Source organism: Hyperolius riggenbachi, chromosome 3 (assembly GCF_040937935.1).
Source record: "Hyperolius riggenbachi isolate aHypRig1 chromosome 3, aHypRig1.pri, whole genome shotgun sequence".
Classification (NCBI taxonomy): Eukaryota; Metazoa; Chordata; class Amphibia; order Anura; family Hyperoliidae; genus Hyperolius; species Hyperolius riggenbachi.
Genome location: NC_090648.1, coordinates 164,661,139 through 164,908,191, shown reverse-complemented (window position 1 = coordinate 164,908,191; position 247,053 = coordinate 164,661,139). Strand labels below are relative to the sequence as shown.

At 44.0% G+C, this 247,053-nt stretch overlaps 1 protein-coding gene and 1 long non-coding RNA gene across 6 annotated transcripts; one reads left to right on the top strand and one right to left on the bottom strand.

Annotated features, from left to right (window-relative positions):
- Positions 1-14,395: 14,395 nt before the first annotated feature.
- LOC137563117 (uncharacterized) lies at positions 14,396-104,726 on the bottom strand. Of its 3 annotated transcripts, none has more exons than XR_011030261.1 (4): positions 104,440-104,726; positions 99,724-100,030; positions 36,373-36,511; positions 14,396-15,139 (listed from the first exon to the last, which is right to left on the bottom strand). It is a non-coding gene; the product is annotated as an uncharacterized lncRNA (long non-coding RNA). The 3 variants fall into 3 exon arrangements; XR_011030260.1 differs by having other exon boundaries at positions 104,482-104,726; XR_011030262.1 differs by lacking the exon at positions 104,440-104,726 and adding an exon at positions 104,344-104,415.
- DET1 (DET1 partner of COP1 E3 ubiquitin ligase) lies at positions 104,518-150,009 on the top strand. Of its 3 annotated transcripts, XM_068275178.1 has the most exons (6): positions 104,518-104,730; positions 105,956-106,104; positions 116,757-117,863; positions 131,323-131,513; positions 135,277-135,468; positions 149,720-150,009. In XM_068275178.1, exons 3-6 carry the CDS (start codon positions 116,766-116,768, stop codon positions 149,907-149,909), a joined length of 1,671 nt encoding a protein of 556 aa, XP_068131279.1. In that variant the 5' UTR covers positions 104,518-104,730; positions 105,956-106,104; positions 116,757-116,765; the 3' UTR covers positions 149,910-150,009. The 3 variants fall into 3 exon arrangements, with proteins under 3 accessions (XP_068131279.1, XP_068131280.1, XP_068131277.1); XM_068275179.1 differs by lacking the exon at positions 105,956-106,104 and having other exon boundaries at positions 104,519-104,730; positions 116,757-117,857; XM_068275176.1 differs by lacking the exon at positions 105,956-106,104 and having other exon boundaries at positions 104,519-104,730.
- Positions 150,010-247,053: the final 97,044 nt, after the last annotated feature.

The following is a 247,053-nucleotide window of genomic DNA, read 5'->3' as shown; positions in this document are numbered from 1 at the left end:
AGTACACTCTGAATGACGGCTCGCGCTGCTGCCGCTTAGATCCCTGGCGGCGTAAAATACTATTTTCCCTCTGAGCCGTCGCAACTCGGAGGGACATGTATTTCGGAGTCCAGCGATTGCCCCGTATTACCCTTACTGGACCCCGCACCGTATAACATGACTGCTATGGGACGCCTAGGTTTGGCGTATCGGGTGCCATGGAAATTTGGGCGCCCCATAGATGCCCATGTTAATATCGGTAATAATTGGAAATTCTCTGGCACCCAATAAAATAACGGGCGCCAGGACCTGCCAGCCATGCAAACTGCGGCTAACAGAGGGCCTGCAGGTGGCCATGGTGCCAGCTGTTTTATTAGGGGACTCAGATCCTCAACTTACTGATTCTTGCCAATATTAACATGGGCACCTATGGGGCACCCATACTTTCACAGCCCCGGTGGCACACAAACTTCCTGTTGCCCATAGGGTTATCATGAAAGTGCAAAGTGAGTGACAGTGGGCAATGTGAACATTTTTCATATGATTGAATAAGGACAACGAACAACCAGGTAGAGTGTGGCATACTTTACATGATAGCTAGTCCTTCTATCTCACACATAGCAGCAAACTGCACTCCAGAAGAGGTGATCCATCAACACTGCAGATTGGGGAGGATGAAGAAGACCAAAAATGGCTCCTTTCCCAGTCATCTAGGGTCACCACCAGGCCACTACATAGACAGATCAGTCACAATGCAGCACTCAGCACATCACATAGAATGCTCTGTCTGCAAGCTCCCTCACACATACTTTGTTCTTGACATCGTTCCTCCACGGGAATGTAGTGGAGTTCTCCTATACATGATCATGCCAGACCAATATAAAATGAGTTAAAGAAAGAAGACCCATATCGGAACATAAAAAAATATTCATATTACTTATTTTACTTTGCAAAAATCAAGCACCTCATCCCCCCAGAAGATCTGTCAACATAAGTTCTTGCCTTCATTACATCTGGACTGGACTATTGTAATGTGTTATTGATATTATTTTTGTTAATTAACCTGGTTTCATCACCTTTTTCAAACACCTTTTTTTAACCATATATTGCTTTACAGTGGCATGTAACCTCAACCTCCCAGCTATGATGTCACACAGCATTCTGCCCCAGAGTAAACTGAGAGATCAAATGATGTTACTGCTTACTACACAGATGGCATAAAAATCTCACAGTATGTCACCTTGCCAGCAGTAAAGATACTAGCATCACTGTTACATTTAAGATTGTAAATCCCAGTGAGGTAAGACTTTACAATGAGCAAACCTTGACTAAATAATTTATAAATGAGATGTGTAAAAAAATAAAAAAAATATGCATTAACGGTTTCAGCCGCCCGGACGTGATCCGCTGCTCTGCTGCAGAGGCGTGCTTCGGCGCACGATCGTGGGCGCGCCCCCGTGTCCCTGTTCTGTCCCCCGGTAGCCCTAGGATTTCCCGTTCACCGATCTAAGTTGCAGGCAGAAAAACCAACGGTTTCTAATCAGAGACCGCAGTTTATCTAAAAAAAAAAATGTGTTTCCCTGTCCTCCTTGTGCTTCCGGTAAGCGAGAAGAACAAGGGAAAAAAAAACTCAAGGTGGCCATCTTGTGGCCAAATGGTAAAACTACATCTACATATATTTTTCATGCCAATTTACACATATTATAACATTAAAATTAACTGTTTATTTCCCAACACCAAAAAATTACCCGAATAAAATGTTTAATGAAAAAAAAAATGACAATTAAAAAATAAAATAAAAAAATAGTTACCTAAGGGTCTGAAATTTTTAAATATGCATGTGAAGGGTGTATACTACGAACATTTTTTAAATTATAAGCTTGTAAATAGTGATGGACACCAAACTGAAAAAATACACCTTTATTTCCAAATAAAATATTGGCGCCATACAGTATTATTATTATTTATTGTATTTATAAAGCGCCAACATATTACGCAGCGCTGTGTGATAGGGACAAAATGTAAATGGTGTAATAACCGAGACAAATGGGCACATAAAATACATAGGTATTAATGATGGTAGCATGTATTATTTTAAAGCTATAATGGCTGAAAACTGAAAAATAATGAATTTTTTCCATTTTTTCTTAATATTCCTGTTAAAATGCATTTATAACAAAATAATTCTTAGCAAAATGTACCACCCAAAGAAAGCCTAATTAGTGGCGGAAAAAACAAGATATAGATCAATAAATTGTGAAAAGTAGTGATAAAGTTATTAGCGAATGAATGGGAGGTGAAAATTGCTCTTATGCATAAGGTGAAAAATCCCTGTGGGCTGAAATGGTTAAAGGAATACTATTAAAGTTTTACTAATTTCTGGCAACAGCATGAGTCAATATGCCAACAACAGTAAGAATGAATACAGTATATATTTCTTCTGTGCAGTGTTTTTTTTTTTTTTTCTATCTACCTTACCGACGGCGTCTGCTTAAGAAACTGACGGCGACGGATAGTGGACGAGCTCATTATAGAGGTGATTCCTCTTTTTGAGCGTGGCAGTAGAATCTCCTATTGTGAGGCTCCCCCACACCAGAGCGCGTTATATAGCGCGTGCCCCGCCGAACTAAGGTGCTATGAAGAGCGAGAGACAACCGCTCTCGCTCCTAATCTGCCCCTCATCATGATAGTAACTTCCATGTTTTAAGAGCCTCTGTTTCATTGGCAAACGGCAAACGAATGAGCCGGAGGAGGGCACGTCATTGCTCCGAAAGGAGCCGAATATGAAGCCGAAGGAGGGCGTGTCAAAATCCCCTTCAGTAATCTGCTGGCCGCATTCTCCTCACAGTAGCCTGTGAAATCCTCTCCACAGAGACTACTTGTGGTTGTGGCTGTGCCCGCCCCCTGCCTACCGCCCAATAAAGTCTCCCTCTTCGGCTCCTTTCGGAGCAATGACGCGCCCTCCTCCGGCTCATTTGTTTGCCGTTGCTTAGCAACGGCAAACAACCAATGAAGCACCTCTATAATGAGCTCGTCCATTATCCGTCGCCGTCAGTTTCTTAAGGGGACGCCGTCGGTAATGTAGATAGAAATAAAAACCACAGAAGAAACATATACTGTATTCATTCTTACTGTTGTTGGCATATTGATTCATGCTGTTGCCAGAAATTAGTAAAAGTTTAATAGTATTCCTTTAAGTTAAATTCAGCAAAAGAGGAAAAGGTGAGGAGCAAAAGTTTAAACAGTACCTGAACTCTGGCTTTTCTAAGGCATTTGTATGTTCTTCTTTGAAGCATAATTATGTACAAATCTTTCCTTCCTAAAGTATCATTTCTTGGATATGCCAGCTTCCTGCTTGGTGATCCTCTGCAGCAAACAGCAGTATCCAACCCCCTGAACCTGCCTCTTTCATCTTAACACCTTTCGGAACTAAAAACAGTTGTAGTTCAGAGAAGTTTAAATGGAGAAATGTACTTTTTGGAGTCAGAGTCAGGCAGCATCTTACTTACAAATTGCAAAAAATGAAAGATGGCAGCCCCATGATACATTTTATTCTGCACCTCTTGCAAGCTAGTTTAGATGGCAATGGGTGTTAATAGACAATGCTATTTATGTAGATCATGGCAGAGATGGGATCAAGTGAAGGTAAGATTAGTTCAGGTTTACTATAAGCAGTTAGCTAATGAGAAAATTGAGATCACAGACTCAGATTGTGGACCCCCAGGAGGTTGGTGACTCCAGAACAGCTGCCTCTGTTTGTTCATGGTATATACAGCACTGACCAGACCACCTGTGAAGGCTGCAGACGTTAAATCTCTTCGGATGAAGAAGATCAAGTAACTATGCTGTATTTGCTCACCATTTATTATTATTATTTAGCCTTTGCATAGCGCTGACATCTTCCACAGCATTTTATGGAGTATACACAGTTACACAAGATGTAGACTTTGGCACTTTCCAAGTATGCTTCCTTTATTGAACACCTTGTAAATAGGTTCAAACAACTGTCCCTGGTCTTACAGAGTATGTACAGTCTTCTCACTAACTGTCCTTAAAGGGGCCTCATAATTTACCACTGGATTCTGAGGAAGAGGTTCCTACACAAGGGCCCCATGTAATGGGCTGCACATTGAAAAGCTGCATGTGGAAAGGTATTCTGTGGAAATGGGAATAACATAGAAAGTTGCCTTTGTGGGGAGGCCGTTACATTTTTAATAAGCTTCACTATGCCTTATGATCACGCCTGCAATCTATGCACTGCATTGACTGATAGAACAAGATTTTAACTAGCTGGCACATCTTGCCTGGCCATCCCTCATGCCAAAAACTCTCAGTATGTCTTTTATTGAGATAGATAACAATCTGTTCCTGGGAGGGGCGTGTTGGAATTAAGGAGGACACGGTTCTTGTTTTAGCACAGGAGAACTGAAAGAAAGAAAAGCACCAACAAATTTCATTCATTCTGTCACCATGTCCTTGCATTCCTTTTTGCATGCATACAAACACGCATGCACGAGTGCACGCACACACACACGCACACACACACGCACGCATGCACCTAGGCACACACACACAAACACACCTTTTTTATTTTGCTGGTTATCTTATTTAGGCAACTGAAATTTTTTAGCAACCAAAAAAAAAAACAAAAAAAACTGTATGCAACTTAACTGAGAACATTTAATTTAAATAACGGTTAAAAAAAAATAACATAACAATTATTTTATTTTTAATCACAGAAATTCAGGACCATAGTACAGCTTCAAGCTGAATGTCAGGCTTGTTTATTTATGTATTTATTTATTTATTTTTTTAGATCATTTAGAAGCAGGCATTGTGCTCAGACAGTTGATTAGAACAAAAAACAAATTTATTGTACACTGGCTAAAAAAACAAATGACACTACCTATGACCTCCTGGGTTACTTAATTTAATTTATTTCTTTTTTTGCTGAGACTACTAGTTCAGGCTGCTCTCCGGGAACTATTAATCAGAAACAACACACATCATTAAAACAAATTAAATGTAAAAGAGAAACAAGCTTTAAATGCGTATCTTCTCCTAAACGGTGATCAGGTCCAAAGGTCAGTGTAACAGATGTCCCCAGCAGCCACACTGCACTTTCCGAGAGCACCGACTAACACTGTTTGTTTAACTGCATTATAAGTAACTGATTGTGATCTGCAGAAGGGGGTAGGGGGGAACATCTGTTCAATTTTCCAGGTGAGCCATGAAAAATCCTCACCTGACAGTATCTCTGGAATTAAGATTTAACTCTTCCAATTACATTTTCATTTCATTAACATGAATTGGCCCTTTTTTGTCCAAACACCTGCTTCCTACGCATCTGCGTATCTGTGTATTCCCTCTGTGTTCACAGACTCTAACTCACTAATTGAATTGAAGTATCCATTTCATACATGGCGCCTACTCCATTTAATTAAGTGTTTTAGTATTTGTGTCATTTTAATTATATTTTACTTTGGAGTTACAAAAGATTGCTAGCTCATGTCTATTAACAGGAGTTTATTTTGTGGACAGAAAGGGAAAAAAATCATTATTACTTATAAGATTGAGGGTGGAAGCAAAATTCTGGTATTTGAAAAATGTACTGGTGCCATTCAGCACTTAAAGGGGATTGGAATTCTATATACACTGTATATATATATATAGATATATATATCGTATATTCCGGCATGTAAGACGAACCAAAAAAAAAAAAGACGACCCCCCAACTTTTTAGTTAAAATATAGAGCTTGGGATATACTCGCCGTATAAGACTACCCCTCTTCCAACGCATACCAAATAAGAAATAAATAAATCATATACTGGTGCTATGTATGAACAGATACTGGTGCTGTACTGTATGTGATAACCAGTATATAACAGTATATATGCTATTGACTGGTTGGATTGGTCAACTCTCCCTCTTCATAAGCGGATTGGTCAGCTCTCCTTGTCTACCTGATTATCAGAGCGGTATGGAAGAATAGATTGCGCAGTGCCCATAAAACATGCCTCTTTCACCCTTCTGGCCTACCCTTGTATCCTAATTACCTCCTTCTCTGCCTGTGCGCCTGCGCCGCTTCACTACAGTTCTCGGCAGTGAGATCTGAGAGTCGGTAACAGGATAGGGTGTATCACCCAGCATTAATGACACCCGGCGTATAAGACGACCCCTAACTTTTCAGAAGATTTTCAAGGGTTAAAAAGTAGTCTTATACACCACAATATAGTATATGTACACTACCATTCCTGCTTAGAGGTAACCTGTGTTCCTTTTTTCTAACTGTATGTTTAATAGTCCTACAGTATTATATAAATTACAATTTATTTTCTATTGGACTACGACTGCAGGCTCATTGATAGGCTATTAAAAGTTATAAATCTCATGGGTGACTGAGTGAAAAAATTGTGAGTGCACCAAACAAATAAGAATATAAATAAAAGATAAAGATTTGTCTGTGGAAGCTGAAAAAACATTTAAAAAATGCTGCTGTACACCTCAGACAGTCAAAACTTAACCTCTTGCCGACCGCGTCACGCCGATGGGCGTGGCCGCGGCGGCAGCCCCAGGACCGCCTAACGCCAATTGGCGTAAAGTCCTGGGGCTCTGTTTTGAATGAGATTGCGCGCACGCTGCGCGCGCATCTCATTCTCGGAGGGCGGAGCTCCGCCCCCTCTTCAGTTTTCGAGCGGCTATTGCCGCTCAGGAGACTGTTAGACAGCGTGGTCGCCGTCTATTTACCCGTACAGCGCTGCGATCAGCAGCAGCGCTGTACTGGGGACAGCCATGTGACACGGCTGTCCCCTGGGACACTGGAGAGCGATCGGCTCTCATAGGCAGAAGCCTGTGACAGCCGATCGCCACAATTGGCTGGCTGTGGGGAGGGAGAGAGGGAATATTTTTAAAGGAACACACTTTTTTTTAATAAAAAGAACAACAAAAATATTTGCACAAAAAAAATAAACAATCTGAGGGCGATCAGACCCCACCAACAGAGAGCTCTGTTGGTGGGGAGAAAAGAGGGGGGGGGGAATCACTTGTGTGCTGTGTTGTGCAGATCTGCAGCTTAGTCTTAAAGCTGCAGTGGCACATTTTGCTAAAAAATGGCCTGGTCACTAGGGGGGTTTAGCACTGCAGTCCTCAAGAGGTTAAAGTCTTAGGGCCAAATGCAATTCACTTTTTCTCCTAGGATATCATTTTTTATTGTTCTATTTTAAATAACTTTTCAGCACCTTGCAATTGAAAAAGTAACAAAAAGTAGGTGAAAAGGCACTGTCAAAATTATTTTGAGTATTGTCTTGCTTGCTGGTGGTTTAAAAGGCATTTTATTTACTAGGTGTTAAAATATCACTTAGGAGAAAAATAAGAAAATAATAATTTCATATGGGCCTTAATCTTTAATCTTTACATCTTTAAAGGAAATTGAGACTGCAGGAGTCAAGGAAATTCCTATTTTGGATAATCATTTTTTTCATAATTTGAGTTTACGTAAAGGAAAGCTTTGCTCCTCCACTGTCTCCTTCTGCCATGCTTCTGCCACACGCACCCTTACCATGGGCGGATCAGTCAAGAACAGCCTGCTGACAGCCTGTACTCACGTACTACTGTCTCCAGAACGATCGCCCCGCGGGAGGATCTGACGGACCTGTCGTTTGTTACAATACTGCGTGTGTACGCACCTTAAGAAGAGGGAAAAAACTGACTGCAGTGTTCAGAACACGAAAATGATCTAAGAAAATATGGATTTACCACTTTAACTGCCCATGGGCTTTTTAGACGTTCACTAGTAAAGACTTTGCAACCCCTACAGTTCTGATCATAGACATGACATTGGTCTTAAAGGGAAGGTTCACGCAGATTACAAAAAACAAACGGCACTTACCTGGAAGACCTGGCGAGGTCGGCTTCTTCACCGCTGGACGCTGGGAGGGAGAGGAGCTGCGGCGAGGGCACCGGTCAACTACCAGGAGCTGGAAGAAGCCCCAGGTAAGTGCCGTTTGTTTTTTATATAATGCGCGAATCTTCCCTTTAAGGTCTGTACAAACACTAAATTAAAGTCCAGACACACAAACAGGAGTTGGACAAATGACATTATTCGGCAAAAAGAAATGACAAGTAGTTTAAACGACATTGTTCACGCACACCGGTATTTCAAATTAACATGTCTTTCAAATACTCTTCGCAAAAGCGGAAATTACGTTCACATCCTTTCCCTTGGGAGCTGATCTCGTAAGGGTCATAAAACAAGTGTGGACATTGTAATCTTCACACCCATAACAAGCGTAGCCGAAAAAACACCTGATCTGAAGGATGGACCCCTTTATCAGAGGGAGTGAAGTACTAGTTGGAGCTCCCTTACAGCGCTGCTCCCCTGTAGTTACAGCCCTGCTTCTAGTGGTTATATTGTATCTGCATCCCTTTCTGGACTGTGCCAACACACCTGATGGTAATCTGGTCTGTGACCACCTTAATGTAATACAATAAAGACCTGTGCACAGGCCCCAATAGCTCACAGCAGTCATCTTTTATTATTCTGATGAGTTTACACTGTAAGTTCTTAACATGCGGTCTGCATATCCTATGGGGTACAGAGGACGGGCTCATGGGGTACTTAAACTTGCCAAACTCAATTCATTATATTTATATTTTGGGATTAAAAATTCTAAATTATTAATACAAAAAAACTAAATCAGTATCTTGAGTAAAGTCATTAAGAAGTGTTTGAATATCATTTGTATGCAATTGTGGATCACTCCTAACAAATATATATAAGTACAAAAGGGCTACTTGGTATAATGATACATAGAATAATGGGCACTTTGTACTTAATCTTTTAGAATTGAGTATATATTGTAATAATGCTAAGAAACACTACTCTACACCAATGCAAAAATCTGTGTCACTTTCTATTTAAAGGAACCCCGAGCATTATAAACATTATAAAAAATGTCCAGGATGTGATAGTGTAACGCTATTTTTCACTGCCATAGTCATCAGGAAATCTGTTCTCCTAAAAACTGTTCATTTCTGACATGCCACTGTACTTCTATGAGAGCGTGCCTATACTATATGCTATACCAGTGTTTCACATGCATTCACTCTGCATCTGATCTCATTCTCGAAGATACTCATTCATTTAAAATACACCCAATGGCGTATATCTAGAGGGGTGCAGGCATGACTCCTGCCATTGGCTCCATGTTTGTCCCCTCATCCCACATGCTGCACCACCACACTGGGGATGCCTCTCACCACCTATACTGGGGGAGCTATTTATAGTGAGGGACGCCTCTCATTACCTTTACTGGCGGAGCATCTTCCACCACCTATTACGGGGGGCTACTTATACTGAGGGACACCCTTATTATCTATACGGGGGGGGGGGGGGCTACTTGTTTATCTTGAGGCAAGAGGCTACTTAATTATTTTATCTGGAGGCATGTAACTACTTAATTATTTATCTGGATGCTTGTGACTACTTAATATTTTTTTTATTGGGGGCATTTGACTACTTGATTCTTTTATCTGGAGTTATGGAACTATTTGATTATTTTATATGAAAGTATGTGACAAATTAACCTATTTTGGTTCCTGGATGTAGAAACAACATCCAGGAACCATGCGTGCTCCCGCGGCCGATCGTGCGTGCACGCGCGCTCCCGGCCCGCGGTTCGTTAGCCAGGCAATCAGTGAATCGGGCTATGGTGCCCGATCACTGATTCCTCTCCCCCGCTGAAAAAGCGACAGCTTCTCTCGGAAGCTTCGCTTTTTCTGGCTGTTGCGTCCCCCATGCGGCTCTCTAAGCGTATGTTACGCTTAGAGTGATGTCATGTAAACAAACTCATGGCCGCCATCTTGTGGCCAAAAAGTAAAACTACAACTAAAAGTAAAAAAAAATAAAACTGAACACACATTTACATTATAAAACTATTGTTTACATCCCACCCTCCCAAAAATACCCAAATAAAATGTTTAATATAAAAAAAAAAAAACATTACAATAAAAAAAACCATGTAAATATTTACCTAAGGGTCTAAACTTTTTAAATATCAATGTAAAGATGAAATATTTCTATAATTTTTTTTTATTTTAAACTTGTAAATAGTGATAGATGCAAAATGGAAAAAATGCACCTTTATTTCCAAATAAAATATTGTCGCCATACATTGTGATAGGGACATAATTTTAACGGTGTAATAACCGGGGCATATGGTCAAATACAATACATGGGTTTTAATTATGGAGGCATTTATTATTTTAAAACTATAATGGCTGAAAACTCAGAAATAATGAATTTTTTTCTGTTGTTTCCTTATTCTTCCTGTTAAAATGCATTTACAGTAAAGTGGCTCTTAGCAAATGTACCCCCCAAAGAAAGCCTAATTGGTGGCAGAAAAAACAAGCTATAGATCAGTTCATTGTGATAAGTAGTGATAAAGTTATAGGCTAATGAATGGGAGGTGAACATTGCTCAAGTGAAAACGACGGAAGGCGAATGGGTTAATTATTTTATCTGGAAGCGTGTGAGTATTTATTTCTTTAATTTTGAGCTACTTTGATTTTGAAGTACTTTATTCTAATATCTAGGGGACCATGGCTACTCAACTTATGCATCCGGGTCATATTAAATTCTGTATTTGGGTAAGCCAGCTGCTTAATTCTGGTTTCTAGGGACAATACAAGTAACTTCTGCAATATCCTGCGCAAAAAATACAGACAATAATGGATATATGCAGAAAATAAGCTGTTATTATGGGGCAATGGGATCTACTGGGGGGGGGGGGGGGCATTTCAGTGTTTGCCATAGGTGCTATATTATCCAGATACACCCCTAAATATACCTGTAACGTTTAAGAACAAATATATACATACTTAAGTCAGTAGGGTAAAGCCTCTGGATCACTGTTCCTCCACAACCTCTCTGCTGTCAGCTGGGACATTCTTCATCTTCACAGTCTTGCTCCCCTCCGTGCACAAGCATGGCTCCACTGTAGCACAGAGCCATTTGTGCACAGAGAAGTAAAAGTAAACGAGTGCCTCCGTGCTACTGTGCAGGCATGGGCACGAACTTCATGCCTGTGCAAAGTGGCCATGCTAGTATACGAAGGGGAGCATAGCCACAAGCTATCCTGGACATTAAAGAGGTGTTAAACTCTGACATAACATTCAGTAAAAACATGTTTTCCTACTTTTTATTACCCCTACAGTTATCACATTTGCTTTTGTGCACAAGTATTGTTGTCTCTTTACACATTACAAGTTCCTAAAGTACCATTTATCTGCACTGAAAGCTGCCAACGTAATTTATCGCCTCGCTGCTGTATTTATATATTAAAATGTATCCAGCAAGAATGTGTCTTCTCTTGTGTACACTTTTGGCTTGTATTCAGCTGAGACACAGCTAACAGTGTTTATATTATCTTGTTTGTTTTCTTATCAGCTACTATTGTAATCACTTCCTCAAGTTTGCCAATGGCACTAAGTTTCCCACTGAAGAAGAAAGTGCTGTGTTTAAATATTTGCATGCTGTTCTGTTACAAATGCTTTATTTCTGGTAGGACTGTTTTTGCTGTAAAGAATCTTTTACAGCAAAGAAGAAATGCTGAGTTTCATAACATTGTATAGTCAAAGATTGTGTAGAGGGTCCCAGCGCAGGGCAGGAGGGACATACAAAGATCAGGGCGCACCATGTAGTCCCTAGTTTTACAGACTGATCCTGTTAAAGAGGAGTTGTCAGCCATACTATCTCAGAAAAAAAAACATACTGTATATAAGTAGATAAATACATGCTCTACTTACATAACATATGTATTGCACTGCCCATGTTTTGATTTTAGTGAATTTTCTACAGTAAAAAAAGAGAAAATCCTTCTTAGCATTTCCCATTTTAACTGTGGCTATTTTTAAGCCAATTCTGATGTCATTTCCTCCCCTACTCTCCTCTGCCTGATTTGCCCGCCCTTCACTATAGAAAGTGCATTGTCTCAGCTTGAGAAATATTGGCCAATCAGAGAGGAACAGAGGTGTGGGAGGGGAAAACAGGAGGGAAAGGGGCTTCAGCCAATCAGGCTGCATTAGTTAAGTCTGAGGGGAAAGTAGAGAAGCAAAAAAGGACAACTCAGCAAGCATGCCCTGCAACTTCCTTTATGTGTACCAAAGAGTTAGGTAAACTGGGGAATTATCATTTATCAACAAGAAAAGTAATAGTGATTTTAACTTTTGGATTGCCTGGTTAGCATACATATTACTTGTTTACCAGCTAAAAATAAAGAATTGATTTTTTATTTTATGCCCAACAGTTACACTTTGATAACATAAACAAATACATGAGCCCAGTGGCGTGTTCTGTTGGCCAGCAGTAGCACATAGATGACCAATCTATCCCACAGGAATCTTCCTACAGCAGGAATTCATAAAGACACATGCTATCAATTTGATCAAGTTGTTATCTCTCACTTTAACATCCTGTGGAGGTTAAAAGCAGATCAAGGATAAGATGATCATGCCCACTCAATCAGAGACTTACAGATTGAACTTTGTGATCAAATCGATCATTGCCTGTAGAATAAATTGATAATCTTTACTGTTTTTAAACTCCTAACCCACATACTATCTGCTGTTCTTGACTCCACTCCAAATAAAGCTGACCATGTTAACCTTTACTTTTACATTTATCCAGGACTCAGATAGTGGCCATTGTCGCTTGCAAACTTGCAAGACCTTTTGAAATCACTTTTCATGGTTGTGAGAGATTGTTCTCAAATTTGTGTATTACAGATCAATTAACCTGCCTGGCGTTCTGATTCCCGCGGCCGCAGCGTTTTTTGCACATTTATTTTTTTATCATGTAGCTAGCCTAGCACTAGCTACATGATTCCCCCTTCACTGCGGCGTCCCTGCCACCCCTCGGATCGCCGCCGGTGCAAAGACCCATCCGGAAATCCCATTCTGAACGGGATTTCCTTGAGGGTTTCCCCCTTCGCCATGGCGACGAACATCGTGACGTCATTGATGTCGTGACGTCACAGGGAGTCCCGATCCAACCCTCAGCGCTGCCTGGCACTGATTGGCCAGGCAGCGCACGGGGTCTCGGGGGGGGGGGCCTGTATTGCGGCGGGTAGTGGCGGATTGGCAGCGAGCAGCGGCAATCAGGCAGTGCGTGTCTAAAAAAAATTCTTCAAATCGGCCCAGCGGGGCCTGAGCGGTGACCTCCGGCGTATCTGAACGAGCCTAGCTCGTCCAGAATGCCAGGGAGGTTAATTTGGGCGCATATCGTTACTGCAGTCTGCTGTGGAAGTAACTGAACTCTGGTGTCCAGAATTAGTGGCAGTAGCAGCATTATTTTGTGTCTGGTGCATTGGTAATGTGTTATGGAGTACTGCCACTATGTAGTCAAACTCCTTTTAGCAGTAGTAGCTGGTGCTGGAGCTATTTAGTGGCGGGGAGAGAAAGAATAGCATTGATAGCTACTGGTAAGTTAGGTGTTAGAGGTGTGTGTGTGTGTGTGGGGGGGGGGGGGGGGTAGGCACGTTTAGGGGGGGATTACAGCTGCCCAGAATCACCACTCAGACCAGGGCTGTTGCTATGTCTGGAGACAGCCACAAGTGGAGACATCAAAATATGTGCAGGATGCAGCTCACAGCACTGTCCCCTTTCTTTCCCTGCTACAGTTGACTTTGGATGGAGCAGCAGCATGTGTACAGAGCATGGAGCAGCAGTGTGCACAGTGCATGGAGCAGCAGCGTGTGTACAGAGCATGGAGCAGCAGTGTGTACAGAGCATGGAGCAGCAGCGTGTGTACACAGCATGGAGCAGCTCTGGGGAACTTAACAGAGTCAGTTATGAGCACAGCCCTATGCCCCCTGCTGTGTGAATGCTTCACTTTCTCCTTCATTACCAATGTCGGCTGTCCTCATTGTTAACAGTATCAGTAACTGCTGCTGATTGATTCCGTTGTCGATCGGGAGAAGATTGTAAATGTCGCAAATAATCATCAGATCCTGTCAGTCGGAAGGGAAATTACATTGTGTGTATCCAGGATGATGTCCTACCATATTATTATACTGTATTGTGCATGGCTGAGGGAGAGCTTTCAGGAATTTCCCCCTTTTAAATTCCTGGATTTGCCAGGGAAAGGGGGGGGGGGGGGGGAGGGTTCAGCACAGGTAAAAGAGGGGTAATATAAGAGTTAGGTGTTTGGGTAAGTGATAGTAGAATGTCGGTTAAGTTACTGATAGTCTACTAACTGTAAAAGGAGATAGTAGAATATAGGGAAATTTATTGATACTCTACTATCTCTTACATGTTGTGCCCATTTTAATATGCGCTGCTTTTTAAATGTAAGCGTTTATAAAACCTCTTCAAAAACATTGTGCTTAATTAGAAACCAAGCATTGTATTTTTCTGGAACATAAGAAATATTTAATAAAAAGATAGCTGCCGAAATAAATAAGGATCCAAAAGTCCAATTGACTTTTTTCTTGCCGTACATCCCCATTTCACCCACTGCCGTCTCCCAGTGATAAACCAAATTGTGATCACATTGCTTTTGCCTTGGAAATTGTCTGGGAAGGTTGCATCGAATAGGTCATTTTTTTTCTCTTGAGGTTAAAGACCCAGAGCCATTAAGATCTTCGAACCTTTTTTTCCTTGTCTGCCTCCATTTCCTCGTGTTTAAGAAAAGGTTTTTTTCTTCCTCTAGCAGAAGGGAATGCAATCCCTTCCATCTCCATGTAGGTCAAACCCTGCAAGTATTGTTGTCAAGGTATCACCTGAAGTGTGTACATAATCAATCCCTTGATCAATTTGATGGAGAACTTCTCTCTAATGTTTTCTGCAGCATGCTTTACCTCCTCTTACTGTATATCAGTAATTCTTGCTCTCTTCATGCTTTTATTTGTAGCACTTACATTCCAAATTTATGATGGAGTAGTCCAAAGTGCCTGCTGCTCCTGCTTCTAGGGCTACTTAACAACCTACTCAAGCATCAGCCACTGAAAGAGACATCTGACAGTAAATGGAAGGGAAAGAGCTCTGACATCTTCTTTTCTTTTTACTCGGTTAGAGATGGTGCACTTCTCAAATTGTATTTTCCATTTTTGCCTTGTTTTCCCCTCACTGATGTAGCTACGGTTTTGGGAAAGTAACTTTGGCTGTGGGTTTGAAAATGGCAAATAATTAAATAGAAGTGTACACACCACATACATTAAAATAAACATAAACAACAGGCGTCTCATGTACAGAGGATCGCGGCATTGTGTATCGTGTTTACCAAGCTAAAGCAAATTTATTATGAAACTCATAGATCATTTTATGGAAAAAATGTATTAGCTATATAACATTTACATTTGAAATTTTAAGGACAGCGTTAATCTTCTGTTATAGAGTGTGTATTATATTATTGATAGGGGTGTGTGAAATGTTACTGTAGAGCTTGTTTTTCCTGCAAAAGGAGTTTTTTTTTTTTTACTTCAAAAGAAATTTCAAAAGAAATTTTATTGTTTTATACAAAAAAGTGACCGCTTAAAAAGTGGGTTCTGATAATGATACATTATGAAATTGTAAACAATGGATAATTTTACAAGCACAAAACTACAACCATGTCTCTTAAGGCCCGTACACACACACTAGATTTAACTGGGTAACGACCGCCTCTGTCGAAAATCCAGGTGGTGTACAGCTGCCCCCGAACTTGGCAGATCACCTCAACCAAGAGCATTGTTCTCCCCACTCATACAGCTCCTGTATGACGTCAACCCCACGTCGCTCCATTGGCCCTCAGTCCCCCTGCATAGCATAAGGAAATATTGCTAGCCTGCATTTTAGCAATGCATCTGTATAGCCTCGGCCCTTCAATGTAGACTGAGGGATAGGGATCCAATCCCCACTGGGCTAAAAGACATTAACAAAATAACATAATAAGTTGTATTGGGTTTGAGTCCAAGCACTCTATAGAATCAGTGCTGGTGATAATATTTAGGATTATTATCATTAAAGTAATACCAATACCCATACCAACAAATGTAGCCTAGTGTAATTCACTTAAACCCCATGAGATAGTGCACTGTCCCTCCAGGACAGCCACATTTTTGTAAACTGTGGCATGGTATCACCGTTTTTATGTATAAGTTGGTTTATTTTGTCTATTACATGGGAGGCATGGAGATCATTTTTGAGCCTTTGAGCTTTTACTGTATATATGTCTTAGTTGTAGTTATCATAAATAGTATGAGCTTGTGAGCTCTAAAGTTGATCCCATCCAGCTAATGCCTGAGTAAAAATATTTTTGGGTCCCGCAGTATGCAGAAGTGTATTACAAACGATATGAGTTTTTCCATTTTGGTCCATAATCTTGCTACTATCTGACAAGTCTGCTTTTTTTTACATTTTAAAGCCCTAGTGTCATGGTCTTACCTTACGCCGGGTCCAGCAGTGACTTTTCTGCTTCCGGGAGTCAGTTGGAACAGCCTCCCTCCTCCAGTGGCATACCCGTGGCTGTGCACGAATGCGCACGCTAAGGCAGTCTCAGGTGGGCGCATGCGGCCATCCACCGCACTTATGCTCTACGCCGTTAGCACTAGCCAATCAGGGCAGTGCTAGGTTTAAAAGGCCAGAGTGACCTATTCGGCACTACCTTGTTTGAAGCTGGGCATTATGGGAACTGTAGTTCTAATTGTGTGGGTGGGTTCTGGATGTATGGAGGGTTATTTAAAGAATTATTTAAAGAGCTGCCTCACCAGAGTTCTTCGCCAGTGATAATGTTGGCTGCCTTGTTCTACTTTGCTGGGTGTGATATTATCCTTGTGGACTTCAGTGTACGAACTTGCTTGTTTATGGACTCTGATATTGGACCGACCTTGGAACTGTTTTTGACCTGAGATTGCCTCATCCCTTTGGTACCGTTATAGTTTGATCTTCCGTGTATGACCCCTGGATTGTTATTGGATAGCCTACACCTCTGAGATTCGGTACTGCGCTGTTCTGATTCACCTGTTGCTGCCTCAGACTGTTTGACATTTCACTCATTCCTTTCTAGTGTGGTTTTGCTGGTTCCTCTGTCTTGCTCCTTTCAGTTCCTATACCTTGTGCATATCAAGGATTGGGTGTAACCAAGGTGTTGGGACAACACACTTGTCATCCATCAGCTGACCGGGGATGCACCACACAAGGTTAAGACTGCGGAGGAGATTGGGGCATAGGAACTGAAATAAGGCAGTGGATCTAGCAGGCCACAGACCTAGTTTACCCTACCTGATTATTCATTAATAGCAGAGGTGAAAAGGGGATTTTGCCATTACTCACACAATTTCATGTTTGATGCAGGTGTTTCAGAGTGGGGGACATTTATCAAGAGTGTCTGAGACAAAATATTGGTAGATATTTAGAAGAACTGTTTCAGACATCTTAAAGAGACTCTGCAACAAAAAAAGTTCCCCTCTGGGTACTCACCTCGGGAGGGGGAAGCCTTAGGGTCCCAATGAGGCTTCCCCCTCCCCTGTAGCTGCAGGCAATCCAGTGCTGGCTCCCCCGAAGCTCAACAAGCCTGACAAGGCTTGCTATATTTACCTTCCCTGGCTCCAGCGGGGGCGCTGTTGCGGCTTTCAGCACGGAGATAGGCAAAAATAGCCAATCTCTGTCGGGTCTGCTCTACTACGCAGGCGCAGGAGACTTGCGCCTGCGCAGTAGAGCGGCCCAACAGCGATCGACTATTTCCACCTATCTCCGAGCGGAATGCCGATACTGTGCCTGCGCTGGAGCAAGGAAGGTAAATATTTACATCCCCGCCGTTCCCCGAGCTTTTTTGCTGCCACCGTGGGACACAGGAGGATGGGGAAGCCTCGATCGGATCTGGAGGCTTCCCCCACCCGAGGAGAGTACCCCCCAGGGGGAGCTTTTCTTCGTTACAGGTTTTCTTTAAGAAATCACTAAATAGTGCAGTTTCCTTCTTAAACTGCTCTACAATAGGAGGAATTAGGAAGGTTTCGCAGACAGTGCAGTGTGTGAGGGAAATTGCTGTTGCTGAGGTAATTAATGCATCTTCTTTATTGATACAGAAAAGAAAAGTTATAAATAACATAAATATATTATTTACAGTTGATTATTTTAAAAAGATATAATGTGAAAAAAAGATTTATGGCTTTCATTTGCTGAAATTAGCAACAAGAAAAAAAAAAGAAAGAAGCAGGGAGAACTGTTGCTAAGCAGGGGCAGACTATGCTGTATTGTTGCTGAGATAGTTACCAGAATTCAGCGAGATCCAGCTCTGACCTCATCCTCAGCCAGTCCCCAGCCAGCATCTTCCAGGACAGCACTGGCACCTGTTGAGTCCGCTTCTTGGGAAATCATGTGCCCCGCATGACTATGCCTGTTGGAGTGACGGTTGCGTGGCTACAGCCCTGGCATAAAAGCCAGAGCTATTTAAACTCTGGCAAAAATAAAGCTCAGTGCTGTTTGCTCCCACAACTCCAGTGTGCTTGTAATGCTCTCACCTACATAAGCTTGCTACATCTTCCTTGTTAATCTGCCAATCCAGTCTGTCAGTCATTTACCCTGTCCTGCCTGCTGTGCCTGCTGGACAATTCGTCCTGTTTCTCCTGTCGGTTTGGACCCCAGCCTTGTTCCAGCTACCTTGTTTTGTTAGTTAGTCTTGTTAACTTTCCCAGCTGGTTAGTCTAGTTGCCCTATCTGGCCTGTCAAGTCCGGTTACCTTGTCCATACTTGTTAGCCTTTACTCTGTCTGGGAAAAGGGAAATTACCATATTCACGCATTACTACTCAGAAGACACATGGAACCCTTACCATGAATGTTATTTCACGTAACTTGTGAGAATTACGCAAAGTCAAGATTACCCACAAAATAATAAAAATAATCAGAATCACAACTGCGAAAATTACAGAAACATTTACCAAAGCAATATTATCCATTACGATCAACATTAGTGTAACCTGCCCTTTCCTCACCACCTGCAGAGGAGGTTCATCCCAATATCTTGCTTAGGGCATCAAAAGGGTAGAATCACCCTATTTGCATACCTTCTGTGTATTGGCTCCCTACACATATCAGTGATACCATTTATGTAATGACTGGATGCTTGAGTTTATGTGCTTGGTGTCTTTTTGTGTTATCCAATAAAACATTTGTTTTAACTTTTAACATGTTGTATTATTAGGCATGGCATAGGATGTAAAGAGATCAACAGCAAGGAAGCAATAATCACTCATGCATATAGCTAGCTATACATTTTGGCTTATCCAAAATCCCACATGACCAACTTAATATGATTTTTTTTTGTTACCGTCCATAACCATTAGCTACCTTCATCGAAACCATATGTCTACCCATGATGAGAAATGTATTTAAAGCACCGATTAGTGTGTTCCACTATCGCTTGAAGATTTTAAGAGTAACATTGAGGTTAATTCACAAAGATTACTTATTTTTCACCTTAAAGCCAAAAAAATCAAATTCCATTTAACCACTGCTCTGTGTTTTTTTATGTAGTCTACATGCAGTCTGCATTGCATGCATATCAATGTAACCATAAATGTTTCTGCTGTAATAAATCTTATCTCAGTCAGTCTGGCTCCTTTCTGGTACATTGACGAGGAGAAGGAAGCTGGTTATCTCCCCTCCCACATTCCTGCACCTCACTGATTGGCTGAGGGCAGTTCAGTGTGACATGAGGCTGAGAAAGGAAAATACACATTACCCCTCTGCAGAAGCTGCTGAAATACGATCTATGCTGTGTTTACAAAGCAACAAAGCAAGCTAGATATGAAAGTGCAGTTTCTAGGAGGAAAAAAAAAGAGTAAGGGAGGAAATTACATCAGGGATGGCTTACTCTGAGGCAGGGGCCTGTGGCCTAGTGGATGTCAAGGGGCCCACCTGCCACCTTCTCCTACCTCTCTTTACTTCAGTCTACCAAAACAACTACAAGGGGTTGCCAAATCTACCACCTTGCCTAGGGCCTCATTACATCTAAATGCACCTCTGGTCCGAGGCTGTAAAGATGTAAAATGCCTGGGACAAATTTCTCTTTATTTGCTATATAAAATTCAATGAAATCAAAATATGGACAGTACAATACATATGTAAGTAGGACAAGTATTTATCTACTTATATATGTGTTTTTATCCTGGAATAGTATGACTGTCCCTGCTGCTTTAACTGTAAGGAGAGATAATGAATGAGATAAATAAATAAGGACATATAATTAATGCTAAAAAAGTAGAGATAAATCATGAGTCAAGTTAGATAAGGAGACATAAATCATGAGTTAAGTCATGAGAGAGAGAGAGGTGCATTGTGAGTTAATAAGTAAGGTGAGATCATTCAACAGAAAAGCCTCGTGGATCAGCCCTAATTACTCTTGGTCGGTGCAACCAAATATGCAAGCAGGAACATCAGAATTTTGGGGTGCTCTGTACTACAAGAAGTTCTGATTCCATCTTGCAAACTAGTACAACTTTCTATTAAGCTATCTGTCAGCTTCTTTACTGACATTAAATTACAAAACAATTAGTCCAGTATTGAGCTTTGTTAATTAAAGAGGAATTTGCACAGATCAATGATGTTCCATTTTAAATCTCAGAACATGAAATCACAACAACTTTTTCTGCTTAAGAGAAAATAAAAAAAACAAACTGTCCAAGGCCAACCAGCCAGCAGCAAAATTAGCAAAGTACATAAAGAATCATTTACACCCTTAGTGGGGTGTTGAGAAATTATACAGTTTTTACCATTACAGAAAAAAAGTTAAAATATGCACAAAGGCAATTATAATAAAATACCTCCCATATACATAGCAATACTATGCAGGGGCATCTTAACAGAAGGAGAAGTTCAAAAAGCTATATCTAGCCAGGTACAAAACTAGAAATAAAACAATATGACACCAACAATGCACCTTATGTTGTAACTGCTGTGAGCACCATAGAACAGTTATGATCATAATGTTGGTTCAATAAAAAATTCCAGATCGGGAACTGGAAAATAAGTTCACATAGTCGTCAGTGGCATATAATGATGCATATGAGGTTGATATAAAGATGTCATAAAAGTTTACAAATTGTTGGAAATTGACGTTATATAATTAATTCAGCAGGATATCTCCTTTTATAGACTAACAGTATATACACTTTTCCGATTAGCTCATGTGTAAATCTAATATCTAATGTGAGTTCAGGCTATATAGTCAAGGATCTGGTATGATGTGTATATACACGAGATCCATATTTATGTCCATCATGGAGCCTTTTTCTGTACACCTGGTTACAGGCACAATGTTAGAACTTGCTAAAACCAAGCAGCAAATAGTTTTAATGCATGGCTGGAACAGGGCCGTCGCTTCCATAGAGGCAAAGGGGGAAATTGCCCCAGGGGTTCTAGGGGGCCCCAGGGTGTTTCCTCCGCACCCCCCTCCAGCTATGGTGAGCCATGGGAACGGGGCTAATTTGCACTACTTGTTGCCAGGGCGGGATAGGATGGGGCCTGGCAGCCAGCTTTGGGGCCCTGAGGGTGGATTTCATGGGGGGGGGGTGTAAGTAGGGCCTCCAAGTTACTTTTTCCCCAGGGAACGATAGTAGCTAGCCCTGTCCGGGGCTGGAAATACACTTAGTGCTGTAACACTGTTATGTAAACAGTCATGTGAGCCATTGCCTCCTCCCCAGGTGGGTGCTGCTGAATCCACTTGAAGACCAATTATTCCTACAGTAGATGTGTAAAAGAAACGTCCATGGCTGCTGCAACAGAATGGGGACTTGTTACTGAAAGACTGCTACTAAAAGACCTGAATCTGATCAGAGAGATATCGATTTCTACCACACACAGTATATTAGTACATCAATTTGGCATGAAATCTTTTGAAAATTGATCTGATCACTCTGTCAGTGCTCAATACAGTGCTACTCTATGGGTTACCAATCTACTGCTGTTCCTGCCCCGACCCTAATCTAATGAGATTTTCCATCCTGTCCAATCTATAGTTTTGATCGATTTTGGGCTAGAATAAATCAAAACTATCGATCAGACAAAATGGAAAATGTATTGTTCAAACATGTTGTGCAAAAGATTCCCGGCAGATTCGGTCAGAGTAATCAAATCTTCCAGGAATTGCACAGTAAAACCAATGTGTGTATGGCCTACTTATGTCTCTATACATGTCAGCATCACCCATGGCATCATCAGGAGGCAACTTATTGAAGGAGAGTGTAGAAGAATGGAGCGGCCCAGGAGGACAGTGAGGGAGCCCATGGCCCACATGGGGCTGGAGGAAGCTCCAGGTAAGTACATATGCTTATATTTATAACATCTTAGGTACACTTTAAGACCTGGTACACACTTTTCACATATTCTCTTGAAGCAAGCTTTACAGATTGGTTTGGTCAGACATTACAGCAGGAGTGCAATACAGACATGCTGTTCAGCTCTGAGGTGATCACTGGGTACTGCTCTATGAAAAGGGGAGGAGGCAGACTCATTTGCAGCAACATCAGAAACAATGGACATCACGCAAGGATGATCTATTCGGGTTGATAGCCAGGGTTGTTGGGGCACACTTGTACACGTGTAAGTGAAATTCAACTCCAGACAAAATTCAGCATATATAGGGGGCAGCACGGTGGTGTAGTGGTTAGCGCTCTCGCCTTCTAGTGCTGGGTCCCTGGTTCCAATCCCAGCCAGGTCAACATCTGCAAGGAGTTTGTATGTTCTCCCTGTGTGTGTGTGAGTTTCCCCTGGGCACTCCGGTTTTCTTCCACATCCCAAAAACATACACATAAGTTAATTGGCTTCCCTCTAAATTGGCCCTACACTACAATACATACACTACACGATACATACATAGACATATGACTCTGGTAGGGATTAGATTGTGAGCCCCTTTTGAGGGACAGTTAGTGACAAGACAATATACTCTGAACAGCGCTGCGTAATATATCGGCGCTATATAAATACGTAAATAAATAAATAAATATATCATCAGCTTTCTCCGCCAGTCCAGGGACAAAATGTAACATTGTTTGGGTCAAACATGGATTCTGGCACTATAAATCCTATCCTACACAGCTTGATAAGACTAAATAGCAGTTTGCAAACCATCACTACTCTTCCCTTATACCATAATCACCGATATGAGGCAGTCAGAGATGAGACAGTCTTTGCATGAGAACAAAACTAATGTTTGCATTCTTAAAACAGAAGGTATTTGCGATAATTCAGGTTGGAGTTTGCATCAGATGTGCCCCTCGATGCATCACTGCTAAACCTGCAAATCATCCTTTGTTGTCCTTCTAAGCTAACCACACCTTCAGAACTGCTGGAATGCAATGATGTGCCAGCTTGTTAATTGTACAGAGCAGAGCCGGGACAAGGTCCTCCAGCACCCAAGGCTGAGACACCAAAGTGTGCCCCTCCATCCCTCCACCCCAGCCGTCACACACTGATTGCTCTTAGACTAAGAGGCACCCCAGGGTCCCCAACACCTTAATCTCTAGTTATCTGGCTTGTAATCACTTCCATGTATCTCCTTTTCTTATTTCTTTCTGTTTCAAACACAATTAGGAATGACAGCTGAATGAATTGTGCGCCCCCTCCTACACTGTGCCCTGAGGCTGGAGCCTCTCCAGCCTATGCCTCGGCCCTGGTACAGAGCCACCATAATCCAACATGCATACAGTCTGTTTCGGATAAGAGAAAGACCTGTCCACCTTCTCCTTTATAAATCAGAGACGCCCATATCTTATTCACTTTTCTGCAAGGCACTGTCCACTGTGTATTGACCTGAGGAAGCGGGCTAGTACATGTGAAACGTGTTGCCTATTTTGTATTTTTAATAAATACTTTTCCAGTACTACTGGTGTTTTTGTTGTCAGGAGAGGTAAGAGACTCTCATTCTTATTTTAACTATAGAAGTTAATATATATTTTTACATGTGGAAGCCTCCATCCTTATGAGTTCTCCTTTATAGTTATACTACATCAAACCTAAACAAAAAAAAAACAAAAACAAAAAAACAAAACAAATGTAAAAGCGATTTTTCTCCATAATTCCTCTACCTGGTCCATGCTTTCTGCAGTTACTGCTGCCACAGAGAGTACTGTGGTAGCCCCGCCTCTCACACCATGTGGCTGAACTCCTGTCTGCCTCCCCTCACCCACCTAACGCTGCTCTCTCTCCTGACAAGGTATTGAGTGGAAGTGCCTTGCCTTGAAGCATGCGCAATGGACAGAAATCATGGAATCCCCCCAAACAGAAAAGCTGTTTAGATGTGGCCTCTACTGTTTCTCAATTATATATTTCTGTGTTATAATGGACCTCATTATCCAAATGCACTTTCTACAGTGCATTTCCAGGATAATGTGTGCATAACATAGCAATTCTTCATGCTATGAAAAATAATGTGCAGGTTGTTATGAGCAGAGTGTGCATTGAGTTTTCTTTTTGCCTATGTTGTAGTCTGGGCATTACACAAGGCACATAGGGGGTTGAATCACTAAAGGAAATAACGCTAGCAACCTTCTGATACTTGTGCTATTAAATCAGCAGGCCTTAATGTTAGGTCCCTGCACGCTATGTGCACTAGTGGCAACGTGCCGTGTGTAAGTAAGCAATGGGCACTGCTTATAATAGCCGCGTGGTAGTGGTGTATTGCTTCCGCGATACTTCACTAGCGCAGCCGCTAATATTTTAATTAATTACACTGCCACTAGCATTGCATAGCGTGCACGGACCTAACATAAAGCGCGCTGATTTAGTAGTGCAAGTAACAAGAGGTTGCTCACTCTGGCCCATATGCAATTCACTTTTTCACCGGAGGTATCTCCAAGTTGACATTTTCACACCTTGTCATAAAATGCCTTTTAAGCTACCAGCAAACGAGAAAATTCTCAAAATAATTTTCATAGTACTTTTTCTTTTTAATTTTTGGTACTTTTTAGATTACAAAATACTGAAAAATTATTTTAAAAAGAAGTTGAAAAAATATCTCCTAGCAGAAAATTTAGGTGAAAAAGTGAATTGCCTCTGTTTCCTTTAATGAGTCGACCCAATAGGCCCTTGTTCAATACGCTTTTTTCCCTAAGAGATCATTTTCAATCTTCTGGCTTTTCAGCGCTCTGCAATTGAAAAAATACCAAAAAGTAGGTATAAAAGGTACTGTGAAAATTATTCAGGGTGTTTTCTTGATTGCTGGTGGCTTAAAGGGCATTTTATTGATAAGGTGTGGAAATATTACCTAGGAGAAAACTTAGGAGAAAGAGCAGGGGCATAGCAATAGCCATAGCAGTCACAGCAGCCAACCACTGGGGCCGTGAAGTATAGAGGGCCAAGGAGGAACTTAATGTATACACCATTAACTTTATTTTGTTTCTCGACCCTCTCTGACTTTGTCGCAGTGCCCATATACTATGTGCAGTGTTGATTGCATGAGAATGTAAATTGCCCAATTAACTCATATCCATAGGGTAGTGGCAGGTAGCATTGCTTAAGAGTGACTCCATCTGATGGCCCTATGACAGTTTTGGTATGGGGTGCTATGATCTCCAGCTACGCTACTGAGAAAGAGTAAATTGAATCGGGGACATAATGTGAATTTAGTCCCTACATCTCAATGAGGAAGCATTACTTAAAAAAAAGGAAATCTCTGAACAGTACATGAAATATGAAAATGTAACGGCCGCTTTAACTGCGCCGAACAGCTCTGTGCATAATGCTATTAAATGAGCCCAATTATATTAAAATGAGGGGATTAGGCTCTTGTGTTGCGATGCGCTGATTATGCAGTATTTTGTACATTATTTCCTTTATCCTTGTTTCATGCAAGGGGTTTGCATAATACAGCATTATTTGCATTTAGACATTTGCTTTTAGCCACCGTTGTAACCTGCCAATTCTGACTGTAACTATGCCTTTTCCTCTCCTCAAATTTACATTTCAAGCAATGCACTTTCTCCCCGGAGACAAATATTAGATCAAGTGTCTACACCCAATACAATCACGCTACAACAATGAACATTTTCAGAGGAACAGATCCTGTATCTTCCCCAAATCAATGCCTTTAAAAAATATGTCATTTTTTTTTCTTCTTCAACGAAAAAAAAAAAAAAAAGATTGATCACAATTGCATCACATTTCCCATAATGGCAAATCACACTTAATTTAACAGAGAACAGGGTACCTACATTACTTGTTACCATAGTGACAAAAATATGTAATGTTCTGCAAAATGCTTTCAATTGCTTTGAACTATAAAACCCAAAACAGCCACCCAATGGTAGAAAGGTGGAAAAAAAGGGTAATTTTGTGCCTCGCTGATTAAAATGTTATCCCCTTAGGCACCTCACACTCAGCAGTGGCAGCAGCAGGTCAGCCACAATCTGGTGATGTAATTCTAGCTAACAGATTTGTCTGGATACCTTCCACCTGTGACTCTTCGACTTAATTCCTGCTATTTTATTGTGCAAATCTAATACCAGCATTGCGCACCTCGGGCACCTCGTGGATTAAGAGCACTCTGCATTGCTGTAAGCTGCGTCCCCAATGCCTATTATGAAGGTTCTGATATCACAAGGTAGAAGTTACAAAAAGTTCTGCAAACCTCTGCACCGGAAATCCATAAATTTAGCCTGAATTACTTATGCAGGTAAAAACCTGTGCAATTATGTAAGAAATTCTTCATAGTCTTACAGAGTGGTTTTTACATTGCTGATTATTCTCTGTAGGCTAATGTAAGCCTTTAAAAAAAAGACACCTCTATCTATAATGTTATGCACACTTACTGTTTACTTTATGAATAAGTATTATTTTTACTTTAGTCTACCAGAAAAAAATTTACATAAGTTTTTATGCAGGCTGCACAGTCTGAAAGTTAGGTATTTCTTCTCATAGGGTTACTTACTTAAGCAACTTTAAATAGGCTTTGTTTGTAATTACAGTTTTCAAAATGCCCCAACATTGCATGAAATCTCCATTTGTGGCAATGATCCAGTACACGCAAGAGATGCTTTAGGGCTTCTCAACAGAGGGTGCCAGAGTGAATGCAGCATGTGGTCACCGCTAAAGCCGACCTGAACTCTAAACTTTCTCTCTGCTCAAAAAGATAAGCAACATCATAATAACTTTTAAAGAAAATTTTTTTTGTTACAGCTGATTCAAATCCTGCAATAAATCTGCAGTGTGTCTACCTCCTGCTTTCATGGAAGCAGTCACAGGGTTTACAAATTAGCTGCTCTGCTGAGGCAGCCAGGTGACACAACTGAGAGATCAACTTAGAGATTAGTCACAGATGAGGGGGAATTAGACAGGCTAAACTCTCTAAATACATACAGGGAACATTTCTCTCTGTTTTCCTTCCATCCAGTGCAAGAGTTCAGGTCCACTTTAAGGCCTCTTTTCCACAAGAGGCTAAACTGCCAGCTTGTCAGGCAGTTCAGCTTGCCGCCTGCCAGCGACAAACACCTACAGGCTGCAATTACATGCAGCCAAACGGCAGCATTTGTTAACACCTCATGTGTCTGGTTTGACACAAGGCGGCGTTACCCGGCAGCAAAACAAAATCTAATGTTGCACCCATCCACAGATGCAGCTTCATGGGGACGGGGCAACTGCCCACCACCCATGCTGAGTGCTAGCAAGCACCCACCCGGGCGGTGAACAGGAGCAGCTGACAAGTGGTGATTTCACTGCCTTCAGCTTCTAATGGAAAATTGGCCTCCCTAACAAGAAATAAATAAATGTAACTACCAGTACATGACTCCTCTGCACATGCATAACGATAGCATTTTTAGTCATACAAACACTTAGTTTAAAAATGCTGCCAAATGGTTGACATACTTCTGAATAAAGGTATACAGCACTGCTTGCACTTTTCCTGGCATCTAAAAACCTGTGTAAACTAGCACACACCCATTACTGTCTCGCTGTTGTGGGGTTGACTTACTAAAAACTCGATATACTGGAGATCATCCTGTATCCTGCAAAATTAGTGATTGACACATTTATAAAAAGTAGTTTCAAATATGTTTTGGATAGAATTATCGCTCATATAAAATGTGTTCTGCATTTGCCAGCCAATTAGGACTGATATCACCCATAAAAATATCAGAAAATGCTACTTTGTTTTATATAGAGGATACAGAATATATTAGCATATAAGCCGACCCGCATATAAGCCAAGGTACCCACTTCTCCCTTAGAAACCAGGAAAAAGTTATTGACTTGCGTATAAGCCCCCTTCCCAGTACAGAGGCGCCAGAAGAATAAAAGTACATACAATTTTTAAAAATTGCTGGGAGGAAGTGGTGGACTTGCCTCAGTTAAAGTAGACAGAATGGACTGTAATTAAATATTTATTTAATTACAGTCCATTGTGTCTACTTTAATGGAGGCGAGTCCACCACTTCCTCCCAGCAATTTTTAAAAATGTTATGCACTTTTATTCTTCTGGTGCCTCTGTTCACCTACCAGTATATTCAAGTCCACCCCAGGTGGAGGGGTGATCTACCCCCTTTTCTTCCTATCTACAGAGAGCGACTTCTTATTCCTGAGTGAGGACAGGTCTAATCTCCTCACCTGCCTATTGAGTGGTTACCTAGGCAGTAACCCATGTTTGTGAGTATTACCATCTCACTGTTTCATTTATTCAAAGGTTTTGACGTACTACACCATATTGGGCTCTCGATTTCTCTTCTACTTCCCTTCCCAGTATAGTCCCCTCCACAGTAGCCAGATGTGCCCCCAGTACAAGTAATTCCTTATCCCCATAGCCTGATGTGCCCCAAGGATGATACAGCTGTGTCTCAAGACTCCACTAGATGGCCTCATAGATATGAGACACAGTGATTGCTACACAGGAAAAACACCCGATCGTTGCGCTGCTGACATGTTGCTTGCATGCTCCACTCCACAAGACAGGGGACACAAGTAGTCTTGAGCAGCGCACTCTGCACAGCATGTTTAGGGGATGCGGGGCACAGACACAGTAGGGAGCCAGCCGGGAAGCAGGATCTCTAGTGCAAGATCCTTATGCACCTCAGCCAGTCCCAAACCTGCTCCACCATCTATTCTGCTCCACTGACTCACATATAAGCCGAGAGGATAACTTTTCAGCACATTTTTTGTGCTGAAAAATTAGGCTTATATACGAGTGTATTCGGTATTCCTTTATTTTACATCACTGTATCCTCTAATTAACCATATTCACATGAGCTTCAAATATCTTGCTGAAGTGTTCTCACCTTCTGCAGACTTTGGTTCTAAACAGCATCAATCTAAGTGAACTTGACCCCACACTAAAAAAAATTATCTTAAAAACAGTAAGGCCTGGGACCCACTAAAAAGCGTAATCGCTAGCAATTTGTGGTAGCGATTTGCAAACGATTTTGGGAGTGATTTCCCTGTTCCTATACAATACATTAGAATGGAAACACTCCCAAAATGCTGCATGTCCTGCTCTACTGGAATACAGTATGTCCCATCCATTTACATTAGTAGAGCATTTAGGGAAATCGCTAGCAATTGAAAGTGATCCCTAAACACTCAAAAAATGCTCTAGTGGGTTCCAGCCCTGAGGCATGAGGCAGGAACCATGCACATCAATGCGCAATATGATGCTGCAAGATGCAAGTTTTATATTCCTGCATGAGAAACCTACATTCAAGTGTGACCCATCCCATTGACTAACATTGGCTTTAAAGAGGAACTCCAGTGAAAATAGTGTAATAAAAAAGTGCTTCATTTTTACCATAATTATGTATAAATGATTTAGTCAGTGTTTGCTCATTGTAAAATCTTTCCTCTCCCAGATTCACATTCTGACATGTATTACATGGTGACATTTTTACTGTGGGCAGGTTATTTAGCTGTTTCTAGCTGTTCTGGCCTTGCAGACAGCTGTAAACAGCCATTTCCTGTCTGTGAACATTGTTACATTGTGGCAGTTTGCCCAGAGTACCGTACGGTACCAGAGCCTCTTGTGGGAGGGGTTTCAGCACAAAATCAGTCATACAGCGCCCCTGATGGTCTGTTTGTGAAAATCATTATATTTCTCATGTAAAAGGGGGTATCAGCTACTGATTGGGATAAAGTTAAATTCTTGGTCGGAGTTTCTCTTTAAGTTGAAATGTGATTTTGCAGGTGGTAAAGCACATGTGATTGTGACAAATGTGGTCTCTGCCTAATGTTGTACTGGAGCAGCTTTGCTGAGCTCGCCTTTGCTGCTGCTCCCCTCCACTTGCCATCTTGGTCCCCTTTGTGCCTCATCTACTCTCATTATGCACATATGCAAAGATATTGCCATGCATCAGGATGCTTAGTACTGCCAGATTGTCAGGCACTTCCATCTTCTCCAATCCAGTGGGTGGACACATTAGGTAGGAGAATGGCCAGGACCACAGTAACATAGGGGTAAGGAACAGAGTGTAACTGACCAGCACAGCAGCAGTGGCAGTTTGAAATTGAGTGAGTGGAGCAAATTAAAAAAAAGCATTTTTATCATCATAATTTCCTGTCTTTCAACACCAGTAACCTATTCTGGATTTGAATGAGCACTGAAAACAGTGCATGTTTCACTTAAACAGGAACTGTAATGTAAAAAAAATATTCATTTATGTAACGATTGTAGAATTTTCTCCGTGATCAGCGCACAAGACGTGCGCTGACACTACCGAAATCCTCCACAACCGTGTAATTTGAGGGAACCCAGCAAAAGGGGCAATGCACCTGTAGAGGGAAATTCCTGTCGACAGGTGGAGCTGTGGAGTGCAGAGGAACAGCTCCTCTGCCCTGCCACACACGCCAGACAGGAATTGTACGAAGGGAAGAAACGCAGGGCAAGATAGCCCTGAAAGAGAAAGATCAAAGCGACAGGGGGTATGTGCGTCCACCAAACTAGTCGCCACCCTGCGACGATGAACACACAACCAGGAAGACAAAGTGAGAAGGCAATCGCCAGATTGCTAACAGCGACACAAGACCGAATAAGCACAGATGAGGAATGTATGTATGTCCACCAATCTAGCCGCCAACCTGCGACGGTGGACACACAACAGAAGAAACCAAGTGAGAACGCAATCACAAGAGAAGTGATTGCGGAAGAGAATGAGCACAGGGACAGATTGTATGTGTGTGCACCAAACTAGTCGCCAACCCGCAACGGTGCATACACAACCGCAGATATGAAGTAGGAACGCAATTGCGAGAGAGGCGATTGCCAGAGGTGACACAAGGCTACAGCAAGGCAGAGCACGAGAGTAGCAAAGGCACAGCAAATCATACAATGAGAAGATAAGGAAAATAACAAACGCTAGCTAAACGCGAACACCACACTCATTCGCAACAGTGCACACGTTTATGTGCGGACCCCGCGTGATAAGCACAACAGAGACAAGCACGTCTAACTAACCACCGACAGACAAACATGAAACAGAGGAAGCGAGCGCTTGCTTAACGGTAACCTCACCGAGCCTCCAGCAAGCGGTCGTAGCAGACAAGACAGACACACGAAAACAGGAATACGTAAGAGATACGATCCACTGCTCTTTCCGTCAGAGCGAGTGCGATCCAAGTAAGGCAACAACAGAACAGAGGGGCCTACCAGTAACAACCGCTGCTCTGGTTAGCACCCCACAGACAGACAGAACAGGCAATACAAATAATGCAATCCTAACTGCACTAGGGAAACTGCCTAGTGCAGTTCCGGCAATTACTCTAGGCTAATCTTCAAACAAAGAGCAAGGCTGACACTCCAGGCGAGTGTTACGCAGGAACTAACTCTTATGACCAGCAAAGGACTCTGGGAAACATGGTTCTTTATACTGCCAGTCATCAAAGGAGGCAAGTAGGAGATTTGCATAACGAGTGTATGCAAATTCCTCAGCAGCAGAACAGACCAGAAACTTGTAATGGAAAAACAGGTCTCTCCTGCAGAGACCTGCAGCCCACAGACTAGAGGAATGGTCAAACAGCTGTCTGCCAGTGCATCCAGCTGAGCGGATCATTACAATAGATTATTTAGTTAGTGTTTGCCCATTGTAAAATATTTCCTCTCCCTGATTTACATTCTGAAATTTATCACATGGTGGCAACATCATTAGTTCTGCTAGGTGATCTGTACTGAATGTTTATTTCCTGAGAGTTCTATGCACAGAGGGAGATATTGCCATTATTACCTACAATGCAAAGAGGTTTACAGACAGAAAACTGTAAGGACCATTGCCCTAACATCACACTGTGGGAGGGGTTTCCTCACAATATTAGCCATACAGACCACTCTATTTGAAAAAAGGTAAAGATTTCTTGTGGGAAATCAACCTACTGATTGAAATGAAGTTCAATCCTTGGTTAAAGTTCCTCTTTAAGTAATTTAAATACATTTTTGATAAATTATCTTAATACATATTAATGTTGTTATTGTTTTTGTATAGTTTCTCAGAAATATTTAATCTGATTAGATTAGTGTTGGCTCCAAAAACAGCTTGCTTTAGCAATTGGCTTTGTATTAATAAGAGATGCAAGGAAACTTGGTAGGCACTGCAATCCATGAGAATTCACGTATGGATTGTGGAGCTGCGTTATAAAGTCTTATAATGCAGCTTACCGCACTGTAATGCTAATCCTATGGGCCGTTCACAAGGCGACGTTAAAGTCACGTTGAAAACAGTTCTGTCATTTGATAAGTATGTTAGCGTGTTGTCACAGTGTCCATCTTACCTTACTGTCTATCTATAAGTATTTTTACTGTTGCAATTGAATGTGAATATCATTACCTTGGTGACAACCGTCTGTTATTATCTTGCTGTTTCCTTGAATAAAAATAAATTTTTCAAAAAAAAAATATGTTGCATTGTGGTAACTCGCTGTTTGCAGTGCGTTACCTCTTAACGCAGACACGTTGCGACTTTAACGCCGCATTAAAACGCAACGTCCCACTGTGAATGCAACCTTAGAGATATGCTTGTGAGAGCAGATGTCAGTAAAAACAGTCCAGTTGGTAAAGAAGGGGACTTTTCCAAGTTGACAAAATTGCTTAACTATCTCGAAGGGTGAATACGTGAGCCATTATGAGCACCACCAAAATTAAATTTTGGGGTAATTATTCGTGTTTGACTTCAAATGTAGTCTATTTTTTAAAGTGCACTTGTGGGATTGGCTGTGTAGGTCAAACTTCGAGACCAATTTGAGCTAGATTGAACAAGCATCGAAGTGATATCAGATTGTACAAGGACTATCAAGCTGACCCTAATAAGAAAAAAAATTTCTCCCGAGCGGATCTGTCAGAAACAGTGTTATCAGTCTGCCGACAGACTGTACACACGTCCTCCTGTCGGCAGAACGTCCCGCCCAGTGGGAGGGTCTGACGAACCGTCCTTTGTTACAATAGTGCGTGTGTACGCACCTTTACACTGATGTGACAAGGTAACACTTGAGAAAGGCCTCTGGCCGAAACGTTGGGTTTTTTTAGTGGTTGTGGTACTTTAATAAATGTCTATTTGGACTTTGCTCTTACATAAGCTTGGAGGATCCAAGTGTGGACTGGTTGACACCCTGGTGGACTGACTTTGCAGTTTGAGCAGCAAGACCACACTGTTTGTGTTGTGCACTAAAGCCTACTCATTGCTCTGGACAAATGGCAGATTTAAGCTCAGTGTTAATTAATTATGAGAATGTATGTTACTGTATATCGTTGAGTATAAGTCAACCTTGTGCATAAGTCAACAACAATATTTGACCCTCTTAAGCTGCAATTTTGTTCTGACTCAAGTATAAGTCTACCCAGCAAAGTTAATGGCTGCACTTGGGGCCAAGAAGAATGAACAGTGGCACCTGGGTACCAGGAGAGGTTAATGACTGCACTGCATACAGTATTGCAGCCATTAACTCCTCCTGTCCCTTATTTGCAGCCAGTAACTCCTCCAGGACCCCAAGTGCAGTCATTATTCACTCCCCTTCCTGGCTGCAGTCCAGTATTTTTCCCCCGCCCAATGCTTGTTAACTGTTGTGGGCAGGACTTTCAGACCTGTGTTTTCTTGACATTTCCTTTATCAAGAAAGTGTCACTTACCACTAGGAAAATTGTTGCAAATGGGAATGTCACTAATACTACACACATTACTCAGTGTGCTAAGCATTGCTTGTGATGCGTGTATAAGTTGACCCCTATCCTTTTATTTAGGGAATCAGACCTAAATTTCTAGACTAAGGCCCTGTTCATATTATGTGCGTGTGGAAAACGTGCAGAACGCATGTAGTAAACGCACTGGAAAAACGCATGCGTTTGTACGCGTTTGTACGCGTTTTTGTAATGCGTTTGTATGCGTTTTTTCCTTATGCGTTTTTGATCATACCTGGAAGAGTCAGCTACTTCCGACGAGAAACGCACCTCCGAATACGCATACAAAAACGCATGCCATGCGTTTTTAGTGCGCGCCCATTCATTATAATGCGTTTCTGTGCGCGACGCACAGAAATGCATCCAACTATGCGTTTCTGCCACGCATACGTTTGCCACGCGTATATGTGAACGAGGGCCATACCTTTGCATTGATTTTTCTGGCCCTCGCAAAACGCACACAAAACGCGTACCTTAAAAACGGACACAAACGCGTGCAGTGTGAACGGGGCCTAATAGTTAAGTATATACCATATGTTATTGTTTTAATGTTTAAATTGTAAGTTGAAAAGTGACAAATGTGAGTAAGAATAATCACCAGGGCAGGAAGCATTGAAATGAAAATATAGAAAACAAATATTTATGTTGATGGTGAAAACCGAGGATCCTTGCATGTCACTGTAAGGTGATCAGGCAAATGTGGTAATTCAGTGGACTATCTGTTTGGCTGGATGGTGTAATGGTTAATGGCTGTGCCTCTGACACAGGGGACCAGGGTTTGAATCTTGGATCTGCCTGTTCAGTATGCCAGCACCTATTCAGTAGGAGACCTTGGGCCAGTCTCCCTAACACTGCTACTGCCTATAGTGTCCTAGTGGCTGCAGCTCTGGCGCTTTGAGTCCACCAGGAGAAAAGCGAGATATAAATGCTATTTGTCTTGTCTTGTTTATTAAAACATGTACGTTATTTACGGAGCATGAAGAATTGGTGTGTAACATGCACATTATCACATGCATTATTTGTACATTGTGATCTATTACAACACAGGGATGTGGCCTGGTGGTCCAGTGGCCCCTTTCTTAAACACATGCAATAGAGTCATGAGGAAAAATGGGTGCCAGGTAATACAGATAATAGAATATCAATACAATAACATGGGTACATAGTTAACAGAGTTGAAACACACACATACATTAATCATACGTTGTTCTATACTCTAAAAGGACACAATTCAAAGAAAACTAACATAACTATAAAAACAAAACAAAAAAAAAACAAAGTTGTTGCACTCTGCTGTAGCTCCTTAAACCCAAACTTTGTTACATAGCATGGGCTCAGTGGTCTGATGAAAAATAAACCAAGCAAAACCCAGTTCTAGCTCATATTGTGGCCTATACTATAAGTAATCTGGAGACATCTAAGAAATGCTGCCCAGGGCACACAAGAGTACCTAGGTCAGGACAGGATTTGTCACCCTGATCTAATCGGCAAAGAGTACAAGCTAGTCATCTTGTTAGGTACCATTCCGTTATTTTAATCTTTTAGCAGTTTCAAATGAGATCATTTGTTTGAAAACTGCTCTGTAGTATGACCTTTTGCCGGCTAGTTTAATTTGGCTGTGTAGTGCAGCCATGCAGAGCGGGCGGCAGGAAGCGGTTATAGTTACCTGTCCGGACGGCTGGATCGGCTGCTTTTCCTCCACCGCAGCGGCTCTGAACTTCCAACATGTCTTCTGAGTCCCGATCACATGATATGACGTGATCGGGATACAAGAGATGGTTTTAGAGTTACAGCACCACCTGGTGTTGGAAGGGTGGTGGTGAAAGAGACTCTTCCATCACCCTTCCATCACCCCTCTTCCAACATCAGCCCCCCGGATTCCGATCACGTCATGTCACGTGATCGGATGTGATCAGAACCCAGATGACATGTCGAGGTTGCATCGCTGCTGCGGTGAAGGAGAGAAGAAGCCATCCGGACAGGTAAGTATAAAGGCTCCCTGCAAACCACTCTGCCTACCTTGCCTAGCCTGCCAGGCTGGGGAACACACACTTCCCCGGAGGCAGGTAAAAAAAAGCTTTACTTTCTTTAGCTGCTGAAAGGTTAAAGGGTTCCATAATAGAGTTCAACTCAGTTTAGACATTGATTTTATTTTTGTCCAAACTCAATGAATTTGAATCCTGAACATTTTAACCTGTTTGGCCAAACTGTTTGAATCAAAAAGAGGCACTTTGAAGCAAAACAAATTTTCATATACAAACTGAACATTTTCCTGCCACTCACCTGTATTTGTCCCAACAGCGTGCCTTCACAAAGCGTCTAGCTGCAGGAGCAGCATTAGTAATAGCAGCAGGGAACAACTGTGAGATTCACACAAGGGCACCCACTGGGCAGACATCACATTTTGAGGGAAAGTGGGACCCTGAAAAGAGTAATAATGATAGATTTGCCTGTGTGCAGTTGGTTCAGCTCTATTATCAACATCACCATTCTGAAATTCACAAAGCTGGCGCATGAATATTTATTTTCTGGGTAAAGATGGATAGAGCTTTTAGGAAAACAGAAATACATTTTAAAACTTTGCAAAAGGTACAACCAAATGAGGCACTTACCCTTTCTGCATAATTTTTGCAGTGGTGGTCTTTTACTTTTCAGACAGAAAAGGCAGAAATCAGTTCCGCTTTCTTATACTTTCCAGTAAGGGGGATTTAAGGAGGAGCTAAAGTCTGGCATACCAAACAGTTAATAACCTATCTTTCAAATAATCCTTATTGACTATATACCTAGCAGCCTAGGAGTGCTGTCAATGACTAGCAGCACCAGGTAAGAATTATGTTTTTACGGTTAGGCTAGTGGGTATGCCTCTTCCGAGAGGGCCCGTCATCGCCGTGGAAGAGTCTAGTAGGGAATAATTTGTGCACATATTATTTTTGATGAAGCTAACACACTCCTTTGCTGTACCTGTTTTGAATGCAAGTTGTGTAATTTGCCCATTTTTTCGAGCTCTGCACATCTATACAAGTAATCAATTTGGGTGCAGCCTCTGGAAGCACTGCCAATGTCTCCTGCTGTACAAAACAAATGTAAGTATACTTATGTCTAGCTGCATCCATGTGCTTCAGTTTGCATTCAAATTATTAGATTAGGGATTATTGCATAATTTGCATCTGATTTATATTCAAGGTGTGTATTTTATTCCCCGGGAGATCTGCACACCTCTGTTGGTTTATTTCATTTGCAGCCTAGGAGTGCTGTCAAGTGTTTGCTGTCCTTTGGAAAAGAAAAAATATTGACTATATAGTTATCCTACATGTCTTTCTCCAAAGTAAGTGTGTTAAAATCACCCACAGTGCAGCAGTGCTGGGAGCTGTCATCATGCATAATACTGTAATATGTAAGGCAGCCTGTAAGTACCACACTGCTATCTTTAGACTGTCGGCTATTTTTTTTAGTTTCAATATTTTTTAACCTCCCTGGCGGTAAGCCCGAGCTCAGCTCGGGCTATGCCGCACAGGAGGATTTCTTAGGCTTTGCTGGGCCGATTTGCATCATTTTTTTTTTTAAACACGCAGCTAGCACTTTGCTAGCTGCGTGTTCTATATGATCGCCGCCGATCCGCTGCTACCTACAGTGCCAGGCAGCGCTGAGGGGTGGATCGGGACCCTATCTGATGTCACGACGTCGATGACGTCAATAACATCATCGCGATCGTCGCCATGGCGACGGGGGGAAGCCCATACAGGAAATTCCGGGAACGGGATTTCCTGTTGGGATTAGGCGCCGGAGGGGATCGGAGGGGCTGGGCGGACGCCGCAGGGAGGGGGGAAGCATGTAGCTAGTGCTAGGCTAGCTACATGCTAAAAAAAAAAAAAAAGGCAAAAAAAACGCCTCCCGCGGCCGTGCGCCGCATGAAATCATACCGGCAGGGAGGTTAATGAACATTTTCAATCAAAGTTAAATATTACAAGACGTCGACCATTCATGAGAAATACAGTCATCCCCAACTAGTGCAATGGACCTTTAACTACCTGAAGTCTCAGAGCTAACATAGCAGTCAGGGAGCATCAGCCTCATATGCCTGGACCTTAGTTCCTGCTTGTAATTGCTAAACTGGACTGTCAACTATTTTTAAGCCTAGGGCCCTGATTCACGGTAATGTCCCATTAGATCAACAGGTCGATTCGATAATTTTCAACCGGTCTGATCATCTCCTGATCAATAACATGATCGATTTTCCATTAACTACTGCGGAAAATCAATCGCATTATTGATCGGGAGTTGATCCAACCGGTTTGAAATTATCGAATCAACCCATCAAACTGATGAGATATTGCATGGTGTGTGCTGGGCTTGAGAGATAAAACAATGGGCAGCCTAGAAAGTTCAGTGTTGTGGTTAAAGAGAGTCTGAAGCATTTTAAAATACCTGTTTTTATGGTGCAGGCCGCTTCAGCATAATAATCCAAACCGATTTGCCGCATTCCCGCGGCAGAACAAGGTCTTAATCACCCCCAAATCCTCGGGGCAAAATTCGGGGCTCCTTCTTGGTAGAGGCAGAGCTTTGTGCAGTAGCTCTGCCTCTGCTTCAGTCAATCTCTGCCGATCTTCACCTCTCCCTGCCCCCAGGGGCATAGCAATAGGCGTTGCAGAGGTAGCCACCGCATTGGGGCCCTTGGGCCAGTGGGGCCCCGAAGGGCCCTCCCTCAACTACAGTATTAGGTCTCTATTGGTCCTGTGCTCATAATAATCACTTCTATAGGTACTTTGAATAGTGGTAATCATTAACAAACTGTTCCCCATCCCTTTCTTGCACCTCAGACACTGTAGTGTAGGTTTTGGTGCGCCGTATCAGTTGCTATGTATAGAGTGCTTAGAGGGCCCCATTGTAAAACTTGCATCGGGGCCCACAACTCCTTAGCTACGCCACTGCCTGCCCCTCTCATTCTTCATTCACTGAGAGGGGCCGGGAGAGGTGGAGATCGTCAGAAATTGATTGGACTGGAGGCAGAGCTACAGCGCAAAGCTCTGCCTCCCTCGGGCAGCAAAATCCATGACCTGGAAAGTCGTGGAATTTTGGCCCTGAATTTGGGGTTATAAAGACATTGTTCTGCCACGGGGATGTGGCAAATCTGTTTGGATTATAATGCTGAAGCGGCCTGCTCCATAAAAACATGTATTTTCAGACTCTCTTTAAGCAGCTCACTGACTGTTAAGGCTAGAAGAGAAAATAAAACTAAAACTATTAACTCTTACTGCACATTTAATAATGTGCTAAGCTATTGGAGGAATAGCTTAGCACATTATTAAATGTATTTCCCTTTTAAAGGCCCTTTAGCAGCTCTAATTTACCAATGAGTTATGGAATCACATTGATTCTAGATTATGTTTCTCTTACCAGGACCCTTTCACACCTATTTGAATTCACAAGCATCATACATAATACAATTGCGATTTTGTATTCGATGCATATCAGATGTATTTGGATGGCATAGCATTTGACCACGCTTTTTCTTTCTTTTTTTTATATGTTTTGAGGTTTTTCTGTGTTTTTAAATCACATTGCAGTGTTGCTCTTTATTGTGTGTAAAGTGCAATTCACATTTAATGTAAGTCAATAGAGATGCAGAAAAACCGCATTTGTCTTAAAAAAATCGGATCGTTTTTTGAAGTTAATTATACACATGCTCATGTAAATTGACACCACTGGTATGCATGGAAGCATAAAGGTCCGAAAAATTGCATAATGAACGCACACAAAATGCAAAATCACAGAGGAAAAATCAAAGGACCAAACCCAAAAAATTGCAAAATGCAGAATCGCACATCAGCAAAGTGTGACAGAATCTGGATGTGAATGTGTGAACGCTGCCTAAAGGAAAAAGACAGGTTTTTTGAGGCTTTGCAATCAAGAGACATGTAAAGGTGGGCATGCACGGTTCATCTTTTTTCCGCTCGATTCTCCGCTCGATCGATTTTGCCACTCGATTTTCCGCTCGATTCTCTTATCTTCCACTTGTTTTTCTTATCTTTTTCCATTGACCTCTATCAGGAATCGAGCAGCAAAATGATCGAACAGGAGATCGGACATGTTGGAAATTATCTATCTAACCATCTAATCACCTCAAAAAACGAACCGTGTATTCCCAGCATTAGAAGGAAACATAATATCTTTCCTCTTTTTTAACCACTTGCCGACCGCCCCCAGCCGATGGGCGGCGGCAAAGACTGGGCCCAAACGACCGCAATACGCCCATCGGCGGGGGCGGCTGCGGGAGTGGCTATGCGGCGATCGCGTCATTCGTGACGCGATCAGCCGCCGGGGACTGGCTCCGCCCACCGCTCGTAGTAACCCGCCGGCCGTTCGGAAGCGCCGGCGGGTTACAAGCACTCGGATCGCCGCATTTACATTGTATAATAGGCTTTGTAATGTATACAAAGCCTATTATACTGGCTGCCTCCTGCCCTGGTGGTCCCAGTGTCCGAGGGACCACCAGGGCAGGCTGCAGCCACCCTAGTCTGCACCCAAGCACACTGATTTCCCCCCCCCCTGCCCCCTGATCGCCCACAGCACCCCTCAGACCCCCCCCTGCCCACCCCCCAGACCACTGTTTGCACCCAGTCACCCCCCTAATCACCCATCAATCACTCCCTGTCACTATCTGTCAACGCTATTTTTTTTTATCCCCCCCCCTGCCCACTGCCCCCTCCTGATCACCCCCCACCCCTCAGATTCTCCCCATCCCCCCCCCCCCGTGTACTGTATGCATCTATCCCCCCTGATCACCTGTCAATCACCCGTCAATCACCAGTCAATCACCCCCTGTCACTGCTACCCATCAATCAGCCCCTAACCTGCCCCTTGCGGGCACCCAATCACCCGCCCACACGCTCAGATTGCCCTCAGACCCCCCTTTATCAATTCGTCAGTGCAATATTTACATCTGTTATTCCCTGTAATAACCCACTGATCACCTGTCAATCACCTATCAATCACCCCCTGTCACTGCCACCCATCAATCAACCCCTGTCACTGCCACCCATCAATCAGCCCCTAACCTGCCCCTTGTGGGCAATCTGATCACCCACCCACACCAATAGATCGCCCGCAGATCCGACATCAGATCACCTCCCAAGTGCAGTGTTTACATCTCTTCTCTCCTCTAAACACCCACTAATTACCCATCAATCACCTATCAATCACCCCCTATCACCACATGTCACTGTTACCCATCAGATTAGACCCTAATCTACCCCTTGCGGGCACCCAATCACCCGCCCACACGCTCAGATTGCCCTCAGACCCCCCTTTATCAATTCGCCAGTGCAATATTTACATCTGTTATTCCCTGTAATAACCCACTGATCACCTGTCAATCACCTATCAATCACCCCCTGTCACTGCCACCCATCAATCACCCCCTGTCACTGCCACCCATCAATCAGCCCCTAACCTGCCCCTTGCGGGCAATCTGATCACCCACCCACACCAATAGATCGCCCGCAGATCCGACATCAGATCACCTCCCAAGTGCAGTGTTTACATCTCTTCTCTCCTCTAAACACCCACTAATTACCCATCAATCACCCCCTATCACCACCTGTCACTGTTACCCATCAGATTAGACCCTAATCTGCCCCTTGCGGGCACCCAATCACCCGCCCACACACTCAGATTGCCCTCAGACCCCCCCTTATCAATTCGCCAGTGCAATATTTACATCTGTTATTCCCTGTAATAACCCACTGATCACCTGTCAATCACCTATCAATCACCCCCTGTCACTGCCACCCATCAATCACCCCCTGTCACTGCCACCCATCAATCAGCCCCTAACTTGCCCCTTGCGGGCAATCTGAGCGCTACCTCTTGACAAATTACTTTTTATAGAAGAGAGGAGGTGATCGAGTGTGAGTATCAGGGTGCTAGTAGGGACACTGTGAGCGCTATCCTCTTTATACATAATCTGATCACCCACCCACACCAATAGATCGCCCGCAGATCCGACATCAGATCACCTCCCAAGTGCAGTGTTTACATCTCTTCTCTCCTCTAAACACCCACTAATTACCCATCAATCACCCCCTATCACCACCTGTCACGGTTACCCATCAGATTAGACCCTAATCTGCCCCTTGCGGGCACCCAATCACCCGCCCACACCTCAGAACGTCCTCAGACCCCAGCCCTGATCACCTCGCTAGTGCATTGCTTGCATCTATTTCCCCCCTCTAATCACACCTTGAGACACCCATCAATCACCTCCTGTCACCCCCTAGCACACCTACCCATCAGATCAGGCCCTAATTTGCCCCGTGTGGGCTCCTGATCACTCGGCCAAACCCTCAGGTCCCCCTCAGACCCCCTTCCGATCACCTCCCCAGTGCATTGATTGCATCTATTTTCCCCTCTAACCGCCCCCTGAGACACCCATCAATCACCTCCTGTCACCCCCCTAGCACTCCTATCCATCAGATCAGGCCCAAAACATCCTGTCATCTAAGAGGCCACCCTGCTTATGACCGGTTTCACAAAATTTGCCCCCTCATAGACCACCTGTCATCAAAATTTGCAGATGCTTATACCCCTGATCAGTCATTTTGAGAAATTTGGTTTCCAGACTACTCACAGTTTTGGGCCCGTAAAATGCCAGGGCAGTATAGGAACCCCACAAGTGACCCCATTTTAGAAAGAAGACACCCCAAGGTATTCTGTTAGGTGTATGATGAGTTCATAGAAGATTTTATTTTTTTGTCAAAAGTTAGCGGAAATTAGATTTTTATTGTTTTTTTCACAAAGTGTCATTTTTCACTAACTTGTGACAAAAAATAAAATCTTCTATGAACTCACCATACCCCTAACGGAATACCTTGGGGTGTCTTCTTTCTAAAATGGGGTCACTTGTGGGGTTCCTATACTGCCCTGGCATTTTAGGGGCCCTAAACCGTGAGGAGTAGTCTAGAAAACAAATGCCTCAAAATAACCTGTGAATAGGACGTTGGGCCCCTTAGCGCACCTAGGCTGCAAAAAAGTGTCACACATGTGGTATCGCCATACTCAGGAGAAGTAGTATAATGTGTTTTGTGGTGTATTTTTACACATACCCATGCTGGGTGGGAGAAATCTCTCTGTAAATGGACAATTGTGTGTAAAAAAAAATCAAAAATGTGTCATTTACAGAGATATTTCTCCCACCCAGCATGGTTATATGTAAAAATACACCACAAAACACATTATACTACTTCTTCTGAGTACGGCGATACCACATGTGTGACACTTTTTTGCAGCCTAACTGTGCTAAGGGGCCCAAAGTCCAATGAGTACCTTTAGGATTTCACAGGTCATTTTGAGACATTTGGGTTCAAGACTACTCCTCACGGTTTAGGGCCCCTAAAATGCCAGGGCAGTATAGGAACCCCACAAATGACCCCATTTTAGAAAGAAGACACCCCAAGGTATTCCGTTAGGAGTATGGTGAGTTCATAGAAGATTTTATTTTTTGTCACAAGTTAGCGGAAAATGACACTTTGTGAAAAAAAACAATTAAAATCAATTTCCGCTAACTTGTGACAAAAAAAAAAAAATCTTCTATGAACTCACCATCCTCCTAACGGAATACCTTGGGGTGTCTTCTTTCTAAAATGGGGTAATTTGTGGGGTTCCTATACTGCCCTGGCATTTTAGGGGCCCTAAACCGTGAGGAGTAGTCTTGAAACCAAATGTCGCAAAATGACCTGTGAAATCCTAAAGGTACTCATTGAACTTTGGGCCCCTTAGCGCAGTTAGGGTGCAAAAAAGTGCCACACATGTGGTATCGCCGTACTCAGGAGAAGTAGTATAATGTGTTTTGGGGTGTATTTTTCCACATACCCATGCTGAGTGGGAGAAATATCTCCATAAATAGACAATTGTGTGTAAAAAAAATAAAACAATTGTCATTTACGGAGATATTTCTCCCACCCAGCATGGGTATGTGTAAAAATACACCCCAAAACACATTATACTACTTCTCCTGAGTACGGCAATACCACATGTGTGGCACTTTTTTGCAGCCTAACTGCGCTAAGGGGCCAAAAGTCCAATGAGCATCTTTAGGCTTTACAGGGGTGCTTACAATTAGGCACCCCCCAAAATGCCAGGACAGTGAACACACCCCACAAATGACCCCATTTTGGAAAGTAGACACTTCAAGGTATTCAGAGAGGAGCATAGTGAGTCCGTGGCAGATTTCATTTTTTTTTGTCGCAAGTTAGAAGAAATGGAAACTTTTTTTTTTCTTTTTTTTGTCAGAAAGTGTCATTTTCCGCTAAGTTGTGACAAAAAATAAAATCTTCTATTAACTCACCATGCCTCTCACTGAATACTTTGGGATGTCTTCTTTCCAAAATGGGGTCATTTGGGGGGTATTTGTACTATCCTGGAATTTTAGCCCCTCATGAAACCTGACAGGTGCGCAGAAAAGTCAGAGATGCTTGAAAATGGGAAAATTCACTTTTGGTACCATAGTTTGTAAACGCTATAACTTTTACCCAATCCAATAAATATACACTGAATGGTTTTTTTTTATCAAAGACATGTAGCAGAATAACTTTCGCGCTCAAATGTATAGGAAATTTTACTTTATTTGAAAAATGTCAGCACAGCAAGTTAAAAAAGTCATTTTTTTGCCAAAATTCATGTATTTTTTGATGAATATAATAAAAACTAAAACTCGCAGCAGCAATCAAATAGCAGCAAAAGAAAGCTGTATTAGTGACAAGAAAAGGAGGTAAAATTCCTTTAGGTGGTAGGTTGTATGACCGAGCAATAAACCGTGAAAGCTGCAGTGGTCTGAATGGAGAAAAAGGCTCTGGTCCTTAAAGGGGAACTGAAGAGAGAGGTGTATGGAGCCTGTCATGTTTATTTCCTTTTAAGCAATACCAGTTGCCTGGCAGCCCTGCTGATCCTCTGCCTCTAATACTATTAGCCATAGCCCCTGAACAAGCATACAGCAGATCAGGCGTTTCAGTGGTTCAGACTTTAAAGTCAGATCTGACAAGACTAGCTGCATGCTTGTTTCTGGTTTTATTCAGATACTACTGCAGAGAAATAGACCAGCAGGGCTGCCAGGCAATTGGTATTGATTAAAAGGAAATAAACATGACAGCCTCCATATACCTCTCTCTTCAGTTCCCCTTTAAGGGGCGAAAAGACTGTGGTCCTGAAGTGGTTAAAGTGAACCCAAGGTGAAAATAAACTTGATACTTAAAGCGAAATAGAATTTCTTCTTTGCTCTAAAAGATTATTTACAGCATATAATATACTAACACAATGTTTTTTTTTTGTAAAACAGCATTCAAAGGGTTACATCACAGGGCTGACTTTCTTATGCAGGGGCTGCCGCATCCGAACTGCTGTTAATCTTATCTTGTGTACACATTCTTTACTTGAAACATTTATGTAAACATTCTCTGGCTGTGCAGGACTTCAGCTGATGAGTCCTGGGGTGAAACACAGGTCAGAAATCACTGGTGGCTGCATTCTGAACAGAATTACAACAGTTATGAATAAAATGCACCAGCAGCTTTAACCACTTCCCGACCGCCTAATGCACAGAGGCGGCCGGAAAGTGGACCCCGCAAGGACCAGCTCATGCCCAGAGGCGGCGGTCCTTTAGGGGCATGGGTGGCGCGATCGCGTCATGAATAACGCGATCGGCCGCCGGCGACTGGCTCCGCCCCCCTCGCGCTGTAACCCGCCGGCCGTTCGGAAGCGCCGGCGGGTTACTAGCACCCGGATCGCCGCATACAAAGTGTATAATACACTTTGTAATGTATACAAAGTGTATTATACAGGCTGTCTCCTGCCCTGGTGGTCCCAGTGTCCGAGGGACCACCAGGGCAGGCTGCAGCCACCCTAGTCTGCACCCAAGCACACTGATTTCCCCCCCCCTTCCCTCTGATCGCCAACAGCACCGCTCAGGACCCCCCCTGCCCACCCCCCAGACCACTGTTTGCACCCAATCACCCCCCTAATCACCCATCAATCACTCCCTGTCACTATCTGTCAACGCTATTTTTTTATCCCCCTGCCCACTGCTCCCTCCTGATCACCCCCCCACCCCTCAGATTCTCCCCAGACCCCCCCCCCATGTGTACTGTATGCATCTATCCCCCCTGATCACCTGTCAATCACCTGTCAATCACCCATCAATCACCCCGTCACTGCCACCCATCAATCAGCCCCTAACCTGCCCCTTGCGGACAATCTGATCACCCACCCACACCAATAGATCGCCTGCAGATCCGACGTCCGATCACCTCCCAAGTGCAGTGTTTACATCTGTTCTCTACCCTAAACACCCACTAATTACCCATCAATCACCCCCTATCACCACCTGTCACTGTTACCCATCAGATCAGACCCTAATCTGCCCCTTGCGGGCACCCAATCACCCACCTACACGCTCAGATTGCCTTCAGACCCCCCCTTGTCAATTCGCCAGTGCAATATTTACATCTGTTCTTCCCTGCAATAACCCACTGATCACCTGTCAATCACCCATCAATCACCCCCTGTCACTGCCACCCATCAATCACCCCCTGTCACTGCCACCCATCAATCAGCCCCTAACCTGCCCCTTGCGGGCAATCTGATCACCCACCCACACCAATAGATCGCCCGCAGATCCGACGTCCGATCACCTCCCAAGTGCAGTGTTTACATCTGTTCTTTACCCTAAACACCCACTAATTACCCATCAATCACCCCCTATCACCACCTGTTACTGTTACCGATCAGATCAGACCCTAATCTGTCCCTTTGCGGGCACCCAATCACCCGCCTACACGCTCAGATTGCCCTCAGACCCCTACTTATCAATTCGCCAGTGCAATATTTACATCTGTTCTTCCCTGTAATAACCCACTGATCACCTGTCACTCACCTGTCAATCACCCATCAATCACCCCCTGTCACTGTCACCCATCAATCACCCCCTGTCACTGCCACCCATCACTCAGCCCCTGACCTGCCCCTTGCGGGCAATCTGATCACCCACCCACACCAATAGATCGCCCGCAGATCCGATGTCCGATCACCTCCCAAGTGCATTGTTTACATCTGTTCTGTACCCTAAACACACACTAATTACCCATCAATCACCCCCTGTCACTGCTACCCATCAGATTAGACCCCTATCTGCCCCTAGGGCACTCAATCACCCGCCCACACCCTCAGAACGCCCTCAGACCCCAGCCCTGATCACCTCGCCAGTGCATTGCTTGCATCTATCCCCCCCTCTAATCACACCTTGAGACACCCATCAATCACCTCCTGTCACCCCCTAGCACACCTACCCATCAGATCAGGCCCTAATTTGCCCCGTGTGGGCTCCTGATCACTCGGCCAAACCCTCAGATCCCCCTTAGACCCCCTTCCGATCACCTCCCCAGTGCATTGATTGCATCTATTTTCCCTTCTAACCACCCCCTGAGACACCCATCAATCACCTCCTGTCACCCCCCTAGCACTCCTATCCATCAGATCAGGCCCAATACAACCTGTCATCTAAAAGGCCACCCTGCTTATGACCGGTTCCACAAAATTCGCCCCCTCATAGACCACCTGTCATCAAAATTTGCAGATGCTTATACCCCTGAACAGTCATTTTGAGACATTTGGTTTCCAGACTACTCACGGTTTTGGGCCCGTAAAATGCCAGGGCGGAATAGGAACCCCACAAGTGACCCCATTTTAGAAAAAAGACACCCCAAGGTATTCTGTTAGGTGTATGACAAGTTCATAGAAGATTTTATTTTTTGTCAAAAGTTAGCGGAAATTGATTTTTATTGTTTTTTTTTTCACAAAGTGTCATTTTTCACTAACTTGTGACAAAAAATAAAATCTTCTATGAACTCGCCATATACCTAACTAAATACCTTGGGGTGTCTTCTTTCTAAAATGGGGTCACTTGTGGGGTTCCTATACTGCCCTGGCATTTTAGGGGCCCTAAACAGTGAGTAGTAGTCTAGAAAACAAATGCCTCAAAATGACCTGTGAATAGGACGTTGGGCCCCTTAGCGCACCTAGGCTGCAAAAAAGTGTCACACATGTGGTACCGCCGTACTCAGGAAAAGTAGTATAATGTGTTTTGGAGTGTATTTTTACACATACCCATGCTGGGTGGGAGAAATCTCTCTGTAAATGGACAATTGTGTGTAAAAAAAATCAAACAATTGTCATTTACAGAGATATTTCGCCCACCCAGTATGGGTATGTGTAAAAATACACCACAAAACACATTATACTACTTCTCCTGAGTACGGCGGTACCACATGTGTGGCACTTTTTTACACCCTAAGTACGCTAAGGGGCCCAAAGTCTAATGAGTACCTTTAGGATTTCACAGGTCATTTTGCGACATTTGGTTTCAAGACTACTCCTCACGGTTTAGGGCCCCTAAAATGCCAGGGCAGTATAGGAACCCCACAAATGACCCCATTCTAGAAAAAAAGACACCCAAAGGTATTCCGTTAGGAGTATGGTGAGTTCATAGAAGATTTTATTTTTTGTCACAAGTTAGCGGAAAATTACACTTTGTGAAAAAAAACAATTAAAATCAATTTCCGCTAACTTGTGACAAAAAAATAAAAACTTCTATGAACTCACCATACTCCTAACGGAATACCTTGGGGTGTCTTCTTTCTAAAATGGGGTCATTAGTGGGGTTCCTATACTGCCCTGGCATTTTAGGGGCCCTAAACCGTGAGGAGTAGTCTTGAAACAAAAATGACCTGTGAAATCCTAAAGGTACTCATTGGACTTTGGGCCCCTTAGCGCAGTTAGGGTGCAAAAAAGTGCCACACATGTGGTATCGCCGTTCTCAGGAGAAGTAGTATAATGTGTTTTGGGGTGTATTTTTACACATACCCATGCTGAGTGGGAGAAATATCTCTGTAAATGGACAATTGTGTGTAAAAAAAAATCAAACAATTGTCATTTACAGAGATATTTCTCCCACCCAGCATGGGTATGTGTAAAAATACACCCCAAAACACATTATACTACTTCTCCTGAGTACGGCAATACCACGTGTGGCACTTTTTTGCAGCCTAACTGCGCTAAGGGGCCCAAAGTCCAATGAGCACCTTTAGGCTTTACAGGGGTGCTTACAATTTAGCACCCCCCAAAATGTCAGGACAGTAAACACACCCCACAAATCACCCCATTTTGGAAAGTAGACACTTCAAGGTATTCAGAGAGGGGCATGGTGAGTCTGTGGCAGATTTCATTTTTGTTTGTCGCAAGTTAGAAGAAATGGAAACTTTTTTTTTTTTGTCACAAAGTGTCATTTTCCGCTTACTTGTGACAAAAAATAATATCTTCTATGAACTCACTATGCCTCTCAGTGAATACTTTGGGATGTCTTCTTTCCAAAATGGGGTCATTTGGGGGGTATTTATACTATCCTGAAACTCTAGCCCCTCATGAAACATGACAGGGGGTCAGAAAAGTCATAGATGCTTGAAAATGGGAAAATTCACTTTTTGCACCATAGTTTGTAAACGCTATAACTTTTACCCAAACCAATAAATATAGGCTGAATGAGGGTTTTTTTTAATCAAAAACATGTTTGTCCACATTTTTCATACATGCATGTATACAGAAATTTTACTTTATTTGAAAAATGTCAGCACAGAAAGTTAAAAAAATCATTTTTTTGTCAAAATTCATGTCTTTTTTGATGAATATAATAAAAAGTAAAAATCGCAGCAGCAATCAAATAGCACCAAAAGAAAGCTTTATTAGTGACAAGAAAAGGAGGTAAAATTCATTTAGGTGGTAGGTTGTATGAGCGAGCAATAAACCATGACAGCTGCAGTGGTCTGAATGGAAAAAAAGTGCCTGGTCCTAAAGGGGGGTAAAGCCCACGGTACTGAAGTGGTTAAAAATAAATTAACTGAACTTTGGGAAGTTATAATATCTAAATGATTAATAATACTTGTGCACAAAAGCAAATATGATAATTGTATGGGTTATAAAAAGTAGGAAAACACATTTTTGTTGAAGATTTTGTCAGAGTTTTAAACCGTATTAATTGTATTTATCCTTCTTCTCACAAAAATCTCTTTTTTAGATATCCCATAGTTTTATTTTATGTATAAATAGTTATGAAGTAGATTCAATGTAGAGGACATGCCAAGAAAATGAGGGCACCCGAAAAACCCGATAGTAGAATATCTGTACATTTCTCAATATTCTGTTTCAGTGCAAATGATTATAGTGAAATATCGGTAAAAAATGCAGATATTATACTACAGCTGTATACTACAGATATTATACTACAGTATAATACAGATATTATACCACAGCTAAATACAACCCAATTCTCAAACTGAACCCTCCTACTATCGATACCTAACCCTAACCACCCCCGCCCCAAGGCTAACCTTAACCACCACCCCCCGAGCTAACCTTTTTCACCCCCAACAGATAACTTCAATCCCCCCACAATGGCTAACCTTAATCACCAACCTACGGCTATCCTTAACCACTCCTTGTACACCTAACCATAACCCTCACCAAGGCTAAACTTAACCATTCCCACTGCTGCCAATCCAAGTGACAACAAAACCTGGGCGCATACATAGTGCCCAAAGAAAAAGTCAGCAATGGGGTTGCACTAACCGATATTTATTGGCCACGGACGCCCAAATTTCCCGTACTGCCAATATCTGTCTATACTGCCAATATTTGTCTCTGCTCAGTGGCAGTCTGTTAAGTGTCCCAGAGCAAAAATATGCTAGTTTTATGGCTGTAATTCCTTATCAGTAATGGTTACGCTTTAATCTGACAATAATAATAATGATAACATTTGCATAGAGCTTTACTCTTGTCAGACTCAAAGCGCTTGAGAGCTGTAGCCATTAAGGGTGCGCTCAGTAGGCCACCCTGCAGTGTTAGGGAGTTTTGCCCATGGACTCCTTACTGAATAGGTACTGGCTTACTGAATAACCAAGATTTGAACCCTGGTCTCCTATGTATAAGAGGCAGCACCCTTAACCAGTACACTTGCATACCTGTCACTTGCATGAAAGAGTTAATACTCTTTCAGGCAGGAAAATAAAAAAGGAACACAGCCTAGTTATTAACCTGTTTGGCACAGTACAGTACATACACGTTTATCTCATTATATAACACATCACCTGAGGTACACTTTAAACATGTGTTTCTGATTGAAGTACAATTGAAAGACTATTTATAAATGGATGAACTGATTGTTCCCTAAGAGAAGTGCTGGGATTTCTTCTCAATAATGGCACATTTTTGTTTTTCACATTTATAAAAATGATGAACATCTTAAATAGTTGCATCTTTTCAGTGTGGTCCAAACTTTTGACATTATCACCACTTTATATTACAGCTTTCGTGCTGATCATATGGACTACCGGTCAAAAGTTTTGCCTGTTTTTTATTAAAATTCTAATCCTGGGAATACACGACTCAATTCTGAGCCATTTAGATGGCTGGATAGATAATTTCCGACATGTCCGATCTCCCGCCCGATCTTTTCGCCGCTCGTTTCCGCATTGAGGACAATGCAGAAAGATAAGAAAAACTAGCGGAAGATAAGAGAATGGCCTGTGGAATCGAGCGGGGAATCGATCAAGCGGGAGAATCGAGTGGCAAAATCGAGCCATGTGTTCCCAGCATTACAGTTCAATGTCTCATTTAACTCTGAAATACATAATTGAAGTTAAAAAGAAATAATGGAATTCTTGTATAAACCAAAATATGGTCTAAACTCATCAATGTAGCCATCTTTTGCAGATATAACTGCTGTACACATCTGTGGCATTCTTCTACAATGGTAATCAAATAATGGAGTTTAAAGTGAATCTAAATTGAAATTAAACTGATGAGATGAACAATTACATTTATACTCCTACTCCTAAATTTTTTTTTTAAGTATCCAAAGTTTTTTTATATATTTAAAGATTTACAAAGTAGGTTGAATGTTTTACGGTCTCCAATCAGTGGCAGCCTACTAACTTTCCTAGAGTAAGAAAAGGGTCAATAGTTCATGTATTTTATCTCCCCCTGCCCTCAGAAGTTGTATAATGCCAGGAAAACTTTTATGGCTGTAATTAGCTTATCAGTGATGTTTACTATATTCCCGACAAGATAGCGATGAAACGGAAGCTGTCACTTCCATGCCTAAAAATCAACTCTTTCAGGTAGCAAAATAAAAGAGTAAAACAGCCTGGTTATTAATATGTTTGTACTGTACATACACATTTATCTCATCCTGTCACATGTCATTTTGAGTACACTTTAAGTCTGAAGACTGCTGCCTACTCTATGTTAGCAAGCTTACCATCTTGTTCATTTCTCCTAAGGTAGTTATTATTTATTGTATTTATATAGCACCAACATATCATGCAGCTCTGACATAACTTGGAATTGTGTTTTGAGCCATTATCTTGCTATAGGATAAGCCCCTGTCAGACTGGGCTCATACCAAGGTGTACTGCATGGCACTGCAGAATGCTAATATAGTTGTTTTGGTTTATTGTGCCTCTTGCTCTGTACAAGTCATTGTCACTGGATTCAGCAAAACTTCCTCCTCCATGTTTAATAGTTGATGTCACATACTCAGAAACCATCTTTTTACCTATTTGGAAAACAAATCTATGACGGCATACACAAATACGCAGTAATAAACCAATTGAAGTTAACAACAATATGATCTTATGGAAAAGCAGGTGAATTGAAAGGCTCTGATCTGCTGGTCAAAGCAGAAAAAAAAGCAGGAAGTGATTACAGGAAATTACAGCCTTGAAAATCTACTGGCTAATCAAGATGATGCTTTATGAGTTCCCATACACACAAGCATCTCTACATGTCACAATTATGAATTCAAAAAGAAAGGTAGCCTAAATAATCAAGCACAAGCAGCCTTTACCTTTGTTCACTTTTAAGGCTGCCTGTATCATATTATCCGAGATGCACATTTACCAAGTAAAAAATGCCTAGACAAGTATACCGACGCTGAATGATAAAACAATATTATTGCGCTGAAATCATAAATCACACAGTGACCTCTCTAATGCCTCTCTGTACAAAGATCAGGCACAATGTAATAATATAGCTCAAATCTAAGGTTTATCTTGTGTATCTAAGCATCTTCATGGAGCACAAGAGATATTGGTGCTCAGAAGCAACGATGTATATTGTATTTTATTTGTAGCCAAGTTGGATATCCTGTGCCAGAAAGGATGTTTTACTCTCACAAACAGAATAAATAAGGTTTGAAGTGTACCTATGCTGAGAAACTGGGAAAGCTGCCATTTCCTGGCAGCTGAAGAAATCCTTTGCCCTTGATACTTTCTCGACCTGGTTTACTAAGGTGTCTCCAGAGTTATTCAGACATCTAGATATCTTTGGTGGGGATATCATAAGTGATTCAGAAAACCTGTTCTGGTATAGAGTGGTTAGGATTGGACAGCCTAACCTTGTGTCATGGGGGTTGCTGCATGAAGCAAGCGTGTGGGAGGGGTGAGGCAGGCGATTGATGGTTTCGTAGCATTTCGCTGTAGTTCAATTTCTGTTAGTATCTTTCGAGACTGGCATTTTATGTAGAGCAACAATTCTTTTTTTTAAGATCCCCAGAGAGTTCTCTGCCATGAGGTGCCATGTTGAAATTCCAGTGAATATTATGAGAGAGAGTGAGCGCGATAACACCAAATTTGACACACTTGCTCCCCATGCACACCTGACACCTTAACAACTTGACCACTACAGGTTGGGTTCCATTATGGATCAGAGCAATTTTCACCTTTCAGGGCTCCTCCTATTCATTTGACCAAAAACTTTATCACACTTTTCTATATCTTGTTGTTTTTTTTAAACCCAAATTATCTAAATCTTGTGGTTTAGACATACTGTAAATGGCTGTATGTTGAGTTATTCTCATTGGACGGCAAATTTACCCTATTATACTAGCTGTGCATTACCTACATTACAAATCTTCAGTGTTGTTCCATGCAAAGATATACCGGTAATAAAATATTTACAAAAATGTGCGTGGTGTGGTTACACTCGTGACATACTGTAATTGTAAAAATGTTTCACGGCTATATTTCAAAGATCAGGGCAGAAGAACCAGAACTGGCACCATGTAGAAGGTGAGCTTGCTATGTCAGATTCCCTACACTCACTGTGCCAAGCTCTAAATTGGGGGGAGGGGAATGGGAGTCAGAGGTGCACTTAGGGTCTGTTTCCACTACACGCAGATTGGATGCAGATTGGATGCAGAATGGATGCAGAAAAACTGACTCCAATGAATGCCTATGGACCTGTTTCCACTAAACGGGTTTTTTCTGATGCAGATTTTCCCATAGGCATTCATTGGAGTCAGTTTTTCTGCATCCAATCTGCGTGTAGTGGAAACAGGCCCTTATAGAAGGGTGTTATGGTTACGCTCAGTGGCGTAACTACAATTCATGGGGCCCATCAGCAAAACACAGCCCTTCCCTTGCCTCACCGTGGTGCCCTTCATGGCCTCAGGGCCCATCTCACAAGGGTCATAAAACAAGTGTTGTTATTATGATCTTCACACCCATAACAAGTGTAGTCACAAAACACAGATGATACAAAATTGTGCAGAATCATCAACTCTCAGGAAGATAGGGACATATTGCAACAGGATCTGGATAGGATGGCTATATGGGCACATACATGGCAGATGAAATTCAATGTTGAAAAATGTAAAGTCATGCATTTTGGTTGTACCAATGGTCTAGCACCATACAAAATAAATGGGATATAGTTGGGGACATCAAACTTGGAGAAGAACTTAGGAGTACTCATCATTATTCAACAAGTTAAATAATCGTATTCAATGCCAAGCCGCTGCAGCTAAAGCTGATAAAATTTTGGCATGCATTAAAAGGGAAATAAAAACTTCAGATGAAAGCATAATATCGCCCCTGTTTAACTCTCTAGTAAGGCCACATCTGGAATATGGAATTCAGTTCTGGGCACCACATTACAGGGAACATACTGCAGTTATAGAGCAGATGCAGAGACGAGCAACAAAATTGATACGTGGGATGGAAGGTCTCGCTTACCAAGAAAGGTTAGATAAACTGGGTTTATTTAGTCTAGAGAAAAGACGCCTTAGAGGGGATCTGATTAACATGTATAAATAGATCAGAGGGCAATATAAAAGCTTGGCAGATTAGCTTTTTGTACAATAAACAAAAAATGCCTGACTCCACCACCTACCCTAATTTAAACCACCCACACCTCAATATATGAGGGAGTAACTCCTTTCAAAAATTAACCATACAAAAGATTGCAAAAAAGTACAGTTACTCATAGGTGTATGAAAGTACAAATATCAGCTTTATTAGGGAACTATATGTAAGGCTTGGTGGTGTATTCTCCACAGTCAGCATGCAACGCATGAGCTGGCGTGGAGGAGGTACACACACTAGCACCAGGAAACAGGCTATCCCTAGTATAGTGGAGGGGAGGACTGACTCCAATAGGAGATTGTGGCGCACAGAGCCGGTGCAGATCTGACAGCCACAAACAATGCTTTCGTTATAACGTCTCAGCGCAAAGTAGCGCTGAGCGCACAAACCAGAACTGAGGAGATCAGGACAGGTAGACAGAATGAACGCTTGCTAGCAAGCGGCTACTTAGCGACAGCAAGCGTTCAAAACCAGACAGACTGGAATGAGGCAGCCAATGCGCTGCGGCGATGGCGTGCCTCACAAAGACAGGACAGGACAGTCAGGGAACAGCAGGATTAAGATAGATGAACGTAACACAGATAAATATACAATAAGTATGTTTTCCTAGCGTATTACAATTACAGCTATCAATGAAACTATTTGTAACGTCTGACTAACATATGTATATATCGGCAATGAACCGATATATGACATAAGCAGGAACGCTGACTAGGAATGGAGCAATACAGGGAACAGGACTCAGAAGGATTCGCTATCTCTTCGCAGAGATGAACGCAATCCACAAACGGTAACAGAACAGGATTCAGAAGGATTCGTTATCTCTTTGCAGAGATGAACGCAATCCACAAACAGTAACAGAACAGGATTCAGAAGGATTCGTTATCTCTTCGCAGAGATGAACGCAATCCACAAACGGTAACCAGGAGCAGGGTAACTACCTCAGCATGGGTGGTCACGGTACGCGCAACCTACCAAAACGTGCTGGAAAGCTGACTAACTGCACACAGGATATAAACAGTTCGTGTACGTATACATCAGCAAGACTGATGTATCAACGTAACACAAATACAAGGAAAATAATAAACGTTCTGGTATGTATATATATGGGCAATGAACCAATATATGATGCAAAACCAGCAAAGTATCATTATAACAAGAAACACGATCGGGGGCTAAAGCGACAGCAAGACAGGCTTAACTGAAGCTATGCAAACCCAAGGAAACCCTGCAGGAAGCAGATCTTTATACTGAGGTCATCCAATGGGAGCAGACATGCAGATTCCCACACAGGTGAATGATAATCAGTCACAAGCTGACAGCAGGGAAAGACAGACAAAGCTATGCAGTTTGCATGGAAATAGATCAGAACTGCCTGAGCTGCAGCACTACTACTTCCAGCAACAGCTGCTGCAGCAGCGATCATCACACTATACCCATACACAGACCAACCAAATTAAAACCAATTAAAAATGGCTATATCAGAGCTCTCACTCATCCACAAATGTCCCCACACAACTCCACACTTATACACCCCTTCTGCTACCGGTACCAATTGCTTCCAGATCTTCAGAGAGGGGGAGAGGGCTATGTTGTAGAAGACAGATTGGATGTTTTAATCTCCTCAGCCTGCAGACTGCAAATGCACAGATCGGAGTAATATCACCAGTTCTTGCTGCTTTTCGTTCTATGGTGGCGCCGATTGTCAGGCATCCATGCCACTCCGGAGTAGCTCTATTTGGATTTTGATTGCCTTTAGCGTGTGATGCAAGTACCGGCTCAACCCGCTGTGCAGTACGCCATAGCGGGGAACCAGGGACTATAGCCTTGCATGCCAGCGTGAGTCCGTGCAGACAGCGTCTTTGCTGCGGCCGCTGAGAGCGCTCCCAGGCCACCGGACTTGAACCCGCCACGGGACTTGTCCCTAGGTCTTCTCAAAGGACTAGAAGACATGATCTGCGCATGGAGGAAAAACATTTTAGCCATTTTAGGAATTTTTTTTAGAGGAAGAGTAATTAAGATGTGGAATGCATTGCCACAGGAAGTGGCAAATTCTATACCTGCATTTAAAGGGGGCTTAGATGCTTTCCTTGTATTGAAAGACACCCATGGCTACAATTATTAGGTAATGCCCAGTGATGTTGATCCAGGAATTTTATCTGACTGCCATCTGGAGTCGGGAAGGAATTTTTTCCCTTTTGGGGCTAATTGGACCTTGCCTTGTAAGGGTTTTTCGCATTCCTCTGGATCAACTGGGATATGTGAGGGAGCAGGCTGGTGTTGTACTTTGTTCTCTGGTTGAACTAGATGGACGTATGTCTTTTTTCAACCCAAATAACTATGTAATTATGTAACCTGATCTGAAGTATAGTCCTCTGTATCGGTGCAAGGGAAGGTTAGAAGTTTGGGCCCCCCACAGCTCTAAGCCCCCTGCGATCGCATGGGTTGCACCCCTCTAGTTATGCTCCTGGTTATGCTAAATGGGAGATGGGGGGCATCGTGGCTGCTCAATTGCAAACACATTGTGATTTTGCAATACAATTTTTCTGTGATTGTGTTTTGTGATTTCCATTGGATGTTAAGAAAAGAAGAAAAAATGCTCAAAAAATGCAGCAAGCAGGCCATTTGCAATCGGTGCATAGCAATTTCATCCCAATATTAAAAAAGTGACCTCACGATTTACAATACATAGACTATGTATACTTGCACTTTGCATTTTGCATACGATTGGAATCAGAACGCAAAACACTGCTGGTGGAATAAAGCTCCTATATTCAAGTATAAGTGATCCTAATAATACAAACAGCTTGGTTTATACATTTTTTACTTGGACTTTTGTGATTCCCATTGTACTGATCATAATATTTAATGTAAATAGCAAACTAATATTATAATGGTAGCAGAGACAAATTTATTTACAACTTGCCAGCAGGCCAATGTTCTAAGTACATCTCTTGGGGCTTTTTGCAACTAACAAGTTTATGTTTGCCGCAGAAGGTACTGTGAGCAATTGAAGTTGGGAATTGTTTTTCTGCAGTTGGCTCACAAGCTAATTGAGAGCTCGACGAGGACTGCACACCTAAGTGCAGGACAAGGGTAGAAATCACTTTATTTGTTGGTTAGGAAAAGGATTTGCAAGAAAGTACAGCTGTGACAGATGTTGAATTGTATCACTTTCAGGCTATACTGTATATCCTTTACTGTCATTAAGGCAAATAATTTTTATTTAATAGACATTTTTGACTCTGTACCAGGAATTGTGCTTGATTTCCACATGTGGTTTAGTCGAAATTGTGTTTGCATTTGCATCATTGTACACATCTATGATAAATCACACATACAGGGAGACAGCAGGGTATTTTATCTCCTATAGTAAACATGTATTAGAAATATTGGAGCAAGCAAAACAGATATTTTTGTGGCTTGCATATGCTCATTCCATTATTTCTCTGCATAATAATAATAATAATAATAATAATAATAATGGCAGTATTTGTATAGCGCCTTTCTCCTGTCGGACTCAAAGCGCTTGCGAGGCAGCCACTAGAGCGCACTCAGTAGGCAGTAGCAGTGTTAAGGAGACTTGCCCAAGAAACTCCTTGCTGGCTTACTGAACAGGCAGAGCTGAGATTTGAACCCAGGTCTCCTGTGTCAGAGGCAGAGCCCTTAACCATTACACTTTTCAGCCACTGCTGGAATCATTCTCAGTGAATTCTGGATTTGCATATGCATTCTAGGCCAATGCTCATGGAGGTCTTGATCTGCATGCTTGTCCTAGACCAATAACCCGCTGACTACAACTGATACTGTAAGACAAGTGTGACTGTGAGGGTACTAGGATCACTTGTGTCTTCACAAATGACTTTAGTGGGCACTGTCATAACTGGGGACAAAAAACTTGCATGGTGTAATGGATTGCGGAGATGCCACCGCGCGGTCTGGCAGCGGGGCGGCTGTCTCCGCGTTCAGACCGGCGGTTTCCGCACAGCAGCATGCGTCTGGTTTGTCTGAGCCTTCTAGTGCACACAGATGGAGAGCTACGCGCGCGCGTGCTGGGAGGCAGGACCTTTATGCCAGTAGGAGAGGGATCAGCTGATCAGGTTGATCAGCTGATCCCAGCGCAGTCTTTGATTGGCTGAGTGGCACTGGGCGGCGCTGAGGAGCACTGCACTATATATAGATCTCGCTGGTCAGTCTCAGGTTGTCTGCCGTTGCGAATACTTATGTGTAAGCACTCAGACCATAGTCAGATCCCACAGTGTGTTAGAACCAGGTGGACCTGGGAATTCACACTTAGCCAGATTACGCTTGTGTTATACTTTAGACCAGTTCCGGGGTGTTGTGACCAAGGACCTCACACCCAAGCTTAGGATTACTGTGTCATTGCTGTGTTATACTTTAGACCAGTTCCGGGGTGTTGTGACCAAGGACCTCACACCCAAGCTTAGGATTACTGTGTCATTGCTGTGTTATACTTTAGACTAGTTCCTGGGTGTCAAGACCACGGACCTCACACCCCAGACTAGGACTCTGCTCTATTTCTGTTATGACTAGTTGCTCTGTCGACCTCTCTATTGCTTTCTGATTCGGTACCTCTGCATATCTGCCTACCAGTTGCCAGACCCTGCCTGTACCCGGTTACCGAATCAGCCTTCTGTCTCTGTACCTTATCTGCTCATGTGTTGCCGACCTGGCCTGCCCGACCTTCCAGACTGTCACTCACCCCTTGAGTGCTCAGTCTATCTGTACTAGCAGTGACATAATTCCACCAAGTGTCAGTTGCTACTAGGACTCCTGTTCCTCAGAGAGTCCGGCCTGTTAGCAGCCAGTGGCCTCTTCTCCTGGAGTTCTCTGGCTGCAGTACAGTCTATATCTGATCTCCAGATGTCCCTGGTTGCCAGGTCTTCTCTATTCCCTCTCTCTAGGAGATAGTTCCTGTACTAGGGCTGCACGATTTTAGGGGAAAATCGAAATTGCGATTTTTCTCTCAGAAATCGCAATTTCGATTTTCCCCCGATTTTTTTTAAATCCTGCTTTTTGCACTTTGGGGCAGCGGGGGGGGGGGGGGGGGGTGTTTGTTCACGGTCCGGAAAGCCCATCCGCACTGCCCGGTCCGCTGTCTGTAACTTGCTTCTGGCCCCGCTGTGCGCGGATTGGCCAGAAGCAGTGAATATGTATAAGTGTTAATGAGCGGGGGGGGGGGGGGCGGATCCACTCGAGCGAGCGGCGGGCACATACAGCATTACTAATCACTGGCTAGCGATGGAATCACGGGCAGCGGTAGGCGGAGCTGTATGCTCTGTACAGCTCCGCCTACCGCTGCCATCATTCCATCGCTAGCCAGTGATTAGTAATGCTGTATGTGCCCGGCCGCTCTCTCGAGTGGATCCGCCCCCCCGCTCATTAACACTTATACATATTCACTGCTTCTGGCCAATCCGCGCACAGCGGGGCCAGAAGCAGTGATCCTCAACACTAGCAGCTTAACTAACAACATTAAGCTCGACTGAGATTTTCAGCTTGTGCTGCAAGGAGGGCACGTCTGAGTCAAGCGCAGATAGTACCAGTCTGGATCTATATATATATAGAGAGAGATCTATATATATATATATATATATATATATATATATATATACATATACATACATATATATATATATATATATATATATATATATATATATATATATATATATATTTTACTGGATTGTGATTTTAACCACTTGCCGACCGCCCCTACCTAGGGGCGGCGGCAAAGAGGAGCCCGCAACGACCGCAATACGCCGATCGGCGGCGGCTCGTTGCGGACTAGCTGGCCGGGGATCGCACGCTGGATGTGCCCACCCGCGACGTCAACCCGCCAGCCAATTAGCAGCGGCGGCGGGTTGTTAACCCCCGATCTGCCGCATGTAAAGCGGATAATACGCTTTGTAATGTATACAAAGCGTATTATACAGGCTGCCTCCTGCCCTGGTGGTCCCAGTGATTGAGGGACCACCAGGGCAGGTTGCAGCCCTCCTAGTAAGTACCCAAGCACACTGATCCTGCCCCCTGATCGCCCACTGCACCCATCAGACCCCCCCTGCCCACCCCTCAGACACCTGTTTGCACCCAATCACCCCCCTAATCACCCATTAATCACTCCCTGTCACTATCTCAACGCTATTTTTTAGATTAGGTCCTAAACTGCCCCCTGGGGGCTCCTGAACACACCCCCCCACACCCTCAGATCCTCCCTAGACCCTCCCCCCTGTGTACTGTATACATCTATTCTTCCCTATAATCACCCACTGATCACCTGTCAATCACCCCCTGTCACCACCTGTCACTGCCACCCATCAGATCAGACCCTAACCTGCCTTTTGTGGGCACCTGATCACCCACCCACACCCTCAGATTGCGTGCAGACCCACCCTCAGATCACCTCTGAAAGTGCATTGTTTACATCTGTTCTCCCCTCTAATCATCCACTGATCACCCATCAATCACCCCGTCACCACCTGTCACTGCTACCCATCAGATCAGACACTAATCTGCCCCTTGCGGGCACCTAATCACCCGCCCACACCCTAAATTAGCCCCCCAGACCCCCTCTGATCAACTCGCCAGTGCATTGCTTGCATATATTCTCCTCTGTAATCACCTACTGATCACCTATCAACCACCCCGTCACCCCCTGTCACCACCTGTCACTGCTACCCATCAGATCAGGCCCTAATATGCCCCCTGCGGGCTTCTGATCACCCGGCCAAACCCTCACCCGCCCCACCGCAGTGACAGAATTTTTTTTTCTGATCACTGCTGGTACGACTTAATTGCCATGTCCAGGTCACGATTTGAGAACATTCCTGCACTTCAGTGCCAATACAACCTGTCATCTAAGAAGCCACCCTGCTTATGACCGGTTCCACAAAATTCGGCCCCTCATAGACCACCTGTCATCAAAATTTGCAGATGCTTATACCCCTGAACAGTCATTTTGAGGCATTTGGTTTCCAGACTACTCCTCGTGGTTTTGGGCCCCTAAAATGCCAGAGCAGTATAGGAACCCCACAAGTGACCCCATTTTAGAAAGAAGACACCCCAAGGTATTCCGTTAGGTGTATGACGAGTTCATAGAAGATTTTATTTTTTGTCAAAAGTTAGCGGAAATTGATTTGTATTCTTTTTTTTCACAAAGTGTCATTTTCCACTAACTTGTGACAAAAATAAAATCTTCTATGAACTCACCATACACTTAACGGAATACCTTGGGGTGTCTTCTTTCTAAAATGGGGTCACTTGTGAGGTTTCTATACTGCCCTGGCATTTTAGGGGCCCTAAACCGTGAGGAGTAGTCTAGAAACCAAATGCCTCAAAATGACCTGTGAATAGGACGTTGGGCCCCATAGCGCACCTAGGCTGCAAAAAAGTGTCACACATGTGATATCGCCGTACTCAGGAGAAGTAGTATAATGTGTTTTGGGGTGTATTTTTACACATACCCATGCTGGGTGGGAGAAATCTCTCTGTAAAGGGACAATTGTGTGTAAAAAAAATCAAAACATTTTAATTTACAGAGATATTTCTCCCACCCAGCATGGGTATGTGTAAAAATACACCCCAAAACACATTATACTACTTCTCCTGAGTACGGCGATACCACATGTGTGACACTTTTTTGCAACCTAGGTGCGCTAAGAGGCCCAACGTCCTATGAGTACCTTTAGAATTTCACAGGTCATTTTGAGGCATTTGGTTTCTAGACTACTCCTCACGGTTTAGGGCCCCTAAAATGCCAGGGCATTATAGGAACCCCACAAGTGACCCCATTTTAGAAAGAAGACACCCCAAGGTATTCAATTAGGTGTATGGGGAATTCATAGAAGATTTTATTTTTTGTCACAAGTTAGTGGAAAATGACACTTTGTGAAGAAAACAATAAAAATCAATTTCCGCTAACTTGTGAAAAAAAAATGAAATCTTCTATGAACTCCCCATACTACTAACGGAATACCTTGGGGTGTCTTCTTTCTAAAATGGGGTCACTTGTAGGGTTCCTATACTGTCCTGGCATTTTAGGGGCCCTAAACCGTGAGGAGTAGTCTAGAAAATAAATGCCTCAAAATGACCTGTGAAATCCTAAAGGTACTCATAGGACTTTGGGCCCCTTAGCGCAGTTAGGGTGCAAAAAAGTGTCACACATGTGGTATTGCCGTACTCAGGAGAAGTAGTATAATGTGTTTTGGGGTGTATTTTTACACATACCCATGCTGGGTGGGAGAAATATCTATGTAAATGGACAATTGTGTGTAAAAAAATCAAAAGAAATCTCATTTACAGAGATATTTCTCCCACCCATCATGGGTATGTGTAAAAATACACCCCAAAACACATTATACTATTTCTCCTGAGTAAGGCGATACCACATGTGTGACATTTCTTTTGCAGCCTAGGTGCGCTAAGGGGCCCAAAGTCCTATGAGCACCTTTAGGCTTTACAGGGGTGCTTACAATTTAGCACCCCCCAAAATGCCAGGACAGTAAACACACCCCACAAATGACCCCATTTTGGAAACTAGACACTTCAAGGTATTCAGAGAGGGGCATGGTGAGTCCGTGGCAGATTTCATTTTTTTTTGTCACCAGTTAGCAGAAATGGAAACTTTTTTTTATTTATTTTTTTTGTCACAAAGTGTCATTTTCCGCTAACTTGTGACAAAAGATAAAATCTTCTATTAACTCACCATGCCTCTTAGTGAATACTTTGGGGTGTCTTCTTTCCAAAATGGGGTCATTTGGGGAGTATTTATACTATCCTGGAATTCTAGCACCTCATGAAACCTGACAGGTGCTCAGAAATGAGAGAGATGCTTCAAAATGGGAAAATTCAATTTTTGCACCATAGTTTGTAAACGCTATAACTTTTACCCAAACCAATAAATATACACTGAATGGGGTTTTTTTAATCAAAAACATGTTTATCCACATTTTTCGCGCTGCATGTATACAGAAATTTTACTTTATTTGAAAAATGTTAGCACAGAAATTTAAAAAAATCATTTTTTTGCCAAAATTCATGTCTTTTTTGATGAATAGAATAAAAAGTAAAAATCGCAGCAGCAATCAAATAGCACCAAAAGAAAGCTGTATTAGTGACAAGAAAAGGAGGTAAAATTCATTTAGATGGTAGCTTGTATGACTGAGCAATAAACCATTGAAGCTGCAGTGGTCTGAATGGAAAAAAGGCTCTGGTCCTTAAGGGGTGAAAAGACTGCGGTCCTTAAGTGGTTAAACTAAACTACCTCTCTGGCCCTCAAGTGACTCGCCACCAATAAAGTGTAGAATATACTGACAAAACCAAATGAACAGAAACAAGCAGAATTAAAACCAAAAAGATATCCTACTGCTGAGGTGCTTAGAGAAATTTAAACTACTGTCCAAAGCTGCCTAAGACAATATGCCAGATTGGGAACTTGGTATGTAAGACCTAAGAATCAAGGAAGATTGAGCATAATCATAGGTGTCGTTAAACAGCTGAGTTTAGCCACAATGACGCAACAATAGAATGCGATGACAGGAGTTTGACATCTACGTCCTGGCAGGGAAAAGAGGCTCCCAACAGTATGTCAAGTTCAACTGTGTGGGTCTAGAAGAGGTTAAAGTGGGATTGTCTGCCACAAATTCAAATTCCATTTAAATACTGCACTGTGTTTATAATGCTGCCAGGTATCTCACCCTGCATTGCAAGCACTCCAATCTATTCAGAAATCTCTGCTGTAATTATCTTATCTCAGCCAGCCAGGCTCTATTCTCTCCCCATCACTGAAGACAATGAGAGGGGAAGCTCTCCTCCCACATTCCTGTTCCTCAGTGATTGGGCTGAGCACAGATCAGTGTGACAGGCTGAGCTGAAACTTGATCCTGTGCTCACACAACTTTAGAAAGCAAGCCAGAGATGGCACTGCAGATTGGATGAGAAAAGTAAGGGAGGGAATGACATCAGGATTTGGCTTCAGTCTTATCAAAAAAGAAATGGAGACTGCCAGGAATAGAATTCTCTTCATTGACTATATAAAAATCACTGAAATCAAAACTTGGACAGTACAATATATCTGTTATGTAAGTAGATCAAGTATCTAGCTACTTATATATATGTTTTTTTGTTCTGGCACAGTATGGCTGATCCTGCTGTTTTATGGGACAATTTCTGTGCTCCCCAGGAGTTCACTATGCAAAAGTATCAGCTTTTGGTCCACATATCTATGTGGAATTTGTATGACGAAGAGGTAATATTCCTATGTTGATTTTTTAATGTTGATTTTTGTAGTTTATTTTTTATGAAATATATTTTTCTTTTTAATTTAGTCAATTAAAGGTGCCCATTAATGATACAATCTTGATTGTACAATCTTACCACTTCTATGTAATATGAGATCTAAAATAACCATTCAAAGTATATTCTCTCAATTTACCCATCTACTACATGAATTTGGTAACATTGTACATTCAAGATCGCATCATACGTGGACGCCTTAAGGCAAACCTGAAACAGAAAAAAACCTTATGATATAATGAATTGTATATGTAGTACAGATAATGAATAGAACATTAGTAGCAAATTAAAGAGTCTCATATTTTTATTTTCAATTATATAACTTTTTCTATAACATTGCATCATACTGTCACAGTTGCAGTTTTAAAACCACACTCTGTTTTTTAAAGGATACCCGAGGTGACATGTGACATGATGAGATAGACATGGGTATGTACAAACCCTAGCACACAAATAACTAGGCTGGGTTCCCTTTTTTCTTTCTCTGCCTGAAAGAGTTAAATATCAGGTATGTAAGTGGCTGACTCAGACAGGAAGTGACTACAGTGTGACCCTCACTGATAGGAAAATCCAACTATAAAACACTTACCTAGCAGAAAATGGCTTTTGAGAGCAGGAAAGATATAAAAAGGGTCAACAGTTCATAGATTTTAGCTATGGCATAATTCAATGAATGTGTCATTGAGCAAAAACAATAAAACAGTTAAAATTTAAAAAGTAGATTTAAACATAAAATAAAGCTTAAAAAGTCATTTTTAGGAGAAGGAGGATAGAGACAATCATTTGTTTCATTAGTTTATTTTCACCCCAGGTGTCCTTTAAAGAGAACCCGAGGTGGGATTTAATTATGTTACTGGGGCACAGAGGCTGGTTGTGCACAATAAGACCAGCCTCCGTTGCCCCATGGTGTGCCTCCATGTCCCCCCTGCGCGCCGATATACCCCCGCAGTGCTGGCGACACGCAGCGTGTCGCCAGCACAATGTTTACCTAAGCGCTGTCTGTCAGCACCACTCCCCCGCCTCCTCCGCATCGGTGCTACCCGCTCGTGGGAGGAGGCGGGAAAGCGGCGCTGACTGACAGCGCATAGGTAAACATTGTGCTGGCGACGCACTGCGTGTCACCAGCACTGCGGGGGGGTATAGCGGCACGCAGGGGGGACATGGAGGCACACCATGGGGCAACGGAGGCTGGTCTTAGTGTGCACAACCAGCCTCTGTGCCCCAGTAACATAATTAAATCCCACCTCGGGTTCTCTTTAAGCTATAAAACAAACCAGAAATAATGACCCTTTGAATCTTCCTGCATTAAAACCTTATCTCAAGCTGTCTCTCACTGTTTCTTGGCTGTTCAAGTGCTTCAGAAATGAGCAGGGCCGGTTCTAGAAAGGCACATACGAGGGGGCAGTCAGAAATATGAAGGGGGCATCATGTTTGAGCACATTTTTTTTCAGTAGTGGCTAAAAAATGTGTGTGGTCATGACCTTTTGTGGGCAGGGCTAACTGTAATGTAACGCGTAACAGCGAGGTGAAAATGCAAGAACCATTACTTGCAATACATGAAATGCAAGAACCATTACCTCCAACACATAAAATACAACAACCGTTATCTCCGACACATGAAATGTAAGAATTATTATCTCTGACACATGAAATGCAAGAACTATTACTTCCGTCACATGAAATGCAAGAACAATTACCTCTGACACATGAAATGCAAGCAATGCTTCACCATAGAAATAATAGTAATGCGGCAATCTTTCACCGTAAAATAATCGTAACGCAGCAATGATTCACTATAAAATAATCATGATGTGACAATCTTGCAAATGAAATAATAGGAATGCAGCAATGATTCACCATAAAATAATCATAATGTGGCAATCTTGCACCAGAAAAAATTCGTAATGCAGCAGCGTTTCACCGGAAAATAATCGTAACGCGGCAATGTTTATCTAGAAAACAATTGTAGTGTGGACAGCGTTTCACCATAAAATAATCGTAATCTGGCCAGCATTTCACCAAAAAATGATCGTACTGTGGCCAGCATTTCATCATCAAATAATCATAATGTGGCCAGCGTTTCACCATAAAATAATCTTAATGTAGCCAGCGTTTTACCAAAACCTAATGCTCACCTGTAAAAAAAGCATTTATTCACCTGCAGAAGACTCCTCTCCCTGGGCGCAGCTTCCCTCGATGATCTGCAGCGGCGTGGGCAATCTGCGAAAGTCCCGCGCTGACAGGCAGAGTGGAGGGCTATGGGAAGATGGCGCCCAAAGCCCTGTACTGGAGACACAAATAGTCTCCAGTACAGGGCTTCGGGCGCCATCTTCCTGTAGCCCTGCTCTGCCTGCCGGAAGACTATGCAGGCTGGAGCGGTGAGCTGTGGGGATGAACGACACTGCGGCCAGTTCACCACGGGGGTCCCACAGTCTGGTGGGGGAAGGTGGGCACATCCCCTGCCCGCTGTTCCACTGTCCCCCACCACCCTTCCCTGCCGCTCTGCCCAATTGAGGAGGCAGGACTTTTATTTGAGGGGGCCCAGCCCCCTCTCGCCCCACACTAGAGCCGGCCCTGGAAATCAGGACTGTATTTGACCCAGTGGGTCGAAACCGTCGAATAGCTTAGTAAAGCTCTTTTGCATAGATAACAACAGAAGTTTTTTTTAACTCTTCCTGTACTGGAAAAGAATAGGAGACTCTTTTCTTTGCTACTAATGTTCTATTTCTTAGCTGTGCTACACATACCATGCATATTATCATTATTTTATTTTCACTTCAGGGTTTCTTTAAGCCTCTGTTGCTGTTCCTTTTACTTCTGTTAATCCAGATGGATGTTGCGTGTGGGGGAAGTATGGTGTTTGTAGTTTTGTTTTGTAGCTCAAACAATTATGACAGCTGAATGTCCTGTGCTCCTCACATTAGACTTTCCCTGCCATTTGGCTATGTGAAAGGTAGTTATATACTTAATAAACATTCAAGATGTTTTCATGTCTGTGTTATATTCCCTGTGTACAAGCCTTGTCTTTGTTATAAATCCTGTAAATGTTTTGTTTCATTAAGTATTTTAGTACTGTTGACCTATTCAGAAGAAAAAAGGCAGATTTGTCGAGTTCTCCTTCTGGTAGGTGTGTAGAAAGAAGCAGATTAATGATGATGATGTAATCCGGCATTGTGCCTCTTGAGCTTGTATTACTTCAAGAATATGATTCCTGCAAATTCAGATTTATTTTCAAGATATGCCCTCTTTCTTTTCACGGCGGCTTCAAGCCTCTTTCCCTGCCCTATTACGTGGGTGTCAAAGTAGAAGTCAAAAATAAGCTTCAAAATGGAGAAATAATAGTACTTTAATAGCTCCCATTATATGATTACCCTATTTTCAGATTATAGCATGGGATGTGTGCCATATTATATAATGTGTAAATGTTCCTACTATTTCTCTTTCATTCTCTTAGATGGCAATAAACATGACATATTATACCTAATCTAATTATTATTAACAAATAAATTAAGAGGTGCACGAAGCATGCAGAAGCACAGTAACCCTGTCATCGAGGCTGCTGTATATATGTATACATATGATATATATATATATACACAAAAGTATTCATACCACTGGGAAATATTGACTTAAATTTGCTTTCATTCAACCGCCAAGTAATTTTTTGATGGGAAATGACATAAGTGTCTTCCAAAAGATAATAAGACGATGTACAAGACGCATTATTGTGAAAAAAAAAGCATTTTTCAGCTTTTATTTACATTTGAGCAAAAAGTGTCCAGTCCAAAGTTATTCCTACCCTTCTCAATAATAAATAGAAAAGCCTTTATTGGCTATTACAGCAATCAAACACTTCCTATAATTGCAGACCAGCTTTTTGCATGTCTCCACGGGGATTTTTGCCCATTCATCTTTAGCAATGAGTTCCAAATCTTTCTGGTTTGAGGGTCTTCTTGCCATCACCCTGATTTTTAGCTCCCTCCACAGATTCTCATTTGGATTCAAATCAGGGCTCTGGCTGCTAACCATTTCTTCACCACTTTTGCTGTGTGTTTTGGGTCATTGTCATGCTGAAATGTCCACTGATGCCCAAGGCCAATTTTCTCTGCAGACTGCCTGATGTTCTTGCTGAGAATCCGCATATATTGCTCTTTTTTCATGGTGCCATTTACTGTGATTAGGTTCACTGGTCCGTTGGCTGAAAAACACACCCAAAGCATTAGGTTCCCACCACCATGTTTGACAGTGGGGATGGTGTTTTTTTTTTCCAACAACAATGCCTCTTGTACATTTTTTTATTATCTTTTGGCAGATTCCAGTGTCATTTCCTATCAAAAAATAACTTGCTGGTTGGTTTAAGTCAAAATTTGCCAGGGGTATGAATAATTATGGGCAGCACTGTATATATATATGGTGGATATGTATATCTGTACTTAATGCAAACATGTAGACTGTTGCAGTCATGATTAATGCAGGTGTCTCTGAGTCCCTGTCAAAATGATTTCTTTATGTGTTGCTAGAGATTTAAATGTTCCATATTTATGTTCTGCTGCGTTCAAAGGCAGCTAAGTAACCTGAGAATTATCCCTATATTCATTTACCATATGTATATCACACTCACCTGTTCTCAGAATGTGTGCTTATGCTCACCACTGGTACCTTATTGCATTGTGTGGGGATTTGCATTTGGGAAAAACATTTAGTTCTCTTTAACCCATTAGCAGCCACATATAGCTTTGCTACACTTTTTTGCCGCGGTGGACGTATGCCTTCCTCAGCCTGGCATGGTGTGCAAAGCAGCAGGGAGCTTTCATATTTACCTATTCTGGGCGACTGGGTGGCATCTCCTCCGCCATCGGCGCTGCAATGCTGACATCTTCTTCAGAGTTACAATCACATGATATGACAAGTTGCAGCGCCGCCCCGGTGTTGGAAGAGGAGGTATGGAAGAGTCTCTTTCATCACCCCTCTACCACGACCGGTATGCCAGTTGTGGAGCGCCGCTGGTGGATGAAGAGGAGAAACCGATCCTGCCGCCCGCACCAGGTAATTATAAAGAAGTTCCCTGCATCACTCTGCATAGATGCATTAAGCAGCTAAATGGCATATGCCGTTTAAATGCATATGCCCTGGCATGCATTATCTGTCTGGAGATAATGCGTGCAGGGCTGCTATTAGGTTAATCACTCAGATATGGACTGTGATTGGGTACCTTTAAGCTGAACAATTTAGGCTCAGTTCCCATCACAGCAGGAAATGGATATGTTTTTTGCCAGTTTTACCGCATTACAAAAAATACAGTAAATGGCTCATATTTTGTAAATAGGATCTCTTCACATTTGTCAATCTGCAACGGATACATTGGATTATTTTGCGGTAAGTGGCCCGCACTTTTGTGCCATCCCCAAACTTCCTGAAAAGGCAAAAGCGTTTTCCATATAGCCTATGGTTCAAACGCATCGACTCTGGGCTCTAGCCAGACAACAATAGACATAGGAATAAAACTACTTTGTCCGCTCCCGTTGACTGTTCATGATCTGGCACAAGTGGAAAATGAGTCTGAGTCTTTTTAAGCTTGGTTCCAGTTTTGTCCGTTTTACTGCATTACAAAAATTACATTGAACGGATCCTATTTTATAAATAGGATCTGTTCACACTTGTCAGTCTGCAATTGATCTGTTGGATCCATAGCGATAAACGAATGGCACTTCTGTACCATCCATGATTTTCCCAGATAGGTGGATGCATTTCCCACGTAGCTTTTGGTTGAAGAACATCTGCTCCATTGTCCACTCCCACTGGCCATTTGTGGTCCTGCACAAGTGGGAACCCAGCCTTATGGTTCATCGACAAATATCAAAAATGCAAACGTCTTGAGAAAATACTCAAGGCTGTCTATGGATTTCCTATTCCGTTCATTTCGGTTCTATGTTATTACCCACCTGTGGAATGTCACAAAACAGATTTTTGAAAAGGTTAACAGCAGTACACGAGAAGCAATTTGGAATGGTTATAGGATGTTAGATGTCTGTGACTTATGAACTGATTGAAGATGATTTAGTCATTGTGCCCTAGTAACCAAAATGGCAATCACCTTTGTCTTTTTTCTTTCACAAACACTGAGCAATCAGACTTGGATCTTGTAGAATAAAGCCATGAGCGTAATTCAACATGCTTTGCTGCAATCACCAACAGAGCTGTGAAGCATTCAGCTAATCTGGTTTTGTCTTGAATCTAAACACACTAAAGCTCTTCCGGAGACAGCGATGGGAGTTCTGTGCAATATTACAGCATGACTGTAGTGTTTTTCCCATAACAGGCTCCTCTTTGGTCAGGACTGCCAAAAGTTATTTAATAATTACAAAAAGTAGCCTTTTTGAAGGCCAGGGAAAGGACATATCTGAACTAGAGAGGCTGATTTATTAAGCTGAAAAATAACTGTAACGATCAGTGTCAGCACACAGAGAGAATCTGATTATTGGTGATCTGCAGTATCACCAGGAATACAGATTATACCCGATTATTGATGATCTGCAGAATCACAGATAATCCAAGTATAACTAACCTCTGGACAGCTATATAGTGTGAGTGCTTGGTGCAACAGTAATAACTTTGCGTAAGACCACCCGAGGCGCAGGTGGTCTTTGGCAGTACGGGTGATACTGCCTTTTGGGAAACACAAAAACCTTGCAGCAGCCTGAGACCTCCAAAGGGGTGGAGTCCCAGGGTGAAGGTAGGAAGGACCTGCGAGTGAGTGACACCTGACAGGTGGACGTCACTAGCAGGTCTGGAGACTATCTCTGAAGGAGGGAGATAGCTCTCTGGGTCGGGCAAGCCAGGTCGGCAACACACAGACAGATAAGGTACAAAGACAGAAGACTGATTTGGTATCCAAGGCAAGCAGGGTCTGGCAACAGGTAATCAGATATACGTAGGTACCAAATCAGAAAACAGAGGGATAGTCAGGAATGCAATAGGTCATAACTGATATCAACAATGCCTAGTCTTGGGTGTGAGGTCCGTGGTCTCTACACCCTGGAACTAGTCTGGAGTATAATATGATGGTACAAAGTATTCCTAGACTGGGGTGTGAGGTCTGTGGTCTCGACACCCTGGAACTAGTCTGGAGTATAACAGAATGATAACACGGAGTCCCTAGTCTTGGGTGTGAGGTCCGTGGTCTCGACACCCTGGAACTAGTCTGAAGTATAACAGAATGATAACACAGATTGCCTAGTCTTGGGTGTGAGGTCCGTGCTCTCGACACCCTGGAACTAGTCTGAGGTATAACAGAATGATAACACAGATTGCCTAGTCTTGGGTGTGAGGTCCGTGGTCTCGACACCCTGGAACTAGTCTGAGGTATAATAGAATGATAACACAGATTCCCTAGTCTTGAGTGTGAGGTCCGTGGTCTCGACACCCTGGAACTAGTCTGAAGTATATCACAATAATAACAGAGGTAATCTGGCTCAGTGTGAATTCCCAGGTCCTCCTGGTTCTAACACACTGTTGGATCTGACTAAGGTCTGAGTGCTTCCATGTAAGTATTCGCAACGGCAGACAACCTGAAAGTGACCAGCAGTGACTATATATAGCGCAGCGCTCTCTGGCGCCACCCATCAGTGATCAACCAATAGTCACTTGCCTTGAGGTCAGCTGACCAGCCTGATCAGCTGATCCCTCCTCGTTTGTCATAAAGGTTCTGCCTCTCAGCGCGCGCGCGCGTATTCCTCCACCTGTGTGAACTAACAGACCCAGCCACACCAGACGCATGTTGCTGTGTACCAACCACCGCGCTGGACGCGGAATCAGCCGCCTTGCCGGCAGTACACGTGGCGGCTTTTCCGCGTTTTATCACAATAACAATATAATTATGTTAATTGGGATGTGATTACATCCTACCCAGCTCACAATACAACCACAGTGTGCAGAGAACAGTGGACTTCTGTGGCTCCTTGCATATTAGAAGCTTTTGCCCCCTTTGAAATGAATAGAGATAGTGCACTACCGTATTTTTCAAAGCCGTTGAAACAAGTGCCAAGGTTTTTTTGGGGAGGATTCCTCTTTGAGCATTGGTGCTCCATTTATTTGAATAATGCACCAAAAACAACAGTATTGAATCTAACTTGGTCCTGGAACAGCAGGTGCTCTGCTGACATTATACCGGTACAGCACAGCTGTATCGTACATCTATTCCCCTGTAAGCTTCACAAAATTCCCCCCCATTCATTGTAACCCCTTATTTGTTTTATATAATTAAAACACTTGTTTAACAAAAAGTGACAGCATTAAAAAAAAAGCTATAAAAAGTTACCTGAGTGACTAAGCTTTTTTTTTTTTTTTAATATGTACAGTATGTCATTAAGGTATATCACTACTATTTTTGTAAATTATGGCTTGCAGTGATTGCTATAGTATAAAGAAACATAAAATGGAAAATATATCTTTATTTCCAAATGAAATATTTTAGCCATACATTGTACTAGGAACATAATTTAAATGTTGTAATAACTGGGACAAATGGGCAAATAAAATGTGTGGGTTTTATCTATCGTAGCACATTTTGTTTTATAACTATAATGGTTGAAAAATGAGAAATAATATTTTTTTATTCCCTTTAAAATGCATATAAAATGAATTAATTATTAGCAAAAAGTACCACCCAAAGAGAGAGAGAGAGAGAGAGAGAGAGAGTGAAAGAGAGAGAGATCATTTTGGTGTGATAGGAAGCAATAAAATTATTGGCGGATGTTATGATGGTAAACCTGTTGACCTTCCCACTGAGGTGAGAGTCATCCAAGAGTGTAGAATCTAAGTGCCCACGGGTGTTCACCAGAGCGCCCTCAAGGGACAATGGACTTCAGCTGCCTATTGTTTACCAGGTTACACTCAAGGAGAGACCCTAACAGTGAGTCAGAGAACAGGCCACCCACGTTGCGGAGAATTGGAATTCCAGGTGGGTCCGGAAAGTACAAGACACCTTAATGTCCAATTCCAGCAGAGGGTTAAAGGTAATGATATCAAAGATTGGTGTAGGAACTGAGAGCATACAGGAGGAATCTGTATCCAGGCTAAGGTCAAGTCAGGCAACAGGCAAGAGTAGTCAGTATCCAGGCTAAAGTCGAGGCAGGCGGCAGGCAAGAAGTAGTCAATATCCAGGCTCGGGTCGAGGCAGGCAGCAGGCAAGAGTAGTCAGTATCCAGGCTAGGGTCGAGGCAGGCGGCAGGCAAGAGTAGTCAAAGTCACAGGCAGGAGCCAGATCAGTGGAGAGATTTGGAGTAGTCAGACAGCCGGGTCACAACAGGAGTATCAGCAAGCAAGCAAGGTAGAGTCGCAGCAGGGAACACAGGAACCCACACTAGCTGTCAGAACGAACAGGACCTGACTGATGGGGAGACTGGCCTTTTATACTGACAGGACAGCTGACTGACACGTATGTATGTACGCCTCGCAATCACACACACACGAACACGATACTCCGCGCATGCATACGCAAATCCGTGTTCGGCATGACGCAAGCGTACACACGCCCCACCACAGGCTTCAAGCTGCGGCGAGTGGCGTGTGCGCACAAAACGAGACGGATGCCAACACCGAGCTGCAGGAGTGTGAGTATGACAGCGGATGAATGGGAGGAGTGTGATGTGAGAAAATTGCTCTGGTTTTTAAGGGAAAATAACTTGTGGTGGGGAACTAGGTAAGCACCATTTGTGAAATACGCAAATCCGTGTTCGGCGTGACGCAAGCGTACACACGCCCCACCACAGGCTTCAAGCTACGGCGAGTGGCGTGTGCGCGCAAAAAGAGACGGATGCCAACACCGAGCTGCAGGAGTGTGAGTATGACAGCGGATGAATGGGAGGAGTGTGATGTGAGAAAATTGCTCTGGTTTTTAAGGGAAAATAACTTGTGGTGGGGAACTAGGTAAGCACCATTTGTGAAATACTGGCTATTTACTTTTTTAGGCACCAAATGGTTTTGGCATGTGTTCCAAAGATTCGTGTCACCAGGGATTTTGGTATTGGCCCTTTTTTATTAGGTGATTCCATGCTTTACTATATATTTTGAGGTCTAAAAAGAGGTTACCGGTAGTTTGTTTGATTATTACAGGTTTTTTTTAGAAGGCATAGGAAGAAGAGAAGGAAAAAAAAATATATTTGGGAAAGGGGGGGGGGGGAATTCTGGGATATGAAGATGTAATAATGTTGCACTTTGAGGGAATTGGACTGGGATGTGTGTGTGGGAGATCGTCAACTTTTGCCTTTCGTACACAATTTACAAAAGGAGTTACGCCGATGCAGTGCAATTACTGCCAAATGCTTTACACACTGTGCCACTACTTATTAAAAGCTTTCCAACTGGGTTATAAATCAGCTTTAAAATACATTTAATTGAGCTGCCCAGTGACTAAGTGGTTAGCACTCTCACTTTACATCAACAAAGTCCAAGGTACGCATCACGGTTCAGGACACTATCTGTATAGAGATTGCTTATTTTCCCTCTGTCTTTGTGGGTTCCCTGCAGACACAATGGTTTCCTCTCATAACCTCCCAAAATACTAGTAGGATAACTGTCTTTCCTCCAACATTGGCTCTAGAATAGGGCAAGATTGTGAGCCCCTCTGAGGTAAAGATAGTCACACAAAATATTCAAGGTACTCTGTAAACTATGGCAGTATCAGAGTTTAACCATTTCAGCCCGCGGGGATTTTTCACCTTATGCATCAGAGCAATTTTCACCTCCCATTCATTCGCTAATAACTTTATCAGTACTTATCACAATTTATTGATCTATATCTTGTTTTTTCCGACACTAATTAGACTTTCTTTGGGTGGTACATTTTGCTAAGAATTATTTTTTTATAAATGCATTTTAACAGGATTAATAAGAAAAAAATTGAAAACATTTATTATTTCTCAGTTTTCGGCCATTATAGCTTTAAAATAATCCACGCTACCATAATTAAAACCTATGTATTTTATTTGCCTTTTTGTCTCGGTTATGACACCATTTAAATTTGTCCCTATCACAATGTATGGCGCCAATATTTTATTTGGAAATAAAAGTGCATTTTTTCCGTTTTGCGCCCATCACTATTTACAAGCGTATAATTTTGAAAATGTTCGTAGTATACCCCCTTCAAATGCATATTTAAAAAGTTCAGACCCTTAGGTAACTATTTATGTCTTTTTTTTTTTTAATTGTCATTTTTTTTTTCTATTAAAAATTTTATTTGGGTAATATTTTGGTGTGGGAAATAAGCAGTTAATTTTTAAAGTTATTAATTATATGTGTAAATTGTAATGTAAAAAATATGTAGATGTAGTTTTACTATTTGGCCACAAAGTGGCCACCTTGAGTTTTTTTTCCCCTCCTTGTGCTTCTCGCTAAGCGGAAGCACAAGGGGGATGCAGAAATTTTTACGTGCAGAAAGACTGAAGCCTCTTCTAAGAGCGCTTCGGTTTTTCTGCTGGGGACATGGATTGGTGATCGGGAACCATGTTTCCGTTCACTGATCCCAGGGCTACCGGGGGACACCACGGGGGCGCGCCCGCGATTGCGAGAGAGCCGAAGCGCGGCACCACAGCCGCCCGGACATGAGCTTCACGTCCGGGCGGCAGAAATGGTTAAAGAGAAACTGTTGCGAAAATCTTAAAATTTAAAACACATATAAAAAGTAAATTTCTCCGAGTAAATTGAGCCATAAATTACTTTTCTCCTATGTTGCTGTCACTTACAATAGGTAGTAGAAATCTGACATTACCGACAGATTTTGGACTAGCCTATCTTCTCATATGGGGGGGGGGGGGGGGTTCCCAGGGTTTTCTTCATTTTTAAAAGCAGTTAGTGAATGGCAGTTGCTCTGTCCAACTGCCAAATAAGTGTGCAGCGAGCAGGGAGGCTGGTCAGCATCTTTGTATAATCTTTTTCAGGGAATGTCTTTATAAAGCATAAAGGCCATGCTGAGAATCCCCCATTAACTACTTAAGCTCTCAGTCGTTTTCACTTTATGCATCCGAGCAATGTTCACCTCCCATTCATTAGCCTATAACTTTATCACTACTTATCACAATGAACTGATCTATATCTTGTTTTTTCCGCCACCAATTAGGCTTTTTTTGGGGGGTACATTTTGCTAAGAGCTACCTTACTGTAAATGCATTTTAACAGTAAGAATAAGAAAAAAATGAAAAAATTCATTATTTGTCAGTTTTCGGCCATTATAGTTTTAAAATAATACATGCCTCCATAATTAAAACCCACGTATTGTATTTGGGGAAATATTTGTGTATATAATGTTTTTTTTACTTTTACTTGTAGTTTTACTTTTTGGCCACAAGATGGCAATCTCGATTTTGTTTACATGACGTCACTCTAAGCGTACAATGTATGCTTAGAGGGACATAGCTTCAGAAAAAGCGTAGCTTCCGAGAGAAGCTGTCGCTTTTTCAGCGGGGGAGAGGAATCAGTGATCGGGCACCATAGCCCGATACATTGATTCCTGGGCTACCGAATCCACAGCCGGGAGTGCGTGTGCACGCGCGCGATCAACCGCGGGAGCGCGCCTGTCCTCCTTGACGTTTTTATACGTCAAGGAGGACAAAGTGGTTAAGAGATGGACTAGCCCAAAATCTGTCGGTAATGTCAGATTTCTACTACTTACTGTAAGTGACAGCAACATAGGAGGAAAGTAATTTATGGCTCATTTTACTCTGGGAGAAATGTACTTCTTATTTGTATGTGTTTTAAATTTTAAGATTTCTGCGACAGTTCCTCTTTAACTACAAACCTGCTCAAAGTATTCAATACAAACTAAATAGAGGAGGTAAAATTGGTCGGTGATTGTCCAATCGTAATTGAACTTCTGTGCTTACACACATCCAGTTTTGAATAGCCAATTTTACCAACTCCATGTAGTATGAGATCTTACCTACACACTGAGATATTTGTATTATTATTTAGTATTTCTATAGCGCTGACATCTTCCACAGCGCTATACAGAGTATATTGTCTTGTCACTTAAAGTGGACCTGAACTCTTGCACAGGACACAAGGAAAACAGAGAGAAATGCACCCTGTGTGTATTTAGAGAGAAGAGTCTGTCTAATTCACCCTTATCTTTAAGTAATTACAAGTGTAATTTGATCTCTCAGCTGTACCAGCACAAAAATGTGGCAGTCCTCAGCAGACACAACTAATATGTAAAAACATGATGTTATCTCTTTCTGTTTCCACGAAAGTAGGAAGTAGACACACTGTAGATTTATTGCAGGAGTTCTTTAAACTGTAAGGGCCCATTTCCACTAGCCACCGCGCGCGGCTGCAAGACATGCTGTAGCACTTCCTGCTCTGCGGGAAAGCTGACGAATCCGATGAGCCATGCGACGCACGACTATGGGATTCACAGCCTCCCGAGCGAAAACTGTGGGCAGCGTCAGCCAAATCGCTAGGATAAGCGATTCGGCCGGCGGCACCATAGTTTCCTATGGGAGAGTTTTCCCGCGTGATTTGCCTGAGGGGAAACTCTCCGATTTCGGCCCGATTTCCGCTCTAGTGGAAACCGGACTTAGGTTATGATCCTGCTTCTTAACTTTTAGAGCATAGAGGAAGTTCTGAGTTCAAGTCTGCTTTAGCTGTCCCTGTGAGGGGCTCACAATCTAATCCCTACCATAGTCATATCTATGTATCATGTAGTGTATGTATTGTAGTCGTAGTTCACAGTGTTCAAAATCTATTGGCCCTCATACTACTACGAGGTAGTAAAATTGGTCAGTGATTGGCCAGTCAAGATTGAATATCTGCCTTGCCCTCCGCACCAATGGAGGAGCAGAGAAATGAATCCGTGGGTTGAGCTGGCAGATGTACACTGCTCACAAAATTTAAAGGTACACTTTAAAAACACATCAGAAAGTATGCTACTGTAACAACTTTACCTTTCCGTGGTGGGACCCACGACGTTCCTCACGGCGTCTCCGGTGGGACTTGCTCTCGCAGGGGATCCTCCACGTCACCTACAACCCAGCCAGCATATGTCGCACTCTTAGATATGAAGGATCAAAAATTGACCACAAAAATATTTAATTGCAAAAGTATGAAAATTTATTGTTCAATGTAAAAAATCTTTTTGTAGCACATCTACATAAGCATGAGTCGGTGGATGACACACCACACGCAAGATGCGTCCACATAGCCCATCCCATCAATAAAACAATATTTGGCCTGCATGCAGATCACACTGGTATCCTCATTAACCTCTAGTAAACCATGTGAGATACACTTGGTCCACCCAATGGGCCATATGGCCAAGCGAAAAAATCCGTCAAAAAAATCTCACATAGAGGTCAGAAAGAAACAATTAAGACCAGTGTGGTCATGCACATAAGGCCGCCAAGCCAGCCATAACAATACAGCATGATCAGCAAATCATTCACACATCTGGGCCCATTCAAACACCCAATATAGAATAACCCTATGCCAGCATATAGCTAGCAATAGACAAATTCAGTGGTACCATCTGAAAAAAACTCTTGTAGAGTTGAGAGAAAAACTTGTTGTAGCATGCTATTCGAAAAGATGTTCCATCATAAGCTGGGTAAATCTTCCAGATCAATATGGAGGTAGCATCAAAAAACATTTAAGTGATATCTTCGCTGTGACGGCTATAATCCTGATATCAATGTTCACTTATGAGCTTCTTATAATTTTCTGCGACCATATGGTACTGCTATTTCACAGGATACAACCACTGCTTGTATCAATAAAGCACTATCAACAGTCACTTGGCCATCACTGGTATCTGTACAGCAAAGTTCAACATCCCCCTGTCCACTCGCAACGGGGACCTCCACATCAGATATATCCAGTAATTGAGCGTATACTTATCAGCTATGCTGTATCTCTCATCTCAGAAAGGTTCACTGGGCCCAGGTTAGATATATAGTCCAATGATGCTAATCCCACGCTGGCATGGCGGCCTGGCGTGCGGATATAGTAGTAGTCAGCGCTAATGCATTTCGCCCCGCCCCCGGAGCTTCGTCAGAGCGTATATCACGTGATTCCGCATGGGTTCCGTATTTATAGCCGTACAGCGTGACGTAATTCCGTATATTACGTGATTCCGCATGGATTCCGTATAAATTTACGTATTTCCGTATCGATTCCGTATTGCCAGCAAAGCACATCACCATCTAGTGGTCAAATAGATTAACACATATTAATTCTTCAACAGTGGAAATTTAGCTCCATCTTGTGGAAATCTTACTAAATACACCTAGAAATTGAAATAGGAATTATTCTTCGCTATCAATAGCCTCATATAGAATGCCAGCAAAAACACATGAGTTTAATACTTGTAGAGTCTATTATCCAATACATTCTCTCTTCATAGCTTAAACCAGACCTACGCATAAATTTACACATATTAATATTTCATATTACTTAGGAATCCAATTATTAATCAGTCACACATAAATTAAAGGCCATACAACCCCACCATAGGAAAGCCCGAGGTCCCCTCAATAACACAAATCGACCATAGAAATGCTACAGAAATACCTTTAAGTTCAGATCAGTATTGAGGCCCTTAGGACTCAAGGTATCCAACACGTAAATCCAGGACTCTCTTTTTTAAATAACTGTACATCAGAATTAGCATATCTAGTACTAGGATTCAAGTGATAGATAGCCTTTGCCTTTAGTTTAGAAGGATCTGAATTATGATACTCCAAAAAATGCAACGCAACTGGAGTTTTTTCTTTTCCAGCATTCTCCTCTTTACCTGCATCCACAATGTTTCTAACATGTTCCTGTATACGTGATCTCATTTCTCGCTTTGTCTTCCCAATATAGAATTTTCCACATGGGCAAGTTAATTGATACACTACATTTTTAGAAAAGTGCTATTAAGAGATAAGTATTATCGAGATGATGAAATGGGGTTTGACTATGATTTAATGGGACAAACAGATATAGACGATTTTGAACTGATTGAGGGGATGGAGGAAGAGGAGATGGGTTTATGTGAACTACCATTACATACTGATATGCGTCCCAAATCAATTTATATGCCCTCTATTCAACAAAATAAATACATATCAACCTTTAACGAATGTTTAATGAGCTAAATTACTTCCTGGGGAGAAATGGCCCTTGAGTATGATAATTTAACATATGGTGAAAGACAGTCCCTTAAAAAATTACAGAACTTGAAGGATATCTTAATAAAACGTAGCGACAAGGGAGGAAATATAGTGCTGTGGCCGCGGGAGATGTACCTGGAAGAGGCCCTTCGCCAGCTTAATGATAGGGAATGCTATGAACGTATATTGACTAATCCTTTTACTAATCTTAAAGAAAAGCTTAACAAAAAACTACAGTGGGGATATTTGGATAATGTCCTTACGGAGCGAGAACTTAAAGCATTGACAGTGGATCAATTTGTAGTGCCTGTACTGTATATGCAACCTAAAATCCATAAAGATATTCTACGACCCCCAGGCCGCCCCATAATTGCAGCAATTAACGCACCAACTGAAAAAGTGGCTCAGTATGTTGATTTAAAACTTAAACCTATGGTAGAGAGATTGCCTTCATTTGTACTTGATACTATGCAATTGTTGGATAAATTACATAATGTTCATGTTCCTGAGACAGCGTTCTTGGTAGGTCTGGATGTTGAATCACTGTTTACGTCCATTCCAAATGAAGTGGGGCTAAGAGCTGTTGAGAAATACCTGTATAAGTACTATCCATGTGAGGATGCCCACAATGAATTTGTGGGACAAATGTTGAAATTTATTCTTGATAACAACTTTTTTTCATTTGATGGTAAATACTATAGACAAAGGAGAGGCGTGGCCATGGGGGCGGCTTGCTCTCCGGCATACGCGTGTCTCCATTTGGGCGTGTGGGAGGAGGAGATCGTCTATGGTGACCCGCGGTTCCGGGAGTACGTCCCCCTATGGCTCCGCTATGTGGATGACATTTTTATGTTGTGGACAGGGAGTCAGAGTGATTTGGAGCAATTTATTCAGAATTTAAATGTCAATAAATATAATATCTATTTGACATACAAAATGCATCAACAAACCATAGAATTTTTGGATGTAACTATTAATAAGGAAGGAGGTAGACTGACAACTTCAACTTATCGCAAACCAACGGCAGGTAATCTGCTGCTTCATTATGATAGTGCCCATCTAGAATCACAAAAAAGAGCTGTCCCTATTGGGCAGTTCCTGAGACTTCGCAGGAACTGCAGTGACATACAAAGATTTAGGGTCGAGGCCCATGACCTAAAAGAAAGACTCAGAGCTAGGGGCTATCCCCATAAATTGTTAAAATCTGCCCTATATAGAGCTTTGAAAACGGATCGGAACACATTGTTGACAAAAAAGAATAGAGAGAACCGTAGCTCTATACCACGACTGATTACAACCTATGGACCACATTGGGGAAGACTCAAGGATACATTACATAGATTCTGGCCCATACTGGAAAGGGACAAAAGATTAGCGAAAATAGTGGGACCCAGACCTACTTTGACAGCCAGACGTAACAAAAACTTAGCAGATTAATTAACCGCTTCTGAGTTGAAGCATACCCCACACCAAACCTTTTTCAAACGAAAAAATGGTATGTATAGGTGCAATGACTGTTCCATATGTCCCCTTATAGATGTGACTGATACATTTGTTAATTCATCTAGAACAAAAACTTATGATATTAGACATCCTATGACCTGCAAAACTAAAAATGTAGTGTATCAATTAACTTGCCCATGTGGAAAATTCTATATTGGGAAGACAAAGCGAGAAATGAGATCACGTATACAGGAACATGTTAGAAACATTGTGGATGCAGGTAAAGAGGAGAATGCTGGAAAAGAAAAAACTCCAGTTGCGTTGCATTTTTTGGAGTATCATAATTCAGATCCTTCTAATCTAAAGGCAAAGGCTATCTATCACTTGAATCCTAGTACTAGATATGCTAATTCTGATGTACAGTTATTTAAAAAGGAGAGCTACTGGATTTACGTGTTGGATACCTTGAGTCCTAAGGGCCTCAATACTGATTTGAACTTAAAGGTATTTCTGTAGCATTTCTATGGTCGATTTGTGTTATTGAGGGGACCTCGGGCTTTCCTATGGTGGGGTTGTATGGCCTTTAATTTATGTGTGACTGATTAATAATTGGATTCCTAAGTAATATGAAATATTAATATGTGTAAATTTTTGCGTAGGTCTGGTTTAAGCTATGAAGAGAGAATGTATTGGATAATAGACTCTACAAGTATTAAACTCATGTGTTTTTGCTGGCATTCTATATGAGGCTATTGATAGCGAAGAATAATTCCTATTTCAATTTCTAGGTGTATTTAGTAAGATTTCCACAAGATGGAGCTAAATTTCCACTGTTGAAGAATTAATATGTGTTAATCTATTTGACCAGTAGATGGTGATGTGCTTTGCTGGCAATACGGAATCGATACGGAAATACGTAAATTTATACGGAATCCATGCGGAATCACGTAATATACGGAATTACGTCACGCTGTACGGCTATAAATACGGAACCCATGCGGAATCACGTGATATACGCTCTGACGAAGCTCCGGGGGCGGGGCGAAATGCATTAGCGCTGACTACTACTATATCCGCACGCCAGGCCGCCATGCCAGCGTGGGATTAGCATCATTGGACTATATATCTAACCTGGGCCCAGTGAACCTTTCTGAGATGAGAGATACAGCATAGCTGATAAGTATACGCTCAATTACTGGATATATCTGATGTGGAGGTCCCCGTTGCGAGTGGACAGGGGGATGTTGAACTTTGCTGTACAGATACCAGTGATGGCCAAGTGACTGTTGATAGTGCTTTATTGATACAAGCAGTGGTTGTATCCTGTGAAATAGCAGTACCATATGGTCGCAGAAAATTATAAGAAGCTCATAAGTGAACATTGATATCAGGATTATAGCCGTCACAGCGAAGATATCACTTAAATGTTTTTTGATGCTACCTCCATATTGATCTGGAAGATTTACCCAGCTTATGATGGAACATCTTTTCGAATAGCATGCTACAACAAGTTTTTCTCTCAACTCTACAAGAGTTTTTTTCAGATGGTACCACTGAATTTGTCTATTGCTAGCTATATGCTGGCATAGGGTTATTCTATATTGGGTGTTTGAATGGGCCCAGATGTGTGAATGATTTGCTGATCATGCTGTATTGTTATGGCTGGCTTGGCGGCCTTATGTGCATGACCACACTGGTCTTAATTGTTTCTTTCTGACCTCTATGTGAGATTTTTTTGACGGATTTTTTCGCTTGGCCATATGGCCCATTGGGTGGACCAAGTGTATCTCACATGGTTTACTAGAGGTTAATGAGGATACCAGTGTGATCTGCATGCAGGCCAAATATTGTTTTATTGATGGGATGGGCTATGTGGACGCATCTTGCGTGTGGTGTGTCATCCACCGACTCATGCTTATGTAGATGTGCTACAAAAAGATTTTTTACATTGAACAATAAATTTTCATACTTTTGCAATTAAATATTTTTGTGGTCAATTTTTGATCCTTCATATCTAAGAGTGCGACATATGCTGGCTGGGTTGTAGGTGGTTTTTTGTAGTTTTGTTGTTGCCAGTGTCTGCACCTAACGAAAGTTCCTATTGATGCATGTTATTGTGTTGCAAACAGGAAAGTTCCTGCACTGGTTTGTATTACTATATATTTTTTCTTGAATTTTGTATAGATCCTCCACGTCATCCTTTCCGTCTGGGGTCTCCGTCGCTGCTGCGGTGGGTCGGGAGACGCACGTGCGCAGTTTGCCCAGATGCGCGTGCGCGAGCCAGAACAGCTTTTACAAGTTAAGGAGGCGTGTCTGATGGTAGACCATCCTCCTGTCGGCTGGGCTCATTCCCTCTTCTAAGGTATACAGGGCCGGATTTCTGGGAAGGTCAGCAAGGCCACGGCCTAGGGCGATAAAATTAGATAAGATAAGAAGGGCGGCATGACTTGGAGAGAGAAGAGGTCATACGTCAAAGTAAATCATCTCTTCTGGTCACGCAGCGCAGCCATCCAGCGCCCTGCTCTGCACTAATAGCTGAATTCCAGAGTCCCCCAATTCCTGCATCTCTCTCTCACTTCCTGATGTGTTAAAACAATCAGGATCAATCACAACTGTCACCTGATAATCCATTCCTCTGTATGATTGACATACAGATCGATGTGAGTGAGAAATACCAGAGATTTACATTACAAAACAGATAGAACTAAGTTCCGCTGAGTTTTAATGCAGGCATTCACAAACATCAGTGAGCTCTGCTAGTTTCTTCACCTCTTTTACAGCTTTGACACTGCAGCTGTTAATTCATTTATCTAATCCTAATTTATGACTGTTTTTCTTTTTTTTTCCTAGCTCGCAGTGGTCTCTTTGCTTCCTTATTTAACTCTTTCCTGACTCATTTTCTGTCCTCCAGCTCCTACCATCTATGAGAACTGCAGGAGTAAAAATGCTGTTTTCTTCCCTTTCATTGCTAAACTGTCATTTTAAAGGACACCTGAGCAGTGGTGCTCATCCAATATTCAGGTATCCAAACTACCCAGATAATTCAAACTTTTTTCACTATCCGAACTTTGAATAGCAATTCAGATATCTTTTTAAATCTGAATAGCACTATTCGAGCAAACTCGGATTTGCCATCTGTGAGAGAGAGAGAGAGAGAGATAGATAGAGATTTTTTTTTTTTTGAGGGGGGATTTTAAGTCCCCACATCATTAAAAAAACATGATGCTACATGCCTCATTTACCCTAAAAAACGTTTTAAAGGCAATTTAAAACCCACTTCCGGTTTTCTACCCAGATATCTGAATCCGGGCGGATATCTGGGATACTGGGTTCGGATTGGATATCTGGGTATCCGGATCCGAATTCAATCCGGATTTTGAAAAGGTATCCGAGCAGCACTGCACCTGAGCTGTTAGGCCTGGTTTACATTAGCGTTCGCTGTCCGGATTCGCCTGATCAGATCCGGACCGTATACTGTACAAACGGAACGTACGTTCCGCATAGCAATGCAAAGTCTATGTGGACGTACACATGCGTCCGTTCCGTACAGAACGGAGCCGGATCGGATCCGGACTCCGGACGCTTTTCCAACATGCGCTATTTTTCGGGTCCGGTCATCCGGCCCATGCACCCGGGCCGGATCCTGACCCGAACATGCAGCCATGCTGTGCAATGAGAAACGGATGTTTCTCATCACACTGGCAATAGGACCGGGTGCTTCCAGCACCGGTCCTATGCCACTTGGGGGGCCCGGACTACACGCCGGTATCCCCCATGCTTGCGGTGCCTTTCTGGCACTGCAATGTATCTAGTTCCAGCTACTTTATTGTAGCCGGAACTGATACATTCCGGATCCGCACCTGGTGGCAACTTGTGGCCACCGCAGAGACCCGTACGGTCTCTTTGCGGCCCCCGGACCCTGGACACTTGCGGACTCGAACCGCAAGTGTGAATGGGGCCTTACTGCCTCTATGCTAGTGTGTATGGTTTGGCATTCCTTCTGCTTTCCTGTAGCAGTAGAGCATTGTACCATTTTAGCCATCAGCGAAAGCAGATAGTTTTGAATCAGGATGATACTATTTATTGGCTTAAAAGAAAAAGAGTAAGCTTTCTGCTAATAAGCCTTCTTCAGACTTTGTTCCCGTATACTGTCAATATGTTAGAGCACACCACCATATGTACATTCAACATTCAAAAGAGATGCATAGATTCTTCAGCAAATATAAATAAATGTCATTCAGATGCTTTAAAGTGGAGCTGAACTCTTGCATAGGACAGAAGGAAAACAGAGAAATGTACCATGTATGTATTTCGAGAGCCTGTCTAATTCCCCCTCCTCTGTGTCTAATCACAAGTTGTAATTTATCTCTACACTGTGTCACCTGACTGCCACAACATCTAAGCTCATTTGAAAGCACAGAATGTTAAAAATATGTCTGCTTCCATGAAAGCAGGAAGTAGACAAACTGCAGATTTATTGCAGGATTTGTATCAGCTGTAACAAAGAAATGTTTTTCTTTAAAGGTTATGTTGTTGCGTATCTTTTAGAGCAGAGAGGTAGTTCTGAGTTCAGGTCCACTCTAATTACAACAGAACATCCAAAGTGGGTCCTGACAGGATGTTTGCTACTTACCTGTTCTCTGTTTTGGATGGGCTTCTCTCCATTGCACTGCCCTGCCACCTGTTTGTGGCTCCGACTGCAGCCAGTCGCACAGAGGACAAAGAAGCAGCGCATGCTCTGGCCACTCGCGCTCCCTGTAATTTCCCGCTCCTGCCCATGGCCGGTACAGCGTTATGCATTCTTGACAAGTACTGGTCATACATCAGCATCATTTCTCAAGTATGCATGTCCAGAACACTATTGGCTGCTGTGCACATTCGGGCAGGAGCGCAAATTACAGGAATTATTTGTTGAATGGGGGGGCAGAGCAGCACAACTGAAATGAGCTCATTCAAACCAATGATCGCTAGTCAGAGTGTTGGACAAAATGTTTTTTGTTTTTTTTTTGCTTGGTGACAGCTTGGTGATAGCAGGCCTAGGGCACTGGAAAGTACAAATCCGGCCCTGAAGGTATATTAGGCCAGGCGAGTCATTCACTCGCTGGCCTTGATACTAATCAGTACGCTGGTTCATGGCCTAGCTAGCTAGCTATTGAGATACATTAATATATTGTGGAGATGCACAATATATATGTACTCTAGTCAGTCAGTATTGTTCTTGTAGTTATATATTGTAATTTATTCGTAATATCCTCCTGATATTATTGAAGTAACATTTATTGTATTATTATCTGTGTACCGACCTTTTGCCTGCCTCCTGACTTTGCCTCTGTCTAGTCCTTATGTACCTTAGCCATCTGATATACGTGTATGAATCGGCCTGTCTCTGACTTCGTTATTGCCTGATCCTTACAATACGACTGACATCTAACATAAGTGTATGACTCCTGCTTGCTATTGACCACGATTTTGCCTAACTACTCTGTACCTCGATATCTCTGACTCTGCGTTCGACTACAGACCGGTCCGGACCACTCTTACATATTAATTGTGTTATATTGTACGTTGTGCATCACGCATCACCGTGACTGCTATATCGACATCGTTTGATGGAAATGAAAATTAGCATACCACAGAAGGCTGAATTCAAAAACACCCCAAAAATAAAAGTGAGAAAAATGAACTTGTTTATTTTACCTGTACGCATTTACCTGACATTGGGCATGCTCCTAACGAGATGACAAATGGGCTCATATGCAATTAACGTTTTCTCCTAGGATAGAATGTTTCGTCTCTTTTAACCATTTCAGCCCGTGGGTATTTTTCACCTTATGCATCAGAGCAATTTTCACCTCCCATTCGCCAATATATCAATAATTATCACAATGAATTGATATATATCTTGTTTTTTCCACCACCAATTAGGCTTTCTTTGGGTGGTACATTTTGCTCAGAATTATTTTTTTCTAAATTCATTTTCACAGGAATATTAAGAAAAAAATGGAAAAAAGGCATTATTTCTCAGTTTTTGGCCATTATAGCTTTAAAATAATACATGCTACCTGTAATGAATAGCGGAGATGCTGCCGTATGGGCAAGCGGCAGGGCGCGTTCCAGCCAGCGGTTTCTGCCGCGCATCTACATGCTGCTGGCTCGCCTGGTCCTTCTAGTGCACACAGATTAAGAGCTACACGCGCGTGCGCCAGGCGACAGGACCTTTATGCTAGTAGAAGGGGAGTCAGCTGATCAACCAGGTCAGCTGACTCGAGCTATGCTCCGGATTGGCTGAGTGACTAACGCGGCGCTGTGGAGCGCTCTGGGTACTTATAGGACTTGCCTCTCAGTTGCAAGTTGTCTGCTGTTGCGAATGCTTACGTGTGAGCACTCAGACCCTAGTCAGATCTTACAGTGTGTTAGAACCAACCGTCGCTGGGAATTCACACTTAGTCAGATTCCGTTATAGCTTTTAGCACTATTGCATTATTAGACTTGTGTACCATTCTATAGACTAGTTCCCAGGTGTTGAAACCAAGGACTTCACACCTAGACTAGGATATTGCTACTGTTCATCTGATAGACTAGTTCCCAGGTGTTGAAACCAAGGACTTCACACCTAGACTAGGACTGTTATATTATTACTGTTTATCTGTTATGATCTCTCGCTTTCCTGATCACTCTCTTGCTTACTGATTCGGTACTTCTGCCTATCTGATAACCGTTGCCGACACTGCCTGTACCTTGATACCGAATCAGTCTTCTCCCTCTGTACCTTGTCTGTCCGTGTGTTGCTGACCTTGCTTGTCTGACCTTTCTGGCTGTCACCTAACCCTTAGGTGATCAGCCTTGCTGCACTGTCTGTGATACTTGCTCTTCAGGTGTCTGTTAGCTGCAAGCAGTGTTTTCTGATCACCTGCTCCTCAGGAGATCATCTTGCAGCACAGTCAGTGGTCCCTGCCCCTCAGGGGTCCACTGGCTGCAGTACAGTCGGATTCCCTGCTCCTCATGGAATCCTTGGCTGCAGTACAGTCTTACTCACTCTTTCCACCAGTGACCACCTTTGCAGCCCAGTCAATGGTCCCTGCTCCCCAGGTGTCCACTGGCTGCAGTACTACCTGAATTCCCTGCTCCTCAGGGGATTCTAGACTATCACCTAGTCTTGGTCATCTGCTCTTCAGGTGATCATATTCTCTAACACTGTCAGTGGTCCCTGCTTCACAGGTGTCCACTGGCTGTAGTGCAGTCTGAACCCCCTGCCTCTCAGGGGATCCTTGGCTGCAATAGTGTCTGTATCTCCCGCTCCTCGGGAGATTGCTTATCCATTACTGTTGCACCAAACACAATACCACATAAGTTGTCCTGTGTCTAGCTATACTAGTATTATTGGTGATTCTGCAGATCACCACATAATCAGGTATAGCATCTGTATTATTGGTGATACTGCAGATCACCAGTAATCAGAAAAATCTGTGTTGCTGACACCAATCGTTACAGAACAGCAGACCAAACATTATGGACGCACTGCGTAGTCATGTTGAAGTCCTGACCACCGTGGTAAACAGTCTTTCCGGGTTGATTATCAACCAACAAACCCAGATTACACAACTGTCTGGGGTTGTTCAGGAACTTCAATTGACTAGAAATACAGTGCGATCCCCTCCAGTCACGGACCTTTGCATGTCCATACCTGAAAAGTTTTCTGGACATAGATCTGACTTTCAGAATTTCAGAAATCGAGTGCTATCATATTTTGAGTTGAGGCCTACCCTGTCAGGAACTGAGCCTCAGAGAGTTACGTTCATCAAGACCCTTTTATCAGGGGATTCACAAACATGGGCATATAGTCTTCATGCAGAACATGAGGCGTTATCGTCAGTTCAGGAATTTTTTAAGGCCATGACCATCTTATATGATGATCCGGATATTGCTTCCACCACTGAATGGAAGCTAAAGACCCTGCGGCATGGTCGGGATCCGGTAGAGGTTTATGCAGCAGAATTCAGGAAGTGGGCTGTATCAGCTAGATGGGGAACATATGCACTATTGGACTGTTTTCTGTCAGGTTTATCTGATGCAGTTTCAGATTTGATGTTAGGACATCCTGAGCCCAAGTCCATAGACGAGGCAATTGCTTGAGCAGTAAGGGTAGATCGCCGCTTACGCTATCAAAAACAGACCCGGGGTGGAAATGCTGTAAGATATGTCTCCTACGCCTCCTCTCCACCCTCATCACCTCCGTCTGAGCCGATGCAAATCGGACACTCCACATTGACGCGGGTGGAAAAGAATCGCAGGAAATCAGAAAGACTCTGTTTATACTGTGCTGAGGAGGGTCACATGGTTCAGAATTGTCCTGAGAAGTCGGGAAACGCTGCCGCCTAGGTGTAGTCAGAGGTAATACCCTAGGCGAGCAGTCTTTACCTCTAAACCATAACCGTCTGCTCCTTCCCTGCTCCATTACATGGGAAGGTCAGACCGTTTCCACAGAAGCCTTTGTAGACTCTGGCTCTGCAGCCAACTTTATTGACTATGAGTTTGCAAAAAGATTGGGCATTCCATTACTCCCACTAGACCGGCAGATTCTCGTCACTGCAGTAGATGACTCTCCATTACAGAGTAAACAACCTCTTTCTCAGACCCCCTTTTTGGTGTGTAATGTAGGGGTGTTACATAAAGAAAGTTTACAATTCCTCGTCCTGCAAATGGCAACCTCCACTATTATCCTTGGTATGCCTTGGTTGCAACTTCACTCCCCTCAGATTGACTGGGCTTCAGGTCAGCTAAAGAGCTGGTCAGCCCATTGTCATCATCATTGTTTGGAGAAAGTAACTGTTTGTGCTACCAAGATTCAGGTTAAAGGAGTGCCAGTACAGTATGCGGAATTCGCTGATGTATTCTGTCCCAAATCTGCAGATAAACTCCCGCCTCACTGTAGCTTCGAATGTCCCATTGATTTAAGATCTGGTTGTATGCCTCCTAGGGGTCACCTTTATAATCTGTCAGGACCTGAGAAAGTAGCAATGCAGGAGTACATTAAAGAGAACTTGGCCAAGGGTTTCATCCGCCCTTCCCGGTCTCCAGCTGGGGCAGGTTTCTTTTTCGTACAGAAGAAAGACGGTGGCCTCCGACCCTGCATTGACTACCGAGGGTTAAATAAAATTACAGTAAAAAATCGTTACCCATTGCCTTTGATTGACGATTTGTTCGCTCAGGTGTCCAATGCCAGTATTTTCTCCAAATTGGACTTACGAGGTGCATACAACCTGGTACGGATTAGAGATGGTGACGAATGGAAGACGGCGTTCAATACGCCCGACGGGCACTACGAGTATCTGGTTATGCCCTTCGGGTTGTGTAATGCCCCTGCCGTCTTCCAGGAGTTGATCAATGAGGTTTTCAGGGAGGTCCTAGGGAAATTCGTGCTAGTGTATCGAGACGACATACTGATTTTCTCTCCTAATCTAACGGAACATCGTAAACATGTCAAGTTTGTTCTAAAGAAATTAAGACAGAACTCACTATACGCCAAATTAGAAAAGTTCCTCTTCGTGGTCACTTCAGTTCCTTTTTTGGGATATATTATATCTACGTCTGGTCTCTCCATGGATCCAGAAAAAGTCTCTGCTGTTTTGGAGTGGCCACAACCTGTGCAATTGAAGGCACTCCAAAGATTTTTGGGTTTTGCCAATTACTACAGGAAATTCATGAAGGGGTTCTTTTCAGTAGTGTCACACCTCACCAGTCTGACCAAGAAAGGGGCTGACACTTATCACTGGTCAGCAGAGGCACCTTCTGCCTTTGCCACAATGCAAAAACTGTTCTGTTCTGCTCCCATTTTGAGACATGTGGATGTCACCTTCCCCTTCATAGTTGAAGTTGATGCCTCAGAGGTTGGGGTTAGGGCTGTACTGTCTCACGCTCCGGTTTGCAAGGCAAACTTCACCCATGTGCCTTCTTTTCCCGTAGGTTCTCTCCTGCTGAGAGGTACTACGATATTGGCAACCGAGAGCTTTTGGCCATTAAGTTAGCCTTTGAAGAATGGCGACATTGGCTAGAAGGGGCAGAGCATACTATCACAGTCTATACGGATCATAAGAACTTGGAGTACATAGAAGGGGCCAAAAGACTTAGTCCTCGACAGGCCCGTTGGTCCTTATTCTTTTCAAGATTCAGATTTGTCATAACCAGGGCTGTGGAGTCGGTCCAAAAATCCACCGACTCCGACTCCTCAGTTTAGGATTCCACCGACTCCGACTCCGACTCCACGACTCCGACTCCTCTAATTTGCATATTACAATTTTGTTGATTAAAAGTATGTAACATGAAATTCGTCTCTTAACTGCCAACGCTTAGGAATTTTACAAGACAACTGAAGTGAGAAGGATATGTAGACTACTATATTTATTCCTTTTAGACTAAAACTAGTCCTTGGTAAGAGTACTTGTAAAAGGTACAAACAGGAACAAAGAACATCTATCAGGCCCTAGGCAATGTAAGTGTGGGTACATGTAAGAATGATGTGCAGGTACTCTGCAGGGGAAGAAGGAGATTGTAAACAGACAACACCTCTGTGTTCAATGTGCACAACATTCTCAGTGGATTCCCTGCAGCTCTGTGGGGAGTGCATATGTAGAGTATAGTACTACTGTGTAACAAAGTAAACCTGAGACAGATTAAATTAAAGTTTTATACATACCTGGGGCTTCCTCCAGCCGCCTTCAGGATAATCAGTCCCTCGTTGTCCTCCTCCACCACCTGGATCTTCTGCTATGAGTCCAGGTACTTGAGCCAGTCAGGCGTAGTGCGCATGCACACACTCCGCCGCCAGGAGCATACTACACCTGTGCAGCACTATTGCGCAGGTGCAGAATGTTCCTGGCTGTGGGAGCGGCATGCGGCTGGACAGCGCTGACTGGCTGAATTACCAGGACTCATAGCAGAAGATCCGGGTGGTGGAGGACAGCGAGGGACTGATTAGCCTGAAGGGGGCTGGAGGAAGAGCCAGGTATGTATAAAACTTTACTTTTCATCCGTCTCAGTTACCCTTTAATTTGTAGTCACCAAACCAAATTTTAATAACATATCAAATTATTTGATTTCATCAGCAAAGGGGGTGCATACATTTGCATAAATCAGCATCAATGCAGAATTATTTCCACCTCATTGACCATCTCTATTAGTGACACGGCTACACATCAGGCTTTATTCTTACAGCATAGATGTTATTTAGTATATATAAGAGATTCCTGTGTACACATCATATATACAGTCACAATCAGATATGTATATCTGACCTTAAAAATACGGGGACTGCTTTATTGAAGCAGCACAAGTAACTAATTTTGATTGGTTTATTTCATTTTTGTGGACTAAGCACAGCTATTACTGTATTTATACTGTATATATACATTACTTTTAATGACTATTATCTGAGAAATAGAACATTTTATCATATCTTCTATTTTAATTACAGTTACAAATTCATTAGGAGTCGGAGTCGGAGTCGGTGCATTTTTTCCCGACTCCGACTCCAGGCACCCAAAATTGCCCGACTCCACGACTCCGACTCCACGACTCCGACTCCACAGCCCTGGTCATAACGTATACACCAGGTAGTAAGAACGTCAAAGCGGACGCTCTATCTAGGCGTTTTGAGCCTGAGACAGTTCAACCTTCAACCCCTGAGACCATCCTACCTCAGAAAGTAGTCTTGGCAGCTACTGAGACCTGCGAGGACTGGACGGCTACTCTGGGCCCTTACCAACAGGATATTCCAGAAGGGAAGCCTGAGGGGGTCATGTTCGTACCACTCCCTTTCCGCCTGCAACTCTTACAATTGTTTCATTCTCATAAGAATGCGGAGTATCCTGGGGCTGCTCGAACCCAGGATTTACTGGCCAGATACGCTTGGTGGCCTACACTGGCAATGGATTGTAAGGAGTTTGTAAGAGAGTGCTCAGTTTGTGCAAGAAGTAAGCCCTCTCGTCAGGCGCCAGTGGGTACAGTACAACCCCTACCAGTGCCAAATGAACCCTGGACTCATTTGTCAATAGACTTTGTAGGAGAACTCCCCAGGTCTGAGGGCAAGAAGGTTATTTGGGTGATAGTTGATAGGTTCAGTAAGATGGCTCATTTTGTCCCTCTGAAAGGACTCCCCTCGGCCCAGGAGTTAGCTGATCTCTTCATTCAGCACGTTTTCCGGCTGCATGGCATTCCGGAGAATGTGGTGTCAGATCGGGGAGTCCAGTTTGTGTCAAAATTTTGGAAAGCCTTTTGCCATCAATTGGGAATGGACCTTTCATTTTAATCAGGCTACCACCCACAGACCAATGGTCAGACCGAAAGAGTTAACCAGTCCCTTGAACAGTTTCTCAGATGTTATGTGGCAGAGGCACAGTCTGATTGGGTAAAATTTTTACCGTTCGCAGAATTTGCACATAACAATCCGAAGAGTTCCTCTTCAGGATTTTCCCCTTTTCAGGTTGTTTCGGGAAAATCTCCCAAGTTTGCTCCATTACCTGTAGCATCTACCCCATTTCCGGCCCTGGAGGACTGGCAAAGGGCATTGAAGGAGATTTGGGGAATGGTTAAGAGGAATTTGGGGAAAGCCTTCCAGACTCATAAAAAACAGGTGGATAAAAGACGGTCTGTAGAGTGGAAGTTTTCCCCAGGGGACATGGTGTGGGTATCTACTCGGCATTTAGCGTTAAAACAACCGTCACCTAAGTTAGGACCCAGATTCGTAGGCCCATACCCGGTATCCAGAAAGATTAATGATGTCACTTATGCGATTGATCTCCCAGCCAGCATGAGAGGTGTGAGATCATTCCGTGTCTCTCTGTTGAAGCCTGCGGTGCACGTGGATTCCTCCCCCCCCCCCCTGTGATGGTTGACAATCAACCTGAGTAGGAGATCGAGTGTAACGATTGTGGAACTTTCTCCGTGATCAGCGCACAACGCGTGCGCTGACACGGCGGAAATCCTCCACAAGCGTATATTTGCAGGCACCCAGCAAAAGGTGCTACGCACCTGTAGAGGGAAATTCCTGTCGGCAGATGGCGCTGGGGAGTGCAGAGGAACCAATCCTCTGTACCTCCACAAGTGCCAGACAGGAATTGTACGAAGCGCAGAACGCAATCGCAAGAGAGGCGATTGCGAATGAGATTGAGCAAAGGGACAGGTTGTATGTGTGTGCGCCAATCCAGTCGCCACCCCGCGACCGCGCACACACAACAGCAGGTATGAAATAGGAACACGATCGCGAGAGGTGCGATCGCCAGACGTGACACAAGGCAGAACAGGACAGAATACGAGGTTAGCAAAGGCACAGCAAATAATACAATGAGGAGATACGGAAAATAACAAACGCTAGCTAACCGTGAACACCGCACTCATTCGCAACAGTGCACGCGGTTATGCGCGGTCTCCACGTGTTAAGCACAATAGAGACAAGAACGCCTAACTAACCATTAACAGACAAACATGAAACAGAGGACGCGAGCGCTTGCTTAACGGTTACCTCACCGAGCCTCCAGCAAGCGTAGCAGACAAGACAGACACACGAAGACAGGGACAAGCGAGAGATAGGATCCACAGCGCTAGCGAAAAGTGGCCAGCGCGATCCCAGAAGACAGAACAGAAGGATCCCCAGCGCTAGCGAAAAGTGGCTAGCGCGATCCCAGGAGACAGAACAGAAGGATCCCCAGCGCTAGCGAAAAGTAGCTAGCGCGATCCCAGGAGACAGAACAGAAGAGATAGCTGGTAGCAACCGCTGCACCAGCTATACTCCAAGAACAGAGATCAGAACCATTTCCTGTCGACCACCATAGGGACAGTACAATGGCTACAGGCAAGACAAGACAGAACAGGCAATACAGATAATACAACCTGACTGGGCTAGAAGGGGAGCCTAAAGCAACCCCCAGGAATTAACTATACTAGATAGCAATGGCTGACACTCCAGCAGTGTCCATCAGGAACAGACCATGGAAGGGAAATGACCAGCAAAGCCTTCTGGGAAATATAAAGCTCTTATAGTGCCAGTCATCAAAGAAGGTAGGTAGGGGATTTGCATAACGAATGTATGCAAATTCCCCAGCAAGAGAACAGACCAGAAACTTGCAATGGAAAGACAGGTCTCTGCTCCAGAGACCTGCAGCCCACAGACTAGAGGAATGGACAAACAGCTGTCTGCCTGTGCCGCCAGCTAAACGGATCATCACATCGAGAAGATATTGGATTCCCGTTAGTGCAGAATTCTGTACAGTATCTGGTATACTCTTGCCATGAGGCCATGCATTATCATGAACCAGGAGGAACCCAGGACCCACTGCACCAGCATTGGGTCTGACTATAGGTCCGCTGTCTAGCCTGTAGAAGTCTGTGTGTCCCGCTATGGATGTGCTTTCCAAAACCATCAGTTACTGACCAAAAACACAAGGTCCACTAGAAGATGTTGGGCTCTTAGTCCTCATGACATCAGTTTCTGATTATTGGATCAGAGTCAACTATGCCATTAGCCTGCTAGTGCTCGTTTTGCAGGGCTCTGGCCAGGGGCGTAGCTAGAAATGACTGGGCCCCATAGCAAAAATGTTTTATGCCCCCCCCCCACGACCTTCCAACCCCATGGACCTCGGACCTCCCACCCAAACATTCCTCCAGGACCCTCCACCCCAACATTCCCACACCCCTCTAAGTACAGTATAAGTAGCCAGGTCTATAGGTGTCCCCAGTTTAGGTAGTAGTCAGGGGCGTAACTAGAAATCACTGGGCCTCCTTGTGGCAACAGCAATTTAAACTAAATACTGTACAAACGTTTTAACTCATACATGAACATTATGGAAAATCCAAGTTGAAAATAAACTGTGAAGATAAACAATTTCATCCATCCTACTCCTGAAAAATACATTTATTTTTTACAACCTCCTAGTTTTATTTTCTGTTTTAAAAAGCTAAAAAAGTAGGTTTATTGCTATTGTCTCATATGATGATGATTCAGCTTTTCCCATAGTCTCGCAGTTAGCGATCATGTGACCCCCAACAAGACAAATTCAGCAATCATGAGGCCCTATCAAGACAAATTCAGCAAACATTAGGCCCCCAACATGACAAAATCAGCAATCGTGAAGCCCCCAACAAGACAAATTCAGCAATCATGAGGCCCCCAACAAGACAAATTCAGCAATCATGAGGCCCCCAACAAAACAAATTCAGCAATCATGAGGCCCCCAACAAGACAAATTCAGCAATCATGAGGCCCCCAACAAAACAAATTCAGCAGTCATGAGGCACATAAATAGACAGCATTTCACATAAATAGGCAGAATGCCCCCTATGGTAGACACCTCTCACCTGGCTTCTGAATTCTCCTGTACTGGCTGCTGTGCCTGGCAATACTGTTTTTGGCTGGATTGAGGATGATGTGTGGGTTGAAAGGCCTGGCAGTGATGCTGTGGCCTGGCTGGCGGTGATGCTGTGGCCGGGTTGGCTGGCGGTGATGCTGTGACCGATGCTGTGGCTGGGTTGGCGGTGATGCTGTGGCTGGGTTGGCTGGCGGTGATGCTGGGCTGTGCTTGGCTGGTTGAAGTAAATGCTGGCCTGACTGGTGGTGATGCTGTGGCCTTTTTTACTGTGATTCTGGGCTGGTTGGCTGGTGGTGATGCTGGGCTGGCTGGCCTGGATAGTTTAGGTAGTGACAGATGCCCCCTAGTTAAGGTAGCACCAGGAGTCCCCAAGTTTAGGTAGTGACAGGAGCCCCCCCCCCAGTTCAGGCAGTGACAGGAGCCCCCCAGTGTAAGTAGTGACAGGTGACCCCCAGTGTAAGTAGTGACAAGTGACCTCCAGTTCAGATAGTGACAGGGACCCCCCAGTTCAGGTAGTGACAGGGACCCCAAGTGTATGTAGTGGCAGGAGCCCCCAGTTTAGGTAGTGAGTGACAGGGACCCCCAGTTAGGTAGTGATGGACCCCCAGGTTAGGTAGTAAGTGACAGGGACCCCCAGGTTAGGTAGTGAGTGACAGGGACCCCCAGGTTAGGTAGTGAGTGACAGGCGCCCCCCAGGTTAGGAAGTGACAGGAGCCCCAGGTTAGGTAGTGAGTGACAGGGACCACCAGGTTAGGTTGTGAGCGACAGGGACCCCCAGTTAGGTAGTGAGTGACAGGGACCCCCAGTTAGGTAGTGAGTGAGCAAAAAGGAAGAAAAACTCGTAGGGTGGCACTAGATGCTCTGGATGGCAGCCCCAAGGGGGTAGCAGGGGTTATAGGCCGTGCCTCCGGAACAACCAGATACAATTGTAGCAAAGGAGAGCAGACAGATATCCGGGCACCAGCCAGCACAAGTAATGCATAAACTCCTTTATTCCTTCCCCAAGATCCCTGACAGAAATTTGCAAAGCCTAACAGCCGTTTCACAGATAAATCTGCTTCTTCAGAGGCAACAAATATGCATAATGTGACAGAAAACATAATTTATACATTTAGAGATACGTGTGAATAGGCTTACCGCACTTCAACACGCCCCACCGCCGAGCGCGCGCCCTGTGCAGAGCGCGCCGCCCCGAGCCGCTGATTCGCAGGCCAGTTGTGACGTCACCCTTTCGGGAGCGTCAAACAGGCCATGCCTGATTGGTCCACAAGGGTCCCTGACGCCTCCCTTTCGGGAGCGTCCAGTACAAGGAACCTAATTGGTTCACAGGGGGTCAGATGACTCGTCCTTCACCTCCCCTCCTTCAATCCTGCGCAGCGGTATCGGTGAAGAGTATGGGCTGGCGTCTAGTTGTCTAGGCGACCAGTCCTGAAGCGCGGCGTGCCTAAAAAGTAAACAAAAAGCAAGAGAGCATTAAAATCATTATAGCGAAACCAACTACTATTGTAAGCACATTATATAAACATAAAACCTGAGGGGATGAAGAAACCTTAGTTAGAAAAAGTAATCAAGAAAATTATTAGTAGAAAGGCTAGCAATTCGGGAGAGGACCCAATTTACTATTATTAAGGAGTACCTCCAGACCACTGTTCCCCAGACAGGGACAATACTCCAGTGTGGGTTCGGGAGACGGCCAAAGGGAACCCCTAATGGCAACCACCCTCAGGGGCTTCTGAATCCAGCCCCCCACTTAAAGAAGCCCACATCAGCGGCAAGGCAGAACCAATGTTCCAAAAACATTACTACTTCACTGCCTAGGAGGTAGACATTAAAGGGTCAAAGGTAGGACAAGGGAGAACCCAGGAAGGAATCGAGGGGGACAAAAAAGAGAAAGAGAAGGGGAAGAGGGGGGGGGGAAGGGGAAGAGGGAAGAATCAGCGGCTCGGGGCAGCGCGCTCTGCACAGGGCGCGCGCTCGGCGGTGGGGCGTGTTGAAGTGCGGTAAGCCTATTCACACGTATCTCTAAATGTATAAATGATGTTTTCTGTCACATTATGCATATTTGTTGCCTCTGAAGAAGCAGATTTATCTGTGAAACGGCTGTTAGGCCTTGCAAATTTCTGTCAGGGATCTTGGGGAAGGAATAAAGGAGTTTATGCATTACTTGTGCTGGCTGGTGCCCGGATATCTGTCTGCTCTCCTTTGCTACAATTGTATTAGGTAGTGAGTGACAGGGATCCCCAGTTAGGTAGTGAGTGACAGGGACCCCCAGGTTAGGTTGTGATGGGGACCCCCAGGTTAGGTTGTGAGCTACAGGGACCCCCCAGGTTAGGTTGTGAGTGACAGGGACCCCCAGTTAGGTAGTGACTGACAGGGACCTCCAGGTTAAGCTGTGAGCGACAGGGACCCCCAGGTTAGGTTGTGAGTGACAGGCGCCCCCCAGGTTAGGTTGTGAGTGCAAGGGACCTCCAGGTTAGGTTGTGAGTGACAGGGACCCCCAGGTTAGGTTGTGAGTGACAGGGACCCCCAGGTTAGGTTGTGAGTGACAGGCACCCCCCAGTTAAGTAGTGAGTGACAGGCGCCCCCCAGGTTAGGTTGTGAGTGACAGGCGCCCCCCAGTTAAGTAGTGAGTGACAGGTGCCCCCCAGTTAAGTAGTGAGTGACAGGCGCCCCCCAGGTTAGGTTGTGAGTGACAGGCGCCCCCCAGTTAAGTAGTGAGTGACAGGCGCCCCCCAGGTTAGGTTCTGAGTGACAGGCGCCCCCCAGGCTAGGTAGTGAGTGACAGGCGGCACCCCCCAGGTTAGGCCGCCCCTCTCCCTCCCCCTGGGCGCGCTCAGGGTCGTTTTGAGGGCTGGAGGGGTCGCAGCATGAGGGGAGAGCTTGGTGGCACATCGGTGGGGAGGGGGGAAGGGCCCCCCCCCTCCCTCACCTCGGGCTCTCCCCTCTGCGCTCTCCCCTCTAGCATTAAACAAAGATTGTATGCAGGCGGAGGCGGCGGGGCAGCGGCGGCAGATACATACCTACCATGCGCTCCACCGATGCATCTCTCTCTAGCCTCTGACGCGACTTCCTGTTTATACCGGAAGTCACGTCAGAAGCTAGAGAGAGATGCATCCTTGGAGCGCACGGAAGTTATGTATCTGCCGCCGCTGCCCCGCCTGCATACAATCTTTGTTCAATGCTGGAGGGGAGAGCGCAGAGGGGGGAGCCCGAGGTGAGGGAGGGGGGGGCCCTTCCCCCCTCCCCCCCGATGTGCCACCAAGCTCTCCCCTCATGCTGCGACCTCTCCAGCACCTAGCGGGGAATCCTGCTGCGGGCCCCCTGCGACGTAGGGGCCCCATAGCAACGCTATGGTTGCTATAGAAATTGCTACGCCCCTGGCTCTGGCAGTGTTCATCATGTTCCTCCTTGGCCAAAGGAGCAGATATCAGTCCTGCTGATGGGTTAAAGCTCTTCTATGGTCCTGCCCAGCTCTCCTAGAGTAATTGCCTGTCTCCTGGAATCTCTTGGAATAGGTAGATTGTAGCCGCCTGCAGGTAGTGACAGGTAGATTGTAGTAGCCAACAGGTAGTGATAGGTAGATTGTAGTGGCCAGCAGGTAGTGACAGGTAGATTTTAGTGGCCATCAGATAGTGATAGGTAGATTGTAGTGGCCAGAAGCTAGTGATAGGTAGATTGTAGTGGCCAGCAGGTAGTGACGGTTAGATTGTAGTAGCCAACAGGTAGTGACAGGAAGATTGTAGTAGCCAGCAGGTAGTGACAGGTAGATTGTTGTGGCCAGCAGATAGTGATAGGTAGTTTGTAGTGGCCAGCAGGTAGTAACAGGTAGATTGTAGTGGCCTGCAGGTAGTGATAGACAGATTGTAGCGACCCGCAGGTAGTGACAGGTAGATTGTAGTGGCCTGCAGGTAGTGATAGGCAGATTGTAGTGGTCCGCAGGTAGTGATAGGCAGATTGTAGTGGTCCGCAGATAGTGAAGGGTAGATTATCCAGAGTAAAGTAGATCACAGTAGCAGGCAGATAGTGATAAGGTTTTTAGTAGCAGGCAGGTAAGTGATAAGTGGATTTTAGTAGCAGGCAGCAGGTGTGTAACTTGAAATGATGGGGCCCCAAAGCAAAATTTTCATGGGGCCCTCAGAAGGCACTCTTAAAGAGAATCTGTACTCTAAAATTCTTACAATAAAAAGCATACAAATCTATTCATTATGTTCTCCTGGGCCCCTCTGTGCTAAGAGACAAAGTCAGAGGGTGGCGAAACAAAGACAAGTTAATAGAGAACACATCAAGTACATCCTGGGCCCCCTCTTCTCCAGGGCCTCATAGCAGTTGCTATAGCTGCAATGGCTATTGCTACAACCCTGGCAGGCAATTTGTTATTGTTAAATTCTAGTTACCAGCTGGTAATGATGGTTAGATTCTGTTGCCAGACAAGTAGTGATATGAAGATTCTGGTTATAGGTAGATTGTAGTGGTGAGCAGATAGCGATAGGTAGATTGCAGAAGCAGGCAGGTAATGATAGGTAGATTGCAGTAGCAGGCAGCTAGTAATTGTTAAATTCTAGCGGCCAGCAGGTAGTGATAGGCAGATCATAGTGGTTGGCAGGCAGTGATAAGCAGATTTTAGTAGCATGCAGGTAGTGAGGTTGAAAGAGAGGGAGGACCAGGGCCCGGCCGAGAGGAACCAGCCTCAACGCACACTGTTGGAGGGGGCGCACAACTCACTCAGCTATCATTCCCCTATTGTGTTTGAAGCAGAAAGAAATAAGAAAAGGGGATACATGGCAGTGACTGCAAGCCAGATAACTAGAGATTAATGTGTTGGGGGCCCTAGGGTGCCTCTTAGTCTAATGGCAATTAGTGTGGGAGGGATGGAGGGGCGCACTTTGTTGTCTCAACCTTGGGTGCTGGAGGACCTTGTCCCGGCTCTGGGGAGGACAGCAGCCAGCAGCAAGGGACCACACAGCCCCTGTGAGTTAAAAGGGCCATGCCGTGAGAACATAATTTCCAGCCGTGACTCATGCTGTACTGCCACTGTTTGGGCGCCAGACTCTGCTCATAGGTGTCTGTACCCACTACTGTGGAATCTGCAGCTTTTCTGCCCATGCAATTTGAGCAGGGAAATTATCAATTCTATCAATATGTATGCCGCCCAAATCGCATGCTGGTGCAATTCGGACAGCACATTGCAGTTTACAGTAGCACAAATCCAAATCCTTATAGCTGTGCATTGCATAGCTATAGTGATTCGGGTAGGATTTACAATTTGGAAACAGAGTGAAAATAGACTCTTCTTTGCAAATACCACATGCGATTTACCACATTAACGAATCTGCGCTTTGCATTTTTTTATTTTTCCTAGGAACATTGCTGTTTTGAATTTATTGTGAGCATTTGTATGCGAGTTGTCCCTGTGCTTTTTCCATACATAGCAAAGAAATTAATTTACATGAAAATGTATCTAATTAACTTCAAATTCATGTGCAATTTTTTTTGCACAAAATCTTTTCTGTGTTCCCATTGACTTGCAATGATTTTTTTTTTAAAGAAAGCAAACCTCACAGGAAATTTTAAAACAAAGAAAAATAGGGGAAAAAAGCACAATGTGATACCATTTACATATTTTAGATGTGCGATTAACATGAAACGCAATAACAATAATCTTATGAAAGCTGCCCAATTTCACATTTAGAATCATGAATTAAATGCAGGTTGTATGGGAATACACGGGAAATACAAAATATGGGAAACTGGGTGTACGGAGGCATTGCTTTCTGAGCAGGAAAGGGAGAAATCCTACAGCTCCAGCACGACAGGAGTAAACACAAACACTTGAGACTTCGCTTTACTTCCTACACATGCGCAGCAACGAGTTGCCATTCCAGTTCACGTGATCACCTCTCACTCGCACTGCCTTAGGATCATGTGACACTGAGCTGAGCATGCCTAAAGCAGTGTTGGCCAGCCGTTGGTTGGTTTTATGTTACTGCGCATGCGGGGTGTCTGAAGAGTTGCCGGTGTCCCGTCCAGTCCACGAGTGACGGAGTAGTCCCGCCCGAGGTGTCAGTGTCCTCGCGCTCCTCCGCCGGCCTGTGTGCTGCACGTGACAGGAGCAGCTGGGATCACGCGCGGCAGAGGCTTGACAAGGTGTGTTCGCGTGACTGTTCCTGTGTGTTCCGCTGATTCTCACTCGTGTAATTGCTGAACCAGGAAGTACAAATTGCACCACCAAATAAAAGTCACTATCTGCCATGCTGTAGAAAGCAGCTTTCATTCTGGTTCCAATAGAGCCTAGGTTCTCAACATGCGGTATGCGTACCCCAAGGGGTACTTCTGATGGTTCCAGGGGGTACTCATGCTTGATATACTTAACAAAGTATAACAAATTTAGAGTTTTAGAAAATAAATCTTACATAAACACCAAATTAGTATTTTAGCTAATTAAAAGCAACAGTAAATGCTTGGAAATAGTTTAGAACCAATTATTATGTACTACGTTTATTTATTTGTCAAGGGGTACTTGTGATAAGGTTTACCATGCTAGGGGGTACTTGGCGAGTACAAGCTTTTAAAAGGGGTACATACCAATAAAATGTTGAGAAACACTGCAATAGAGGACCAAGCTTGTAGAAACCTCTGTTTTAGTGATGCAGAGATGGCTGGGTGCCAGGGATAGTGACTTGAGGTTTCTTGCTGTGTGCCCTAAAGTGCGTACATTTGAATACGGCGCTGGTAGACTTGGGCGCAGGATCCAGCTGTTAAATGGCTGGTCCTGCTTCTGCACAAGTCCGGGGCGTTTTAATTACTATTCCCCCTCCAGGCCGACATGGATAGTGGGGGAATGAAATAATTCAGCTTCCAGCGATTGCTGGAGGCCGAATTATTGTGTTTTTTAAACAACTTCGGCTCCGTCTTCTGACGGAGCCGACCTTCCTCACTGAGCGCCGCTATAGACTGATTCCCATTACAGTCTATGGCGGCGCTGGCTGCGCCCAAAGCTAGCAGCGCTGAAAAGCACTGCTCCGCCCTAAAGTAGACTAACACCATTGAATTGTAAATTATTAAACATCTGAAACTTTGCCCCCCTTCCCCGCCACTGAGACTGTGTGGCTTTGTCTCCCACCCCCCCTCCTTCACGCTGTCCAGGGCGGACACCCGCCTGGCCACTCCTAGAAACTGTGAAGTGTCTCAGGTACCATAGTTACCTGGGCAAGAAGTGTCTCAGGTACCATACTTACCTGGGGCTCACTTCAGGCCACTCGTCCTTTGCCTCCCTGGGTGGCTCCTGGCTGGGGTCACAGCCTTCATTGGTGGTGTGCATGTTAATCGGTGAAGCCTCTGGATCATCGAATACTTTTTTTTTTCCACACAGGTTTGAAGTATCTAGTGCTTCTTTCACATGGGCTCTTGTGGATCCCCCTACTCTGTCCCTTCTGAGTTCTGCCTTCACTCCGTCTATTTAGAGCTGGGTTATAAGAACATGGAGAGGGGAGGGAGACAGTGCTGGAGCGCATAGAGCTGGTGAGTGACCTGCCGTCAGCACATGCTACTGGGAGCACCTATTCCTAGCTATCTATCCTGAGGTTACCTACAGTGGCTTGCAAAAGTATTTGGCCCCCTTGAAGTTTTCTACATTTTGTCATATTACTGCCACAAACCTGAATTGATTTTATTGGAATTCCACGTGAAAGACCAATACAAAGTGGTGTACACGTGAGAAGTGGAACGAAAATTATACATTATTCCAAACATTCTTTACAAATCAATAACTGCAAAGTGGGGTGTGCGTAATTATTCAGCCCCCTGAGTCAATACTTTGTAGAACCACCTTTTGCTGCAATTACAGCTGCCAGTCTTTAAGGGTATGTCTCGACCAGCTTTGCACATCTAGAGACTGAAATCCTTGCCCATTCTTCTTTGCAAAACAGCTCCAGCTCAGTCAGATTAGATGGACAGTGTTTGTGAACAGCAGTTTTCAGATCTTGCCACAGATTCTCGATAGGATTTAGATCTGGACTTTGACTGGGCCATTCTAACACATGGATATGTTTTGTTTTAAACCATTCCATTGTTGCCCTGGCGTTATGTTTAGGGTCGTTGTCCTGCTGGAAGGTGAACCTCCGCCCCAGTCTCAAGTCTTTCGCAGACTCCAACAGGTTTTCTTCCAAGATTGCCCTGTATTTGGCTCCATCCATCTTCCTATCAACTTTGACCAGCTTCCCTGTCCCTGCTGAAGAGAACTACCCCAGTGCATGATGCTGCCACCACCATATTTGACAGTGGGGATGGTGTGTTCTGAGTGACGTGCAGTGTTAGTTTTCTACCACACACAGCGCTTTGCATTTTGGCCAAAAAGTTCCATTTTGATCTCATCCGACCAGAGAACCTTCTTCCACATGTTTGCTGTGTTAACAATGGCTTTCTTCTCGTCACTCTTCCATAAGAGAACCTCCAACAAAAAAGTTAACCCGGCCTCACTATGTCACATATCAAAAACTTTATTGAAAAATTCACAGCAATCACAACCTGTATAGGCTTTGGACTGCCTTGCTGATGCCGGGAAAACTTTTTTTGAATTTTTTGAACATTTGGTCGATCATGTGGTCGATCATGTGGTCTGTGGTCGATCATGAATATATGTAACTGTTTTCTCATTGGATGTATGGCATGAATGGATGTATGTGAAGCGTGCGTGGGACGCAGGGATTGCCGGGTTAACCCTCAAGTTCTAAGTGTTTTATTTGAATCTTTCGATACAGGTTGTGATTGCTGTGAATTTTTCAATAAAGTTTTTGATATGTGACATAGTGAGGCCTGGGTTAACTTTTTTGTTGGAGGTTCTTTTGCAGATTTAGTAATCTGAATTTAAGGCCCACAAACATCTGATACATCTGCGCACGCAGGGTAGTTTATGCGTGCAGCAGAAAGATATTCAGATGTGATATCACTTGAAGACCGGTATTTAAACACTCTTCCATAAGAGCCAACTTTGTGCAGTGCACGACTAATAGTTGTCCTATGAACAGATTCCCCCACCTGAGCTGTAGAGCTCTGCAGTTTGTCCAGAATCACCATGGGCCTCTTGACTGCATTTCTGATTAGCGCTCTCCTTGTTCGGCCTGTGAGTTTAGGTGGATGGCCTTGTCTTGGTGGGTTTACAGTTGTGGCATACTCCTTCCATTTCTGAATGATCGCTTGAACAGTGCTCCGTGGGATGTTCAAGGCTTTGGAAATCTTTTTGTAGCCTAAGCCTGCTTTAAATTTCTCAATAACTTTATCCCTGACCTGTCTGGGGTGTTCTTTGGACTTCATGGTGTTGTTGCTCCCAAGATTCTCTTAGACAACCTCTGAGGCAGTCACAGAGCATCTGTATTTGTACTGACATTAGATTACACACAGGTTCACTCTATTTAGTCATTAGCACTCATCAGGCAATGTCTATGGGCAACTGACTGCACTCAGACCAAAGGGGGCTGAATGATTACGCAAACCTCACCAGTGTTCTCCCCAGAATTTTTTTCCAGCCGGGTGGCATGGAATAGTAGCCGGGTGGATCGAGATGAAAATGCAGGGCAACTCTGCTTACAGCATAGGAGGAGGTGAGAAGGTGAGCTGATGACAGCCGGGTGGTCACCAAATCTAGCCGGGTGGAGCACCCGGCTAAAAGAGCCTGGGGAGAACACTGCTCACTTTGCAGTTATTGATTTGTAAAAAATGTTTGGAATCCTGTATGATTTTCGTTCCACTTCTCACGTGTACACCACTTTGTATTGGTCTTTGACGTGAAAGACCAATAAAATTGATTCATGTTTGTGGCAGTAATGTGACAAAATGTGGAAAACTTCAAGGGGGCCGAATACTTTTGCAAGCCACTGTATACTGAGAGCACTTACACCTCGCTACCTATGCTGAGTGCACCTACTCCTAGCTATCATGAGGGCAGCTACGCCTGGCTACCGATACTGTGGGCACCTACACCTGGTTACCGATACTGGGGGGGCACCTATGACTGGCTGCCTATAATGGGGGCACCTACATCTGGCTACCTATACCTGGCTACCTACCAATACTGGGTCTGGAGGCTCTTGTTATTTGGGGGTGGAGGGGGGAATGTGTGATGTGTCATGGAGATCTGAGTGTTTGGCATGATGTGTCAGAACTTCAAAAAAGGTTGGGAACCACTGGCCTAAAGAGACTATCTGGAATTATTTACACAATGCGGGGAAAACAAAAAGGCTAGGTCCTCTACACCTTTGCCATGGTGCTTACTGTAAAACTATAGAAAATATGGCTTAACCACTTGCCGACCGCCCACAGCCCATGGGCGGCGGCAAAGTGGATGCCTAAAGGACCGCAATACGCCTTCAGGCGGCGCGTCCTTTAGGCATGCCGGGGGAGCGATCGCGTCATTGATGACGCGCGCTTCCCCCGGCAACTGGCTCCGCCCACCCGCCGTAACATCCCGCCGGCCATACGGAAGCGCCGGCGGGATGTTAACCCCGCAATCGCCGCATACAAAGTGTATAATACACTTTGTAATGTATACAAAGTGTATTATACAGGCTGCCTCCTGCCCTGGTGGTCCCAGTGTCCGAGGGACCACCAGGGCAGGCTGCAGCCACCCTAGTCTGCACCCAAACACACTGATCTGCCCCCCCCCGCCCACTGATCGCCCACAGCACCCCTCAGACCCCCCCCTGCCCACCCCCCAGACCCCTGTTTGCACCCAATCACCCCCCTAATAACCCATCAATCACTCCCTGTCACTATCTGTCAACGCTATTTTTTTTTTTTTTATATCCCCCCCTGCCCCCTCCTGATCACCCCCCCACCCCTCAGATTCTCCCCAGACCCCCCCCCCCCCCTGTGTACTGTATGCATCTATCTTCCCTGATCACCCGTCAATCACCCATCAATCACCCATCAATCACCCATCAATCACCCCCTGTCACTGCCACCCAACAATCAGCCCCTAACCTGCCCCTTGCAGGCAATCTGATCACCCACCCACACCAATAGATCGCCCGCAGATCCGACATCAGATCACCTCCCAAATCCATTGTTTACATCTATTCTCTCCTCTAAACACCCACTAATTACCCATCAATCACCCATCAATCACCCCCTATCACCACCTGTCACTTTTACCTATCAGATCAGACCCTAATCTGCCCCTTGCGGGCACCCAATCACCCGCCAACACGCTCAGATTGCCCTCTGACCCCCCCTTATCAATTCGCCAGTGCATTAATTACATCTGTTCTTCCCTGTAATAACCCACTGATCACCTGTCAATCACCTGCCAATCACCTATCACCCATCAATCACCCCCTGTCACTGCCACCCATCAATCAGCCCCTAACCTGCCCCTTGCGGGCAATCTGATCTCCCACCCACACCATTAGATCGCCCGCAAACCCGCCGTCAGATTACCTCCCAAATGTATTGTTTACATCTGTTATCTTCTCTAAACACCCACTAATTACCCATCAATCACCCCCTATCACCACCTGTCACTGTTACCTATCAGATCAGACCCTAAGCTGCCCCTTGCGGGCACCCAATCACCCGCCCACACGCTCAGATTGCCCTCAGACCCCCCCCCCCCCCCTTATCAATTCACCAGTGCATTAATTACATCTGTCCTTCCATGTAATAACCCACTGATCACCTGTCAATCACCTGCCAATCACCTATCACCCATCAATCACCCCCTGTCACTGCCACCCAACAATCAGCCCCTAACCTGCCCCTTGCGGGCAAACTGATCACCCACCCACACCAATAGATCGCCCGCAGATCTGACATCAGATCACCACCCAAGCGCAGTGTTTCCATCTATTCTCTCCTCTAAACACTCACTAATTACCCATCAATCACCCATCAATCACCCCCTATCACCACCTGTCACTGTTACCCATCAGATCAGACCCTAATCTGCCCCTTGCGGGCACCCAATCACCCGCCTACACGCTCAGATTGCCCTCAGACCCCCCCTTATCAATTCGCCAGGGCATTATTTACATCTGTCCTTCCCTGTAATAACCCACTGATCACCTGTCAATCACCTGTCAATCACCCCCTGTCACTGCCACCCATCAATCACCCCCTGTCACTGCCACCCATCAATCAGCCCCTAACCTGCCCCTTGCGGGCAAACTGAACACCCACCCACACCAATAGATCGCCCGCAGATCCGACGTCCGATCACCTCCCAAGTGCAGTGTTCACATCTGTTCTCTACCCTAAACACCCACTAATTACCCATCAATCACCCCCTGTCACTGCTACCTATCAGATTAGACCCCTATCTGCCCCTAGGGCACTCAATCACCCGCCCACACCCTCAGAATGCCCTCAGACCCCAGCCCTGATCACCTCGCCAGTGCATTGCTTGCATCTATTCCCCCCTCTAATCACACCTTGAGACACCCATCAATCACCTCCTGTCACCCCCTAGCACACCTACCCATCAGATCAGGCCCTAATTTGCCCCGTGTGGGCTCCTGATCACTCGGCCAAACCCTCAGATCCCCCTCAGACCCCCTTCCGATCACCTCCCCAGTGCATTGTTTGCATCTATTTTCCCCTCTAACCACCCCCTGAGACACCCATCAATCACCTCCTGTCACCCCCCTAGCACTCCTATCCATCAGATCAGGCCCAATACAACCTGTCATCTAAAAGGCCACCCTGCTTATGACCGGTTCCACAAAATTCGCCCCCTCATAGACCACCTGTCATCAAAATTTGCAGATGCTTATACCCCTGAACAGTCATTTTGAGACATTTGGTTTCCAGACTACTCACGGTTTTGGGCCCGTAAAATGCCAGGGCGGTATAGGAACCCCACAAGTGACCCCATTTTAGAAAAAAAGACACCCCAAGGTATTCTGTTAGGTGTATGACGAGTTCATAGAAGATTTTATTTTTTGTCAAAAGTTAGCGGTAATTGATTTTTTATTGGTTTTTTTTCACAAAGTGTCATTTTTCACTAACTTGTGACAAAAAATAAAATCTTCTATGAACTCGCCATACACCTAACGGAATACCTTGGGGTGTCTTCTTTCTAAAATGGGGTCACTTGTGGGGTTCCTATACTGCCCTGGCATTTTAGGGGCCCTAAACCGCGAGGAGTAGTCTAGAAAACAAATGCCTCAAAATGACCCGTGAATAGGACGTTGGGCCCCTTAGCGCACCTAGGCTGCAAAAAAGTGTCACACGTGGTACCGCCGTACTCAGGAAAAGTAGTATAATGTGTTTTGGGGTGTATTTTTACACATACCCATGCTGGGTGGGAGAAATTTCTATGTAAATGGTCAATTGTGTGTAAAACAAATCAAACAATTGTCATTTACAGAGATATTTCTCCCACTTAGCATGGGTATGTGTAAAAATACACCCCAAAACACATTATACTACTTCTCCTGAGTACGGCGGTACCACATGTGTGGCACTTTTTTACACCCTAAGTACGCTAAGGGGCCCAAAGTCCAATGAGTACCTTTAGGATTTCACAGGTCATTTTGCGACATTTGGTTTCAAGACTACTCCTCACGGTTTAGGGCCCCTAAAATGCCAGGGCAGTATAGTAACCCCACAAATGACCCCATTCTAGAAAGAAGACACCCAAAGGTATTCCGTTAGGAGTATGGTGAGTTCATAGAAGATTTTATTTTTTGTCAAAAGTTAGCGGAAAATTGATTTTTATTGTTTTTTTCACAAAGTGTCATTTTCCACTAACTTGTGACAAAAAATAAAATCTTCTATGAACTCACCATACTCCTAACGGAATACCTTGGGGTGTCTTCTTTCTAAAATGGGGTCATTTGTGGGGTTCCTATACTGAACTGGCATTTTAGGGGCCCTAAACCGTGAGGAGTAGTCTGGAAATCAAATTTCGCAAAATGACCTGTGAAATCCTAAAGGTACTCATTGGACTTTGGGCCCTTTAGCGCAGTTAGGGTGCAAAAAAGTGCCACACATGTGGTATTGCCATACTCGGGAGAAGTAGTACAATGTGTTTTGGGGTGTATTTTTACACATACCCATGCTGGGTGGGAGAAATACCTCTGTAAATGACAATCTTTTGATTTTTTTACACACAATTGTCCATTTACAGAGTTATTTCTCCCACCCAGCATGGGTATGTGTAAAAATACACCCCAAAACACATTGTACTACTTCTCCCGAGTACGGCGATACCACATGTGTGGCACTTTTTTGCACCCTAACTGCGCTAAAGGGCCCAAAGTCCAATGAGTACCTTTAGGATTTCACAGGTCATTTTGCGGAATTTGATTTCCAGACTACTCCTCACGGTTTAGGGCCCCTAAAATGCCAGGGCAGTATAGGAACCCCACAAATGACCCCATTTTAGAAAGAAGACACCTCAAGGTATTCCGTTAGGAGTATGGTGAGTTCATAGAAGATTTTATTTTTTGTCACAAGTTAGTGGAAAATGACACTTTGTGAAAAAAACAATAAAAATCAATTTTCCGCTAACTTTTGACAAAAAATAAAATCTTCTATGAACTCACCATACTCCTAACGGAATACCTTTGGGTGTCTTCTTTCTAGAATGGGGTCATTTGTGGGGTTCCTATACTGCCCTGGCATTTTAGGGGCCCTAAACCGTGAGGAGTAGTCTGGAAATCAAATTCCGCAAAATGACTTGTGAAATCCTAAAGGTACTCATTGGACTTTGGGCCCTTTAGCGCAGTTAGGGTGCAAAAAAGTGCCACACGTGGTATCGCCGTACTCGGGAGAAGTAGTACAATGTGTTTTGGGGTGTATTTTTACACATACCCATGCTGGGTGGGAGAAATAACTCTGTAAATGGACAATTGTGTGTAAAAAAAATGAAAAAATTGTCATTTACAGAGATATTTCTCCCACCCAGCATGGGTATGTGTAAAAATACACCCCAAAACACATTCTACTACTTCTCTTGAGTACGGCAATACCACATGTGTGGCACTTTTTTGCAGCCTAACTGCGCTAAGGGGCCCAAAGTCCAATGAGCACTTTTAGGCTTTACAGGGGTGCTTACAAATTAGCACCCCCCAAAATGCGAGGACAGTAAACACACCCCACAAATGACCCCATTTTGGAAAGTAGACACTTCAAGGTATTCAGAGAGGGGCATGGTGAGTCCGTGGCAGATTTCATTTTTTTTTGTCGCAAGTTAGAAGAAATGGATTCTTTTTTTTTTTCTTTTTTTTGTCACAAAGTGTCATTTTCCGCTTACTTGTGACAAAAAATAATATCTTCTATGAACTCACTATGCCTCTCAGTGAATACTTTGGGATGTCTTCTTTCCAAAATGGGGTCATTTGGGGGGTATTTATACTGTCCTGGAATTCTAGCCCCTCATGAAACATGACAGGGGGTCAGAAAAGTCAGAGATGCTTGAAAATGGGAAAATTCACTTTTTGCACCATAGTTTGTAAACGCTATAACTTTTACCCAAACCAATAAATATACACTGAATGGGTTTTTTTTTATCAAAAACATGTTTGTCCACATTTTTCGCGCTGCATGTATACAGAAATTTTACTTAATTTGAAAATTGTCAGCACAGAAAGTTAAAAAAATCATTTTTTTGCCAAAATTCATGTCTTTTTTGATGAATATAATAAAAAGTAAAAATCGCAGGAGCAATCAAATAGCACCAAAAGAAAGCTTTATTAGTGACAAGAAAAGGAGCCAAAATTCATTTAGGTGGTAGGTTGTATGAGCGAGCAATAAACCGTGAAAGCTGCAGTGGTCTGAGTGGAAAAAAAGTGCCTGGTCCTTAAGGGTTAGAAAGACTGTAGTCCTCAAGTGGTTAAAAGGAGTCTGAAGCAAGGGGTATGTGATGGCTGCCATATTTATTTCCTTTTAAACAATACCAACTACCTGGCAGTTTTGCGGCACCAGTCTAGTTAAGGGGATCCAGCAGGAAACCTCATAGGGAACAGTTCTCCAATCACAGTACCCTCTAGAGCACAAAGCTTTGTGATTGGCCGAATAGTGTGGGTGTATTTTTACTACAGCCTATCTGAAACCGAATGCCTGGGTACACGCTATGCAATCTCCCATCAGATAGACTGGTCAAATCGATTATTTCCGACAGGTCCGATCTGATTTCCGATAGTTTTTCTGATCTTGTCTAAACAATGTCGATCAGAAAAATGACGAAATCAGATTGGACCTGTCAGAAATAATCGATTAGACCCATCTGTCTGACGGGATATTGTATAGTTTCTACCAGGCATAAAAATTTGAGAGGGTGCTGTCCAGCCAATCATGTTAGTGGATTTTTCCTATGAGGTTTACTGCTGGATCCCCTAAACTACCGGTAGAGGGTCTATGGCTAAAAGTATTAAAGGCTTAGGACCAGCAGGGCTTCCAGGCAACTGGAATTGTTTAAAGGGAACCTAATGCAAGGAGATATAGAGGCTGCCATATTTATTTCCTTTTAATCAATGCATATTGCCTGGCTGTCCTGCTGATCCTCTGCCTTTATTACTTTTAGCCATAGACCCTGAACAAGCATGAAGATCAGGCGCTCTAACTGAAGTCTGACTGGATTAGCTGCATGCTTTGTTTCAGGTGTGTTATTCAGACACTATTGCAGCCAAAGAGTTCAGCAGTATAGCCAGGCAACTGGCATTGCTTAAAAGGAAATACATGTGAAAGCCTCACTTTAGGTTCCCTTTAACCTTCCTGGCGGTATGGACGAGCTCAGCTCATCCATGACCGCCGCTGTGCACTGCTCCGGCCCGACTGGGCCGATTTGCACAATTTCTTTTAAAAAAAAAATGGTTGCGTGTTGTACGCGATCGCCGCCGCTACCCAACGTGTAACAGGCCCCCCCCCCCACGGGACCCCTGCGCAGCCGGGCCATTCAGTGCCAGGCAGTGCTGAGGGGTGGATTGGGACTCCCTGTGACGTCGATGATATCGATTACGTCATCGCGATCAAGGGAAGCCCTAAAGGAAATCCCGTTCAGAATGGGATTTCCTGGTGGGTTTGATTGCCGGCGGCGATTTGGAAAGGTGGGAGGGATGCAGCAGGGAGGGGGGAATCATGTAGCTAGCGCTAGGCTAGCTACTTGATTAATAAAAATAAAAAAAACTGCTGCGCAGCCACCCTGGCGATCTTAATAGAACGCCAGGGTGGTTAAAATATTATGGCAGCCTTTATATCCTTCTCACTTGGAGTTACCTATAAGGTATATAACGTTTAGCTTTAATGTTTCTGTTGTAATTTTAGAACAGGCCTGATTTCATTCACCTGAAGTGAAAATAAAATGAATACTTACCTCAGGACTATCCAGAGGCTTCCACATCCTCCTTCACCCCACCGATCCAGCACTGGGACCCTCGGAACACATTCTATGACCTTGTTGGATATATTCCTGGGCCGCATTCCTGTTCGTGTACAAGTACAGCCACACTATGCAGGTGCAAGTATGGACAGCCAGGATGCCGGGGTCCTCACCCACCCAGGCTTCACACACCTGGTCCGCCGGTGCTCAGACACTCAGTGGCTCACCACTCCACCAATATGTTCACAATGACAAAGGATCGAGGTCAGCACTCCACTGGCGATATAAACTTGCGTTTATTGGAAAAGTTGCAAACACGACATGTTTTGGGGTCACCCCCTACACTTGAGGAAGGGGGTGACCCCGAAACATGTCGTGTTTGCAACTTTTCCAATAAACGCAAGTTTATATCGCCAGTGGAGTGCCGACCTCGATCCTTTGTCAAGTATGGACAGCACCTGCTCAGTAGCATGGAGCCACTCATGTATGGCTTTTGTTTTTTTTTCTCCGTGCACAAGCAGCTTGTGCTATTGCTCAGACCCGGGCCATGCCTGCACAGTTCGGCCACACTCGTACATGAACTGGGGCATAACCACAAAGAAGAGCGTCCTGGCGAGCAGTGGTGGAGTGAAGTAGGATCAGAGAAGCTTCTGGAACATCAAAGTGTCTAACTTTTTCTCTACTCCCCCTTTCCCTCCCCGTCAAGGCATATGACCACAAAGACCATTGTTTGACAGTATGTGGCTTATGTCACAATAAAAGGTGCGCTGACCATCTCTGAACATTGTGATACGAGAGGTAATCCTGCTGTTTTTGCATTATTAATGTTATGCTATTGTGTTTTTGTTTATTATTGCAGTAAGATGTCATGTTTATGATGGATCATGAAGCTCCAACAATAAAGCCTAGAAGAATACAAAATCAGAATGTAATTCACCGTTTGGAGCGTAGGAAAATAAGTTCTGGGAAGCCTGGATCCCATTGGCACCAAGTTCGCATATTCCATCAGAATGTATTTCCTAATTTTACAGTAGTCAATGTGGAAAAGCCACCATGTTTCCTTCGCAAGTTCTCCCCCGATGGCAGATATTTTATTGCATTTTCTTCAGACCAAACTTCTTTAGAAATCTACGAGTACCAAGGCTGCCAGGCAGCCGAAGATCTGTTAAATGGTTACGAAGGAGAAATCTTGGCAAATTCTAATGATCAGCGATCAGTGAACATTAGAGGACGCTTGTTTGAGCGCTTCTTTGTACTTCTTCATATCACTAACGTGGCATCGAATGGGGAACATTTGAATCGTGAATGCAGTTTATTTACAGATGACTGTCGCTATGTCATTGTGGGATCAGCAGCCTATCTTCCAGAGGAGCCATATCCGCCTTTTTATGAAATATACCGCAACAGTGAGTCTGTAACGCCTAATCCAAGGTCTCCTTTGGAAGACTATTCCCTTCATATAATAGATCTTCATACCGGCAAACTTTGTGATACCAGAACCTTTAAATGTGATAAAATCATTCTTTCACATAATCAAGGCCTTTACTTGTACAAAAACATATTGGCAATTCTATCTGTGCAACAGCAGACAATTCATGTTTTTCAGGTTACCTCAGAGGGGACTTTCATTGATGTACGGACAATAGGTCGGTTCTGCTATGAGGATGACCTTTTAATATTGTCGGCTGTTTATCCTGAAGTGCAACGTGAAACTCAGACTGGAATGGCAAATTTGTACAAAGAGCCGTTTATTAACTCTTTGAAGCACAGACTGCTAGTGTATTTGTGGAAGCGGGCTGAGCAAGATGGCAGTGCTATGGCCAAAAGACGCTTCTTTCAGTACTTTGACCAGCTAAGGCAGCTCCGTATGTGGAAAATGCAACTACTGGATGAAAGTCACTTGTTCATTAAATATACCAGCGAGGATGTGGTCACTCTGAGAGTAAACGACCCATCACAGGTACAGGTATAAAGAAATTCCTTAATTCCTTTCATTAGTGGAGATTGAATTTGTATGTTTGATTTTATTTTTTTATCTTTTACGTTACTAATTGTAGTGTGTATGAAGATTGTTGAGCAGCATAAATAAGTTTTTAAATCTGTTCATATAGATAATTGTAGAACTTTTAGGCAGGGTTGTGGAGTTGATGAGTCGGAGCAATTTTGGGTACCTGGAGGCGGTGGTTTCATAAACTGAGGAGTCGGAGTAGGATGATTTTTGTACTGACTCCACAGGCCTGCTTTTAGGGGGACGTGTTGGTGGCAGGAGCATCAGTGGTCTAGCATGAACGTATAATAGTGAGCACTTTGTATTTTTTGACATACAGCCCTGTTCCTGTCCATATACTTAGTGGATATGAGATAAAATGTGGGGTCATTACCATTGGCCTTCTTACATATACCCACCAAATGTAGCCCCCTCCGTTCTGACATTCCAGGTTCCAAGATCATAAGGGCTCCCCAATCGCAAATGCAGAAAATTCCCATGCATTCTGCATTTGCGTTTTGAGTATGTATTTTTAACCCACTTATCAGAAATTTTCATCAGTCTGTACTGTTTAGCTAGGTAGTATTGTTGTATATTCTATTTATAGTGCTGTGCGTGCAATATATTCAGAGCTGTTTTTTAGCGTGGTTCCTCTTTAAATGAAGGATTTCACCAGTAACAGGTGTCATAATAACACAAGGGTGAACAGAACATTTTCTAATCTTAACACAGCAATTGAACAGTATTTTTTGAGTCGAGCATTGTGTAAAGCTGGCCACTAACGGTCCAATTTCTAGCGAAAAATCGTTCGAGCGATCAGAAATTCTGATCAGATTGGTTGTAGATAATCTCCATAGGTGGACACAATCGATTATGAACGAGTGAAAAAAAATGTCGCCTGAATGAATTTTCGTCGAACGAAAATTTGGATTTTCTTGGTGGTCGTGATAGATAGGAAGCAATGATTGGTTAGTTGATGGTGTAGTGAACGATTTTTCGTCCGATCAGAATTTCTGATCGCTCGAACGATTTTTCGCTAGAAATTGGACCGTTAGTGACCAGCTTTAGGGTTTCTTCACCCTCTTTTTTCCTGATGCCTTAGCTTTTTCTTTCTTTATTTTTACTTCTGTGTATTGTGCAGGGAAAGGGGCATTGAGTTAGTCCTTCCTCTGTGCGTGTAGAGCTGACCCTGTCCACCTCCTACCTGGTTAAAAAAAAATAATGTAAATTGATGAGCAGTGAGAAATGGTGTCTTATTTCAGGCAGGGTAGAATAAGTGGTATACATGGCATTTTATAAAAACATTGAATGGTTAAATGTTTCATTATACACTGAGCAGGGTGGAAGTGCAGTGGAACGAGGTAGGCCAGGTGATCTGCTCCATCTTGGAATGGCAAAATTCCACTCTACTTGCAATGAGGAACAAGAAGCTGTTAGACTGGAACCTTCAATATATATTTATTGGGAAAAGTAGAAAGGTGCAAAGCACAAATCAATTTGCATGGATAATTACAAGTTTATTGTCCAGTACATTAAAAATGAGACCCTAAGCTAGCGCTTTGCAGCCTTATTAAACCTTGGCTGTAAAATCTTAACCAGGTTTAGGTACCTTGTGATGAAGCGAGAGCATTGTGTTAGCTTCCATCTTAAAGACGGCAAAGTGGGTGGCCCAGGTTCCCAACGTTCGGTGACGTCGATTGCGGTGGGTATGTGCGTCGATTCGTCGGTATTCATTGCTATTTCGACGTTACTTGTACCAGCAGTCTCTGGTCCTTAACAAGCGGGCAGAGACCGCTGGTACTTAAGTGGTTAAACAAAAACATTTTCTTTGTTACAGCTGATACAAATCCTAAAATCTGCACCGTTTCGACTTCCTGATTCATGGAAGCAATCATATTGTTAACATCCGGTGCTTTCAAATGAGCTTATCTGCTATCTCTGCCATGGCAGTTTTGACATGGGGGGAGATCAAATTACAACTTGTGATGACACTAGTGAGGGGGAATTAGACAGGCTAAACTCTCTAAATACATACAGGGTGCATTTCTGTTTTCCTTCTGTCCTGTGCAAGAGATCAGGTCCACTATAAGGTTCCCAAACACATATAGATTTCTGTCCAATATGGCATACAAATCGTTCCCTATCTGATCTGAATCTGATCAGAGAGGGATCAAGTCCATACACGGCACACTGATTGTCATGTACGGTAGTCTATTGGACGTATGGAACCACAGCATTGCACTATTTGATACAGTGCAACATTGTAGGTTGTTGATGTCCAGGTGACGACAACCTACATAAGGTTATCGCTGTCTCAAATCTGCTGCCATCTAGTGGCGTCTTGAGACGCAGCAAGTGCGACAGAGCGCAAGATGGAAACGCCGATCATCACATTAGCTGACACACTGCTGCACTGAGCTTTCCAAAAGCCGGGGTGACAGGAAACTGCCCCACGGCACGCCTGCAGATACGGTTCCCGGCTGAGGGTTTGACCAGATCATGAGGGGAAGCAGCCTTATTCACGCTAACACAAGGCTGTCACCCCTCAAAAACACTTCTCACTGCCACCTTTAGCTGCTGCTAGACACTTCAACAATTCCCACTCTGCTGTCGAGTGGTCTGCACTCAGTCCAGCGTTTTCGTATTTGGGTCAGCTTTGCGCTTTAGGCCAAATACAGGAACGTAACACACACAATACAATCGCACAGTAGCAAGGCACTATCAGGCACTGAACTTGTAAAGCAAATTACACTGCAGTCTGTCTCTCTGGGCTATGAGTTTTTTCTAGTACATCAGAAGTCAAACTTATTAAATATTTAATATTCCAGAAAAAAAGTGGAACAGTGCAGAAAGTAATAAACACAAGATTTATCAAAACAAGTAAAAATTACAAAGACACACAATAAGACAGTTTGCAAAAATAAAAACAGGAATTAAAACAGAAATTGAACTTTTACCAGCACAAAGGTCCAACTTGGCTGTGGGAGGACACAAATTCTGATTGGATCAGGATCATCTCTAACTAACGCTACCTCCAGGAGAAGATGATTTGTGACGGTCCTAGGCCGACTTTTATATAGTCCGATTTGTAGCCCGAGGGTACAAGTCCAGATATAATTTAATTTCCTCAGAAGGTGCACAGAACTCTTGTCATATCCTTGCTGGCTGTGATATGCAAACTTCAGGGGTTTCCTGTCCCACTTTTGAACTTTGCAGACTTCAGTTAGTGAGATTGTATATTGGCTGTTTACATGTATAGACTTCAAAGCAATTCAAACACTTCCAGCCCAACTGGTCGGGTAATTGTCTAAGCGTTTCCTTGCTAGAGGCAAGGTAGATATTTCCTAATTAAATGTCCAGGTCTCTCTGGGCTATTCAACGTAACTGGTCTATTCAATGCAGACAATGGTAGCTTCCTTGCTGGACACTGAATGCAAATGTAATTTACATTGACATACAGACAATCACATTAGCAGCTTCCTTGAGCCAGGTGACAATTATACCCCCAAAGCCAGCTGCCAGACTGGCCTCTTACCCTACATACAGGGAGTGCAGAATTATTAGGCAAGTTGTATTTTTGAGGAATAATTTTATTATTGAACAACCATGTTCTCAATGAACCAAAAAAACTCATTAATAGCAAAGCTGAATATTTTTGAAAGTAGTTTTTAGTTTGTTTTTAGTCTTAGCTATTTTAGGGGGATATCTGTGTGTGTAGGTGACTATTACTGTGCATAATTATTAGGCAACTTAACAAACAAAAAATATATGCCCATTTCAATTATTTATTTTTACCAGTGAAACCAATATAACATCTCAACATTCACAAATATACATTTCTGACATTCAAAAACAAAACAAAAACAAATCAGTGACCAATATAGCCACCTTTCTTTGCAAGGACACTCAAAAGCCTGCCATCCATGGATTCTGTCAGTGTTTTGATCTGTTCACCATCAACATTGCATGCAGCAGCAACCACAGCCTCCCAGGCACTGTTCAGAGAGGTGTACTGTTTTCCCTCCTTGTAAATCTCACATTTTATGATGGACCACAGGTTCTCAATGGGGTTCAGATCTGGTGAACCAGGAGGCCATGTCATTCGTTTTTCTTCTTTTATACCCTTTCTTGCCAGCCACGCTGTGGAGTACTTGGACGCGTGTGATGGAGCATTGTCCTGCATGAAAATCGTGTTTTTCTAGAAGGATGCAGACTTCTTCCTGTACCACTGCTTGAAGAAGGTGTCTTCCAGAAATTGGCAGTAGGACTGGGAGTTGAGCTTGACTCTATCCTCAACCCGAAAAGGCCCCACAAGCTCATCTTTGATGATACCAGCCCAAACCAGTACTCCACCTCCACCTTGTTGGCGTCAGGGCTGTGGAGGTGGAGTCGGGCAATTTTGGGTGCCTGGAGTCGGAGTCGGGGAAAAATGCACCGACTCCGACTCCTAATGAATTTGTAACTGTAAATAAAATAGAAAATATGATAAAATGTTCTATTTATCAGATAATAGTCATTAAAAATAATGTGTATATATACAGTAATAGCTGTGCTTAGTCCACAAAAATGAAATAAACCAATCAAAATGAGTTACTTGTGCTGCTTCAATAAAGCAGTCCCCGTATTTTTAAGATCAGATATACATATCTGATTGTGACTGTATATATGATGTGTACACAGGAATCTTTATATATACTAAATAACATCTATGCTGTAACAATGCCTGATGTGTAGCTGTGTCACTAATAGAGACGGTCAATGAGATGGAAATAATTCTGCATCGATGCTGATTTATGCAAATGTATGCACTCCCTTTGCTGATGAAATCAAATAAATTGATATGTTGTTAAAATTTGGTTTGGTGACTACAAATTAAAGGGTAACTGAGACGGATGAAAAGTAAAGTGTTTTTTTTTTTGTTTTTTTGTTTTTTTTTTATACATACCTGGGGCTTCCTCCAGCCCCCTTCAGGCTAATCAGTCCCTCGCTGTCCTCCACCACCCGGATCTTCTGCTATGAGTCCTGGTAATTTAGCCAGTCAGCGCTGTCCGGCCGCATGCCGCTCCCACAGCCAGGAACATTTTGCACCTGCGCAATAGTGCTGCACAGGTGTAGTATGCTCCTGGCGGCGGAGTGTGTGCAGGCGCACTACGCCCGACTGGCTCAAGTACCTGGACTCATAGCAGAAGATCCAGGTGGTGGAGGAGGACAACGAGGGACTGATTATCCTGAAGGCGGCTGGAGGAAGCCCCAGGTATGTATAAAACTTTAATTTCATCTGTCTCAGGTTTACTTTGTTACACAGTAGTACTATACTCTACATATGCACTCCCCACAGAGCTGCAGGGAATCCACTGAGAATGCTGTGCACATTGAACACAGAGGTGTTGTCTGTCACCCATAAACTTTGTTCAGATTGTGCATGAAGAATGTGTAATAGAGGAAGAATCTCCTCATTCCCCTGCAGAGTACCTGCACATCATTCTTACATGTACCCACACTTACATTGCCTAGGGCCTGATAAATGTTCTTTGTTCCGGTTTGTACCTTTTACAAGTACTCTTACCAAGGACTAGTTTTAGTCTAAAGGGAATAAATATAGTAGTCTACATATCCTTCTCACTTCAGTTGTCTTGTAAAATTCCTAAGCGTTGGCAGTTAAGAGACGAATTTCAAGTTACATACTCTTAATCAACAATATTGTAATATGCAAATTAGAGGAGTCGGAGTCGGTGGAATCCTAAACTGAGGAGTCGGAGTCGGTGGATTTTTGGACCGACTCCACAGCCCTGGTTGGCGTCTGAGTCGGACTGGAGCTCTCTGCCCTTTACCAATCCAGCCACGGGCCCATCCATCTGGCCCATCAAGACTCGCTCTCATTTCATCAGTCCATAAAACCTTAGAAAAATCTTGAGATATTTCTTGGCCCAGTCTTGACGTTTCAGCTTGTGTGACTTGTTTAGTGGTGGTCGTCTTTCAGCCTTTCTTACCTTGGCCATGTCTGAGTATTGCACACCTTGTGCTTTTGGGCACTCCAGTGATGTTGCAGCTCTGAAATATGGCCAAACTGGTGGCAAGTGGCATCTTGGCAGCTGCACGCTTGACTTTTCTCAGTTCATGGGCAGTTATTTTGCGCCTTGGTTTTTCCACACGCTTCTTGCGACCCTGTTGACTATTTTGAATGAAACGCTTGATTGTTCGATCACGCTTCAGAAGCTTTGCAATTTTAAGAGTGCTGCATCCCTCTGCAAGATATCTAACTATTTTTTACTTTTCTGAGCCTGTCAAGTCCTTCTTTTGACCCATTTTGCCAAAGGAAAGGAAGTTGCCTAATAATTATGCAGACCTGATATAGGGTGTTGTCATTAGACCAAACCCCTTCTCATTACAGAGCTGTACATCACCTAATATGCTTAATTGGTAGTAGGCTTTCGAGCCTATACAGCTTAGAGTAAGACCACATGCATAAAGAGGATGATGTGGTCAAAATACTCATTTGCCTAATAATTCTGCACTCCCTGTACAAATCTGAAATGGTACACAGCAGAGAGAAAATGACCAAAATGGCTTCTGTATTATATGCCATATCACAAATGGCTGTTTTATTATGACTCGGGCCACAGGTAGTCTTGTACCGCTCTTTGCCGTACTCCTGTTGTGGAGGGCCACAGTCACAGCAGGGAGCGCTGGCAGGTGTAGGATACTACTGCACATTGTCATGCTCCACTGCCAGGTACACTATGAACCGTCATTCTGCTCTCTGTGGGGGGAGGCTGCCTACTGAGGCACATCCGATCTGTTTCCGATTTGATAACAGAATCGATTTTGCGAAGTTAATCAGAAAATCAATCCTATTATGAGCAGTTTGGACGTGTACACAGCATGCAATTTCATGTCGGATTACCAGTCAATCGGACTGGAAATTGTTTTGTGTGTACCCAGCTTTAAGAAAAATCCCTCCCCAGCTGCCCTTCTGATCTATTTGGCTACAGTAGTATTTGAATTACACCAGAAACAAGAATGCAGCTAATCTTGTCAGCTCTGACAATGTCAGAAACCCCTGATCTGCTACATACTTGTTCAGGGTCTATGGCTAAAAGTATTAGGCACAGGATCAGCAGGATAGCCGAGCAACTGGTATTGCTTAAAGGGACACTTAAGCCAGGAGTAAAAAAACTGTTTTACTTGCCTGGAGCTTCTACCAGTTCCGTGCCCTCGCAGTTACTCGCGGAGCCTCCAGTCCCCTGCCGCCAGCCAGTTTCATTTTCCCAGAATCGTCTGGCTTTCTGCGCCTGCGCAGGCCTTGCCACGCATGTCCTTCATCTTCCCGCCCTCAATAGCATCCTGCACAGGTGCAGGACGCTATTGCGAATAGGAACGCAAAGAAAAATACACGTGGCCAGGCCTGTTGGGCCTGTCAGCGAAAATAATTGATACACGTGGCCAGGCCTGTTGGGCCTGTCAGCGAAAATAATTGCTGGCGGCAGGGGACTGGAGGCTCCTTAATTGACTGGGAGGCACAGGATGGCTGGAGGGGGCTGGTAGAGGCCCCAGGAAAGTAAAAATGATTTTTTATTTTTTTTTCCCTGGCTTAAGTGTCCCTTTTTAAAAGGAAATAAATATGGTAGCCTCCATATACCTCTCACTTCAGTTGTCCTTTAAAGGAAACTGGAGTATCCAGATAAAATCCAAGCAAATGGGAAGAGCATAACTGCAAACTCAATCTGGAATACATCTTTAGCAATGTTGGGGTTAGTGGCCTAAAACTTGGCTTTTGGGATGTGACTTTGTTTGCTTAGTTCCTTATGAGCAGTTTAATTTTGCAGCAATTAGGTTTTTCACCGCAGTTGTAATGTTATCTATTCGATTTTATCTTGGCACTTTCAGACGAGGTTGTTTATACTACCCAGGTGGGCTTATGAGAAAAATAATAAATCGGTAATTTTACTTTTTACTACTAGTTTGTCGTTAATTTGCATTGGGCTCTCCCTGCCATTTGGTGTCTCAATAATACCATGTTAAGTACGCATTATAAGCTTTTAGCAACTTTTAACATTCTCAAACTACAGGGAGTGAAAACTAGGGGTTAGCCGATTTGGTAAGTGAAAACCTGTGAAGCCTAAAGCATGTAATCAAGCAAAAAAATGCATTTGGAAGTAAAATCAGACCCAGGAAAGAAAAGATGCTGTTTAACATCAGCATTTGGGTTGCACATTAGATGCACAGCTATAATGCTAAGTAAAAATTGGTGTACTTTGACTTCAGGACTTGCTGTATATAATAGGTATGCTGCAGTCAGCTGTAAAAATGCTATTAAATTAAAATTGTTTTACAGAACTAAAAGGTCAGGGACAAATTTGAGTGTTTCAAGGTTCCCTCCATAACCATTCTGATTCAAACCAGCAGTGGAAAATGACAGGGAACAAACTATTCTACACCAGTGGTGGTGGTTGTTTGGAAACTGCATTTATTGTTTAATGTCAATGACAATTGAGAGGCAGTTTGTGCCACATTTTTATCTTTTAGAAGTCGGAAATATTTGAAGGTAGAGTTACTGCCTGATCACAGTAGCAACGGTGTGGTGCGCCTATAGAATAGCCTTGAAAGCCCAAGCCCAGGGTTTTTTGTTTGTTTTTTTTCAGAATACATTAGTAATGTGGTTTTTTTTTTGTTGTTGTTGTTTTTTTGTTATGCATTTCAAATTTTAACCCTTTCAGCACTGACCACTCTGGTCATTCTTAAAGAGAATCTGTACTCTAAAATTCTTACAATACAAAGCATACCATTCTATTAATTATGTTCTCCTGGGCCCCTCTTAGCTGTTTCTGCCACTCCCTGCTTCAATCCTGGCTTGTAATTGCCAGTTTTAGGCAGTGTTTACAAACAAAAGATATGGCTGCTAACCAGCATGTGATAGGCTGAGAGACGCTCAGTCTGTGACTCATACAGAGCCTGGGGGCTTGGAGAGGGTGTGTATAACTTCTGCCCATCACAGCAGATCAGCACATTCCTTCCTGAGCCCGACAAAGCCAGCAAAGGAAAGAAGATTAGATTATATCACAGAGATAATACAGCCACTGTGCAACTAGGAAAGGCTGCAGTAAGACAGACCACCTTAGAACAGGTATAGGAACTTCTAGGATAGAAGAAATAAGGCTGAACATTTTGTTACAGTCTCTCTTTAAGGACTAGAGCAGTCTCTAGTGCTCTTCCCTGGTCCTTTACTACATAATCCCTGGTGAGCAGGTAGCAAGGCTGGGTAAGTATACCTCGCCTTCCTCCTCTCTCCAGCGCCGAGCAGCTGTGACCGGCATTACAGCAGTCAATCCTGTACTGACACAAGTATGGGGTCCTGGCTTTCAGTACGGGGCTTGATGCCTAAGGGGACAATCGGAACCTTTGAAAGGTTTACATTGTGAATGCTATGATCACTGACTATCGTTGTGACCCGGAGCCAATCAGTGCCAGTTAATGCCAGTTACTAGCTTAATCTCCAGTTCTGTGTCCGCGGGAACGTTCTGTTTGAAATCTACCTAATGTCAGAGGCTTACAGCCACAAGGATGACGTAGATTTCAACAAAAGGTTAAAGGACCACCATCTTGAAAAACTGTAAAATGTGTACACCTACATCTAAAATATATACATTTGTCCAAGAGTAAAATGCACTATAAATTCCTTCTTCCCTGTGTCGCGATTATTTAGCGTACCTGTAGCGAAAGAAGTGTCCCTCGGGGGTATTCACCTCAGGAAGGGGAAGCCTATAGATCTTAAAGATGCTTCTCTCATCATCCTCCACCACCATCCCGTTCCACCATTGAGACTAAAAGCTGAATGGCTCAGATGGGTCCATTCGACTGTGCAGTGCAGTCATGCTTTGGGGGTCTCGACGCAGGATCAAGCCAGTGGAGGAGGATGGTAGAGGCTTATTTAGGGATCCCAGAGTCTTCCTCCACCCAAGGTAACTATCCATTTTAGGGCATTGCAAACCTCCTAGATTTTGCTTTAAAATCTGACCTATATGACTGACTTTGGTTGGCACTCCCTGGGAAATTCCTACATAAAGATGCTAGCCAGCCTTTCTCCTCGCTTGCATGCTGTTGTGGTAGTTTTGACTGAGCAGCTGCCATTTAACTCTTTTTGAAGATAATGATATAGGAAAATAAGTAAGTATAAATTATCTGGTACACCAGCTCAGTTCTGATGAGCTACTTACATTCTCCTGCCTTCCTACAGTGAAAAACCAACTCTGCAGTAGCAGTGGTGAACAAGGCTTAAAGTGAACCTCCGGACTAAAAATCGACTCAGCAGCACTGAAAAGGTTTTGTGTTTCTTTAACAGTTTCACAGCATCAGAACTTTGTTTCTCTTTTACAAGCCTCATTTTTAGCTGCACAGAAGAAAACTGCCCGGGCTTTTTTCCCCTGATGCTATGCAAAGCATGATGGGATTTCTGAATTTGTTGTTCTTGTTCTGCTGTTTTGGTGCAAATTTTTTTTTTTTACTCTTTGAATTTGACATTTGAAGCCTAGCGTGTGCAGCTGGGAGGGGTGATCAGGACACAGGATAGTTGGAACTGTGTCTCCTGCTCCTTGTCACCTCCTTTCAACCAAAAAGATGGCTGCCCCCATGACAAAGATGGCAGCCCCCATGAATCACAAAAATGTGCCTGTTCTTTTAAAACAGGGTGGGTAAGAGATTATATTACCTATCTATTCTAATTAACATAAATAATGTAACTTGATGACAGTATGTTTGTTTAGGCTGAAGTTCCCCTTTAAGCTGCAAGAACCCTTCTGCCCTCATTTTACTTGTGAGCTGGGTTCTGAGGAAGAGTGGGGTAGAGTGTTATAAGCAGCAGAACAAAGTGCTGCTTGCTTGTCTGGATTGCAGGCATGTAGATAGTTTTATAAGTGAATATCGGGAAAAACAAGTGCATACTTGCCTTGTCAAATTTTTCATTTGTAGCTCCTTACCCAAATCGAGGGGTGCTGGGGCTGCAGAATCCGCCACCCTGAAGTGTCTTGCAGACTCCATGTGATGCCTTACTCCCCTTTTGAATGCATCGTAGTATGCACGTGTGTATGACCGCATACGTAGTATGCACGTGTGTATGACCGCATAGGGAATTAGAGGAGCAGCACCCCATAGGTAAGTAATGGTGCTCCCCAACCGGCCACACCCCCAATGGCACACTCCATTAGGAAACTCCCTTATTTAAAAGGCAAAAAAAAAACTGCTTAGGTCCCTTCAAGGGGGTGTGCCCAATAGCTAGTAAAACTGGTTTAACTTCTAATGTTTGCATAAACGCTACAGAATGGTAGGCCATTCTGATAATAGATATCTGATGCATTTTGTTCAGGGCATCTCGACTGTACCAGGAAGGACAGGCATTTCCACATACAGTATACTAAGGCCAGTATGTGCAGTTTTAATAGACTAGTCCATTTATACTATAAAACGCATTTGTTGCATATCTAATGAAAGTCCATGGAGATTCGCACTTCTGCTAACATTCGAAAAATTGCATTGTACAAAAAACTAAAAAAACTTGCATCTTGCAGCATAAATTTGCACATCACATTTAAAATCCTGTTGACTTAAAAATGTGCAAAAATTCTAACAGTAATGCAATTTTTACTGTGAAAAAACATAGTTTTTCACAATAAGTGTGAATTCCGCCTAAGACCGTCATCCTGTAGTCCCAGAAACTCCCTAAGAGAATTGCGTCAGGAAGATTATTCTTGGTGACAGGTTGGCATCTCACAATTTCCATGACAACCTTACAACCTATTTTTTTTTTCCTTCCTCTTGCCCTGGCCTTGATGTAGTATAGTGTAATGGACATTGAATAAGGAAACTGAAACATGTTTCGGGAAGTTGCAAACACTGCTGTTCATTGTCTTTGTGTGTATAAACAGAATGGATACAATGTAAATTGGCATAGTCTGATTTGATGATTAGAATAAAAGGTAAAAGTGTACAGATATTGCCTGCAGCATATTCCTCAGCTGTATTCTCTCTATGACCAGCTCTGTTCTTTTCTATGACCCTTTTCTTTTTCACCTTTCACACTGAAAAGAGAGAGATATGAAAACGTGCTGTAGTCTTTGAATATATGTATGTAAAACAGAATCCACTTTATTAAGATTCTGCATACATAGATAGAATTCAGCTGCTACATAATCTGTCTGACCTTTTCCATAAACATGCTCTTGAACGCCCTCTCTGTTCTTTCTTTTATCATAAAAACGCACATGACTGACTGCAATGCAATGGAGTGTGTGTGTCCACAGCAACAGTTAATTTTAATATACGCAGGTTATCTTAGCCTTATGAAAACTTTACCTCATCCTCCCATCGTTTGTGTCAATTGGAAATCTGCTTTACCTATGAACTCACACACTCACACTTTTTAAAATGTATTTACAGTGGGCAGCTTCATTGCCGATAACGTTCATCCCGGTCAGCGTAATTCCAATATCCCTAACCCGGTAGCACCCAATGTGATTCTCTCCCCCCCACCCATCCACCTGGTAGCATGGGATCTTTTCCACGCCCAGTAGAACCCAGTGCGAGCCTCCTCATCCACCCAGCATGGTCTTCCTTCCTCCTCCAGTAGCACCCAATGTTGCATGCTACTCCACCCAGCATGATGTTGCTGCCCCACCCAGCTACTTTTTCATGTAACTGGGTGACTGTAGTCACTGAGCATTCCCTGCCCCTCCACATCATTGACGGGTATGTGCTGGAGAGAAGGGTGGAGATGGTGTCCCTGAGTGACAGTGGGCTGGCAGCAGTGACACAGCCACTGCATTGAATCGAGTAAGGAGGAAAGAGTCTGCTACAGATTGGGACTAGAGATGACAGCCGGACGCTCACGTAAATTGTCCGGGCAAAGCGCCCAGCTAAAAGCACCTAGGGAGACCACCGCTATGTGAGACAGTGGTCAACAGCGTGCGTGTGACACGCTTGCTTACTAGAGCAGTGAGTAATTACTCTGGGTTGTGATGGAATGCTATTGCTGGATGGATACAGCCATATAATTCAACATGCAGACAGCTGTTACAGGCTGGTTTGGCCTTCTCACTATGGGGGTAGTGTTAATGGGGACCTGTTGAACCTGTGGTGAACAGGGATGGTTAATGAGATGCAAACAATTTAGAGTTGGTGCAGGATTATGCAAATTCATGCTGCATATGTTTACATACAGTATGTGTAGCATCCTGCATCAACTCTGTTACTTACATCTCATTGACCATCCCTAATGGTGAATCAGAAAATAACCCAGAAAATGAGGTTGCTGTGCAGTTGTTTTGAATTATTTGCATGACATACTGTTGAATATCTTCCTTGTCACATTACAATATCTATGTAGAGGTAGTAATAATAATAACTTTACTTCTGAATGTTTCATATTGGGTTATTTCTTCTCTCACAGCCTTCATTTTTTGTGGTGTACAACATGGTGACAACAGAAGTCATCGCTGTTTTTGAAAACACATCAAATGAGCTTTTAGAATTGTTTGAGAACTTCTGTGACCTGTTCAGGAACGCAACTCTCCATAGTGAGGCTGTTCAGTTCCCCTGCTCAGCATCCAGCAACAACTTCGCCAGGCAGATCCAGCGACGGTAAGATTTACTACAGCCTCCGATATACGGACACACAAGATATGGGTTAAAGGACAACTGTAACAGGGGGATATGGATGCTGCCATATTTATTTCCTTTTAAGCTACACTAGTTTCCTGGCAGCTCTGCTGGTCTATTTGGCTGCAGTAGTGTCAGAATAACACCAGAAACAAGCATGCAGTTAATCCTGTCAGATCTGACAATTCAGAAACACCGGCATGCTTGTTCAGGGTCTATGGCTAAAAGTATTAGAGGCAGAGGATCAGCAGGACAGCCAGACAACTGGTATTGTTCTAAAGGAATACATATGGCAGCCTCTATATCACTCATTACAGATGTCCTTTTAAAGCAGAAGAATTTTGTTCAAACCAAACCTGTTGGGAGTAAACATTTCTGTGCCCACTGAATGCATTAGGTTGCAGCCTCAAGGAACACTTGTAGACACCTGATCTATGTAAAGATTGTAAGTTCCTTGATTGATAAGGTGGCTATGCAAATATTGGATGAACCGAAAAGCTGTCACACAACCAAGGGTGCCAGAGGTGCTGTAGTGTGGTCACTTCCTGGTTTGATGGGAGGGCATAAAGGGTTAAGCTCCTATGTTTCCATATTAGCTCAGACTTCGACAATCGGCAGAGAACGGACAGCTCAAATCACTCTCGCTCGTTACTTGCATATAAAGGAGAATCGGACAGGCTGTTCTCTATAAACACACACACAGGGTAGACTGCTCTGTGTTTTCCAGGTCTCCTCTGCAAGAGTTCAGGCCTGCTTTTAAGGTTTTTACTCAGAGATGGACTTTCACTGAAGAAAACGTTTGAAATTAAGACAGCAGATGTTTGTTGGCATCTATATGCAGAATGGAGTACCTGCCCAGGCAAAACACCTAACACACCTACAGGTAGTCCCCGGTTAACAAACAAAATAGACTGTGGCCCATATGCAATTCACTTTTTCTCCTAGGAGATAAGTTTTCATCTTCTAGTTATGACTTTCCAGTACTTTGCAGATGAAAATGTAGGTCCAAAAGTACTATCAAAACTATTTAAGTGTTTTCTTGCTTGCTGGTGATCTTAAAGGGAACCAGAGACTAAGCTACTAAAAAAAAAAATAGGAAAAGATGTTATACATACATGGGATTTCCTCCAGCCCCATAAGCCTGGATTGCTCCCACACCGCCGTCCTCCGCTGCCTCTATAACCGGTACCGGAACCCGTCACTTCCGCCGGACGCGACCAGTCTTCCGCATGCGCTCCCGGCTCTTTACGCATGCGCCTGCGCAGTACCGAGGAAGCGTGCTGCGCTTGCGTCGACTGGCCAAAATGACTGGACCCGGTACCGGCAGACAGAGGCAGGGGAGGACGGTGGCGTGGGAGTGATTCAGGCTGATGGTGCTGGAGGAAGCCCCAGGTATGTATAAAACTGTTAGTTCGTCTCTGGGTCTCTTTAAAGGCATTTTATTGATGTTTGAAAATATCACTTAGGAGAAAACTCAGGAGAAAAGGTTAATTGCATATGGGACTGTTTTTTTGCTTTCACCTGAATTTTTTTTTTTTTCTTGTAAATCCGAACACACTGTCTCGCTCAACTTCCCCACCAGTGTCTCCCCTAACTCCACTCCCATTCCGCTTTGCCAAAGCTTACTACGCTGTAATGTCATTGTGATGGTGGCGTACGTTTGTAAGTCAACTGTTTGCAAACTGAGGACTACCTGTACTTCCAAATTACAGAAGTGTCATACTGTTTTCAAAGGATGGAACTTTCTTTTGTAAACACTTTGATAAAAACTTGATACAAAAAAACAGGTTTTATGACTAAAGGCTGATACACACTTACAATTTTGTTTGGCCTATTTTACCACTTCCATGAAGTATAAAGACCACTTGGTTTTGAATAATATGGACACATTTTGTAGGTAAGCCCTCATTCTACATGGGGGTGGTAAAATTGGTCAGCTATTGGATAATCAAAATTGAATGTGTGTACATACCCTTAAAGTGAACCTTAAGTCATAAAAAAAAAAGAATTTTACTCACCTGGGGCTTCTACCAGCCCCCTGCAGCAGTCCTGTGCCCTCGCAGCCACTCACTAATCCTCTGGTCCCCCGCTGCCAGCTAGTTTCGGTTTTGCTGACAGGCCCGTCAGGACTGGCCATGCATAGCTTTTTCCGCATTCCCGACTAATTAGAATATACACGTTGCCGCATTACGAATGCATACATATGCGGCAGTGCGTATTTTTGTACGCGTTGTGGCTTGCAATAGCGCTAATTACAGTCGGGTATGCGGAAAAAGCTACGCGTGGCCAGTCCTGTCGGCAAAAACGAAACTAGCTGGCAGCAGGGGACCGGAGGATTAGTGAGTGGCTTCGAGGGCACAGGACTGCTGCAGAGGGCTGGTAGAAGCCCCAGGTGAGTAAAACTCATTTTTTTCTGGCTTAAGTGTTCCTTTAATCGATACATCCCTGGTTTAAAAAAAAAAAAAAAAAAAAGTTACCTGTGGCTTCCTCCAGCCGCTGGCAGCCTATCGGTCCCTTGCCACAGCTCTGCTCTCAGGTGGTGGCCCAGGGTCCCCTCCTTTGCAGATGTCTTCTGCACCTGCGGGAGCTTGCTGTTGCGTTCCCATAGCCAGGAGCGTTCTGCGCAGGTCCAAGTACATGTTCAAGTACTCCCATCCCAAAGTACCCCCTGGATTCTATATTCTGCTGGTGAAATATTTTTGAGTTGCATAGTTCAGGGGTTCCCAACCACCGGGCCACGGGCAGTTTTTCAGCTGGGCCGCGGCGGGTCTGGCCTCGCTCCCCCCCCACCTCTTTAAGCCCCCCGCGGCCGCCGCTCCTGTTAGCTAGCGGTCGCTGGATTTTTCACATACTCTCGTAGCCCCTCTGTTCTTTGCAGCATCTCCTATTACAGCAGCGCATCCTGCGGCTGCTGCAAGGAGGGAAGGAAGCAGGGCAGCGGTTCCCATGGTAATGGCTATGCATATCACCGCTACAGGAAGCCGCTGTCCTGCTTCCTTCCCTCCTTACAGCAGCCGCAGGACGCGCTGCTGTAATAGATGCTGCAAAGAACAGAGGGGCTACGAGAGAATGTGAAAGAGGCAGTGACCGCCAGCTCAGCGGCCGCGGGGGGAGGGGCTATACGGGGCAACTCTACTAGTAATATAGGGACAACTATACTAGCTATACAGGGACAACTATACTAGCAATACAAGGGCAACTATACTGGCTATACAGGGGCAACTATGCTAGCTATATTGGGGTAACTATACTGGGGGCAACTATACCTAGATACCCTATACAGGGGGCACTTATACCTGGTGGCTACCTACCTATCTATACACTCCAAATGGGGGGAGGCGCTGTTAACCCCAACACCAATCACCCCCCGCACTAACCCCAACTCCACCACGCCAAATGCACCCCCGGGCCCCGGAGAGAAGTTTGGTCTGGATAGCGGTCCCCGGACTGAAAAAGGTTGGGGACCCCTGGCGTAGTTCAAGTTGGGAAACGCCATGCATGGCAAACTAGGGTATTGTTAATCAACATTATCTTGTAGCTGTGTGTGTATGTATGTTTTAATGCTTATGAACAAAACCTTTTAAAATGCTTTTAAGTTGTTGTTTTTTTTTGTTTTGTTTTTTATTTAAACGTCCGTTTTTGTAGCTGTGCTTTATATCCATTAATGTGAAACAGTGATTTTTGTCTTTTTTTTTTTTTTTTTTTCTCCCCTGTGGTGATTTAACTGATGAATTACTACTTTTAGATTTAAAGACACCATTGTGAATGCCAAGTATGGAGGCCATACAGAAGCTGTGAGAAGGCTTTTGAGTCAGCTTCCGATCAGTGCGCAGTCTTACAGTGGAAGCCCTTACCTTGACCTCTCCCTCTTCAGCTATGATGATAAGTGGGTTTCTGTAATGGAACGGCCTAAAACATGCGGTGATCATCCAATCAGGTGAGCTCTCTGCTCTGAGTGTAACAATGCTGCAGAGCTTTATAGACCTGCAATTGTATATGCTGAGATTTATGTAGCTTGTTACACTTACTTTTCCCATCATGCCTTGTGCTTAAGGTATGCTTGCTCCTTATTTCTAATTCTGTTCTGCAGAAATAAAGCAAAAGTGTGTGTGTGTGTGTCTGCCCTGTGTGTGTCTGCCCGTCTGTCTGTGCGTGTTTGTGTGTGAGTGTATATAGGTATGTAGTAATAAGGTTTTGGGTTAGGTTTACAGTGTGTTACAAAGCATGGCCACCAAGCTGCTGCCATTAGGACGCTGTTTACATTACACTATACTAGATAGGGCAGTGCCGTATTGCATTATGCTAATAGGAATATTGCATCCACTGTGATGTCAGTTCCTGTGTATGAGACACTGACTGATGCATTGTACCACTCTGAACTGCACATAGTAGGGAAAAGTCCCTAGTGTTAATGGCTTGCAATGTATTCGATTTGACTGATTTGTTTCATAACATTACCAGTTTAGTATATATAAGAAGTCTTTAAAGTGACTCCGAGCTCATCAAAAAAATAAAAGTTGTACTCACCTGGGGCTTTCTCCAGCCCAGTGCTGGTCGGGAGGTCCCACGACGGCGTTATGGCTCCTCTCCTTCTCCCCGCTCCGGAATGGCTGACAGGCCGCAGCCCGGGCGACACTCTCCCGAGTCGGGCTGCTTCTTCCGCATATGACGCGGATTACGTCACACGCCGGCCGCCTCGCGTCATCACGGCGGCCGGCGTGAAAGTACTGCGCATGCGCGTTTTAACCTCTGATCCGCATGCTTGTTCAAGGTTCATGACAATTATTAGAGGCAGAGGATCAATGGGACAGCCAGGCAATTGTCATTGTTTAAGAATAAATAATTATAGCAGCCTCCATAACCCTCTATAGGTTTAGAGGCTAAAAACGGATCGGAAAAAATATGAAATCTGGTGCATCTAGTGCAAGGTAGTCTTATGGCCCTTTCCCTTCCCAGCTGTTTAAGCTACTCTATCTAGGCTACACTGGTCCCTGCTGTTTCACCAGCAAAGCTACACAGCACTGCACTAACACTACACTGTAATGCACTTACACTACAGTACACTGCACTAGACTGCCGCTTCACGGCTGTACCGGATTCTTCCACCACGCTCTTCTTCCCCTCATTGTAGTCCTCTTCCCTTCTCTTCCTGCAGCAGCTCGCCACACATCGGTCAGCTGCAGCCGTCTACCGCTATACAGCTCCTTTATCCTCCGTACTTTCGCATCGATGGTCTTTTACTGTGTATGGGGTTCAGTAACACAACCTAATGAGTAAGTTCAGAAGAGCTGAATTACAGCAGACAGACCTGTGTATGGCGAACTGCTGCAGGGAGAGAAGGGGAGTAGAGGAGCTGGTCTTCATGAAGAGGACTAGAGCGAGGGGAGAGCAGCGTGGGTGGCAGGATGTGGTAAGTGCTCCCTGCACACCCTGCACCAATAATTACCATATCCCCCCCACCCACACCCCCACTTTTTGGGAAGGAAAAGTGTATTATATTCATTATAGTCTGAAAAACGTGTTCCTAGATCGCCATTTCATATGGATTCAGAACCTGTAGAAAAAGTGTTCTTTGACTCAAGTACTACAGCATGCCACGGTTTACTTTCTGGAAATTGTTCTAGCTGTTGATTAATTTATTTTTTTCTATGGAAATAAACAAGGATTAAACAAATGTTAGAGTATTATAATTTTGATCTCCCTCCACAATGTTAAATCCTCTTTTTTTCCTTTTAATTTCATTGGGCTCCCCTAAAAGTGCATTTAAAACCTATTCTCACTTGCCAGGAAACCCATCCTTGTTGCTAAGCAACACATCATATTAAAACCAGCACAAACACAGGCATGCCAGATCTGTGAATGAAAACAAAACAAGGTACATATATTGCATTTTTTGAGGGGAGAAAAGGTTTCTCAGCCTTGTAGTTTATTTCCAATAAATTCTGTACATTAAAAAAAAAATACACTAATGAAGAATCCTTTTTTTTTATTTCTTTTTAGCTGAAAATGTATGTATATGTGATTTTCAATCCTAAAGGTCCATTTTGACTCTTTTTGTTCTTGATGCATAGTTTACTAACAGCACTTCCAGAAAACCTTGTGCATTGTATGCAGCTAATGTCAGAAAAAGCGGATCATAGCACTGCAACAAAGTTTTTTTTTTTTTTTTTCTTTTCTTTTTTTTTCAGCTATTGAATCCTGATTTTTTTTTTTGTTAGATGTTAATTAAGAAAAGCTAAGGCTATATTTAAATTTCCAAGAGCAGGAAATACCACCACTTGTTTACTCTGCAGTGAAGAACTACCAAATGTGTTCCAAAATGCCAATGACATTTTCATGTCTGTGCAGGTGATCATTGAAATAAGCAGCACAGCTTCACTACGATGCCTATAAACATGCTGTCACGTGAAGCGGAAAACCGAGTTTTCTTTCTCGGGATCTCATTGGATATTTGGAATCAATACTGTGAAGCTTAATTGCACATTTGTGCTAATTAACAACTTTACTTTCACTTATGGAACATTGGGTTTATCTACCAAATATCTACTAGGTCTATCAGTTTTTCACCAGTGTTAAAGCTTAGCACAAATCTAGTAGATGTGGTAAACCGTTATATATCAAACATTTACCACTTTGCTACATAGCCCTGCTCATTATTGGTACAGTGCCATCTACTGTGGTTTTTTTACATAGTGTATAGTATACACTACTGCTACTATTATTATTCTTATTATTTTCCTATGGCAGTCTACTTCGCTACTCATCTTTCTTTCTGGCAAATAACTGAAATATCCTTAATCGGAAATCTGATAATCGCAAATCATGAAACACAACCCACCATGATTATTTTGTTAAAGGATGACTATCCGGTGGGGTGAAGTATAAGCCTCATTTTTGGGCCACAAAAAGTGTACCAAAAGTGGGGCTCTCAGCTTATCCTTAAATCACTACTCTTTGAGTAACCCCCACAGTGCCCCTACTATATGCACAGTGGTGCATCATCTGAAGGAGACCACACACTTGACATTTTTATAGGAGGTCCCAGCTAACCTCTTCTCGAGTTGTAGCCTTGGAAAGCATACAGAGTAAGTGGTCTACTGAGTGGTGAGAATCCTTGCATTCCTATATCACATTTTAGATACATGACTATGTGGCTCTGCATCCCTTGCTTTATCTTTATGCCAGCTTAAACTTTGCAGCAGGAGTTCTTTGCATATCGATCTCCATTGCAGGCCTATGTTCTGGCTTATTATTCGAGGTGGAAGTCCAAAAAAAGGAAAAAATCGAAACCAGGTGCATCTTCAAGGTATAGGGAGGGGCATGGGCTGGTGCCAGATCTATATCTTCCCTCTGCCCACTTCCCTAATAGTGATCCCTCTTATACATATGCAAAAAATATTGCATAAATAACAAAACTACTTCAGCCATCAATATTAAAATGATTCATGAATATTGAATAGCCTAATTGGGTATATCCCTGCACGTCATTTAATACTGTAATAATATGGAATGTACAGGAAAAGGCCAGTATTAAATAACACATACATCAATATCACAAAATAATTGGTATATGCATATGACAAAATATATCACAAAATGATTAAGTGGATATAAAATAGGTATCAAAATATGGTTACTGTGTAAATTAAGCAGCTCATAGAAGTGCAAGTGCCTCACTTTCATAGTGCAATAGCCAAAGTGCACGTGCATAATAGCCCTTGAAAATCCAAGGTAAATCACAGTGAGCGTCAAAGGAAACCACCTGTGAACAAGCAAGAACCAGTACCAAATGGACAGCTAATAAAAGGTGATCAGTAAAAGCAAAAGGACATCACTAATGTGGAAGGAGAGAGCTGCCCGAGACATCAGACAGAGTAGGAAAGGATAACTGAAATGTGAAACCATAAAAAAATTATAGGTTTCACTAGAGTAAGGCTTGATTGACTTTTTTAATGACCTCACACAATTAGGATTGTCCATTTTGAATAGATGTTGGATAAACTTTTCCAAAGACTCGATTGGCTCCAATTTACATGTATGATGGCAATGCACCATGATTAACCTCCCTGCCGTTCTAAAAATGTGCTGCGCATGGCAGGGAGGGTGGTTTTTTGCTAGCTACATGCTTCCCCCCCTCCCTGCGGCGTCACCCCATACGCGCCGATCGCCGCCAGCGCTTATGCCCATCCGGAAATCCCGTTCGGAACGGGATTTCCATGAGGGCTTCCCCCGTCGCCATGGCGACAGGCGCGATGACGTCACCGACGTTGTGATGTCAGAGGTAGTCCCGATCCACCCCTCAGCGCTGCCTGGCACTGTTTGGCCAGGCAGCGCTCGGGAGGGGGGGCACCCTCTTATGTGGCGGGTGGTGGCGGCGGCGAACGTAAGTGACACGCAGCTAGCAAAGTGCATTACATGTGAATGGAGATATAGATACATATGTGTGTGTGTATATATGTGTATGTATATATGTATATACAGTGCGCATTGATACTTTTAACATGATGCAAAGTGTAGGATTCATTGGGCTACAAATAGCTTACAGAAAACTACAATTGTTTTTTTTTTTAACTTAACATGTCATCTTTATTGAAAAGTATAGGTAAGACATACAGGTGTCAGCCGTACGCAGACGGCATGTACATTATAATAGCAGGTATAGGGTACAATGAAGTATAACAGTTGTTATCATGGGTTATTGAATTTTTAGTGGGAGAAAGAAACCTACAGGAGAATGTCTGTTTTCTTCTTTCAGTTCAAGGAGAAATTAGCCAACAAAGTGACATGTTATAAACTAATCAAACATAAAAGGAAGGCCCAACAAAAACAAAGAACCGTATATACTCGCTAGCAAGCCGAATTTTTCACCCCCCCAAGAGTGGCCCAAAAGTTGGGGGGTCGGCTTGCTTGCGAGTTATGTTCCCGTGTGGGTAGGTAGTGCCCCTCCCCGCTCCCCCCGCGGCCACTGCTGCTATAACCTTAGGCGGCGCCGCTTCCTCTATCCCCGTCCTGCTCCGGTAACTAATTCACAGCAGGATGGGGATAGAGGAAGCGGCGCCGCCTAAGGTAATAGCAGCGGGGGGAGCGGGGAGGGGTACTAACTACCTACCCACCCACCTAGCCATACTGGGGCACTATGCTAGCTATACTGGGGCGCTATACTTGGACACTATACTAGCTATACTGGGGCACTATACTGGCTATACTGGGGCACTATACTGGCTGTACTGGGGCACTATACTGGCTGTACTGGGGCACTATACTGGCTGTACTGGGGCACTATACTGGCTGTACTGGGGCACTATACTGGCTGTACTGGGGCACTGTACTGGCTATACTGGGGCACTGTACTGGCTATACTGGGGCACTGTACTGGCTATACTGGGGCACTGTACTGGCTATACTGGGGCACTGTACTGGCTATACTGGGGCACTGTACTGGCTATACTGGGGCACTGTACTGGCTATACTGGGGCACTGTACTGGCTATACTGGGGGACTACCTACCCATACTGGGCACTATACTAGCTATACTGGGCACTTTACTAGCTATACTGGGGGACTACCTACCCATACTGGGCAGTATACTAGCTATACTGGGCACTATACTAGCTATACTGGGACACACTGGGGGGGATCACGCGGCCAGCATTTCATACCCCGGCTGATATGGGGGTCAATCATTTTTTCATATTTTTTTTGGGGGGTCGGCTTACATGCGGGTCGGCTTGCTTGCGAGTATATACAAAGGACAGCCGAGTTCCAGGAGGAGTCCCCCCCCCCCCCCCCCCCCCCCCAACCGTACAGAAAATGCTATAGAGTTGCATGATTCATTATTAAATATTAGACTCTAGAACGAGTATAATGGGAAATGGTCCATGTATCACAGAGTGATATTTACGTTTTGCCCCAGTACGGATATATATAACTTTGTGGAATGGTAACCTTTTATTAATTGCTCTAATCCAGTCAGCCAGTTCAGGAACCAGTGGTTGTATCCAGAATTGGGTAAGGACCTTGCGGGCAACATGAAAAGCATTGAGCAGAAAGAGTTTAGTGTGTTTATTATGGTTATCATGAGGGATCATGTTAAGCAGAAGAATACTACAATTGTTACTTGGAATCTTGTTACAATCACTATATCTTTTTATTAAGTAATATTGCAGCATTTCCACTGCTGAATGATGTATATGTTTGGGAATGTCTGAGTACAAACCATTTAATATGGAAGAATTGAGTTTGGTTGCCTGCCTATAAGGCAAATAGTGCATTACTAAGCCTTTGATTTCTACAGTATTAAGTGACTTCTAGATTAAATGGTTATGCAAGTACTTTTTGCTTAAATGTAATACAATACAATACAATAACATTTCTATAGCGCTTTTCTCCCATAGGACTCAAAGCGCTTAGGCTCTCTCAGATTCAGTAATTAGTAGGATGAAGTATTCACACAACAAAAGTTATATTTCTGCAAATGCCAGACTGAACAGGTGGGTTTTCAGTCTGGATTTAAACACGTCTAGGGATGGGGCTGTCCTGATCTGTTGAGGTAAGGAGTTCCAAAACGTAGGGGCAGCATGACAGAAGGCTCTGGGACCAAAAGTTTCTAAGTGGACTCTGGGTATGACTAGATTATTAGAACCTGTGGATCTGAGAATGCGGGGATTGCTACGCAGCTGTAACATATCTTTCATGTATCCAGGGCCTAGATTATTCAGGGATTTAAATGTCAGTAGGCCGATCTTGAATAGGACCCTCCATTCTATAGGTAGCCAGTGAAGGGAATGCAGGACTGGCGTTATGTGGCAGTGACGGGGTTGGTTGGTTAGCAGTCTGGCAGCAGTATTCTGTATCAGCTGTAGGCAGTATAAGGCCTTTTTTGGAAGGCCAGTGTAGAGAGCATTGCAGTAGTCCAGTCGGGATGTGATGAAGGCGTGGACTAAGGTTGGCTTTTGTAAATAAAAGCTGAGAATTTTTTTTCCCCCCACAATAATGCCGCTTGTACATTATGTGTGTGTATATATATTATATGTATATGTGTGTGTGTGTATATATATATATATATATATGTGTGTGTGTATATAGTGTATATAATTACAGAGGGGCTGCAGCACACAACATGCATGGTAAAGTAGGACTCACCAGATTGGGGACACTTTTTGGCAAAGCTAGTACTACATGTACCTTTGTTTCTCATGTCACTTCAGGTTTATACTAAGTAAATCCCACATAAAAATATGCTGAACTTGGAGATGCTGGCCATTGGCCAAACATAGAATTCATATATTGAAGGAATACTATCGATACCCAAGTGTTCTAAAATGACAATGTACAAATAATGTCTAAGTAGCTGTGTAAACATTTTCCTACGTTTCATGTTAAATATCAGAGGCATAAGATGTAATTTATTGAGGGTAGGATTTAGCTATATTGGGACAAATCAATTGCAGAAGGGGTGTCTGCTTCAATGCACAGCCAGAATTGCATATCAGACTACAGAATGCAAATATCAAACCTATCAAACTCTGAAAGCAAAAACAATATGAAAAAGCTGTGAGAATTAGTTACATTTCCTCTGCTCTTTTCAGACACTTCAGTCAGAAACAGAGCTCCCAACAGCTGCAGCTCCTGTGTCCTGTCTCTCTGTCACACACAGAGCTACACATAGAGTTAAAGAGACCCTTAAGTCAGAAAAAAAAGTTTTACTCACATGGGGCGTCTACCAGCCCCCTGCAGCAGTCCTGTGCCCTCGAAGCCACTCACTAATCCTCTGGTCCCCCGCTGCCAGCTAGTTTTGTTTTTGCCGACAGGCCCGTCAGGACTGGCCACGCGTAGCTTTTTCCGCATTCCAGACTGTAATTAGCGCATACAAAAATATGTGTTGCCGCATATCTATGCGTGCGTAATGCGGCAACGCGTATTTTTGTACACGCTGCGGCCCGCAATAGCGCTAATTACAGTCGGGAATGTGGAAAAAGGTACGCATGGCCAGTCATGACGGGCCTGTCGGCAAAAATGGAACTAGCTGGCAGCGGGGGACCAGAGGATTAGTGAGTGGCTTCGAGGGCACAGGACTGCTGCAGGGGCTGGTAGACGCCCTAGGTGAGTAAAACTCATTTTTTTTTTCCGACTGAAGGTTCACTTTAACTGATCAAGTGTGAGGGGAATTTCCCCTCTCCTCATGGCTCAGTCAGCCGTCAGTTTTGGCATCAGTAAACTTTGAATGAATTTTGCTAACCGTAAACAAAGAAGTTGCTACTAAAATGTATACACCAGTACTTAGCAGCACTTCCCAAACAATTCCTGTGTCAATTGAAAAAAATACGTGAATCAATAGTATTCCTTTAAGTTAATGGTTTAAAAAAAAAAAAAAAAAAAAAAAAAAAAAAAAAAAAAGCAAACCTGTAGTTAAAATGAAGACAGATGTGAGTATCTTTAGCGGTAGTGCTTCTACTTATGTATATATGCCTTTTTGTTTGTTTCTAATCATCATATTGCTCCATTAAGTTATAAAACATTTATAAGATACAAGTAAAAAACGTAAGCCTGTTTTACAGCTGTAGTAGTTTGCCAAGACACCCCTGTCACTGCTGTATGGTTCCTTCAACTGCTATTGTCTTATTGTGAATTTAAGGAAACATTGGTTGCCATGGAAACATTTGCTTTTATGGTACTTATGGTGAATAGGCTACACATCATGCTTGCTTATCGCCTCTACACAGAATCCTACTTGTAGCCAAGCCTTGCCCATCTGCTGAGACCCTTCAGTGCACATGAAAATAATAATCTAATCATTACACTATGCTGTAATATTACCAGTTATTTTGCTATATGTACCTCACTGTACATGAAATTCCTTGCAATGCTAACACCATTGACCTGCCGGTGCCACATTACTGGTTTCTGTTTGTGTGGTTTTTATGTAAATATTTCTCTAATTTTAGCAGCAGAAAAGTATTTTTTTTTTCTCATATTGTACAAAGCAATTATTTTATTTTTTTTTCTGCCTTTTATGTAGTGACAATAGATGAAGTGCTTAAAGGGACACTTAACTGAAAAAAAATGGCAAAATACTTACCTAGGCCTTCTTCCTGCTCCTTAGCTGTGATTCCATGCTCTGCCATTCTTCTGCTGTCTCCCTCCATAAGATGTGCGCCTTTTCTATCGGGAGGCAGGAGCATTGTGCGCATATTTGGTAGCAATTTTTGCTTACAGCGCGAGCGCAGACTGCTCCCAGCTACTGGAGTTTGTTGGAGGACGCATGAGGTTATCTGAGGTGGACACTGTGAGAAAAGAACAATGCGGGAGAGTACTGTAGTAACTTCCTTTTTTTTTTTTTTTTTTTTTTTTTTTAAAACGTTTGATGTATTGAAATATTCCCATAAATATAATTTATACATCTGCATAGCTGTTGCCTGGCTTATATTTTGTTTCTTTCATTTACTTCAGTAAAATAAAACTGGTATGCTGTGTTCTTTGTAATTTAGTTTTTTAAGAATATCATTGAAAAGTTCATTTCAGTAATTCATTTTAAAAAGTTACTCATATATATTATACAGATCACTACACACACTGTTCTATTTCAAGCATTTATCTATTTTTTATTTTATTTATTTATTTTGTGGATCATGGCCTATAGCTTATGAAAAACAAAAACTTGGTATCTCAGAAAATTAGAATATTGTGAAAAAGTTCAACACTTTTAGATTGTGACTGGAGTCAGTACTTAAAGAGCCACCACACAGAAGTATCCACTACGTGGGCTCCAATTGTCGTGTTCCTTGTGTCAAGCCACTCCTGAACCAGAGACCAGTTCAGAAGCGTCTCTTACCTGGGCAAAGGAGAAAATGGGCTCAGTGGTCCAAACTTCTCTTTTCAGATAAAAGTAACAAAAATAACATTTGATTTGGAAATCAAGGTCACCAGAGTCTGGAGGAAGAGTGGAGAGACAAATAATCCAAGTTGCATGAGATCCAGTGTGAAGTTTCCACAATTAGGGATGATTTGGGGAGCCATGTCATCTGCTGTTGTTGGTCCACTAAATTTTATCAAGTCCAAAGTCTGCGCAGTTGTCTGCCAGGAAAGTTTAGAGCACTTTGCTTCCCTCTGCTGACAAGCTTTATGGGGATGCTGGTCTTGAGCAACTGATCAGCTGTGTTGGATTTCTGTCCACTTATATGCTGTCTCCCAAATCTATCTCTCGACTCCTAACTTGGCATGTTAACAGCTTGCACCTCCAACGGGCCCAAAGCTGTCTCTTCTTTTATGTTGTCCTGCTTTCTGAAACTTAACCTGGTCAATACAGGAAGTTTTTTTTTTTTTTCTTTTTTTTTTTTTTTTTTTTTTTTCCTTATTTTTTTTATTTAATTCTGCTCCATTTCATCATGAAGTTAGCTGAACAACTCATCCACCTCTCCTCTCACTTCTCTAATGCTAACCGTCTGTGTCAGTGCTTACATTGGCTGCCTATCACACAATCCTATAATTCAACTCTCACCTACAGAACACAGTCTTGTGCCTCCTTATTTAACAACACCTGTCTCTAGATACCACCCTACAAGTAAGCAGATCTAATTTTGACATTTTAGTGTTCAGATTAATCTATCAAAGGTGGGACAGCTCTGTTTAAAATCATTCAGCATTTGCATAATAGACACATTTTGTGATAGAAAGTGCCTGCAAACTAAAGCATGTGTATAGTTGTGCAGTGGTATCAAGCATGTAAACTTGACTCATTGTCGTACAACTTGATCTTTATCACAATGCTGACAAACCAAGATGACCCAATATAATTAGATCTGATCCATTTAGTCTTTGTATTTAAAACTTGTTTGTACCACACTTTTGATTGTGTAAAAGTACATCTTCCTAATTCAAGTACAAAAATTACAACTTTTGGGCAATGCGACCATCTTAAGAAGAGATTCTGGAAGGAGTTAATCAGATTTAAACCCTTAGACTTGTGGTTTGATCTGCTCTTTGTAGAAGTTGATGCGGCATCTTCATTTCTAAATTAAAAGAGCTCTCTTCTGAAAGAGGGTTATAGTTGCTTCAAAAACAGTGCTAAAAAGTTGGACGTCCAGAGGATCTGTGAATGGATAAAATATTGCACTTGATCAGAGGCGCCCATATCCTTTTCTCCTTGCTGCAAGGCACTGTGGGGCAGATTTATCAACGCATTACCAACAGTTTTTTTCCTTTTTAATCTGTTCTAACCAGCAGGGAGAACAGTTCTGCATGCTAAGAACCTTCTTATATCCTAGGTAATAGTGGCAATTCCGCGTGCATTTCTAGAGCTGCACTACAGTTAAAAGTGCAAATCCATCCCTAAACTGGCGCAGATTAAAAAGGGCTTGCTAGCAGTTCTACAGGTGTAGAACTGCAGGCTACACATGATTGCAGAGTGCAGGCTAGACATGATTTGTGATGTGCTCCTCCCTCCTGCTGAATTCCTTCTTAGGGCTGGTGCAAACCGAGCGGGTTTTCTGGCGTTTTTGCAGCCACGTGCGGCTGCGGATACGCTAGGGTAATGTATTTCAATGGGGTGGTTCACACCAGAGCGGGAGGCGTTTTGCTGAAACGCATACGCCCGGGCTGAGGCATTTTTTGGATTGCGTAGGCGTTTCTGCCTCCAATGTTAAGTATAGGAAAAACCGCAAACCGCTCTGAAAAACGCCTGTTCAGATCGGCTTTGCAGGCGTTTTTGTTACAGAAGCTGTTCAGAAACAGCTTTACTGTAACAATATATGAAATCTACTACACCAAAACCGCTGCACAAAATCGCAAAAACGCTAGCTAAAACACTACATAAAAATAAGAAAAAGCGTTTCCAAAACCGCTAGGGTTTTGCGGATCTGCTAGTGGTTTTTGGTGTGCCCCAGGCCTCAGAGCCTGCTGCTATCAATACAGCAGGTGTGTTGGTTACCTCAGCAACCGCAATTCCCCTCACACTGCACTGTCTGAGAGACCTTCCTAGCTCCTCCTATTTTACAACAGTTTTAGAAGGAATCTGCATTATCTAATGATTTATTAAGATGCCTGAGACAGTTCTGCACAGATTTCTAAAAACCTACCAATATTTTGTCTGACACTCTTGAAAAATCTGGCCCACTGTATTTTCTGAGGAAGCGTACTAGTACTCGTGAAATGCGTTCTCTATTTTGTGTTTTGCATAAATACATTTCTAGTACCACTGGTGTTTTTATTGTTGGGAGAGGTGAGAGATTTCCTCTGATTCTTATTTTAACTATTAGAAATGTTATATATTACACTTGGGCACCTCCATCTTTACGACTATCCAGATTAACTTCTTTTAGAGGTAATAGATTTTTTTTTTTTCCCCTAAAAACTACAAACCCAGGAGAGTAACCATCCAGCTTCCAACAGAACCTGGAAAACCGAGCGGAGACAGTTCATTTCTTGCTGGCTTATATGGTGGTTGCAGGAATCTCCAACAACCCATTCTTGTTAGTATAGCTGTATATACTTACAACTTCCCATTTATTAACGATACACCATTGGGCTCCTGGTTTCTCTTTTTTTACCTAGGTATTCTTGAGTACAAGGTTACTACAAGGATCACCAAAATACTCCTAATACTGTATTAAGGATTAGATTGTGAGCTCCTCTGAGGGACTGTTAGTAACCCGACTATGACCTTTGTAATATGTACTTACCAATTAGGCATACACTTAAAATGAGCATTCGTATGAGCATATTTAATTAGGGTACAAAACTAAAGAGTATCTGATGTGTAAATACAGAACTTCATACAGAGAACTCCATTGTTCAGGTGCTAATCCGCCTGAATTCTTAACATCAACAAATCCTTTTGAATAAGTCTACATGTAAAAGCACTGTTACAAACTTGACAAATTTATTTTTTCCTCTAGGAACTGTAGTGAAAATAACATAATTGCCTATGTTTTACAATTTTGATTTATAAATGATTTAGTCAGTGTTTACCCACTGTAAAATCTTTCCTCTCCCTGATTTACATTCTGAGATTTATCACAGCTGGGGACATCTTTAGTTCTGTTAGGTGATCTCTGTGGAATATTCGCTTAAGATGGCCACACACCATACATTTTTTTTTTTTTTAAATCTCTGTTCAATTCAGAAACGGCAATACATTTTTCTGACTAACATTTAAAAAATCTGACCCAAATAAAAACTGAGATAAGCACAAATGCAATTATGAAAATGCAATTTTTTTTTTAATTACATATCTAGTAAATACATAAAATCACATGTCAGCAGTCTGACTCCTCCCCACTACTCCCCATCAACCCAAATACCCCCTCTATATTCCCTCATAATCCAAGAAACTGGAGCTCATGTGCAAAAATCTGACCAATGTACCACACGTGTTCAGTTTTTCCTCAATTATGGTAAAATGATTGGAAACGCTGAGAAAATTGCTTGGTTGTATATATTAATAAATTAACAATCTACCACCCACCATTCAATGTTCATAAAAAAATGATCAGATTGAATTTCTAGCTCGATTAAAAAATAAACTTTTGATTTTTCGTGAAATCCGATCTTTTATATCGAATTGCTGTAAAATCGGATCATTTTATTGTATCGTGTGTGTGACCACCTTTACTGAGAGTTCTAATGTTGAAAAAACCTAGACTCGCAGAATGTTTGGGTAGAGGAGAATTTTGCATATCTAATCAGCCTGTGTTAAGCATCATTGGAAGGGCGTGGGTTACATACCAATGCACAGCAATATAAACATGATGATCTCGGAAATGTTTCTGATTCTGAAACCAGCAAAATTGCCATAAAAGTGGGTATTCTGAATAATTTACTTCTACTATGTCGTAACAGTTCCTCTTTAAGTTATAACTACGATAACATATCTTATGATGACTTTAAACAAATATAGACAGTCCTACCCCGGTTTTATTTTTGTTTGTTTTTTATTCCCCAAAACCTACAAAAAGATGAAAATAACAGACCTACTCTAAAGCTTGTCCTTGAATATCCAGGTTTAAAAGGAACATTATAGCAATATTTTATTTTTAAAAAAAAAAAATATTGCTATAAAAAAATTAAACCATTTAATTCCTAAATTGCAACTTTTGAATGCGGGAAACCATTGCAAGTTATCAATGCTTTGTGTTTTAAGTGTGATTTCAAATGCATATTGGTGTATAATTATTCCTCTGTTTTATTTCTAGATTCTATGCAAGGGATTCTGGACTCCTAAAGTTTAAAATCCAGGCAGGCCTCCTTGGACGCCCGATAAACCACACCGTACGCAGACTTGTCGCTTTCACTTTTCATCCATTTGAACCTTTTGCAATATCTGTACAGAGGACTAATGCAGAATATGTGGTGAACTTTCACATGAGACATATATGTACATAGCAGGAGTTATGAAATAAGCGGTTCTGACTTGTATGCAATTTTTTTTTATTTTTATTTTTTTTTACAGATTAAATTAAATTGTTTTTATATCAACAAAAAAGTATTGTTTATTGCTCTCCATATTAAGTTTTTCATTAACTTTACATGAATTGTATCTTATGTCGGTGGTAAGTAATCCTTTACTGACTACTAACCTGAAGGTTGTAAATCTTCATGGACCAGTAAGGACCAGAGACCACTGGTACGAAAAAGGGGCCTTATGTTGTTATGCTGCACAGATTAGCTGCTACTGCCGATCACGCCTCTCTCCCGTCACTGAAGCTCATTTGCTATGACGGCAGAGCTCCGTGAGCTGGTCAGGGCAGATTTCATTGGCGCCAGACCTTGTGATCAGTGTGAGCCAATGAGATTGGCTTCCAGTGATCACGTAATCAGGAGCCAATGAAATCTGCCCTTGACTGGCTCACAGAGCTCTGCTGTCATACCATCAGCAGGGTGAGTGAGCTGTAGCAGTGGGAGAGCGACGCGATTGGCAGTAGCGGGCACATCTGTGCAGTGGGGAATTTTAAATCTATGCCCTGGCAGGGATAAAGGCTCCCAAACAGGGCGTAGAGTTCAATTAGTGCGGTCCAGAAGCTGTTAAAGAGGAACTTTAACCTGAGATAAAAATTCATCCCAATCAGTAGCTGATACCCCCCTTTCCCACGAGAAATCTTTACCTTTTTTTATTGAATTCCTCATCGGAGGAATCGGTGTGGTCGATATTGTGGTGATACCCCTCCCAGAGTATGATGTTATGGCCTTGGTACTGACGGTTTGCCGTCTGTGAACCTTGTTGCATTGTGGGATATAACAGTTTTGCCAAGCAAGCAATATCTCCCTCTGTGCAAAGAACTCTCAGTAACAAACATTCCGTACAGATCACCTGTCAGAACTAAAGATGTCACCACCTGTTATAAATTTCAGAATGTAAATCGGGAAGAGGAAAGATTTTACAATGGGCGAACACAGACTAAATAATCTGTAAAGAAATATTGTAAAACCTAAGCAATTTTATTCACTGTTCATTTCACAACAGTTCCCCTTTAAAGGAGTCATCAGGGAAATATAAAAAATTAGCTTTACTCACCTGGGGCTTTCTCCAGCCCCTTGCAGCCGATTGTCCCACGCTGTCACATCCGCTGTCCCGCTCTCGCCGCTCGGTATTCAGGCCGACCACGGGGTTGGCCTTACTGCGGCTGTGCGAAGTGCCGCTGTCAGTCATGGCCATGTGGGCCGCAGCAAACTGTGCAGGCGCAGTAGTTCTGCGCCTGCGCAGTTTGCCACAACCCAGGTGGCCATGATTGACAGTTGCGCTTCGCGCAGCTGCAGTAAGGCCAACCCCACAGTCAGCCTGAATACCGAGCGGCAAGAGCGGGACAGCAGTGGGGATCGGAGGTGACAACGTGGGACAGTCGGCTGCAAGGGGGGTGAGTAAAGCTCATTTCTTTATATTTCCCTGATGACTCCTTTAACCAGTTCACCCCCAAGGGTTTTTACTCTAACGGACCAGAGCAATTTTCACTTGTCAGTGCTTCTCCCTTTTATTCCCTAATAACTTTATTACTACTTATCACAAGAAAATGATCTATACCTCGTTTTTTTCACCACCAATTAGGCTTTCTGTGGGTAGTACATTTTGCTAAGAATTTTTTTATTCTAAATGCATTTTAATGAGAAACAAAAAAATAGAAGAAAAATCATTATTTCTCAGTTTTCAGCCATTATAGTTTTAAAATTAAACATTCTCCTGTGGATAAAACAAACACATTGTATTTGCCCAGTTGTCCCGATTATTAAACCATTTAAATTATGTCCCTATCACAATGTATGGCGACAGTATATTATTTTGAAATATAGGTGTTATTTTTCTGTTCTGTTTTTTATTGTTCTGGCCATAATTACAAGCCCCAATGTAATAAATTAAAATTAATTTTCCCCCATAAAATATAGATTAAAAAAAAGCTGAGTCCCTAAGGCAAGTATTTATTTATTTATTTTAAGCTGATTTTTTTTTTTACAAGTGTTTTCTTTTGGAGGGGGAGTGTTGGAAGTGGAATTTTATTAATTTTATTACTCATGTGTATGTACTTGTAAATGTATGTATTTTGTACGTGTCATATACTTTTTGGCCACAAGATGGCGCTAGTGAACACTTGTTATAGTAAACAGTGGTGCTCAAATACCCCTTTTTAAAATTCGAGTTTGGTCGAATTCGAATAGTAAATTATTCAAGGTCAGTCGAATATTCGAGTCGAATAATTTTTACTATTCGATTCGACCTCGGACTTCGAGCTCACTATTCGAGTCGGTATTCGAGCTCATTATTCGAGCTGACTATTCGAATTGGCCTTAAATAGCTTCCAACACTTGTTTTGAGGGTGAATGATGCAAGAAACATCTTTTTTTCCAAGTAACAACAGCAAGTGATTATGTGGGGATGTTCCTTTAAAAAAAAAAAGGTGGAAAGAGAAGTTGTGTCCAGAATTTTGTTCAGTACTGTATATACTTCTTCTTCTTCTTCTTCTTCTTTATCTTCTTCTATATCTTCTTCTTCTATATTGTCGTCTTCTTCTTCATCTTCTTCTTCATCTTCATCTTCTTCTTCTTCTTCTACTTCATCTTCTTCATCTACTACTTCTTCTTCTTCTACTTCATCTTCTTCATCTACTACTTCTTCTTCTTCTTCTACTTCATCTTCTTCTTCATCTCCTCCTTCTCCTTTTTCTCCTTCTTCTTCTCCTTCTCCTTCTTCTCCTTCTCCTTCTCCTTCTTCTCCTTCTTCTTCTCCTTCTTCTTCTTCTTCTTCTCCTTCTTCTCCTTCTTCTCCTCCTTCTCCTTCTTCTCCTCCTTCTCCTTCTTCTTCTTCTTCTTCTCCTTCTTCTCCTTCTTCTTCTCCTTCTTCTCCTTCTCCTTCTTCTCCTTCTTCTTCTTCTCCTTCTCCTTCTTCTTCTTCTTCTCCTTCTTCTTCTCCTTCTTCTCCTTCTCCTTCTTCTCCTTCTTCTCCTTCTTCTTCTTCTCCTTCTTCTTCTCCTTCTTCTTCTCCTTCTTCTTCTCCTTCTTCTCCTTCTTCTCCTTCTCCTTCTTCTCCTTCTTCTTCTTCTCCTTCTTCTTCTCCTTCTTCTTCTCCTTCTTTTTCTATATCGTCTTCTTCTTCTTCACTTATTTCTCTTTTCAATTTTTTTTTTTTAAAGAAATGCAGCTATTTTTGAGCGTAACAAATAGCTGGTGGCGCACGCATGTTGGAAGCGCCATTGTATGTGCTCCCTGGCAGTGGAAACACACAGCAGGAGGTAAATTCAGCAGCAGGAGGAGGAGGATGAGTGTGTGGCAGCAGGCAGTCAATGAGGCAGGCAGCGTGACATAATAGCCCTGGTACCTAGCGGTGATACCAGGGCTGTAAATAAACACAGCAGGCAGGAGGTCCCAGACAGCGGTCATGCAGCCCACATCGTGTCCAATACACAACTGGGACAACACAGTTTTCAACCCGGGCACCTCTGAAAAATTAAACCTTTTTTTTTTTTATGGTTTTTTGGTTTTGTTTGTAAAACAAATTACACAGATATATAGCTATTTTTTGACGTAATAGCTGGTGGCAGAGTGGCAGCAGAATGTAATTCTGTGTACCCTGGCAGTGGGAAACACAGACCGACAGCAGCAGCAGCAGAAGGAATGGAGGAGTAATGTGAGCAGCTATTGTTTGACGTAATAGCTGGTGGCAGAGTGGCAGCAGAATGTAATTCTGTGTACCCTGGCAGTAGGAAACACAGACAGCAGCAGGAGGAATGGAGGAGTAGTGTGAGTGTGGCAGCAGGCAGGCAGCGTGACATAATAGCCCTGGTACCTAGCGGGTGATACCAGTGCTGTAAATAAACACAACAGGAGGTCCCAGACAGCGGTCGTGCAGCCCACATCGTGTCCAATACACAACTGGGACAACACAGTTTTCAACCCGGGCACCTCAGAAAAATTAAGCCTTTTTTTTTTAATGGTTTTGTAGTTTTGGTTTTACAACCAATTACACAGATATAGCTATTTTTTGACGTAATAGCTGGTGGCAGAGTGGCAGCAGAATGTAAATCTGTGTACCCTGGCAGTGGGAAACACAGACAGACATCAGAAGGGCAGTACACAGCAGCCCACTGTAGTTGTAAAATGTGTGGCTGCAGGCGACGTAATAGTCAAAGTGAACCAGGCTGGCTTAGTGAGCTGGAGCCAGGAGGTGGTAAAGGGTGGTAAGGCACATTAACGATGGTTCTAAGTTCCGGCAGCCAGTTCATGTCCCCCTCTCGCCGACAACAGGGGCCAGGAACTCGCCTTCCACCCACGCCTGGTTCATCTTGAGAAACGTCAGTCTGTCCACAGACTTGTGAGACAGACGTGAGCGTTTCTCGGTGACCACGCCACCAGCTGCACTGAAGCAGCACTCGGGACAGCACGCTGGAAGGGGGGCAGGACAGCACTTCCAGGGCGTACTGCGCCAGCTCGCTCCAGATCTCCAGGCGCTTGACCCAATACTCCATGGGATCAACAGGGGCATCGCTGTCAAGCCCGCTGTAGGACCCCATGTAGTCAGCCACCATGCGGGTCAGGCGCTGGCTGTGACCGGAGGAGGATGCTGCTGCATGCACCTCCTCTCTAGTCACTGCTGCCGGAGCCTCTACAGTCCTGTAGAGCTCGTGGCTGAGAGACAGCAGGTCTGTGGGGCGCTTGCTGCTGGATGCAGGCACCTACTGCTGCCTCTGTGCTGGCTGGACAGTGGGGGTGGAAGGCTGGGGGAAGGCTTCCTCCAAGCACTCAACAAGGGCCTGCTGCAAGCTCCTTATTTGTTGCGCTGGGTCTCCTGCAGGCGGCAGGAACTGGCTCAACTTCCCCTTGAGGCGCGGGTCCAACATCATGCTGATCCAGATGTCCTCCCTCTGCTTCATCTGGATCACCCTGGGGTCCCTGCGCAGGCACGTCAGCATGTGCGCTGCCATTGGGAAGAGGCGGGCCACGTCTGCTGGCACATCGACAGCAGTGCTGTCCTCCTCATCCTCCTCCTCTGCCGCCTCATCCTCTCTCCACCCCCGCACCAACTCAGCTGCGCTGTGCTGATCCCCCTCATCAGCAGCAAGGTCAGGGACCTCCACCAAGTCGTCCTCCTCCTCCCCCTCAGAGGTGGACTGTGCAGCTGCTTGCCGCTCCTGCTGGTCCAAGGCTGCCGCTCCCTGTTCCAGCAAAGCATCGAGGGCCCTGTTCAGCAGACAAACCAGGGGCACCCACTCGCAGACCATAGCATGGTCCCTGCTCACCATGTTAGTGGCCTGCAGAAAGGGAGCCAGCACTAAGCACACCTGCTGCATGTGCCTCCAGTCATCATCGGGGACGATGGACGGGATGTTGCTGGTCTTGTCCCTTCTCTGAGCGGCGGAAACAGTGGCCTGGGCAAGGTACTGGTTGACAGCGTGCTTCTGTTCAACCAGACGCTCCAACATCGCCAGGGTGGAGTTCCAGCGAGTCGGAACGTCAAGGATCAGCCGATGGCGTGGCAGCTCCAGCTCCTTTTGCACGTCTTCCAGGCTCGCACAGGCTGCAGCCAAGCGCCTGAAGTGACGCACAACGTTCCTTGCCGTTTCCAGCAGTTCGCCCATCCCCTGGTAGGTGCGCAAGAACTTCTGCACCACCAGGTTCAGCACGTGGGCAAGACAGGGGATGTGGGTCAGGTTTCCCCTGTCTATTGCGGCAACCAGATTGGCCCCATTGTCGGCCACCACCTCTCCGACTCTGAGGCCTCCGGGGGTCAGCCAAATCCTCTCCTGCTCCTGGAGTTTGGCCAACACATGGGTTGCCGTCAGCTTGGTCTTCCCAAGGCTGACCAAGTGCAGCAGCGCTTGGCAGTGGCGGGCCTTCACGCTGCTGCTGAGGCGGGGGGTTTGGCCAGGTGTGCTGGAGGATGGCAGAGGATCGGAGGAACCTGCTGCAGTTCCCTCGACCCTGCGGGGTGGCACCACCCACTGTGTTGCTGCTGCTGCTGTGCCCACTGCTGCTCTCCCATCCTCACCCCTTCCACCAAGCTGACCCAGTGGACAGTGAAGGACAGGTAGCGGCCTGTCCCGAAGCGGCTGCTCCAGGAGTCCATGGTGACGTGGACCCTTTCACCAACCGCGTGCTCCAGCCCTCGCTCCACATTGGCCATCACAAAGCAGTGCAGTGCAGGAATGGCCTTGCGGGCGAAGAAGTGTCTGCTGGGGAGCTGCCAGTCTGGGGCTGCGCAAGCAAGCAGCGCACGAATGTCGCTCCCCTCCTGCACGAGCGTGTACGGCAGGAGTTGGGAGCACATGGCCCGTGCCAGCAAGCCGTTCAGCTGCCGCACGCGACGGCTGCTGGGAGGCAGAGCCCTAACCACCCCCTGGAAGGACTCGCTCAAAAGGCTCTGGCGTGGCCTTTTGCTGGCACGGGAATCAGCAGACACAGCAGAGGAGGCCACTGAGGACTGGCTGCCAGAACAGGCCTCAGTGTCGGCGGCAGGAGTTGCAGAGGGGGGAGGAGCAGTGCGTTTCCGCACTCCTGCTGGTGCTGCTGGAGGAGCAGGAGGGCGGGTGGCTGCTGTTGCTGCTGCTGCTGCTGCTGCTAAAGGCTGTGCAGTGATGGGTGTGGTGCCACTGCCAGCACCAGATGCCTTCAGCCTCTGGAACTCCTCATGCTGGTGGAAATGTTTCGCAGCAAGGTGGTTGATGAGCGAGCTGGTGCTGAACTTTAAGGGGTCTGCACCTCTGCTCAACTTCCGCTGACAGTGGTTGCAAGTGGCGTACTTGCTGTACACTGTGGGCATGGTGAAAAAGCGCCAGATTGGTGACAAAAACAACCCCCTACGGCATGGAACCGCTGCTGCCTGTCTCCCTGTGGTGGTTGGGGGGGGGGGGGCTTGGGTGCGGCTGGTGGTGGTACTGGCAGATGCTGCTGCTGCTGCTGAGCCTGAGACACCAGCAGGCTGGGGGACCTGCCTACTGCTGCCAATGCTTGCAATGATGCGCCTCCTTGCAAGGCCCACAAGCGCATCCTCCTCCTCCTCCTCAGAGCTGCTGATGACATCCCCTGGAGCTGGTGGCACCCAGTCTCTGTCACCGTGTCATCATCATCCTCCCCCTCCTGAAACATGTCCTGCTGGGATGATGACCCCCCAAACTCCTCTCCTGATGCATTAATGGGCTGCTTGACTGTCGCCACAGTCTTGCTGTCCAATCCCTCATCCCCCAAAGTGCCCATCAGCATCTCCTCCTCCAAATCGCCAACAACAGCAGACAATTGACTCATCATGCCTGGGGTCAAAAGAATGCTGAGTGACAGGTCGGCGACTGACAGTGAACTGGCCTCCTCCCCAGGCCCTGCTGGGCGGCTGCTGCGAACAGGGGTGGTGGTGGTGAGGGTGGAGGCCTCGGATGCAGAGCTGATGGCGGGCTGCTCATCCTCTGTCATCAGTTGCACCACAGTGTCTGCATCCTTTTCCTCAATGGGACGTTTCCGACCCGCCGGATTAAATTCGGAGCAGGTGCTACACGCTGCTGCTGCTGTGTCTCTGCAGCGTGAGTTGCAGATGCTCCTACTGGGCGGCGCCCAAGGCGTCCACGGCCAGTGGCTATAGGAGGAATGTTAGCCACTGACGCTGCTGCTGCGGAACTGTGCATGGTGGCGCGGCTGCGCCCGCGGCTTGCCACAATGCTGCTCCCTCTCCTCCTGATTCCCTTGCTGCCCTTCCCCTTGCCCAAACCGCGGTGGCTGCCACTTCCAGACATCTTCGATGTTTTGGGCGTAAACACAAAAGTTTTTCAAAAGGGCGGGTGAAAAGTGGGGTACTTTAATGGAGTGGGTTGGTGGGTGAGGTGACTAAGTGAGTGTCTAGTACAGTAAGTAATTAGTAACAGAGTCAGTAAGTACAACTAGAAGTTACAATAATCAGTAGTAATAATCACAAGGAAATAGAGTGTGTGTACACAGACAGTGAGTGAGTGCACGCACACGCAGGAGCTAGCCTATGAACAGTGACTGAGTGTCCCTACTAGTACAGTAAGTAGTAACAGTAAGTACAACCAGAAATTACAATAATCAATCAGTAATCAGAAGGAAATAGAGTGTGTGTACAGTACACAGACAGTGAGTGCACGCACACGCAGGAGCTAGTAGCCTATGAACAGTGTCAGTGAGTGAGTGTCCTAGTACAGTTACAGTATATAACTATTCAGAAGGAAATAGTGTGTGTACACTACAGTACACAGACAGTGAGTGCACGCACACGCAGGAGCTAGTAGCCTATGAACAGTGTCAGTGAGTGAGTGTCCTAGTACAGTTACAGTATATAACTATTCAGAAGGAAATAGAGTGTGTGTACAGTACACAGACAGTGAGTGCACGCACACGCAGGAGCTAGTAGCCTATGAACAGTGTCAGTGAGTGTCCTAGTACAGTTACAGTATATAACTATTCAGAAGGAAATAGAGTGTGTGTACAGTACACAGACTGTACTGTGACTGTACTAGTGTGTGTACACTACAGTACACAGACAGTGAGTGCACGCACACGCAGGAGCTAGTAGCCTATGAACAGTGTCAGTGAGTGAGTGTCCTAGTACAGTTACAGTATATAACTATTCAGAAGGAAAAAGTGTGTGTACAGTACACAGACAGTGAGTGCACGCACACGCAGGAGCTAGTAGCCTATGAACAGTGACTGAGTGAGTGTCCTAGTACAGTTACAGTATATAACTACAATACAAAATACAATCAATCAGTACTAAAGGACAGCAGAAATACTGGTATAGATGAGAAATAAACAGAGGACAGGAGAGAACAGCTGCCCACACAGGCAAGGCCCTGAGGCCTAAAGCTGTAAGCCTGCAGCAGCTGTCTGAGTCTCTCTCTATGTAACACAAAAGCTACTAACTAAAATACAATGTCTATCTAACTAACAACAATATAGGTGTATATAGGAGGTGTATGTGAGCAAAAACGCTAGGTAAATGACCACAATAAAGCTCTTGCTAAGCCAACGCACAAAGGAGCAGATCTCTCTCTGTGCAAAGTCGGGCAAGGACGGAGAAACGGAACATGGCGGCCGCTATTTATAGGGTAGGGGCTGGCCAGGGTCCCCCTCAGTGATTGGCTGCCGTCAGAGGGCCTCGGAGCCCTCTGATTGGCTCTAAGGACATCAATCTGGGCTATGACGCTATTCGAGCTCGGTATTCGAGCTCGAATAGTGCTGTTAGCTCGAATAGCGCGAATAGTGAATGGGCTATTCGAGTTCACTCGAATAGCCCATTCGAATAGCTCCAGCTATTCGGAGCTCGAATACCGAGCTCGAATAGCTGAAAAAGAGCTCGAATATTCGAGCTACTCAAATATTCGAGCTCTGCTGAGCACCACTGATAGTCAGTGTTCACTTTTTTTTTTTTTACACTTTATTTGTTACATTTCCTGTTTTTGTGAATGGACGTAGCCGCTGTTCGCGGTCACGTCCATTCACTCCAGGCACTGCGATTGGGTAGAGGACCGTTTGGTCCTCTTCCCCAATCCCTCAGCACGGGATGCTGACGGAAACGGCGGCCGTAGCGGCGCGCACACGGCGGTAGCAGCGGCGGGAACGCGCGACTTATTAATACGTCATGTTGCCGTTAATAGGGTAAAGCATGACGTATTAATGCGTTAAGATGCCACTAAGTCACTGCAGTATGAAAGGCAAAAGTTCTGCTCTAATGCTCATACTATGTTATCACGCCCACAGATGTGTTCATGTAATCATTATATATTCTTTCAGCCAGCAACGGAGCAGTCAAATATTACATCTGAATTGAAAATCGCTTACAATGTTTTCCAAAATGATTTGGATCAAAATGGCAGTGTGGAACAATGGTAGTGTATACTGAAATGCTGCTGTTATTACACATTGCGATCTTTATGTGCATACATTTTTGAAGCTTTTAGCTGATTAGTAGTATTTGATGCACTTATCCCATGACATCACTGTGCATAACTAGACTGTGTACTGAAGTTTAAGCAGAGGAGAATGCTTCCAGAAGTTCTCTGCAATTAATACTGAAGTGGCTTGGTTTGTAATTTAGGTTAGTTTAAAGGGAAGGTCCAAGCAAAATAAAAAAATGAGTTTCACTTACCTGGGGCTTCTACCAGCCCCATGCAGCCATCCTGTGCCCTCGTAGTCGCTCACTGCTGCTCCAGTCCCCCGCTGGCAGCTGGCCGACCTCGGAGGTCGGCGGGACGCATTGCGTACATTTTTACGCATTCCCGCGAGTGCAGGAACATTAACACATACAATTTTACGCGTTACTGGTTCAATGCGTACATTTTTACGTGTCTTTATAAATTTAATTAATGCAGAAAATTTGTGTTCTAGTCTTTTATTTATATGCAGAATTTCTACCAGGCTTTTATTCTGTCATATTTTGGTAAATTATGACTTATGAATTGGAAGCTGAAAATTCTAGAAAAAAAATGGACCGCTTTTGACTCCTAATTCCAGACAGAAATGCACCGCCAGGGAGGTTAAATATATCATATAGGAGGCACACACAGTAATATTTGAGGAGGGAAATGAAGTTTATTGAATTTACAGAAAGTGTGCAATAATTGTTTAAACAAAATTTGACAGGTGCATAAAAAAATGAAATCAATATTTAGTTGATCCTCCTTTTGCAGAAATTACAGCCAGGCAACTGGTATTGATTAAAAGGAAATAAATATGGCAGCCTCCATATACCTCTTACTTCAGTTCCCCTTTGATTGATTTTGAGCAGTATTTAGGGTCGTTGTCTTGTTGAAAGATCCAGCCTCGGCGCAGGTTCAGCTTTGCCACTGATTCCTGGACATTGGCCTCCAGAATCTGCCGATACTGAGTGGAATCCATGCGTCCCTTAACTTTGACAAGATTCCCAGTCCCTTGTACTGGCCACACAGCCCCACAGCATGATGGAAGCACCATCATATTTTACTGTAGGTAGCAGGTGTTTTTCTTGGAATGTTGAGTTTTTTTTTCCATGCATTACGCCTCTTGTTATGCCCAAATAACTCAATTATAGTTTCATCAGTCCGCAGCACCTTATTCCAAAATGAAGCTGCCTTGTCCAAATGTGCTTTAGCATATCTCAATCGGCTCTGTTTTTGCTGTGGGCAGAGAAAAGGCTTCCTCTGCATCACTCTCGCATACAGCATCTCCTTGTGTAAAGTGCGCCAAATAGTTAAACTATGCACAGTGACTCCATCTGCAGCAAGATGATGTTGTGGGTCTTTGGTGCTGGTATGTAGGTTGACTGACTGTTCTCACCATTCGTTGCTTCTGTTTATCCGAGATTTTTCTTGGTCTGCCACTTTGAGCCTTAACTTGAACTGAGCCTGTGGTCTTCCACTTCCTCAATATGATCCTAACTGTGGAAACAGACAGCTGAAATCTCTGAGACAGCTTTCTGTATCCTTCCCCTAAACCACGATGATGAACAATCTTTGTCTTCAGGTCATTTGAGAGTTGTTTTGAGACACCCATGTTGCTCCTCTTCACAGAAAATTAAGAGGAGGGAAACTTACAATTGACCCCCTTAAATAATATTTCTCATAATTGGATTCACACGTGAAAGTAGGTCAGGGGTCACTGAGCTTACCAAGCCAATTTGAGTTCCAATAATTAGTTCTAGAGGTTTTGGAATCAATAAAATGACAACAGTGCCCACATTTATGCACCTACCTAATTTTCTCTAAACAATTATTGCGCACTTTCTGTAAATCCAATAAACTTAATTTCTCTTCTCAAATATCACGGTCTGTGTCTCCCATATGATATAGTTAACTGACATTTGTTTATCATAACAACCAACAATTTATACAGGTTGCCCAAACTTTCGCATCCCACTGTAAATGCTAGACCTGCATTGTGCATGTCAACACGAGTGATTGCAATGCACTGTATGTTCTGAGTTGTAAAAACTGAAACTTTTTTTTTTTTTTCCATCACAGCTGATGGGATGTGAACTGGCCGCAGACTTTGTTTTTTGCACTGTAGCACAGTGAGATTCAGTGTCTGTTGCAACACGTCACTGTGTCTGTTGGGTACACTTAACTGAAAGTTGCAGTAAGGAAATTGCCCTGCAGCCTGAAGCGAAGCCTGACAGAATATTCGCTTATCAAATCAAAGTGTATGAACTTCATATTTTATAAGTTTTTTTTTTTTTTTTTTTTTTGAGCACATGCTGGACACACTGCTAAATTAGCATTGACTTAAAGAAAACCAGGGATGAATAAAAAGCCTGTTTTTTACTTACCCGGGGCTTCATCCAGCCCCATAAGCATAGATGTGTGCCTCCTGCGGTCCGGCCGGAATCCTCTGTTCAGCCGCAATCAAACACTGGTTGATGGCTTAGTTGTGCTCAGTCTGACTGAGTGACGTCAGGGGCCTTCAGTGCTTGCGCAGAAGGCCCCCTGCAGACGTCACACAGCCACTTACCGGAGCAGACTGCGGCTTAACGGCGGCGCTAAGGAGGACGGCGAGGGACGCATCCATGCTTATGGGGCTGGAGAAAGCCCTGGGTAAGTAAAAAAAAAACATGCTTTTTATTCATCTCTGGGTCACTTTAAAGAGGAACTCCAGTGAAAATAATGCAATAAAGTGCTTCATTTGTACAATAATTATGTATAAATGATTTAGTCAGCGTTTGCTCATTGTAAAATCTTTCCTCTCCCCGATTTACATTCTGACATTTATTACATAGTGACATTTTACTGTGGGCAGGTTATGTAGCTGCTGCTAGCTGTTTTGGCTGTTAGAGACAGCTGTAAACAGCTAATTCCTGTCTGTGAACCTTGTTACATTGTAACAAACTGCCAAAAGTACCGCTGTACTCAGAGCTTCTTGTGGGAGAGGTTTCAGCACAAAATCAGTCATACAGCGCCCCCTGATGGTCTGTTTGTGAAAAGCAATATATTTATTTCTCAGCTACTGATTGGGATAAAGTTCAATTCTTGGTTGGAGTTTCTCTTTAAGTGCAATGGTGTCTTCAATACCTTATTTTATTGGGTGGATCATCCAGCATGACCTAAAATAGCCATAACCGCTAATCGTAGCCATTCTCATAGATGCCCATATTATTGGTCAGTGGGAGGGGGGGGGGTGACTTGGGTTCAGGCATCGGGCGGAGGGGGGTTGTTTAAGTTTAGGCATGGGGGAATTTATTAGGTTTAGGAAGTGGGGCAGTCATGTTTAGTTATGGGGGGAGTTGGTTGAGGCCTCAGTAGAGGGAGTAGTCTGTTAGGGAATAAGGTTGGGTTGGGCTATAGTAAAATATTGGTAAAAATTACCAATATTTTGGAATAACCCACTGATCCCTAGTAGAACATCGGCATGGCCTATTCTATTCTTGCGGTGCCCACTTTAAACGTACACCATAAAAGAATCCTGAAGTGAGAGGGATATGGAGGCTGCCATATTTTTTTTCTTTTTAAAGGGAACCTTAACTGAGAGGGATATGGATGTTTCCTTTTAAACAATAGTTGCCTGGCAGCCCTGCTGACCTATGGCTGCAGCAGTGGCTGAATCGCACACCTGAAACAAGCATGCAGCTAATTCAGTCTGACTTCAGCCAGAGCACCTGATCTGCATGCTTATTGAGGGGCTGTGGCTAAAAGTATTAGGGCTCGTTTCCACTATTGCGGTACAGAATCGCCGCATATTACCGCTGCCGAAATGGCATGCGGGTGCGATTCTGCATAGGTCAGGGTATATGTGAATTTAACTATGTCACTGCCTGTTTAAATTAACGTGTTCCTATGCGGAATCGCAGGGAAAAACGCATGCCAAATACGAATGCGATTTCCCTATTAAATACATGGCGTGCAATTCGCATAGCGGTGTGCGGGGAGCGAATTCTGACTGCTCTGCCGTGCAGATTTTCCCCTCACACAAAAACGCTCCGCACAACGCAGAAGTGGAGACAGGCCCATCCACTTGTATTGGCTGTGCGAATCCGCATGCAGACAACGCATGCGGATTCGCTATAGTGGAAACAAGCCCTGAGAGACACAGGATCTGCAGGAGAGTCAGGCAACTGGTATTATTTTAAAAGGAAAAATCCATATCCTCAGTTTAGGTTCCCTTTAAACACTGGCCTGCTGTTCTCTGGCCTCTAATACATTTAGCCATAGACCCTGAACAAACATACAAATCAGATGTCTGACAAGAGTCTGACCAGATCAGCTGCATGCTTGTTTCAGGTGTGTAGACACTATTGCATCCAAAGAGATCAGCAGGATCAGTCCACAGTAGAGTCGGCACCACCAAATTGTATTAAAGCTCTTTTTTTATTCCATCAAATCGTAATCTGTAGCAGCGACAGCTCCGCTGTTTCGGTCATGCGACCTTTCTCAAGCTGTTCAGCATTACATATCATCACATTTAAAACCAACACACTTATATACCCCCGTTGACCATAGCCAACCAATCAGTTTGAAATACCAACAACCAATCAGATGGGAGTGGACATCCAGTGGACCTGATGGGGAACAGCCTCACCTAATATTCAAATTATACCCCTCCCTTTTGGTGCATCATAGCGTAGCCTATTACATCTATGTTTGCCCTCCCTCCCATTAAGAGCTAATGGAGAGTATTATACAGTCACCTGTTATCGTAGACCACCTCCTTACCAACCTCCATTAAGCAGATGGTTCGTATATGGTCTCCGCCCCCCCGCCGCAGCTTCACCAATCGCATCCATGTGCGTCACTTCCCCTCTCCATGCGTCCAATCAGACGCGTTCACCTATCCATCATGCGTACAAATTATGTCGCATACCCACATACGTCACTTCGGATGGCGCATATTACATACGCTACATCCCCATAGCGACATCTGTACGCGTGACCATGGCTACCAAGCCCCTAGCTACACGCGTACATACCATCTTAATGTGGATAAGTGTATGGGGTCCACTAATCCCGCCGCTAAAGGAAGAAGAGACTCACCACTCGCCACCTGCTGTCTGGAGATGGTATTGCAACCTCACAAGGGAACTATACAATCAAAGGATGTCCACAAGACCCTCTCATGGCTGTCAGCTTTCATCTAAAATTAAACATATAAATACAATATTAATATAGATTCCTCTGAACTCTCTTTGGTAGATATAGCAAACATCATAAGACTATACATCACTAAAATCCAACTATCATAAACAGGGCAATAGATCATATCTAGTATATATCTATCATAGTCTCTTCTTCCTTTAGCGGCGGGTTTAGTGGACCCCATACACTTATCCACATTAAGATGGTATGTACGCGTGTAGCTAGGGGCTTGGTAGCCATGGTCACGCGTACAGACGTCGCTATGGGGATGTAGCGTATGTAATATGCGACATCCGAAGTGACGTATGTGGGTATGCGACATAATTTGTACGCATGATGGATAGGTGAACGCGTCTGATTGGACGCATGGAGAGGGGAAGTGACGCACATGGATGCGATTGGTGAAGCTGCGGCGGGGGGGGCGGAGACCATATATGAACCATCTGCTCAATGGAGGTTGGTAAGGAGGTGGTCTACGATAACAGGTGATTGTATAATACTCTCCATTAGCTCTTAATGGGAGGGAGGGCAAACATAGATGTAATAGGCTACGCTATGATGCACCAAAAGGGAGGGGTATAATTTGAATATTAGGTGAGGCTGTTCCCCATCAGGTCCACTGGATGTCCACTCCCATCTGATTGGTTGTTGGTATTTCAAACTGATTGGTTGGCTATGGTCAACGGGGGTATATAAGTGTGTTGGTTTTAAATGTGATGATATGTAATGCTGAACAGCTTGAGAAAGGTCGCATGACCGAAACAGCGGAGCTGTCGCTGCTACAGATTACGATTTGATGGAATAAAAAAAGAGCTTTAATACAATTTGGTGGTGCCGACTCTACTGTGGATTGCTTAGTGGAGTACTGGAGTGCAGAGTACTGAGAGTCAAAGCACACCAAGCTTTATGTCCTTCTGGGTGCTTGCTTCACACTGAAAGGTTATCAGCAGGATCAGGACTGTGGAGTCGAAGTTGGAGCAATTCTGGATACTCTGAGTTGTAGTCAGTCGGGTTGTTTCATAAACTGAGGAGTCAGGAGTCGAATGATTTTTGTACCAACTCCACAGCCCTGCTAAGTTTGGCCCAGTACACACCAAAAACCTCTAGCAGATCTGCCAAACGCTAGAGGTTTTTGAAGCAGATTTTCAGAGCGATTCTAGGCATGTTTAGGCCCCATCCACACTTAGAAATGTAAAACGCCGGAGATTTTATTCCGGCGTTTTGCAGGAGTGATTTTTTTTTTTCCGCGGAAAAATCACTGAACACTGTGGCGATTTTGCCGCGATCGCGTTTAGCGCTTCTATAACACTAAAACGCGATAGCTGGGAAATCGCCTGAAAATGGTGCAGACGATGCGTTTGCGTTTTTGGGCGATTTGTGGCGATTAGCGCAAATCGCCCAAATAAAAATGGGCCCATTGTTAAAAAGCGCTAGAGTTTGAATGTTTTTCCGAAATCGCGGCAAAACACTCTAGTGTGAATGGGCCCTTAGAGAGGTTTTCTAAACATGCCTAGTGTTTTTAGAAGCGTTTTTGTGTAGCAGATTTCATTAAGCTCTTGCTGAACAGCTACTGTAACAAAAACGCCTGGAACACCGCTCTGAACTAGCGTTTTTCAGAGCAGTTTTCCACTTCCCTATACTTTAACATTGAGGCAGAAATGCCTCAGAAATCTAAAAAAAATGCTGCAGCCCCTGAGTTTGCGTTTGTGGAGAAAACGAACTGCTCTGGTGTGCACCAGCCCATTGAAATACATTACCCAAGTGTTTTTCTATCCCCAAGCATTTTTAAAAACGCTACAGAAACGCTCTGGTGTGCACCAGCCCTATTAGACTGAGGAGTCAGAGTAGGAGCCATTTTGGGTGGAGTCGGTGGTTTCATAAACTGAGCAGTTGGAGTTGGATGATTTTTTTTTTGTATCTACTCCAAAGCCCTGAACAGGATGCCAGGCAACTGGTATTGTTTAAGAGGAAATAAATATGGCCACCTCCATATCCCTCTTCGTTCAGCTGTCCTTAGCAAGCAGTGTCTAAAATAATGCAACAGTTTCTGTTTCTTTGAAGGGATCCTAAACCGAGAAGGATATGGATTTTTCCTTTTAAATTACCAGTTGCCTGACTCTCCTGCTGATCCTGTGTCTCTAATGCTTTTAGCCACAACCCCTCAACAAGCATGCAGATCAGGTGCTCTGACTGAAGTCAGACTGGATCAGCTGCATGCTTGTTTCAGGTATATTATTCAGCCACTACTGCAGCTAGAGATCAGCAGGGCTGCCGGGCAACTGGTATTGTTTAAAAAGAAACCTCCATATCCCTCTCAGTTAAGGTTCCCTTCACGTAACAGACCTGCTCCCCACACTATGGGGTTGACTTACTAAACTACAGTAACATTGCTGTGCGAATATATATAGCGCAGTTTTACCAGCTTTTGCAAAGAAGCAAAATGTGCATTATGCACATAGCTCCACTCCCAACATGTATATCATGGGCATGTTGATTCTGCAATATGCTACGCTATTTGTGCAATGCATGTTCTGTTGCCTACATTAATAAAATTGCTGTGCGTTATTTGTCCATGGCATTGTTTCTGTAGCTGATGACCGCTATACAGGTGTTTCTGTGCAGATGGGCACCTCCTCCCCTTCTCATTTTAAATAGCTATAAAGTTGTGGACAGACTCAGGGCTTAAACCCACTAGCAGCCTTTTCTTAACCACTTGCCGACCAAGTGATTTTCCATTGATCTGTGCTGGGTGGGCTCTTCAGCCCCCAGCACAGAACGTATTGCAGGCAGGGCGATCAGACTCCCCCCCCCCCCCCCTTTTTTTTTTCCCTACTAGGGGGTTGTCCTGCTGGGGGGGGGTCTGATCGCCGCCGCTCTGCTGTGCCTTGCGGGGGGGGGGGGGGTCCTCAAATCCCCCCTCCACAGCGCTATTCCCCCCTCCCTCTCCTTCCCTCTCTCTCCCAGGCTCTGTGGGCGGTACAGGACGGCAATACGTCCTGTACCGCCTCTGATAGGCTTCAGCCTATCAGACGGCGGCGATCCCCGTCCTATCAGAGGCCGGGGATCGCCGATCTCCTTTACGGCGCTGCTGCAGCGCCGTGGCGTGTAAACACCGGGGATTTCTTTCCCGCGTGTTTACATTTCGCCTGCGAGCCGCGAAATGTAAACCCGCAGACAACCAGTTTACGCCAATTGGCGTTAGCTGGTCGTCAAGAGGTTAAGGCTCGTTCATACTAGCGGCGATTTTCGCTTTTTTTTTTAAGCGCTGGCAATTTTTCAAAATCGCCCTGAAAGTGCTTACACCATTATTCTCTATGAGACAGTTCACATCTGAGCAGTTCGTTTTCCGATCCGCTCAGAAAAGCGGTGCATGGGCTATTTTTGAGGCGATTTTGCCGCAATGGAAGGTATAGGAAAAATGCACATGCTCACATAATTGCTTTGTGCAGTGATTGCGTTCGCGTTAAGAATAAATACATTGTATGTATTCTTTTCCGGATCAAAGAGTTCACTTCCTGACTTGCGTCAGGAAGTGTAAAAACGCAATCGCTCGGCAAAACCGCTTAGAAAAGCGCTTCACAAATAAACCAGTGCTCAGGTAATCGTCGAATCGGAAATAAAAATCGCCTCAAAAACACCGAACGTGGACGGATACACGAATGGAACACAATGGGCTCTATTCTCAAAGAGCCAAAAGTACCGCAAAATTTTAGCGCTAAATTCCCGCCAGCGGTAAACTCCGCATTTTTTCAGCATTCACTAACATTTTCCGCATGTTTTCCGCATGCGGGAAAAAAGATGCGGAAACAGGCATTATTCATGCGGGAATCATGCGGTAAAAAGGTCGCATGAAAAAGTGTTTAAAAAAAAAAAGTCAAAGTCCACCAAGCACAGCCCTTAAGCCTCCACACTTCATTAAAGTCAATGGGATGCGGAATATATCACCTACTACTTGTAGGTGATAAAAATTCGGTAATTAACGAAGAAATGATGCGCCTGAACATCTTTGAGAATTGATCTTTTATTGCGGAAAATACCGACTTTTGTGGAAATTTTACCGCATGAATCCCGCACTTTTATCACACTTTTTCCGCATGCGGAAAAAACATGCGGAACATTTTGAGAATCCCAACTTGCCGGTATTTTGGGTGCAAACTTCCCGCATGTACTTTACCGCATGCGGGAAGTCTTTGAGAATAGAGCCCAATGTGAACAAGGCCTAAGCGCTAGTGATTTGAAAAGCTCTTGCTAATGCAATGCTAAAGGTGACTTATAAAAATCACATTGTTCAAGTGGGATCACACCCATAGCATTACATTAGCAGGAGCTTTTCAAATCACAAAGCGCCCATAAAAGAGCTCTTAGTGGGTTCCAAGCCCACGATTGTGCAAATCTATATATTTTTTTTGTACTTTCTTTTGTGCTGTAGTTTTCCAGTGATCAATGTAGAGAAATGCTTGTATGTATCTCTTAGTAGCATGCTATACCTTATAAAAGGAAAACGACAGAAAGGATGCAGGCAGCTGCAGCTAAATAAGATACATTCAGAGCAACTAGCTGCTGAGAGAGAGCAGCTGAGGACAGGTTTGCTTGTACAGACAGTAGATTGCCACGCAAAACAATTATGAATGATCTTTCTGGGGGGGGGGGGGCAGCGTTAGTCTAGTCTACAGTCTTTATATAGGTTTAGTCACTAATTTATTTTATAAGCTTATTGTTTGCAGAAGGGGGAGAACAGCTTTGTGCTTTTACAGCGGACCTAACCTCAGAACTTCCTCTTTGCTCTGAAAGATACGCAACAGCATAAATAAAAAACTCTTTTGTTAAGGTAGCCATACACTGGTCGATTTGCCATCAGATTCGACCAACAGATAGATCCCTCTCTGATCGAATCTGATTAGAGAGGGATCGTATGGCTGCCTTTACTGCAAACAGATTGTGAACTGATTTCAGCCTGAAACCGTTCACAATCTGTGGTGGTGTTGCCGCTGCTCCCCGCATACATTACCTGCTCCGGCCGGCGCGACTCCAGTCCCCAGGTCTCCGCTGTCTTCTCCGCTCTGCTCTGGTCTCCGGGTCCAGCATGCTTCACTTCTTCCTGCCCGGCAGGAAGTTTAAACAGTAGAGGGCCCTCTACTGTTTAAACTTCCTGCCGGGCTAGAAGAAGTGAAGCATGCCGGAACCGGAGACCAGAGCAGAGACGGAGCAGCGGTGACCGGGGTAAGTCGCGGAGCAGGTAATGTATTGCCACTCTATTGCGTCGGTCATCGGGCACTCGAACGCCGCTAGCGACACGCTCCCTACCCGCGGGCGATCGACGGTAATTTCCCGCACGGAGCGAATTTAGTGTGTAGCGTGAACGATGTGACAGCCGATTTGATCCCAGTGATCGAATCTGCTGTCGATCGGCGGGGAATCGGCCTAGTGTATGGCCAGCTTTACAGATGATACAAATCCTGCAATAAATCTGCAGTGTTTCTACTTCCTGCTTTCATGGAAGCAGAGATATTTTTAACCTCCTGTATTTACAAATTAGCTTCTCTACCATGGCAGAGGAGATTCCTGAGCAGACACAGCTGAGAGATCAAATTATGGTGGTGATTGTTTACAGATGAGGGGGAATTAGACAGGCTAAACTCCCTGAATACATACAGGGTGCATTTCTCTATGTTTCCTTCAACAGGAAGTAGCTTTATTTCCTGATTAGTTATTCATTTCAGCTCAAGATTTTCAGCAAAGAGAACCTGAGATGGGATAAAAAAAAAGCCTTCGGGCTCATTGCTCCCATGCCATCCTCCTCTGCCTCCTTATTTGTCCGCAATTTGACCCGGAAAGTGTCCTCACCCGGCCCGGGGCCTACTGTGCATACCCGGTCGCGCACACTCTTCCATTGTTGGGAGCGTTCTGTGCCAGTACTGTGCAGGTGCAGAACGCTACTGGTGATGGGGGAGTGCGCTTGGCTGGACTGTGCCTAACCATTTTTTGGGGTCAGTTGCTGGTAAACGAGGTGGTGGAGGGCGGCGTGGGGGCGATAAGCCTGGAGGAAGGTATGTATGTATTCTTTAAAAAAAAAAAAAATTTATTTCATCCCATCTCATGTACACTTTAAAGGGATACTTAAGTCAAAAATAAAAAATGATTTTTACTCACCTGGGGCATCCCTCAGACCCCTGAAGCTGTATGGTGCCCTGGCAGCCTGGCTCCGATCCTCCTGTCCCTGCCGGCGGCTACTTCCAGGTTCGGCGACAGCCGCTGACAGGTTGGGAACGCGAGTGATTCTCCGTGTTCCCAGCCGCTATATCACCCTCTATGCTGCTATAGCGTATAACATATATGCTATAGCAGCATAGAGGGTGATCTAGCGGCTGGGAACGCGGAGAATCACTCGCGTTCCCAGCCTGTCGGTGGCTGTCCCCGAACCCGGAAGTAGCCGCCGGCGGGGACAGGAGGATCGGAGCGAGGCTGCGAGGGCACCATACAGCTTCAGGGGGCTGAGGGATGCCCCGGGTGAGTAAATATCATTTTCTATTTTTGACTTAAGTATCCCTTTAAGATAGGTGTATATGGTCAGTGCCTTATTTCAAATGCTTTGCTCTAGAGAAAGGTGTTCTTAAAATACACCTAAAGTGAGAGAGATATGGAGGCTGACATATTTTCTTTTAAACAATGCACATTCTGGCTGTCCTGCTGATCCTCTGCATCTAATACTTCTAGCCATAGACATGGAACAAGCAAACAAATAAGGTGTTTCTCATTGAAGTCTGGAATAGCCACATGCTTGCTTCAGGTGTGTGATTCAAGCATGACTGCAGCAAAAGAGATCAGTAAGACTGCCAGGCAATTGTTTAAAGGGAACCTAAACTGAGAAGGATATGGATTTTTTCTTTTAACCACTTGAGGACCCCCCTTAAGGACCAGCGCTGATTTTTGTGATCTGTGCTGGGTGGGCTCTGCAGCCCCCAGCACAGATCAGCTGGCATGCAGAGCGATCAGATCGCCCCCCCCCCCTTTTTCCCCCCTATGGGGGAGATGTGCAGGGGGTGGGGTCTGATCGCTCCTGCTGGTGGCATGTTGCGGGGGGGCACCTCAAAGCCTCCCTCCGTGGCGACATTCCCCCCCCCCCCTCCCCTACCTGTCCCCCCGGTGATCGGGGCTGCACAGGACGCTATCCGTCCTGTGCAGCCTGTGACAGGATGTCCGCTGTCACATGGCGGCGATCCCCGGCCGCTGATTGGCCGGGGATCGCCGATCTGCCTTACGGCGCTGCTGCGCAGCAGCGCCGTACAATGTAAACAAAGGAGACAAATGTCTCCTGCGTTTACATTTAGTCTGCGAGCCGCGATGAGCGGCTCGCAGGCTATTCACGGAGACCCGCTCCGTGATCTAACAGGAAACGGCCGCTCGCGCGAGCGGCCTTTCCTGATTAATTAGGGAGGCACCTGGCGACGCAGATCTGCCACTTTGCCGCCGCACGGTATGAGTGTGCGGTCGGCAAGTGGTTAAAATATTACCAGTTGCCTGACTCTCCTGCTGATCCTGTTTCCAATGCTTTCAGCCACAGCCCCTGAACAAGGTGCTCTGACTGAAGTCAGACTGGATTAGCTGCATGCTTGTTTCAGGTGTGTGATTCAGGCACTACTTCAGCCAAAGAGATCTGGACCGCCAGGCAACTGGTATTGATTAAAAGGAAACATCCATATCCCTCTCAGTTTAGGTTCAGGAGACTATTTCATTGGCTCCTGAACCCGTGATCACTGTGAGCCAATCCCTTTGGCTCACATTGATGACGGTCAGAAGCCAATGAAAACTGCTCCTGACTGGCTCGCAGAGCTCTGCTGTCATAGTGAAGGCAAGAGCGAGGGGCCTGCGGCAATGGGTGAGTGGCAGTTCCATGTGGCGATTTGTCAGTAAGCCCCGTTTACAGGTACCAAGTTACTTTCTCAAGGGTGTCCAGGATATCTGCCAAAAAAGAAGGGAATATTTTTGAGAAAAGGGTTCAGCATGAAATCCAAGTACTTAAACAGTGGTTCAGTAAGGGCTTGTTCACACCTAGGGAGTTTTGCTTTTTTTTTCAGAGCAGGCGATTTAAAAAAAACGCCCTAAAGTCGCTAGTGCAATGAAACCTTATGGGATAGTTCATATCAGCACGTTTCTTCTGCTTTCAGCTCATCAAAGTGCTGCATGTACCATTTTTACGGTGTTTTTGCTGCAATGGAAGGCATAGGAAAAGTGCAAAACGCCCATAAAATCGCTTTGCACTGTGATTGCGTTCGCGTTTTGAATAAATACATTGTATTTATTCAAAACGCAAACGCAATCACATCGCAAAGAGATTTTGCGTTTTGCACTTTTCCTATGCCTTCCATTGCAGCAAAAACACTGTAAAAATGGTACATGCAGCACTTTGATGAGCTGAAAGGTCATTAAAGGGGCACTATGGCGAAAAATTGTAAAATGTAAAATATGTGCAACCCTACACAAATAAGAAGTATATATTTTCCAGAGTAAAATGAGCCATAAATTACTCCTCTCCTATGTTGCTGTCACTTACAGTAGGTAGTAGAAATCTGACAGAAGCGCCAGGTTTTGGACTAAGCCATCCATTCATTTCCGGGTCAAAGAGTTCACTTCCTGACTTGCGTCAGGAAGTGATAAAACAAATTGTTCTGCAAAAGTGCTTTGAAAAGCACTGTACACAAAATCGTAGCGTGCAGTGGAGCGCCGGGAGTAAAAAAAAAACGCAAAAAATCGCTGGCGATTTCCATTTTAGACGTGAACAAATTCTTAAAGGGGCACTTTGGAGAAAAATTGTAAAGTTTCAAATATGCGCAAACATATAGAAATAAGAAGTACATTATTTTCCAGAGTAAGATGAGCCATAAATTACTTCTCTCCTATGTTGCTGTCACTCATTCTGAGGGATTTATTTATTTTCAAAAGCACTTAGTGAATGGCAGTTGCTCTGTCCAACTGCCAAAAAACTGTGTAGCGAGCAGGGAAGCTGGCTAGCATCATTGTTTAACCTCCTGCCGCCCGCGTCACGCCAGTAGGCGTGGCCGCGGCGGCAGCCCAGGACCGCCTAACGCCAATTGGCGTAAAGTCCTGGGGCTCTGTTTAGCATGAGATCGCGCGCATGGTGCGCGTGCATCTCATGCTCGGAGGGCGGAGCTCCGCCCCGCCTTCAGTCTCCGAGTGGCTATTGCCGCTCGGGAGACTGTTAGACGGCGATTACGCCGTCTATTTACTAGGTGCAGCGCTGCACTGGGGACAGCCGTGTGACACGGCTGTCCCCATGGGGGACAAGAGAGCGATCGGCTCTCATAGGCAGAAGCCTATGACAGCCGATCGCCATAATTGGCCGGCTGTGGGGAGGGAGGGAGGGAGGAAGGGAATAAATTTAACCTCCTTGGCGGTCTGATTCTTTCCAGATTTTAGGGTCTAAAAGCGGTGCAATTTTTTTTCACTCTTTCAGACCCTAAAACCTGAAAAAAATCATTCTGGCAGGGAGATCTGCAGCAAAATTAAAAAAAAATTACCTTCCTGGGCTCCTGGGCTGCAGTTTTCTCTTTGCCCACAAGATGGCGCTAATATACATATAAACGAACTTCTCTATATTTCTCTAATATAGAGAAGTTCGTTTTCAATGTTAGCCCCGCCCCCGATGACGTCACGCTGCCACCACCGCTCTGCTGCCACCACCACGGCTGCGCTGCTCCAACTGGCTGCCGGGTCCCCGGAAGAATAGCGGGGACATGGGGGATCCCGGCGGCCAGGGAAAGACCCCACACTGCCGGGGAGAGAGGCTGGAGTCCTGCTGCGCAGCGAGATCGCGCGCGGGACTCCACAACTGCAGGTAAAGCTCTGCAATGCCTACCCCGACCTGAGCTCGGGATCACCGATAGCAGCTGCTTTTTTCTACCCCGAGCTCAGGTCGGGAAAACCGGCAAGGAGGTTAAAGAAACAGGTTTTTTTTTTCTAAAATCCCATAACAATAATATTTATTTAAAAAAAATAAACATGGGGGAAGCGATCAGACCCCACCAACAGAGAGCTCTGTTGGTGGGGAGAAAAGGGGGGGGGATCACTTGTGTGCTGAGTTGTGCGGCCCTGCAGCTTGGCCTTAAAGCTGCAGTGGCCAATTTACCTAAAAATGGCCTGGTCACTAGGGGGTTTAGCCCTGCAGTCCTCAAGTGGTTAAATCCTTTTTAGGGAATATCTTTATGAAGAATAAAAGCCTTGCTGAGAATCCCCTATGAAGAGATGGACTAGTCCAAAACCTGTTGCTTTTGTCAGATTTCAACTACCTACAGTAAGTGACAGCAACATAGGAGAAAAGTAATTTATGGCTCATTTTACTCTGGAAAAAATGTACTTCTTATTTGTGTAGGGTTGCACATATTTTAAATTTTACAATTTTTCGCCATAGTGCCCCTTTAATGATCCCCTGTTCACCTCAGTAATCCACTTACCTGCCCCCATCCAAGAGAAGCTTAGATTTCCTTTACAGTATAACTCTAAACAAGGCCTTTAGTAAAGTGCAGTGCTTTAACTCCGTTGGGAGCTCCCTAAATACATTTTTGTAGCATTACTTTCGAATCAAACATCCTCACCATAAGTTGCGATGGGACATAATCTGTGTTTAGTGATAAACGGTAAAAATAGCCAAACTAAATGTGTTTTTTTTATCTACAGTAGTGTTTTTTATTTTTTAGTTGTCATAAGTATGGATAAAGTTATTGCTGTTTAAAGGAAAGAAGAAAAAAATGACAAATACAATTTCTCAGTTTTTACATATTTTAAAACAAAAAGTGTCATCACAAATAATAAACACTTAATTAAATTTGGCTATTTATCTAATTTTTTATAAAACTTCTAGAGGAAAAATGAAAATAATGTAATAAAGTGCTTCATTTTTACAATAATTATGTATCAATGATTTAGTCAGTGTTTGCTCATTGTAAAATATTTTCCTCTCCCTGATTCAGGCCCGGTTCACACTTGCGGTTGTTTGCCAAACGGACCGGATGACCTGACCGGATCCGGACCGGATCGGAACCGTACGGTTCTGATCCGGATCCGATCCGGATCCGGTCAGGTTGCATCAGGTGTCCATCAGGATGCGATCCGGATCCGTTTGGCAAAAGTAACGTTAAAAACAAAAAAAATGTTGGGGTCTGGGAGGTCAGCAGAAGGGGGACCTGTGGAATCAGGCCCTCTGCTGTTTAGCACTCACCTCCACCTGCGACATGCTGCCAACATCTCCGGATCCGGATCCAGCTGTGCTGCTCCACTCCAAAATGCTTGCCCATGTGTCCCCATCCAATATCGCCGCAACAATCCCCATAGGAAGTGGGGTAGAACATCCGGATTTCTCAGCCAGTGTGTTGTGCGCTCTCCGGTTCCCATTGGTTTGTATTGGCCGGATGGTGCAGTCCGGCTCCGCCCCGGATACGGCTGCCGGAGGAGCCGGATGAAAAAATAGCGCATGTTGGAACGGAGTCCGGATCCGGCCCGGATCCGGTCCGGCTCCGGTTCGGCAGAACGGACGCATGTGAACGGACGCATAGGCTTTCATTGCTATGCCGTGCGTCCGTTCCGTCCGTTCTGCAAGCGGTGCGGCTCCGGCACGGCGATTCCGGAGGGCCACCGCAAGTGTGAACCGGGCCTTACATTCTGACATTTATCACATGGTGACATTTTTACCGCTGGCAGGTGATGTCATTGGAAGGAGATCCTGCTTGCTTTTTTGGCAGTTGTAAACAGCTATTATTTCCCACAATGCAATGAGGTTCACAGACAGGAAACTGTCAGGGCCATGGTCCTGACATCGCACTGTGGGAGGGGTTTCACCACAATATTAGCCATACTGACCCCCCCCCCCCCCCCCCACCCACAATGATCCGTTTGAGAAAAGGAAAATATTTCTCATGGGAAAGCGGGTATCAGCTACTGATTGGGATGAAGTTCAATTCTTGGTTACGGTTTATCTTTAAATATTGTTGCTGGTACAATGTATGTTGAAAATCTTTTTAAAATGAAGGTATATTTTTCTGCTAGTACTGCAATAATATTAACAAGGTAAACCGGGGGGATAAAAGCTATATAGAAAGTATAATTAGTTGCATTCTTATACACGGTGTGTCGGCATGATTATAGGAAGTAGAGAACAGTATTTTCATAGTACTAGCCCCTTTTTGTTTAAGGCTTGTTTTGGTGATCTTGGGGTTCCCCCATCTTATTTACAGCTTTTCCAGGACTCTAGTGCCCCCCCCCCCCCTTCATATATTTTTGGAGGTAGTCTAGTGGTTCCCCCTTTTCCCTTCCAGTCATTGCCTGGTAGTCACGCTGGTTAGCTCATCCATTTGCTGCCTAGGATGGTGCTAGTGTGGCAGAGCAGACATGATTGTACTATAGCTTAGGCACAAGTGGTTCGAAGGAACTAAATATGGCAGTCTCCATATACCTCTTGCTTCAGGTCCCCTTTAATTTCCTATGAGAGAACTGTTAATGACTTTCAGGACCACTATCTTGCAAAAATTAAAATACATGTGTACACATACTAAGAAGTACATTTAGAGTATACAGTGATTACTTTTCTCCTATGTTGCTTTCACTTACAGTAGGCAGTAAAAGTCTGACAGATCTGGCAGGTTTTAGATTAGACCATCTCCTCTTCTATTCTCAGTATCTTCTTTATTCTATACAAAAGTAATCCTTGGAAAGGATATATACATAAACTAGTAGACCTAAGCCCATTTAAAGGAATACTGTAGGGGGGATCGGGGGAAAATGAGTTGAACTTACCCGTGGCTTCTAATGGTCCCCCGCAGACATCTTGTGCCCGTGCAGCCACTGACCGATGCTCCGGCCCCGCCTCCGGTTCACTTCTGGAATTTCAGACTTTAAAGTCTGAGAACCACTGCACCTGCTTTGCCGTGTCCTTGATCCCGCTGATGTCACCAGGAGTGTACTGTGCAGTCCCAGTATGGTCTGTGTCTGCACAGTACGCTCCTGGTGACATCAGCGGGAGCGAGGACACGGTCACGCAGGTGAAGTGGTTTTCAGACTTTAAAATCTGAAATTCCAGAAATGAACCGGAGGTGGGGCCAGAGCATCAGTGAGCGGCTGCGCGGGCACAGGATGCCTGCAGGGGACCATTAGAAGCCCCGGATAAGTTCAACTCTTTTTTTCCCCGACCCCCTACAGTATTCCTTTAAAAACGGGCTCTAGGTCTCTTTCACTGCCGCCACCGCCGCATGTCAGGGCACCCGCTCCGTGCTCGCGCACCCCCTGGCCTCGTCCTCCTCCTGTCTCAACAGCTACACATGTGCAGTAGCCAAAACACACGGGACACAGGGACAGGAGGATAACGCAGAGACAGTTAGGGTTTTATTACATAGGATGCTGCCCCCCCCCCCCCCTCCCGCACACTTTTTTGGCAGTTGGACTCAGCAGTTGACATTCAATAAGTGCTTTTAAAAACAAAGATGACCCTGTAACTCCCCCAGGAGTAGAAGGGCTAGTCCAGAATCTGTCAGATTTTACTTCCTCTTGTAATCAGCAGGAACATAGGAGACATGTAATTTATAGAGAATTTTGTACAAGAAATGTTTTTCCTGTACATGTATTTTACATTTATAAATGTTAGACAATAATGGTCCTTGAATGCCAGAAAACTTCCTCATTGGAAGATTGTCCTTGCACACTTAATAATCAATGCAATCTTTATGGCCTTGAAGCGAGTGGTGATATCGCTGCTGGAACTGGCAAATATCTATGCTGGTTATTTAGCTGGTCTTGGTGGTGGGGTGGGCCGTCCAAAAGCCAAAAGTAGAGCATTACCATTACCTGGGGACCATTGTGTGTAGGAAATATTGTCACAGATTGACACTTCTTTCTTATTGGCTGGCTGTAGGCAAGGTAAAATCTATCTGTAAGTCCACCTTTGCCATTCACATAGCACTGCATGACAGGGAATGTAAACATTTTGTTTGCCTGCTTTTAGGACACAAGCACCATCTAGAAATGAATAGATGTTCTGCTAAATCGGGTACGAGTTCTCAATATGAGTTTTGTGTTCCCCTTCACCTTGGAAAAAGCTTAAAATAAAGTAAAATTCAATAAGGCTTGTATTAGAAGTATGTCGACTAACCTTGCAACAATTTTGTGTTTGAGTGCCATAGAACTAGACACATGAGTTTCTTTATATCACAAATATATTTACTACTAAAAAGAAATCAATTTTCTGTAAAACATCTTATATAAAGACAGGCACTGTGTTTCTAACACTTTTTATTATTGCTGTTTAATGGGAACTCTGTCTCTATTCAGTTTTTCTTTACAGTTTGAAGGTTAAATCTCTCTCTGCAGGCGTGATAACATTTATTTCTCTTTTTTAGGTTTTTTTTCCTTCCAGCTTTTAAATACAACGCATTCTAACCCAGGGGAGGACTGGGACCTTTTGGCCTGGGGGGAAAACACAAACTAGAGGCCCGTTTTTCATGGCAGCCTCAGCCTAAATGACACCACACATGCTCCCTACTTGCTTTTTGCCGATAGTCACATGTGGTGCCAATGCAGAAATACAGCAAGGATTCTTGTAGGACAGCATGACAGGTAAAGTATAACTGCACAGGCATCGGGTCACATGATACATTTGGAGGGATGACAGCCAGGGCTTTCCGTTATGATCGTCTTTCGTGATTATCACACGCCGTTAGCGCTGCACACCCAATCAAACACATCGGCCTGAGATTTCCCAGTATTTCAGGTTCGACCAATTTTCACCTGAAATCAGTCAAATTGTCGATTGGGCATGCATGTGATGGCACAGATTTTCATCCAATTCAATAATAATTATCAAAACAGTTAGTTAATCCCCCAGTAGACAGATGTATGCCACCTTAATTTCCCACCAAGGCTCCCCCCCCCCCCCCACACACACACACACAATTATGTCCAAAGAGGGACTGTCCCTCCAAAAGAGGGACAGTTGGGAGCTATGATTGTGAGGGCCAGACATTTTTTTTTATCCACAAACTCTGCAGGCAAGCTCTTCTCTGCATCATGCTGTATATATTTACCACTGCTTGCCCACCCTCTATTTGCTCTGTAATTGTGCTTTTATTTTCCTCAGCCAGCTAGCCTAGTTGTTCACATTGCCTAATAAAAAAAACTGAATGCATCAGGCCCTGCACCCGCCCAAAATCATTAAATGAGAGGCAGCCTGGGGGGAAATCTCCCCCCATCCCCCCTGGCCAGTCCTCCCCTGTTCTAACCTGATCTATTTATCATTGCATCTTAAATGTATATTATGTTGAAAAGTATAGACCAAGCATGGGCAAACTTGGCCCTCCAGCTGTTAAGGAACTTCAAGTCCCACAATGCATTGCAGAAGTCTGACAGCCACAGTCATGACTCATAAAGGCAAATGCATTGTGGGACTTGTAGTTCCTTAACAGCTGGAGGGCCAAGTTTGCCCAAGCCTGGTATAGACAGTACCAATTGCCAAAGGTACCTTATTTTTTGGACTATAAGATGCTTCTGACCATAAGACACACCTAGGTTTACAAAAACCAGGGTAAAAAATATATGCTAAACTTGGTGCATCCATGGTAAAGGGGCATCTTGTGGATTATGCCCCCTTGAACTTTTTGTGTCTCCCTGTGTCCTCCTCCTGCCCCCCTTGTGTAATTTTAGATGACAAAAGTGGGTAATGTGCAGATCTGAGATTGGGGTTGGGTTGGTATCTGGAAATAAGTGAGGAGATGTACAGGGAAGAGAGATTGTGGAGAGCTTTGTAGGTGAGGGTTTAGAGTTTGAACTGGATCCTCTGGTTAATTGGTAACCAAGACGAGCTTGGCATGGCAGAGAGGAGCAGTAGAAGAAGAGTGAGAAAAAAATACAATAAATAATAATAATAATAAAGAAAGATGAATGAGACGAGCAGCCGAGTTCAGTATGGATTGGAGTGGTGGTCTTTTATTTGGTAGATCACAAAGTGGTATGTTACAATAGTCCAGACGAGATATTAGGGCCGGTTCACATTACAAACGCGGATGGCCACGCATGCGGAACGCAACGCGTACGAACGCACGCCATCCGCGTTTGTATGCGTTGCGTGGCTGATCCCATCACTGAAAAGTGAATGGGACAGCCGCGCATTTTTGCTAAATCTGCGTGCAGCATGCGTTCCCGGACCGCACTGGTCCGGAACGCATGCCGTGTGAACATCAGACAGTGCACTCTATGCACTGTCTGATGCCATGCGTGTCGGCCTCCTGCACGCGTTTCCAAAACGCGTCTGGAAACGCGTGCAGTCTGAACGGGCCCTTATAAGAGCATGTATTAACATTTTAAGTGTGACCTGAGTAAGAAAAGGTTGGATGCAAGATAAGTTTTTGAGTTGGAGATGACAGGAGCTGGTTAGGGAGTGAATGCAAGGAATGAAAGAGAGAGAGGAGTCAAATATTTACAGCTAAGTACCAAGCTTTGGAAACTGAAGTTATGGGAGTGTTATTAACATTTATTGTTGTATCAGGCAGAGAGGTAGACAGAGGCGGTGGAAAAATAATTGGTTCTGTTTTACTCATATTAACTACTTCCCAACCGCCGTATAGACAAATGGCGGCCGGGAAGCAGACGCCGCAAGGACCGCCGTATTGACAAATGGCGGCGGTCCTTGTTTGGGCATGGGCGGAGCGATCGCGTCATCCGTGACGCGATCCTCCGCCTCTGCCTGTCGCCGCTCACTCGCCGCAACATCCCGCCGGCCATACGGAAGCGCCGGCGGGATGTTAACCCGACGATCGCCGCATACAAAGTGTATAATACACTTTGTAATGTTTACAAAGTGTATTATACAGGCTGCCTCCTGCCCTGGTGGTCCCAATGTCCGAGGGACCACCAGGGCAGGCTGCAGCCACCCTAGTCTGCACCAAGCACACTGATTTTCTCCCCCCCCCGCCCCAGATCGCCCACAGCACCCATCAGACCCCCCCCTGCCCACCCCCCAGACCCCTGTTTGCACCCAATCACCCCCCTAATCACCCATCAATCACTCCCTGTCTCTATCTGTCAACGCTATTTTTTTTATACCCCCCCCCCTGCCCCCTGCTCCCTCCTGATCACCCCCCACCCCCCAGATTCTCCCCAGACCCCCCCCCCCATGCACTGTATGCATCTATCACCCCTGATCACCTGTCAATCACCTGTCAATCACCTGTCAATCACCCATCAATCACCCCCTGTCACTGCCACCCATCAATCAGCCCCTAACCTGCCCCTTGCGGGCAATCTGATCACCCCCCCCACACCAATAGATCGCCCGCAGATCCGACATCAGATCACCTCCCAAATCCATTGTTTACATCTATTCTCTCCTCTAAACACACACTAATTACCCATCAATCACCCATCAATCACCCCCTATCACCACCTGTCACTTTTACCTATCAGATCAGACCCTAATCTGCCCCTTGCGGGCACCCAATCACCCGCCCACACGCTCAGATTGCCCTCAGACCCCCCCTTATCAATTCACCAGTGCATTCATTACATCTGTTCTTCCCTGTAATAACCCACTGATCACCTGTCAATCACCTATCACCCATCAATCACCCCCTGTCACTGCCACCCATCAATCAGCCCCTAACCTGCCCCTTGCGGGCAATCTGATCACCCACCCACACCATTAGATCGCCCGCAAACCCGCCGTCAGATTACCTCCCAAATGTATTGTTTACATCTGTTATCTTCTCTAAACACCCACTAATTACCCATCAATCACCCATCAATCACCCCCTATCACTGTTACCTATCAGATCAGACCCTAATCTGCCCCTTGCGGGCACCCAATCACCCGCCTACACGCTCAGATTACCCTCAGACCCCCCCCCTTATCAATTCGCCAGGGCATTATTTAAATCTATCCTTCCCTGTAATAACCCACTGATCACCTGTCAATCACCTTCCAATCACCTATCACCCATCAATCACCCCCTGTCACCCCCTGTCACTGCCACCCAACAATCAGCCCCTAACCTGCCCCTTGCGGGCAATCTGATTACCCACCCACACCAATAGATCGCCCGCAGATCCGACATCAGATCACCACCCAAGCGCAGCGTTTACTCTCCTCTAAACACCCACTAATTACCCATCAATCACCCATCAATCACCCCCTATCACCACCTGTCACTGTTACCCATCAGATCAGACCCTAATCTGCCCCTTGCGGGCACCCAATCACCCGCCTACACGCTCAGATCCCCACCTTATCAATTCGCCAGTGCAATATTTACATCTGTTCTCCCCTGTAATAACCCACTGATTACCTGTCAATCACTTGTCAATCACCTATCAATCACCCATCAATCACCCCCTGTCACTGCCACCCATCAATCACCCGCTGTCACTGCCACCCATCAATCACCCGCTGTCACTGCCACCCATCAATCAGCCCCTAACCTGCCCCTTGCGGGCAATCTGATCACCCACCCACACCAATAGATCGCTCGCAGATCCGACGTCCGATCACCTCCCAAGTGCAGTGTTTACATCTGTTCTCTACCCTAAACACCCACTAATTACCCATCAATCACCCCCTGTCACTGCTACCTATCAGATTAGACCCCTATCTGCCCCTAGGGCACTCAATCACCCGCCCACACCCTCAGAATGCCCTCAGACCCCAGCCCTGATCACCTCGCCAGTGCATTGCTTGCATCTATTCCCCCCTCTAATCACACCTTGAGACACCCATCAATCACCTCCTGTCACCCCCTAGCACACCTACCCATCAGATCAGGCCCTAATTTGCCCCGTGTGGGCTCCTGATCACTCGGCCAAACCCTCAGATCCCCCTCAGACCCCCTTCCGATCACCTCCCTAGTGCATTGATTGCATCTATTTTCCCCTCTAACCACCCCCTGAGACACCCATCAATCACCTCCTGTCACCCCCCTAGCACTCCTATCCATCAGATCAGGCCCAATACAACCTGTCATCTAAAAGGCCACCCTGCTTATGACCGGTTCCACAAAATTCGCAACCTCATAGACCACCTGTCATCAAAATTTGCAGATGCTTATACCCCTGAACAGTCATTTTGAGACATTTGGTTTCCAGACTACTCACGGTTTTGGGCCCATAAAATGCCAGGGCGGTATAGGAACCCCACAAGTGTCCCCATTTTAGAAAAAAAGACACCCCAAGGTATTCTGTTAGGTGTATGACGAGTTCATAGAAGATTTTATTTTTTGTCAAAAGTTAGCGGAAATTGATTTTTATTGTTTTTTTTCCACAAAGTGTCACTTTCCGCTAACTTTTGACAAAAAAATAAAATCTTCTATGAACTCGTCATACACCTAACAGAATACCTTGGGGTGTCTTCTTTCTAAAATGGGGTCACTTGTGGGGTTCCTATACTGCCCTGGCATTTTAGGGGCCCTAAACCGCGAGGAGTAGTCTAGAAAACAAATGCCTCAAAATGACCTGTGAATAGGACGTTGGGCCCCTTAGCGCACCTAGGCTGCAAAAAAGTGTCACACATGTGGTACCGCCGTACTCAGGAAAAGTAGTATAATGTGTTTTGGGGTGTATTTTTACACATACCCATGCTGGGTGGGAGAAATTTCTATGTAAATGGACAATTGTGTGTAAAAAAAACCAAACAATTGTCATTTACAGAGATATTTCTCCCACTTAGCATGGGTATGTGTAAAAATACACCCCAAAACGCATTATACTACTTCTCCTGAGTACGGCGGTACCACATGTGTGGCACTTTTTTACACCCTAAGTACGCTAAGGGGCCCAAAGTCCAATGAGTACCTTTAGGATTTCACAGGTCATTTTGCGACATTTGGTTTCAAGACTACTCCTCACGGTTTAGGGCCCCTAAAATGCCAGGGCAGTATAGGAACCCCACAAATGACCCCATTCTAGAAAGAAGACACCCAAAGGTATTCCGTACGGAGTATGGTGAGTTCATAGAAGATTTTATTTTTTGTCACAAGTTAGCGGAAAATGACACTTTGTGAAAAAAAACTATTAAAATCAATTTCCACTAACTTGTGACAAAAAAATAAAAACTTCTATGAACTCACCATACTCCTAACGGAATACCTTGGGGTGTCTTCCTTCTAAAATGAGGTCATTAGTGGGGTTCCTATACTGCCCTGGCATTTTAGGGGCCCTAAACCGCGAGGAGTAGTCTTGAAACAAAAATGACCTGTGAAATCCTAAAGGTACTCATTGGACTTTGGGCCCCTTAGTGCAGTTAGGGTGCAAAAAAAGTGCCACACATGTGGTATCGCCGTACTCGGGAGAAGTAGTATAATGTGTTTTGTGGTGTATTTTTACACATACCCATGCTGGGTGGGAGAAATACCTCTGTAAATGACAATCTTTTGATTTTTTTTACACACAATTGTCCATTTACAGAGGTATTTCTCCCACCCAGCATGGGTATGTGTAAAAATACACCCCAAAACACATTGTACTACTTCTCCCGAGTATGGCGATACCACATGTGTGGCACTTTTTTGCACCCTAACTGCGCTAAAGGGCCCAAAGTCCAATGAGTACCTTTCGGATTTCACAGGTCATTTTTGAGAAATTTCGTTTCAAGACTACTCCTCACGGTTTAGGGCCCCTAAAATGCCAGGGCAGTATAGGAACCCCACAAATGACCCCATTTTAGAAAGAAGACACCCCAAGGTATTCCGTTAGTAGTATGGCGAGTTCATAGAAGATTTTATTTTTTGTCACAAGTTAGCGGAAATTGATTTTAATTGTGTTTTTTCACAAAGTGTCATTTTCCGCTAACTTTTGACAAAAAATAAAATCTTCTATGAACTCACCATACTCCTAACGGAATACCTTGGGGTGTCTTCTTTCTAAAATGGGGTCATTTGTGGGGTTCCTATACTGCCCTGGCATTTTAGGGGCCCTAAACCGTGAGGAGTAGTCTTGAAACGAAATTTCTCAAAATGACCTGTGAAATCCTAAAGGTACTCATTGGACTTTGGACCCTTTAGCGCAGTTAGGGTGCAAAAAAGTGCCACACATGTGGTATCGCCGTACTCAGGAGAAGTAGTATAATGTGTTTTGTGGTGTATTTTTACACATACCCATGCTGAGTGGGAGAAAGATCTCTGTAAATGGACAATTGTGTGTAAAAAAAATTAACAAATTGTCATTTACAGAGATATTTCTCCCACCCAGCATGGGTATGTGTAAAAATACACCCCAAAACACATTATACTACTTCTCCTGAGTACGGCAATACCACATGTGTGGCACTTTTTTGCAGCCTAACTGCGCTAAGGGGTCCAAAGTCCAATGAGCACCTTTAGGCTTTACAGGGGTGCTTACAATTTAGCACCCCCCAAAATGTCAGGACAGTAAACACACCCCACAAATGACCCCATTTTAGAAAGTAGCCACTTCAAGGTATTCAGAGAGGGGCATGGTGAGTCCATGGCAGATTTCATTTTTTTATGTCGCAAGTTAGAAGAAATGGAAACTTTTTTTTTTTTTTTTTCTCACAAAGTGTCATTTTCCGCTTACTTGTGACAAAAAATAATATCTTCTATGAACTCACTATGCCTCTCAGTGAATACTTTGGGATGTCTTCTTTCCAAAATGGGGTCATTTGGGGGGTATTTATACTATCCTGGAATTCTAGCCCCTCATGAAACATGACAGGGGGTCAGAAAAGTCAGAGATGCTTGAAAATGGGAAAATTCACTTTTTGCACCAGAGTTTGTAAACGCTATAACTTTTACCCAAACCAATAAATATACACTGAATGGGGTTTTTTTTTTATCAAAAACATGTTTGTCCACATTTTTCGCGCTGCATGTATACAGAAATTTTACTTTATTTGAAAAATGTCAGCACAGAAAGTTAAAAAAATCATTTTTTTGCCAAAATTCATGTCTTTTTTGATGAATATAATAAAAAGTAAAAATCGCAGGAGCAATCAAATAGCAGCAAAAGAAAGCTTTATTAGTGACAAGAAAAGGAGCCAAAATTCATTTAGGTGGTAGGTTGTATGAGCGAGCAATAAACCGTGAAAGCTGCAGTGGTCTGAATGGAAAAAAAGTGGCCGGTCCTTAAGGGGTAGAAAGCCCTAGGTCCTCAAGTGGTTAAGTTCTAGGAAACAAGAGGTCATCAAAGAGGATATAGCATACAAGCAGTCAGGAACACATGTGAGGAGAGAGTTAAAGGGACTCCGAGCAGTGCCTGTGGGTATGCCTTTAAGCATACCCACAACTGATTAATTATATCCTCACACCTACCAGCATGATGTTTGTAACTATATCCCCCTGGGTTCCTTGTATTTCATTGCATTGTGCTGAATGGAGCTGCCGACACTGGGGAAAGTGTCGTCCTGTGTAATACAATGCTGGACTCCAAAAAGTGCAGAAACTATGGAAATATGCATATCATTTTGAAGCTCTCTTCCTCCTCTTTTCAATAATATATAAACCGCTGCCTTACTCCTTTTAGTTTTCGCTATTTTCGAGATCGAAATTGCCGCGGTCGTGATTTCGATCACGAAAATAGCAAAAACTAAAAGGCGTAGGGCGGCGATTTATATTTCATTGGAAAGAGGAGAAAGAGAGCTTCAAAATGATATGCATCTTTCCTTAGTTACTGCACTGCTTGGAGTCCCTTTAAGGTCTGAGGCTTAGAGGTACAGTTGTGTATAATCTGCATATAAGTGGTATTGAAACCCAAATGAGTTAATTAAGTTGCCAAGACCGTTCATGTAGATGGAAAGAGGAGGGGGCCAAGGACAGAGCCTAGAGGTACTCCCACGGATAAAGGATGTGGAGAAGATATCTGATCTCAGTAAGAGTGTTGTTGTTTTTTTCTCAACAAAGTATGTTACTTTTGAAATTTGTCAGTAAAATGTTTAAAAAAAAAAAGGTAGGAAAAGGTGCTGTTTATCATTGTTTTGCATCACTTAAATTTAAACTTTAGGTGTAGATGTTTGGGATTTGAGAAAACTAATAGACATAGTTTGGGAAGTTAAATTGGGTTTTATTCCTACCTAATATACAATTTCACGTAGGTCAGATTAGCACCTAGACCAAGGGTCTCAAACTCGCGGCCCGCGGGCCATTTGCGGCCCTCGATACAATATTTTGTGGCCCTCGCCTGCAAAAGCTTCCTTATAGTTCGCTTCAGTGCTCCCAAGTAATCCACCGCATGCCCGCCGCTAAACGAGGGCTGCAGAGCCCCCAAATCGCCCGGGGGGCAATCTGCTGGCATTTCCTGGAAGGGGCAGAGCTTTCAGCTTCAGCTCTGCCCCTCCTGACGTCAATCGCCACACGGATCGCCGCCTCTCCCCGCCCCTCTCTGTGAAGGAAGAGTGAGAGGGGCGGGCAGAGGCGGCTATGCGCCGCGATTGTGAAATTCCTTATGCGGCCCAGCCTCATCCTGACTTTGCCTCCTATGGCCCCCAGATAAATTGAGTTTGAGACCCCTCACCTAGACTAATGCTTTGTACACACTTGCGAAGTTGCGATAACTATCGTTTGCAAAGAACGATAGTTACCAGACGAACGATATTGGAAAGATTGGGATGCAGCGATCATCATACACATTTTAACGATAGTTCTCGCAGAAAAGAACGATCAGAAGGAAATGTTGCGTACATATTTATATAAAATTAAAAAAAAAAAACACTGACATCGAGTTACAATAGATACAAATATTTTATTGTTAACTTGAAAACAAAGTTTAATTAATTGAAATGAGCAATGTAACAATCTTTACGGCCACACTACAAAGGAAGTACTGAAGCTGGGTAGAATTCAACGCAGGCACATTGGCCCTTGTAACGATCGTTCTCGGCCGATGTCTGTACACACTATAGTTTTGTAACGATTGTCGGTAGATATGATCCGTCAGGTTGGATATTTCCATCTTCCCGATGTCGTTTTTTTGTCGTTCGTGTTAATGATCGTTGGGTAAAGTTCTTTCCCCGATTGTCGGCGGAACGATCGTTAATTAGCTGTTTCAAACGACCAAAGTCGCCAGTGTGTACACAGCATTACTCTGGAGCCATGTTCTAACTCTTGTGGAATGCAATTTGGCATTGACTTGCTGAAAGAAAAACATTTCTCAGTTCCATTATTCAACATGATGAGTTTGCTCTATGTTTTCAGATAAACATAAGGTTTAAAGGGTTTGCAAATCATTGCAATGACATTCGAGTTCACTGAAAATTGCTACAATCAAACTTTTTCGAACTGCAAGACTTTTTGTAATTCAACATGAATATATATATTTCCATTTCAAATTTTTTTTCTCCCATTTTTTCTTATTATGCCCGTTAAAATGCATTTAGAATAAAATAGTTCTTAGCAAATTCTACCACCAAAAGGAAACCCTAAGTAGTGATTAGGATATTGGCGAATGAAAGGGAGGAACTTGCACTGGTCCTTAAAGGAAAAAAAAAACCTTAAAGGGACTCTGAGCAGTCCCCTAAAATCAAAAGTTTCACTTACCTTGGGCCTCCTCTGGCCCACCATAGGCCGTGAGGTCCCCCGGCGTCATCCTAGCTCGTGCCCATATCCCTTCGGCAGCCCCCGTTACCGGCGACACCCAGGCTGGGTATTGGGCCGGCTCTTCCTGGTCTTTGACCCGCCGGAGGGATACGGACAGGAGCCAGGATGATGCCGGGGGACCTCGCGGCCTACGGTGGGCCGGAGGAGGCCCAAGGTATGTGAATTTTTTTATTTTCGGGGACTGCTCAGAGTCCCTTTAATGGTTAACTAGTTAAATAAATATGGCATCCTCCATATTCCTATCACTTCAGGTGTCCTTTAAAATATTACTAATGAATACACCTGTTCTCCTGTCTAGACTTGCCAAAAGTGTATATATTTGGTCCTCTTTGAAAATGTGAGCTGTCGATCATTGGATTGCTAGTGGTATTTCAGCAACAAAGGGAAATGTTCCTAAACCTAGATGACAATACATTTTAAATGTGCATTTTTATAATAGTTTCCTCCATACAAAATGTAATTTTTGTTGAATTGCATGTTACCATGGAGCAGCTTCCATATTTGTTTGACGAAAATAAAAAGAAAGTTGCTCTCTGCGCATCAGGCCATTCCATACATTCATCATAATTCGAATATATGATAGGAATGTGTAAACATAACAACCAAGAAATGGGTGAAACTGTGTTATCGTAGTGGATAGCACTCTAGCTTTACAAAAGGGTCCAAGGCTCAAATCTGCTCCAGGACTTGTCTGCATGAAGTTTGAATGTTCTCCTCAAATTTAAAGCTTTCTTTTTTATTATTAGAGTAAAAATTCAGATTGGTTTTCCTATTGTTTTTCATTTATTCTCGATTGGGAATGGCGGAAGTTTCTGATCAATTCTTAGCAAGATTGTATGGCGTGTGCTAGATTGAAAGTTTTGTAATGTAGAGACACAAGCAATTTTTTCAGAGTTTTCAATCATTTTCTTTTTTCATAATTGGGGAAAAACTGAACATACGTGATACCTGGGTCAGATTTTTTAAATGTTACAATCAATCAGAAAAAAAATGATTGTACATCTTGAATTGAAAAGAAATCTAAAAAATTGTATGGTATGTGGCCACCTTTATGCTGGGAATACACAATGAGATTTTTCAGCAGATTTACTGTCCGATTGTTTTTCCGATCGTTTTTCTGATCGATTTCCATTCACTTCTATGAAAAATTGAACAGAAAAACAATTCATAATCAGATCGGACATGTTGGAAATTATCTATCGAACCATCTATCTGCCATAACATCTCATGGTGTATTCCCAGCATTAGAGATTAGACTATGACTGTGCCTAGGGATAAGATTGTGTGCTCCTCTGAGGGACAGTTGGCAACATGACAATGGTCTCTGTAAAACACACCAAGCAGGGATTATCTGCAGTTTTGGCACAGAATAGCAGCTGATATTGTGCACACTAGGGTGACGAGCTAGTATCTTTAAATTGTGCTAAAATCAATAATGAACGTTTTCTGCCTTTTCAACAGGCCCGCGTTAGTGACACTTAATGTCCACAATCCGGCAAATGTTTTATTAATGTCTCCCCCCACCACACACACTCACATACTAGAATCGCAAAATAAATGTAAATATATTTTTTTTAAAAACAACTTGTAAATACTTTTTTTTGGTAACCAGGTTGCTTCTTATAGACCTCCCTGTGCCTGGTAAAGGAGAAGTGCATTCTGGGAAGATAGGCATGGCAAGTGTCACCACCCCTCTCATGTCCTGACTGGGCTGATTAGCCATTCATCTGGGCTGGTTCGGACAGCAGGCTCTGCCAAGGAGACCTTGCTTATCACTGACTTGGCTGTACTTCTCCCTCCTACAAAGCCCTGCTCATCCACTAGACCCAAGCAGCCTATTTACTTTAAAATAAAGGTGTTAATCAATTTTGCACCTATATTGCTAGTCTAGCACAGAGGGAAGGGATCCATTAGATTAATAACATTTTCATCTGGAGAGGGGCTTCATGTATTAATATACTAACACTTTACATTATTTTATTTGTAAATTAAGGTTGTTATGCATATTGTTTTACACCTCCCTGGCGTTCAATTTTCCCAGGATTTCTGTGCAAAAAGTGATAAAATGTATTTTTAAGGCTAATTTCACACCAGGACGTTGCGTTAGAGGGGGCGTTAAGGTCGCATAACGTCCCCCTAACTCAACGCCTGGTGGTGCTGGATCTGGACTTCAGAGTGAGCCGCGTTGTGCAGCTCACTTTGGCGTCAGTGATGCTGTGATGCGCACTCTTGTGCGCATGCGGCATTACGTGGTCCCGCCGGCCAATCGCCGCACAGAGCGGCTGCTCCAGGAAGTAAACACTGCACGTCATAACGTGCAGTGCATATTAATTAGCCATGTGCCTGGCCACTCTCCGCTCCTCCCCAACATTACTGAGCATGTGCAAGCAGTCTAACGCGGCTCAGCCGCGTCCAAAGTACTGCATGCAGTACGTTGTCTTGTGACGCAACGTCTGCACTGTGAACAGCCCCATTGATTTTTCATTACTGTGCGGTGGGCTGTGTTACAGGCTGCTCTAACGTGCGCCTGTAACGTCCCACTGTGAAACCAGCCTCAAACTTTTCTTTCCCTGTAACTTGCCAAAATGTGTCAAGCAAGGGTCTAGTATACAGTGCAGGAGAGTATTGATGTGTATGCACGTTTATACTGTTCATATCATATTTTTATGGACGGATATATCTGTCCAGAGCTTAACTTATTTATCAAATCTGAATAAAACCATACTTTACCAAAGAACTTTGATTTTACATTTTTTTTATAGATTCTAAAGGCAGTGTTAGATTTCTGTATTTTTTCCACCTGTTTTTGAGGCTTATAGGACTGTTAAATTCAAATCTCACTTTTTTTTAACCTCTCTGGTGTTCAGTTCCTGCTGGATTTCGGTTCAAAAGTGATAGTGATCCAATTAACCACTTCAGGACCACAGGCTTACACCCCCCCCCCCCCCCCTTGTGGCGAGGCCATTTTTTAGCGCTGTGCAGCTTTGACAGCTTGCTGCACAGCCATACATCTTAGCACACAAATGAGTCTTACCTCCTTATCTTTTCCTTTACAGAACATTTTTTTGGAGGTCTCTGATCACTGCTGCGATCGTTTGTTTTTGTTTTTTTTACTGCATGGAGCAATTTTGGGTACCTGGAGTCGGAGTCGGTTGTTTCATAAACTGAGGAGTCGGATGCTTTTTGTAGCAACTCCACAGCCCTGCATATGTCTACAGGATCCCCTGCAGATTACGTAGGTAGATAGCCAGGTCTAGGTGTCTTAGCTAGGTACAGGTGTCCCCCAGTATAGGCTGGGTAGGTACAGGTGTCTGTGAGTATAGGCTAGATAGGTACAGGTGTCCCCCAGTATAGGCTAGATAGGTAGTGGTATCACCCCCTGAGATGAGGTTTTTTTTTTTTTTTTTTACCTGAGCGGGATGCCCAACACTGTGTTGGGCATGGAAGTTTTGATAATAACGGTATGCCCGGCATAGTGTTGGGCATACCGTGCAGGAGATTTTACAGTGCACAGGTGTTCCCCCAGGATAAATCTGCTAAGTGTAGGAGCTGCAGTAGGTTAGCTAGCAATAGGCTAGCTAGTATAGGTGAAATCCCCATCCCTTGATCCCCCCCTGATCCAGCCGCTATATACATACCAAGCCTCTATCCAGCGATCACTGCAGCCTCCACGCACAGCTCTGCTGTTGTCTATGGGGAAGCTCGGTATTGCGGGGATCAGGGAGTCTGGGTTGGCTCTGTATATTGCAAAGGGTAACAGTACACATTATTTAAAGTGGAGCTAAACTCAGAACTTTCTCTATGCTCTAAAATATTAACCACGGCATGATAACCCTTAATGAGGAAAAAAATCTTAATTAGTTTATGGAAAGCCTAAAAACCTGTTTTACTAGGTTTCACTTTTGCAGGGAGTGCTGAAAGGGTTAAGCCTTAGTGTTTACTGTATGTCAGAGCTGTCTTGATATTTGTTTTTTCATTCTATTCACAGTTGCTGATAAGAGCCAATTAGTCACTTTGATCTAATTTTTGAAGCACAAAACATGGAGAAGTAAAACCTTCAGCAACTTCTCTGCTCAAAAAAATAAAATGTTTCGGGATATACCTTCTTCAACTGCTCAATGCCATCATTGAGCAGTTGAAGAAGGGTATATCCCGAAACAGCGGTCTGTCCTGCTGCCTTTTTCACTTCAAAAAAGAGCTTTGATACATGTTGAGCGGTGCCGGTCCTCTATTTGTTTTGTGGACTTGGTGCTCCCCAGGAGACACTGGGGTTTTTCGACCAGGGCACGTTCCAACAGTTGGCCAATCGGTGCTGCCTTCCATCTGCAGTCTCAAAAAAATAAAGGGAACATGAAAATAAGACACCGTAGATCTGAATTAATGAATACTCTTATTAAATACTTGGATCTTTACATAGTTGAATGTACTAACAACAAAATCACACAAAAATGATCAATGGAAATCAAATGTATCAACCCATGGAGGTCTGGATTTGGAGACACACTGAAAATTAAAGTGGAAAAAACACTACAGGCTGATTCAACTTTGTAATGTACTTAAAACAAACTGAGGCTCAGTAGTGTGTATGTGGCCTCCACATGCCTGTATGACCTCCCTACAACTCCTGGGCATGCTCCTGATAAAGTTGCAGATGGTCTTCTGAGGGATATGCTCCCAGTCCTGGACTAAAGCATCCACCAATTCCTGGACAGTCTGTGGTGCAAGGTGGCGTTGGTGGATGGAGCAAGACATGATGTCCCAGATGTGCTCAATTGGATTCAGATTTAGGGAACGGGCGGGCCAGTTCATAGCATCAATGCCTTTGTCTTGCAGGAACTGCTGACACACTCCAGCCTCATGGTCTAGCATTGTCTTGCATTATTAGCCCAGGGCCCAACCACACCAGCATATGGTCTCAAAAGGGGTCTAAGGATCTCATCTGGGTACCTAATGGCAGTCAGGCTCCCTTTGGCCAGCACATGAGAGGGTTATGCAGCCCCCCAAATAAATGCCACCCACACCATTGCTGACCCACTGCCAAATCAGTCATGCTTGAAGTTGTTGCAGGCAGCAGAACATTCTCCACAGCGTCTCCAGACTCTGTCACATCTGTCACATTAGCTCAGTGTGAACCTGATTTTATTTGTGAAGAGCACGGCGCTAGTGGCAAATTTGCCAATCTTGGTGTTTTATGGCACATGTCAAACGTCCTGCACAGTGTTGGGCTGTAAGCACAACCCCCACCTGTGGACGTCGGGCCCTCATACCTTCCTCATGGAGTCTGTTTCTGACCGTTTGAGCAGACACATGCATATTTGTGGCCAGCTGGAGGTCATTGTGCAGGGTTCTGGCAGTGCTCCTTCTGCTCTTCCTTGCACAAAATGGAGGTAGCAGTCCTGTTGCTGGGTTGTTGCCCTCCTACGGCCTCCTCCACATCTCCTGATATACTGGCCTGTCTCCTGGTAGCGCATCCATGCTCTGGACACTATGTTGACAGACACAGCAAATGTTCTTGCCACAGCTGGCATTGATGTGCCATCCTGGATGAGCTGCACTAGCTGAGCCACTTGGGAGGGTTGTAGACTCCATCTCATGCTACCACTAGAGTGAAAGCACCTCCAGCATTCAAACGTGACCAAAACATCAGCAAGAAAGCATAGGAACTGAGAAGTGGCCTGTGGTCACCACCTACAGAACCACTCCTTTGTTAGGAATGTCTTGATAATTGCCTATAATTTCCACCTATTTGTCTATGCCATTTGCATAACAGCATGTGAAATTGATTGACAGTGTTGCCACCTAAGTGGACAGTTTGATTTCACAGAAGTGTGATTGACTTGGAGTTACTTTGTGTTGTTTAAGTGTTCCCATTATTTTTTTGAGCAGCGTATATGTGGAATAAGGACTTTTCTTTGTATGCTGTGCAAGAGTTCCGGTCTGCTTTAATCGCTTCCGGACCAGTGCGGTTGAGATCTACGCCATGCTTGTGGCTGCGGCAGGACTTGTGACAGGACTTAGATTTCAAAAATCACCGCCACGCGGTCCCGCCACTCTCCCATCGTCGCAACTCACTTGCACTGCTGTATATATGACGGCAGAACACTGTGAGCCGGTCAGGATCCGATTCCATTGGCTCCTGACCCTGTCATTGTGTAAGCCAATCCCATTGCCTTACAGTCCAGTGTTCCCCAACCCTGTCCTCAAGGCCCACCAACAGTGCATGTTTTGTGGAAATTCAGAGGTAGTTAATCAGCTCTGCTGAGACACTAATTACCTCACCTGTGATTGTGTGTGGTTTCCTGCAAAACATGTACTGTTGGTGGGCCCTGAAGACAGGGTTGGGGAACTCTGGCTTACACTGATCATGGTCAGGAGCCAATTAAATCAGCTCCTGACCTGCTCACTGAGCTCTGCTGTCATAGCGACGGAAGAGAGAAGGGCCTGCGGGGATAGAGGAGCTGCTTGACCAGCGGGAGAGATGGGTATATGTAGCGAATCATCAGTAAGAGCCGTTTTGTGGTACTAGCAGTCTCTGGTCCTTAACCCTCCTGGCGGTTTGCAAAAAAATCGCCAGGGGGCAGCAAATCTTTTTTTTTAAATTTTTATTTTTTTTTCATGTAGCGAGACAAAGTCTCGCTACATGATAGCCGCTGCTCAGCGGCATCCCCCCAGCCCCTCCGATCGCCACCGGCGATCGGAGATCCGGAGATCCCGTTCAAAGAACGGGATCTCCCGGAGGGCTTCCCCCGTCGCCATGGCGACGGGGCGGGATAAAGTCACCGACGTCATCGACGTCGTGACGTCAAAGGGGATTCCGATCCACCCCATAGAGCTGCCTGGCACTGATTGGCCAGGCAGGGGTCTGGGGGGGGGGGCGGCTGCGGCGCGACGGATAGCGGCGGATCGGCGGGTAGCGGCGGCGATCGGGCACTGCACGCAGCTAGCAAAGTGCTAGCTGCGTGCAGCAAAAAAAAAAATTATGCAAATCGGCCCAGCGGGGCCTGAGCGGTGCCTTCCGGCGGCTTACCCCGAGCTCAGCTCGGGCTTACCGCCAGGAAGGTTAAAGCAGAATGAAACCCAGCATTTCTTCTTTGCTCTAATAGATTATTTACAGCATATTATATACAACCAGCATTTTTTTTTACTAGAACAGCACTCAAAGGGTTAAGGTGCGTACACACGCACTACTACAGAGAACGACGGGTCCGTCAGACCCTCCCGCTGGGCAGTTGTTCTCCCGACAGTAGTGCATGTGTACAGTCTGTCTGCAGACTGATAAGGCTGTTTCTGAACGATCCGCTCAGCGTTCTCTGTAGTAGTGCATGTGTACGCACCTTTAAACACAGGCCTTAGAAGCTCCCCTGCATGGCAAACTCTCCTGAAGACAGTGAGACAAACCGAAAGCATCAGAAAGCTTTTTTTGCTTACGTTAGAAGATGAATAAAGCATTTATGAATAAAATGCAAAGTCAGCTTTCAGAGCAAAAAAACTGTACGATGGGAACATATAATTTCTAAATGAATAATAATACTTATGCAAAAAAGCAAATATGCTAACCGTATGGCATATAAAAAGTAGGAAAACATGTTTTTTATTGAATATTATGTTAGGGGTTTATACTGTTTTGTACTGTACATACACATGTTTATCTCATCATGTCACATATCGCCTCAGGTACACTTGCTGCATTGCTGCATTGGTCCATTCCCAAGTAGCACACATTTACATAAAATCAGCAAACATTTGCTTCAGCTAAAAAATATTAGTAACTCTTTGATATCCCATTTCAATTCCAAGTATAATTCTTTATTCTACCAGAAGTCATACAGGTTTGGATCCACTTCGGTTTTTACATCTTTTCATGCAAAGTTTCCCAATGCTGCATAATGTGCCAGTGTTATGGCAGTACTTCAGATTAATGCGTAGTTTAGTGAGCCTTCATGTTAAAGACAATAACAGCAAGCATCACAGAGATATATTATTGTGAAGGAAGTATTGAAAGGATGAAAAAGCATCACACACTTCATCACACACACTACATAAATGCAAAATGACATAATAAAAAAAGTCAGATCTGAAGTGGTATTCATGATATAAAGCTTTTGAAAGATTTGTTGCATAAAGATGTTTGACAAAGAGTCAGACATCATATTTCTACAAGTAACAATGGGAAACCAGACATCTCTACCATCATTGAAATGTGCATAAAATCAAGTCAAGAGTAGTACTAGAAAGAAATCTAGATAAAATGCAACATACATGTAAAGGTGCCACTTTAAAGGCTAAGAGTACTTTCCTGATTTACCATATATGTACAGAGGAATATGTAGCTTTGTGTATGAGCAGAAATTAATATATATATATATATTTTGTCCTACTTCCAATGATCTAAGTGAACTGATTTAGTGGAAATTGTATTGGTTCATGTCTTATTTTTATGAAATGTAATTTCTCCTGTAGTTCTTTCTTTAAAGGTCAGGCCACCTTGCCCTGTATATCTTCTCCCCTGATCAACTAGCTTATAACTAAGGATACAAGTGGCCATACTTGGGGTGATTCAGAGGCGTAGACACACATGCTTCAATTCACTAAGGCTGTTTGATAAAAAAAAAATTAGAATCAGAATAGATTTTATTTGCCAAGTACAAGGTAGTGTACAAGGAAATATTTTTGGCACTTACAGCAAAGTAGGCACACATAGGCAGAAAAGGCATACATGGGTACACATAACACACAACGGGGGTAGCGGTATATACATATTACAATTACATTTAGGGGTTTAGTGTAACAGAGTTGTTGCTAGGACATTTCACTAGAACATTGGGGGTTGTGTGTGAGTGAACTGAGTTGAGGACCAGGGCAGCTTCGGGGGGGGGGGGGGGGGGAATAGTTTTTGTGCCTGGAGGTCTTGGTGGAGATGGACCTGTAGCAGCGTGCCAGTGGGAGTAGTTTGAGGGAGTGGTTGCCGGGGTGGGAGGGATAATTTGCTATCCTGACTGCCCTGGATAGCAGTCTGAAGGAGTGCAGGAGTTTAAGAGATGGAAGGGGGGACACAATGATCTTCTCAGAAGTTTGGATGACCTTCTGAAGCTGGCTGATGGTGTAAAGGTTAAGGGCTCTGCCTCTGACACAGGAGACCAGGGTTCGAATCTCGGCTCTGCCTGTTCAGTAAGCCAGCACTAATTCAGTAGGAGACCTTTGGCAAGTCTCCCTTACACTGTTACTGCCAATAGAGCGCGCCCTAGTGGCTGCTGCTCTGCTCTGGCGCTTTGAGTCCGCAAGGAGAAAAGCGCAATATAAATGTTATTTGTCTTGTCTTGTCTTGAAGCTTGTGTTTGTCCTCAGCAGAGGTGCCCTTGAATCATACAATGATGGAGGAACAGAGGATTGACTTGGTGGCAGAGTAGAAGGATGCATGACATGCAAAAAAAAATTTCAGCTGGCGCAAGAACAACAGCCGTTGTTCAGCCTTTTTATGCATTTTGGAGGCATTTGCTCCCCACCTTAGATCATTGGAAGTGGTGGTACCCAGGCAGCGAGCGCTGGCGATTCTTGTGACCTTGCAACCCTCAATAACTACGCTCATGGTGGTTTTCCCTGATGTCTACAATCAGTTTGGTGGTTTTTGCTGTGTTGAAGATGATCTTGTTGTCCTTACACCAGTTGCAAATCCTCTTGATCTCCTGGCGGCAGGCTTGTTCACCACTCTTGTTCAGTAGATCCATGATGGTAGTGTCATCTGCAAATTTGATCACCTTGACAGAGTAATCCTGTAAGGTGCAGAATTCTGTGTATGTTGGGAACAAGATTGGCAACAGAACACACCCTTGCACACTCGAGGTTATGGTGTCGAGTTTTACCACTTTCTGTTTACATATACAAGTCCTCTGCACCCAGCAAAAAAGTATGTGCTAGGGCCCAGAAAACCATAAGTTCTACTGTAAAGCCATAACTATAATAGCCCAAGAACAGCACTACACCTTATTATAACAAAATGTTATGAAAATGTATTCGTTTTTAAATTTGCTACCCAAGATACCATAGATACAGCATTATCCGTCATTAATGGATAAACATATACAATCACCATTTGAATATAATTACAAGCTTAGCAAAAATAATACAATAAACATTCAAATAGTGTTGGCATGGCAGTCTAAACCCATGCAACACAGTTCATAGGCCATAGCCATAAGTTCATCAGATATTTCGTTTTTCAAACGTTTTGCAATCAAAATTAGTCCATCCATATATAAATGTGCAAGTCTTTCAACGATGCTAAAGAGACGAACAAGGAGATCCAAGGAGTATCACAAAAGTCCATTAGGTCCAAATTCAAGATAAAGTAAATAAATGGGTCCATTTGGCAAGCAATGCAATATATCATGTAACACAGTTGAAAAGGACATTGCCATAAAAAGAGTCATCCTGGATTGGTAACAACACACTCTGAAAGAGAAGCAAGAAAGTATCAATAATCAAAAGAAACAAGGTTTATCTATACAAAACTAGAAAAGTCTATTTCCTCATTTAGGCCCATAGGGGATTTTGTATCCAACTGAAATATCCCACTTGCCTCTTTTTGTAGCAACTTACTGACTATATCACCTTTGCGAATGGAGCCTTTAATCTGCTCCAGTCCATACTGTATACCTGAAGACTAGAATAAGAGGAGCCATGATAATGAAGAAAGTGGTGTGCAACACATGTGAGAGTCTTGCCTTCATTTAGATATCGTTCTGCTATCTAATTTTTGATAGGTATTGCTGAATACAAATTTTAAGAGCAATAGTAAGTGTTTTTGGATACAAATAATTCAATTCAATTTGACTATTAATACTTTCTTGCTTCTCTTTCAGAGTGTGTTGTTACCAATCCAGGGTGACTGTTAAGATTTATGGCGATGGTTTTTTCAACTCTGTTACATGATATATTGCATTGCTTGCCAAATGGTCCCGCTTATTTACTGCATCTTGAATTTGGACCTAATGGACTTTTCTCCTCTCTCTCCTTGTTCGTCTAGTTTAGCATCGTTGAAAGACTTGCACATCTATATATAGATGGACTAATTTTGATTGCATAGTATTGTGTTTAAAAAGCTAAATATCTGATGGACTTATTGCTATGACTTATGAACTGTGTTGCATGGGTTTAGACTGTGCCATTCCAAAACTATTTGAATGTTTATTGTATTATTTTTGGCTATGCTTGTAATTATATTCAAATGGTGATTGTATATACCGTATTTTTCGCCGTATAAGACGCTCCGGCATATAAGACGCACCCAGATTTAGAGGGCAAAAATCAGGAAAAAAAGAAAAGACTAAACCTAGGTGTGTCTATGATGCAGGGGTGTCTCAAGGACTCCCCCCCCCCCCCCCCCTTTCCAGTTACATTACATACTATTACACTACATAAGGGACAGTGTTATGTGCTGTGTCCCCCTGTGCCTGCTGTGTCCCCCTGTGCTGTGTCCCCCTGTGCCTGCTGTGTCCCCCTGTGCCTGCTGTGACCCCTGTGCTGTGTCTCCCTGTGCCTGCTGTGTCCCCCTGTGCCTGCTGTGTCCCCCTGTTCTGCCTGCTGTGTCCCCCTGTTCTGCCTGCCGTGTCCCCCTGTTCTGCCTGCCGTGTCCCCCTGTTCTGCCTGCAGCCCCCTGTGCCAGTGCCCCCCCGTCCCCCTGTTGTGGCAGTGTCTCCTGTTGTGGCAGTGTCTCCTGTTGTGGCAGTGTCTCCTGTTGTGGCAGTGTCCCCTATTGTGCCAGTGTTCCCTGTGGCAGTGTCCCCTATTGTGCCAGTGTCCCCTGTGGCAGTGTCCCCCTGTTGTGGCAGTGTCCCCTGTGGCAGCGTCCCCTGTGCCTGTGGCCCCGTTGTCCATGTGTCCTCCAGTGCCGGTGTCCCCCTGTGCAGGCAGTGTGAGTACACATACATTACCTGCTCCTGTCGCCGCGCTCCTGGCTCCCCGATCCTCTTCTTCCATCTACCGCTGCCCGCTGCTGCCCCCGCTGAACATCGCTGGCCGGTCTTAGCCGCATGGACACGCTATCAGCACACCACGTGCCGGGGTCACGCATGCCGCCGAACAACGCTGGCCGGTCCTAATTATCCGCGCAGGGATACGCTATCAGCGTGCGCCGGGTCACACATGCGTATGCGTGACCCCGGCGCACGTGGTGTGCTGATAGTGTATCCCTGTGCGGCTAATTAGGACCGGCCAGCGTTCGGCGGCATGCGTGACCCCGGCACGTGGTGTGCTGATAGCGTATCCCTGCGGCTAATTAAGACCGGCCAGCGATGTTCGGCTGGGGCAGCAGCGGGCAGCGGTAGATGGAAGAAGAGGATCGGGGAGCCAGAATTGGAGCCAGGAGTGTGGCGGCAGGAGCAGGTAATGTATATAGTGCTTCCCTGCACACCTCTGCATCCCAAAATCCGTACCTTCGCCGCATAAGACGCACCCACTTTTCCCCCAACATTTTGGGGAAGAAAAAGTGCGTCTTATACGGCGAAAAATACGGTAATATGTTTATCCGTTAACCTCCTGAGCGTTATGCACTAGGGCTAGCTAGTAGAAGTCTCCAGCACCCTCCGATCCCCGCCGCTCCCCCGTTTATACATTACCCAGCCTGGATCCAGCGATTGGCGCAGCCTCCCTGGACAGCTCCGGTCTTCACTATGGGGAGGATCGCAGACGTCATGACATCATGTGCAAACCCGATCCTCCCCATAGAGAGACCGGAGCTGTGCCGGGAGGATGTGCGATCGCTGGATCCAGGGCGGGTAATGTATAAGTGGGGGGATCCAGGGGTGCCGGACACTCTTACTAGCTAGCCTAGTGCTAGCTAGAGGATTTACAGCCATTTGGCACATTTATTTACAGTGTCGGGCATACCGCTAAGGAGGTAAATAATGGCTTTATACATAATGCTGTATCTATAATATCTTGGGTAGCAAAGTGCTGTTTCAATCTGCCTATAACATACATTACATTGATATAATGCCCCTATTTGTGATTTATATCTGTTCATATTATTTGTAGTATAGTGTTAATGTATGTATTGTCCTTAATTGTGGCTTATATTTACCTATTTCCACCTTCCAGCATATTTTTGCATCGTTTATACATACTTCCTGCATTCTGTACTGACAGGAAGCCTCTCGATGCCCTCTGGTGACGACTACCGGTGGGAGTTACGTGGGCGGTTGGTCTCAGCACTCACGTGATCTCCTCCTTCCACTATTTAGTTTGGCATCAGAAGCCATTCGCTACTGGGGCTCCCCCCGCATCTCTTAAAAAAAGCGGCTTGACTGCCGCAATACCGATGGAGCCGTCCACTGAGGACTCCCTCTCCACGGCTGATCTTCCATCTCCATTATGGCTTTACAGTAGAGCTTGTGTCCTGTTTGTTAAGAACAAAAAATTGTTGCGAGTGGGTACACCAATAGTTCAAAAAGTCGGGTGCTTGGTATTCTGGCATAGGCCTGCCAATTATAGCATCAGAACATCCAGTATACCAGCACTCCGTGTTCTAGAAGAAAAAACACTCTTTTATTGAGCCATTATATCATATATATTTATATATATATATCTCAAATAATAGGTATCATTGTGAATATAATGGCTCAATAAAATAGCGTTTTTCTTTTGGAACACGGAGTGCTGGTATACTTGATGTTCTGTTTGTTAAGAAGTCTTTCAGCCATGCGCAGAGGTTGGGATTCACATTGAGCTGTATCAGCTTGTTGTAGAGGAAGTCAGGGCTGATGGTGTTGAAGGTGGAGCTGAAATCCAGGAGGAGAATCCTGGAGTAGGTGTCCGGTCTGTCGAGGTGAGACAGGATGTGTTCCAGGCTGATGTTAATAGCATCGTCTACAGACCTGTATGATCTGTAAGCGAACTGGAGAGGGTCAGTTTGGTCATTGGTGGAGAGTTTCAAGTGTGACGGGACTATTTTGTGTGTATCAGTATATTGAGCTGTCTCTTTGGATGTCTCCTTCTCCTGCTCTTGTGTTTTTGTTTTCTTTCTGATGTCCTGCCTGGCAGTGCATCAGATCAAATGGGGTGAGCAGCAGGACCAGGTGGCTCTTTCTATTGGCTGTCTTCTTTATCTGCCCAGTTTACAGAATGCAGATAGCTAGTTTAGGCTTGGTTCACACATAAAAATAGCCCCAGTCCTGTCCTGTCAGTTTGTGACTGTTAGCATCAGTTTTGTATGTGTTTCTATGGATGTGTTCACACATAGATCTGTACACTTCCAGTTCAGTCCTGTCAGTTTGTGTGTTTCTATGGCTGTGTTCACATATAAAAGGTGTACATTTCTGGTTAGGTCCAGTGCTGTCAGTTTTTTTGTTAGTTTCTATGAGTGTGTTCGCAGGTGTACATTTCTGGTCCATTCAGGTAAAACTGATGCAAATCTGACAGGACTGGACTGGACCAGACCGAAAATATACATATTTATGAGTGAACCAAACCTACTGAATGCTCTAAAATTTGTGATTTGACATTTATTGAGGTATTTTATTTCACTAGTCAGTAATTTTACTTTTTAAAACGGTAACAGTGTTGGTGAATTTGTGTTTGGCAAGATGTTTGGTAAAATCAGCTGCTTTCTGCATTAACAAATGCTGTAATGTTTAGTGAGTTGAAGCCACAGTGCAGGATTTCTTTATCTTAAAGCTACATACACACGGGGAACAATTGTCCCCCGTTGCATGCGCGCACGCGACCAGGGAGCGACAGCTCCCTGCCGGCGACAGCTGTCCACACGTCTCGCCAGAAAGGCAGAGACGCGGCGGAAGCTGTTTGTGAATGGAGCATCCCCCAGCCGGATGCTCCATTCACTCGCGTAGGTCTCCTGTCGCTAGCCCGCATACACACGCGGGACTAGCGACAGTTCCGGCGAAGTTGCGGCGACAGCTGTAGCCGGCGATTGAACATGTCAATCGCCTGGCGACAGCTCCGACGGGCGCCGGTTAGCGCGCGTCATACAAACGGGCGACCTGTCGCTGCAACATGCGCGTGCCACGTGGTTGCGGCGACGGCCATATCCCGTGCGTATGAGCCTTTAGAGAGAGCTGCAGTGATGTGTGGCCAGGAGGGAGAAGACACAGAACATTTATATTATGCTCTTCTCCTGGCAGTTTCAAAGCCCCAGAGCTGTAGCCAATAGGGCGCGCTCAATAGGCACTAGCAGTGTTTACTGAATAGGTGCTGGCATACTGAACAGGAAGAGCAAAGAACTGGACCCAGGTCTCCTGTGTCAGATGCAGAGCCATTCATTAGTACACTATCCAGCAACTAGGTAATCTCCCTGTCAATAGTATCTTCCTGTCAGCAAATTGTATCTGTTTGTGGAATCTGGCTGCTGATAGCTTTCTCCTCTCAGTGGTCATCTGTGCTTGTCATTGGTTACAGTGCAATCACAGTTTCATACCTCCCAACTTTTTGAGATGAAAAAGAGGGACACTTGAGCCACACCTAGGCACACTCCTGATCACGCCCACATCACACCCCTAGTCACGCATACCATATGGTTTTTATAAGAAAAATGTTGTTTTATAATTCAAATCACACTGGTCCTTTCTATCCTGGTTCACTTTCGTTCATATTAACATCTTAAAATTAGTAATATATCAATTTAAAGGACGGGAATAAAGTTTAGAGTCAACCGACCACATTTTTTAGTAGATAAATATATATATTTACATAGAAAGAGGGAGAAAGTCCTGAAAGAGGGACAAATGAGAATGAAAGAGGGATGGACAGGAGGGCTCCCAAAGAGGGACTGTCCCTCCAGAAGAGGGACAGTTTGGAGCTATGCAGTTTCTGTGTATTAGCATGTATATGTTAATGCATTGTACATACCAAGCACCACAACGCGGGCACATTGCAGCTGTCATTCAGCCTTCTACAAAATGGTATTTCTTCCACTTGAAATTTGGAAAGTTTTAAGATTGCAGTTTGGGGCAGGACCTATTAAAGTTTTGGAAACATTAAAGGGTATGCTTCTTTCCTGTGCCATACACCAAGCTGCGACCTGCAGACAACTCTGGAACAAAAGACAGCAGCTAGCCTGAGAGCTCCATGATATGGTTGGTAACTCCTGTTAGTCCAGTAACTACAGAGGTAAGGTGCTGACATTAGTGGGGAGTAAAATATTGAGGATTTACTCAGTGCAACTTCGTGCATCAACCCTAATGTATGTAAACAACAGCAAACCTGGAATAGGAATCTTTTACCTCAGGCACAGCCCTGCCCCCTGAAATCAGGAAATGCCCCCTGGTAAATGAAAATCTAGCTGTTTTTGCCTGAAGTACACCAAAATTAAGGAGGTCACGACAATTAAGCCGCAATGAAATTTGGGGGCCAGTTTACCGCTAATGTAAATTAGCTGCTATACTGAGAATGCTGGCGCACATGGTTAAATTTGAGTTTAGCACACCAGTTATGGGCATGCTTCCCTTACAATATAAGCATTGAGGGAAATAGCGGGCAGCATAGGTGCCCAAATTTCTTCTCAATGCTGATATTTTAAAGGGCGCCCTGCCCATAATCTGTGCACTGTGCCCATATTTATCCATATGTCCAGGCGTTCTCAGTCTAGCAGTTTAATTACATTAATGACAATGGGTGCAGGGCTTTATCAGGTGCTGCAGGTGCCCAATAAATAGCAGGCGCTTTCCCCTCGCTGGGTAAGACTGGAGGGGAGTTTTAAGGGTTAGGTGTCGAGGGTCTTAAGGTTGGGGTGGAGTCTTAAAGGTTAGGCGTGTGTGTCTGTGTGGTGGGGGGGGGGGTCCTAAGGATTAGGCATGAGGGTGGTCTTAGTGGTTAGGCGTCAGGGTGGTGTTAAGGGTTAGACGTGAGGGGTAAGGTTCGTGTTAGGCATTAAAAGAGAGGGTTCTGTGTGAGAATAGGTATGGTTAGGATATAGTAAAATATCTGTAAAAGTACCGATACTCTACTATAGTGGATAATGGAATATCAGTAAAATTACCGATTTTCTATTGCTTTTATTTTGCGCTCATTTCTACTTTCTACATTTCTACACTTTCATAGATACACAAATGAAGTATGGTATTGTCATTTAAATGTTAATCATTTCATGGAGATGCAACATTTATGTTAATTTTATGCAAATGTATGCAACTTCAAATTGGACCAGTCATAATAATTCGCTTTGGTTGGTCTGTTTCCATGCTGCAAAAATTTGCATAAGATAAACAAAATTTGCATCAGCCAAAAATGATTGACCATCCCATTGACCACCTCCAGTGTGGAGAGCAGAAATATCACGAACAGAAAAAAATGCTAAACCTGGGCTATAATGATGTTGTATATTGATGCCCTCCTTGGTATCAGAATAGCGATAAAAAAAAAAAAGAGTTCTCATTTAATAATGATAGGCCTGTGAGACTGTGAATGGGTCAATCATCAAATCTGTCCTTTGATTGCTGTATTACAAATCCACTGTGAAGATGAAGCATGGCATTTAGGAGACTAATGATAATTAGCTGCAGTGGAAAGGTAGAGACGGAGAAGCCAGCATGTAATGGAAAAATACATCTCCATGAGCAAGATTATTTTCTAAACTGGTAACGCAGATTGTTTCTACATTTCATCTTGGGTGGGAAATGCAGTTGTTTGTCACCTCAAGGCTCAGGGAAAGCATCTTGAGGCTGGTGTGGAGTCTGTTTGGCAGCCAGCTGTCACAATCTCTGTGTCTTGTAGCTTACAGTAATCAAGGACGGGGTTGGGAAGATTAGATGTACCTGCTGACCTTGGTTACTGTATGTGGAGGTACAGAATGTCTCTCCTCCCTCTAGACCAGCTTGATATTTTAGCCTTTGCTAATCACTGTAACTATGACGACCAGATTGGCTGCAACACTAAGAATAGCTGTTAATAAGGAAATAAATTAGTTTGGTCTGTCCTTCACTAAGGGATGGATTTGCAGACAAAATATTTTGTATAAATATCAAGGGAAAAAAAAAAGTTTTTGGAGGTTATATGTGATATCCATCTTCATCTATGCTTAATTGGACTATTATCCTTTATTGCTTTTTGGGAATTTTTTTAGAGGTGAATGCAATGCTAATATCCATATTTAGGAATAATTGTTTTTAATATTTAACGTTTGTAGAAAAAAAAGAAACCAGACACCAGAATATTTTCCTTAAATTATTGAGAGAAGAATTATATAATCTCTTCCCCCGAAATAATAAAACAAATGTAGCAACAAAAAATAATTAAATTTAGCAAAGAAATTGGTCTTAAAATTTAGTCAAGACTTGCCACAGAAAACAAGCTAGTAAAACGTAATTTTTTTTTCACTTTTCTTAACCATCATTTTATAAAATGTATTGGAAAGTAGTAATGTTGTTTAGACTTCCGCACTTCCTCCTGTGTCCTTTGTTGCTGTGTACTACATTTAGACCTTATTTTTAGTGTTTATATTTTGTGTATTCCTAATTTTAGAATATGACCATGATTGATCCCCACAAAAATCAGGGTGGGGTTAATTATGTTGACAAAATATGACTGCTTGCAAAGTTATTCTGGACCTGATTGAGTATAAAGCACAAAAAATCCTTAAAGGGACTCCGAGCAGTGCAAAAACTATGGAAAGATGCATATCATTTTAAAGCTCTCTTTCTCCTCTTTCCAATGATATATAAAGCGCCACCCTACGCCTTTTATGGTCGCTGAATGCAGCTGCTGACTTTAGGAAAAAGTCGCCCTGTGTAATACAATGTAACTATGGAAAGATGGATATCATTTTAAAGTTCTCTTTCTCCTCTTTCTGACGACCCCTAAATCGTCGCCCTACGCCTTTTAGTTTTCTCTATTTTCACGATCAAAATCGCAGCCTCTGCAATATCAATCTCGAAAATAGCGAAAACTAAAAGGCGTAGGGCGGCGATTTATATATCATTGGAAAGAGGAGAAAGAGAGCTTTAAAATGCTATGCATCTTTCCATAGTTTCTGCACTGCTCGGAGTCCCTTTAACCAGATGTTACAATTATTGCCCTACATCATGCTTGAATTTATGCCTGTTTCACCCACAATATTGTGGCTTGTGATTTATCAAATTTGTGGTAAGTAGTGATTTGTATTTCTTCGTCTGTGTCTTGGCTAAAGGTATTATTTTGTTAAAAGTTGATCAGTAATTTTAATATTCCTAATACTGTTTTGATGATCATAGTAATAATAGAGCAATAATGTGTGGTCTGCTATGTCATTATAGTTCCTCTTTGAGTTATTTTCAAAAGGACAACCTTGTCAAATGTTCACCCTAGGACAAACTTTGCTTTGAATAGTTATAGCAGAGTCCCAAAATAATGACCCCTATTCAATTGAGATAAGTTTTATTCAAGCCTCTTTCACAGTGCGACGTTAAAGTCGTACGTTATAAAATGTTTCAACGCAGACTAACGCACAGCAATACTAAGTCTGTGCGACATTCATGTGTGCAACGTGTAGCGTTATTAGAAAGTGCTGCATGCTGTACGTTATACACGTTTTTAGCTGCGTGGGACTGCTTGCACATGCTCAGTAATGACTTGGAAGCATACGTTTCATTCCCTGTATGCTCTACTGTATGCGACGATAACGGGGAATCAAATTGCGTTGCGACTTTTTGGGGGCGTTGCGGTGTAATGTACGTTGCGACTTTAACATCGCATCAAACCACAACATCCTACTGTGAAAGAGGCCTTAATCTACAAAACTTTTCAGCACCTAATAATTGAAGACATTCTAGAAAAAAAAGGAAAAACTATTATTGGCCTAGTGCACACCAGAGCGGTTCTGCTGCGGTTTGCGATCCGCTTGCGGGTGCGGATCCGCTAGGGTAATGTATTTCAATGGGCTGGTGCACACCAGAGCGGGAGGCGTTTTGCATAAACGCATACTCCCGGGCTGCTGCAGATTTTGGATTGCGGATGTGTTTCTGCCTCAATGTTAAGTATAGGAAAAACGCAAACCGCTCTGAAAAACGGCACTTCAGAGCGGTTTGCCAGGCGGTTTTTGTTACAGTAGCTGTTTAGTAACAGCGTTACTGTAACAATACATGAAATCTACTACACCAAAAACACTTCACAAAACCGCAAAATGCTAGCTGAAATGCTACAGAAAAAGAAGAAAAAGCGTTTTAAAATCTGCTAGCATTTTGCGGATCTGCTAGCGGTTTTTGGTGTGCACCAGGCCATTGGGAGTATATTCTTGCTTGCCAGGCGCTAAATAGTTTTTTTTTATTGATACAGTTTGAAAAATCTCCTTTACAAAAACTCAGGAGAAAAGTTAATTGAATGTGCTCACTACAAGCCATTGTGGCAAAATATGTAGAAGATAGAAAAGACATAGGGCCACATCCTATTCAAGGTAATAAGTAGCTTTCACAATGCCTGTCGGACCAATGAAAATGGTGCTGGAGCTCTGAGGGTCAGAGGCAACGACTACGCCATGTGTTTGCTGGTTTAGACCCGCTTTTCTGCACTCATTGCCTAATTTAAGAACTCGTCAGTGTTTATCGCTGGCGAGTTTTGTAATTGGATATGGCCCATAAAGAGCATTTGAAGGAGAGAAGCAGACCCCATATACAGCATTCACAAAAAATTTTTTTCAGCATTTCTTATTTAATATGCTATAAGTAGAGTTGTCCCGAATGTTTCAGCCACAAACTTATTCGCGCGAAAATTGGTGGTTCGCGTTCGACCCGCCCCTATACTACATCATTGTGCTAAACTTTAACCCTCTACATCACAGTCAGCAGACACATGACAGCCAATCAGGCTGCAGGCTGCACTCCCTCCTGGAGCCCCCCTCCCCCCCCCTTATATAAGGCAGCTGTGTCTGCCATTATCTCACTCGGTGTGGCTGCAGTAATTAGAGAAGGGAGAGAAACCTGCTGTAGACGTAGGGAAAGCTTAGTTAGGCTCTTGTAGCTTGCTCCTAGCTGATATTTGTTGTTGAAAAGCACCACAAAAAGAGCTCTTTTGAGAGCTAATGTTCTTGAGAAGTTTTTTTTTTTTGTTGTTTTTTTTTTTGTGCCACTGACACTGCATTATACAGCCCTGTGTGTCGCAGCTGGCCCTTGCTAATTGCTATACTGTGCAAGGCCCAGCACATTCAGTGCCTACCTTTTCACTGCACCTGTGTGTGTGACAGCTGCACATTTGTTATACCAGTCCGACCATGCATACCTGTTCATGTGCGTGACAGCACGCAGTGTTATATAGTGTACCAGTTACTGCATAACTGTTCACTGCACCTGTGTGACAGCTGCACATTGTATTGTGTAATACCAGTCCGTGCATACCTGTAACTGCACCTGTGACTGACCGCACATTGTATTATATACCAGCAGTCAGTGCATTCATTTTACTGCACCTGTGTGACTGCACATTGTACTACCAGCAGTCACTGCAACCTGTTCACTGCACCTGTGTAACCACACACTGTTGTACCAGCAGTCACCTGTTCACTGCACCTGTGTAACCACACATTGTTGTACCAGCAGTCACTGCAACCTGTTCACTGCACCTGTGTAACTGCACATTGTTGTACCAGCAGTCACCTGTTCACTGCACCTGTGTAACCGCACATTGTTTTTGAATGTGGAACAGAGGCACCAGAAGGATAAAAATTCATAAAACCTTTAAAAATGCTTGGAGGAAGTGGTGGGCTTGCCTCCCAAAAACAGACAAGAGATCCTGTTCTCATATAAATAATCACATTTATTATTATACGGTACCCAAAACAAAAATGCAACGCGTTTTGCAGGTCAAGCCTGCTTCATCAGGCAAAAATGGGGACAACTGTACACAAAAACAAAAACAATAAACAGTAATGGCTACAATGAGGAGGGCTATACAGTTACTGAGTGAAAGTTGCTAACTAAAACAGTACTAATAACATTCAGAACATGGAAGTACATGAGTAATATGTCATTTAAGGAACATTTCTTATTGGAGGATATGTGTGTATAGGGTGGGCATGGGTGGGGGGGAATAAAGGGAGTGGGGGGGGAAGGGAAAGAGGGAGGGGGGAAAATAAAGGGGGCAATTTGGGCACAGGAGGGTATAAGTTACATTAGTGTGGGGGTATTGTATGATAAAAAAAGGGTAGCAAGGGTAGCAAACAGGAGAGGTGATTGTTATAAAAAGACCTGGATGGAGTATATGTTTGCAAAATAACACATAAGGTGAGCACATATTACAATGGTGCGGGGGTATTGTATGATGGCAAAGTTAGCAGGCGGGGGAAGTAACTGTTATAAAAGGACCTGGATAGAGTATACATTAGCCAAGCAATACATGAGAAAAAATAGTATAAAATGAGATTTCACTCTTGCGCACTGCACGCATCCACGTGGTGTGGCATCCAGGCCGCACCACAAACACGCCCACTCGCAGCGGAATTGGTTCTCAATCCGCTGACATCACCCCTGTCCACTCCGCCTACATCTATACGCCGATAACACCAGCGGTTTCATCAAATACGTGGAAGCTCCACATTGGCCACCAGTACCACACATGGCAATAATCCATTGGCCACCTGGCCCATTCTCTTGACGACAACCCCGCCCATTCTGACTCTCCCACGCCTCCCATCGGCATCTCCCTCCAATTCCACACATTTAAAAGAGATTGGGCGCCTTCAGCACAACACTGAGGTGCTAAATCCGTTACTACAGATCTCCTGGTAAGTGCTGCTCCTCCTCACACATCAGAATCTGTCATTTTATACTATTTTTTTCTCATGTATTGCTTGGCTAATATATACTCTATCCAGGTCCTTTTATAACAGTTACTTCCCCCGCCTGCTAACTTTGCCATCATACAATACCCCCGCACCATTGTAATATGTGCTCACCTTATGTGTTATTTTGCAAACATATACTCCATCCAGGTCCTTTTATAACAATCACCTCTCCTGTTTGCTACCCTTTTTTTTATCATACAATACCCCCACACCAATGTAACTTATACCCTCCTGTGCCCAAATTGCCCCCTTTATTTTCCCCCCTCCCTCTTTCCCTTCCCCCCCCCACTCCCTTTATTCCCCCCCACCCATGCCCACCCTATACACACATATCCTCCAATAAGAAATTTTCCTTAAATGACATATTACTCATGTACTTCCATGTTCTGAATGTTATTAGTACTGTTTTAGTTAGCAACTGTCACTCTGCAGTAACTGTATAGCCCTCCTCATTGTAGCCATTACTGTTTATTGTTTTTGTCTTTGTCTACAGTTGTCCCCATTTTTGCCTGATGAAGCAGGCTTGACCTGCGAAACGCATTGCATTTTTGTTTGGGGTACCGTATAATAATAAATGTGATTATTTATATGAGAACAGGATCTCTTGTCTGCTTTTGGGAGGCAAGCCCACCACTTCCTCCAAGCATTTTTAAAGGTTTTATGAATTTTTATCCTGCTGACGCCTCTGTTCCACATTCAAATATACTGTGTCCACTCCTGGTGGAGGGGAGTGCTACCCCCTATCTTGGTTCTTTTCTACAGAGAGCGACTTCTTAGCCCTGAGTAAGAAGGCCTAATCTCCTCACCTGCCGTTATAGTGGTTGCCTGAATGGTAACCCATGTTTGTGAGTATAATTTCTCTCACTTAACCATTTGATCAATCATCTTAACATACTGCACCATATTGGGCTCTTGGTTTTCTCTCTTATAACCGCACATTGTTGTACCAGCAGTCACTCCAACCTGTTCACTGAACCTGCGTAACCACACATTGTTGTACCAGCAGTCACTGCAACCTGTTCACTGCACCTGTGTAACCACACATTGTTGTACCAGCAGTCACTGCAACCTGTTCACTGCACCTGTGTAACTGCACATTGTTGTACCAGCAGTCACCTGTTCACTGCACCTGTGTAACCGCACATTGTTGTACCAGCAGTCACTGCAATGTTTTCACTGCACCTGTGTAACCACACATTGTTGTACCAGCAGTCACTGCAACCTTTTCACTGCACCTGTGTAACCGCACATTGTATTAGTCAAGTCAGTGCATACCTTTCACTTCATCCTCCCAATATGGACAAAACAACAGGCAGAGCCAGAGGCAGGCCACCCAGCAGGTCTGTTCGAGGTCGAGGTGGCGTGATTTTGTGCGGCCCTGCACCAAAGTACAGTGTTCAGAAGAAGGCACGTGCCATTAACTCCCAAGATTTCCAGGACATAGTTGACTATTTAACACCTAATCTTTCTCAGCTTCCGCACGGAACCGTGACATATCTTCCTCCACAGCCACGACTGCTACTACTAGCACCACATCTGCTCCATTTGACCCTTTGCAGGAGTTATTTGGTGGGGAATTAACTGATTCACAGCCATTCTTGTTACAAGATGACGGCTCTAAGTATGTTACACCACCACCCCATATGTCTGAGTTACGCCAGTATGGACGTAAGGTGTGAGGAGGATGATGAAGTACCTGTTGTTGGTGCAGTTTTGGAGGTGTCTGATACAAGCAAAGCTTTGGAGGATGATTATGATGATACTGCCATGGATGCCACGTGGGATCCTAATAGACAAGATGACCAGGGGGACAGTTCAGAGGGGGAGTCAGAGAGGAGAGGAGTAGGAGGAGATGAGTTGCTGAAAGAAGCAGGGGGAGCTCGTCATCATCGGAAACAGCTGGTGGCAGTGTCCGGTGGCATGTATCGCCACCTATGGACAGCAAGCCAACATGCTCTTCAAGGTCAGCTGCTGATGCCACCACCAAAGTGCCATCATTCCAGGGCTCAGGGGTGTTTAGTTTTTTTGTGTGTGTCTGCCTCAGATGAGATCAATGCCTTCTGTACTATCTGCGATCATAATTGAGTCGAGGAAAGACCAAGACCCGTGTAGGGACAACTGCCTTACGAAGACACATGGAGAAAAAGCACATATGGCAATGGGAAGACCACCTGAGAAAAAGCAGCAAACAAAGGCAAAGCCACCCTCCACCTCCTCTTCCTCCCTTAGGTGCAGCATCATCTTCAGCCACTTTATCCCTTGCACCTTCACAGCCACCCTCCTCTACTCCGCCTCTCACCTTGAGCGCTTCCTGCTCCTTTGCCCACAGCAGCAGCCAGGTGTCCGTGAAGGAAATCTTTGAGCGGAAGATGCCAATGTCTGCCAGTCACCCCCTTGCCCGGCGTCTGACAGCTGGCTTGGCAGAACTGTTATCTCGCCAGCTGTTACCATACCGGCTGGTGGACTCTGAGGACTTCCGAAAATGTGTGGCCGTTGAGACACCGCAGTGGAAGATACCAGGCCGCAATTACTTTTCTCAAAAGGCGATACCCAAACTGTGCCGTGATGTAGAAAGGCTAGTGGTGTCTTCTCTGGCACACAGCGTTGGGTCAAGGGTCCATCTGACCATGGATGCCTGGTCTGCCAAGCACAGTCAGGGCAGGTACATTACTTATACGGCACATTGGGTCAACCTGGTGACCGCTGGGCAAGCAGGGAGTACGTGGCTGTGCAGTGGACCTTGTGGTGACAGCTCCGGGGCTTCAGGCAGGCCTGCTGCCACCTCTCCTTCTCCTCCTACTCCTCCTGCTACATGCTCTCCAACTACACACCCCCAGCTCCCCAGGGCCTATGCTGCATGTCAGGTACGATGGTGTCACACCATCTTGGAGATGTCTTGTCTCAAAGCCCAGAGGCACACTGGAGCAGCTCTCCTGGCTGCTCTGAACAAACAGATGGATCAGTGGCTGACCCCGCACCAACTGGAGATCGGCAACGTGGTGTGTGACAATGGCAGCAATCTCTTTTCGGCTTCAAGTTTGAGAAAGTTAACACATGTACCCTGCATGGCACATGTGCTCAATCTCATAATACAAAGATTTGTGTGTAAGTACCCAGGCTTACAGGAGGTCCTGAAGCAGTCCAGGAAGGTATGTGGGCATTTCAGTCAGTCCTACACGGCCATGGCGCACTTGGCCGATATTCAGAGGAGAAACAACTTGCCAGTGAGGCATTTGATTTGCGATAGCCCGACTTGCTGGTATTCAATGCTCCTGATGTTTGACGACTTGATCCCATACGCTTTCTTCCTGGAGTGTGCCGTGCGTAGAGTGGGGGCTCAAGCTGTAGAGGAGTGTAACCAGGAACAGGAGGAGGAGGAAGAGTTTTTGGAAACATCACCTGCGGCATCATCAACACCTGTGGCATCACAAAGGAGGGGGGAGATGGAGGAGGAGTCGTGTGGGGAAAAGGAGTTTTTTTTGAGGAGGAGGTGGAAGAACAACCGCAACAGGCATCGCAGGAGGCTTGTGCTTCTCACCTTTCCAGTGGTATTGTTCATGGCTGGGGGAGGAGGAGAACTTACCTGAGATCACTGAGGAAGAGCAAGGTGAGATGGCTAGTACGGTAGCATCCGACTTTGTGCAGATGGGGTTTTTCATGCTGTCCAGCCTGTTGAGCGACCCCCGTATAAAAAAACTTAAGGGGAATGACCATTACTGGGTGGCAACACTACTAGACCCTCGGTATAAGCACAAAGTGGCAGAGAGGTTTACAAATCACCAGAAGGCAGAAATGATGCAGCACTTGCAGAACAAGCTGACAACTATGCTTTTCAGTGCGTTTAAGGGTGATGTCACAGCACAACGGAATAAAGGTGCCACTGCCAGTAATCTTTCTCCTCCTCCCATGTCCACGCAGGCAAGGACAGGACGCTCTAGTGATCTCATGGTAATGTCGGACATGCGGACATTCTTTAGTCCAACGCCTCGCCTTAGCCACTACGGATCCACCCTCCACCAGCGCCTCGACCGGCAGGTAGCCGACTACCTGGCCTTAAGTGCGGATGTAGACACTGTGAGCAGCGATGAACCCCTGAACTACTGAGTGCGCAGGCTTGACCTGTGGCCAGAGCTGTCACAAACTCACAATTTGCCATCCAACTTCTGTCTTACCCTGCCTCAAACGTCCTGTTAGAAAGGACCTTCAGTGCAGTTGGAGGCATGGTCAGTGAGAAGAGAAGTTGCCTAGGTCACAAAAGTGTTCAGTACTTCACCTTTATCAAAATGAATGAGGCATGGATCTCAGAGGGCTACTGCCTGCCTGAAGACAAAGTCAGTCCCACACTCTGCCTGCACGCCATGTGACTGCCTGCCCCAGGACTAAGTCGGTCCCCACACAGCATCTCTGCCTGCAGGCTGCTTGACTGCCTTCTCCGCCACCACCAACAGGGTCCAGGACTCCAGGTGGATTCCTGAATATTTTAAGGCCACTGCTAGCAGCGGCCGCTATAATAATTTTTCTACTGCGTGTACATGCCTGCCTAATTTTTCTGGCTTCACTGCAGCTGCAACAACAAAACAAAAGGCATGTGCATGTGTCAATTCCCCTTCGTGATCATTACCTTGCCGCGGTGAAGGGGCTTGTGTATAACAATGAAGCAATGAATGACCGGCTAAATTAGTGTGTTGGGGTTGGGGGGCACAGCTGACCCAAGAAGTTAGATAATAAGGTCGTTACTTCATTGTGGACAGACCAAATTCGATCAGCTGGACACTCAGTCACTGTTGTTCTGTCATTCAGCTACCTCAGCCCAACCATATGGGCTTGAAAACCACCATCGCCTGCACTCTCGCCATGGTGTGCGCCAGTCCAGCATGGCCGTCACTACACAAACAGCTGTTTGCGGTGCGTTACACAGTGAGTTTGGTCTCGTGAAGCAGTACACTAATTACACTACCTGATTGATGTATATGTTACGGCCAGAACCCGAAGTCTGGCCACTTCGGGTTCTGGCCGGTCAGAATGCGAAGTGGCCGGCTTCTGCAGCCAATGTGCGGAACGGGCATGCATATCGGACTTTGGCCGGCCAGAACGCGTTGTAACTTAACGTGGCCGGCCAAGTCCCGAAGATTTGCTTACCGCTCCCCGCCGCCAGCCAGCTGCTCTCATCTCCCCAGGAAGTCCGCTCATCGCTCCTCCCCCCCGCTGCCGCTACTCAAACCTCTGATCAGGGCAATCTGAGAGGCGGAGAGTGGCAGCTCACGCGACCCGCAGGACGCAAACACTTCATTGCAGAAGTGACATCATTGAACACTTCCGCATATGAAGTGTATAAAGTCCGGGCGAGTAGCGTGCGCGCTGCCTCCATCCGCCTCTCTGATTGCCCTGCTCGGAGGTCAGAGTAACGCAGCAGACTCCAGCCCAGCAAAGCACCCCAGCTTAAAAGGCACCCAGCACCCCTCCAGCCATGCAGAGCCCCCCCAGCAAAGCCCCCCCCCCCCCCCCAGCCATGCACAGCAAAGCATTTCCAGCCATGCAGAGCCCCCCAGCAAAGACCCCCCAGCCATGCATAGTGCCCAGCAAAGCACCCCCAGCTATGCAAAGCAGCCAGAAAAGACCCCCCCTCCAGCCATGCAGAGCCCCCCCCCCCCCCAGCCATGCACAGCAAAGCATTTCCAGCCATGTAGAGCCCCCCAGCAAAGACCCCCCAGCCATGCATAGTGCCCAGCAAAGCACCCCCAGCTATGCAAAGCAGCCAGAAAAGACCCCCCCCAGCCATGCAAACCCCCCCCTCCAGCCATGCAGAGCCCCCCCCCCAGCCATGCACAGCCCCCCCCCCCCAGCCATGCACAGCAAAGCATTTCCAGCCATGCAGAGCCCCCCAGCAAAGACCCCCCAGCCATGCATAGTGCCCAGCAAAGCACCCCCAGCTATGCAAAGCAGCCAGCAAAGACCCCCCCCCCCCCCGCCATGCAAAGCACCCAGCCATGCAAAGCGCCCCCCGGCCATGCATCCCCCCCCCCCTCATCTGTGACTAATCACCATTGTAGTTTGATCTCTACCCTGTGTGACTGCCACAGCAGAGCAGTTAATTTAAAAGCACAGGATGTTAAAAATTTGCTCCCAAGAAAGCAGGATGAAGACACCCTGCAGATTTATTGCAGGATTTGTATCACTTTCAGAGCAGAGAGGAAGTTCCGAGTGCCATTCATGGTGCTGGACAGGACCCGGGATGTTCTAGGATTTGTTCGTTTTGGACTTTGGCCGACTGACTTTGGCCATTTCTAGAACTGGCCGGCCAATGTCAGAAATTCCCAGCATTTTGGACTTTGGCCGATGTCAAATCGGCCAGTTCTAGAAACGGCCGGCCAATTCTAGAATTGGCCAATTTCTGGTTTTGGCCATAACATATACACATGCAAGATGTTTTAAAGCACTTTAGGCCTCCAATTTAACAATAAAATGTGATTTCTGCCCTTAAAACCTGCTGTGCGTAAAATCCGGATTTTTCCCCGTGACTTTTGGCATCTATCCCACTCCCCCATGCCCCCCTCCAGGTGTTAGACCCCTTGAAACATCTTTTCCATCACTTTTCCCACAACTAGTGTTTATAGTTTTGAAGGTTCGCCTGCCCATTGAAGTCTATGGAGGTTCGAAAGTTTGCAGGTTCGCAAACGTTTTTGAGTGTTCGAGTTTTCAAAGTCGAAAGTTTGCGACATCTCCAGCTATAAGTTGGTATCTATGTTAGTGGGGAAATGGAAATGTAGTGGCTATTGCTTATATCACATATGTGCTGCAAACTCATGCATTCATGACTACACTCACGGCTCTTGTGTAGTCTGTTGCATTCTGGTGCAGTGGCATGTTGACTATTTGATGAATGGCTGTGCACTCTGCTGTCCAGAAAAATAGGCAATGCAGTACACTAGTGCAGGGCACAAGCCTATATGGGAGGACAGGCCTGTATGAGAGGATGTGGATTACAGGCCTGCTGTATGAGAGGACTCATATGCATGCATTGAGAATGTTAATTGCATGTACACTGCTTTGCAACACAATGGAATTGACTATGTGTGAAAGGCCCCTTACTATCACTGCAATTCCTTTAGAAGCCTTGGCAAGTCATCTCGTTATAATATGCTTGAAAGGAGAGGAAAAATGAATCCAAATATCAAGAAAGTGGCATCCTAAATGTGGGAAAATAGGCAAATAATGCACTATTCAGGGATTTTATGAGGGAAAATTAGTGATAATCAATTTGATGCGAATTTTTCCAAGTAATGCAAATTGTGTTGCATTTTGTAATTAGCCTGATACTGGACCAGTTAAAAACAGCAACCTTGTGTGTTTGATTGGTCCAACTGCAACCTGCATTGCAATTTGAAATTAATTAATTATCACTTCTGTTGAGAGGGGCCATATAGTCAGAAACGCCATGTGATGCTTAAAGGGAACCTTAAAGAGACTCTGAAGTCTCTTTTTTTTCCATTTTTCTCATATAATCCTGTTCAGCATGAATGCCCCAGTGAAATTGCCGCATCCCCGCGGCAGATGGGTGATTTATTGCTGTGTTTCAGACCAGCAAAGTTCTACGACTTTGCTGGTCGCAGATTGTGCTGCCCTGACACGCAGAGCTTCTCTTCCTGGAGAGGCTGAACTTTGAGCTGTAGCTCAGCCTCTCCGCAATCAATCTCTGTGAATCTCCGCCTCCTTCCCGCCCCTCTCAGTGAAAGAAGACTGAGAGGGGCTGAGAGAAGGCGGAGATCCACAGAGATTGATTGCAGAGGAGGCAGAGCTACAGCTCAAAGCTCTGCCTCATTGAGGAAGTGAAGCCCTGAGTGCCACGGAGCTCTGCAGGGCTAATCCTGTGTAATAAATCACCCATCTGCTGCGGGGATGCGGCGATTTCACAGGGGCATTCATCCTGAACAGGATTATATGACAAAAGCAGGGAAAAAAGAGACCTCAGAGTCTCTTTAAGTGAGGGGTATATGGAAGCTGCCATATTTATTTCCTTTTAAATGATACCAGTCGCCTGGCAGTCCTGCTGACCATTCTGGCATCAGTAGTGTCTAAATCACACACTTGAAACAAGTATGTAGCTAATCTTGTCATATTTTTGCCAGAAACATCTGATCTGCATGCTTGTTCAGGGTCTATGGCTAGAGGCAGAGGATCACCAGGCAACTGGAATTGTTTAAAATTAAATAAATATGTCAGCCTCCATATTACTCTCACTTCAGGTTCCCTTTAAATGTGTTTCGACTTTGTACCTATCTGAGAAACAAACAAATGAGAAGTATAGAGAAGTTCAGGAGTATGTACAGTATGTATAGTTGCTCACAAGCACCTGTAGGCCTCTGTACAAAATATTACCAAGTTCATAGAATAAGTCTTTCTTTTGCTGAATTTAGCTGAAGGCATCTGGAGGTGGTGATAGTTGACAAGGTGCATATCAAAAACGGTTATAATTTTAATGACCATGTAAATGGTATTTGCAATGTAATTCTTATATTAATTAGTGTTGCCACTGTTATAATGCTCAAGAGTGCTGATGTAAAAAAAAAGGCTTTCAATCTAAAGGGTGGGGGAGGGACACATAAGGTAGGGTTGTGGAAAAGGTGGTTGACTGAGAGTTAGAGTGTGATAGATGTGGGGTAGGCCAGGTGTTTTGAGGGCTTGCTTGTAGGTGTTGAAGGAAGGAGCGAGCCTGGGGGGGGAGTGGAAGGGAGTTTCATAGGGTGGGGGCAGCTCTTGAGAAGTCTTGTAGGCGTGCATGGGATTGAGAAATGCATATGGAGGTCAGGCGGAGATCATTGGAGGACCGGAGGGGGCAGGCAGGTATATATCTGTTGACAAGCTCAGAAATGTAGATTGGGCAGGTCTTGTGCACAGATTTGTACGGGAGAAGTGGAAGCAGAGTGGTGGGAAAGATGGATGAGTCTAGCTACTGCACTTATGACTGATTGAAGGGGTACAATGTGTTTCAAGGGGAGGTCAGATTGTAGGGTATTGCAGTAGTCAAGGCGGGAGATGATGAGGGCATGGATATGAAGCTTAGTAGTGTCTGGGGTCAGAAAGGAGCGGATCTTGGAGATGTTGCGAAGGTGGAAATTGCAGGCTCTGGTAACATTTTGGATGTGGGGGTTGAAAGAGAGATCAGAGTCTAGGGTGACGCCCAGGCAGCGGCCTGGGAGGTAGGGTAAATGGTAATGCTGTTGATAGTGACGTGAATATCTGGGAAGGGTGGTGCAGCGCGGGGCGGGAAAATTATGAGCTCGGTTTTATCCATGTTAAGCTTCAGAAACCTAGCTGATATCCAGGAGGAGAGATGGTTGAGAGGCAGGAGGAGACCTTGTCCATGGTGGAGGGGGAGAGAGTTGGGGTGTGGAGATAGATTTGGGTATCATCGGCATATAGGTGGTATTTGAAACCCAGGGAGGAGATGACTTTGCCGATAGAGGAGATTGAGCAGCTGATTGTATGCACAGAGCCGGGCTATTGAAATCTATGCCCTAGTTAATAAAGTTGACAATTGAAAAAAAAAATCCATATCTTAATTACCATTAGTAATTGTCATGTCATGTGACCACCACTGTATTCCTTCCTTTTCCCCCTTTTGTCGCAGGGGCTGCTTCTAAAGTAATAGACACCGCACCCCTTAGTGCCTTATGAGAGGCAGTGTGTTCTGGAAAGATATGGATGCTGCTGCCTTCACATAATCCAAAGATTGGGAGAGAGTTGATGTTGCTCTCCAATGAGAGAAATGTGGGGTTGCCATTTGTTTCCCTTTAAACAATGCCCATTGCCTGGCTGTCCTGCTGATCCTTGACTTCAGTGGTGTCTAAATCATAGACCTGAAACAAGCATGTGGTTGGGCTAGCTTCACAGTGAATGCACTGCGTCAGCAAATCAGCGGCCGGCCAGATGTGTCACCAAATGTAATAGCAATGCATCCATTGTAGCAAGCAACACACGGTTGCATGGATTTTCAGTGCACAGGGGATCCATTGCCATTATGTTAAGAAATCTGGCCGACAACTGGACCACTGTCGCAGAGCATGCACTGCAAACCTAGCTGTAGTCAGGTAATTCATTGCAGGGCCGGGCCGAGGCATAGGCTGGAGAGGCTCCAGCCTCAGGGTGCACTGTAGGAGGGGGCGCACAATTCATTTAGTTGTCATTCCTAATTGTGTATGAAGCAGAAAGAAATAAGAAAAGGGGATACATGGCAGTGACTGCAAGCCAGATAACTAGATATTAAGGTGTTGGGGAGGTTGTGGGCCCTGTGGCCCTCTTAGTCTAATAGCAATCAGTGTGTGACGGCTGGGGTGGGAGGGATGGAGGGGCGCACTTTGGTGCCTCAGCTTTGGGTGCTGGAGGACCTTGTCCCTGCTCTGATTCATTGTACTAGCTAATGCCCGGCGTTGCCTGGGTATGTATTTGGCTGGTGTTGGCTCCGCCCACTTTTTCAAACACTCAATTACCTAATTTGTGATCTTTGTGGTCTTTGGCATCAGTAATTTGCATTGAAATGATGCAAATCTGATTGGCTGTAGGTCCACCGCTTTTCCTAAATTTGAATCCCAGTCACCCGATGACCAACTGTACCAAGTTTGAGGCTTGTGCAATTAACAGTGCAAGAATGGCAGCAATTAAATATTCCCCTGCCTTGAGAAGCAATAAGTGAATTTTGATCGGCTTTTGTAGGCTCCACCCACTTTTCTGAATATTAGTCCCAGTCACCCAGTGACCAACTGTGTGAAGTTTGAGAACCCTACCATTAACAATGTAACAATGGCTGCAGTTTACAGTTTCCCAGTGACATTTGCATTTGTCTCTGCCCACTGATGACCCGGCGATGCCTAGGTATGTATTTGGCTGCTGTTGGCTGCACCCACCTTTTCTAACCCTAACACGCAATTACTAAATTGCTCAATGACCAAGTTTGTTAGCTTTAAAGTCTTCGGCATCAATAATTTGCATTGAAATGAAACAAATCTGATTGGCTGTTTGTGGCTCCACTCCCTTTTCTGAATTTGAACCCCAGTCACCGAATGACCAACTGTACCAGGTTTGAGGACTTTGCCATTAAAAGTGCAAGAATGGCAGCTATGAAATATGCCCCTTGAAAATCAATAAGTGAATTTTGATTGGCTTTTGTATCACCAGTGGCGATCCTAGCGTCGGGCGGCAAGAGCGGACCGCACCAGGTACCCAGCCTTACAGGGGTGCCGCCAGGCCTCCTGCCGTGGCCCCTCACTACTGTCAGCATCCGTGGCCCCCTTTCTGCTATACTCACGTGGCCCAAATCCAATTCAGTGCAGAACCTCGCCGATCGGCCGCATCAGCTCCTGTCACCAGATACTTCCGTTCGCACAGACGTGAGAGGAGCAGGCCGGAGTTACCATGGTGATGAGATGCTAAGCAGGAGAGCTGCAAATAATTAGCACCGGGTGTCAAGTACCCTAGCTATGCCACTGGACCCTACCCACTTATCTGAATATTAATCCCAGTCACCCAGTGACCAACTGTGCAAAGTTTGAGAACCCTGCCATTAACAGTGTAAGAATGGCGGCAGTTTACATGTTCCTATTTGAAATTTGTCTTTGGCTCCGCCTACTTTTTGGTTATGGAGATAAAAAGTATCCTATACTTTATTCCAGGTAATGTACTATGTGCGTGTCAAATTTCAAAGCCGTTCAGCCATTGTTGCGTGATTGAGTAACAAACATCCAAACTTTCACATTTATAATATGAGGTGGCACATCACATTAGCTGACACATTATTGCATTCCAGCGGATCTGGAGGTGTGTTTAGCTTCTAAGGACGACAATGGTTGATTTGCATATTTCAGCAGTGATGCACTGGGAGACATCTCAGAGCTCACTCCAACCTGAGTTATCGCAAATACTTTCTGTTTTAAGAAAGCAAACTTTTGTTATTTATAATATTAGTAAGATAACTCCAGGAAACCTATGTCTGCAGTACATGTATAGGGCCTACACACCCTTAGCATGTGTAGCCACAAAACCCCCTGATCTGGAGTATCAGAGAAAGTGTAGGTTAGTAGTGTCCTCCTCCCCCCCCCCCCACACCTACACACCTTTGGGCCCCCCAGCAGTCGCAGGGGCTTCTCCCCCTAATTATGCCCCTGGGAGAGTGGAAGGAGTGGCTGATACAGGGCCCTAGGCAAGTCCCTGCACCTGATTGTAATTGCAAACTCTGCAATACCTATTCTTACTCCACTGATTTTATGGCTGTCTAGGTAACTGGGTTACTCAATACAGGAAGAGAGGAAAATCTCACCAACAGACACATAACTATTATTATTTAGTATTTATAGCGTCAACATCTTCCACAGCGCTGTACAAAGTATATATTGTCTTGTCACTTAACTGTCCCACAGAGGGGCTCACAAGCTAATCCCTACCATAGTCATATGTCTAAGTATATATCATGTAGTGTATGCATTGTAGTCTAGGGCCATTTTAGGGGGAAGACAATTAACTTATCTGGATGTTTTTCTGGATGTGGGAGGAAACCGGAGTGCCTGGAGGAAACCTACACAGACACGGGAAGAACATACAAACTCCTGGCAGATAGTGTCTTGGCTGGGATGCGAACCTGAGAACCCAGCGCTGCAAGGCGAGCGTGCTAACCACTACACCACCATGCTGCCCGGTATACACATGAGAAACAAAATGTTTGTTGGTCAGTGCGGAAGGGATATGATTTCTGTCTCTGACTGTTTGAAATAAGTGTCACAGAGAACAGGAAATGAATGGATATCAACTACACAGACTTCAATAAATTCCTTAAAAATAGATCATCTATTCGCCCCACTGTCCCTTTGAACCCTGTCCAAACAATGAGTTCAAGGATAGGTTCGCACACCAGCTTCTCCAAAGAGCCACAAGGTAGTTTTTATTTCACCATAATGTGTCAACACAAAGTATGACAATTGTTTCGGGGCCACAAGAGGTCCCCTTCTTCAGATAAGTGCAGACAAACATTTTACTGAACAGTGCACACCACATTAAATACATACAAGAGATTAAAACAGGTCAACCCACTGTAGCTGAAAACACGCCCACTCATTAGATTGTAAACATGTACTGTATGGGGCGATCCATGCTAATAATACACATAAGACACAAGCTGAACAACTGTGCTCATCATGTATATAATGCCCACAAATGGGTCTCATAGCAAACTTTTGCTAAATAGCATGAAAAAGTCCTAAACATAATGCAAGGCAATACTGTCACTCACCAATATATTCAAATTGATTGGCCGTCCATTCCCGCCACCGAAGGTCACCTGTGCTGCCCACCTCAACGGTATAACAACCACGAGCGGCCGGAGTTAACATTGCGTACTTCCGGCATGTTCAGCTGCATCTGGCCAATCACAAAGCTCCTGACGTAGAAGATTACCGCAGGTGCCAGTGAACCGCTGGCCAGGAAGAGGAGTGTACAACGAATGTGCGTGGGATCCAGCAGCCGGGACGCCACTACGCATGCCCGAAGTCACGTCATCACTAGAGAACAACGAGCCGGGGGACGCGTAACCATGGTTACGCGCACACGCGATGGGCAGCGCTTAAAAAATAAATATTGCAGCACAAGGATTATCCGGAAAGGACAACCCTCAGGGCATAGAGTATACAAAGGGCAGCATATAAAAATGAAATTCGCCGTGATAAAAATATTGCAGCACAAGGATTATCCGGGAAGGACATCCGTGATGACAACCCTCAGGTCATAAATTATGCAAGGGTGTCATTACAGATAAGGACACAATTCTTGGCGAGGGACAGTAACAATTCAGACCACACCCCCATATCCACTACTAATGAAATGGGTAGAAGGGAGACAGGTATAGAAAGGAAAAATATGGGAGGAAAAACAGGGAAAGAAGGGGGGACGGGGTGGGGAAAGGAAATGGAAAAGGATAAAATAGGAAAACCAAGGGAAGGGTAGCTCCTGGGGGACCTGCAAAACAAAACAGTGCAGTTGCATATTATACAGACATCATAATGGGATCTACATCCTATATCATAAAAGACATATATCAAAGAAGACACAAAAAGCATATCTCAGAAAGACATGACAATAGTCAATCAAGCAGTAGAGAGAAGCATTATCTTTCATTCAAAAAACAAGCAAAGGAATTAAACTGGTTGAGTCCCCTAGGTGCAACTGTATCCATGGTATAAATCCAGAATGTTTCTTTCTGTAACAAGAGTTTGTCCCAATCACCTCCTCTCCTGGGTTTCCTTACACGATCAATAACAAGACCCCTTAATTCGCTAACTCGGTGACCCATTTCCACGAAATGAACTGCCACAGGTTTAGTAGAGTCAAGAGGTTTCCCCTCCATTTTCGCCTTAATTGCAACCCGAATGTCACTCCTATGTCGTTGGAATCTGACCTTAAAGGCCCCAGTCGTCTTGCCAACATAGCCCAAGCCACACGGGCACTTCAGTAAATAAACACAATGTTCAGTGTTGCAGTTATAGTATTCATTCATGAAGAACCTTTTGCCGGATCTAGGGTGCACAAAGGAAGGACCTGTGATAAGAGAGTTGCACACATTACAGTTGCAACATCTGTAGCATCCCTTCTTTGTAGAAAATACATGTTGCTGTCTGTTATATTTTTCACATGGATCCGCCTGTACCAAAATGTCTCTAATGTTCCTACTTGACCTATAGGAAAACAAGGGTCTTTCTCTAAGTGCTGGATTTATATTTTTATCTGATTGTAAAATAGACAAGTTCTTCTCAACCGATCTTCTCACACTGGTGGACATTGGACTAAAGTCCTGTACAAAAGGAATGCTGTTCTTAACCTGTTTAGACATTGTGCCCTGGAAAATAGCATATGCCTTAATGATTGCCCCCTGTAAGATATGTTCAGGGTATCCTCTCTCAGTGAATCTGATCTTCATTTTATTCACTTCATTCTCTGCATCAAGTACATCTGAGCAGATTCTGAGTACTCTAAGGAACTGTGAAACAGGCAACCCATTCATCAAATGGCTAGGGTGGGCACTATTGTACATTAGCAGGGTGTTCCGGTCAGTCGGCTTTCTATACAATGTGGTACTCAAACCAGACATAGTCTTAGAGACCATGACATCTAAAAAAGGTACAGTGCTGTCAGAGATTTCTGGGTTGAAAACAATGCCGACAAAAAGTGAGTTCAAAAATTCAATGAAGTTAAGGAGGTCAGCACGACCCCCCCTCCACAACACAAACACGTCGTCAATGTACCTCACCCACATAACCACGTGGGCTTGGTACATACACGATCTGAACACTAGTGTCTCCTCCAAATATCCAACAAATAGGTTGGCATAGGCCGGAGCGGCCGAACTACCCATCGCTGTTCCCCTACACTGTCTAAACCAATCATTCTCAAACCTAAAACAGTTACATGTAAGGATAAGTTCAAGGCCTGCTATAATAAATTCAGATGGCAAAAGTACATTCTGTTGTTGTAATAAGAAATGTCTGTCCAAACAATGGGCAGGAAGGTATTTTTTATTCAGAAGAAATACAATGTTATTCCAGTATGTAAGCAAAACACTGTCACAGATAAGACTTTATACAGTACTTTTATACAACCGACAAGCCACCAGATTCAAACCTTATTTCCTCGATCACCTTCTATTTGTTAATATGCCCCATGGGATTGTGAATTTATTATAAAGGAAGTCTTTTATTTCCCTAAATCATGCTTTTCTCAGCTATATTTAACTTGCTGCTAAGACTAATGGCTCAGTAAAATTGTTACAGGGAAACATAACATAACATAGAGCAGGGTCTTGCTGTGACATTTTATGGAATAGAACACAAGGGCTGATGGGATGTTGCATTGCACTTATGAGAGAAAAGAATATTAGCTTTCAAAAGGCTGCAGACAAATAGATAATATGCTGTTTAAACTCAGACACAGAAAAAGGTTTACAGTACCTGCCAAGAAAAAATGTAAATTAGCCAAGCTTGTTGGTTAACCAGTCTTGCTATGCTGTATAGCTGCATAATATAAGGAGCAGCAAAACATTTCTCAGACTCTGTGCCCTGTCCCTATACCTACCTGCTGTTTGGACAGCAAGAGATTTTAATGAACCTAAACACTATTCCTACTCGAGTTGTAGCACCTCGGAGGGAGAAGGAATATGAAGTCCCCGTATTACCCTTACGCACCCCATGCAGAATAACATTACTGCTATGGCGGCATGTATTTTCGGCGCTCAGCACTGAGCACAGAAACCACCAACTTCAACAGATTGGTGCCTAGATTGTAAGGTATGGACAACTATAGAAGAAAAAGTCAGTGAGTCCATATGGTGGTGGAGAAGAGCACACAGGGAAGAGGGCCCTGCCAAACAGGCTAACAATCTAAGGTGGTGGAAAAGGGTGTAAGTCCAAGGGAGGGGATTACAACGATGTAGATAGCAGGTAAGCGACGGCAAACACATGGGTCATTAAGACCTACTTGAATGAGTGAGCCTCATTCAATGAGGGGGTGAGCCTGATGGGGGAGGGAGTTCTACAAAGTAGGAGCTGCTCTGGAAAAGTCCTGGAGGCTCGCGAGAGAGCAATTGATGTGGGGGGGGGGGATATCCAAAGAGTGTTGGAGAGGAAGAGAAAGTGGGTTGGAGAGTATCTTGGACGAGATACAAGATGTATGAAGGTAAGGTATGATGAATTGATTTGTATGCTAGGCAAGGAAGTTTAAATTTCATTCTGAATGGGAAAGGGAACCAGTGAAGGAGCATGCAAAGTGGGCAACTAAAGAGGATTATAATGGATTGCAGAGGTCAGAGAGTCTGTTCTCAGGAAGTCCGGAAAGGTTAGTGTTGCAGTAGTCTAGATGGGAGATGACCAGAGCATGAACCAGTTTAGCAGTGCTGGGGGTTAGGTTGGGACACATTTTGGCGATGTTGCATAAATAGAAGTGGCATGACTTAGAGACATTCTGGATGTGGAGGTGAAGGAGAGTGCTGAGTCGGTGACACCCAGGAAGCGGGTTTGAGGGACAGGGTAGATGGATGTGTTATTGATGGTAATGGATGTGTTATTGATGGTAATGGAAACATGGATGAGAGGACTGGATGAATGAGGATAAAGATCAAGAGTTCAGTCTTGAAATATATTGGACATTCAGGTGGAAATAGCGGATAAGCTACTGGAGATTTTATCCAACCTGCCGGGGGGAGGGAGATCAGGGGTGTGAAGGTAAAAAACTTTAGACTTCAATGTCCTTCCTGCAATTTGTTGGCCAAAACTGTATTTCATCTAGATATGGATTTAAAGGTGATGTATACAGAAGCAGTACCAAACTAGCATCATGTTTTATTCCCTTTTTTATCTGATTATACTTTAATTATCTTCAAAACTCCAACCATCAGTGCTCTCTCTTTATATCATTATGCCTCAGTTTTCTTTGTACCTTAAGCCTCCTTTTATCTCAGCGCTCTCTGTACCTCATGTCCCCTTATGTATTTACCTTAGTTCTTTCTGTGACTAATACCCCCATCTTACCTCAGTAATCTCTGCTTCTCATAATTTATTATATTGTCTCATGCACATCGTCTGTGTCATGTGGTGGCCCATAGTGCCCCAATGGGTAGCAGTTTTCTAGTATGTTTTAAATGCAGTTTTTCTTTCCCATTGTTTCAGCAAAACCGGAGTCTTCTAATTCGCAGTCTAGACTAAACTTAATGAAATCCTACAGAAAGCGAGGTGTTAAAATCAATTGCAGTAGAGTATGTCTGTATATGTGAGTCCCAAGGTGTCAAAAAGGGAAGAAAAGACCACTAGCTACCCACTGAAGCAAGAGTGCTCAGTCTGATTTCAATTCAGGTCACTTACTTTTAATACACTCTACAATCATTTTGTCTTTCCTGCTACACCGACTTATCCTCCTTTCTAGTTAGACTAAATCAGGAGGTGATAAGAGAGGCACACGCTTACTGGAGATGGCCTTTTGGAAACCAGTTGCTTAGTTCTTTGAAATTAATGGATTGATTTGTCAGTGGTGACCCAGTTAAGCTCTTAATAGCACCTTCAGCACTGATTACAGGGAAGGTGAGATTGGCCTAAATTGCACAGAATGCTCCTTTGCCAGCTATGAAATAGGGCACTGAACAGTTTGCTTTGATGCTGTTAAGTTAAAATGAAAGAGTGATAGTAGCGGATCTGTACTTTGGAGTGGAGTTACCAGGAAGAGATGCGGCAGTTACTGTCTGATCATTTTCATAAATTTAAAAAAAATGCTACAGAAGAAAAGAGGTTCCCTCATATAAGAAGAGATCAAACGTTTCATAACCTTATGCTATTTCCTGACAAGGCTCATCTGTTAATGCTTTATTTTGTAATTTTATTTATTTATTTTTTGGGCTTTTCGTACAAGATTTATTTATTTATTGTATTTATAAAGCGCCAACTGATTGCGCAGCGCTGGACATTAGTTAGGGTACAGACAATATTTAGGGGTGACATACAGACAATACAGGAATACATGCAAACCAGATCATGCAGCACAGTATGAGTACAAGGTAATGCTTAGTTAGTCACTGGAGGGGAGCATGGAGATTAGGCAAGTCGAGTTCACTCAGATCCATGGATAAGTGTACGGTAATGGAGGTGCTTGAACAGGTAGGAGACATAAGGAGGAGGACCCTGCCCGAAGGCTTACAATCCAGAGGGAGAGGTAGGGACACGAAAGGTAGGGGACCAGAATTACGGGTTTAGAGCACCAGTGTGTGTGTGTGTGTGTGGGGGGGGGGGGGGGGGTAGGCCAGAGTAAAAAGGTGAGTTTTTAGAGGGCCTTCTTGAAGATGTTGAAGGAGGGGGAAACCCTAATAGGGGGAGGTAGGGAGTTCCATAGTGTTGGAGCAGCTCTTGAGAAGTCCTGGAGGCGTGCATGGGATTGGGTGATGTGGAGGGCAGTCAAGGAATTTTCATATCTGCATCCATTGGCTGATGCCAGCATAAAAGTCTGCCTCCCATTTCATACCCCACCCGACATAGCGTTCAGCTCTCTGAGTTGTCGTTGGGTCTATGCTGTGAAAGTTGTTATTGTAAATGTATAATGCCTTGCTCTGTACCTGCAGGGGTCAATGAAGTCCTTCTGATCTTGATAGTTAGATTCTGCCAGCACCACGTTGGTGACTGGTAGTATTCCTTCTAGCCTTGTCTTGAGAACGAACTATAGCAGCGGTTGCCATTAGTTCGCTCCTACCTGTTAGTCTTGTCTATCTCAGTGTGAATGTTGCCGTTGCTGAAACAGCAACTAGATTGGCTGAGCATTCTGTCTGTCTGTCTGTTGTCTGTCTTGTTAATTATCATTACTTGTGCTTTAGCTAGTGAGTTATTTGAGAGCTACATTTCATATATTGCGTATCAGCACAATATACAGGATCTTCTCAAAAAATTAGCATATTGTGATAAAGTTCATTATTTTCTGAAATGTTCAGATAAACATTAGACTTTCATATATTTTAGATTCAAATATACACAACTGAAGTAGTTCAAGCCTTTTATTGTTTTAATATTGATGATTTTGGCATATAGCTCATGAAAACACAAATTTCCTATCTCAAAAAATTATCATATTTCATCCGACCAATAAAAGAAGTGTTTTTAAAACAAAAAAAGTCAACCTTCAAATAATTATGTTCCGTTATACACTCAATACTTGGTCGGGAATCCTTTTGCAGAAATGACTGCTTCAATTCGGCGTGGCATGGAGGCAATCAGCCTGTGGCACTGCTCAGGTGTTATGGAGGCCCAGGATGCTTCAATAGCGGCCTTAAGCTCATCCAGAGTGTTCGGTCTTGCGTCTCTCAACTTTCTCTTCACAATATCCCACAGATTATCTATGGGGTTCAGGTCAGGAGAGTTGGCAGGCCAATAGAGCACAGTAGTAGCATGGTCAGTAAACCATTTACCAGTGGTTTTGGCACTGTGAGCAGGTTCCAGGTCGTGAGGAAAAATGAAATCTTCATCTCCATAAAGCTTTTCAGCAGATGGAAGCATGAACCCACTTTTGAACCAGAAACAGTGGCAGAAGCGCCTGGCCTGGGCTACAGAGAAGCAGCACTGGACTGTTGCTCAGTGGTCCAAAGTACTTTTATCGGATGAAAGCAACTTTTACATGTCATTCGGAAATCAAGGTGCCAGAGTCTGGAGGAAGACTGGGGAGAGGGAAATGCAAAAATGCCTGAAGTCCAGTGTCAAGTACCCACAGTCGTCTGGGGTGCCAGTGATCGTCTGGGGTGCCATTTCAGCTGCTGGTGTTGGTCCACTGTGTTTTATCAAGGGCAGGGTCAATGCAGCTAGCTATCAGGAGATTTTGGAGCACTTCATGCTTCCATCTGCTGAAAAGCCTTATGGAGATGAAGATTTCATTTTTCAGCACGACCTGGCACCTGCTCACAGTGCCAAAACCACTGATAAATGGTTTACTGACCATGGTATTACTGTGCTCAATTGGCCTGCCAACTCTCCTGACCTGAACCCCATAAAGAATCTGTGGGATATTGTGAAGAGAAAGTTGAGAGACGCAAGACCCAACACTCTGGAAGAGCTTAAGGCCGCTATCGAAGCATCCTGGGCCTCCATAACACCTGAGCAGTGCCACAGGCTGATTGCCTCCATGCCACGCCGCATTGAAGCAGTCATTTCTGCAAAAGGAATCCCGACCAAGTATTCAGTGCATAACTGAACATAATTATTTGAAGGTTGACTTTTTATTTGTTTTAAAAACACTTTTCTTTTATTGGTCAGATGAAATATGCTAATTTTTTGAGATCGGAAATTTGGGTTTTCATGAGCTGTATGCCAAAATCATCAATATTAAAACAATAAAAGGCTTGAACTACTTCAGTTGTGTGTATTTGAATCTAAAATATATGAAAGTCTAATGTTTATCCGTACATTACAGAAAATAATGAACTTTATCACAATATGCTAATTTTTTTACAAGATCCTGTACATTGGCTTGCAAAAGTATTCGGTCCCCTTGAAGTTTTCCGCATTTTGTCACATTACTGCCACAAACATGAATCGATTTTATTGGAATTCCACGTGAAAGACCAATGCAAAGTGGTGTACACGTGAGAAGTGGAACGAAAATCATACATGATTCCAAACATTTTTTTTACAAATAACTGCAAAGTGGGGTGTGCATAATTATTCAGCCCCCTGAGTCAATACTTTGTAGAACCACCTTTTACTGCAATTACAGCTGCCAGTCTTTTAGGGCATGTCACTACCAGCTTTGCACATCTAGAGACTGAAATCCTTGCCCACTCTTCTTTGCAAAATAGCTCCAGCTCAGTCAGATTAGATGGACAGCATTTGTGAACAGCAGTTTTCAGATCTTGCCACAGATTCTCGGTTGGATTTGGATCTGGACTTTGACTGGGCCATTCTATCACATGGATATGTTTTGTTTTAAACTATTCCATTGTTGCCCTGGCTTTATGTTAAGGGTGTTTGTCCTGCTGGAAGGTGAACCTCCACCCCAGTCTCAAGTGTTTTGCAGACTCCAAGAGGTTTTCTTCCAAGTTTGCCCTGTATTTGGCTCCATCCATCTTCCCATCAACTCTGACCAGCTTCCTTGTCCCTGCTGAAGAGAAGCACCCCCAGAGCATGAGGCTGCCACCACCATATTTGACCGTGGGGATGGTGTGTTCAGAGTGATGTGCAGTGTTAGTTTTCCGCCACACATAGCGTTTTGCATTTTGGCCAAAAAGTTCAATTTTGGTCTCATCTGACCAGAGCACCTTCTTCTACATGTTTGCTGTATCCTCCACATGGCTTGTGGCAAACTGCAAACGGGACTTCTTATGCTTTTCTGTTATCAATAGCTTTCTTCTTGCCACTCTTCCATAAAGGCCAACTTTGTGCAGTGCACGACTAATAGTTGCCCTATGGACAGATTCCCCCACCTGAGCTATAGATCTCTGCAGCTCGTCCAAAGTCACCATGGGTCTCTTGATTGCATTTCTGATCAGCACTCTCCTTGTTTGGCCTGTGAGTTTAGGTGGACGGCCATGTCTTGGTAGGTTTGCAATTGTGCCATACTCCTTCCATTTCTGAATGATTGCTTGAACAGTGCTCCGTGGGATGTTCAAGGCTTTGGAAATCTTTTTGTAGCCTAAGCCGGCTTTACATTTCTCAATAACTTTATACCTGACCTGTCTGGTGTGTTCTTTGGACTTCATGGTGTTGTTGCTCCCAATATTCTCTTAGACAACCTGAGGCCGTCACAGAGCAGCTGTATTTATTTTGTACTTACATTAGATTACAGACAGGTGCACTCTATTTAGTCATTAGCACTCATCAGGCAATGTCTATGGACAACTGACTGCACTCAGACGAAAGGGGGTCGAATAATTACGCACACCCCACTTTGCAGTTATTTATTTGTAAAAAATGTTTGGAATCATGTATGATTTTCATTCCACTTCTCATGTGTATACAACTTTGTATTGGTCTTTCAAGTGAAATTCCAATAAAGTTGATTCATGTTTGCGGCAGTATTGTGCCAAAATGTGGAAAACTTCAAGGGGGCCGAATACTTTGCAAGCCACTGTATATGTACTCTAGTCAGTCAGTGTTGTATTATTGTCATATTGTATTGTGTACCGACCTTTGCCTGCCTCTCGACTACGAATCTGCCTAATCCTTCCAATACGACTGACATCTGAATTAACGTGTATGACCCAAGCCTGTTACCGACTACGTCTGTTGTGTATTGTATAGCATCTAGCCTGACAGGCGGCTCAGAGCTGCATTTGCTCTGGGCAATCTTGCTCCCTTGTTCATTACTCCTGTGTCCATCTGTGGAGCCTCTTCCATCATCCAGCTCTTAGCCTTGTTGCGCTGGGTGGTCAGAAAGTATGACCCCCCAGCATTACACTGGGAGGGTCAGGGATGGCCGGGGTGGGAAGATCATAAATTCTGTTTTGTCCAGGTTTAGTTTCAGGAACCTAGCGGACATCCAGGAGGAGATGACTGATAGGCAGGAGGAGACCTTGTTCATGGTAGTGGTGGATAGGTCAGGGGTTTGGAGGTAGATCTGGGTGTCATCTGCATACAGATGATAGTTAAAACCCATGGAGAAGATAACATTGCCAATGGAGGATGTGTATAGGGAGAACAGTAGGTAGCCAAGGACCGAGCCTTGGGGGACTACTACCGAGAGGTGGTTGGGAGTGGATGAGGACTCATTGAAGGAGGTTGTGAAGGTGCAGTTGGAGAGGTAGGATAGGCCAAGGCAAGGTCATAATCATGAATGCCCATGGCATGGTCCACTGTGTCAAAAGCTGCTGACAGGTCAGTGAGGAGTATTTGGCTTCAGCTTTAGCTAAGGTGAGGTCATTGACCACTTTGGTGAGAGCTGTTTAGGTTGAGTGGACAGGCTGAAATCCAGATTGCAGCGGATCTAGCAGGGAGTTGGCATTGAGGTACTGGTTCAGGCGTTTGTGAAGTAGGCGCTCAAGGTGTTTTGAGGCAAAGGGGAGGAGGGAGATAGGGCGGTAGTTGGAGAGTAATGAGTGGTCAAGGGAGGGTTTCTTGAGCAGGGGTAGTACAGTGGCCTGCTTGAAGTCTGAGGTGAAGTGCCTGTAGATAGCCTGAGGTTAAACAGGGCAGTGAGGACTGGGGCCAAATCCGGGAAGTGAGGATGGAGTAAGTCAGAAGGGAGAGGGTCAAGAGAGAAAAAACAGAATGGGGTGTTATTGTTGTCTGTGTCTGCATTGCAAATATTAATTTATAAATACTTTCTGTCCCTGATATTACCAAAGGAAATTATGACCTCTTCACTGGGAAACTGACAGCAGTAAAAACCTGACAGACTTTTTAAAAAATGTGTTTTAATATGCGTCTTGCCTGGAGAGATTCCCTCGCGCCTCATTCGTATTGCGTTACATCCGCGTGTCCGTCTGCGTTGGGCGGTTTTGTAGATTTTTTTATTTCCGATTCCCGGCGATTACATGCGTGCTTTTTTTTTAACCACTTTTCTAAGCGGTTTTACCGACCGATTGCGTTTTTTTCACTTCCTGACGTCAGTCAGGAAGTGAACTCTTTTGATACGAAAAATACACTCTTTGATACTTAAAAAATGCTCACGCAATCGCTGCACAAAGCCATTTTGTGAGCATTTTGCTTTTTCCTATACCTTCCATAGAGGCCTCAAAAATGGCCCATGCACCGCTTTTCTGAGCGGATCTAAAACCGCTCAGATGTGAACTTTCTCATAGAGAATCATTGCACAAGTGCTTTCAGGGTGATTTTGAAAATCGCCAGCGCTTAAAAAATGTAAAAAAAAAAAAAGTGTTTTTTTTCCACCTTAAAACAAATCTGAACAAAACACTTATAATGAATTGGATCCGTAGTACGGAAAAGGAATAACACATCAGTAGCAAAGAAAGTAGTCTCATATTTTTATTTTCAGTTATATAGCTTTTTTTAAAACACTGCATCAGTCTGTCACAGTTGCAGTTTTAAAAGGACACTTTTTTAAGCTATAAAACAAAGCAGAAATAATGACCCTTTGACTGTTCCTACAGTAAAACCTTATCTCAAGCTGTCCCTCGCTGTTTCTTGGCTGTTTAAAGAGACACTGAAGCGAAAAAAAAATATGATATTGTGAATTGGTTGTGTACTATGAATAATTACTAGAAGATTAGCAGCAAAGAAAATATTCTCATACTTTTATTTTCAGGTATATAGTGTTTTTTCTAACATTGCATCATTCTATATTATGTGCAGATTACACAACACTCAGCATTCAAAATGAGTCTTTCAGAGCAGTCTGTGAACTAATGAACTCTCCTCTAGCAGAGGAAAAGTAAATAGTCCAGGAACAGTTGAGATAATAAAAGTCAGATAACAACCCTCTCCAGGACTAACTTAGTCGGAGAGCTTAATGGATTGTTTGCATAGAGATAACAACTGGAGTTTTTCAACTCTTCCTGTACTGGAAACAATTACACTGATGTATCTGATCTTAATGTTTTATTTCTTAGCTGTGCTACACATACAAATCATATCATCATTTTTTTTTCGCTTCAGTGTCTCTTTAAGTGCTTCAGAAAACAGGACTGTATTTGACCCAGGGGGTCAAAGAGCTCAGAGAAGCTCTTTTGCATAGAAAACAACTGAGCTGGAAAACAATATGAGACTCTTTTCTTTGCTACTTATTTTACATTTCTTAGCTGTACTACACATACAATTAAATATCTCATATGTTTTTGTTTTTTTTTGCTTCAGGTTTGCTTTAACTGTAAAGCCTGGTACACACCATACAATTTCTCTTCAGATAAATGGGTCAAATAGACAATTTCCAACAGGTCTGATCTGATTTCCGATCACTGATCGATTTTCTGATCACTTCTATATAAAATCGATCAGAAAAACGATAGGAAATCAGATTAAACCTGTTGGAAATTATCTATTCGACCCATCTATCTGAAGAGAAATTGTATGGTGTGTAGCAGGCATAAGTAGATCTAATGCATGATATAAACAAATAAGGGGAGATAATTCATGAGATAAACTGATACAGACAGATAAATCATGTTAAGTCACATATGGAGAGATAAATCATGAGTTAAATCATTTAAGGAGAGATAAATTGTAAATTAACATTTAAGGTGAGACAATTCAACAGAAAAGCTTGTGAAACCAGCCTTTATATGTCTGGCAATACCATAGGAAGCAAAACAAAATCGTCCACCATTAGGCCAGAGATAAAACTCCTTCAGATAAAATAATTAAAAAAAAATAGATAGTGTCTGGAGTCAAACTTTACCTAAAATTACCTTTACCTACAAAAACACTGGCTGATTGTCTAATTTAAGAGACGTTTTTTACCTTACATGTTTGCATGTCAAATATCTTAGTGGCCAACTACAAGAAACATATGACCTCTGTGATTGCCTAGGAGGGATTTGCCACCAAGTACTATATCATCTTTTTCTAGGGGATCAAATACTAATTTCACTCATTACAATGCACATCAAGCTTTGACTTTGGGGCACTGGGTTTTTGAGGGTTCTTTTGTTGTCAATCTCTGGTTCACAGCTACAATAAACCTACCGTTACAATTATAGACTGGTCATTTACTGCATTGTAACTTGTTATGTGCTGTATTTGTATGCGTTGTTGTGTACCCTTGGCTGCTATTGTATTTCATAACTACTATATGTTCAATAAACTTTTTTTCTGGTTAAAAAATAGACTGGTCATTTCTTGGTCAGAGGGAAAACTAGCAAAATGATCAGGGGACCAAATGCTTCTTTCTCTCATTGTAAGCTTGTCAGTGTGTCCTCAAATCTGATTGGCACTTTCAGCCAAAACAGATAAAATAAAAAAATGTTGTTTTCAGGGAAATGGCCACGAGGTGAGCTCTTCTCTCTATTCAAAATATGATATATTGATGAACTGATTTGCTAATGTTCTTTAGTGGTGGAGTACACTGGAAAACCTAAGCAGTCCAATACACACACACACACGCACGCACGCACGCACGCACGCACACACACACACACGTTTTTTTACTTTTCTTTTCTATTGAAGGATCACTATACATTTTTCTGATTGATTATAACTTTTGAAAAATCTGACCAATGTACCACACGTGTTCAATTTTTCCCAATTGCGGGAAAAAAATTATTGAAAACTCTGAGAAAATTGCTTGGATGTATGAATGAATTGACAATCAACCTTATACCATTCAATTTTCACAACAAAATAATCAGAAAAATCCACCACTCCCGATCGACTTCTATAGAATAAAAAAAGGGAAATCCGACTGGATTTCTTGCTTAAATAAAGAAAAATAAAAAAAAGCTTTCGGGAAATCAGATCATTTTATCAAATTGCTATAAAATCTGATCATTTTATTGTATTGTGTGTGGCCACTTTTATACGCACATACACATGGGCACACTGATGCGCATACAGACACATGCACACACACAGGAACAGAGACATATGGCCGCTATGATTATTGCACAATTTTACTGTAAACTGAACATTCTCGTAATTAACTTATTGCACATGGCTGTTATACCTGAGCTTGCCGGTATATATTGCTAACAATATGTAATATATGTACTATCAATAAGGAATAAGATTTCTTCCTTACACCTAAAAGTTCTACAACAACAATAACAACAAATAACATTTGTAAAGCGCTTTTCTCCTGTAGGACTCAAAGCGCATAACCATGGCTCAGACCATCGTGGTACAGAGGAAGAATTTTATAATTCTACATTCTCTATTAACCCTCCTGGCGGTTTGCAAAAAAATCGCCAGGGGGCAGCAAATCTTTTTTTTTAAATTTTTTTTTTTTTTCATGTAGCGAGACAAAGTCTCGCTACATGATAGCCGCTGCTCAGCGGCATCCCCCCAGCCCCTCCGATCGCCGCCGGCGATCGGAGATCCGGAGATCCCGTTCAAAGAACGGGATCTCCCGGAGGGCTTCCCCCGTCGCCATGGCGACGGGGCGGGATGACGTCACCGACGTCATCGACGTCGTGACGTCAAAGGGGATTCCGATCCACCCCATAGAGCTGCCTGGCACTGATTGGCCAGGCAGCGCACGGGGTCTGGGGGGGGGGGCGGCTGCGGCGCGACGGATAGCGGCGGATCGGCGGCGATCGGGCACTGCACGCAGCTAGCAAAGTGCTAGCTGCGTGCAGCAAAAAAAAAATTATGCAAATCGGCCCAGCGGGGCCTGAGCGGTGCCTTCCGGCGGCTTACCCCGAGCTCAGCTCGGGCTTACCGCCAGGAAAGTTAAAGTGGACCTGAACTCTTGCACAGGACAGCCTGTGTAATTCCCCCTAATTTGTGTCTAATCACAAGTTGTAATTAGATCCTCCCGTGTCACATGACTGCCTTTAGCAAATAAGCCCATTTGAAAGTACAGGCTGTAAACAATATGCCTGCTTCCATGAATCAGGAAGTAGAAACTGCAAATTTATTTTAGGATTTGTATCAGCTGTAACAAATACATGTTTTTTGTTTAAAGGTTATTATGCTGTTGTGTATCTCTTAGAGCAGAGATGAGTTCTGAGTTCAGGTCCACTTTAAAGAGAACCTGAGGTGTGTTTAAAGAATGTTATCTGCATACAGAGGCTGGATCTGCCTATACAGCCCAGCCTCTGTTGCTATCCCAAACCCCACTAAGGTCCCCCTGCACTCTGCAATCCCTCATAAATCACAGCCGTGCTGTGAGGCTGTGTTTACATCTGTAGTGTCAGTCTCAGCTGCTCCCCCGCCTCCTGCATAGCTCCGGTCCCTGCCCCCGTCCCTTCCCTCCAATCAGCAGGGAGGGAAGGGATGCAGGCGGGGACTGGAGTTCTGCAGGAGGCGGGGAGAGCAGCAGACTGACACTATAGAGATAAACACAGCCAGCTCTGACAAGCTGTTTGTCAGCAGCGTGGCTGTGATTTATGAGGGATTGCAGAGTGCAGGGGGACCTTAGGGGGGTTTGGGATAGCAACAGAGGCTAGGCTGTATAGGCAGATCCAGCCTCTGTATGCAGATAATATTCTTCAAACCCACCTCGGGTTCTCTTTAAAATTATTATTTCTGTAAAAGACAGCAAGGATGAATTTTAAGTGTGAACGCCAACTTTTCAAATATTAATTTAGATACATCTACATAGCAGACCAGCCATTGCCCTATAAACTATTTAAATTAACATAAAACTTAGACTTAATGTTCCTTTCAGACATGTCCAGCCCTACAATTTAGAACATACAGCGAACCCGTGGCAGCCGTTCCCGAACAAAGATTCCCAGCCCTTTAGGTAAAAATCGCTGGTTATTACTGTCCATTGCTTGAGTCTGCCTTCCAATTACAGCCTTCTTACTAATGTGCAAGCATCAAAATCAAGTCTCTTACTAGATGGAGCAGTTTATCCTGAACTGATTTGCTAGTCCATTTGCTTGAAGTACCCATACTCCATTGTTGGCTCTTTTTTTTTTTTATGGTATCAAACCTGGATTTCTTGTGAGTAGCATTTTTTTTCTAAACCTGAAAATCAGCACTTGTCAAATTTTCAAGACATTAATTGTCTTCATCAGATAAGAATGCAAGCTTAAGCTCTACTCTTTACAATTTCTTCAGGAAATCCTATTAGATTTTGCCCTTGCTACTGGCCTTGGCCCGCGGAAGCACATGCCAGAAACTGATCAGAATTACATGATGGTTATTATTCAGGCTGATAGTGGCACTTAGCAATCATGCACAACTTGATTGTTGAGTATACAATTACCCAATTACAATTGGTACAGATAGCTGAACTACACTATACAGTATCGCAGCCACATTGTAGGCCCTTTGCCTTACAAATCTCCCCCAAAAATGAACAGCTCTTTCACTTTAAAGTTTTTGGAGGAATGACTGTTAAGTGGAACTCTAACCCATATGTTTCCACTTTATTATACTGCAGAGAAGACTAGAAACCTCTGCCTGTTACAGTGCCCGTCAACGGTACAATTTTATAAAACAAATGGTCAAATGGAACATTCAGTTGTTTTGTTCAAGAGGAATTCTCAATTTCAAACGAAACAGCACATCAGCCAATCAAATTGTGCTATAATTCGATCACAAACTGATGAATCAATTCCATTATTCTGATCAACAAAAGGCACTACCAATAATCAATAATGTGATCATTGAGGCTAGGTTCACAGTGGTCAATTGCATAACTTATGCATTTTAATGACTGTAAACTGTAATGGAGACTGGCCATAGACTTTAATACAAAGCCTGCATGCAGCAAGTTAGAATACCGCGATCCATTACTGTGAACAGGCCCAAAGCATTGTATGGGCAGTGAGTTGACATTCAGAATTATTCTACAAAGCAACTGACCACTGTGAACGCAGCCTTGTGATTGAATTGTAGTACCAATTGATTCTGCACATGTAGGGGTTGATTCAGTAAACTGTGCTATGACAAATAGCACGCCTTATCAGAGATAGAACGTCTAATCAGAGATAACACTCCTTACCAAAGATAACACGCCTTATCAAAGTTAACACTCTTTATCAGAGTAGTATAGTGAGCGATACGAACCCGCAGGGGCTCAGGGCAGGACGAGTGCCATTGCCAATTAGCAGGCTACTCTGATAAGGTGTGTTAACTTTGATAAGGCGTGTTATCTCTGATAAGTTGCGCTATCTCTGATAAAGCGGGTTATCTTTGATAAGGAGTGAATCAACCCCGTACAATTTAATCAAGTTATTGTATTTAAATTTAGCATTGCTCATTTGAAGGTGGTCACTAACAATACTATGTGCTGAAAGATCGTTTACAAATTATTTTTCGTATGAATGATCGGAAATGATTGCTTGTGACCACTAACAGACAAAAATCTCCTAACCAATCAAACCAGATTAATAATGGATTAGGAGATCTTTGTCTATCAGTGGTCACAAACGATCTTTTCCAATCATCCTACAAAGAATTGTTTGCAAGTGATCTTTTGGCAAATTGTGTCGTTAGTGGACACCTTAAAACTATAGGTCATACACAGTAAAACTTAATTGGTTGATTTTTATGATTTTTAGATAAAATGATAGGAACATTGAGTGAAACTTTTCTTATTGGTCAGCAAATCTAAGTTGATTTTGTAGAACATTTGATACAATATCTCTTTGAGCGTGGTGTAAAATTAGATTAATCGATAAAATCAATTGTTTACATCAGGGGTCTCAAACTCAATTTACCTGGGGGCCACAGGAGGCAAATTCAGGATGAGGCTGGGCCGCATAAGGAATTTCACAATCGTGGCGCATCGCCGCCTCTGCCCGCCCCTCTCACTCTTCCTTCACAGAGAGGGGCGGGGAGAGGCGGCGATCCGTGCGGCGATTGACGTCAGGAGGGGCAGAGCTGAAGCCAGGGGCACCGCGAGGCATAAAGCAGACCACGTGGCCGCTTGGGGCCTCAAGATCTTAGGGGCCTCGGCGGCTCCGTGACGTCGGCGTGACGTCACTGTTTTCCCGCAGCCCCGCGGGGCTGGCAGAGCAGAGCAGGGCTACGGGAAGATGGCAGCCGCCGAAGCCCTGCTCTGGAGACTATTTATGTCTCCAGTACAGGGCTTCGGGTGGCCATCTTCCCGTAGCCCTGCATTCAATCAGCGCGGGAGATTGGAGGGAGGGAGGGAGCTCCGTGGGAACTGCACGCCTGAGGAGCCGGCCGGGAGACGGGGAGAGAAGACTTCTGCCAGTGCCAGGTGAGTAAATTCTTTTCTTTTTGCAGCCCTAATTGCGTTTATCTGCTGAAAATGTGCCCTTATTGCGTTTATCTGCTAAAAATGTGCCCTAATTGCGTTTGATATCTGCTGAAAATGTGCCCTAATTGCGTTTGATTTCTGCTGAAAATGTGGCCCTAATTATATTTGATTTCTGCTGAACTGTGCCCTAATTGCGTTTGATTTCTGCTGAAAATGTGGCCCTAATTGCGTTTGATTTCTGCTGAACTGTGCCCTAATTGCGTTTGATTTCTGCTGAAAATGTGCCCTAATTGCGTTTGATTTCTGCTGAAAATGTGCCCTAATTGCGTTTGATTTCTGCTGAAAATGTGCCCTAATTGCATTTGATTTCTGCTGAAAATGTGCCCTAATTGCATTTGATTTCTGCTGAAAATGTGCCCTAATTTGATTTCTGCTGAAAATGTGCCCTAATTGCGTTTGATTTCTGCTGAAAATGTGCCCTAATTGCGTTTGATTTCTGCTGAAAATGTGCCCTAATTGCGTTTGATTTCTGCTGAAAATGTGCCCTAATTGCGTTTGATTTCTGCTGAAAATGTGCCCAAATTGCGTTTGATTTCTGCTGAAATGTGGCCCAAATTGCATTTGATTTCTGCTGAAAATGTGCCCAAATTGCGTTTGATTTCTGCTGAAAATGTGTCCAAATTGCGTTTGATTTCTGCTGAAAATGTGTCCAAATTGCGTTTGATTTCTGCTGAAATGTGGCCCAAATTGCGTTTGATTTCTGCTGAAATGTGGCCCAAATTGCGTTTGATTTCTGCTGAAATGTGGCCCAAATTGCGTTTGATTTCTGCTGAAATGTGGCCCAAATTCTGTTTGTTTTCTGTTGAAATGTTGCACAAATTGCGTTTGTTTTCTGTTGAAATGTTGCACAAATTGCGTTTGTTTTCTGCTGAAATGTTGCACAAATTGCGTTTTTATTTTCTGGTGTCTGGGGTAACTGTTGCTGCATTTATTATTTAATGGTCATAGTTGGCTATATTTGCTGTGCTACGGTTAAGCTCCGCCCATACAATGTCATGGCCACGCCCATCTTCTGGGGCGCCTCAATCACCCCACATCCATTTTTCCCCGCAAACAGCCCCACCTTAATCCGCCCTCCCGCTCCACCCACATGTCATGGCCATGCCCACTTATGCGGGATAGCCACACCCATTTTTCGCCGTGGCGCACGAGCAGGATAGGGCCACTTACTACAGTCCGCTTGGGACCACAAAAACCTTAGCTGCACCCCTGGCTGAAGCTGAAAGCTCTGCCCCTTCCAGAAAATGCCGGCGGATTGCCCCCGGGCGATTTGGGGGCTCTGCAGCCCCGTTTAGCCGTGGGGATGCGGCTGATTACTTGGGAGCACTGAAGCGAACTATAAGGAAGCTTTTGCCGGCGAGGGCCACAAAATATTGTATCGAGGGCCGCAGATGGCCCGCGGGCCGCGAGTTTGAGACCCCTGGTTTACATTATACAACTTAAGTTAAACAATGGATTTATATGTAGCAACCTTAAGAGAGATTTTCCCTAAACTGTTCTTCCTCTCACGGCTTTAGGTAAAAATGTTGTCAGTTCTCAGTATTGGTGACAGCTGTCAAAAAAAAAAAAAAGATTTTGTTTGCCTTTAGGGAGATTTCCTCTAAATTCATATAATTTCTCTGATGCAACACTTTCATTTAAAAGCATATCGGTCTCGAGAAAGCCCTCATTACGGGGCGAAACGGCCGTCGACTTCACCTCCGCACCTCTATACATCTGCAGTGACCTGCTAAGTATCAACTGTTTTTGTACTTTTTTGAATTTTTTAGCCGTTTATTACCAATGTGGTCCTTTTACTAAGAAGTATATTAAAAGTTTAAAGTTTTTACAATGGATTGGCTGCTCCTGGAATGCTTTGCTTCTTTTTGAATAATTTCATTTAAAAGCATATGCAGACTGATTATTTGGAATAGCAATATAGTGGTTAAAGGGGCACTATAGCGTAAAAATTGAAAATACATACTGTACACATACATACACACATTTTTTTGTTTTACTTCCTGTGTAGCTGTCACTTACAGTAGGTATTATGATCTGACAACTCTGAATCTCTTACCGACAGGAATTTGACTAGTCCATCTCCTCATTAAAGATGGCCCGAAGTATTCACCCAACGAATACTTTGGGCCATTCCAGCTCGGCCCCTCAGGCGAATACCTAGTGTGTCCAATCTGCCCCCTGTAAATCGTCATTGAGCTAAACTTTGACCCCTTACCTCACAGTCAGCACCGTACTTGCAAAGCCAAGCAGGTTGATCGATCTATATAGTGCATCTTGGCCTGTACTTCTGCTTTATTGATGTGGATTCAATTACGACAAAAGTACTGATGCTTATAAAGCTCACTAATGCTGTCTAATTGGTTGATATATGAAGATTGCTGATTAAACCTGTGAACTGTTAGTGTATTACCAATTTCCCAGGAGTTAACAAGCAAGAGTCATCCAATCCTTAGGGCTCAAACCCACTAGCAGCCTTTTCTAAGTGTCATGCTGGGCATACACGGCGCGATAATGTGTCGGTATCGAGCCGGCGGCTCGATGCCGGCACGTCCCCGCTCGTCCGCGCGGGTCGATCCCTGCTTGTCCACGCTCGATCCCTGCTCGTCCTCGCTCCTTATCAGTCGCTCGATTCCCCGTCATTTTCCACCAGCGGGGATCGAGCGGGGTCATCGGACCTGCTGAATTTTATCAGCTCCCGGCATCAGCTGCTCGATACACGGTGCACAAACGTACCGTGTATCTCCAGCATTAGTGTTTTGATAAGCTCTTGCTAATGTAATGGTATGGGGGATTTATATAAAATCACACTGCTCAAGTGGAATCGCACCCATAGCATTACATTAGCAAGAGCTTTTCAAATCACAAATGCTTAGAAATGGCTCAGTAACGTACTGCTAGTGGGTTCCAGGCCTTAGAGATCAATAGATCTATGCACAGATCATGTGTGTGTGGGCCCAGTGTGTGATGGTGTGTGATTAATTGTTGCTGGCCAGCAATATATTACCAGAGCTCTGCTGCTCGCAGATGATTTTAAATCACTATTTTTATACTGTATATGTCACATTTCTTCTATCATTAAAGATATCCACATTTTACATTTATACTATAGACCGTTGGTGTTCTTTTAGTAAAAGGTTCCTGAAGCTTAACCTCAACAAAACTGAGCTCCTGATCTTTCTACCACATGCTGCTTCACCCCTCCCAGATTTCTACTCACAATCCATAACATGACCACTTGCCCTACCTCCCAGTCCCGGTGCTTGGGCGTCACCCTGGACTTTGCCCTTTCCTTCATCCCCCACATCCAAAACATCACCAGAGCC

Coding starts and splice junctions, on each gene's coding strand:
- DET1 (XM_068275178.1), top strand. CDS start 116,766: ATGTTTATGATGGATCATGAAGCTCCAACAATAAAGCCTAGAAGAATA. Junction 131,514..135,276: donor GCCAGGCAGATCCAGCGACG/GTAAGATTTACT, acceptor TACTACTTTTAG/ATTTAAAGACACCATTGTGA. Junction 135,469..149,719: donor TGCGGTGATCATCCAATCAG/GTGAGCTCTCTG, acceptor TTTTATTTCTAG/ATTCTATGCAAGGGATTCTG.